This window comes from Enhydra lutris, unplaced genomic scaffold (genome assembly GCF_002288905.1).
Source record: "Enhydra lutris kenyoni isolate GAN:26980312 unplaced genomic scaffold, ASM228890v2 scaffoldscaffold30, whole genome shotgun sequence".
In the NCBI taxonomy this organism is placed as follows: Eukaryota; Metazoa; Chordata; class Mammalia; order Carnivora; family Mustelidae; genus Enhydra; species Enhydra lutris.
The window spans coordinates 5,969,185-6,257,542 of record NW_019154114.1 but is presented as its reverse complement, the minus strand read 5'-3'; the positions used below and the strand labels follow the sequence as shown (position 1 = coordinate 6,257,542).

General features: G+C 41.5%; 8 protein-coding genes and 1 pseudogene across 12 annotated transcripts; 5 read left to right on the top strand and 4 right to left on the bottom strand.

Annotated features, from left to right (window-relative positions):
• Window positions 1-26,206: 26,206 nt before the first annotated feature.
• Window positions 26,207-65,076, bottom strand: LOC111152976 (cytochrome b5 type B). Its single transcript, XM_022511756.1, has 5 exons — window positions 64,790-65,076; window positions 43,792-43,920; window positions 43,243-43,272; window positions 33,622-33,650; window positions 26,207-29,906 (listed from the first exon to the last, which is right to left on the bottom strand). Exons 1-5 carry the CDS (start codon window positions 64,949-64,951, stop codon window positions 29,816-29,818), a joined length of 441 nt encoding a protein of 146 aa, XP_022367464.1. The 5' UTR covers window positions 64,952-65,076; the 3' UTR covers window positions 26,207-29,815.
• Window positions 44,033-48,757, top strand: LOC111153047 (annotated as a pseudogene).
• Window positions 65,077-78,379: 13,303 nt separating the features above from the next.
• Window positions 78,380-136,414, bottom strand: LOC111152782 (NIP7, nucleolar pre-rRNA processing protein). Of its 4 annotated transcripts, none has more exons than XM_022511416.1 (5): window positions 136,321-136,414; window positions 136,123-136,209; window positions 135,890-136,028; window positions 135,230-135,370; window positions 78,380-78,744 (listed from the first exon to the last, which is right to left on the bottom strand). In XM_022511416.1, exons 1-5 carry the CDS (start codon window positions 136,374-136,376, stop codon window positions 78,685-78,687), a joined length of 483 nt encoding a protein of 160 aa, XP_022367124.1. In that variant the 5' UTR covers window positions 136,377-136,414; the 3' UTR covers window positions 78,380-78,684. The 4 variants fall into 4 exon arrangements, with proteins under 4 accessions (XP_022367124.1, XP_022367125.1, XP_022367123.1 ...); XM_022511417.1 differs by lacking the exon at window positions 78,380-78,744 and adding an exon at window positions 87,422-87,465; XM_022511415.1 differs by lacking the exon at window positions 78,380-78,744 and adding an exon at window positions 133,776-135,015.
• On the top strand, window positions 101,568-125,468 carry LOC111152777 (telomeric repeat binding factor 2). The gene is made up of 10 exons (XM_022511410.1): window positions 101,568-101,961; window positions 102,067-102,162; window positions 102,811-102,941; window positions 112,208-112,294; window positions 113,327-113,473; window positions 115,137-115,243; window positions 116,754-117,146; window positions 121,636-121,721; window positions 123,652-123,695; window positions 124,134-125,468. Exons 1-10 carry the CDS (start codon window positions 101,583-101,585, stop codon window positions 124,290-124,292), a joined length of 1,629 nt encoding a protein of 542 aa, XP_022367118.1. The 5' UTR covers window positions 101,568-101,582; the 3' UTR covers window positions 124,293-125,468.
• On the top strand, window positions 127,270-134,221 carry LOC111152781 (transmembrane p24 trafficking protein 6). Its single transcript, XM_022511414.1, has 4 exons — window positions 127,270-127,723; window positions 129,226-129,352; window positions 130,962-131,113; window positions 133,125-134,221. Exons 1-4 carry the CDS (start codon window positions 127,511-127,513, stop codon window positions 133,356-133,358), a joined length of 726 nt encoding a protein of 241 aa, XP_022367122.1. The 5' UTR covers window positions 127,270-127,510; the 3' UTR covers window positions 133,359-134,221.
• A 160-nt stretch (window positions 136,415-136,574) lies between the features above and the next one.
• On the top strand, window positions 136,575-145,487 carry LOC111152776 (component of oligomeric golgi complex 8). The gene is made up of 6 exons (XM_022511409.1): window positions 136,575-137,028; window positions 138,169-138,376; window positions 139,370-140,197; window positions 141,960-142,128; window positions 142,930-143,239; window positions 145,426-145,487. Exons 1-5 carry the CDS (start codon window positions 136,634-136,636, stop codon window positions 143,196-143,198), a joined length of 1,869 nt encoding a protein of 622 aa, XP_022367117.1. The 5' UTR covers window positions 136,575-136,633; the 3' UTR covers window positions 143,199-143,239; window positions 145,426-145,487.
• LOC111152779 (peptide deformylase, mitochondrial) lies at window positions 143,222-148,995 on the top strand. The gene is given in 3 exon segments (XM_022511413.1): window positions 143,222-143,420; window positions 143,422-144,142; window positions 145,426-148,995. Coding segments are annotated over 3 exon segments (975 nt in total). The 5' UTR covers window positions 143,222-143,324; the 3' UTR covers window positions 145,584-148,995.
• On the bottom strand, window positions 148,561-160,053 carry LOC111152778 (vacuolar protein sorting 4 homolog A). 2 transcript variants are annotated; one of them, XM_022511411.1, is made up of 11 exons: window positions 159,896-160,053; window positions 155,825-155,936; window positions 155,578-155,725; window positions 154,257-154,318; window positions 154,018-154,137; window positions 153,397-153,553; window positions 152,712-152,860; window positions 152,266-152,347; window positions 151,807-152,026; window positions 150,129-150,269; window positions 148,561-149,388 (listed from the first exon to the last, which is right to left on the bottom strand). In XM_022511411.1, exons 1-11 carry the CDS (start codon window positions 159,914-159,916, stop codon window positions 149,287-149,289), a joined length of 1,314 nt encoding a protein of 437 aa, XP_022367119.1. In that variant the 5' UTR covers window positions 159,917-160,053; the 3' UTR covers window positions 148,561-149,286. The 2 variants fall into 2 exon arrangements, with proteins under 2 accessions (XP_022367119.1, XP_022367120.1); XM_022511412.1 differs by having other exon boundaries at window positions 154,257-154,315; window positions 159,896-160,041.
• A 12,805-nt stretch (window positions 160,054-172,858) lies between these two features.
• On the bottom strand, window positions 172,859-280,623 carry LOC111152939 (syntrophin beta 2). Its single transcript, XM_022511684.1, has 7 exons — window positions 280,044-280,623; window positions 230,640-230,853; window positions 214,696-214,906; window positions 202,490-202,632; window positions 187,698-187,894; window positions 176,080-176,264; window positions 172,859-173,021 (listed from the first exon to the last, which is right to left on the bottom strand). Exons 1-7 carry the CDS (start codon window positions 280,621-280,623, stop codon window positions 172,929-172,931), a joined length of 1,623 nt encoding a protein of 540 aa, XP_022367392.1. The 3' UTR covers window positions 172,859-172,928.
• Window positions 280,624-288,358: the final 7,735 nt, after the last annotated feature.

Genomic DNA, 288,358 nt, shown 5'->3' with positions numbered 1-288,358 from the left:
ACTTACCATCTTAACCATCCTTGAGTGTACAGTCAGTAATATTAAGTACATTCAAACTGTTGTGCAATACGTCTCCAGAATGTCTTCATCTTGCAAAACTGAAACTCTATACTCATAAACGAGCTTTTTCCCAATCCCCAGCTCCTGGTAACCACCATTCTACTTTGCGTTTCTATGAATTTGACTACTTATTTTCTTAAGGTTTTTGGTTTTTTTGTTGTTTTTTGTTGTTTGTTTTTCCCAAGTCATCTCAACACCCTACATGGGGCTTGAACTCACAACACCAAGATCAGGAGTCGCACACTCCACCAACTAAACCAGCCAGGTGCCCCACCCTCCAACTACTTGCAATACCTCATTTAGATCTGGAATCATACAGTATTTACATTTTTGTGACTGGCTTATCTCACTCATTATAATGTCAACAAGTTTCATCCATGTTGTAGCATGTGTCAGCCTTTCCAAGGCTAAATAATATTCCATTGCATGTATAGACTACATTTTATTTATAAGGTCATCCATCAACAGAGAGTTGGGTTGTTTCTACCTTTCGTCTGTTGTGAACATACATAAGCGAGAAACCGCCATATTGTTTTCCATAGCAGCTGTACCATTTTACCTTCTCACCAACAGTGTACCAGGGTTCAAATTTCTCCACATCCTTGTCAACACTTGTAATTTTCTAGGGTTTTTTGACAGTAGCCATCCTACTATGGTTTTGACTTTCATTTCCCCAATGATTAGTGATGGTGAACATCTTACTGTCTGCTCCTGGCCATTTACACATCTTCTTCAGAGAAACATCTACTTAAGTTCTTTGTCTATATTTTTACTGCTGTGTAATCAATGCATATGTCACAATTTATTCATCTGTTCTCCTGGAGATGGGTCTTTGGGTTGTTCCCGGTCTTGGCTATTGCACATAAAGCTGCTGTGAACATTTTCGTAGAAGCCATTTTGTGGGTTTATGTTCTCATTTCTCTTAAATACTTTTTGTACTTTTGTACATTTCTGTATCTATCAGTGCTTTGGACCTAGCTGGTACTCAAAAAAAATGGACTGAGGTAAAGTGAACTGAGTCACAGAACTAAGAGCTCTGAGGTAGTAATAATAATTTCATATAACAGGGTGCCTGGGTGGCTCAGTGGGTTAAGCCGCTGCCTTCGGCTCAGGTCATGATCTCAGGGTCCTGGGATCGAGCCCCGCATCGGGCTCTCTGCTCAGCAGGGAGCCTGCTTCCTCCTCTCTCTCTGCCTGCCTCTCTGCCTGCTTGTGATCTCTCTCTGTCAAATAAATAAATAAAATCTTAAAAATAATAATAATAATTTCATATAACAAAGTGCATTTCGTATAAAAAAGTTTCAAAGTTGAGCATGAATACCAATAGCACAGGCCGAATAAAAAGAAAGGACATCTGAGGTAGAGACTTAGTGATTCTGTTAAGAATTCTGAAAAAGGATAGGCTTTGAAGAAGAGCCAAAACATGGGGACAATCAAGAAACTTCCTCCGACAAGGGACAGAGCCTTCTCTCCCTCACGATGACTGGGCAGGGAGTCCTAGAGGGTGTCCTGTTGGAGTCACAACAGAGAGCACAACATGGGGGAGGCAGGCCTAGCCGAAGCAGAGATTGTGATGCCCATAATTTGTTAGAGAGATTTTCTTAGGATGTTTTACACTTGTTAAGAAGCATTAATACTCTTTGTTTTTTCCTCTTTAAATCCACTACTGAATTGCCACACTGAGAGAGTTTGTCCTGGCCAGGATAACCCAGAACAGGACACAGTCCAGCAACCTTTTCTCCTTGGCTCTAGAAGATGTTTGTGTGTAGTCAGGAAACCTAAGTTTCTACCTTTTTTTTTTTTTTTTAAACTTTCTACCTTTAACTCCCTGTATGTGCCTGTCTCCAAAGCTCCTTCCAGCTCTGAAATACTATGACCTAGCAACTATATTTCTTTCTTTAGTAAATATTTTATTTATTTTTTTAGGTATCAATAGTTTATTATTTTTTAATTTTTTAATTTGTATTAACATATAATGTATTATCAGTATTTATTCATTTTTTTAAGTAATCTCTACACCCAGTGTAGGCCTTGAACTCATGACCCTGAGATCAAGAGTTGCATGCTCTTAGGACCGAGTTAGCCAGATGTCTCTCTTCAGTAAATAGTTTTTTTCTTATTACAGAGGTGTATGTGTTTACCATAGAAAGTTAGAAAGTATAATAAGGGAGCAGAAGAATATAAAATATAATTTCACCACCCAGTGCTCTTATTAACATACACCCATTCATATAAAAATATGTGTTGAGTGCCTGCCATATATGAGCAATTTGAAATACACCTTTCTAAGTTACATATATTTATATTTTATATTTAAGTTTTATATTTATTTACATATATTTATATTTTATATTTAATTTATATTTTAATGAGCTCATCCTGCTTTGTAACCTGCCTTTCCTGCAACTGACAGTTGTGAACATATTCCCACATCAGTAAATACTTCCCTACAACGTTCCAGTTTTTCATTAATAAACGCTCTTGGAGCTAGATTTTGAACAGAGTCATCACCATTTTTTAAGACAATTCCTAGAGGTAGAATTACTAGATCAATCAGTAATCACACTTATGTGTTTGGGCGGCGTAAGGTGGTTGGCACCGCAGCCCTTCTTTACGGCCTTCCCCTCACACGTACACACTGAACAGGGTGTAGAACTGTGCTGTCCATCACAGCAGGCACTAGAAACGTGTGGCCATGTATATTTAAGTTTAAATTAATTAAAATAAAATAAACGATTCAGGTCAGCTGCCCAAGCCACATTTCAAGCATATTTCAATGTAACTAAGTCATGACAATAGTTCAGAAAACACTTCCATCAACACACAAAGTGCTATAAGATGTCACTAGTCCAGAATAATGTTCAACTGATGTTAATCATTGTTTTCAGGTGGAGAGATGTGGGGGAATTTTCCTTCTTGTTGTATTTCTTGGCCCCTTTATAGAGCATTTATCATTGAGTCTTTCACATTTATTATGTTTAAAAGCATCTTCCCTTTGGAGGGCTACACCTCATTTCCACTAGCCACCTGTGGATATTTGATTATGGGAAATCTCCAGAGCCCTTATGCCGGGTCATTGGTTTGAACCCCCCCTTTTTTTTTTTTAAGATTTTATTTACTTATTTGACACAGAGGGAGAGAGAGACAGCGAGAAAGGGAACACAAGCAAAGGGAGTAGAAGAGGGAGAAGCAGGCTTCCCTGCTGAGCGGGGAGCCCAAGGCATGGCCGGATCCCAGAACTCCAGGATCATGACCTGAGCCAAAGGCAGATGCTTAACAACTGAGCCATCCAGGCACTCCAGGTCATTGGTTTGAATTCAAATTTCCTTCCTGGAGATGGAGCTAAAAAGAGTTGTATTAAGAATCTTTATATAGGGGTGCCTGAGTGGCTTAGTTTAGTGTCAGTCTGTGCGCTCAGCGTGGAGCCTGCTTAAGATTCTGTCTTCCTTTCCCTCTGCCCCTCCCTGCCCCTGCTCACACACACTCTCTTTCTTAAATTAAAAAAAGTATATATGTGAGTTTGTATGTAAATTTACTTATATATGCATAAAGAAATTCTGGAAGGATATATATATGAAATTAGAAACATTACTTACCTATAGCATGGGGAGTGGGTGTCTGCAGATGAGGACAAGAATGGGAAAATTTCCTATGTGAATGCATCACCTATTTAAAAATAGATTAAAAATAAATTTAGGGGCACCTGGATAGCTCAGGGAGTTAAGCCTCTGCCTTCGGCTCAAGTCATGATCTCAGGGTCCTGCGATCAAGCCTCATATCAGGCTCTCTGCTCAGTGGGGAGTCTGCTTCCCCCTCTCTCTCTCCGCCTGCCTCTCTGCCTACTTGTGATCTCTGTCTGACAAATAAATAAAATCTTTAAAAACAATGAATTTAAAATACATCTTTTTAATAGCACACCATTGTAAAAAAAAAATAGTAGGCAGTGAAATTCCTTTCCCTGAAGGTTATTGGCAGGTTAATGAGACTCCTTCCAGACTCGAGTCTGTTATAGACAATCCCACATGATAACTTTATTGTATAAATGGCTGGTGTGCACTCATTCCTTAAACATCACCAGAGTCCTAGCTCCCGCCCTGTTAATAAGAGCTAGAAAAAGAGCTTCTAAATCTCCAGGATGTCCCACTGCCCCCTCACCTCTGCAGGGGCCCTTGCTAACACTCGATGTCTCTTTTGAAGGCCCTTGTGTCAGACCCATCCCAGGTGATTGCAGAGCTGGTGCCAGTCATTAGCCAGCTGTGGAGGTTTCCATGTGGGTTTGCCCCACTGACCTTGCAGACTCGTCCCCTTTGCATCTGGCCCTCTCCCTTCCTCAGGTGTCTCTTTGTGCACACCTTTCCAAGGCACTGTGGGTGAAGGGAGTATGGAGTGTTTCCACAGTACGGGTGGAGCCTTGGTGTAGGAAAGAGGCGGGGACACGGGGCACGAGTCACCTCCAGGTCCCGTCCTCCAGGAGGCCGGTAACAGCCCATTAACCTACTCCTCTTGTCCAAGTTCAGTTCCAAATCCAATCCCAACCCCCACCTCGCGGGACACCTTTCTGAACCTTTATTATGCCTTTGCATTTCTGTTGTGGGTTTGTCACGTTGACCTTGGAGAGTCCATTCCCTACTTTTTTGCTGGGTGCGTCACGGTCCCTATCTATACTACGTTGGGGAGTGAATAAGGGGCTTTCACAGAGGACTGAATGGGCCTGGAGTCGGTATAGGAAGGACGTGAGGACATATGGTGTGAGTCATCCACTAGTGTCTCTGATGCTCTTGGAATTCACCACCCAGGACCAGGACCAAATAGAGAAATCCCAGTTGTGGGGAGCAGTGTGTCCCCTCCCTGAGAGGCCCAGTAACTGGTATAGCTTCAAAGGCTGTTCTCCTGGCCACACAAGACTGAGACCAGCAAATCCATAGAGACAGAAAGTAGATTAGTGGTTGCCAGGGACTAGGGTTGGGGGGATGGGAAGAGACTCTTAATGGGTATGGGGCTTCTTTTTGGAATGAAAATGTTCTGGAATTGGACTGCGGTGGCAGTTGCTCTGTGAGTATACTAAATACCACTTTAAAAGGGTGAATTTTATGAAATGTAAATTGCATCTCAATAAAAAACTAATTTATCCCTTGTGGTCTAGTGGTTAGGATTCGGCACTCTCAATAAGAAATCGATTTAGGGGGGTTGCAAATCTATTGAGATCTAACTGACGTGCAATGAAATGCAACCATTTCAATGCGGAGTTCAGTGATTTTTGGCCAAGACACACTGTGCCACCATCACTCTCATCAAAATACAGAACTTGTCCATGACCCCAAAAAGTTCCCCTTGGTCCCTTCAGGGCTTTTTTTCAACAAAAGTGAATAGAACACAGACCATCAGAATTCATCATACGCAGTAAGGGTATTACTTCATAAAACGTATGTTTCTGCTACATTTAAAGATATGCGTGTGTATGCATGATAAGGTTGTGGTGTGGGCCACAGTCAAAAAAATATAGAAATTCCCACAGAAACATGAAGTACCATGCAATGCTTTGGTGGTGGTTGTAGAAGGCACTCAGTACCTGCTCTGATGGTCACTACGTGCTGAGAATCCTGCCAAGCATATCATCTCATTTAACCCTTCCAGCCACCATCCACCTGTGTCTCATCTCCCTCATTCCACAGATGAGGAAACCAAGGCTTCACTTACCTGCGCTGGCAGCTGGCTCCATCTGATCCCGAAACGCACTTTCTTAATGCCTTGTTTTCCTCCTGATGGGCTTATAACTCCTGCTGAAATGTCAAAGCCTGGAGGATAGAGACGGTATCTGTCAGTCAGCCTTAGTGAATTCACATGAGCACAGCGTAAGTACTAAGAAATGAAAAAAAGACAGAGTCCTCTCTCCATGGAGCTTGCAGCCACACAAGCCATCTCCATGGAGCTACCCAGTAGGTAGCACCCACCAGAGAGCTAAAACCGCCACAGAGAGGGTCACAGGGTCCTGTTGCTCTTTGTCAGCCTGGGTGTGACCCCGGGTGTGATGGGCTGGCTCTTCCTACATGCAGGCCCTGGGAATGTCACCCCAGCCTTTCTCTGGCACAGTCCCAGGCAGCCAGGCCAGGTGGAACTTGCCAGGCCCAGTCTGTTCTGGGTTGCTCTGAAAGGCCCGAGACAGGAGTCTTGGGTGATACACACAGTCCTGAGGCTGCTGGAGGCCCAAGCCCAAGTGCAGGGCCTTACTGGAAAGCTCAGAGCCCTCCAGAACCTTCCAGAGTCCTTCTACCAAGAAATTGGCCACAGAGCATCAGAGACAGGATTTACAGCACAGAATTCCTTTGTCATTAGGGTCTTTGTCTCTAAGCATGTTTCTGTGACACACGGGTAACCACCAGTTTGATTGCAAAAGGGGCAAGACGGAGAGCATAGGTTCTACCTTCCTGTTAGCCCTAATTGATTTCACCCAAATTGACTTACTGCTAATGAGCCTGTTTGTCTCAAGACCAAAACTTCTTCTTTCTTTATTAGATTCTCTGGCATCATTAAATCTTCTGACCATCAGGGACTGTCTTAAAACACTATTCTTAAACATCACTGCATTCAACACACCCCCATGGTCTGGAAAAGTCAGCAGACCCCCAACAGACCAGTTTTCATCCCAGGAGTAGTGAAAAACCCTGGGAGTCTCAGAGTCATTCAGGCCCTTCAGTGCACTCACCTGGTCTCAATGGCCAGGGCTGATGTGGAAAGTACTGGAGTCAGACAGACTTGGGTTTGGATCCCAGCTCTGTCCCTTGTTAGCTGTGTGACCTTGGGCAATTTACCTAACCTCTCTGAACTTTGGTTACCTCATCTCAAAAAAAAAAAAAAAGAAAGAAAGACAGAAAAAGTAAAAGAAAAAAAATGAGGCTAACATCCATAGCCTTGCTGGGTTATTGTGGGATTACATGAGATCAAGGTATGCAGTTGGCACTTAATACATATCACCTTTCCTTTCGTCCTCTTGCCTGCCAAGGAGACTAACATTCTGCAGAGACAAGAACAGCCAAGCAACTTTCTCTTAAGGAGGATTTGTATCTTTGTTATTGTTTTTCCTGGAAGTGGATGAACAGGAAACCTTGGACTGGCAAGAACACCATAACCTTGGCCCTTCTCAAATGTATTAAGGGGAAGCTTCCATGGGGTCTTAACCGCCATGCATTCTAACATAGTATGCACCACGTGTGTTCACTTGGAAAACAGTCCTCCTCGCTCCGACTGAGGTCTGAGCCACCATCCCCCACTCACCTGGACCCCTAATCGGCCTGGGCCTCATGTGGCCTCCACTTCTGCTCTTGCTCTCTCAAAACATGCTTCTCTCCAGGAGGCCAGTTCTAAAACTGCAAAGGAGATCACACCAGATGCCAGCTCTAGCCTCTCCGTGCTCTTTTCCCACAAAGCCCATAGCAATCTGCCCACCGCCTGCCTCTCCCCTTCCTTCTCCTCCTTCCCCACGCTGGACTGCGCCATCCACGAGCGCTTCTCTTCTCCCCACCCCGCACGCCTGTTTGTTCCAGCCTCAAGGCCCTGCAGCAGCTGTTCCCTCCACCTGGAGTCTCTTCCTCCTGATGGATGCTTCCCTTTCAATATTCAGGCTTCGGCTTCAGGGCCACCTGCTCAGAGAAATCTTCTCTGATCATGGAGGCGCCACCGTCACATCTTTCACTTCGTGGTACTTATTTTCATCCTCACACTTGTCATCACCTAGAATTCTCTGGTACCTTGTCTGTCTTATTCACCACGCGCCTCCTCCTGCCTTGCCCCGATCCCGGGTGCCTATAACACCGCCTGGCCCACGGCAGGTGCACAATTCGCGTTTGTTACATAAACGAACCCTTTTGTCTCACCCTTGAGGCGTAAATCAATGATCTTCAGGATGGTCTCTCTTCAGAGGAGAGCTCCTAATATGTAAGTGTCTAGACAGTCCTTTTATTTTTGGCAATTTTGGCAAAGTGACTTGCTTTTGGAATTTAACAAAACCAGACAACGCCTGTCTCCCTAGTCTCATCCAAAGCTGTGCCACCTCGTCCAGAATCTGCACAGACTCCTGCAGTCTGGCCCTTCCGTAATAACTAGGCATGGATGAGACAAAAGTTTGACGAATCCCACTGGGATACTCTGCTGCCTGAAAGCCTGGAGAGCTACTGGACTGGGGCTTCAAACCAGAGGCAGCTTGAAGCTAGAGAAGGTCCCTGCTCCTCAGTGGCTGGACACATGGGGTTAATTCAGGCAGAAGCTGGGCAAGAAATACTGGTCCCCGAGAATGCTAAAGAAAGGGAATTTTAAGATCCAGACTGAAAAGAGATCGGGGGGGGGGGGGGGGAGTAGGAGGGACTCACCCTCCTTAACCCAAGGGATCTCCCCCTGCTAGGATTGATATTAAATGTTAAATGGGGGACAGGTGCGCACATGTGCGTGTGTGTTTTAGGGAGAGGGTCTATGGTTTTTTATCAGGCTTGCAGTAGGATCTGTGTCCCAAAAGTTTAAGAGGCACAGATCAAGAAGGCATGCAATTAAGTTAAAGAATCATCTCCATCCTAAACATGACCTGAACTGGAACAATCACGAGAAAGGAAAAGTGCTTTGCGCTCCAAAGAAAACAACAGCCATTTCCAACAGGAATTGGCTGTCACATTCTCTGCACTTGGAAAAAAAATCAACAGAGCATCCGCCCAGCCTGCTCAAGGCCCATCCCTTAAGCCCAGGTCTCTGGGGAAGTCAGCGAGCCTTTGTTTTGCAGTCTGTGGGCAACTGGCTGGGCAAGGAGCCAGAGGGGAGAGACCTCGATGGAAGGAAATACGGGATACAGGGATGTACCAACCTGTGCGGGCTAGAAGCACCCGAAGGTGGACTCTGGCTGATGCCCCAAAGCCCACTGAGTCAGGAAGAAGACGCTAGTTATAGACTCCGTTCTCTGATGATGTCTTGATGTGGCTCCAGGGAGGATGCTGGGGCTGCTTTGCCCTCTGGGTGCTCCGACGCATGACCGTATTAGTCACAGGCCTGGGTGCTTTTCTAGGTCGGTTTTGGACCCTTCACCGTTGGCAGGCCTACCTGTGGCCATCCCAGCTACTGGACTGGCGCTCCTGCCTGTTCAAGGCGATGTGTCACATCTGGTGTGCAGAAAGGACATTCCCTTCCCTTGGCCCTTCTTGCCTTTGTGAAGGGAGAACCTGGGACGTGGCAGAAGTCCCAATAAACGCTGGGAGGAGAGCTGCGAGCAGACGGCAGGCCCCGAGCCAGTGTGCTGTGCCAGCCCTCGGTGTAACCTCCAGGGAGGGCGCAGTCCACACACGTCCCGGCTTCAGAGAGGCAGGCCCTGGGTGTCAGCCCGCAGCCCTGGCCTCTCCGCTGAGTCCCATGGACTCACACTCAGACTGTTGTTATTTTTGGATGTTTGTATACGTTCTATCTTTAATACATCCAGGGGGATTCTTGATGTCCTTTCCTAAATCTGGTTCTCCTCAGAAGAATCAGGCTCCTCAGAAGAAGGCAGGCTTCCCCGTCTCCATACCCAGCCCCTTCATCACCCAGCAGCGCGTCCTTCGGGTCCCAGCTCAACAGCACCTCCTCCTTCTCCTTGCAAAGACCTTCCCAGGCACCAAATCCAGTGTCGTCATACCCCCACCCCCCCACACACCCACACACCGAGATGCTCTCTTTCATGTCAGCCTGTTTGCGTCTCACATTCTGTAACTTTTATTTTTCTGTATGTCTCTCCACTCAAAATGTCAAGTCCATGAGGACCGAGAGTCTCGATCGGCTTCTCCCGAGTCACTCTGCAGCCTTCTCCTCTGTCCTCCGGGCCTGAGGAGGCTGACGATGAGGTCTGCATTGCCCAAGCTCCCATCACCCGCCGGCAGCTGCCGGGAGAGGGGACCGTGGGTGGGCGGCCCTTCCCTGCCACAGCTCCTACGCCTTCTCCTGCAGTTCTTGCTGGATTCCAGTGATGCCCTTCTCCCCTTGTCCTCCCAGGCCCGGGGTGGGGGGTATGGCTGCCATCTGTAGCCAACCCTGAAATGCCTCCCTTCCCCAGGGATCTTGTCACCCTGCTCGTACTTCTGCAAACAGTCCCTTCATGAAACTCTCCTCAGTGCCCAATCTTCAGCGTGTCACCTGATACCCGACAATGGTTCTGAGGAACACAGGGGCCAAGTCTAACTCCCTGACCAGCGTCTCTCACCTATGGGCTAAGGGATGTCTGGCATACCTCAGGTTCTTAATAAGTGACTTTTGAATAAATGAATGCATAAGGATACTATGTTTTTATTTACATTCTTATTCAGATAGCATTCAGATACCGTAAAACTCACCCTTCTAATGTCTCTAACTCAGTGGTTTTTACTTTATTTACAAGCATGTGAGACCATCGGCTCTCATTCCAAAACACTTTCTCATCACTTCAGTAAGAAACCCTGTGCCCATCAGGGTCACTCCCCCTTTCCCCCTTCCCCAGCCCCTGGCGACCACAGTCTGCTTTCTGTCTCTGTACATTGGCCTATTCTGGACACTTCCTATAAGCGGAATTATGTAGTATGTGGCTTTCTGTGCCTGCTTCTTTCGCTTGGTGTCCTGCTGCCACATGTAGCAGCATTTCATTCCTCTTTGTACTGAATAATCAATAATCCTGTTGTCTGGAGAGACTGCACCTTATTTACCCATTCGTCAGCTGGCCGGCCTTGAAGGAGGTTTCCAGCTTTCAGCTATTATGAATCATGCAGCCAGAAACATTCATGTACAAGTTTTTGTGTGAACGCATGTTTTCAGTTCTCTTGGGTGGGTACCTAGGACTGGAATTTCTGGGCCACGTGGTAACCCTATGTTTAAGTTTTTGAGGACAGATACTTTGTTTTAAATCTCTCCACGTCCCCCCAGCACGGCACTGCACTCTCTTCAGCCTGTGGTCCCAGGTGTTGGCATCTGCCTGGAGAAGAACCCAAACCGACAAGAACGTGGAGCAAAGGGGGTCTCAAACACCAGAGGTGCACGGCAGGAATGCCCCCCCGCCCCGCCCGAGGCATCCTTGCACTCCTGCACCAGGATATCCAAACAGGGATGCTCAAAGCCACATCACTGGCAGAACACCAGAAATAACCTAATGCTCGTTACCAGTAGCATGGGTAAACACATGGTGGGAGAAAGAAAGAAAACAAATGGATTAGAGCTCTGCATAACAGCAGAGAGGAACCTCACAAACAGTGCAGGAAAAAAAAGTTGCAAAAGAATACGGGCAGATTCACTTATATAAAGTTCCAGAGCAGGTAAAACAAAATCATGTAGTTTAGGGATGCATATGTAGGTGGAAAAACTATTATAAACCGTTTCAATGGCAAACAGGATATTGGTTACCTCTGGCAGGGAGACATGGTGGGGTGGGACTCAGGAAGGTCTTCCCAGCGGCAGCCTGTTGTGTGGTTCCTGTCCTGGGTGAGATACACGGAGGGTCACGTGGAGTTATTTCTAACTGACCGACCCACACACTATTCTGAAAGTTTTATTTCACCATTTAAAGGACAGACAGAACAGAACCTCAGTCTAGATGTCAGGAGACCCAGACAGAAGATTCCAGATCAACTTGACCGTGCGAGAGCTGTCTGGCACGAGACAAATTATTTAATCTCTCTGCCTCAACTTTTTTCTAATATGGGATAATAATAACTGACACTTATCCGGGTCTTCCTATTTCTAGGCACCATGCTAAGTGCTGTTACATATGGTAACAGTGGTTATTATGTGACCCTTGGGCATAAAAAAACCCCCACATAACTGAAGGCAAGCTCAGCAGAAAGTCTTACAAGGGTGCAAAAATGACTTACAGAAGCTAAGGGTAGGTTGCAGCCAGGGGACAGACTCTGGGAGCTCAGTCTCTCATGGCTGCCTTTCTCTCCATAATTGTTTACATAATTGCAACATAATTGTTGCATTCTTTTCTTTTCTTATAAACTGCATCCCAGTCCACCTGTGAGGAAACGACCACCCAAAACTCTCAGGTTTTTATCTTTTCCATTCAAGACACCCGCCAGACTGGACTCTCGGTGCAAATTATAAGCTCCCCAGAGAGAGAAATCCTACTGCTTTAGCTTGGATTCAGTGTCCACCCCTGACCCAGTCAACTGTGGCAAAGGGGCAGAGTCACACTATGCAAAATGCCTGCTAGGGACAAACATCATGAAACTAAACGGGACTATGGGTTGCTGGCAGTTGGCCCATGGAAATCTCATTCTGTAGCGATGCTGAGTCCTATGAGGCAGTTCCTCAAAGAGAGGGAAGAGACACTGGAAGAACAGGTGATCCAATGGCAACTCTTATTTAACCTACTCTATAACAACCCAATGAGATAATGTCCATATCCCCATTTTAAAGATAGAGACTGAGAATCAGATAGGACGGACACAGGGTTTCTCAACAGTGGCACCACTCACATTTTGGACTGAACAATTCTCTGTGGTGGGGGGGCTGTCCTAGGCATTGTAGGATGATTAGCAGTTTCCCTGGCCTCTACCCACTAGATGCTAATGGCACTCCTCCAGTGGTGACAATCAAAAATATCTCCAACGTATGGCTCAGTCAGGTAAGCATCTGCCTTTGGCTCAGGTCATGATCTCAGGGTCCTGGGACGGAGCCCCCCGCATTGGGCATCCTGCTCAGCAGGGAGTCTGCTTTTCCCTCTCCCTCTGTGCTCTCAAGTTAAATAAATAAAACCTTAAAAAAATATATGTCTCCATGCTATGAGATGTCTCCTGGACACCTACGTAGACTGCGCAACAGCCCTCCACTAGTAAGAGAGACAGGAATCAAACTCAGGTCTCAGTGACTCAAGAGCCTTCTTAGCCACTGTCTCTCCAAGGATCAGATCTAACTTACTTTCCTCACAAGGCAGTAATGAAGATATAGAGACGTGAGAGCACCCAGAAGCTTGGTGGAACGTATGGTGGAACGTATGGTCTCCACATTCTTTTAGTGCGTCCAGTTCTGTGGATCCGTGTGGCTGCTCAAACAGCACAGGAGGCTTCATCCCTCAGGAATTTGAATTCCAAGGGCCTGACGATCAACCAACCATACTCCTCATTTAGTTTCATGATGGGATTCCTCCTCAAAACCTCTCCCTCATGAAGACTGGTGTTTTCAGAGTCTTGCTCATCACATGGTCATTTCCACTCTCCACCCAACCTGTGATTTATGATAACTTTGCTTAATAGTTCTCTTCTAGAGGAGTCAAGTCCTTCTCCAGATTATTGGGTCCCCAAAGCCCATACATTCTTCTTCCACCAAAACAAAAGCAAAGCAAAACAAAGCAAAACAAAGCAAAAACCTGGCGAAGCACGTTACATCTCTTCCTCCACGAATTAAAGGTTTCAACAACCTGAGCTCCATAAGGTCCATGACTGCATTCTTCCAAACCCAGTGGTTTCCTTGGAGTGGATCCCCTGGAACTCAAAGGCCTCTCTGAGAATGTGACTTGACAAAGCCCTTCATTGACTGACTCTAATCTGTTAGTTTTTATTGTGGTTTTTCATATTCCTTGTGACTGAATTCTAAAAATGATGCAGTCCTTCATTTGCAAGGTTTGAGGCTTTCCCATCTGAACCAAAAAGGAAAACATTTTGGCTGAGATTAGAGGGGGTTGGCCGCACACTAGTGACAGCAGGTCTTTACTGTAAGCTTCTGGAAGTTTATGAAAGAAAGCATGTCCCTAGCTTAATTTGGCTGCCTCATAAAATGACCACAATATGCCATTCATTTCCATCCAGTCAAGATATAGCTTGTTTGGAAGCCAGGTTACAATATAATATTTTTCAGTAAACGTTTTAAATTGAAGAATGACTTACAAGCAGAAAGGCACACAAATCACACACACATAGTTTGATGAATTTATCTTAACACACACCCATATAACCAACACCCAGATCAAGAAAGCACTAGCATTCCAGAAGCCCCTCTCAGAATTCCCTTCCGGTCACTATCCCAACCCTCTCCCTAACTATAATTTTAATCTTATGACCTCCATATTTTTTACGTATCTGATGGCCCAGATAATTATCTCTGGAGGCCAAGGTTAATCAGAAGCTGGGAGGATTATTTCTCCATGAGTCATTCTTCTTAAGAATAGTTCATCAGTGAGGATGCTTCCAGCTGCAAGTAATAGAAACTCAACTCAAACGGCTTACACAATAAGAAAATTTATGATCTCCACAAAAAATGGGAGTCCTGCTGTAGAGTGAGCTTCAGGGTTAATTGAATCAGCGCCTTGAGTCAACAAAGTCGCATGTTCTTTCCATCTTTCCGCCATCTTGGTGTTTGCCTCATTCTCTGGCTGGTAACAGGACAATGCAGCACCTCTTTCTGTTGACTCTCTCTTTGGAGGAGAAACTTCTTCCAGAGGTCTCCACCCACTGGTAAGGATTCGGTCACATGGCAACCAATCAGACCAGGAGACAAGATTGCCCAGTTTGCCTTTGACTTATCATATGGGGTGAGGTGGAGGTTGAGAAGTCCACTCCAGTGCCTCCTGTGGAACGCCATGGAGTACTCATGGAAAATGTAGGGCCCAACTCATCTATAAACATGCTTTATAATGCTAAAGGGTAACAAGGGTTATAAATAAACAGGGGAGGTTTGTGGCTGGATGTACTGGTGGAGATTCAAGGTTACAGGTAAGTAACTTGCTGTGAGGAAAGAGTAAATTGACCGTGGCAAAATAAACAGAGCAGCTCTTGCCCTCTCTCTCCTCTGAACGTCAGTGATCCTTCTTCTCTGAATTGCCTGTTTGGGCACTAAGTCATAAACATCATTTTAAAAGTCACTGGGATAGTGTCTGTTACCAGTTATGTTAATCACAAGACATAATGTTTCAGTATACACTTGGGACAAATCCCACTTCATTACAAATCACATGCTGGCGACCAGCACACACATGGGGCACGCTATTTAAATGCTACCAGGTGTGTGAGTCAAAGGACTTCAACTCCTTCAGTTACCCTGATAATACAACAGCCATTCAGTCCTCCTAGACGTTTGAATATTCTCTATATTCATATAAATGAGTCATACATATATGTCTTAATATTTATTTGCATAAAGTAGCTGGAAATGTAACATATTGACATCTCCTTTATCACTGTGCAAGTCACATAGTATCAGAACACCAGGGAATACCTGTGCTGGAATCCATCATCAAAGAAAATCTGGGTTGGAAAGCTATACATATCAGGGAAAAACAATCATAATAATAATGTACAATAGTCATATTTTTTGTGTTAAATGGTAAAATGTGTATGTCTGTGGGTGGTATGACAAATAGTGGATAGGTTTCAAACATAAGGTATTACACTGGATTTGTATGTAAATTTTATCTATATATAAGTATATGTACACCAATAATTTTACATTTTGTAAAGAAAAAAAGTCTCTAAATAATCATTCATAGTGGATAAATACGCAACTGATACTGGTCTCGGCACCAAGGAAGAATGAAAACAAGGGCAATTCCAATTGAAGAGTAAAAAATCCAGCATATCCTTCAGAAAAATACATACCACAAAACTAATAGTCTTGAAGATACTTTTTCATAAATGTTTCTAATTTTAATTGCCACTATATTTATAAGGCAACATACCAGAACAAATATTATAATATCTAAATATACATTCTAATTTGGGAAAGTACATTAAACACACTTGAGCCCAACGGGCCTAACCTCTCCCTACCCCCAGTTTCAGAAAATGTCTTCCTTTTTACTAAAGTAAAAATATAATATCCTGAGATCATCAATCATTTTAAATGTGTTTTATATCCAACAGACTTCCAATAATCCCTGGATGTTCCAATGTTCATTCTTGTTAGAATTCTAGTTCTTTCTAAAAAATGACATATGAAGCATATATATTTCACTATTCCTTTGTATGTCACCTGGGAATGTGTCTTTTTTTTTTTTTTTTAAAGATTTTATATATTTGAGCAAAAGAGAGAGAGATCGTGAGCATGAAAGGGGGGGAAGGGGGAGAGGGAGAGGGAGAAGCTGACTCCCCACTGAGCAGGGAGGCTGACACACGGGGCTTGATCCCAGGGCCCAGAGATCATGACCTGAGCCAAAAGCAGACAATCGACGACTCACCCAGGCACCCCTGTGTCTTTTATTTATAATCCCAAACTACCCCAGTTTGCTTTTTGGCTTTTTTTTTTTTTTTTTTTAATTTTAGAGACAGCGAGAGCACATGCGTGCTCATGCAAGTGGGGTAGGGACAGAGGGAGAGGAAGAAAATCCCAAGCAGACTCCCCATTAAGCGCAGAGCTGGAGGTGGGGCTCTATCTGACCACCCTTAGATCATGACTTGAACCAAAACCAAAAGCCCAATGCTTAACCGACTTGGCCACCCAGGCACCCCTAGGTTAGGCCTTTTGAAAAGAATTTGAATATTTTACAATGCCAAAACCCAATAGAGTTAATGTAGGAAATACAGATCTTCTAATGAGGATTCCAAATGATATAACAAAGCCCATTAGTTTGCTCAACAAAGGTCAGACCAAGGTTGTAGATTTTTTTTTTTAAGATTTTATTTATTTTATTTGACAGACAGAGATTACAAGTAGGCAGAGAGGCAGGCAGAGAGAGAGAGGAGGAAGCAGGCTCCCTGCCGAGCAGAGAGTCCGATGCGGGGCTCGATCCCAGGACTCTGGGATCATGACCTGAGCCGAAGGCAGAGGCTTTAACCCACTGAGCCACCCAGGTGCCCCAAGGTTGTAGATTTTAAGAAGAATGCTCTTTTCTGCCATACCAGCAGAGGGCACATTTTCTACTTCCCCACACAGTAGTTCCCCTTCCTGGCAAGTAAGTTTCAAGATTCCCCAGAGGATGCCTGAAACTGCAGATGATAGCCAAACCCTACATGTTTTTTCCTATACATACATATGATATAGTTTAATTTATAAATTAGGCACAGTAAGAGATTAACAACAATAATAGCTAATAATAAAAAAGGCAATTTTAACAATCAACTGTAATAAAAATTATGGGAATGGGGTCTCTCAAAATACCTTACTGTACTTTACACACCCCTCTTCTTCTTGTAATGATGTGAGATGATAAAATCCCTACATGACGAGATGAAGTGAGGTGGAGGACAGAATCATGGCGACACAGGGTTAGGTTATGACTGACCTTCTGACCCCACCTCAGAAGCAGGATCATCTGCTTCTGGACCGCAGCTGACCTCGGGTAAATGAAACCATGGAAAGGGAAACCATGGATGAGGGGGCAGGGGTGGGGATGACTATAACTCCTCCAACCTACTACATGTGTTCTGAGCACCTACTGTGTGTAGAACATTGCACCAAGGAAGGAAGTAACGAAGTATACTGCCCAATCCCCACACTCAAGGACACTCTAGTCTAGTTGAGACGATTCACACAGGAACTAGTCCGGCACCAAAGAATAAAAATGGCCATACATGTGATAGGCATTCAGACGAGGGAGAATTCAATGGGCGGGTGGAGGGGGGGGGAGTAATTTGAAGTTTCATAGAGAAAGTGAGACCTAGCATTTGACTGCAATCTGGGTATGATTCATCTAGGCCAACGCGGTAAATATGCTGCCCATCCACTGCCACTCTGTGTGTCCGTGGCAGGCATCACTAATGATGGCTCCCCTTCCCACAGAACTCAGACCAAACACAGTGCTCCTGCAACCCAGACCGGTCAACAGGAATAAAACTCATGACAAAACCCATCTGGCAATAGGAATGGGGTGGGGGAGGTGGATATTCTGGCTCATGGAAATGAACTTTCAAGGATACAAAAGGTAGGGAAGGGCATGTGGAAGGAGGAGACAGTAGGGGTATGGCTGGCTGAGAGCAGAATATCTAGGTAATAAAATCTGATAGGTGGTATTGGGTCAAATCATAGAAGCTATTGAATACAGCAGTTCTTGAATAAAGAATGTGTTTAAGAAAGGAGAGCTTGGAAGGAACAGGGATAGCAAATACGTAAAATGACTGGGTGCACTCACTTTTTAAAAAAGTCTTGAGAAAAAGCCCACACTTCTGAATAGACTTCAAGGTGATAATTCTTCTCATGAACCAAAGATTTCCCAAGTGTCCTGAACTGTACGTTAGAAGACACATTCCTTTGGAAGGCATATTGCACTGTGTTCATGTCTACAGTGCTGCTGTTCACAGACACCGATTTCCTAATTCTTTGTAAATGATCTATTCTTTCTCTTTGGAAGCTATCAGGAGAGCGGTTCTCAACTCATCATGGGCCAGGTTCCCCTGAAAAAAAGATTCTGTTTTCACTGATCTGTGGTAGGGCCAGAATGGGAATTTCTTAAGGTTTTCACACTAATTTCAGGGTAATCCAAAGTGTTGCCGTGGTCTGAGGTCTTGGACTTTATTCTTCTCTCTTCTGTTCTGAAATTCCACAAGGATAGGAGTGGGAGTCCTTTTTCCTTACGCTGCTGAGCATTCGGGGGCCCTTTCCAGCTCAAACATAATGAGTTCTGGGATGTTTTCTTGTATTATTTCTGTGATAGTTTCTTCAGAGTTCACTTCCAGATCTCCTATTGAGTTGGGTATCTCTCTGTATAAACCTCTCACTTTCCATCTTTTCCTTTTAATTCTATCTTGTGGGAACATTTCTTCATTTTTATTTTTCCAACCCTGCTATTGCTTCCCTTTTTATTTCTGCTCTCATCAAAAAAAGTGAAACAGGGGCACCTGGGTGGCTCAGTGGGTTAAAGCCTCTGCCTTCGGCTCAGGTCATGATCCCAGGACCCTGGGATCGAGCCCCACATAGGGCTCTCTGCTCGGCAGGGAGCCTGCTTCCCTTCCTCTCTCTCTGCCTGCCTCTCTGCCTGCTTGTGATCTCTGTCAAATAAATAAATAAAATCTTAAAAAAAAAAAAAAAGTGAAACAAAAAAAGAACCCAACCAAAAAACTTATTTTGAAATAATCTTGGGTTTACAAAGACTTACAAAGATAATACAAAGTTCCCATATACTCTTCACCAGCTTCCTCTAATGTAGACATCTTGCATAACCAACGTAAAATTATCAAAACCAAAGAATTAACATTGCAAAAGTGCTATTATGTACAGACTTTATTTGAATGGCACCAATTTTTCCACTGGTGACAAGGAAAAAGACATTTCCTTTTTCTGTTCCAGGATCCAATCCAGGATCCCAAATTGCATTTAGTTGTCATTCCTCCTTTGTTGTCCCCCCCATCCCAATCTGTGACAGTTCTTCAGTCTTCCATCTTTTATGACCCTGACAACTTTTGATAAATACAGGTCAGTGGTTTGGCAGAATGCCAACCAATTTGAGTCTGGTATTTTCTCACGTTTAGATCAGGTTATAAATTTTGGTGAATCCAGCAGAGGTGATGTGCTCTTTCCAATGCATCATTTCAAGTGTACATGTTATTTATTGCTAGTGATGTTGAATTTGATCACCTGGTTAAGGTGGTGTGTGCCAGCATTCTTCACTGTCAAATAACTGCTTTTCTCTTTGTGATTAGTAAATGTTTTAGAGTAGATACTTTGAGGGTATGTAAATAAATATCGGGTTTCTTCTTAAGCTATTTCTCACTGATTTTAGCATAGCCTCGTATTTGTAATTTTTAGAATTCTTCTTCTCTTAATGTTCCTTTTTAAATAGCATCCTATGTTTGTCTTCATGGATATAATATCATCTCTCTGAAGTTCTCAGGGGTCTTTTTTGGTTGCTTTTCTTCTGCTTTATCTCTTCCTCTGATTTTTCCCTATTTGTTTTGGTCTTTATTGTGTTACGGCTTTCCGAAAATGGTTGATAGCCCTTGACTATCCACTCATATTCAACTGTTGCAAGCAAGGCACTATAAATCTTTTCAGATGCTTTTGATTGAAGGATTTCACTGCAGGGTGAAGATGGGAAAGCCACCAAATGTCACTCTGTAGATCTTCTCTCGAACTAGTGAGTTTCTCCAAAAGAAATCTTCTTATTGTATTCCAGGAACCAAGGGGAGAGGGTGGAAGGGGTCTCTGCAATTTGTATGAACTTCCACTTAATCTCCACTTCCCACTCCACATTTGACACTGCCCTCGGCTTTGTCTTGTGATATCCCATCAGAGTGCTCTCAGGTTCAACTGTGCCCAGGATTAAACTTCAGAGGAGAGGAACAGCTGCCTAGCTGTGGAGGCTAGGTTTGGCTGAGGGTGTTGGCAGGGGGCAAGTTTAGCTGTTTTCAAGGCTGCTACACAACCTCTCTCCTCACAGGTAAACAGTACTTCCCATTTATGAGTTTTTAGGGATCTGTGGTGTGACTTCATTCTTGTTGGCCTTTCTTCCTCCTCCTATACTCTTCTAAGTTTATTGGTCTTCCATCTTCCAAAAATGTCTTGAGATCTTTCATCAACTGAAGTGTACTCTCTCATTCACTTTGTCTTTATGGATTTATATCTTTCTTTATTCTTTACTCTCATTATTTGTGTGGCTTTTGGAAGGGAGCAGAGACAAACAAGTTTATTCAAACTACTATGCTCAATCACAACCCCATTTTTTTTCAGGGTGATCAAAAAAGAATCTAAAGGGGTACCTGGCTGGATCAGTCAGTAGAGCATGCGACTCTTGATGTTGGGGCCACGAGTTTGAGCCCCACGTTGGGTGTAGAGATTATTTAAATAAATAAAGTTAAAAATAACCTAGGGGTGTCTGGGTGGCATAATTAGTTAAGCATCAGACTCTTGATTTTCGCTGAGGTCAAGATCTCAGACCACTGATGAAGGTCAATATCAACAGTCTTAAGTTCTATTGATGGTCTATCCCTTATGTGATAAAAATGGCAATTTAGGGGCACCTGGTGGCTCAGTGGGATAAGACTCTGCTTTTGGTTCAGGTCATCATCTCAGGGTCCTGGGATCAAGCCCTACATTTGGGCTCTCTGCTCAGCGGGGAGCCTGCTTCCCCACCCCCCTCTCTCCACCTGCCTACTCGTGATCTCTGTCAAATAAATAAAAATCTTTTTAAAAAATGGCAATTTACCTCCGTAGCCTTCCTTCCACCTCCCATCCCCTCCCTGCAACCCTAGGGCCTTAGTCTATTATAACAAAAATATCAAGTTCCAATAGATGGCATCCTACAATGTACCTAACCAGTAATCCTCAAAATTGTCAAGGTCATCAAAAACAAAGAGTCTGAGAAACTGTCACAGTCAAGAGGAGCCACAGAAGACATGAAAACTAAATGTGATGTGCTATTCTGAAGTTAAAAAAAAAAAAAAAAAGACATTATGTAAAAAGAGAAGAAATATGAATATAGTATGGACTTTAAAAAATTGGTATTAGTTCAGGGCACCTGAACTAATACCAAATTTGGTTAAGCGACTGCCTTTAGCTTAGGTCATGATCCTGGAGTCCCAGGATCAAGCTCTGCATCTGGCTCCCAGCTCTGTGGGGAGTCTGCTTCTCCCTCTGACCTTCCCTCTCATGCTCTCTCTTACTCACTCTCTCTCTCAAAATAAACACAATCTTTTAAAAAACTGATATTAGTTCATTAATTATAAGAATGTATCATACTAGTATATGCTGTTCATAGGGGGAAACATATGTCCATTTCATGAGAACCCTCTGTACTATCTGCACAATTTTTCTGTAAAATTAAAACTGTTCTAAAAAATAGAACTTAAAATATTCATATGAAACCAATAAATACTGGCAGCTGAATCTATTTACAGAGAAAACAGGATGGTTTGTGGGCATGCAGGAGTGAATGGGTTTTCTGGTTATTTGTAATGTGGGCAAAATTGGGATTCATCTTAAAATTCTATTTGGGAGTCCTAGATAGTTCTTAGGCAAATTTGGTTATGGCTGTTCATTCAGAGAGTGTGCCAAATCATACTGAATCTACCTAGTTTATGGCCGAGTTTAATGTAGGGTACCCTGAGAGATGCAGAAGACCCTTCCTTCAGAGGTCATAGTTCATTACTGAAGACAGTTGAAAACACACCACATTCACACACACACATTGTGTGTGTGTGTGTGTGTGTGTGTGTGTGTGTGTGTGTGTGTGTGATTATAGTATCTGCCTTAGGTAACTGCTTCCCTTACGATCCCCCTCATTCAAACCTGGCTCCCCATGCCCTTGAGGGGACCAGAAGTGGACACTGGAATACTATCTGGCTGACTACATTCTCATTTCTAGGAATTCATTTCCATTAGGCATTTGGACTGGAAATTAAATGTAGCCCTCTTGATTGCTATTGATCTTCTGATTTCTAGTCCTAGTTTCTCCGGAAACTAGTTCCCACCCTTAGTTCCATCAGATATTCATAACTGATTCATAACAAGTAGATTCCCTTCTACCTATATTAGTTTAAATAGGTCTCTTTATCTCATTCTATGAAAAAAAAAAAATGGGGGCACCTCAGTGGCTCAGTCCATTAAGCATCTGACTCTTGATCTCAGCTCAAGTCTTGATCTGAGGGTTGAGTTCAAGCCTGACACCAGACTTCACAAGTGGGTGTGGAGTCTACCTTTTATCTAAAAAAAAGGGGGGGCCCCCTGAGGGGCTCAGTTGGTGAGGCCTCGACTTTGGCTCAGGTTGTGATCTCAGGGTCTTGGGATTGAGCCCCATGTGGGGCTCCCCACTCAACATGGAAACCACTTCTCCCTCTCCCTCCACTCCTCCCCCAGCTTGTCCTCTCTCCCATTCTCTCTCGAATAAATAAATGGAATCTTTGGGGGGGAAAAAAGAAAAGAAAAAAAGAATCTGTGTACCTTTTTAAAGTGAAGAGTATTTCTTTACAAAGATACTTAGACTTAGCACAGAACAAAAAAATGAGTTTCTGCCTTATGAGAGCTAGGGTATATTTTGGAGGCAGAATCCTTACAAAGACATCATTACCAAGGCAGGCATTTAAGGTCAGATAAATTGCAGAGGCCATAGCAGTCAGTATGTGGGTCTCAAAAACCAAATTTGAAGGAGCCTAAGGCAAGAAACCAATTTGCTGACTCATACATGAAAACTCCAGAGGTAGAAATCCGCCTTAAACGAAGGTCAACAAAGATGTTCAAACAGAACTGCACCAGTTTACATGGATGGTCCAGCTCATAAACAAATCGGCTTTATTTCTTCCAAATGTTTTCTAGGACAGACTAAAGCGTACATTTTTGTACCACAATACTTTAAAACGAAGAGAAGCATAGCGGAGGTGTTATCTTAGAAATAGTAAAACTTAAGGCAAAGTTGTTCAGTGAAGGGCAGGGCAGAGGTGAGGATAAGGACTAAGGAAAAACTCCAAAGAGATTTTTTAAAGGATTTAGGAAAAAAGGGGGTTGGGGGGGGGGTCTGTGCTATTCAGGCTATAGCTTCCCTGTTTCTCTATTTATTTCTGATTATCAGACTTTTGGGCAGCTGTGTCAGTGGGCAGATTTGCTAGAAGCTCTGTTGCTCTATGACATACACCACCTCCCCTTTCTGAAAAACTCCCGATGAGGAAGCCGGGGGGTGGGGGGGTAAATCTCAGAAGGAAGCTTCCCTAAGGAAAAGAGAAATTCGAGCACCTGGATTTTTCATTTTTCTCTTTCCATGTGGTTCTAAAGTTAACATCAGTGTTTCAATGACAGAGATTAGGACCCAGGAGCAAACGCGAGGAAACTGCTTTGAGGCTGGCAAACAAACAAACAAAAGAAAAAATGCCATGTCACACTTGTAACAAACAGCATTTGTTATTTGTGTTACATTGTGCATCCTTGAATCACGCTTCAACCTGAATCATCTTTTCATGATGTAACAATCTCAAAAGCTAGAAATCATAGGGTATGTGACACAAATTACAGGACTCCCACTTCTCAGATATCCACATGATTTGTAGAGAAGGGTCAGAAGAGGCTACTTTCGAGCCCACCAATTATCAATTATTTTCCATTTAAAAACTATAAATTTAGGGGCAAGTGGGTGGCTCAGTTGGGGATCTGACTCTTGGTTTCAGCTCAGGTCATGATCTCAGGTTGTGAGACTGAGCTCCACATCACGCTCCACACTCCGCATGGAGTCTGCTTCAGGATTCTCCCTCTCTCTGACTCTCTCTGTGCTCATTTGCACATGCTCTATCTCTCTCTAAAATAAATAAAAAACTCTTTAAAAAAGTTGTTTCTAATAATGTAGTTCAAATCTAAATTTGCATTAACTGTTTTTAAGAGACTGTTTTTGCAAGGGATGCAAGGACCATTTTATTTTATTTTAAGATTTTATTTGACAGAGAGACAGAAAGCATAAGCAGGGGGAGGCAGGCAGGAGAGGGAGAAGCAGGCTCCTCATTGAGCAAGAAGCCCAGTGTGGTACTCCATTGCAGGACCCTGGGATCATGACCTGAGCTGAAGGCAGACATTTGACAGCCACCCAGGCGCCCCTACAAGGATCATTTTAAATAAGTTGTTTCCAGTGAAACAACAGCATCTCTTCAACAACCAAGATTTTTCAGGGACTCCTAAGACAGTGGCTATTTTTCAGTAATCTACTAATTCAGAAAAAAATGATTATTACTGATCCATTTCATTTCTGTTTCTGTACACAGAAACACCTATATATGAGAATCAGTAATAGATATACCAAGCACATTAACTCTTATACAGCTGAAGCTTATTTTTTTATATGAGAACCATCAACAGAGGAAATGGAGAGTTTAGGGCTAGATTTGGATCTAAATTCTAGCTTTCATCTTAGCTGTGTGGCCTTAGGCAAATTGTTGGTAAAATTCTAATATCCCCATCTACTGTGTAAGGAAGCTATAAGGGGATGGATCAGAAATGCTATCACAGGTACTGCATAACACGTAGTAGGGGCACATAAATGATAAAGAGTGTTATAGCTGTATCTTCATGTCTCATTTGACAACAACTCTAGTCTTTTCCGGATGCTTTATAAAAGAATTAAGTTTTTTAGGGGCACCTGGCTGGCTCAGTTGGTGGACAGTGCAACTCTTGGTCTCGGGGTTGTGAGTTCGAGTTCCACGTTGATGTAGAGATTACTTGAGAAAAAAAGTCTTTAAAAAATTAAGTTTTTTAAATGCTGGAATATATGTGATTAAGCTGAGCAGTCCTTCCAATACATACTACAGATATCTATTAAGCTAATCAATGTTAGGTTACCAAAAACACCTACAATTACCAACAGTTTAGTAGACCATGTGGGTATTTCTTACCTTAAATTTACATAAATGGAATCACAATCTTCTACCTCAGGCTTTCAAGAATAAATCAGGATTTGTCAAGCACCTGCCAAATACTCAGTATCATGAAGAGTCAGTCATAATAATTATCAGGACTAGGGATTAAACATTAGATTCAAAAAGTAGTAAGAATGGGCCTACCCTTTCCTGTTGGTAATTCATGTGACAGTGAAATAACCAAGCCCGAATGAACGATGTCTCATTAGTAATGTTAGAAGGCTATCAGTATGTTTTAAAGGTAATTATAAGAATTGTTTATTTCCCTTATTTAATTAACATGGTCGCTAGAACTTCAATCTGAGTGTTTAATTTTCCCCAACAGTTTAGCTATTTCCAAGAAAAACAATCATCTGAAGACTGGCATCGCAGATAACAAAATATTATTGCCTTGTACTGGCTTCTCTTTACCAGATGGTTTCAATAAAAACAGAACTCCCAATTGGTCTACTCGGTTGCCACTTCACGTCCATTAACACAGTAAAAGTCTAGATTTTTGCCTTTTGTGATTATCAACCAAGCAACTAACTTCAAAGAAAGAACAGCAGAAATAATATTGAAGAACCACAGAGGGACGCCTGGGTGGCTCAGTTGGTTAAGCAGCTGCCTTCGGCTCAGGTCATGATCCCAGCATCCTGGGATCGAGTCCCACATTGGGCTCCTTGCTCAGCAGGGAGCCTGCTTCTCCCTCTGCCTCTGCCTGCCTGTGCTCGCTCTCTCTCTCTCTCTGAAAAATAAATAAAATCTTAAAAAAAAAAAAAAAAAAGAAGAAGAACCACAGAACTCCCCATCAAGTTACACTAAACACGTTATTAGTACAGATATAGGTGACTTTCATGCTTCTTAAGTTCTTTTCTTCCAGAACACCTTATGATTACAGAGCCAACACTTCTGCTTTAAAAAAAAAAAAAAATTAATAACTGTAGTCAGGGCAAGAAAAGGAAAACAGTATCTTTATTGTGTGTAGTTCTAACAAACATTCACTGTGTGCACATTCCAGCAGAAAGAGACAAAGATCTTTGTTCAAAATATGCTGAAATAAAATAGGTAAACAAACTCCATTATTGAATACACAAAAGGAATGTTAATATTACTCATCCACAGTTGAGGGTGAAGTAAAAAGAAAGGAAGTTAAATAATCATAAACATTTTGCCGAACGAGCACATGTAGAATATAGGTACAGGAAAAGAGCAGCTCCTAAAACTTATGAGTAAGATGCTAGATATTGGTAGGTAACTTGACAAATACCTCTCACTACTTTCTGGAACCTCCCTCTGAAATCACCCCCACAAATTCCAAACCAGGCCCTTTCAGAGAACAACAGCCAAATGTGAACTAAACTCCCCATTACTTCTGTGATATTTGGCAACAGAATGAGATGGCTTAAAAAAAAAAAAAAATCTCTTGTTGAGACAAGACATGTCTGATTCCATTTCTCCCAGGGAAGGAAGTAATAAACGTTAATGTTCTGCATTTCAATCTCCTAAAATGGAATTTAACCAGATAGGTATCACTTGAGATTTGAAGCATGAGATACCATAAGTAATGATATACTTGGCCTATAAATATAAAGTATTTCTCATTGCTCCGCATCAGAATTCCATGAATATAAACTCAACAATGCTCTTATCTCACAACATATGCACTTATGGCAACTGCTAAAAGAACTTGAAAGGCTCAAATTATAGGTTCCAATGAATTTTTGTTTCTGCTTAAGAGGTTGCAAAAGAACTAAACACCATATCAGCTTTGTCCGCACTGCTTCCTGTCTTTACAGACATGGAGTCGTTGAGACACCGAAACCAATTACTAAGGGACAGGGGCTAGCAAATTTTGGAGACCTGGCACTCCCATCCCCATGTGGGTGGCACACGTTTTCCCTCATCTCCTCCTTTTGTCACCTCCAGCCATCACGTGCACAGCACAGTAAGAGACAGCAGTTGGGTCCTCCTCGGGAACGAACAACCCACCACCCCAGAGACCAGCTCTCGGGGGCCCCGTCAGCCAACAGCAACTGGCTCCATTTGCTCTCCAGAAGGGTTTTCGTGACCAACCGATGTCCAGATTGTTTCAAGAATTTGAGCTTACCTCTTAAAACAGTCTTTTTTGATGGCCTTGGCTAACATACTGTATTATTTTACTGTTTAGAAAAACCACTGCAAATTCGCACACCAGCTCTACCTTTTGCCTGGCTGTTGATGTAGACAGCGAAAGGACCCAAACGGGTTTTCTCTAATACAAAGTGACACCAGGAGTAGATCAAAAGAAGCCCTGGGTGTTGGATGGATTTCATGGACGGTAGAGACAAAGTCTGAAAATCTTTTCTTCTGGCTCCAAGTAAAAACAAGTCCAGATATAAACAGGAAAAGACAACCAATATGAAATAGAAAAACATACCTTTTGCGTTGGTGTTTGCCCTTAAAAAACAAAAGCAAAAATAAAAACAAAAACACCCCACCAATTTTACTTAAGACTATCACTCTTTAACATTTCTTATAAGCCAGATGTTTTTCATTTCATTTTGGAGACTGCCAACATATTTTTAATTGATCCAAGTTATCTGCTGGCTTAGTTTCAGCCTGAATGTTCCCTTTCCAGCTCCTCAATACTCCTTTGTTCTTTATTTCTACCCCAATGTGGCCCATGTAATCATGCAGCTTAATTATTATAGCAATTATATACCAATTTTTATTCAAGGCAGCCCTTCCTTATGCCTTCAAATGGGAGAACCATCAATAGTCACACCACTTTTGTTACATAATAACAAAGGTTTTTCTCAATAAAGTGTCTAAAAGTGGCATTTTATATACAATATTTTCTAAAGATAAAAGTTTGACTATTCCCACATCCCTGATATATAAAAGTCTGCCAAAAATCCCTTAAAATTTCTTCCAGAACATCATGTCCAAGCGTGCAAATACAAGGTTAATATTATTTTGATGAATTCTGAATTCACTCAACTGTAGGACGTGGGCTGAACCTTTTCTTAAATAGTTTGCATGGGCAGACACTGCTTTGCGGGGACACATACTGAGTAGTGTCCATGGTCTTTTTGGAACCAAGCTGCTCCTTGGTGCATAGGACAACGGCTCAGAAGCAGGCTGGTAATTCTTAAAAGATGGGGAGAAAAATCACACAAACAGTTGTTGGCAGAAAACAGCCTGTACACTGTCTCCTCAGGTTGTTCCACAGAGGGAAAAAAAGTAAAGTCAAATAAGCCAGAGAAATTCCTGAACCAAGAAGAAACACTCACATAATTCTAAATAATGACCTGCTCTTCAATTAAACACTCATCCAAGGAATAAAACTATTCGTTGGTTTTTTTTTTTTTTTTCTTTTCCCCCTCAATGGAAAAACAACAAAACCACAAATAGGAGCCATGGAGGTAAAACCTGGATGAAATGGAAAACATTCTCTTGTCACGCGCTCCCCCTTTCGAAGGCCACTTTACTGCTGAAGTTCATTTACTGGGGCTAACAGAAGATCGGATCCTGTATCTCTGATCAAGTTGGACTCTCTTGCTTTTGTAAAACAGAAAAAGAAAACATTTGCTAATCAATCAATAAAAAAATCCCTGGTAAAGTTCTACAGGGACAATTATATAAATTTGTATCTCACCAATAAGACAGTTGTGGGGGAAAGAAAGAAGACGGCTAGAAAGTGGTGCCACATGGAAGTAGGGCACGAAGTCTTTGGGGGGAAAAAAAGAAAAGAAAGGAAAGAAAAGAAGGAAATCTTTGGTGCTTTTCCTAAACTCCTGTCGTAAAGTAGTGTCTTCAATATTTTGTGAAAGGAAAAGGACTAGGAATTCATCCTATCACCCCAATTCACCTCTCCCCTTCCCTCTTTCTCTCCACTTCCAAGAAATACAATGGAAGCACAGTTCTGCCCAGCACCACTTGGCGGACCTGAGGGGTAGCAAGAGCTACCTGCTGCACTAGCTCGGGGTGGGGGTGGGGGGATTTCATGGTCCTTCCTAGTTTGAACAAATAAAAACAAGGAACGAGATCATTTGGCAGGTGTGTTTTAAGTCACAGGTGTGCAACTTTACTTCATTAATTAAACCCTTTATGATAAATAACAGAATTAAGTCAGAACTAAATATATATATATACATATATATTTACTTCAAAGAAAAATGGAAAAAGGAAAATCTCAAAACCAGAGTGTGTTGCCCTGTTAAGAATATCTAATGTACATCAAAGAATTAGAAAGCAGGCATTTTTACCAAAGTACAATGTCACTAGGATGTATGGATTGTAATTATAAAACCAAGTTTGGAAACACAAAGGGGCTGGTGAAGCCAGCGGAGAGAGGGGCCACTGGCAGGGACACAGAACAACGAGCAGGTGCTGTGGAAGTAAGGCTCTGGGAAATGAAGGACACTGGCCCCAGGTCTGGGGTGGATGTCTGGCCAACCATCTGGGCTCCAAGGGGGAAGCACACACCCGGAAGGATTCGAGAAGAGGGCCTCCAAACAAGTCTCTAGCACGCACTCCCAATGGATATGCTTTCCAACTTCCACATGGTCTCCTCAGGAGGATTTGCTGTCCGCCGTGTAGTAACGATACAGGAAACCTAAGACAACAGCGCCTATGATGGGCAAAATCCAGTATGACCAGCAACTAGAAGCGGGGGGAAAGCAGTGAAGCCGTGAACACCTGATAACAAACATTTCCTACCTTTCAACAACCACATTTTAATATTTTTATGAGCAAAGAGTTTTGATTTACTTTGGGAAGTTTAACTGCTTTTATCACCCAAGTAACAGGAAAAAAATAAAAATCTAGATTGGCATGATAATATTAAACAATAATTTTAAAAGATTAAAAACAGAATGCACAGTATAATACTAAAAAATGCATATATATATATACACCTCTTTGTATGTTTTTACAAAGACAAGTAGCAGTTATTTCTGGATCATGGATGGCTTAAATTTTTCTTCTTTCGGCTTTGTTATTCACATATTCTACAATCAACATTTTTAAAGAGGAAAAAGCCACCATTTTATAGATATGGTTACAAATTTAGAAACAATATCATCTAATGCAACTACTGGCAATGTTATATCTGTCTCACATATATTTCCTAAATTTAATCCTCACAACAACCCTATGAAATAGGTACTACTATTACTCTCGTATACACAGAGAATACAAGCCTTGCACCCAAAATCATGAAGCAAATTGAGTCAACCAGTCTGATTCCAGACCCATCCTCTTAATCTCTAGTTAAGTTTGGACACTAACAAGGATACACATCCACACAGAACATACTGAAAAGTTAAATAAATGGCAGTTGGCTTTAAAAAGTTTGGGGTGCCTGGGTGGCTCAGTCAGTTAAGCAACCAACTCTTGGTGTTGGCTCAGGTCATGATCTCGGGGTGGTGGGGTCAAGCCCTGATCGAGCCTGCTTGAGATTCTCTATCTCCCTCTCCCTCCTGCTTTCGCTCTAAAAATAAATAAACCAACCAACCAACCAACCAACCAACCAACCAACCAACCAACCTTTGAGGGGAGGTAACAAAGTCAAATAATGTCAAATAAATGGCAGTTAACATGACAAGTCCTGTAAGAGACTCTCCTTAAGAATTCCACAATGGTCATCACTCTCCTTAAAATAATTCTTCTCTATTCAGCTCATTAGCACTGTTCGTTTCAAAGTGTAATTTTTCCTTGGTGCAAACATACACAGCCTTGGTATTAAAAGGTTTTGAAGGCAATAAAACCAGCTGAGTTTCGGTAACAACAATGATTCTCCTTGCCTACACATGCCTGGCATTTTGTACATTTAAGTATGGTCGAAAGCTGCCCCAGAGAAGTTGAGAATGTCAGCCAAGGAGCTTTGTGTAAAGTGAACTGGCATGTACGACAGCACTATGGCACATGGGAACTTTGAAGTAATGTCCCCAGAAAGGTAATCAATTCAGGTATCTCAGAGAACCACCACAAGAGACAACAGTAGGTTCCTTGGGAAAACACGGAAAGAGAAATTCTCCCATACAAAAGACTGAGAATGGTTGACCACCAGTCCTCATACAATTTGTAATACGTAACTGTCACTGGAGACAGAAACAGAGGAAATGGATTTAGGCTACACCAAAAGAGTTTTAGGTGCAACAGTAACTTCCTAGCCATAAGACAGAACTCTCTTTTGTAGATTTGCTCAGGTTACTGTACATAGTTGTGACTCACTCGTTTTTATTCTTTGTAGTATTTAGTACTGCACTTTAGGAATATACCAGAATTTTACTAATATACCAGAATGGATTCAGTCATTTTATTTTGTTATTTTTTTGATTCATTTTATTAAGGAATGGTTATTTGGGTTGTTTCCCCAGTATCTTGCTATCCTGAATAATGTTGTTATGAATATTCTAGTATGTGTTTCCTGGCATATTTGTGCACCCATTTCTCTTGAATAAATCCTGAGAAATGGAATTTCTGGGTCAAAAGTTATTAACATTGCCAAATTTACTAGATAATGCCGAACTCTTTTCCAAAGTGACTGTACCCATTTACGCTTCCCTAAGAGGGGTTAAGAACATTGGCAATCCACTTCCTCAACAACACATCTTGTTTGTGGAATTTTCACATTTTTGCCAACCTGGTCATCAGGAAATATACCTTATGCTTTTATTATTTTTTAAAGATTTTATTTATTTGAGAGAGAGAGAGAATGTACATGTGCAAGCCATGGGGGAGAGGGGGAGGGAAAGAATCTCAACCAGGCTCCCCATAGAGCAAGGAGCCAACTAGGGGCTAGTTCTCATGACCCTAAGACAGTGACTTGAGCAGAAACCAAGAGTTGGACAATTAACCAACTGAACCACCCAGGCGCCCCTCCCTTATGATTTTAATTTGCATCTCTCTGATAACAAATGAAATTAAACCTTTTTTTTCATGTGCCTATATCTGGGTTTCCTCTTCTGTGAAGTGCTTGTTTGAGTCTTTTTCTCATATTCTGCTAAATTTTTAAAATTGATTTGTAGGAATTCTTTATGTATTCTGCATAATAATTTTTTTTTTTTTTTTAAAGATGCATCTATTTATTTTAGAGAAAGAGAGAGAAAGCACATGAATGCGGGCAGGGGCAGAGGGAAAGAATCTCAAGCAGACTTCCCATGGAGCACGGAGCCCGACACTGGACTCGATCTCATGACACAATGACCTGAGCTGAAACCAAGCTGGACACTTAACTGTGTCCAACTTGGACACAGGTTGGACTGAGCCACTCAGGCATCCCTGCATGATAATTCTTAATGAGTGTTATGTATAGCCTAAGAATACTGCAACTTTATGGCTTGCGTTTCCAAATTCTTTCCGGAGTCTTTGGCTGAGCCTAAGACCTTAATATTAAGGATGGCAAATTTATTAATAGTTTCCTCGAAGTTTAAATTTTTTAAATTCTCTGTCCTCCACTACAAATTAAAAAGAGGCTATACTTTTATGGGGGGGAGGGAAGAATGCAACGTTTTCTCTCACTTTCTCTGAAACCCTCAGAAAGGTAAATAGAGTTTTATAAAATATAAAATATAAAAAAATATAAAATATCAAGATTTTTTACAAGCCAAGGATTCCAGAATCATCTCAAGTACATTTAAGGGATGGCAAATGTATACCTTTCAGAGCTTATACTATTGTATTTCTAAAACCACAGCAAGGGATATTTGAAGTAACCACTGAAAAAACCCAAATCCCTGAATACACATGCAACACATATTTTTTCCTTCTATAAAATGTACCCACCTTACAGAGTGGTTTTAAGGATTAAATGAGATTGAGTTTTAAGTGGAAGCTGCATAGTGGGGCTCAGCTACAGAGATTGCTGGCTTGACTTAACAGTAGTTACTTGTCCCTGCTTTGGTCTCTCACCGAATGTGATTCCAATTTATGTCACAACATGATTTAAAAATTACTCAAAGCATGAACTTTTGAGATTACTCAAAATGAGTGAAAGTGTCAAAATTAGTTTTGCAAATGTAAGGAACTACTGAATCTGCAGTGATATTGGCCAAAAGAGAGTTAGCTGTTAAACTGTACTTTTAAAAAATTGAAATATAGTTAACACATATCTGAAATATAGTAACACAGTATTACATTAGTTTAAGGTGTATGACACAGTGATTCGACAAGTTTATGCCTATGCCGCGCTCACCACAAGTGTAGCTGACCTCTATCACCACACAACACTTTCACAATACCCTTGACTGTATTCCCTACTTTTCTTCCCAAGTCAAACTGTGCTCTGAAGTTATGTTATACATGTATATTTACGGAAGAATCTCTGGCCAGACATTATGTTGAGCATAAGGAAGTCCACTAAGGATATACTAACCTTTTGCACAGGGCATCTTTCGAAGGATCCTGAAGAAGATTCATATCCAAAAGTTACCAAGAAAAACAAAGAAGATTAATGAGTATGCAAATCTTCCCGAATATGTACATAAACTTGGCAGCTAATAACAGAACTTCATCTTTCATGCAATTTGATGTTTATACACCTAATGCGCTGGGAGGACCAAGAATTCTATTTCTGGTAACATACTGGTACTTCCTAGTGAAGAACAAGTAAGGAGAGCACAGAAAAATGGCTTAATCTTTTTTAGATGTTAAAAAAAAATGGTATTGATACAAACTGTATTGAACTAACTATAGTCACAACGATATGCCTAGTTTGGCTGGACTTGCCACTGGCAGTAGCCAAGCCCACATTTTTTGAAAACGTATTTTAAAAATCAAAACCTGTGTTAAAAAAATCAACTGTGAAATGCTCTAGCATGTGCAGATGGTTTCTCTGTGGCTTATAGAGATGAAATGGTTACTCTCGGAAATCGTCATAATTAGGAGTAGAAACCCTATGGCTTGTTTAACAATGAAATGGGAAGAACGGAATTTAAGGGGGAAAATATCAAAATAACCTTAAAAGAAAATTTGGGCAATAAAAAGCAATGAAGTACTGATCCATGCTTCAACATGGATGAACCATGAAGAAAACATACTAAGTGAAATGAGGATACAAAACACGACATATGATACAAATATTATAGAAATCCATTTGTATGAAGGTTCAGCACAGGCAAATCTAGAGGCAGGAAGTAGATCTGTGATTCCCTAGGGCTGGAGGGGTGGCAGGGGCAAAGGAGTTGGAAGGGAATGGGAATGACTGCTAATGCTATATGCTTTCTTTCTGGAGTGATGAAAATGTTCCAAAATTATTGTGATATTGTGATTATGGAGGCACAGCTCTATGGATATACTAAACCCCCGGACAGGCAGATCTTAAAGAATTAATTGGATGGTATGTGAATTATACCTTAAAAAGCTGTTATCAAAATTTTTAAATCCAACTTAAGTAAATATCAAATGAAGTTCTGGAGTCCATTAATTAGCTGTATATACAAAAGGCCTGCTAACTTACTACCAGAGGTTAGCAGGCATTAGCATCCAAACCCATTAGCATAGGTTACTACTGACCAAAATATCCTCTTTGCCAATACGCAGAAGTATGCTCCGGTGTGAACACAGAATATTAACTCTGTTTAACCACAATTTTCAGTAATCACCAAGAATTTCCCAAAACCCTACACAGTGGTGTAGATACTTTAGAGGAGATCATGAAATGAGTTTTAATCTCTTATACCCAAAACACTGCCATGCAAATGAATACATGCCCCAAACCCGAAAGAAATAAGCAGCAAATAAACTACTGGCAAATATAACCTTTCATAAGAAGTTTCAGATAAACCACATTAATAAACTACTATACTTCTTTGAGACCTTGATGATTACCGCTATCTGGGACATTTCTAGTAGAACATCATGAGTCAGATTAATTAAAACATGTTACAAGTCACTCTTTGAGAAATACAGCAAATGTTTTATAAATTTGGAAGGTGGTGCTTGTAGTAATTATGGTAGAGTGTGTATTAGATTAATTTATAATGTTGCCTTTTAAAAGATTCCACTACAGTAGCCATGAAATAATTGAATTTCATCAAAAATAGGATGTCTATGGTCTTTTATGCTTTATCCACGTATATACCAATGATTTTGGAACAAAAAATGTACAGTCAGTATTAAAAAATCTGGAATAATTTGAAAGGCTTACATGAAAGCATTACAGAGTAATATATGTGTTATGTTTAATCTGTAGTCACAGTAAAAGCCAATATTCATAGTACTGGATTTTCTAGATTTCAAACCTTTAGTCTGTTTTACAACTAAAAGGCTGGCATGTGTGCTAACTGGAATGAACCTCAGACAATGTGGAAAGCAACTGAGAAAAGAAAAAGACAAGAAGACCGGAATATGCTCTAACTCTAATAGTTTCTAGTAAACACTAAAAAAATTTAAACATACTTAAAAAAAAAAAACAAAAAAAACTAAGTACCTCAATTCCTGTTTTAAGATCATTCCATCCCTGGAGGCAAAAAGACCAACTTCCCTACCACTGGAGGAAAAAGAAGAGAAAGAAGTGGACCCTTTCTTTAGGACACTGACGGCCAAGTAAATCCCAAACTACAGTGACTCCACTTCTAATCAGCTATAACGAAAGAGTTGTTTAAGGCACTGCTCTTAGAAGCCAAGTACCTCAGCCAAGTTTGGAAAGAAGCCAAGTAAGTTATTTTTAATTTAACAAAATGAAAAGAAAAGGCTTTGTTGGGCGCCTGGGTGGCTCAGTGGGTTAAGCCGCTGCCTTCGGCTCAGGTCATGATCTCAGGGTCCTGGGATCGAGTCCCGCATCGGGCTCTCTGCTCAGCAGAGGCTGCTTCCCTCTCTCTCTCTCTCTCTCTGCCTGCCTCTCCGTCTACTTGTGATCTCTCTCTGTCAAATAAATAAATAAAATCTTTAAAAAAAAAAAAAAAAGAAAAGGCTTTGTTCACACAAAACCTCACCCTGCCATTGTCTCTATGCACAGCTCCCCATTTCCACTCCAAAGCTCTGTGCTCAATCTAATGGATTTGTAAGTGAAATTCCTACAGTTTATGATTGACTTTAACTTACCCCTTTGTGTGTTCAGGCATATCTGGCTGGTAATGTTCTTGCCCACATCTTAATTTACATGCAAGATTTTTGGTCAGGAGAACAGTGACTGCTCAATCCTTGGCATGAAAGGATAAAACTGCAATACTGTACGATTTTAGTTACAAGGGAGCAGATCAAATCCAGAGTTCTACCAAAAGCCTTACCAAGTAATTAATATGCATGTTTCTGGAATATACTTCCAAACTACCAAACTGTTTTAAGTCTACTCTGATTTTAGTTCAAAATTAACAGAAATGAGCTGTTTGAATAAATGGTTTCTTAAGTTCGAGGTTAATTAAGGCGTTAATTCCCTCATTAAATAAATAAACATGGGCTCTGAGGGCAAAAGGAAATATTTCCTAATATCTGAGTACCCTTTTTATTACGCTGCTCATAACTGAAACTGTCTACAGTCTTCAAGCTTAATGCTAAATTGGTTTCCTCACTTATAAAATGAAAGGCTCAAACCAGATAAACTCTAATTCTAAAGCCGTATTTAATTAACTCAACACAATTTTCTGACCCAAGGGCATTTTCACAAAATCTACAATAGCAGCGTTCTAAGTTAGAGGGAAGGAAACACTAGTCTTCCATGTCTGGAAAAATTGAAGAAGCACTACCCACATGCAGATTTTTTCTATCTTACACATGGTATAAGATACTCTTATAGAGAATCTATATTTTTCTAGATACTATTCCAAGAGGCACTGTACTGAAAGTACGGATTCTCTGATATGGTTAAGAAAACGACAAAGAAATGTAGTAATTGGCAAACATACAGGAAAGGATTTGGGGGTCAGTGGGCATGGTTTCACTATGAAAGCCGTTTTTGAAAAAACATGGGAAAACACATGCCTAAGGAATAGTGTACTCTATTAGCAGAACATAAACATAGGAAACAACACACCAGAATTAGGATTATGATGCACCAAAATATATAGACAGGGCATTTATAAAGTAAACCTTTAGCCTGAATAGTTTAGACTTTCAGATGTTTAAATAAAAGGGAAATCTATTGCAAGGTATATAAAGAGCTTTTTTTTTTTTCCCCCTTTTAGGAGCTTACGCTTTAATTCCTAAACTAGATGCTTGCTATTCCAAGAGGATTCCAAGTATTTAAAACTGGAAAAAGTGGATTTTTAGCCACATACCACCTTCAGTGAAGCTCGTGAATATCTGGGTGGTCCAACAGTTTTTGTAGCTTTTTATTTAGTGCGCTTTGGTTTCTATGTGGCCAGTAACTTATGAAAAACAACTTTGGAACTTTCGGTTTCAAACACTATTGGAAAGGATTTTCCCCCCATGATACAATGGACTTTATAGCATGAACACTCACAATATGAATTTCAGAATTAATTTCTTAAAATCTAAAAAGTCTGACTCTTTAAATACATGACTTCAACATATTATAGTCCCAACTAGGACATGGTCATGTGTGGATCTAGAGGATCTTTTCTTCCTAGAGAGGCTCTAATGTATTAATAATTAATAAATACTGTTTTATTAAAGGATATATCATCCCTAGAGCCAGCCCAGTCAAGTAAAAAATATTTACCTGCATATAAGAGCAAAATTCAAAGATGAAAAACACCCTCTAAGATAAATTTCTGTACAACTGTCTCAAGAACCCACTGTGATAACATATATAAGACATCACTGAAAAAAAAAAACTCAACATTCACAGAGTAATTTCTACTGGGACCAAAGAAGTGAAAAACGTGTTCTAACACTGGAGGGCTGATTTGAAAAAGATGTTACCTTATCCTTCCAACACCTTCTTTGCAAAACTACACACTATTTCTAAATAAAGCGTCATGAGAAGACATTAATCCTTGAGATGCCTCAGCAATGGGTATTTTGTTTTACAAGAGGCATTTTGCCACTACACTGTATGCTTTATTTCAAAATATTATGTTTCAAAAAAGAAATGTCAGGCGAAATCAGGAACAATGAATCAACCATGCAAAATTATCTGGTAAAGAGCAATCACTGCTTGTCTGAAGGGCATCTGCATAACCATTCCAAACATTGAGCCAGCTTTTACGTATGACAGGAATATTAAACAATTTTTTGAAGGAAATTTTTGGTATGATGCAACCAAGTAACTACATTACATAATAACAACAATGTATTCTTTTTAGTTTCTCTCCCATAAAAGAGAAGGTAAACTGAATATTATGTATGTATTCTAGAAAACTGTTGTATAACAGAAGTCAGTTGCATCAGGAAGAAAAAAAAAATCTGCTTTTTAAAAAAAATTTTTAAAGATTATATTTATTTATTTGACAGAGAGGGAACACAAGCAGGGGATGTGGGAGAGGGAGAAGCAGACTCCCTGCTGAGGAGAGAGCCCTATGCAGGGCTTGATTCCAGAACCCTGGGATCATGACCTGAGCCAAAGGCAGACACCCAATGACTGAGCCACCCAGGCGCCCCATGTATCTGCTTTTATTTTATTTTATTTTATTTTTTTAGAAGATTTTATTTATTTATTTGACAGACAGAGATCACAAGTAGGCAGAGAGGCAGGCAGAGAGAGAGGAGGAAGCAGGCTCCCCGCTGAGCAGAGAGCTGTATGCAGGGCTCGATCCCAGAACCCTGGGACCATGACCTGAGCCAAAGGCAGAGGCTTCGGCACCCACTGAGCCATCCAGGTGGCCCCATGTATCTACTTTTAAATGCAACTTATAGATTGCTTCTAACATATGTGGAATTTCCTAGAGTTCAAAAGTTAATTCTTAATTTAAAAAAAAAATGAAGTTTAAGTAATATGTCAAGCCTTTATGGAAACAATCTTATTTGTTTTTATTTATTTAAAAAGGTTTTATTTAGTTACTTGAGAGAAAGAGCAAGCAAGAAAAAGAGCATGGGTGGGGAGGCAGAGGGAGAAGGAGAAGCAGACTCCCCACTGAGCAGGGAGCCAACGTGGGCCTCAATCCCAGGACCCTGGGACCACAAGTCGAGTGGAAGACAGATGCTCAAGCAATTGAGCCACCCAGGCACCCCACAATCTTACTTGTTTTTAAAAAACACATCAAATTCCATTAAGTATGGTAAATGCCATCTCATCAAAATTCTTGTCTACAGAATACTGTTAAACAACAATCACTAACTGCACTATATGTTAAGTAACTAGAATTTAAGTAAAAATTTGAAAAAAAAAAGAGGATTTCTTGTAGAAAAAGAAAGAACAATCACTAAGATAAAAATTTTAAGTAAAAAGAAACAACAGTATGTGACTTTTTTAAAGGAGGCAATGGTTGGTCTGCTTATCAACTGAATCATCAGTGGATCGATCTGTCCACCCATTTATATTTCTGAATGCATAGAATCTCTTGGGAAGAGAAAACAAGAAAATGATAGCTGGCTACCTCTGAGGAAGAGGAACTGGGAGACTGAGAATTAGAGATGGAAGGCAGTCACTGTATATAAAAGTATATGTGTATTATTTGTATATTAATACAATTAACATAATTATATATAAGCAATAGATATTATTTATATATAAGATATATATATAAAAGTATACTTTTTAAAACTATTTCAATTTTTTGGCATGTACATTATGTACTACCCATTCAAAAATTTAAATGGGATAATGGGGGCACCTGGGTGGCTCAGTGGGTTAAAGGCTCTGCCTTTGGCTTGGGTCATGATCGAGGGTCCTGGGATCGAGTCCTGCATCAGGCTCTCTGCTCAGCGGGGAGCCTGCTTCCCCCCTCTCTCTCTGCCTGCCTTTCTGCCTACTTGTGATCTCTCTCTCTGTCAAATAAATAAATGAAAATCTTAAAAAAAATAAAATAAAATAAATGGGATAATGGTCAGGTTACTGAGTCTGCTCATCGTAACGATACTTGAAGCAGCTGAACTGTCACCTAGGTAATATCTGCTGATAAATGAATGAAATGACTACTTTTGCCAGGTTACCATGTGTATGTACCTCATCTCCTCAAGTGCTGGCAGCTCAAACCGTGAACCCACATGGGAACCCATGACCCAAAGAGAGGTATCACGAACCACAAACTGTCTAGCTTACTCGCCCTACAGTAGACAGGCAGACAAAATGGCACAGAACACACCACGTGTTTCTAAGGTGAGTTTCCTTACTCTAAAGCAGACCAAAAAAATGTTAACTCAAGAAACTCAAGAAGGAATAGAAGACTGATGGCTCTCAGCATGGGGACAATTCTAGGGAGGAAGATATTCAGAGACAAAAAGGTTGGTAATTCTAGTCTTTTATCTACCCCTGAAGCAGGGGAGAAAAACATCTGCTGGCAGATCTGTAGTTTCTAAGCTTTTACATTTTAGTTTTGTACTATTTCAGGGCTTCAGAACTCAGGCATTATCAATCTAACAAGAACACATCAATTATATACCTCTGTTGTAGCAAAAGCAGTGTGAAAGGTAGTTGCCAAAAAACTGGGGAAAGGTTCCTGATTTATACTGTGGAATAGCATGTTCTGGGTGGTGGTTTTTTTGTTGCTTTTTTTTGTTTTTTTGTTTTTAATTTTGCATGGGTTGGGGGCTAGTTTCAGGCAGGGAAGCAATGGGAAGCTGTGGGGGTGGGGGAGGAGAGAAGTGGAGAAATGAAGGAAGGTAAAAGAAAGAGAAGGGAAATGAAAACTCTGTCCCCTGAGGCAGAAGACGCCTCTTAATTAGGCTTTAAAAAAATCACTTCTTTGTAGAGGTTTAGGAACCTGTAACCAAAAGAAAGTATTAATGAAATGAATTTTACATCCTTTATTTCATGGTGAGTGAAGAAAAATTAAGAAAGGGGACTTCTACATCCTAGATTCAGAAGTGCTTATTTACAATCTTTATAGGAAGTAAAACTAAGAGACCAGGACTTTCTTCCTGGAACTGAAATATATATAAATATAGCTCTGTGAAAACCCACATAGATGGCCTTGAAATTCTCCCCAAAGGTTTCCTTGCCTGATCTGCCTAAAATAAAGGAGTGTGACTGGAAACACTCTATAACCTACTCTCTACTTAATGGAGACAGTCCTTTGGGTACAACAGACATGAGGAAAACAGCTTCAAATATACAGCCTTTAGTCACTGTTTATACCAGGCAGGGGCCAAACTACATTTGGAAACTTCTAAATTAATACAGAATTCAGTGAGTTGAAAGAGGTCCCGCCCCCTTATTTCTTATAAAAAGTCCAAGGCTCAAGAGATTTAATTTAGCTGAGACATCTGTAAAGTTTTCAAATGAAAGGATGGGCACATCACTTAGCAAAAAGTCTGGTGCTTGGCTACCTGGGTTACTTCAACTGCAAATTCCCAAGTCCCATTTCCAAAGATTATGAATCAGCGGTAGTGGAAGCCCTGGAAATAGACATTTCGGAAATATGCCTAGGGATTTCAACACAGGTGGTCCAAGGGACAGAATCTGAAAAACACCACTCTCCATTCCTAAGAATGGTCCTCACCACATACTGAACTACCAAGGAAGAAAAATAGCAACAAGCAGCAATTTGTGGGGCGCCTGGGTGGCCCAGTGGGTTAAAGCCTCTGCCTTTGGCTCAGGTCATGATCCCAAGGTCCTGGGATGGAGCCTCGCATCAGGCTCTCTGCACAGCGGGTAGCCTGCTTCCCCCTCTCTCTCTGCCTGCCTCTCCGCCTACTTGTGATCTCTGTCTGTCAAATAATAAATAAAATCTTAAAAAAAAAAAAAAAAAAAGCAGCAGCAATTTGTAGACTTTTTGACAATTCTAATCCCCAAAATATTTTCTATTGTTTCAGTAAAGTACTCTCATGAATGTTGTGTAGAAGTGGGCTGTGGTTCCTAGACACGATGTCTATCTCTTGTACAAATGGGAACATCCCTTGAATGAAATGTTTACTTTAACTGAGACCAGTGTTTCCCAGACACCTTCAATACACTCAGCAAGGCGATGTGCAGCTCGTACTTTACCTTCATTACATGCGCTAGGAGAGGGGGAAGAGAGACCAACCAACAGTGCTCTAGAAGCATTTAAAGAATCATTTCATCCCCCTTCATGAGCAATTCAACAATTCAGAACAACAGAGTGTAGCGAGACAGGTGAGTTAATTTGCACAGAACAGTCTGGACTGCATAGTAACACACGGCAGACACAGTCAAGCAATCTCTTGAGTTAAAAGAATTCTTCTGTCGAGGCCAACTTTAAGTCCTCTACCCAACAAGTTTAGCAATTCCAGCTCAGTGAGGAAAGGGAAGCAAGAAGCTCTAAGGCAGAAAGTTGCTACCATGATGTTCTGATTGCAACTAAACTGCTGTCCGTTTAAGTGAAAGGGTAACCTGAGAGCTCTGGGAAGGAGGAAGTCAAGAAAAAGCCTGAAGCAGTAAGGGAAATAACAGCCCCGCTTATGGGAAGCTAAAAGGCTTTCATATTTTGTGCTTGGTATGTGCAGTGCACATTAAGGTTTTCAAATATTTAGTCTTTTGTTTTTGCTGTATCACGGAGTAAGCGAAATGGGAATAGGCCTGTTTGAGCCTATACGATAAAAGGATTAAACACGGGTAACAGGGACAGAAAGGCCCATTATGGTCAATTACTTCAATCTGTAACTCTGAAGACCTGAAAGTGAAAATCAACGTTCCAATTATTTTGCCAACACAGAATTATTATCACCTGTACTATTTAATGTAAGAATGAGAAATACTTTTTTACAACTGAACCCACTGGCTAGAATTTTTTTTTTAAATGCAAATGGAAACATGAACAAAATGTTTCCTACTGTTCAAGACTCAGCTATTCTTTTTTCCTAAGATGGCACTGAGTCCAAATTCCTGGGGAAAAAAAAAAAAAAGAAAGGGATTTTTTTGCCTGGGGGAAAAGTAAACACTTCTCTTGTTAAAATAACTTTTTAAAAAGCCATTCTATTTGAGTTAAATAGAAATATAAACATTTGAAACACACAAGAGAAACAGATGACTTCTTACCTTGCTGCCACTGTCAGGTTTAAGATCATTCTGTTAAAAAAGGAAAACAAGTAACATTTTAAGTTATTTCCAAATGCATTCTCACTCTGGGCACTATGTACTTGTTTCTAACCTTAGACCATGAGACTACATCCTTGGTAGCAGAGAATTCTCTGAGAGACATCAAGATCTGTAGAAGGGCAGATGCTCTCCCACCCCCAACTTTGAGCCTATCAGGGTCCCTTGTTAGAATGTCCATAGCTACCACCTTTAGCAAGGAACTTCCAAGAACCACCAAATCATTGTTTCAGGTAGAGATGTAACTGCGTTATAAAAATCAGTTAAAAAAAACCTCCAAAACCATTTCTCTTGACTTTTCAGATAACTACCGGTGTTGCTTCACATACAAGAAGCCCCATCTCAGCACAGCAGACAAAATGATTTGGGAGAATACAGAGCCTGGTGGCAGGGATGAATGAATTTCCATTTTAATAATTCATTCCCTCTCCGTGTGTTCTGTGGCTGTTCAGCAGCCTCGTCTCGGTATGCGCTCACCCGGCGCGTTCTTACCGGATGTACATCACCGATATAGTACTGCTTTAGCATCTCTCTGGCATCAGAGGAGTGGCCTACATCTTCAAAGCTTTCACTTGCATCTGCACCAGCTTGTTCCAGCAGAACCTCTTCTCCCCCAGGATGCTACAAAGAAAAGATATTTGCTGAATACAGGGCCCTCTGAAGTGAAAACTCATGTAAGTTACTTTTCCCCCTTCTGCTCCTTTTTCCTTTTTTTTTTCCCTTAATGGGAGTCATGGGACGAATCGACACTGTATGCCACCTGACGGGACGCAATGGGAAGAATGTAACGTGACTGCTGATATTCGTACAAAAATGTGTAATACTGGCATAACTGTGAAGAAATCTAGAACAACAGCAGATTGAGAGAGATTCTACAAAAGCACCGACCTGTGATCACCAAAAATATCAAGGTCAGAAAAGCTACGGAAAGCCTGAAGAAAAGCCGCAGGTTGAAGGCCAGCAAGACGGGACAACTGGGGACAACGTGCGCTCCTGGCTTGACCCTTTTTGCCAACATTATCAAGACAGCTGCAGAAACCCGAATGGAGACTCTGGTCAAGGAGTGTATGGAATTCTTTATTCTACTCCTGCAACTTTTCTGCAAGTTTGAAATGGTTTCCAAGATAAAAAGTTAAGTAAGTGATACCAAAATAACTGCCTTTATACCCAGAAAGTAGATTCTGTCTATAACTGACTAGCTCTATTACCCTGGACAAGGTACTAAGAAATTGAAAGGTCTTTGCTTTCCTGTTTATAAAATGGAGATAACAGGAGTAACTATTTTCACTACTATTAAACAAATGAGATACAAATATGAAATACTTCGTACTCAGAAAGAGAAAGGTAAAGTTTATATATAGTTACCATCTGTGACTTTAAATATATATTTATACATTAAATATTAATAAGTTAATAGTAAATTAATAAATTTTATAAATATTAAATGTATAAATATAAATCAATCTCTCTCTCTCTCTGAAAAGAACCTAGGGGCCAGGAAAAAGATTTTTCACTATATACCCTTTATAGATTGTTTTACCAAATGAAGTACCACCTATTGAGAAAATAAATATTTAAAAATTACATTTAACACAGTCCCTAACTTAATCATTCAATAAACATTTACTTACAAGGAGTAAATTTAGAATTTACATTAGATGACATATCTAAATTTGTGTTTTTAAAATATCAAGTGATGCTTTTAAGTAGTTTTTATTTTTTTTAATTTCTTTTTAAAGATTTTATTTATTTATTTGAGAGAGAATGAGTGAGAGAGAGCATGAGAGAGGAGAAGGTCAGAGGCAGAAGCAGACTCCCCAAGGAGCTGGGAGCCTGATGCGGGACTCGATCCTGGAAGTCCGGGATCATGACCTGAGCCGAAGGCAGTCGCTCAACCAACTGAGCCACCCAGGTGCCCTTAAGTAGTTTTTATTATAACAACCTTTTAAGCAGGAGTATTATCATCCTTATTTTATTTTTTTTTAAAGATTTTATTTATTCACTTGACAGACAAAGATCACAAGTAGGCAGAGAGGCAGGCAGAGAGAGAGAGGAGGAAGCAGGCTCCCCGAAGAGCAGAGAGCCCGATGTGGGGCTCGATCCCAGGACCCTGGGATCATGACTTGAGCCGAAGACAGAGGCTTTAACCCACTGAGCCACCCAAGCGCCCCTCATCCTTATTTTAAATAGAATTTATTTCTTTATTTGGAGGGGGCAAGTGGGGCAGTGGGGGGCAAGCACAGGGAGGGGCAGAAGGAGAGGGAGAAGTAGACTCCCCACTGAGCAAGGAGCCCCCTGCGGGACTTGATTCCAGGACCTGAGGTCACGACCTGAGCTGAAAGCAGGCGCCCAACCAACTAAGCCACACTATATGCCTCAACTGTGAAGACAGTTTTTCCTTATAATACATCCCAACTATTATGTTGCCTTTCAGAGAGCAAAAGGGTAACAAAATCTCTCAGCAGCTTGAGATATTTCAGGAAATGGCTGAATTTATGACTTCCTGCATGGTTTTATCTACAGCTACAAAGTATTTTCATTTTCATCAATCTCTCACCACTTATAAATAAATAAGAAAGTGCAACACTTGGGGTGCCTGGGTGGCTCAGTCATTTAAGCTCCAACTCTTGACTTTGGTTCTGGTGATGATCTCAGGGTGGTGAGATCAAGCTGGGCTTGGAGCCTGCTTTTCATTCTCCCTTTCCTTCTGCCTCTTCCCCCACCACCACTTGTGTGTGTGCCCGCCCACAACTGCCACACTTACACAATTATATATAATATACATCCACTGTTTTTACTGTATATTCAGTGTACACACACACACACACTGCATACTGTATATTTTACTGTATGTTCAATATATAGTATGTTTACTATATATTCAATATACAATACTGTATATTTTACTGTATATTCAATACTGTGTATTTAATACTATATATTCATTTCAATCATTACGCTACAATTTTTATTGAGTACTTATTTGATAAAGTAGGCAGTGATAAATAAAAGTTTTTGTGTTTTTATAAAAATGAATTCATATCATATATGCTGTCTTACAGCCTGATTTTTTTTTTTTTCCACTGAGGCAAGGAAGGTTGGAGTGGTCAAAAAAACCCTAGGTTTACTACCTTTCACTTCAATATGTGGTTTTACTACAGATGGTTTAGAACAAGCAGAAGATTTTAGGGAAACTTGGTGACTATTTTAGAACTCTATAAACTTCAGATACTATTTAAAATCAAATGGCAGGGTGCCTGGGTGGCTCAGTTGGTTAAGCAGCTGCCTTCGGCTCAGGTCATGATCCCCGAGTCCCGGGGTCGAGTCCTGCATCGGGCTCCCGGCTCCGTGGGGAGTCTGCTTCTCCCTCTGACCTTCTCCCCTCTCATGCTCTCTCCCACTCTCTCTCTCTCAAATAAATGAATAAAATCTTTTAAAAAATAAAATAAATCAAATTAAATCAAATGGCAGGGGCACCTGGGTGGCTCAGTTGTTGTGTCTGCCTTCAGCTTGGGTCATGATCCTAGAATCCTGGGATCAAGACCCCATCAGGCATCAATCAGGCTCCCCTTTCCCACTCCCCCTGCTTGTATTCCCTCTCTCCCTGTCTCGCTCTCTGTCAAAAAATAAATAAAATCTTTTAAAAAAATAAAATAATAAAATAAAATGGCAGGGGTACCCTGGGTGGCTCAGTTGGTTGAGCACCTGACTTTTGGCTCAGGTCATGGTCTCAGGGTCATGAGTTTGAGCCCTGTGTGAGCATGGAGTCTGCTTGAGATTCTCTCCCTCTGTCCCCACCCCCCTGCACTCGCTCTCTCAAATAAACTAATTAAAATAATTAAAATAAAATAAAATAAAATGGCAACCCAGCTGAAGGCAGTGCACTAGGCCTGAGGCCACAGCACAGCCATGACCAGTTCTGGAACAAGGTAATGTCCAGGCTCAGGGCCTGGCCTATGACTCTGACTAGGCTGGCTCTCAATAAATAAAGCTGGTGGGAGATGTGCCTGACTGGCTCAGTTGGTAAAGCATGTAACCCTGCAACAGGGTTGCACACTGAGTGTGAAGATTACACAAAAATAAAATCTTTAGGGGGTGCCTGGATGGCTCAGTCAGTTAAGTGCCTGACTCTTGATTCCAGCTCAGGTCATGATCTCAGGGCTGTGAGATTGAGCCCCGAGTCTGGCTCTGTGCTGGGCATGCAGCCTGCTTAAGATTCTCTCTCCCTCTCCCTCTGTCCCTCCACACCTCTCCGTGTAAAAAAATAAAATAAAATCTTAAAAAAAAAAAAAAAAAAAAGAGGGGCGCCTGGGTGGCTCAGTGGGTTAAGCCTCTGTCTTCTGCTCAGGTCATGGTCTCAGGGTCCTGGGATCGAGCCCCACATGGGGCTCTCTGCTCAGCAGGGAGCCTGCTTCCCCCTCTCAGCCTGCCTCTCTGCCTACCTGTGATCTCTCTGTCAAATAAATAAATAAGATTAAAAAAAAAAGATAGCAGGAGTTACAGCTCAACTCCAATGTGAGTCTCTAGTGGCCCTGCCCATGTTCACCATCACCCCCTCTCTGGGCATGATCCACCACTATGTGTCCGTCCTGCTGCAGAGTGACAAGAAACTCACCCAGGAGCAAGTATTTGACAGCTGAAGTCCTATTACATAGCACAGTCCTCAGGGAAAATGGAAATAATATTCCCAAACAGTCCTTGACGTGAAAACATTACTTCCAACACCACGAAGGACGGATTTTTCAAAAAACTAAAGAGAAAACAGTACTACCTTCTCTTACGACTGATTCCACTATGCTCACACACATGGTGAAAGGGAATTTAACAAATGTCATCCCAATCATTCTAACTAGTGAATGGATAAACATGACATGCTTAGGCTTTATTACAACCAAAGGCCTATTTCCACTGATGCTGTTTTTTAAGCCTATGCTATAGGAAGGAATTCAACTACTCACATCAGCTGCATCTGAGTACATGCTACGTCCTGGTAATTCTACGTATTTGGGATTCAGAGCATTTATTCTCTCATTCTGGGCCAAAATCAAGCCAATGACCGACCAAGAATAATCCAGGCAGGCATGCCTGGGTGGCTCAGTAGGTTGAGCATCTGCCTTTGGCTCAGGTCATGATCCCAATGTCCTGGGATCAAGCTCTGAACTAGGCTCTCAATCCCTCTTCTTCCTCTCCCTCTGCTGCTCCCCCTGCTTGTGCCCTCTCTCTCTGTCAAGTAAATAAACGAAATCTTAAAAAAAAAAAAAAAGCAATCCGGGCCAAGATGACTGGAGCAGCCATAGCCATGCCCATAGACAGCAACAAAGCTTTCAAGGCAAAATGGAAAGTTCTGGAGCTAACAGGCTGCCAGTGGGCACTTGCTGATGTCAAAGAGGAGCTCATGGCCAAAGATCTCCACTTTGAAGGCATGTTCAAAAAACAACTGTAGACCTCTATTTATTGAAGCAGTGATTAGCTCTGTTGGGAACAGAGTAGCCCGTAACCTTGTAAGCTGTTTAAGCTGGACCTCTCAGAATAAAAAGAACACGTGAGCCCGTGGACGTGCAAAAAGGTTCATTTTTGTCTGAGCCAGGTTTCCCTTTATGTTTGAAACTGGAGGAAATGATTGTGTTTGGGGTGATTTACAGGGAAAGAACTTTTTTTTTTTTAAAGATTTTATTTATTTGACACAGAGAGAGACATCTCAAGTAGGCAGAGCAGCAGGCAGAGAGAGAGGGGGGAAGCAGGCTCCCCGCCGAGCAGACAGCCCAACGTGAGGCTCGATCCCAGGACCCCAAGACCATGACCTGAGTCAGAGGCAGATTAACCCACTGAGCCACCCAGGAGCCACGTGGGGAAAGAATTATTTTTTTTTCGTGTATTCATATTTAGCTATGTGCAGGGTTTTTGGTGTTTTTTTTTTTTAGATTTTATTTATTTATTTGACAGAGAGACAGATCATGCAGAAGCAGGCAGAATGGCAGGCAGAGTCAGAGAGAGAAGCAGGCTCCCCATTGAGCAAGGAGCCCGATGTGGGACTTGATTCTAGGACCCTATGATCATGATCTGATCATGATCTGAACCGAAGGCAGCGGCTTAACCCACTGAGCCACTCGGGCATCCCAAGGGAAATAACTATTTTTAAAATGTTTAAAAATTCCCTTCTGGAGGCACCTGAGTGGCTCAGTGGGTTAAAGCCTCGTCCTCGGCTCATGTCATGATCTCAGGGTCCTGGGATCAAGCCCCGCATCAGGGTCTCTGCTCAGCAGGGAGCCTGCCTCCCCCCTCTCTCTCTGCCTGCCTCTCTGCCTCCTTGTGATCTCTGTCTGTCAAATAAATACATAAAAACTTAAAAAAAAATTTTCCCTTCTGGTGACAATAGAAATGAAAGGCAAAGAAAGGGGAAACTCAAGCTAGTGATAATATATAAAAATTTAGCAAAAATTCAATTTTTGGAAGAAACATTAACAATTATAATACTTACCATATACAACCAGCCTGACATCTAAATCACAGTAAACTCCTGTTTTCTTGGGATTCAGATAGCCTGAATTTTTAAATCTAATTTATGTACTAGTATTTAATAACTTCCTTTACAAAACTAATAATTTTATTAATGAAAATTTACTAAGTATAAGCAAAACAAATATCCCTGCATTGCTCATTTTGAGCCTACAGAATGACACAAAGAGCAAAGGTATCAAAACTTAATTCAAATAAATTATTTTTCAGAGTGAATACTCAGGGCCAAGATAGATTTAACAAACCTTCTATGTCTCTAAAAACTGTCCAGGGAAAATTGATGACCCTGAGACACTGTGGTATTCTCAAGTGCCTTAAGGTATTATCATTTACAGGTTAAATGGGATATTTTTCAAGTGCATTCAGAATACATACATCAAATTAGTTGGAAAAAAAAAAATCAATGGCTCTGTCCTATACTATGGTGACACAACTGAACTAAAGACCCAGTCATTCTGGATAAGAGTTTATACATCATTTTAAGAAGGTAGAGAGGGCAAGTGTTGGCAGAAATATAGAGAAAAGTTGCCCAGAAATAACTGTCTGGATTAAATGTCCTGGGGAAGTGGCAGGGTGCCATTTCTGAATCAAGAGGTAAATGTAATTTGCATGTTGAGTACTGTAATCAAAAGTGGATGACTCTTGACTCTCCAAATTAAACCACTTTGCTTTCTCTTTAAAAGGCAAATCAATTTTATAGAAGTAGAACTGGGGAGGTCAGAATAAGATCTGGGGATCCAATTAATGTCAATATCCTGGTCGTGGTACTGTACTACAGTTGTTTATTTTAAATACTTGATTTACTTATTTGAGAGAAAAAGTGTGCATGAGCACACATAGTTAGGGAAAGAGGGGCCGAGGGAGAGGAAGAAGCAGACTCCTCAATGATCAGGAAGCCCGCTGAGGGACTATCCCAGGCGCCCCGTACTACAGTCTTACAAAATGTTATCACTGGGGGAAATGGGTAAAAGATACAAGGGATCTATTATTTTTTACAAGTTCGTATGAATCTACAATTATTTCAATAAAACTTTTAATTAAAAAATCAAATTGAATTCCCTAAGTATATACCCAAAAGAAATGTGTATAGATATATGAACTTGTATACACACACAAATGATCGTAGCAGCACTATTTGTTATGACCCTAACCTGAATACCCACTGCCGGGGCTGCCTGGGTGGTGCAGTCCATTAACTGTTGGACTCTTGATTTTAGCTCAGGTCGTGATCTCAGGGTCATGAGACGGAGCCCCACATCAGGCTCTGCACTCAGCAGAGAGACTACTTGAGATTCTCTCAGTCCCTCTCCCTCTGCCATTCTCCCCTGCATGTGCTCACTCTCTAAAATTAAAAAGAAAAAAAAAAACAAAGAAAGAAAAAAGAAAATCCAATGACCATAAGCAGAGTACAAATAAATCCATATAATCCTACAGTAGAATCCTAATCAGCAATGAAAAAGACAAAACCACTGCAAGCACCAATATCTACAACATGAAAGAATATAAATGGCGAACAAAAAATACCAGAAATAAAACAATATACTGTGACATTCTCAGGGCGCCTGGTGGCTCAGTCAGTTAAGCAACTGCCTTTGTTCAGGTCATGATTTCAGGGTCCTGGGATGGAGCTCCCTGCTCAGCAGGGAGTCTGCTTCTCCCTCTCCCTCCCTCCCCACCACTTGCATGGGTGCGTGGGCACGCTCTCTCTCTCTCTCTTGCTCTCTAACAAGAAAATAAAATCTTAAAAAACAAAACAAACAAAAAACCTGTGACTCTCTCCTTTGTAAAAAGTTCAAAAACAAAACAAATCTACAGGATTAAAGTCAATAGAGGGGTACCTCCAGGGATGAAGAAGAAAGCAGTGATTAGGAGGCACAAGGAAGTGTATACAGTTCTTTAAAGATTTTATTTATTCATTTAAGAGAGAGAGCACAAGAGCAGGGTGGCAGAGGAGGGATGCAGAGGGAGAAGCAGACACCCTACTGAGCAGGAAGCCCAACACAGGGCTCAATCCCAGGACCCTAGGATCATGACCTGAGCCAAAGACAGACGCTTAGTTAACTGAGTCACCTGGGAGCCCCACATGCTGTTTAGTTCTAGACTCTAGATGGTGGTTACCCAAATGTGTTCACTTACTAGAGTGAGGTCATATGACTAAATCTCAGGAATTTATAATTAATGGGAAAATAATTTCCAAAGTATCACATATACAACTATCCTTGTATATACAGTCAAATGATCTTCAACAAGGGATGCCAGAACCACTCACAATAGGGAAAAGGCAGTCTCTTCAATAAATTATGGGAAAAACTGGATATCCACATACAAAAGAATGAAGATGGACCCTTATAACACAGACTAAAGTTAGCTGAAAATGGATTAAAGAACTGAACATTCAACCCAAAACTATAAAACTCCTAGAAGAAAATACAGAAGAAAAGCTTTAGGACACTAGATTTGATAATGCTTTATTGAATATGATACCAAAAGCATAGGCAACAAAAGTAAAAATTGACAAATGGGAGTACATCAAACTTAAAATTTTTTATGCACCGAAGAACACGACCACCAAACTGAAAAAACAACCTACAGAATGAGAGAAAAGATACATAAATCAAAAGGGGTTAATATCCAGAATACATAAAGAACTCCTAAAATTCAACAATGAAAATATCAAACAATGTGATTAGAAAACAGGCAAAGGACTTAAGTAGACATTTCTCTGAAGATGATCCACAGATGGCCAGCAAGAATATGAAAAGATGCTTAACATAAGTAGTCACTGGGGAAATGCAAATAAAACCAAAATGAGGCCACATGCAGAAGAATGAAACTGCACCATTTCCTTATACCGTACACAAAAATAGACTCAAAATGGATGAAAGACCTAACTGTGAGACGGGAATCCACCAAAATCCTGGAGGAGAACACAGGCAGCAACCTCTGTGACCTCAGCTGCAGCAAATTCTTGCTAAATATATCTCCAAAGGCAAAGAAAACAAAGGCAAAAATGAACTATAGGGACTTCATCAAGATAAAAAGCTTTCCCACAGCAAAGCAAACAGTCAGTAAAACCAAAAGACAACTGACAGAAAGGGAGAAGATATTTGCAAATGTCTTATCAGATAAAGGGCTGGTATCCAAAATCTATTAAAAACTTATCAACTTAAACAAAGGACAAATAATCTAATCAAGAAATGGGCAGAAGACATGAACAGATATTTCTCAAAAAAAAAAAAAAAAAAAAAAACACCCACAAAAAAACCAAAAAAAAACACCAAATGGCCAAAGACACATGAAAAAATGCTGGAGAGTCTGCTTCTCCCTTTCACCTGGCCTGCCATTCCCTTCTGCTTGTGCTCTGTCAAATAATTAAATAAAATCTTTAAAAAAAAAAACAAAAACAAAACCCTAAAGTGAGTCTCCTGGAGATAGCATCTTGTGAGATCCTGTATTTTTATTCATTCTGTCAATCTCTGTCTTCTTATTTAGGAATTAAATCCACTTAGAGGCTCCAGTATGCTCAATTAGTTGAAATTTTGACTCTTGGTTTTGGCTCAGGTTGTGATCTCAGGGTCCTGAGATGGAGCCCCGTGTTGGGCTCTGCGCTCAGTAGGGCTTGCAATTCTCTCCCTCCCTTATCCTGTGCCCCTAACCCCACTTGTGCACATGCATGTGCACTCTTTTTCTCAAATAATCCTTTTTTTAAAAGGAATTTAATCCATTTACATTTAAAGTAATTACGGATGAGGAGGGACTTAACTCTCAAAATTAAATACTTCTGTACATCAAAGGGCATTATCAAGAAAGTGAAATGACAAGCTACAGAATGGGAGAAAAATATCTGCAAATCAAATACTTAATAGAGGATTGATATCCAGAATATACAAAGAAATCCAACTTTAAAGCAAAAAGACAAACAATTCAATTGAAAAATGGGCAAAGAACTTGATTAGATAGTTCTCCAAAGAAGATACACAGAGGACCAGTAAATACATGAACATCTTTAGTCATTAGGCAAATACAAGTCAAACCACAGTGAGGTACCAGTTTACACCTGGCTAGGATGGCTATAAGTGAAAAAACAGTGTTGGAGACAGTGTGGGAAAACTGGAACCCTCATTCACTGTCAGTGGAAATGTAAAATGCTGCTTTGGAAAACAGTTTCGAGTTCCACAAAAAACACAGTATAGCTGTATGACTGAGCAATTCCACTCTGCAGTATATCCAAATGAACTGAAAACAAACACTCTGATAGATACTTGTATGCCAATGTTCACTGCAGTATTGTTCACAAATAGCTAAAAGATGGAAACAATCCAAGTGTCCACTGATGAATGGCTGAATGGGCAAACAGAATGCAGTATATATACATATAATGGAATGTTTTTCAGCCTTAAAAAGAAAATCTGACACATGCTACAACATGGATGAACACTGAAGACATTATACTAAGTGAAACAAGCTAGATACAAAAGGGCAAATATCGAATTATTCAATTTATATGTGGTACCAAGAATAGTCAAATTCATAAAGACAGAAAAATCGAACAGTGACTACTAGGGGCTGGGAGCAGGGGCAATGGAGTTATTGTTTAATGGCTACAGTTTCACTTTGGGAGGACGAAAAACTTCTGGAGATAAATGGTGGTGAGAGTTACACAATGACATGCATGAACTTAATGCCACAGAATTGTACAATTAAACATGGTTGAAATAATCAATTTCATGTTATGCATATTTTACCACAATAAAAATTTTAAAAACCAAAACATGTTAAGTGAAAGGAGCCAGACACCAAAGGACCAATATTTTATGTTGCCATCTACTCGAGGTACCTAGAATTAAGCAATTCTAAAGAGACAAAGCAAACTAGAAGTTATCAGAGGAAGAGTGATGAGGGGGTAGTTATTGCCTAGTGGTAACAAAGTTCTGCTTGAAGTGATGAAAAAGTTTATAAAGTTATCAGTGTTGATTGGTTGTACAATACTGTGAATGAAATTAACGCCACTGAAGTGTACAACCGATTAAATGGAAAATTCTGTTTATATGTTTTACCAAATAAAAAATAATAAAACTAGGTTATATATGCCTATAATTAATATTAGCCAAAAACTTATTTTTGTCTGAATCAGAGCAAAACAAAACAAATGAGACCATTAAGAGTTTCAGGGGTTAACCTGAATAATCTACAGAGGCCCTACACTATTCAAATCTTTTGGAAAATCATAAATTTCTCCCTCTTTTTATTCAGTAAATCTAACAGAAAAATTTCCACTTTTTCTAGGACTTGCTTTGCTTTTAAATCTCGTATGAATTTACCAAAAATTTATTTTGACTTGGATAGCCTTTGTGTTTTAAGACTAATGGACCTTGTCCTAGCTTTTATTATGTAAGTAGTTACACAATGTTACAAAGAAAATGTTTTAAATAAATGACACTGCAACCAAAATCTAAACTTTCAAAAGGGACAAAACAATGACTGTGATCCATTCATTTCTCTCTCAGTCCAGCAATAATCAAGTGAAATACTTCAAAGATACAAAGGAAATTTTGTAATGTCCCCTAGTGAAGGATTTCAGTCAGTTCATCTGTTCAAAGCCTATGTGGTAGGGAGGAAGCCTTTTGGTTCTTTCTTAAGTTCATTTACTAAGTATTATTGAAAAGAAGAAGAGGGGCGCCTGGGTGGCTAAGTGGGTTAAAGCCTCTGCCTTTGGCTCAGGGCTTGATCCCAGCCCCGCAACAGGCTCTCTGCTCAGCAGAGAGCCTGCTTCCTTCTCTCTCTCTGTGCCTGCCTCTCTGCCTACTTGTGATCTCTGTCTGTCAAATAAATAAATAAAATCTTTAAAAAAAATTTTTGGAAAAAAAAAGAAAAGAAGAAGAAAATTTTAATACAGGAAAGAAAGAGGGCAAATTACTAACAGAAAATATACTTTCAGATTACTAATTTTATGCAAAGGATAGGGGTCAGAGGGCAGAAAAGAAGAGAATGCAAAGGAGGACAGGGAATAAAAATCATAATGGGAAAAAATTACACAAATTCTCTATGAGTGGAAATCCCATAATGATGTAATAAAAATGCAGCAATAAGGATATGCTAAAGACCACTAGGCTTAGAAAATAAGATCTAGAAACATTCAGATTTGGAAGCTGCAAAATTAAGCTGGGTGATGAAAAGAACCGCTACCCAAACAGATAAGCAGAGTATCTCATCAAAATGAGATATGGAGATTAAAATTCTGGACAGGGCAAAACTACTTTCGAAACAACAGTCTGACAGGGCAGGCAGAGAAAGATGACAGACCTGAGTGGTGAACAGGAGGAAACGGTGGGGGTCCACACGTTTTCATTCGCATTCGCTTAGAAAGAGCCCAGTAAAGTAGTGGTGTCATCTAGGAGAGGCTAACGTGATGGCTGCCAGAAAGGGTGTAACCTGGGCAGTCAGCCATCCCTGCCCAAGGGTGAAATCTCAGGTCTTCAGGTCCAATCATAACGTATCCCCACCAGATTAAATCCCACTACCACAGATTTTCACAATTCCTTAGGTACCTTCATAGTATTCATTTATGACAACTGTCATTATTTGATGTCTCTGTTAACCTGCTAGACTATAAGCTCCATTAGAACATCGACCGTGGTTGATTTTTTCGTGGCTGTATTCTAGAACACAGTATGCTTGGAACATAGTGAGATCTACAGAGAGAGCTCACTCTGCCCTCCTTCTGTCCCATTCGTCCCCCCCCACCCCCATCTCATGCCCACATGCAAAACAAATAAATGAAAGTCAATTTGGTCATCAGAGGATCTCACCCAGACAGTACTGGAGGTTAAATTTTGCCTCATTTTATTTCTAGCTTTCCCCAGGACTAACCACTTAAAACTATTCAAGAAAAGAAAGTATTCTTGGGGTTCCTGGGTGGCTCAGTCGGTTAAGCATCTGCCTTTTGCTCAGTTCATTATCCCGGGGCCCTGGGACGGAACCCTGTGTCAGGTTCCTCGCTCCCTCTGCCCCTTCCCCTGCTTGTACTAGCACTCTCTCTAAAATAAATAAATAAAATCTTTTTTTTTTTTAATTATTCTTCCCATAGATTTGTTAATTTCACAAGCTAGATGACAATAAAATTATACTTTCTTTTCACCAGCCTTAGAGAAATGAGTAAGAATTGTTATCAGTCAGGCTCTGAAGATTTCAGGGGTACCGTCAGTACCCTGATTATCAAACACAGCCTGTGTTCTGTCTTTCTTGCATGACAATGACTTGTGCACAGAGCTCATTCTCCCTCACAAGCCTAAGACATCCAATTCACCTTTACATCTTCAGAGCACCTGTCACTTAAGCACTCAAAAGATGCTACAGGGAACAAGTAAGTTTTATTACTAATAAAAATAACTTCATCCATCATTCAGTGGCCCCTAACACTTACTGAGCTCTTTATGCCGGGTACCACAAGACTTTATATGCATTATTTATATCAACTGTCGTAACAACTCTGTGGAGCACATACAAGAATCTCAATTTTATAGATGGGAAAGGGCCCTGACAGAGCTATTTGCCCAAGGTTATACAACTATTAGGTGGTAAAACAGTAAACTGAACCAGGTATTTGGACCCCAAAGCCAGTACCCAGACATTAGAATTATATTTCATCTATACGAGGAACCAGATTTTCTTTATATATATATTTTTAAATTTCATTTTAAGATTTATTTGCCAGAGAGAAGGAGAAAGGGAGAGAGCACAAGCAGGAGAATGGCAGACAGAGGAACAAGCAGGCTCCTGGATAAGCAGGGAGCCTGATGCAGGACTTGATCCCAGGACCCCAGGATCATGACCTGACCAGAAGGCCCACGCTTCACCAACTGAGCCACCTAGGCGTCTCCCAAATTTTCTTTAAAATACACCACTAAGTGTGGCTCCTGTGTGAGTATCAGGTAAGTGGCCAACTCATGATTTTGGCTCAGGTACTGATCTCAGATCAGAGGACTGAGCCCTGACTCAGGCTCTGGGCTTAGGACAGTCTGCCTGGGATTCTCTCTCCCTCTGCCACTCCCCCCCCCATTCATGAGCATGCTCTCTCTCTCCCTACATAAATAAAATTTTTTTAAAAGATTTTTATTTATTTAGAGAGAGAGAGATTGAGAGAACAAGTGGGAGGAGGGCAGAGGGAGAAGCAGAGTCCCTGCCGAGCAGGGAACCCAACTTGGGACTGGATCCTAGGACCCTGCGATCACTGAGTCAAAGGCAGACAGTTAACCAAACAAACTACCCAGGTGCCCAATATAAAAAAATCTAAAAACAAAACAAACCACTATTAAGAAAACGAAAAAGCAAAAGACTGGGAGAAAAAAATCACAATACATATAAGGTTGACTTAAGTAATGTGGGGGTTGGAGTGCTATTGAACCCCATCCTCTACACATAGCTGAATATCTGTATATATTTTTGGACTCACCAAATACCTTACTACTATAAGTGTCCTGCTTACCAGAAGCCTTACCAATAAAATAGTCAATTAACATATATTTTGCATCTTATATGTATTACACGTGTTCTTAGAATGAAGCAAGCTAGAGAAAAGAAAATGTTATTAAGAAGATCATGGTGTGGAGCGCCTGGGTGGCTCAGTGGGTTAAAGCCTCTGCCTTCAGCTCAGGTCATGATCTCAGGGTCCTGGGATCGAGCCCTGCATCGGGCTCTCCGCTCTGCGGGGAGCCTGCTTCCCCCTGCCTCTCTGCCTCTCTGCCTGCCTCTCTGCCTACCTGTGATCTCTGTCTGTCGAATAAATAAATAAAATCTAAAAAAAAAAAAAAAAAAAAAAAAGAAGAAGATCATGGGGTGCCTGGCTGGGTCAGCTGGTAGAACATTTGACTCTTGATCTCAGGGTCATGAGAGTTCCACATTGGGCATGGAGCCTACTTTAAAAAAAAGTAAGAAGATCTTAAGGAAGAGAAAATACTATGTTGAAAAAAAAAAATCCATGTGTAAATGGACCTGTGGAGTTCAAACCTGCCGTTCACGGGTCAACTGTATCTGAAAGGAATTGCATCTAGAATATATATGAAGAGGGGCACCTGGGTGGCTCAGTGGGTTAAAGCCTCTGCCTTCGGCTTAGGTCATGATCTCAGGGTCCTGGGATTGAGCCCCGCATCGGGCTCTCTGCTCAGCAGGGAGCCTGCTTCCTTCTCTCTGCCTGCCTCTCTGCCTACTTGTGGTCTCTGTCAAGTAGATAAATAAAATCTTAAAAAATAAATAAATAAATAAAAATAAAAATAGAATATATGAAGAATATATTCAAGAAAACAACTCAATTATAAATGGCCAAGATAAAACAGACACTTCACGAAAATCCATACAAATGACCAATCATACCATGATGATACTCAGTTATCATTTGTCATCAAGGATATGTAAGTTAAAACCATAATTTATATGCCAGCACAGCACATACCCTTTAGATTGGTTCAAAGTATAATGACCGATGATACTGTGTGTCAAGGAGGGTGAAGAGAACTGGAAAACCACATACTGCTGCTGGGTGTATAAACTGCTGATACATAGGAAAAAACAAAGATAAGTCTCAGATACGTGAAGCCAAAGACACTAGACACAAAAAAGTGATACCGTTGTTCTACAGTGTTAGAAATAGGGGCACCTGGGTAGCTTAGTGGGTTGACTCTTGATTTCAGCTCAGGTCACGATCTCAGGGTCTCGCGATCAATACCCAAGATGGGAAGTCTGCTTGAGATTCTCTCCCCTCTCCCACTGCACCCCACCCCGAAGTCAATAAATAAATCTTAAGGGGCGCCTGGATGGCTCAGTGGGTTAAAGCCTCTGCCTTCAGCTCAGGTCATGATCCCAGGGTCCTGGGATTGAGCCTCACATCGGGCTCTCAGCTCGGCAGGGAGCCCGCTTCTCCGTCTCTCTCTGCCTGCCTCTGCCTACTTGTGATCTCTGTCTGTCAAATGAATAAGTAAAATCTTTAAAAAAATAACAATAACAATAATAATAATAAATAAACAAATCTTAAAAAGTAAAGGGATGGGCTGTTAGAAGTTAAGAGAAAAATTACAGGTAAAATACTCAGAATAATAAGCACCAGTAAACACTATTTGTACTACTAAAACAAATCAATGAATAGATACTATAATTCAATTAAGGAATACTATGATTGGTGTCCCTCACTGGCTCAGTCAGAGGAGCCTACAACTTTTGATCTGCATTGTAAGTTCAAGCCTCATATTCTGTGATTACTAAAAAAAAAAAAAAAAACAACAACAACAACAAAAAACCTTTAAAAAAAGGAATATTACAATTCTTTTTCCATATTTATTTGTACACATTTGTATATACACGAAAGATGCAGAAAGATTCAAACAAATCCTTGGGATAGATAAGAGTTTTACTTTCTTCCATTCTGTATCGCTTTTCCTTCCAACCTATTCTTGACTCCTAGCCCAAAGTAATCTACTGGAAAAGCAAAGTGCTTTAATGTCACTTAGGCTTCAATGGTTTTCCAATACATTTAGGATCAAATCCTTACTACCTACCCTCCCTTGCCTGACCTGGGTCCCACCAAGCTCTCTTGCCATTCTTGATCTTCACTGGCTATACCACTGCCACAGCTGCTTTCAGTCCCACTGATGGGCCAACTCTTGCTTCACTCTGCAAATGCCTCAGAATGTACTTTTCTCTTCCTGAAGCCAGTTCCTTCACCTCAGCTCTATTAAAAGTCATCCCTCAGCTTTCCAGATCACTCCTTTTTTTTTTTTTAAAGATTTTATTTATTTATAGGCAGAGAGGCAGGCAGAGAGAGAGGAGGAAGCAGGATCCCTGCCGAGCAGAGAGCCCGATGCGGGGCTCGATCCCAGGACCCCGGGATCATGACCCAATGAGCCACCCAGGCGCCCCCAGATCACTCTTAATAAAGTAAAAGTCTTCTGGGACGCCTGGCTGGCTCAGTTGGTAAAGCATGTGACTCTTGATCTCAGGGTTGTGAGATCAAGCCCCAGACTGGGAGTAGAATTTTACTTAAAAAAAAAATTAAACACTAATTTTTCTTTCTCAATTCCTATTTGCTTCCTTTGCAGAAAGCACCTTCATTGAGCATCTTTCTACTTCTGTTTTCTATGGTCTTTCCTCAAAGAGCAGGTTCAAGAGGACAGGACCATATTTTTATTTGCCACCAGGGCCTACTACCATTGCACCTGGTAACAGCTAAGAAATACCTGTTGAATGCTATCCCATTTGTGAGGCAAGCCTTATAGTAATATTCCCACTTTTGCCCATAGCCACTTAAAAAAATACCTAGAATTGGGTTATGGATATTGGGGGAGGGTATGTGCTATGGTGAATGCTGGGAAGTGTGTAAGCCTGACGATTCACAGACCTGTACCCCTGGGGCTAATAATACATTATATGTTAATTTAAAAAAATTTTTTTAAAGAAACCTAGAAAACTTTAAAATATCACAATGAGGTATTTAAGTTATTCTTTTTAGAAATGGTTACTTATACATAAGATAATGGCTTCCAAACTTCTCTGACTTGTGATACACAGTAAGAAAATTAGAGTATTAACTGAAACAAAGGTTCACAAAATCATACCTACCCTTGCTAAGGGAGCTGTACTTTGTTATCTTCTAGTCAGTGTCATAGACAGCATAACCATTTTTATGTGCTCTTTCTATACTACTAGAAGTGGAAAGACAATGATGAATGATGTGTACTGCTGCAAGGTCTGGTTTTTCATTCATGATTTCAATAAATTAAACCAGTACTACTAATTCAAAAATGCAAAATTAATGTTAGAGGAAAAGTAATCCAATTACCTTACCAATTCAAAATTATCACACTCAAACTCCTCCCATCCAAGTACTAACCAGGCCCGACCCTGCTTAGCTTCCGAGATCAGACGAGATCGGGCGCGTTCAGGGTGGTATGGCCATAGACCACACTCAAACTCCTGAATAACATTATAACCACATTCATTTAAAAAAAAAAAAAAAAAAGGCAACCTACAGACACAGGATTTTTCAGATTAGGAACCCCTTTCTAAGGATGAACCCCAAAGTGATTTCAGATTGTAAAGAAAGAATGAGAACTGGCAGAGGTCTCCCATCTCATCTAATACCAATTCTACTCTTCCTGACCTACAGGCCAAAAACCTTGGTGCCATTTTTGACGACTTCTCTCTTCAAATCTAATGCATCATTAAATCCAATTGTCTCTACCATCAGAACACACCCAGGGGAGCCTGGGTGGCCCAGCTAGTTAAGGGAAAAACTCTTGGTTTTGGCTCATGTCGTGATTTCAGAGATGGAATCCCACATCATGCACTGCTTAAGACTCTCTTGCCTGCTCCCCCTGCCGTTCCCACCCCAACCCCGACAAAATAAGCAAACCTTAAAAAACAACAACAACAACAACAACAACAACAAAATCCCCACACATCCAAAATCTGAGAGCTCTCACCACCCCTCATTGCCACCAGCCTGGTCCAAGCCACCTCCACCTCTTACCCAATCTACTACAACAGCCTCCTAATTGGGCTCCTCAATTCTCTCTTTGCCCTCCTCCAGTCTTTTAAATCAAGTAGTCAGAGTGATACCATTAAACCATTAAGCCACATCATGACACTCCCCTGCTCCAGTGTGGGTTCGTTCCTAGCCCACACAAAGTTAAAATCGTTCCCACAACCTGCAAAGCGGTACTTGATCTGCCCTCACCTAATCATGCTCACCTCATCTCCTACTACCCAGCCACTCCAGCCTCACTCATCCTCCAACACCAGACATACTCCCGCCTCAAGGCCTTCGAACTTGCTCCCTCTGACAGGCATGCTCTTCCCGCAGATAATCACATGGCTAGCTCCCTTAACTTCCTTCTAGCCTTTACTCTAGTCATCTTAATAAAATCAACTCTGGGCATCATACCTAAAATTTCAACCCCTTACCCTTACACCCTCACCCCATATACATCTACAGTTCTCTTCTCTACTTTTCTTAGAACCTACCACTATGTAACACAGCATATATTAAAGTGACTTTGCTTATTGTCCACTCCCCGCAGATTAATCTCCATGAAGGCATAAATACAGTATATCCACTGCTTTATTCTAAGCACCTAGGACAGTATCTGACACATAACAGACACTTCAGATTATATCACAGACAATTCAGATAAATATATGAATGAACAAGTGAATGAATGAATAGCCTTGGAATGAACAAGAATATAGGAACAGAGAGACTAGAACAGGTAAGTAAGAAGAGCTAACTGCAGGTAAAGAGCTGTGGCTCAAGCTTCGGGGGCGGCTCTGGCATACCTGTGATGTCTCTGGCTCTACCAACATTGTGAACCGGGTTAGCAACCACTACTCAAGATTGAACTAAGGTCTACGACAAGCACTGAGTGTTCCATCCAAGTTCATTATGTATTCTAAATCAATCCAGAAGAAACTGGGGGGAAATGAAACCACAAATGAAAAACATCATTACCTACCATTATGAACTATGCTTTAACAGGCTACAACCCGCAACTTTAACTTACCATGAGGCATACACCAAAGGACTAAGCTAAGGGTAGAATTCAGAAGTAATGCTATGTATACAAGAGAAATCAAGTGATCTATCGAAATCAGATTCGGCGACTCATCAATCAAAATCTCTGTGAACTTCTTTCTCATTCTGTTAACATAAGGATCACTACACCCAAGTCACTCTCAACTAGTTATCCATGGATGAAATAATGAGAAAGTACTTTTAAAGTACCCTTTAAAAGCATAAAAGGCCATACCCCATTCAAATACAAGTTACTAAATTCTAAGATGTTAACTTACTGGCCATTAAGGTTTATTAAAAACAATGTCCTTTTGGGAAACTTTACATTTCAAAAATTTTTTATAGATTTATGAATCTGAATATAGAAAAAATATTTTACTAGTATATTTGATTCACGGAAAGAACTAACAAAAATTAAGTTTTTTCTCAGTTACAAGGTTATACTGCGCAGGAATTTCCAAGGAATTCACCCCAAGATTTTATTACTCAAAATGATACACACCAAAAAAATATATGTGTTAATATGTGTGTATATACACAAATACCTCAAAGTCTCATGGATTGGGGTTTGTGGACTGTCTGTCAAGGAGCAAGAGGGAACTTTTTGGGGTGATGGAAATGCTCTGTCTTAAAAGGCAGTGTGATTATGTGGATGAATACATCTGTCAAAACTCACTAAACTACATTTTAATTGGGCACAATTTCTGTATGTAAAGTACACCTCAATATGTTTAGACAAGTCTATCCTGTTTCCTTAAATTAAAAAAAAGTAACACTCAATTGCACCATGGTCTCAAGAACTTTCACAATGAGATCTAATGCAACAGGTTTGAAGATTTAGCAAAGAGGGTGAGTCAAGGACTATAAAAGTTAACTCTTGACCTTCTGGCCTCAAGGTCAACTCAAATTAATAGAAAATAAAGGTAGCATAATCAGGGGGTAAAAAAATCTCAGTTTCTTCTCAGGAAAACCTGAAATGAATTACTTCAGAGGGCGCAGTGGGAAGAGCACAGGTTCAGAGCCCTTGAAACCTATATTGGAATGGTTATAGGCTGTTAAGCGTGTGACCTTGAGAGTCCTCAGTCCCCGAGGCTCAGTTTCCCTTTCTGTAAAATGGGGATAATGACGGCTTAATGATGTCTTAAAAGTTTGACCTAGCAAACAGTTAAGTATCCATCCAATATAAGAAATGCAATACATGGCATTATTGAAGGCTCCAGAATTTAGTGCTGGTTAGAAATGCATGCAGAACTAAGGCCCCTCCGTTTCCGTCTAGGGGAGCTGTGGTCCCTTCCGTACGCCTTATCGCCCTCAGCCAGGCTTCACTTCCCACCTACACACACCCTGCAACTTTTCCGGTCCGGACCACCCCTCACCCGTGCAGCTCCCAAGGGCCGCCCACCTCCCGGGCCCCACCTCGTTGAGGAAACGGGTGATATCGTAGACTCGCCCGTGGATCACCAGCCAGATCTCCTTCATGGAGTTGCGCTTCGCCACTTCCTCCAATCGATAATAAGTGACGGAGTTCTCGACCCCTTGCCTTTTCCCATCGCTGTCGCTTGCTTCCACAGTCGCCATTGGGCCTGAATTAGCTCTTCTCCACCACTAACCGGGTTTCCGAGGTTAACTTCCTCGAGGTGCACCTTCTGTTCAGTCCTCCCCGGCTTCCGTAACTAAGGCCCTTACGGTCTTCGGAGGGATCCTGGCAACAGCCAATCACACTTCCGGGTAGTTCCTGGTTCGTTTTTTCTTTTTACCAATGAAATAACGGATTCAGATTTAAGTCCCGCCCCCCCTTTCCGCCCAGACCTTGGAGCGTAGGCCTGGTTCGAGGTCCAACTAACCAATCAGGATCGTCTATCCCTACAATCTCACCAACCAGGTACCGTGATTTTGGAAAAAGGCCTAATGGAGACCGGTTGACAGCGGTTACACAAGAGAGGTTTCCCTTTCACTTAGTGTAACGGCCTGCGGAGTCCTGGAAGTGAGGGCCGAGTCTCCATTTTCCCGTTTCCCTTCTTTTCCCTTCCCTTCGCCGTGACCTCTCCGCGCGAAGCTTCTTTCCCCCACCTCCCGTGCGGCCTGTATTCCAGCCTGGGTTTTGTTTTGTTTTGTTTTGTTTTGCAACCTTCAGGCTGTGACCGGACGACTCACGTCTAAGTCTCATTTTCCTCACCAGTATAATGGGCGAGATAACCTTGTTTGATCAATTAAATGAGAACGTGTATCTCCACAGCGCTAGGCGCACAGTAATCAAGGCACAAATGACAGTGGTGCTAAAAAAGGGGCGGGGGACAGGTTCGTAATTCGCCTAGGCCATTGACAGGTAGTTTCCCAAGTTTTTGCCACTACTTAGAATCTGATTCAGTTATATCTCAAAGTTGGGAAGGGGGAATCCGATTTTTGAACGAATTATTTGGTGATCAGAACAGACTATACTATTTTCGTTTCTTAGTGTTCTAAAATAAAATTCACCTCAACTATTCCCAGCTAGGGATCCCAACATTTTGGGATTCCAAGCTTGGTTGATGTGCAGTGTTGTAAGCTCCTCATTTTTAACTGCCATTACAACTGACAAATTGACATGTAATGCCCTTTTCATCCTGTCACTCTCCCAGACGCTCCACAATCCATCATCAACCCCTTTTACTAATATTTTCCACCATTCCTTTTATAACACTTGTGTACCAGCCACTGACTCCTAAACCTGCTGGTAATAAAACCACTTCCGTGATCATACCAAGTACACTGACACTCTTCCTTCCAGTGCCTACTCACTTTCAAGCTCATCCTGAAATTCTTTTTCACAAACTCTGCTGGCATTCCAGCCTCCATGTTCCATCCCCTACAGCACCTAAGCATATTACTATTTCAAGAAACCCCCTGTATCTGTAAATCTTAAGTTTCCATATCTTACCTCCCAATTGAGACTGAAAAATATGAGAGAAATCCCATATGATTCTTAGGATATTCCACAAACTAGATTCAAAGACTTAAATTCATTTCAGAGATATTTACTGAACATCTCCTATGTCACAAGTACTGTGGTAGGCTTGGTGAAAGAAAAGTAAGATAAGAAATAAGCGTTTTGAGGGCACCTCCGTCTGCCTTTAGCTCAGGTCATGATCTCAGGGTCCTGGGATCAAGCCCCACACGGGGCTCCCTGCTCAATGGGGAGCTTGCTTCTCCCTCTCCTCTGCCCCTCCCCCGTCTCTCTCAAATAAATCAAATCTTAAAAAAGAAAGAAAGAAAGAAAGAAGGCTTCTAAACCAAAAACGTTTACATACATATACATTTAAATTCTAGAAATAGAGATTTGTTCCAAATGTAATGGACACAGCTCTGAACGCATACTCGTTAAATGAGTAATTCACAATTAACCCCAGTGTGCACCTGAGGAGGCTGTTTTAGAAATACAGACTCTAAAAAAAATACAGACTCTAGGGGCGCCTGAGTGGCTCAGTCGTTAAACAACTGCCTTCAGCTCAAGTCATGATCCCAGGGTCCTGGGATCAAGCCCAGCATCGGGCTCCCTGCTCAACGGGAAACCTGCTTCTCCCTCTCCTTCTGCCCCTACTTGTGTTCCCTCTATCCCTGTGTCTCTCTCTGTCAAATAAATTAATAAAATCTTGGGCGCCTGGGTGGCTTAGTGGGTTAAGCCTCTGCCTTCGGTTCAGGTCATGATCTCAGGGTCTTGGGATCGAGCCCCGCATTGGGCTTTCTGCTCAGCGGAGAGCCTGCTTCCTCCTCTCTCTCTCTCTGCCTGCCTCTCTGCCTACTTGTGATCTCTCTCCCTGTCAAATAAATAAGTAAAAAATCTTTAAATAAATAAATAAAATCTTTACATACATACATACATACAGATTCTGGGGTGCTTAGGTGGCTCAATTAGTTAAGCAGCTGCCTTTGGCTCAGGTCATGATCCCAGGGTGCTGGCTGGGGAGGTGTGGGGGTGTGTGTGTGGTGGCAGTTGGTGCTTCTCCCTCTCCCTCACCCCCTCCCCTGGCTTGTGATCTCTCTCTCTCTCTCTTTCTCTCTCTCTCTCCATCTCAAATAAATAAAGATCTTTTAAAATACAGATTGCTTCTTGTCCAAACAGGGGAGTCTCTTCATCTCAAAATCTTGGCTTGCCTCATTACTTACTCTGACCAACTGATTGTGGCAGAAGTGATGCTGTGCAAGTTGTGAAGTTCAGACCTCAAGAGGCATTGACGTTTCCATCTTCACAGGTAAGAACCTTCCCCCGAATGAGATCAAGATGCTGGAAATAAGCCTGGGATTAAAGACCAGCCATTTAAACTCTCAGCTGAGCCCACCCCTTCATCCACTTGTCAGCTCAGAGTGAACACTGAGGGAGCCCAGGCTTACTCAGCAGAACTGCCCAATCAACCCACAGAATTGTGAGAAATAATAAAACATTGTTTTAACACAATTAAAAAAAACAAACATGCAGATTCCCAGCCCCACCTCCAGAAATGTAGGCCCAGTGGGTCTGGATGTAAAAGCAGAAACGAACATTTTTAGCAAGTATCTGTGATGACTGATGCAAGTGATTTGTGGATAATTCGGGAAACCCTGAATGTTTTCTGAAGCATATATGTCTTCATCTCACATGCAATAAATTAGTAAAATTACACAGCATTTCCTTTACTATCTCCACCTTTGGGAAACTGGGCCCAATCGTGTTTTTAAAGACTCTAAGATGGTAGTATAAAAGAACTTGTCAACAAAGGGAAGGGTTAGAGAAATATATTTGGAGTACCATAATACCAAAAGCAGGTTTTCTGAGACTGGGAAGAGAAAAGTTGTTTGGGATTCCTCCCATAACAGTAACATAAAACCCACAAGTTTCCTCAAAGGGATGGAGTCGGGGAAGGAGGGGAGCAGTATAGGCAAGAGTAGAGCCAAGTATCTCTTCAGAGCGGAAGGGCTACATAACGTAGGCAGGGAGATGGGACCTTCTGGCCAGGGCTCCCAGTTAGCAGACTACTTGAGACCCAGTGCAGAGGCTGTCAGCTCTACAAAAGATCTTTTGGGAAGTGAGCAATATGGCCTGAAGGCTGGAGAGCCCTTCCTGAATGTTTTGAACTATGTAAAACTCCTGAGGAGGACAGGAACTGCTCCCATAAATGACTAAGACTGAATTTGTCATCATCCTGGCAAGTGGAATTAGGATCACATTAAAGTGTTTTTTTTAGTAATATTTAAATTCCTTTTTTTAGAATTTCAAACAGGTACATTGAAAGAATAATACAGGGCGCCTGGTGGCTCAGTGGGTTAAAGCCTCTGCCTTCGGCTCAGGTCATGATCCCAGGGTCCCGGGATCGAGTCCCGCATCAGGCTCTCTGCTCGGCAGGGGGCCTGCTTACTCCTCTCTCCGCCTGCCTCTCTGCCTACTTGTGATTTCTGTCTGTCAAATAAATAAATAAAATCTTTAAAAAAAAAAAAAAAGAAACAAAGAAAGAGTAATACAATGAACTCCCATATCCTTTTAACTTAGATTTACAAACTGTGAATCTTTCCATATTTGATTTCTATTTATTATTGCTATTGTTGTGAATAATGTTCAACCATTTCAGAACACGTTGCAGACATCGTGACCCTTTACCCAAATAATTATGTATCTCCTCAGAATGAGAACATACTCTTACATAACCCTAGGTGACCCAAATAAATAAATAAAATCTTAAAAAAAATAATAGAAAAATCACTGGAACAGAATAGAAAGTTCAGAAAAGACCCGCATTGATATGGATAATCCACTTTCAAGAAAAACATAAATATAATTCATTGGGGAATTATGTTTTCATCAAATGGTATTGGTACAATTATGTGTGACTTGGAAAAAAAAGAGATCAAGAAAGCTACCTAATATTAACCAAGTTTTTTGAGTGGCAGAGATGGGGATTTCAAGCTAGACTTTCTGGCTAATGTGTGATAATTGTGAATATGAATTTAATAATCAGTACATTTAGTCCACCATCTTTTCCTGAATCAAATTCAGTCTGGGGGCGCCTGGGTGGCTCAGTGGGTTAAAGCCTCTGCCTTCGGCTCAGGACATGATATCAGGGTCCTGGGATCAAACCCCACACAGGGCTCTCTGCTCAGTGGGGAGCCTGCTTCCCCCTCTCTCTCTCTTCCTGCTGCTCTGCCTACTTGTGATTGCTCTCTCTGTGTCAAATAAATAAATAAAATCTTAAAAAAAAAAAAAAGAATGCAGCATCTTTAAAAAAAAAAAAAAGTTCAGTCTAAAGGGGAGCCTTGGTAGGTCAGTCGGTTAAGCATCTACCTTCAGCTAGGGTCATGATCCCAGGGTCCTGGGACTGAGTCCTGCATTGGGCTCCTTGCTCAGCAGGGGTCCTGCTTCTCCCTCTTTCTGCCACTCCCCCTGCTTGTGCTCTCTCTGACAAATAAATAAATAAAAACCTAAATAAATTGTGGAGGCCAAGAAAAACGAGGCTGTACCCACCTCGAGTCTAGCCCTGACATAAGTACAGCCATCTTGGCAAAGCAAAAGCTGGCACCTTGCACCCCTCTCCACCTGCTCCCCTCGGTAGTATGTGTGACATTCCTCAGCCACCCCTGGCTGCCCTAAAAGAAAAACAAATAGTTAACTTGCAGAGATCACAATCCTGCAAGACAGGGGTCTCCCTTGGTTTACAAATGTCCTAGAGATTTAACAATAGCCCAATTTCCAGAGGCAAATAACTCAGTTCCCCAAGCCCTAATGTTGCCCTCCCCACCATAAAACTGAAGGAGGCTGAGGCAGAAGGAAATGGAAATAAAGTTAAATTTCTTCTAAACCCAAATCTCATTAACAAGGACACTTGATAGGAGAAGTGTGAAACTTTATCTCTAAACCTCCAAGATAGTGTCAGCAATCATTCCCAAGCATATGACCCACTAATATATATCTAAAGGGTCTCACGAGAAGATCTTTATTACTGGTAATAAATAACCTTTCTCCCAACAATAGCTAGCCCCTCAAGGTCCTGGAGACCTTGCTTCCAAAATTCCTTAGAGACTAACATCATCCCCTTTGTCCTCACCCACCACCGAGTCCACCCCTACTCTGCCTTTAAAAACTCTGACTGTAATCTGGTTCCGGGTCCAAGTCTCTACTCGGCTGCGTAGGGTATACTTGGGCCCAAGCTTAAGCATGTCACCTGAGGGTCCAAGTCCCTACTCCGCTATGTTGGGTATACAAGCTTAAGCTTGTCAAATAAACCCTCGTGTGATTGCATCAGTGCTTGGCTCCTTGGTGGTCTCTCAGATGCGAAAACTGAAAACTCGGGCATAACATAAATAAATAAGATGTTGTCTGTAGATTTTTTTCAGTTGATTCCCTTTATCAGCTACAAAGCAGAATTCCCCTATATTTCCAGTTTCCTTTTTTTTTAAATCATAAAAGGATATTTAATACTTAAAATCTTAAAAAAAAAAGAATATTGAATCCTGTCAAATATTTTTTCTTCATCCTTTGGGATGACCATATGATTTTTATCCTGATAATATGGTGAATTATCTTGAATGTTTTTCAAAAACATAACCATCTTTGCATTCCTGGAATAAACTCCACTTAGTTATGATGTAGGCTTTTTTATATATTGGATTTAATTTGCTAGTGTTTTTTAAAAGATCTTTGTATCTATATTCATGAGGAATATTGGCTGTAATTTTCTATTCTTGAATGCTTTGATAGTTTTTTCCAAGCTTTTTGACAAATATTTACTGAGTAACTACAGCTAAGTACTGTGTCAATATGAGTATTTTTTTTTTTTTAAGATTTTATTTATTTATTTGACAGAGAGATCACAAGTAGGGAGAGAGGCAGGCAGAGAGAGAGGAGGAAGCAGGCTCCCTGCCAAGCAGAGAGCCCGATGCGGGGCTCGATCCCAGGACTCTGAGATCATGACCTGAGCCGAAGGCAGTGGCTTAACCCACTGAGCCACCCAGGCGCCCCAATGTGTCAATATGAGTATTAAACAAAACTCAACACAGTGCCTGCCACAGAGAGTCCTCAGTATATGATAGATATTTTAGAGTTACTACTTCTAGATGCTATCAATGAGACCCACCTCTTAAAGAAACTTATTAAAAGGAAGATGGCACCTACCATACAAAACTTTTTTTTTTTTTTTTTTGGTAGTGTCCATGCCCAATGTGAGGTGTGAACTCACAACCCTGAAATCAAGAGTTGCATGCTCTACCACCGACTGAGCCAGCCAGACGTCCCACTATATAAAACATTTTTTTAAATTAACATTTTACTATTGCTGTTTTTATGTATTAGAAAATCTCCTCTCAGGCTGTCCAGGAGTATGCTCTGAAATTTATCTCAGCTAACAGTGGGATCAGTGTGTGAGAATCTGCTCCAGGGAAGTCGTTATTTACCTTGTAAGCTCATTCTACTGTTTTTGTATAAATAGTGGAATTGGAACAGGAAACAAAACACTGTGCATGCTCCATGAGAATAAAGCAAGAAACAAGGATTCTGTCTCATTTTTTGCAGACATCAAACACACCTCCTGTGTTCTCACACCTTTTTGTTGGGGGAGGGCTCCCCTTTCCTGTTCCAGGAATGGAATACAATGAGGTAGCCCTCAAATCTGCTCTTGCCCTTCTCAGGGTATTATGTCCCCTGGCAACCTATTCTCTTTCCCTGCCAGAAGGAAGACAAACTCTTAAAGCCATCACAGTCCAACATTCTCCTTCCCTTCCTAGGGCCAGGCCCAGGTCACTAGTGTCAGGGAAGCTTCAGGAAGTTGATGCAAAGTGAGAAGCTCAAATTCTCCAGGGTATGGCCTCAGGGGTTTGGTTGCAAGCATCCTAGAGTTGTTCCAACCCTCAGGTCAGCCAGACCTCCCTGGCCTGTTGGGTGGACTCTTCTGGAGCTTCCCCCAAGACCCTTCTGTTCAGTCTTATGCCAGTGGGGCCCAACCCCCAACAGCCCAGCCCAGTTTCATTTCCAGAAATGAAAGAAACTATCACTGTGTAAATAGCTATTAATGAGGATGGTTTCTACCCTGGGTTGGTTCCCCTGGCTTTAGAACACCCACTTTTTTTTTCCTTCTGATATTTGTTTACTCTTTTTTTTTTTTAAGATTTTATTTATTTATTTATTTGACAGAGATCACATGTGGGCAGAGAGGCAGGCAGAGAGAGAAGGGGAAGCAGACTCCCCGCTGAGCAGAGAGCCCGATGTGGGGCTCAATCCCAGGACCCTGAGATCATGACCCGAGCCAAAGGTGGAAGCTTTAACCCACTGAGCCACCCAGGTGCCCCTGATGTTTGTTTACTCTTAAAAGGTAATAAATAGGGGCGCCTGGGTGACTCAGTGGGTTAAAGCCTCTGCCTTTGGCTCAGGTCATGATCCCAGGGTTCTGGGATCAAGCCCCGCATCGGGCTCTCTGCTCAGCGGGGAGCCTGCTTCCCTTCCTCTCTCTCTGCCTGCCTCTCTGCCTACTTGTGATCTCTGTCTGTCAAAGAAATAAATAAAAATCTTAAAAAAAAAAAAGGTAATGAATACATTCACATGTTTCAAAAAAAATCTATGTGTGTATAAATATATATGTGTGTGTCTCTATATACTATGTATATATTATATATATGTATTATTTTTGAGGGGCAGCAAAGAAAAATTTATTGAGCGATAGTAAAAAGCTCTGAGTGAAGGAGGGAACCTGAGAGGTTGCCCAATAAAACAAAACAGAGTCCTAAAATGCATTCAAGAATAGAATACATATTAAAAAAAAGAGAGAAGGGTGGCGTCTGGCTGGCTCAGTTGGTGGAGCATGCAACTCTTGATCTTGGGGTCTTGAGTTCGAATGCTATGTTGGGTGTAAAAATTACTTCAAAAAAAAGAATAGAAGACATGGTAAAAATATTACCTCAAATCACTGAGGAAAGGGGGGCCTTTTACAGTATTGAAATAAAATAATAATGATTAAATAATGTTTTTCCAGAAATTTTTTTTCTGGAAAAAAATAATCTGGCTACATTTCCATATACCAGGAGAAACCCCGCTTGACCAAAGATTTAAGCATAACAAATGGGTGGCTCAGTCGTTAAGCATCTGCCTTCACCTCAGGTCATGATCCATCATCCTGTGTTGGAGGCCCAGGTCAGGATCCCTAGTCCATTCCCCTCTGTCTGCCCCTCCCCCTGCTTGTGCTCCTGCTCTCTCTCTCTGTCAAATAAATAAGTAAAAATCTTTTTTTTTTAAGATTTTATTTATTTATTTGACAGAGAGAGATCACAAGCAGGCAGAGAGGCAGGCAGAGAGAGAGGAGGAAGCAGGCTCCCTGCTGAGCAGAGAGCCCAATTCGGGGCTCGATCCCAGGACTCTGAGATCATGACCTGAGCCAAAGGCAGCGGCTTAACCCACTGAGCCACCCAGGAGCCCCAAATAAGTAAAAATCTTAAAACAAAACAAAAGACATAAGAAATGGGGGGAAAGGGGTATTATTCTATCCAAAGCTCAAAAATGGGAAAGGCAAATACAACAACAAAAGTACAAGTGACCAAAAAGAAGAGAAAACTAAGCTTCATTAAAATGAAAAACCTCCCTGCTGCAAACAATACCATTAAAGATTGAAGAGACAAGCCACAGACTGGTAGAAAATATATGCAAATCACATATCAGATAAGGGATTTGTATCCAGAATACATAAATATCTTTTACAATCAACAATACAAAGACGACCCAATTGAAAAATGCACAAAGGATCTGAGTAGACATTTCGGCAAAGAAGCTCTACAAATAGCTAATAATCATATGAAAGGATTCTCAATATCACTCTTAGGGACACGCAACTCAAAACCATGATGAGATTCTACCCAATGGCCACAGTAAAAAAGACAGACAATAACAAGTGGTGGTTATTCTGAGAACCTGGAACACTCCCACACTGCTAGGGTAAATGTAAAATGGAGCGTCCACTGTGGCAAACAGTTCAGCAGCTCCTCACCAAGTTACACAGAGAGTTGCCATAGGATTTAGCAATTCCACTCCTATGCATATACCCAAGAAAAATGAAAACTATGTGTCACACAAAAACTTGCTTATGAATGTTAATAGGAGCACTGTTCATAAATGCCAAAAAGAGGAAACCACCCAAACATCCATCAACTGATAAATGGGTAAATAAAGTATGGTGTGTCCTTATTATTCAGCAGTAAAAACAACTTGCTGAAACATGGATGTATCTTGAAAACATCATGCTAAGTGAACGAAGCCAATCACAACAATCCACAGACCATATGATTTAATTTATTGAAATCTCCAGGACAGGCATGTTTAGAGACACAGAAAGTAGATTTAGTGGTTGCACAGGGCTGAGAGGATTGGGGGGTTGGGGATGACTGCCGACAGGGTGGGGAGTAAAAATGTTCTAAAATTAGTTTGCATGGTGGTTAAACATCCCTGTGACTATACTAGAAGATAGTGAATTATACATTTTCAGTAGGTGAATTACACAGTACGTGAGTTATATCTCAACAAAGATATGGGTGGAAAGATACGGGTGGAAAAAACAGACAAAACTTATTAGAGACAATGTTAGAAGTCTGGATTAGTGGTTGAAAAAGGGCAGGAAGAGGGGAAAGGAGAAATATTCTTTAAAAATATATAAAAACTAGAATAATTCCCAAATGTGGAGTCAATGAAAGAATGGATGTAAAAAGACATTCAAACGTTGAAGTTTTTTGCATCATAAGGTTCTTTTTGATAAAGATAATCTAGTGCATAGACTGGATGATGTCACTGTTTTTACTTCAATCTACTGGACAAAAGGCCACTTTGAAAAATCATGTTTCCATAAACACAATTTCCTTTAGGCTGGTTTTGCCCTAGAAATTCTCCAATTGTCTTTGGTCAACGGCCTTTATTCAATCTGTAGAGGATGAGTAAGTAGCAAATCTCCTTGGCGATTAGATTAATTAGATTAATTAATTAATTATTAGATCTAATGCTAATAGATTTTTGAAGTCAGCTTTATTAACCATCATCTACACATAGTTAAGTAGAAACTTTCTCATCTGGTGCGGCTGGATAGGTAAACAATGGCTATGGATTAAGCAATAAATTTTTAAGCTTATTTATTTAGCTAAGTAATCTCTACACCCAATGTGGGGCCTGAACTCACAACCCCAAGATCAAGAGTCTCATGCTCTTCCAACTGAGCCAGCCAGGCACCCCTAAGTGATAAATTAATAAATTCAGATAAGGGGTAGTAGAACGGGCAATTCTTCAATTTTTTACGGCCCTGATACATTCACATGCTTCAAAACTCAAAAAACAAATAAGAAAAGTTGGGGCACCTAGGTGGCTCAGTCAGTTAAGTGTCTACCTTCAGCTCAGGTCGTGGTCCCACACTTCTAGGATGGAGCCCTCAGTATGGCTCCCTGCTCAGCGAGGAGCCTGCTTCTCCCTCTCCTCCCTGCTTGTTCTCTTTCTCGCTATCTCCATCTCTCTCTCTCAAATAAATAAATTTTAAAAATCAATTAAAAAAAAGTAAACATCTCAATGAAAAGTCCTTGCCCACCTTTTCTACCCACGTTCCAACCTCTTTCACTCACCCACCCCAGATAATCACTTAATATTTTTTTGTGTATCTCCTTCCTGAGTTTTTCTATGCAAATGCTAGTAAATATAAATATTTATGCTTAGCTTACTCACTTTTGTATAAAAACTAGCACAGTTCTATGTCTTGCTTTTTTTACTTAATGACAACTTGGAAATGTTTAGATAGTAATACATAGAGAGCTTCCTCATTTATTTTTACAGTTGGATAGTTTTCCATAGTTAATATTCATTGTTTGATATGAATGTTTCATAACTTTACTAGTCTCCGACTGGGAAATTTGGGTTTCCAGTCTTTTGAAATTGCAAACAATGCTACAGTAACCTTGGTCTTACATCATTATATACACGTAAAAGAAATGGGACTTCCAGGTCAAAAGCATATGCATTTGCAGGACTAGCAATGGACTGATTTATATTTTCACTGGTGATGCATGTAAATGACAGCTTCCTCACAGCCCCACAGGGCATGTTATCAAAGTTTTTGAATTATACCAATGTGACATTTAAAAAATGCTATCATGGGACACTTGGGTGGCTCAGTCTAAGGTTAAGCGTCTGCCTTTGGCTCAGGTCATGATCTCAGGGTCCTGGGATCGAGCGCCACGTCAGGCTCCCTGCTAAGCGGGAGGCTGCTTTTCCCTCTCCCTCTGTGAGCTCTCTCTCTCTCTCTCTAATAAATAAATAATAATAAATAAATAAATAATAAACAAACAAATAAATAAATCTTTATAAAATAAACAAATCTTTAAAAAATGCTATCACACTGTAGTTTTTATTTGTATTTCTCTTCCTATGGGTGAGGTTGAACATCTACATAGTTAAGATTCAGAAAGGCATTTATCAACTTTCTATCTAGATCAACTCCTGAAAAATAATCCTAATAGCCAAGAATTTCTTTTGAGTTGAGATGATTTATTTTCTACATGCCAGGCATGAGCTTGCCTTAGGGGATACTCCCTCTACCTGGAATAGTTATCTGTCATCCTGCCTTCACATTCATATTTTACCTCTCTCTAATCTCAAGGTCAGTGTCACCCCCTTGGTGAAATTTATGTTGAGCCACCTCGTCCTAAGTGACTACCCATTCTAATATATCGTTCTGTTTTCCTTTTCTCCATAGAACTCATGGCTACACACATTTTTCTGATTTACATGTTGGTTGATTTATATGTCCACCAGTATAGCCCCAGTATCTTGGCACATAGTAGGTGTTTACTAACTATATGCCCACCTTCTGGAATGAGGGAGAAGGGGTTAAGTTTCTAAACAGAGTTTCCTGAAACTGGAGTGTGGGAAAGAAATTTGGCCTTGCCACTGGATTAAGAATGCCTACGGGCAGCCCCTAACCCTGAAACTTTATTCTTAAAGCGTTTTAACTTCATACTAACTCTGAGCCATGGACGTGAGACCCACCCATGGTTAAGAGTTCAGGTTAGGTTTGGGACACTGGGATATTTTCTTTCATCCATAATCACTGGATCAAGGCCTATAAATCAAATAGTTAAGACACAAAACACAAACAAGGCCGTAATTTGTTTCTTCCTGCCCTCTGTTTTTCTTGGCATGGAAAAACTCCAGCTTTTCCTGACTGGGGATGGGTAGTGACACTGGGGGGTGATTCATTAAAAGTGGCCTGAGTAACTGGCCTTTTATTTCTTCTCATTCTTTCCCTTTATTGTCCCAACTCATGTAAGGAAACACATTGAATAAAATAATTCTCCTGCTGATAAAGAACTTTCCCTTGACTCTTTGTTCACTTGCAGTTACATGTTCCCAGAATCAAAATCTTGGAGCTCGGGAGGCTGAAGTGGCTAAGAGTGGATGTGATGTGTATTTCTGGTAGAGAAGGAAGGCCATGAGTCCTGGCTTATGGAAGTTCCTTCTTTTGCCTCCTTTTCTCAACAAAGTTGCCTATTTTATTAGGAAATTATTCCAGTCCCTGGGGAATCTGGCAGGAGTTAGGTGAGGCTGTGGGTAAGTCTGAGAATCTTACTTCCCTATTTCTAAATTCGGTGTCACAGTATCAGTACTTTCCTCTCAAATGAGTGCCATTAATGTCAACCATTCCTAAGTCCAGAAGAGAGGAGAAAATAATTCAATTTTATATCAAAATATAAAAAAAAATTCAATTTAATAATAGTACATATAGATCACAATATTAAGAGAAATTGCAGAGAATATTATTTTCATCTTTTACATTATATCCTTCTATTTTATTTGAAATTTTTAAATATTTTTTTTAAAATAAAGGATAATTTTAAAAATATGTATAGAAAAAGGCTGGACAATAAGAGACTGAAATGCTAACAACAGCTATCCTGGGGCTGAGGGCTAGGAGTGGATTTTCGTTATCATCTTTATCCCTGTCTACAACTTATTAGTTCTTTTCACAGACTGTGTATTACTTTTGTGATTAAAAAGAAATAATAATAAAATGTTGTTACATTTAATTTGGTTTGTGTTGTCCCAACCTCCTGTACCTTTCTGTGGAAGTGGAACAATTTGTTTTCCAAGAGGTGGGCACAGAAGGACACAAGTGGGACTATGATCGGGGTCAGGGTGAGGCAGTGGAAAAATACCAGTGATGCCTCACCCTCAGCATGGTTCTGGTGAAGGCCACTATTAAGCCACCCCTCCTTTGGTTTCTTTTTCCACCTCCACGTGAAATAATCCCAGTTCCTCTCACCTGCTGTTGTAAATCTGTTGTCAATCTGGGAGCCTGCTCCTAGCGCTTCACAGTCTCTGTGGATTCCCCGGGTAACCAGCTCCTCCGCAGGGGATGCATCTAGGAAGGGGAGAGTGACAAGATGAATCCGTGGGTCCCTGATGTTCTAAATTGGTGGTTCTTGTCCATTTTTGAGAAGGGGACTCAACAGACAGCATGCCTCCTCCCTACTCAGGCTCTGGGTCCATGAGGGGTCTGGGTAGTGAGAAGGTAGATTATCTTCTACTAAGGCTACATGTTAGGTTGGAGACTGTGACTCTGGGCGTGAGCCCAAGAGGCTTCCTTGTGTCCTAATTAAACAGACTTTCCTACCAGTCCTGAGCAGCAATGGACCAGGCTGCCCTCCCTGCGTGGAGTGAGACAAGAACTTGTGCGTCCTCCCAGGATCATGGTCATAAAAGACCAGGAAGAAGACACTGATGACTCATGCCCAGTTTCTCTTCATGTTCTTCCTTCTCTAAGCCCAGAAGGAGAAAGGGGGAAAGAGAGGCCTAGAGCATTAACAGCGTTGATGACCCTCTACAGGAAGGAAATACCTGGAGCGGGAAGAAAGTGTTTTCCTCTCCACAAAGTTCTTACTATTTCTTGGATTATAGAACGCTTCGAGGATATGAAGGGAACTATGAACCATCATCTCAGAAAAGTGCACATACCTGCTGGACTTTGATATTAGTGGTTTATATCTAGCTGTCTTTCCCTTTCTTTTACAACCCCCATTTTCCTGTAAGAACTGTTTCCTATAAGGACTGCTAATTTCTGCGAAGCCAGCAGGAGGTCAATCAGTGTGCCCCACCTCCCCTTGCTTACAGGTGAGGCATGTGATCCAATCTAGCCAATTAGGGAAGCTCATTTCCAGGGCCCTGCTGTTTCAGAAACCAGCACTTGATTTAAAGAAGCCAAACAGGGATGGAGAACTCAGGGTGTGGGAAGATTCCTTTATTCGAAGAGTTCTGAACTGGAGAAAAGTGAAGCTTGAGGCTCTCCAGGGCTATTCTGTCTAACAAGTTGAGAGAGTCTCAAGAATACAGCCCAACAAAATGGAAAGGTGCCCTCAGGACATCGTTAAACCCTTGAATCTGGTTGTAAATGAAACCTGAACAAGCCACTTAATTTTCTCTCCACCCCCCAACCCAGCTACATTTCTGTTCTTTGTAATGTATGTGCCCGCATGGAACTTGGCCTCCACTTTCCAGGGGTGGTCAGACTCTGAAGCCCACACCTCCACTGGACCCTCAGAGTTCTTTCTGGTAGTGGTGCCCCTTATTAATTTGAAAACTGATCAAGCACTCCAAAAGATTCAGATGCATCTGATAACTGAATTTGCGGCCACAGTACTTGGCTTCTTCACGTTGGCACCATTTCTGCTTAGTAACAACTCGGGAGCCATATTGAAAGCAGAAGTAGCACTGGTGTGTGAGAATGTGGAAAATGCTAGGAGAAAGTGACTCGTCCTCTTTTTCTTTTTATACTACCCACCAGAGTTGCATGGTTTTGGAAAGGATGTGAGAAAGAGAAACCCACCCAAACCAAAGAGGATGTGGGGGCCAGTTAACCTGCAAAAAGGCACTAGGAATTTGATACAGGGTGGTGTAGAAAAAGCTCTGGGATAGTAAGAGCTTACATTTTATTAAGTATTTACTCTAGGCTAGAGGTTACACTAAACACTTTACATGCATTATAACCACTCTAGGTGGTGAGTGCTATCATTATTCCCACTTTGCAGAAGGTAACACTGAGACTGAGAGGGACTAGTCACTCACAAGAGAGTCCCCCAGCTCCACAGCTTGTGGAGCCAGATTCCGCATCAGGGAGTCCCGCACTTCCTAACCACCATGTCCCTCCTGTTTAGCTAAGGACCTGGGTTAGAATCAAGCTTCTAGCACTTGCTGGTTGAGTGACCTTGAGTAAATGAGCCTCTCTGAGTTGCCTCACCTGAAAAATTTAGATATTGTATTACATAACTTAATCTCTTTCAACTCCAACATTTCAACACATTTTTCAAAAATTTCGAGAATTTTTAAAAATCCCCAACTCCCCAAATGAAGATTTGTATAGCTGGCCTGCGCTTTCCCCCTCAAGACCATATAGATTTGTTTTCTCAAGGATTTAGGATCAAAGGGCTCCTTCGGGTTACATATTCCTTTGAAATGAATTCAAAGGCGTGCATTTTCAAAGTGCAGGGGGAACTGGAAAGCCTTCATCCTCGCTGTGTGAATCAGCATCCCGGGAGCACAGGTGACAAGTCCTGACCCATCCCTTCACTGTCTGATAAGCCCAAAGGTCACAGCTCTGAACTTGACCCCACTTTTCCGTCTTCCTGCCCCTTTTGTGGGTTTTCTGATAAGGTGCCCTAAGTCAGCTGTGACCCTGTTTTCTCTCTCTGCAAACATAGTCCCCAGGGCGTGCACTCTGCCTGTGAGCTCCCCAGCTGCTTCCAGCTCTCCCTCTGCCCACAGCCCTTTAATTGCTGCATTCCAACAAATTAGCCATGTGACAGTAGATTATTTTTAACTTCAATAGAGCAGCTCCCTCTCTTTTAATATATCATGCTTGGCCCACATTCCCTCGGTGAAAAGGGCACCATCGGCTACTTCTGAGAACTTTTAATTACTCCAATTGTTTGCAACCCCCTTAGAAGCTTAGAAAAAAAAATATATTTCTCTCTCCGTTCCCAGTTTTCCCATTTCTTATTTAATGGGAGCTGAGGCTGAGTCCAGTCTAGGGACTTACCAGCTTCAACAGGTCTCCCCAAATCCTCTCCAGCCCCCTCCCACCTGTTCTCCATGGAACTTTTTTTTTTTTTTTTTTAAGTGCAAATCCACTGGGAGGATGAAGGATGGACAAGTTCCAGAGTGACAGGGACTCCCCGACTCAATGCCACAGAGAGCCCAGAAGATAACAGGAATGGAGGGAGGTTTGGTGGCCCCAGGAAGACTGAGTGCTCAGCCCCTCCTAGGTCTTGGGATCCTCCAAGAACATCCTGATAATTGAGCTTGAGCTTGAGTCTGAGCCTTCCAAGTTTGAGAAAACCACCAGAACAGTAAGCATCTCAATGGCCATCATATGGACCAAAGGCCTGTCTCCAATTTTTCTGAATGTCCTAACCCCCAGGTACTTCTCTAATCTCAGGAAGCCAAGTGGGCTGTGTGGCCAAAAATGACTGGGATTATATCACCCACCTCCACCCAGAAAGGTAGAGACTGAGTTGCATTTAAGTTTGATTCCCCCCCACCCCACCACCACCAAATTGAGAAATGTGCAATTTTTTATACGTGAGTTTTGCCAAGTAGCTCCAACAGGTTATATCGGTATGGGATCATTCCAGCCATTTGCTATGCTATATGTATTTTGACACACAGTGAATTATAAAAAGCTAGGGGTGTGAGAGAGAGAGAGAATGGGTGTAGTTGTATGTTGGTAAAAGGGAAAAAGAAAGTGTCCCAGGCAGTGGGAATAGCATATATGCAAGCTGTTGTGTGGGAAAAAGCATTGTGTTTGGGGAATTTAAAAAAGGCCATTGTGACTGGAATCTACAGAGATTAACTATGCTCCCAAAGCCCAGTTCTCTCGAGTTTTTAAAATTGAGGTATATTTTACATAAAATAAAATGCTAACATTTTAGTGTATAGGTCAGTGAGTTTTGACAACTGTAAACGCTGCTACCCATATCAATATTCAAACTTTTCCATATCTTCAGAAAGTTCCCTGGTGCCCCTATCCAGTCAATGTGCCCAACCTCAGCGGTTGCTGTTCTGATTTCTATCACCAAGGATTCAACTTGTTTGTCCTTGACTTATCATCATAAAAATGGGATGACAGGGGCACCTGGGTGGCTCAGTTGGTTAAGCGACCACTGCCTTCGGCTCAGGTCATGATCCTGGAGTCCTGGTATCAAGTCCCCCATGGGGCTCCCAGCTCCACAGGGAGTCTGCTTCTCCCTCTGACCTTCTCCCCTCTCATGCTCTCTCTCACTCTCCCTCAAATGGATAGATAAAATCTTTTTTTAAAAAATGGGATCATAAAGGGGCGCCTGGGTGGCTCAGTGGGTTAAAGCCTCTGTGTTCGGCTCGGGTCATGATCCCAGGGTCCTGGGATTGAGTCCAGCATCGGGCTCTCTGCTTGGCGGGGAGCCTGCTTCCCTTCCTCTCTCTCTGCCTACTTGTGATCTCTGTCAAGTAAATAGGTGAAATCTTTAAAAAAAAAAAAATGGGATCATATGTACTTTATGTGTGTACTTCTTTCTACAATACATCATCTGTATTGTCCTAACATTTCCAATCTGTATGGTGTTTTTCTGTTGGATTTGCAGGAATTTGTGAGTTTGAGCCCCACGATGGGTACAGAGCTGACTTTTAAAAAAAATGTGTGGGGCGCCTGGGTGGCTCAGTGGGTTAAAGCCTCTGCCTTCGGCTCAGGTCATGGTCCCAGAGTCCTGGAATCGAGGCCCGCATCGGGCTCTCTGCTCGGCGGGGAGCCTGCTTCCTCCTCTCTCTCTGACTGCCTCTCTGCCTACTTGTGATCTATCTCTCTGTCAAATAAATAAATAAAATCTTTAAAAAAAAAATGTGTGTATGTATGTGTGTGTATATATATATATATATATATATACATATATATATATATATATGTAAAAAGAACCAGAATAAAATCCCTGCCTTCATGGAGCTTCCATTCTAGTGATGGGACAGAAGAAAAAATAAACAAATAAAAAATGTGTATCTTTAATGTAAAATGGGCAAATAAAAGGAAGGGAAGAAAACATAAATGTATTCTTTTATTTCTATTTAATTTTTAATTTTTTAATTTGTAAGTTTACTTTATTTTTTAAAAGAGACTATTTGTCAGAGAGAGAGAGCAAGTGCACAAGCAGGGGAAGCACAAGCAGAGGGAGAGGGAGAAGCGGGCTCCCGGCTGAGCAAGGAGCCTAACGTGGGACTTGCCTCCAGAACACTGGGATCATGACTTGAGCAAAAAGCAGACCCTTAACTGACTGAGCCACCCAGGCATCCCTATTTATATTTTTTTAAAGCTTTTTTTTTTTTTAAGTAATCTCTATACCCAACATGGGGTTCAAACTCGTGACCCCAAGATCAAGAGCCACACGATCCACTGACTGAGCCACCTAGGCACCCCACAAATGTGTTCTTTTAAAGCTGCATAAAATACCTATCTCAGAGAAGAAACCCAGAAACTGACAGGCCCAAGGAAGGGAACTGGGCAACTGGGGGAACACGGGCAGAAGAACAAAGTCACCTTCTGCTCTGTGTATCTTCTGAATTTATAAATGATTGAATGTGTTATCTAATCCAGAATTAATGGATATAATTACAATAGTTTTGTTAAGTTGGAAGAAATGTTTGGCAGTATTGCCAAGCACCTGGGCCCTGAAGTTGTGGGAAATGCCTCATGGCGTTTTAATCAGGGCAGGAGGAAAGGGCGGGCTCCCAGCTGTCACTCAAGACAGTCAGGAACCAAGTTGTACCATCACTCCCGTAAGATAAAAGAGCCACTGAGAGGACAGAAGGAAACAAAATTGGTCTTGAGTCACATATGTTTCAAGGGTATTTATAAAAGGCTTAGGCAGCTCCTTCCTAAATTTGAATTAATGTCAAAAGAGAATCATTTCAGGAAGTGTTGAGTTCCTCTCTTCAAACTTTTTGGGACCATCCCACACTGGTATGAATCACATAGACCCAAGTTCATTCACAGGGAACATCTGTGTGGGGGGAAGTGGGGGAGCACAATAAAGAGATCATCTGACACTGAACTTGGACACCTATTGTCTTTTTTCCCAGCTTCCCTCGGGATGTTCATTTCTTTGGTTATATGGGAAGGAAGGTCTATAAAATGCTTATGGTTATTATTTGGGTTTATTCATATAACATGTGAAAATGGAATTTGGAAGAGAAGCATGACTGAAATCTGCCTTCTTTGTGAACGTTTATATTCCAGAAGCTTTGCAGAGTTGTTGGAAAGTTGCTTTGTGTTTTCTCTCTCCTTATGGCCTCTAGTCAACCAAACTGATAAAAAAAAGGGGGGTTGCCAAGCTGGCTTCCCCTCGTCTACTCGAGATTCTCTCCTCTCCCTCTGCTCCTCCCCTCATGTGCTCTCTCTCTCAAAGAAAGAAATGAAGTATTTAAAAAACAAACAAACAAAAAACAAAATGATAAAAAAAAGTTCGGCTTCAAATATTACGTTTATAATTATTTATCTTATCTCAATAAATTACCTCTTTCAAAATCCTACCATTATTTTCCCTATATTTTCATTAACTTTTAATTGCTTTAATATAGGAATACAACCTTCCTTTAAAAAAAAATAGAATGTTGCAGATAAACTTTTTTTAAATAGAATACTTCCTTTTTTTTTTAATTTTTAAAGATTTTATTTATTTATTTGAGAGAGAATGAGTGAGAGAGAGCATGAGAGAGGAGAAGGTCAGAGGAAGAAGCAGACTCCCCAAGGAGCTGGGAGCCTGATGCGGGACTCAATCCTGGAAGTCTGGGATCATGACCTGAGCCAAAGGCAGTCGCTCAACCAACTGAGCCACCCAGGCGCCCTGCAGATAAACTTTTGGTTCTCCTTAGTCATTTTCCATAATACTAATTTAACTGGCTATGAGTGTGGCTGGCAAATAATTACTATATCACAGTGATTCTACGCAGCAAAGTATGAGAATCACTTGTCTAACTGATATAGGACCCCAATGTTCTTGGAAACTCAATACTAGAAATGATGGGAAATACATATTTAAAAAATATAATAGATGGTTTTCCTTCTTTAAGTGAAGGGTAAGATTTGCCTTTCAAAATGGATTGCATTTTAGCCAAAACGTTTCAGTGAACTTTTGGATTGTGCAAATAAAAAGCCAATATGCCATTCTAAAATGGGGACAAAGAGACGCTAAGATCGCCATATAAAAGTTGTCATTGTTGTGGGCATGTTGCATTTCTGTTAGAGTATTAAGATATGGCTGGAGACTGGGATTGAGGAAGAACTGATTAAAGAAGTTTCTTGGCTAGGGAAGAGAGGGCCATAAAAAAGACCCCTGGGAAAGAGTCAGGCTGAGACTTTGAGGACCGTGTTGTCCAACATGGTAGCTATCAACCACATGTGGTTATTTAATTCTAAATGTAAATGAATTGAAATGAAATCAGATTAAAAGTTCAGTCCCTCAGTGATGGTAGCCACAATTCAAGTGCTCACCAGCCACATGTAACCAGTGGCTACAATACTGGGTGCAAATATAGAACATGTCCCTCATGAAAGAAAGCTCTATGGGACAGTGCTACCCTAGAAATCATTTTACATGGTTTTACCTAGCAGCTAGTTTTAAATTTTTATTCACAAAGTATAATTACTTGCTTTACTACCAAGCCATCAACAAAGTTTTAAAATAATAGTAACAGCTAACATTCATTGAATACTTATGTAATGGTCAGTTTTCTTGGTTGCAGACAACAGGTTTCACTCTTGTTATTTTAAGCACAAAGAGATTTACTGAAGGGTATGGCTAGCTGACAGAACTATTTGGAAAGTTAAGAAATACACTCTAGGGGCACCTGGGTGGTGGGTTAAAGCCTCTGCCATTGGCTCAGGTCATGATCCCAGGGTCCTGGGATCAAGCCCCGCATCGGGCTCTCTGCTCAGCAGGGAGCCTGCTTCCCCCCCCCGCCCCCACCTGCCTCTCTGCCTACTTGTGATCTCTGTCTGTCAAAATAAATAAAATTTTAAAATCTTAAAAAAAAAAAAAAGACATACACTCTAGGCTAAACATCCAGGAATGACTCCAAAATTATACTACAGAACTGGGTTGACAAGCAAGCTGCAGCCTCTGCCACCATCCAGAAGATTCAGAACTGCTAAGTTGCCACCAACAGCTGCTGGCTCCAGAATCATGTTGCCTTTGCCATGATCAACACCAGGAAAATGGATGCTTCACACCTGCCTCTCCACAGAGTACATAGCTTTGAAGTCTCACACAAATGGCATCTACGTCACAAACAGAATCAGAGCTGAAGGGAGCTTGAGAAGCGTAGTGTTTAGCTTTGTATTTTCTGCAGTTCCAAAAGCAAGGTTAGAAAGGGGTTGGAATGGATTTTGAGAGAAGCAGTCGAAAGTATCTGTCACAACTTGCCATGTGCCAACTCCGGTAAACATGCCTGATCTCATTTCATTCTTACAAGAATTCGGTGAGGAAGGCCCTATAATTATCCCCATTTGACAGATGAGGACACTAACTACAGTAAATGGTGGGACTCCCAGTATGAACTTAGTTGTGCTTTTGGAAGTTAAAGGAGCCCTCTGTCCACTCCTGGAAAGAACTAAAGGGAAGCAGGAAAGGGAAGAAGCCAGGACGGAAGATGACAACCCACGGGAATAAAGCAGCAGTCCCAAGGTGACAAAGGACAGCCAGAATGAATCTGAGAACTCAGGAGTGGGGCCAGATTCATGCCAGATTTCAGAGTCCCTACTCTCCCTGCAAAGTCCATGCTGCCCCCAGTGGGAAGAACCAGAACTTACAGACACATGACAAAGACAGAGAACACTTCTCTGGTTTCAAAGGTCCCAATTGCATCTGTGACATAGAACAGAACACAAAAGTAAAGAACTCAGCAGGGAAGGCTTCCAGAAGGAGGTGAGTTTTCAGTCGGTTTTAGAGAAGAGAAGTGTTAGCTTACCTACTGCAGTCAGAAGGCAGAGGATTTCAGATGAAAGAACTCTTATGTCTCATGCCAGGACTCAGACAGCCACTGTAGCAAATCAAAGGAATGTCCTTGACTGAGGAGGAAAGAGGTGGTTCAGTGTTTAGGAGAAAACAATAAAATAATTTGTGGGGAAGGGAATTGATTGCAGGATAAAATCACATGAAACCCACCCCATGATTATAGTAATCTTAAAATATTAATAAAGTATGGATTGAAATTCAATTTGGAGCAAAATGAAAACCTCAGAGAGTGAACCCAGAAATTTTCTTTTTTCTTTCTTTTTTTTTTTTAAGATTTAGTTTATTTATTTGAGAGAGCACAAGTTGGGTAAGGAGCAGAGGGAGAAGCAGACTCAAGTGGGGTGAAGGGCAGAGAGAGAGGGAGAAGCAGATTTTCCGCTGAGCAGAGAGCCTGATGCCCGGCTCAGTTCCAGGACTCTGGGATCAAGACCTGAGCCGAAGGCGGATGCTTAACCGAATGAGCCACCCAGGCGCCCCAAGAACCCAGAAATTTTCTAACAAACACTCCAAGTTGATCTGTCTTGATTTGCCGTCACAAGGGCTGTTACCAGCCCCAGTTTTCTTTCCCTGGGAAAAAGCCCAAGATTCTGGTGCCTCAGGTCTGGTGCTCCTTTGCCATATTATTCTTTCCTGGAGACATTCTAGTAGGGTCACAAGATAACCATGTCAGGGAGAAGAATGAATCTCAAGGAAATGGGTCGCTTGGTGCTGAGAGCTTCAGGAGCTTTGAGAAAGCAGTGTCAACATCACAGAAATGTGGTAGTTATGTGTGATTCTTACTTTGCTTAAGCTTTATCAAACAATACTATTAACTAACATTCTATCAAGCCTCCCCATCTGCTAGGTCCTAGGCTAAGCAAATTAATAATGCTTTATATCATTTAACCCTCACAACAATTACTTATACTAGAGGCTATTAATATTCCCATTTTACCAATAAGGAAACTGTGGCTTAAGAGGTCTCACAGCTAAGAACTGGACTCTGAGGCCCATAGATCTAGCCATCCTGCTATGGTGCCTTGATTTCTTCTTTGTTAATTGTGTTTCCCTATTATTTTTCACGTTATGTTTATTTACTCATTGCCTCTTCCCTCCTCCAAAAACTGGAAGTTTCTTAAATGTGATGATCCAGTCTAATTCATCTTTTGATACCCTTATCCTCAATACCCGACAAAGACTAGCACATAGTGAGTGCTTCATATGTGTGAGCTAGACAGCTTTGTGATGTAACAGCCACTCACTTCATATAGTTAAACACACTGACTCTCTGTAGATCTTCATGGCTTCTGGATAACAAGTTGGTGATGTGTGTCCTCTCCATTCATATAGTGTCATGGTCAAGGGTAAGGGTCTTGGAGCCAGATAGTTACAGGTTTGAATCCTGCCTCAGGCACTTATTAGTGGTATAACCTTAGGCAAATGTTAAAAGAAAAAAAAAGTTATAATTTATAAAGGGTTATCTATAAAAGGAGCACTGCTCTTGGGTCATGAAGAAATAGCTGGAAAAGTTTATGATTCAGATGCTTAAAAATAATGTACATGTGGAGGCACCTGGGTGGCTCTGTTGGATGAGCATCCAACTCTTGATTTTGGCTCAGGTCATAATCTCAGGGTCACGGGATTGAGCCCTGTGTGGGGCTCTGTGCTCAGCGGAGAGTTTGCTTGTCCCTCTCCTTCTGCTCCTCCCCCTGCTCTCTGTCTCTCCCTCAAATAAATAAATACATTTAAAAACTATGTATATGTGTATGTAAAAGCACATGAAAAGATGCTCAACATCACTAATCATCAGGGAAATGCAAATTAAAATCATGGTAAGATATCACCTCATTCCTGTCAAAATGGCTTTTATCAAAAAGATAAGAAATATCAAATATTGAGACACCTGGGTGGCTCAGTTGGTTAAGCATCTGCCTTTGGCTTAGGTCATGATCTAAGGGTCCTGGAATCGAGCCCCGCATTGGGCTCCTAGCTCAGTGAGGGGTTAGCCTGCTACTCTCTCCCTCTGCCCCTCCCCTGGCTCATGCACTCTCTTTATCTCTCTCCCGCAAATAAATAAATAAATAAGTAAAATTTTTAAAAAAAGAAATAACAAATGCAGGCAAGGCTTTAGAGAAAAGGGAACCCTCATGCACTGGTGGTGGGAATGTAAATTAGGACAGCCACTGTGGGAAACAGTATGGGGCTTCCTAAAAATAAAAATAGAACTGAAGTATAATTCAGCAATCACATTTCTAGTTGTTTATCTGAAGAAAATTAAAATACTAATTTGGAAAGACATATACACGCCTATGTTCACTGCAGCATTATATACAAGAGCCACGATTTGGAAGCAACCTAAATGTCCACTGATAGATGAATGAATAAACAAGATGGGGCATATACACGCAATAGAATATTACTCAGCCACAAAAAGAATGAACTCTTGCTTTTTGTGACAACACTTGTGGATCCAGAGGGTATTACGCTAAGCGAAATTAGAGAAAGACAAATACTAAATGATTTCACTTATATGTGGAATCCAAAAATCACAACAAATGAACAAACAAACCAGAAACAGATTCATAGATACAGAGAACAGACTGATCGTTGCCCAAGGGGTTAGGGAGTGGGAACGGACAAAATAGGTGAAGGAGATTAAGAAGTACAAATTTCCAGGGGAGCCTGGGTTGCTCAGTGGGTTAAGCGACTGACCATTGATCTCAGTTTAGTTCTCACAGTTGTGAGTTCAAGCCCCACGTTGAACTTAAAAAAAAAAAAACAAAGAAGAAGTACAAACCTACAGTTACACAATAAATAAGACATGGGGATGTAATGTACAGCATAAGGTATATAGACAATAATACTATAACAACTTTGTATGGTGACAGATGGTAACTAGATTGATGTGGTATACATTGCAATGTATATAAATATATACATTGTATATAAATATCATATATATGTATATATATGTATATAAATATCGAATCACTATGTTGTATACCTGAAACTAAAATGATATTGTATTTCAATTATTCTTTAATAAAAAATATGTACTTGATAAAAGTGGTAGATGGCTGGGTTCTGAGAGGAGCCCAGTGTCTTCCTAGAGTAGTTAGCAGCCTGCTGACCAACTCAGTCTCCTCCTATTAAGAAAGATGGAGCAGCAAGAACAGGGACTTGCTGGGTTAAATGTTAACTTGCTTGTGTTTATTTCTCTACAACTGCCTGCTGTTTAATTTGGCCAACCCAGTGAAGATTCTTTGGTAAGCCTGTGTATAATTTCTAAACACCAGACCTACGACCTTTATACACACGCTAAACATTTATAGAACGGGAGAATTCTCCTTTTTCTCCATCAGTGAATTGAATAAACAACAACATCCTCCCCTCTCCCCCGAAAAAAGTATTCTTTGATCTACACTAAAGATATATTGGTAATAATTCATCCTGATCAGCAAAGGATTGTAAAGCAGATTCGTTGATAAGCCAATTAATTTCAGAGCGCACTGGAGCTTGTTTCTTCCAGATACTGATATATATTCTCAAAGCCATAGAATGTTAGAGCTGAAAAGAGACCTTTTAAGATTATCTCTTCAAATCTTATGATTTTAATGGATGAGAAAACGGAGCGCTCCAGAGAGGAAAGTTTAGACAAATGTTAATAAAGAACCATATAGGAAATGCTTTGTCACAATTCCTACATCATTTTAAGCTTTCTGTGGTTATTGCTTTTTGCCTCCGTTTTAATCTGGTGATCAAAATACATTATTTGGGCCTGGAATTGGAAATCTGCGGACACTAATCCTCAATTTTGTGCTGACGTCAGAGATATTTGAGAATCACTGCTGCCCCCTGCTGGAAATTTAAATCTCACAGGTTCTCAAGGTTATACGGAATTTTTGAACAGTCAAAAAAATGATAAAAGTAGTATTTCCTTAAGTTAGTAAGTTTAAATAGCATAAAGGGGTATGAAGAGAAGAGTTAAACTTGCCCCCCTTCCCAGTGATAACTGTCATTAACGATTTTATTGAACGTTCTTCCATAATTTTTTTTTTTTAAAAGATTTTATTTATTTATTTAAGAGAGAGACAGTGAAAGAGAACATGAGAGGGGAGAAGGTCAGAGGGAGATGCAGACTCCCCTTGGAGCTGGGAGCCCGATGTGGGACTCGATCCTGAGACTCCGGAATCATGACCTGAGCAGAAGGCAGTTGCTTAATCAACTGAGCCACCCAGGCGCCCTCTTCCATAATTTTTTAACTTACATATTTGTATATATCTACACATATGTGCAGATATGTGCATTGATCTTTGTCAAATGAATAAATAAAATCTTAAAAAAAAAGTTGCATGTTCTTCCAGCTGCGCCAGCCAGGTGCTCCCAGGCCCCCCCCAGAGGCTCCTGTCTTGAACATCTTTTTTTTTTTTTTTTTTTAACGGAGATCACAAGTAGGCAGAGAGGCAGGCAAAGAGAGTGGAGGAAGCAGGCTCCCTGCTGAGCAGAGAGCCGGATGTGGGGCTAGACCCTAGGACCCTGGGATCACGACCTGAGCTTTAACCCACTGAGCCACCCAGGCGCCCCTTGAACATCTTTTTAAAGCAGTATATTGACAACCTCTTTTTTTTTTTTTTTAATGGGTGAATAATGGTCCATTGCTCAGGTGTATCATAAATTATTTGTTCAGTCCTCTTTTGACAGACTAAAATGTAAATCTCTCTAAGAGCAGGGGATTTATTATTTTGTTGTTGTTACTGCTGTCTCAATAAAATTTACTTAATAAGTAACTGGACATTTTCCTAGTTTTAAGTAGTTCTCTGCTTAAAAATGTTGCCCTAAATACCCTTGTGCCTGTATTAGGGGGTACTGGATAAGGTCTAGGAGGAAGTACAGGTTCAAGGGCATGTGAATTTTAAGTGTTGATAGATACTGCCAAATGAGTACTTTTGATGAAGTTTAGTAATTCTATAATTTCCATACCTGACTGGGCATCAAAGCCAGATACTCCCAGAGAATTAATGAAACATAGCTCTTTTTTGCACACCCCTTCTCTGTTTTAATTCAGTAGTGGGGAGGAGGGTTCCAGAAATATTTAAAGACCCCGCCTCCGACTATGATTCCTGTGCACACTCAGAATGGCAATTACTACCTAATGTACCCATGTCTTGCTACACTGCTGCAGAGGGGAATGTGCTCTTATATCCCAACCTTCATGTGGTAACTCATTTGTTATTCACCTGATGCTTATCTAGTGCCTACTATGTGCAAGACCCTGTGCTCGCTCAACCACAGACAAGATGGTGCAGGGGGTGTGGCACGGATTTCAACACTGCCCTGGGTGGTGGTGCTGGGGGCGAGTGGGTGAGTTTGTTGTTGTATGCATTGGCCAGGGGCTGGGGTTTGGGGAGGGAGCACCATGTGGGTGAAACTTGGGAATCCTGCAGTACTACAGTGGCAGGAATTTTTAAAAGGCCCAGCCCTGCCCTTGGTGACATGTATGTGTGTCTAACAACATGGAGTGGCGCCCGCACAGCTTCTGGGTCTTCTTAGGCAAGAGCTCCTGGGGGTCACCACAAGCTGAGGCGTGGGGCGCGGCCCAGGCCTTTCCCTCTGGGCCATTCTAAGCCAGATAAAGTATCATGCAGATGCAACACACGTGGGAAATGCGCCATGGACGGCCAACAGATGGCAGTCATAAAAAGAGATGACAGTTTCTACCGTCATTCACGACCCACCCAAATGTCACGTCCGCTGGCTCTTTCCCCGGCAGTTCCTGCCCAAGCAGGTGTTGTTTTCATGTACTCCATGGCAGTTAAAATATAACAACAGAAAAAAAAAAATCCACAAAAAACAAAACTAACAATCAAAAAACAAAAAACAAACTTACTCCTGCTCCCGGAGGCTTATTAAGTCAGAACTTCTCACCACCTTATTGCATGACCCCAGAAAAAATGAAATTGGTCTCTACTTCATGGCATACATGACATCAAATCCAGGTGGATGAAAGACAAATGTGAAGGCAAAAATCTACAGCTTTTTAGAATATATCAAAATAGGGGCGCCTGGGTGGCTCAGTGGGTTAAAGCCTCTGCCTTCAACTCGGGTCATGATCCCAGAGTCCTGAGATCAAGCCCCGCATCGGGTTCTCTGCTCAGCAGGGAGCCTGCTTCCTCCTCTCTTTCTGCCTGCTTCTCTGCCTACTTGTGATCTCTGTCTGTCAAATAAATAAATAATATCTTAAAAAATATATATATATCAAAATATCTTCTTGACTTCTGAATAGGAAAGGATTTAAGCCACTAACAGCCTTCAAGACAAAGGAAAACGATAGATAAAGAGAATGATTCAGTGACACTAAAGATATACATTGTAATTCATAAATAGATTATGTAAAGAGTTTGACAAATAAACCACAGAGTGAGAGAAGATAGTTGCAACAAATGTAACTATATGCTCATCAGCTTGTTGCAACACTAAACTACCGCAGCAGTACTCAATGGTACTACTTTGGAAAACAGTTTGGCATTAGCCCTTAAACACCACTGGCCACGTATACACAGATGTACACTTGATATTTTTTCTTACAACTTTCTCTTATAGTTTTCTTAATAACATTTTATTTTTCTCTGGCTTATCTTAAGAATACAGAATGTAATATACATGAAATACAAAATATGTGCTGACCAACGGCTTATCTTATATCGGTAAGGCTTCTGGTCAACAGTAGGCTATTCGTAGTTAAGTTTTGGGGGAGTCAAAAGTGTTCGGCAGATTTTTGACTGCATGGGGGTCAGTGTCCTTAACTTTGCATTGTTGAGGGGCCTACTATAGTTCACAATTAAAAGGAAAAAGACAAGAAACCAGTGCCTAAGAACGTGTATCTCCTTCTACATTTTAAAGTTGACATCTAAAAGCTTCCATCTTATTTACCTTTTTTTTCTTACTTGAACAATAATGCTTGTAGCAGACTTATTTGTAATTGCCCCAAATAGGAAAAAAACCCACATATCTATGGACAATGAATAAACAACTTGTGGATTTTCATATAATGGAACAATACTCAGCAATAAAAAGGAATGACATGGGTGAATCTCAGAAACACTGTAATGCAAATGAAGTTAGACACAAAGAGTACCTACTATATGATTCTGTTTATAGGAAATTCAGAAACAGACAAACTAAGATGTTTGAAATTCAAACAGTGGTTGGTGGAGGGTGAGTGTCTAGAAAGGGGCATAAGGGAACATTCTGGGGGTAATTCAGCATGCATTTAACTAATGCAAAAGATGTACTTTCTGGCATATTACAGATCCTAACATTTAAAAATATAACTGTGATATCATTGCCATAAATACACCCAAGGAAATACAAGTACCATACTGATATGATATCCACCATCATCCATTTAAAAATGAAAAAATATGGACAGGCCCTTCTTGAACAGTCATACATTTTAATAAACATTTTTTTTTTTTCTTAAGTAAGCTCTATCCCCAACGTGGGGCTTGAACTCACAACCCTGAGATCAAGAGTCACATGCTCAACTGGCTGAGCCAGGCAGGCACCTAACAGTCATATATTGTAAATCATTCTTTTTCTCCTTGAAATCTATGTCTCCAACCAGATATTACTCTAAAGTAACATGGTTTTATGTTTGAAAGTCCTCTATTCATCATCTATTACTCTGCAACAACATATGACCATATACTTTTTGCATTTACAAGTCTTAAAAAAAAACTATCGCCACAAGGCTTCTTTTTTTCCTCCTTAATTTATTTGTCAGAGAGAGAGAGCGTGCGCACAAGGAGGGGGAGGGGCAGGCATTGGGAGAAGGAGGGTCCCTGCTGAACAAGAGGCCCATTACCTGAGCCAAAAGCAGGTGCTTAATCAACTGAGCCACCCAGTTGTCCCTCACCGCAAGACTTTAAATATTAATTTTCTCTGAGTTTAAGCTAGCATTATAAGCAGCCTAAAATTATATCCATTGAAAATTCACCTCTCAGGGTGGCTGCGTGGCTCAGTTGGTTAAGTGTCTCACTTTTGATACCAGCTTGGGTCTTGATCTCAGGGTTGTGAGATCACAAGCCTACTTTAAAAAAAAAAAAAACAGTCATCTTTCAATGAAATGAATGAGGGAGTAGTTAATGGGACCTTAACTAGTCTTTTTTTTAAAAAGACTTTATTTATTTATTTGAGAGAGAGCAAGTGAGAGACTGCATGAGCAGAGGTGGGGGCCAGTGGGCAAAAGGAGAAGGAAAAGCAGACTCCCCGCTAAGCAGGGAACCAGACTTGGGGCTTAATCCCATGACCGCAGGATCAAGACCTGAGCCAAAGGCAGACAGTTAACTGACTGAGCCACCCAGGTGCCCTGGGACCTTAATTAGTCTTAAACTATGCTGTATTTGTATTCAAACTCAGTTTCTAACATCATAACATACACCACGGTGAGATGCAGATGGTATGCTTTATCTTTTGCAAGGTGGGAGAAAGTTGATTGGGAAAGGGAAACTGGGAGGATCTCTGACATTGGTGTAGTCTCAGTCAATTTTAAGCAAGATAACACATGAAGGTTGATCCCCCTTGAAAAGTGTTCATGCTTAGGCATATGTGTAATTCCAGTTTGAAGACCACCAGTTTAGAATGTGTGGAGATGGAATTCTGATGCAGATTTGTCTGACTCCCACCCTAGATTGTCACGACTGCCCCCATACAATCGTAATTTATTCCTTATCACTTCGACCTAAAAAAACTTTTTTAAGGAATATTTATATGCCGGGGGAGGGCTGGGGACAGCTCTAGAAGTAATACATCAATCACCGTTGCTCTAAATTAAAATACATTAATTTGCTTAGAGTGGCTCATGGAATGCAGGAAAACATTTATGTTTACCAGTTTATTGAAAGATATGATTAAGAATAGAGATGAACATCCAGCTTAAGAGATACACAGGGCAAGGTCTGGGAGGGTGCCCAGCACAGGAGCTTCCATCTTGGTGGATTGAGGTATGTCAATCCAGTTACATGGATGTGGTCACCAACTTGGAAGCTCTCTGAACCCCATACTACGGGATTTTTATGGAGGCCACATCATAGGCATGAGAGATCATTAACTCCATTTTTAGCCCTTCTCCCTTCTCAAGAAAATAGCAGAAGGGGAGGAAAATTTCAAGCTTCTAATCATGGCTTGGTCTTTCTGGTGACCAGCTCCCATCTAGAAGACATCTTGGAGCCCACCCAGAGTCATCTTTTTAGAACAAGAGATGCTCCTAGTGCTCTTAGCACTTAAGAAATTAACAGAGTTTTAGGGCTGCCCGGGTGGCTCAGTGGGTTGAGCCTCTGCTTTCGGGTCAGGTCATGATCTCAGGGTCCTGGGATCGAGCCCTTCATCGGGCTCTCTGCTCAGTGGGGAGCCTGCTTCTCCTTCTCTTTCTGCCAGCCTCTCTGCCTACTTGTGATCTCTCTCTCTGTCAAATAAATAAAATAAAAATCTAAAAAAAAATTAGCAGAGTTTTAGAAACTCTGTGCCAGGAACCAGGGGCAGACACACACACACACACACACACACTATTTTCTACTATCTCACAGTGTACTCCTTTAAAGATGTCACATATAATATAAGACTAGAAAAGTCCTTCTCTAGACACGAAATGTTTAGGCTCTACAGGTTTCTTCAGCCTCTTTTGATTCAGGGATCATGGTAAGGTTTCATAAAGGGTAACGTTTATTGAGGATCTTTTCCCCCTACTCACTGTAGAAAATTAGAAAAATATAGAAAGGTCTAAGGAAGAACAAATTTGAAATCTCTTGTTCTATTGTGGTTAATATAAATAGATCTGGATTTAAAATCAGACTTAGACATAAATCCATTATAACATCTTGGGCAAGTCACTTAACCTCCTGGAGCCTCAGTTTATTCATCTCTAAAACTGGCATAATAATGCCTTTTCTGTAGGATTTTGATGAAGATTAAATGAAATAACAGCATTTATTTACCCTAGCATGGTAAGTGATAAGTAGTAAATGGTCAAAAAAACATTTTACAGGGGTGCCTGGGTGGCTCAGTGGATTGAGCCTCTGCCTTCGGCTCAGGTCATGATCTCAGGGTCCTGGGATCAAATCCCACGTCGGACTCTCTGCTCTGCAGGGAGCCTGCTTCCTCCTCTCTCTCTGCCTGCCTCTCTGCCTACTTGTGATCTCTCTCTCTCTGTCAAATAAATAAATAAATAAATAAATAAAATCTTTAAAAAAAATTTTACAGATTGTAACTTCCATAAATGTGTGGTCATGTTATGTTTCTACCCCTTTTCTCTTATTTTATCTTGTGCATGAACTAGTCTTTGAGTACATAATTATTTATTTTTATGGGAGGGGCATAATTTTTATCCCAGAATAAAATTCCTTAATATGAACACACCATCATGACTTATTTAATAATAATATTATTGGCTCTTTCTAGTTCTCATTTACACTATAAGTAAGGCTGTAAGTAATCAAAACCCATGCATTTAAATCTTGGTGCTCATTTACAATGATTTCCATAGAACTAATTTTTTTTTTTTTTTTAAAGATTTTATTTATTTATTTGACAGAGAGAGATCACAAGTAGGCAGAGAGGCAGGCAGAGAGAGAGGAAGGGAAGCAGGCTTCCCGCTGAGCAGCAAGCCCGATGCGGGACTCGATCCCAGGACCCTGGGATCATGACCTGAGCCGAAGGCAGCGGCCTAACCCACTGAGCCACCCAGGCGCCCCATAGAACTAATTTTTAAACAACGGAAGTTTTATGGCTCTTGTTCTTTTTTAGATTAGTTTAGTTTTGTCTTCTTGAATTCTTCCCTGGAAAGGTTTTATAGATTTACACTTTCACCAGCATTGGCTGAAACTGCTTGTTTCACAGCATCCTCCCTAACACTGGGTATTACTATTTTTTTTCTAGGCTTGCTGACTTAATTAACATATATCAGGCATTGTTTACAGGACTTATCTCATTTCATCTTCACTACAACCCCATGAAGTGTCCATTTGGTAGTCCATACTCTTGATCAGGTGGGGGAAACAAGATCCCTAGAGGATAAGTCCTTACCCAAGCCATTAAATTATTAGGCCAGGAAAAGCCTGTTCATCATTAACTTGCTGACTGTAGCTTTTCCCCTATACCACCCTGCCTCCTGCTGGTGTCCAGAGGGAGGGCAGAAAGCACTGTAGTTCTCAAAACAGAATCCTTAAATCAGAGCTGGGATGTTTGTGGCGAGTAGAGAGTGATGTCAGGACAACCACACGATGGTGGGACTTTGAAAAATGAGGAGAAAATTCAGCAAGCTTTAGACTTAATATTTATGTGCTTTAAGTTATATTTAAGTTATAGCTTAATTTAAAAAAAAGGAAAAATGAGAATTTTGATAGAAAAGAAGAGGAAAGACTTTTCAGACAATGGATAAGCTCATAGAAATAGCTTATACTTACTGAGCCCATACAACCAGCCAAGCCCTCCACAAAGGACCCTGGAAATAATAACTCAATTTTTATACAGTCCTCATGAGGCACCTCTGTTATTTGTGCTTGACAGATAAGAAAACAGAAGTAAAGAGAGACAGTTAAGCAATTTTTTTAAAAAATGTATGTATTTGAGAGAGAGCGAGAGCATGCACTTGAGCAGGAGCAGCAGCAGAGGGAGAGAGACAAGAAAACTTCACAGTGAGCTCAGAGCCCAAAGCAGGGCTCAGGGCTCAGTTCCAGGACTCTGATATGAAGACCTGAGCCTAAACCAAGAGTCAGACACTCAACTGACTGAGCCACCCAGGCGCCCCAACGGTTAAGCAATTTGTTCAAGTTTACATGGCTAACAAGATGAAGAGTCAGAATGCAAGGCAGGTAATTTGGCTCCTGGTTAAGACAGACAGGTTGGGATGGCACAACAGCCAAAATCACCAAAGATCTGTCAGAGTTAGAGGCCTCTTTGTATTCTGGAATGTCTACAACATAGAGATTTTGACAGACCAGGATTTTATACAGATTCAGGTCTATGCCTAACTAATTCAAGGGTCTAGCATGTGATTTCACAACCTCAGTGATGTTGCCACCTGCCCTCCTGAGTTGTCCTCTAGTAGTCCCAAACTGGATCTTTGCTTTTTCTAATCCAGTGAAGCAGGCAGAAAAGCCTTTTAAGCTCAACCAGTTACTGGACCTCTCAGAGAGGGGGCAAACCATTCCCACAACCGGATTTCTCTGTTTGGTCCACGTGCTGGGTCATGAATTCCAAGAGCATCAAAGGAGTCTATACATGATTCTCATGCTATGTCCCCACTTTCTTCCTACACTGACTGCATGCCCGCTCAGTCCTCAGTCCTTGATCATTCATCCCGCCCACCTGTGGAAGATATGGACAATGATGTATCCAGTGAAGGAATGGGAATGGACTCTCCAAGGTCTTTGTGTGAAACCCATCATAGAAATGGGCGGGGGGAAGTAAGTAAGGTTTAGGAATGTGTCAAGCAAGGCGAGGGCTGTAAGTCGATTTGGAACAGGAGTTGGACAAGAAGAGAACTTGGAGAAGGAGAGAGGGACCATGATTTTTTTTTTTTTTTTTTTAAGTCCTCTCCAGGACAGAAAGGGAGAAAAGAACTCAGGGAAGATGTCCTGTGTAGTCATAAAATTATGTAGTCAGCTGCTCTGTACCTAGAAAATCATGACACAAATACATAAGAAATGGGAGGCAGCCCCAAGAATGTCACTATTTCAGTAAATATAGTTTCCTGGTGGGTATGAAGTTAAATTGCAGTAAATATAATTTGCTAATGGTATGGCTTTTCAATGTGTACCAAAAGCCTTCCTCATGTGCCTAGTCAAATCCAACCTCAAGAAATATGTCAGGTTCTGAGCTAAGTTCCAGGATGTAGGGTGGACAAGCAAACAGGGTATCTGTTTCCCAAAGCAGCTAACTCTAGATAATGTATTTCAGGAAGGATGAACTATGAGATGATAAGGAGGGAGCATTGAGATGTTTAACCCATCCCAGAAAGTCAAGAATGGTTGAAATTCTCTTAAATGAGGCTTGAAGAACAAGAAGGAGTTAGGCTAGAAGAGACAAGATAAGGCTCCATGGCAATTGAGTAGCAAGTGAAAAGGAAATGACAGAAATTGTGCATACAGACATGTGAGTACAAAATGATGTTGGCAAATAGGCAACCTCTTCAAGCTGTAAACATCATGTTAAGGCGTCTGCAGCTTGTTCAAAAGCAAAAGGGAACTGACAAAGAGTAACAAGTGAAATATTTTGATGTGCATTCTACTGTGTAACTTTTGACTCACTAATTCCATATTAAGGAAATAATTATAAATTTGTGCAACTGTACTGTTAAAAGTATGTTTCTAATATTGAGATTGTCTAAAATTAGAAAATTTTGAAATAACCTGAACATCTTATATTAGGGGCTTAAATGAAGAAAACTTTGGTTCACCTATACATGAGAATGGAATATAGCTGTTAAAGATACTGTGAAAAAATATTTAATGGCATGCAAAGACGTTCGTTAAACATTAAATGAAAAATGATTATATAAAATATATACAGTATAACACCGCTTTTAGTAGAAAATACACACACACACACATGCACTACGTACAAAAGACACTAGAAGGCTATAAAACTGCATGTCAATGTATTCTTTCCTGTGGGATTGTGGGTAACTTAAATGTTAATCCTTTTGCTTATTTTTTTTTCCTAACGTGTTACTTCTGTAATTAAAAATTTATATGTCTTATATGTCTAGATGTTTTTGGAGTGCCGGTCGTAATGTATTTCTTGACCTCGATTGGGTTTACACTGGCCTTTGCTTTAAATTACTTGTTAAAAAATAAATAAAATAATTTGTTTAAAAATGTAAATCTGCTTAATAAACTTTCTGTTATAAACTGTGTGTTACATTTTACAATTTTGTGTTTAATAAGGTGCACGTATTTTTTTTTTCAATATTTTATACGTAATCCCAGAATCTCAAGGTGTTCCATAATTTCGGAGCGAAGTTGACACTTGACCGCAAACCCGCTTGGTTCACCCGCCTGGACGGCTTGGACTTCAAGTCCCAGCAAGCATTGCGGCCGCACACCGGGAACTACGGGGTCCGAGGCGGGGTTAGGGAATGCACGGTCTTTTCCCTCCCAGAAGCCCGCGGGCGGCTAAGAACACTGTCCGTGTCATGGCCGCGGGAGCCGGGACGGCAAGCCCTGCTTCCGGCCCGGGCGTCGTACGTGACCCGGAGGCGTCACAGTCGAAGAAGCGGCCCGGCCGGGAAGGCGGGGAGGGCGCGCGGCGATCGGACGCGATGGCGGGAGGAGGCGGGAGCAGCGACAGCGGCGGGCGGGCGGCAGGCCGGCGGGCGTCCCGCAGCAGCGGGCGGGCTCGGCGGGGGCGCCAGGAGCCGGGGCTGGGGGGCGCCACGGAGCGGGGCGCGGGGGAGGCACGGCTGGAGGAGGCGGTCAACCGCTGGGTGCTCAAGTTCTACTTCCACGAGGCGCTGCGGGCCTTTCGGGGTAGTCGGTACGGGGACTTCAGGCAGATCCGGGACATCATGCAGGGTGAGGGCCGGACCTGGGGAAGAAGGCTGGTTGGGGAAGGGGATCTGCGGGGCCTGAGGGTCGGCGCTGGGGGGATCGCCGAGCCAACGATGTCTTCTTTCCCAGCTTTGCTTGTCAGGCCCTTGGGGAAGGAGCATACCGTGTCCCGGCTGCTGCGGGTTATGCAGTGTCTGTCGCGCATCGAAGAAGGGGAAAATTTAGGTATGGCAATTTTTGTGTTCTTTGGGTTTATTTATGGTTACGTTCTTGTTTTCCAACTTATGTCTGGAACTGAAGGATTCGAGGTTAAGGTGCACTACTACTATGTTTCGATCACAGTGGTCTTTTCCCTTCTAGGATGAGTCTGTTCTCTGGGTCTAGTTTTCTCCAGTTAGGATTCTCTTGGCTGCTTTTCTGTTTTTTATTTCCTCCCACCTGTTTCTTGCTTGCCCCAACCTTGCTGCGATCTAGTGAGTTATGTTAAGGCCAGATTTTCCCCCATAGAATGGTTTTCAGAGTATAAGCACTTTTTTTCTTTTAATTGAACTTAAGAGCTGTTTAGCAAAACTGTCTTCAGTTTCTGGTCCCTTGTATCTGAGGAGGATGTGTCTGTCCTGAAATTTGAGATGCAAATTCATGTGTTAAAAAATAAATTTCTACCTGCTTTTGAAATTATTAAAAAATAGTCACTTCAAATTTATTGGTTTGAATTTGAACACTTAACATGTTTGTAAACTTGTAGCCAGTATGTTAGCAAATTAAATGCAAATCTTTCTATATTTACCTGTGTCTTTTCTGATAAACATGTATTTTTGGACATGTTTCTGCTTATAAAATAGCTTAAAGTGAAAACTGTGCTCTTTGTCCTAGACTGTTCCTTTGATATGGAGGCTGAGCTCACACCACTGGAATCAGCTATCAATGTGCTGGAGATGATTAAAACGGAATTTACACTGACAGAGGCAGTGGTCGAATCCAGTAGAAAACTGGTCAAGGAGGCTGTAAGGCTCTATTTTTATTTCCTTTTTCCTTTTGACAAAGAAGATGTCTTTGAGGATACAATGCTTATCTTTTCTGTGTGGGGATGGAGAAAGCCAGTGAGCACACTCAAACATAGACACACACAGATGTTACATCTCTTCGGCCAGGCTTGGAAACTGTTTAATGGCAGGTATGCTGCTTTTGTGATTTTGGTTGTGTTCTTTGGGGCCTTGGCAGGAGGCCACAATCCACAAGAATTGGGTTAGCATTGAAGACTGGCATCTTGGAGGTTATTACACCATTCAGGAGCATTGTTAAAGGGCTAGAAGCAACTGGCCTAGGTTTTGGTCATCTTTGTTTATAATAAACCAAAGAGGATAGCTGGGGCCATGGGAAATGTGGGACTGACTCTGAAGAGGAACATTCCTTTTCAACAAACAGAATTAAAGATTCTAGGATAATCAGCCAGTTAGAAAAAACCGTAATTGTAGAAGGGTGACACAGCCAGTGTTCTTGACAAGGAAGAAGCTACTGGAGTGTCTTGGAATTTGGGACTGTGTGTTACTGGCTCAGGTGGCTTCAAGTAGTAGAACTTATTTTTTATTTAAAACATGACTGGAACCAGTCAGAAAAAGCTTTTTCTTCCTCAGTACCCAAGTCTGGGGGTGTGGAAGCAGATGTAGAGGTGAGGACTGAAAAACAACAGCTCAGCATTGCTCTGGTAGTAGAAAGGAAATTGGTAAGAAAAGAGCACCCCCTAAAAAGATGGGATCTGACATGGGGGTGGGAAGATAAAACTGCTTGGCAATGAAGACTTTCTGTCCCTTAGCAGTGTGCTGGGTACTTAGGTACCCTGCTAAAAAAAAAAAAAAAAAAGACGACTAGTGTGTGTGAGGTGCAGATATTTATTCAGTTAAGGACCTTGGGCAGGATACTTTCAGTCTTGGAAAGAATGCTAAGATAATCTAAATTCCAAAGAGGAGTAAGTCTAAGAATAGATTTTTAGTATGGGTAGGTCAGGTTTGTGTTGGAGGGAAAATGCCAGAAAAGACATAATAGCAAAGGAGGAGAAATCCATGTCTACTTTCAGAAGAGCTGAGGATCTTTTGAATGGGGAGAAATGTTATCATGAGGCACTTGACTGGCTCAGTTGGTGGAGCATGCAGCTCTTGATCTCGGGGTTGTGAGTTTGAGCCCCACACTGGGTGTCGAGATTACATAAAAATAAAATCTTGAAAAAAAAATGGGCAGGGAAGAAATGGTACCCATTTCAAAGTAATTCATGTAATTCCTGTTAAGTAGGTAGTGGATTCAGAAGTGCAGATCCTTCAGAACAGAAGAGCTGTAGATTTGTCTCTGTACCCTCTTCTGGAAGAGTCTTGTGGGCTTTCATCTGTATATTTGTTGATTTATTATTATTTCTTATTTAAGTTTATAGGTCTTGTTTGGGAGGCTTCCTTATGAAAAATCTGTTAGCAAAGTCTAAATTCTTTCAAAATAGTCACCGTACCCTTATGTTGACTCCCTTCTGTTTTTCCATTTTCCATCGTGTACCAGATTTCTTGTTACACTTGCCATAGTACGGTTATTGCTACATACCAAATTACCCCCAAATCTAGCAGCTTAAAGCAGTAAATATTGTCTCTCACTTTCCAAGAGTTGGGTTCAGCTGAGTGTTCCTGGCTTGAGGTCTCTGATGAGATTGCAGTCAAGCTGTCTGCTGGGGTGGCAGTCATCTCAAGACTGAGCTGGGCCCGGAGGATCTGTTCCGTGGCTCACTTACATGGTTGTTAGGACTCACTTTCCTCGCTGGCTGCTGTTTTGAGTCTTCATCTTCTTGCCTCTCCGTAGGGCTCCTTACAACATGATAGCTTATTTCTTCTAGAATATGAGATCCAGGAGAACAAGAGCCCAAGATAAAAGCTGCAGTCTTTTATAACCTAATTTCAGAAGTGTCATTACTTCTGCCATATGCTGTTGGTCACACAGACCAGACCAGCTGTGGATTAGTGTGTGGAATGGGACTACGCAGAGGGCGGGGACCTTGGGGGCCATCTTAGAGGCTGGCCACTACAATTACTTTGAACTCTTAGTTATTAAATGATACCATATCACTTGTCTCAATTTATTTTGTTTTTTTTAATTTTTCATTTAGAGTCATAGGATCTGTTTATGGTCATCTTCAGGAAAATACCATGGGATGCCCAGGCTGTTGAGGCTTTCTGATGCATTTTAAGATTTGTAAAGTGTCTCGACAGTTCATTTAAAATTCTATTAGGTTTTCGTTAAAGTATGTCAAATAAGTTAGAACTTTCCATTATGTGGTGTAGGGATTTCTTTCTTTCTTTCTTTTTAAGATTTTATTTGTGTATTTGAGAGAGAAGGAGTAAGAGCATGAGAGGAGAGAGTGTTAGAGGGAGAAGCAGACTCTCTGTGCACGGAGCCTGATGTGGGACTCAGTCCTGGGACTCCAGGATCATGACCTGAGCCAAAGGCAGTTGCTTAACCAACTGAGCTACCCAGGAGCCTTGGGTGTAGGGATTTCTGTAGGTCTTCAGAAGCCCTTCAGGAATCAAAACTATTTTCGTAACAGTGCCAAATGAGTTGACTTTCAGTGCACTGACTTTGCACTAATGGTGCAAAAGCACCGATGGGTAAAATTCCTGGTGCTTTAACATGACCCAGGAAGTGGTAACTTTTCTTACTAGTTATTGTAGTCTTCATTGTCACATAGTTGTAGTTGAAAAATAAATAAAAGCCAGTTTCCATTAAGAATGTCTTTGATAAAGCAGTAAATTGATTTTATTAAATCTAGGCCCTTGAGCAAACACCTTTTCAGTATTTTGTGACAAAGCAGGAAGTTTGCCTAAAGCATTTCTGCCACATAACATGATGGTTGTCCTCAGGAAGTCACTCGTGAGATTGCTTGAGTCGCTTGCTATGTATGCTAGGTGCTTTTCTAATGGAACACCTTTCTTACTTGAAAGAACTGACAAATTTTGGTTATTGAGGTGTGGGCATATGGCAGTCATTTTCTTGCAAAAGAGCAATGGGAACTTGTCATTTCAGAGAAAACAGTTGATAGTATTTGTTGCCAGTGATAAAACTCAAGCTTTCAAGTAAAAATTCAAATTTTGGAAAACTTGTATTGATGTACCTGACAGTCTCCCAATCCTTAGGCTTTTCTCATAAGATTGATGGTGGTTAATTAACAGCTGTGATTTTAAAAAATACTTTCAATGAATGTGTCAACATTTGAAAGATCTGTATAACTTAGTAAAAAAATATTTTCCAAATGGCCAGTGCATTATATTACAAAATCATTCATAGGTAAAAGATCCATTTAAAATGCAAGATAGATTACAAGATTTTAATATAACAGATGATGAAAAGTTCACTTGCCCAAATTTGGTATAGAGTCAAAGAATAATATCCACAATTTTCTGAAAGGTCTATTAAAATACTCCTTCCCTTTTCCAACTTTATATCTGTGTGAAGCTGGACTTTTTTCTTTTATATACTTTAACCACAACAACATATCAGTATGAATGGAGAAGCAGATATGAGCATCCAGCTTTCTTCTATGAAGCTAGGTATTATGGAGATTTCCAAAAATGTAAAACAAGGCCAGCCTTCTCATTGTTTGTGGTAGAAAGCATAGTAATTCTTCATAAAGTTATGTTTTTTACAGTAACCTGCAATGCGTTTGTTACTTTTAAATGAATTAATAAATATTTAAGTTTTTCTTAGTTTTATATTTCTAATATGGTAATATAACACACATAAGCAAAAGCTCTTCTGGGTCCTCATTAACATTTAAAAGTAGAAAGGAATCCTGAGACTAAAACTTTTGAGAACTGATTCTGTAAGTTGTTAATGATATTGAGGCTAAATTGGTTTTCTCTTCATAACTGAGATTCCTTAGTTAGGTTCCCGTGGAGAACAGCAGAGTGTAACATGTATGGCACATTATCGGAAAAGCATTTATTTGTTGCTTTTTGCTGTGGAACATTTTCCCCTGCATCTTTGGTAACAGCATCTTTTCTTTTGGGGTCTTACCCCATTTTAGCAGGGCTGGGTGCATAAAACAGCCTCTAAATACCTTAACTCTTGAAATAAAAGGCTTTGTCAGAGCTTTTTGAGCATTCCTGCTTCCCATAACAGCCTGTTTTTTTTTTTTGTTGTTGTTGTTTGTTTGTTTTCTGAGTTTGCTTCTTTACCCTTTTTTTCCCTTTTGTGAATTTTGGTTTTCTCTTTCTATGTGCTTTCTGCTATTTCCCCTCAACAGACCTATCCCACCTCTACTGAAAATCTATGCTTGGAATTTCCTTTTTGTTTAAGTTAGCCGGAGACCATTGCGATTGCTTATACCCTAAGAACCTTAACAGCTACATAAGAGAAGAAATTATACTTCTTTCTGAAAACTCTCAAGTGAAAAAAAACAATAGTTCACCCCTAAAAATAAAACAAAACAAAACAACAACAACTTTCCAGGAAATTAGTTTTAAAAGATAAGCTTATAGTACAAACGTTGGAGACAGACTTCTAATTTGGAATTTGAAAGCATTCACATTTCCTTTCTTATTTCACAAATTAAATATAGTAGAACCTGGTTCTAATTCTGAAAAAGACAGAGTAAGCATACTCTCTTCTGTCCTTCTTAGTTCAAGTATAAATCCTAGACAGAATGTGTGGAGCAGCTGTCTGAGGATTCATAAATGTAAATGGTAGTAAACTGATGGGGAAGAAAACCAGAATTTGAAGATCCACCAAACTGGTGATGATTAGTATACCATTTTTTCCTTCTCTGGTACCATCCAGCCTGGATTTGAAGTCTCCTGAGAAACCTAGAAATGCATGCTACGTGGGAACAGAAAGAACTCCAAGAAAGGCTTCCTCTGGCCTGGGGAGGAGCAAAGGGATCTCCTAAAAGTCAAGGAGGGTGAGAGAAATCCCAGGGTTTCTTTTCTCCCTTCTCTCTTGCTCTGGCACCCAGACAGTACTGCCTTGGTAGCAGCAGTGGCCCAGTGACAACAGTGACAGCAGGGTGGCACTAGAACTAAAGGAAGAGAACCCATTCTCTTTAGCAGTAGAGCTGTGACCCCCCAGAACATAGAGCAAATTCCACTGTTTTGTTTTGTTTTGTCTTTTTACTATCTATCCTGCTGTTTAACCCTGGATGCTGTTGCAGTTTAGTAGGGAAACTAAACCCCAGGAATACAAGGCTAGTCTGAAATTTGAGTATCAGTCAATGTCCTTCACTCTATTAATCTAAAAACAGAACGAAATATATCAGTTGATGCAGAAAAGGTATTTAACAAAATTCAACATTAGTTCATGATAAAAATACTCAGGAAACTATGAATAGAAGAGAACGTTCTCAACCTGATAAAAGATATCTACAGAAAACCTACAACTAACATCACACTTGACAATGGAGGATAGAATGCTTTGTCCTTAAGATACAAAGGCAAGGATGCCCATTCTTACCACTTCCATTTCATGTCATATGGGAAGACCTGGCCAGTGCAGTAAGTCAAGAAAAAGAAAAGGCAAGAGACTAGAGAGGAAGGGAAGAAATGTCCTTATTTGCAGATGATATGATGGTCCATATGGATAATCCCATGGAATATACTAAAAAAAATCTATATATAAGTTGAGCAAAATTGAAGGATACAAAAATCAACACACGAAGTTATTCATATTACCAGTGTATATTAGCAGTGAATGGCTTGAAATGAAATTACCAAAACAGTGCCACTTACAATAGCTCCAAAAGAGAAGAAAAAGAATTACTTAGGTATAAAACTAGCAAAACATGTACAGTTTCTGTATGTGGAAAAACAAAATGCTGATGAAAGAAATCAAGACCTTGGGGCACCTGGGTGGCTCAGTTGGTTAAAGCCTCTGCCTTTGGCTCAGGTCATGATCCCAGAATCCTGGGATTGAGCCCTGCATCGGGCTCTCTGCTCAGCAGGGAGCCTGCTTACCCCCACCCCCTTTCTCTGCCTGCCTCTGCCTGCTTGTGATCTCTGTCAAATAAATAAAATCTTTAAAAAAAAAAAGAAAGAAAAGAAATCAAGACCTAATAAATGAAAAGGCACACCATGTTCATGGACTGGAAGATAATAAAGTTAAGAGGTCAGTTCTCTCTGGCTCATCTGTAGATTTAATATAATTCCAATCACAATCTCAACAGGATTTTCTATGGATACAGACTGATTCTAAAATACAAATGGTAAAGCAAAGGAACTAAGATAACCCAAACAATTCTGTAAAAGGACAAAGTTGAAGGATTCACTAATCCAATTTTAAGAATCATCCTAAAGATACTCATAACCATAAATAAAGATTAATGGAATAGAAGACAAAGTCCAGAAATAGGCCTACACAAATATGACATTGGTTTTTGATAAAAATATGAAAGCAATGCAATGGGAAAGGTATTTAATAGAAAAAGGGTAGTCTTTGGGGCGCCTGGGTGGCTCAGTGGGTTAAAGCCTCTGCCCTCGGCTCAGGTCATGGTCCCAGGGTCCTGGGATCGAGCCCCACGTCCGGCTCTCTGCTCTGCAGGGAGCCTGCTTCCTCCCTTCTCTCTCTGCCTGACTCTCTGCCTACTTGTGATCTCTCTTTCTGTCAAATAAATAAAGAAAATCTTAAAAAAAAAAAAAAAAAGGGTAGTCTTCAACAAATGGTATTGAAGTAGTTGGGTGTCCATATGCAAAAACTGAATCTTGACCTCACAAAAAGTAATTCAGAATGGATCATAATCTAAATATGAAATGTAAAGCTGTAAAGATTATTAAATAAGATGAAAGAAAAACTACGTCCTGGACTTAGGCAAAAAGTTCTTAGTTATGACAATAAAAGCATGTCTGTTAAGAGGAAATTTTGATAAGAGGAAATAATGGTAAATTGGACTTAATCAAAATTTAAAACTTTTGTTCAGAAAGACACTGTTAAGTGAATAAAGACAAGCTACAAAATAGGAGAAAATATATGCAAATCATGTATCTGACAAAGGACTTGTGTCCAATATATATAAAGAACTCTCAAAACTATTTTAAAAAATGGGCAAAAGCTTCACCAAAGAGAATATACAAGTGGCATATAAACACGACAAGATGTTCAACATGATTTGGCCTTCAGCTCAGGTCATGATCCCGAGGTCCTGGGATTGAGTCCTGCATCGGACTCCCTTCTTACTGGGAAGGCTTCTCCCTTTCCCTCTGCCCTTCCATATGACCCAGCAATTCCACTTGTGGGTATTTACCTTAGAGAAATATTAAGTTCACCTCAGAACCTATACATGAACGATTTAACATCTATTCCTACTCATCAAAAATTGCAGACAACCCAAATAACCCTTCAGTGGTCAATGGATAAAAGTAGCACAGTAGCCCTCCCACCACATCCATAGTTTCACTCCATGGTTTCAGTTACCCACAGTCAACTGTGGTTGGAAATCAGACAATTCTTCTGACATATGGTCAGAAGGCAGAAGGTCAGTAGTAGCCTAGGGCTAAGTCTTAGTATCTATGTTATTCACCTCACGTCACCTCATCACATAGGCATCCCACCATCTCACATCACAAGAAGGGTGAGTACAGTACAGTAAGATATTTTGAGAGACAGACCACATTCATACAACTTTTATTACAGTATATTGTTACATTTGTTCTAGTTTATTGTTAATCTCCTACTGTGCCTAATTGATAAATGTTATCATAAGTAGGTTATGTAAAGGGAAGAGGAGTGGGAGGCATTACTATACATGCAAATAATGGAATACTGCTCAGCCATAAGAAAGAAAGAACTACAGATAATGCATCACATAGATGGATCTTAGTAGCACTTACACAGAAGGAAGGAAGTGTCTCAGGGTTATATCCTCTAAAAAATAAGCATTACATATATAGGATTCCATTTATATGACATTCTTGATGGGAGAAAACTGAAAAGATCAATGGTTGCCAAGGGCTGGGGATGGGGAAGGGGTGACTACAGAAGGGTAGCACAAAGGCAGTTTTTTGCATCCTCATTGTGATTACAGGAGTCCGTACATGTATTAAAACTCAGGATACTACCCCCCAAGTAAAACCTTTGAATTCTTCAAGAAAGTAAGTATAGTTTTAGTACAGTTATTCTGCTGAAAATGATGTACAAGTGAATGTGGTCATCTGAGTATAAAATATAAAGACCTACTCTGGACCTACCCTGGGCAGCAAGAATTTATGGTCATGCCTGCTATTCAAGAGCATTTGACACCAGTTTCCTTTGCATGCTGAGGACAGAATCACCAGAGATTAATACCAGAGATTAATTCCTTTTGCTAGTCCTACATCTTTTGGTCCGTATCTCTTCTGGTTCTTCCCTGAAATGAAGACTGAAAATATCTATGGACCAGTTTTCCTTCCCTGTTGTGTGTGTGTGGTGTTTCTTTTACCTCTCTTTGAGACAGGATTTATCCTGCTAGGTAGCTCCAGGTGCTCCCAAGTTTCCCCTGGCTTTTCTAATTTTTTGAAAAAATGACACATTTTTAAAATGCCACTTAAAATTTTCGAATCACTATCATTTTTCCTCTACATATATTTTCTTGGGGTTTTTACTAAAGGACGCTTTATCTCTGTGGCTCATGAGACTTTTGCATCCTACCTGGAATTTTGCCCTCCTTGTGTGCTACCTGTGGATGTGCTGGGTTTGTTCATTTCAGTAATTCCCTGCACGCTTGAACTGGAGTTGCCAGCTGGGGTTTAGGATAGTGAGAGGCTGTTGGTGTCCTACAGAAATGGCCTCAGGCCTTTCCTGAATGGAACTAGCAGAACTCTGTGGTCAGCAAATGGCGACGCCCCCCCCCCCAATATCCTCCCCTCTCTGTCCCCATCATTATATCAAAGCTTTTGCATCCAAAAGAACAGATCCAATTGTTCTGGGGACCTGGAATGGCTCCTGCCCATTTTGCCTTTCCTTAGGATGCCCTATTCAAATTGGGTAAATGGTCTGTAATCCAGAGGATCAGATTTTGCTTTATCAGCTATTTTTTTGAAAATCCAGTATAATGTTGAAAATCTACTACCCTACACAGTGAAAGAAGAGTGCTTACAGTTGTTCATAATGCCTGAGCAGTGACTGTTAGTTTTTAAGTACAGGAATTTGACAGAATGTGAAGAAGTTCTTGGATATATAAGACTCATTTTTACTTATTAGTTTATTTTAGTATCTGATATTGATTACACCTGTCATTATTACAACAGTTAAAAAAAAAGGTTTTTTTCCCCTTTTGTAGGCTGTCATTATTTGTATCAAAAACAAAGAATTTGAAAAGGCTTCAAAAATTTTGAAAAAACATATGTCCAAGGACCCCACAACTCAGGTAAATTTGATATATTTTTGCTCCCATGACTTAAATCCATCTCCTTGTTTTTTGTGGGGAAACAGGGAAAGGGTTCTTTGTTAGGAATGTTATCTAAATATTTGGCACCTTTAGCATCTTGTCTTTTATATCCGGGATAGCTTACTGTGAGATTGGCTTTTCAAAAATTTATTTTTCATTATATATTTACCTAAATTATTTTCTGCCCATTTCTGTCATGTTTGAGACAGAACTTTATTTAAGTGATCAGCACCAGGTATGAAGCTATCAAGTTCTGTAACACTTCTGACTTTATTTACGTAAATGCTGATCCTGCAGACTTGAGACTCTGCCTTGGTGAGGACTTAAGTCCTCTATTTTCTGGTGTCAAAAGCTCTGTTGGTGCCCTGCTTTCTTTTTTCTTTATAAATCTAAATTTGAGTTCTTGAAAAGGTAATACCTGTATATAATAAAATTCAAAAGGTACAACAAAAGAGTTGAGCTCATCTCTTAAGTCAGCCACCTCATTCCTCTCTTCGTAGGCAACCAGTTTATTCTTTTATCCTTTCAGAGATATTCTACGCATGTGCAAGCCAACAAATGTGCATGTGTGTTTACAGATATATATATATATATATATATCCGTTCTTCCTGGTCTTTCTATATGCACCTGTGAGCATATTCTACGCCTTAATTTGAACATTTTGTAAATTGCTTTTTTCACTTAACATACCTTGAAGATTGTTCTGTATTACCACTTAAGGAGTTGCTTCATCCTTTTTTTCCTTAAGTTTAAAAATCTTTATATGAATGTATAAAGGTACTTCAGGTTCCAAGTTCATCTTTTTTTTTCTTTTATAGCTACATAGTAACTTCGGTGGCTGATCCATAATTTATTGACCTGTTCATTGTGATAGGCTACCCTTCCTATATATGTTCTAGTGATTGCCATTGACAGCATTGTGAAAGTTCTAATAGTGTTGTCTCAACTCAGCATCACTGAATTTTTACTGGAGTTCTTTCTTATGTCACAAATATCGGTCCTTTCTGTAGAAGCTGAGAAATGATCTCCTGAACATTATCCGTGAGAAGAATTTGGCCCACCCTGTTATCCAGAACTTTTCCTATGAGACCTTCCAGCAGAAGATGCTGCGCTTCCTGGAGAGTCACCTGGATGATGCAGAGCCCTACCTCCTCACGGTGGGCCTTGGCCGCCTTTTCCCATAACCATGATGTGGCCTTGAGGATGTACAGGCAATTAGAAAAGGACAGCTCTTTTTATAAGTGAAAAGAGTAAATGTGTGTAAAAGACTGAATTATATGCACTGTCTTTCTTAATTAAATGCCTAAAATACCAGAAGCAGAGATCCTGACAGAGGCAAAATGGAACATACCTGGTTTCTCTCACCTCCCATTTATACCTCCTACATGTGATTAATCTGTGTGGTTAAAGTGGGGACACACTTAAAATTACTGGTGGTTTGCAAAGGAGATGAAATTTGAGTTTGGGAGGAAGAGTAGTTTGGTAGACATGGTGTGATGGGGTTGTTAACAGGAAGAGGGAATAACTGGAGAAAAAAAGGTGTGACCAGAAGGATGATAAGGCAAAAGAAACCAAATGAAGCCATTCTTTAATTGCATCAAAGTGATAAGCAGAAAGAACGGTAGCAGTGAGGCTCAGGACAGCATGTGGAAGAATTAGAACCCAGGCTGTCCTAGAGGGTAGGCTGTGATATTGGGAAACTGAGTGAGAAGGTTTGTTGTTGCATTTTTTTTTTTTTTTAATCACCAACATTTAGAGTTAAGAATATCTTAGCTCAGGGTGGCTGGTTGGCTGGCTGAATCGATAGAGTGTACAACTCTGGATCTTGGGGTTGTGCGTTTGAGCCCCAATACTGGGTATAGAGATTACTTAAAAATAAGATCTTAGACAGAAAGAGAAAGAAAGACAGACACAGAAAAAAAGACAGAAAAAAGAAAGTATCTTAGTACATGACAGTAGATCTGCCCGGCCCATATTGGGATAGTGTCACTGATAGGAGCATTTATTTGGCAGTTGTCAGACCATCTACAGAGCAGATAGTTTGTGATATTGAGGGTGCAAGTATCAGGATACTTGAGCCTGGCCGACTGTCCTCTCTTTTGTGTTCCAGATAACTGGAAAATAACCTGCCACTGTTTCTGTGAGGGGAGAGACCTCTCAGTTTAAAAAACATCACTTGTTATAGGCATACATATCTGAAACAATGATATTGGACTGATGAGAAACATTAAAATTTTAGTCAAAGGCAGACAGATGAGCAGTTAGAGTCAGAGCAAGGTTGGCCCACTCAGGGCTTTATGTAGTATTGGGATTTTCAGAGTTACTAGGCAAAACATATTTGTGGATATAGAGTTACAAAAAATTTTAGACACACACTAAATGACACTAATGTAAATAGCAGTTATCTTAAGTTTGAAAAAAAGTCTGACTTTTGTGCATGACCCCAAAGGTATATTTGGCATTGAGAAACTAGATTAGGGATGAGATTGGAAGAACAAAAAAGGAAGTACAAAGTAAAATTACGTATTTGTTGTCCAAAAGGTTAAAGAATTCTTACAGTGTCAAGATGGTTAGCACCACTCAGATTGAATTCTTCTTTAGTACAGAAAACTCTGAGCCATTTTTTGAGGAAGAAAAAAGCAAGACATTTGAAATAGTTCTTGTGAGTTCTCGCCCTTTGTGTGTCCTCCTCTAGTTTATGCCTAGATTGGATTTAAAAGTGAACGTGTCTGCATGTTGAGAATGTATGTTCGTGGTGAAAGACGAGAATTAATGAAATTCTGTGGCTTCCTCTTCCTGATGACATCCTTCTTTTCCCAGATGGCCAAGAAGGCTTTGAAATCTGAGACCGCTGCCTCCAGTACAGTGAAGGAAGATAAACAGCCAGCACCAGAGCCTGTGCAAAAGCCACTCAGAGAACCTGCAAGGTGAGAGGGATGGCTTTTTGTGATCTTGAGTGAAACACAAGGGTAGTCTGTTGGCAGCAGTCTCCTGCACAATCAGTTAGTTCCTCTTGGGACTAGGTTACTTGTACAAGGCACTGTGGGAGTTACAGAGCACGCCACGGGAAAATGAGAATATTGAAGACTGGATGTCATATCCCTAACAAAAGTTCCCGACTGGCTATTCCTTAAAGGGTCTTTCCTTCTCTGTTCTCCTATCCTTGCCTTGCCCACATCTATACACTACTTCCTTGTGGATACCTGATCTCTGAAGGCAGTGTTCAGACTTGTGAATCAGATTCCCAAAACAGGTTTTTAAAGCAGGGGGGCCCAGTAGGAAGTGCGTAGGAATGGGTGTAAGATAATGCAGTTCAGAACATGGAGTGTGGGCCAAAGAGGGCATGCTTTTAAGCTTCATGTGATAGTTGCTATGTGGGAATGTCCAAGGATGCCCAAACTGTAGTTCAGATTTTTGTGTGAGACATCTAGGGTTTTTTGTTTTTGTTTTTGTTTTTTTAGCTTTCCCAGTTTCTGAATTGGCAGATTTCTGAGCTGGCAATTAATCCAACTTAAAAAAACAAAACTTGCATAGGTGAGGCAATAAGACGTATCTGCCAGCTGGGTTGGGCTTGTAGGCTGCCAGTTTGCCCTCTCCTAACAGTTTTTATTGAAAGTATACTGGTTATTCCAAATGACAGATGAACTTACTTTTATCGTGAAAAGGCAGTCTGTCATTGTTCTAAGACTGCACGGCGCACTAACTCGGAGAATTCTCAAAAGTGCCATTTAGAAGTGTACCGTAGCAGAAAGGGGGCAGAATGGAGACCAGTCTTCTCCTTCTCCCACAGGAGGGCTGGACAGGACCGCAAGGTGAGATCGCTGGATTGTCAGTTGGTTGTCCAGGCAGACTTGTAACCGGCGCCATACAGAGAGTTCTTACGTAGTGGGAAGCAGTACTTTAGTTCATGCAGACAAAAGGGGTTAGTGCGCCAGCCAAAAAGGTCTCTCGGAGGAGGAGTGTCACTGGCTGTAGTCCTTTAAGGTTCTCTTACTTGGAGTTTAAACTCCGGAGTTCAACTTATGTATTTAAAGCCTCTACTTATGCTTATAAATGGGAGCTTTATAAAGTTGTTATGAGCAATTTCTTACCTTTTTTTTTAATTTTTAAAAAGTTTTTATGTATTTGAGAGAGAGCGAGAGCGCGCACAAGCAGGGGGAAGGGTAGAGGGAGAGGGACATGCAGACTCCCCACTGAGCAGTATAGTCCGATGCGGGGCTCGATCCCAGTATCCTGAGATCATGACCCAAGGTGAAGTAAAACACTCAACTGACTGAGCCACCCAGGTGCCCCTCTTTTATTTTTTTTAAATGAAGAGTCCTCCTCTCGAAGAGTCCTCCGTCTCATTTGAGGCTTTGCACTTTGGAAAAGTTGCGGCTGTCTGGATGAGCATCAATAATGGTGAGACTGATCCTTGTATATTTGCTTTATATATAGGCAGTTACGGACTACTCCAACCACCATTGGAATTATGACCTTGAAAGCAGCTTTCAAGACTCTGTCCAGTGCACAAGATTCTGAAGCAGCCTTCTCAAAACTGGACCAGAAAGATCTGGTACTTCCTAATCAGGTGTCCCTGCCATCACCAGCCCTCAAAAACAAGAGACCAAGAAAAGATGAAAATGAAAGTGCAGCCCCTACTGAGAGTGAGGGTGGTTCCGAACTGCAGCCCAAGAATAAGCGCATGACAATAAGCAGATTGGTTTTGGAGGAGGACAGCCAGAGTACTGAACCAAGCACAGGTCTGGACTCCTCCCAAGAGGTCGTCCCAGCATCACCATCCAAGCCCACCGTTCTCAACCAACCCCTTCCTGGGGAGAAGAATCCCAAGTATGAAGACCTTCTTTGTAGCAGTTTTGGGGATGGTTGGTGGTCCTGGTTGGGCCTGGTATTGCTTCCATGAATGAAATAACTTTCAGCTAAGTTATTCACCACCAAGGCTTGCTCAAACTGCTAGAATGTGACTTGGGAGTGGGGAGCGACAACATAGCCATCTCTGGCAGTTCTGAAGCCCCACCCATGGGCTTCCAGGCATTGCTCTAGATGTGAGTGAGGATGGAAGGGTTTCAGAGCCTCCCACTCATCGCTGCTTTCATTTTTAGCAAACTTCTCAGTGCCTTGACAACTAAATACCAGTCTTTGTTAAAAGAAATTTGTTTGAATTGGGCTACTTTAGACTTTGAGCCTTAAAAAAGATTTATGAATATTTATAGTTTTGTACCTTCTAAGAGCAATTAAGACTCGGCAAATTGAGTAAACATCTACTAATCTCTCACATTCTGCTAGGTTGTATGGGGCAATGGTTAGAACGCTTTTATTTTGCTCCCCATCATGACCCCCAGGCCTGGCTTTCAAGTTTTGCTACCTTTTGTGTCCTTTTGTGGATCCTTCCTCCAAGCAAACTGGTTTGCTTGTTCTCTCTGGAACACACTCTGTTTTTGCTACTCTACTCTTCTTGCTTCCTCTCATTCCCCACAGTTGGACTGTCATTTCTCCATCATTGCTTGTGACAATCCCATCCACCCTTCAAAGAGAAGAGATGCTGATATTGACTAGAGTACTTTCCATGAGCCTGGCACTTTTCACATATTATTTTACTGAATCTCTAGAACCCTCATTCTGTGAGTGATATATTCGCCCCATTTTAGAAGGTTTAGAAAAGTTATTAACTTGCCTGAAGTCACAAACCTGAAAAGTGGCAAAGTTGGGCTTTGGGATTTTTTTTAAAGATAGGCTCCATACCCAATATGGAGCCCAATGAGGGGCCTGAACTCAGATCTTGACTCAAAAGTCCATGGCTTATACATCACATACACGAAGCTGCCTCTTAAAATTCTGCCTCCTCCATAAATCTCCCCTGGTTACCCTGCTGTAAGTGATCACCTTGCTGGTCTCCCAAGGCCATTGCCATCTCTACCACTGTTCTGTTGTAGTTGTGTGGGGACCTGTGCTCTGACATGCACCTACTAGGTGCCCAGAGAGGCTGTGGCATCTAAATGATTAATGCTCAGGCACAAATCTGCGCTATATGTACCACCACCTGCATCTGGAAGTGAGTGAGTCGTTGACCAGGCAAGCAAATGGAGCCCAACACATTTTACTCTCATGTGATAAATGATCTTCTTTATTCCTTGCAGCAGTCCTATAAAGTATAGATATATTCCCATGAACAGATGAGGAAACTAGAGAGAGTACATGCTTACAGTGCTTTTATAAAAGGGAGGATTCGTGAAGTTTTAGACCTGTCCACCTCTCTCATATGTCAAGGGCATGAAGTATGATGGGTACTCTAAAGCAGAGGATGGCAAACTATAGCCCCTGGGCTAAATCTACCTGGTACCTGTTTTTGTAAATAAAGTTTTATTGGAACTCAGCCACAAACATCACATATGTATTGTCTGTGGCTGCTTTTGATGTTACACTGAGTTGAGTAATTGGAACAGAGCCATTAAGACCTACAAATCTGAAGATATTATCTGGCCAGGAACAGCCTGGCTTTAAGGGAATTGTGTGAGCTACCGGGGAGCTCCAGGAAGAAGAGTTCAGCCTGCTCAGCAAAGTTGTGGGTACAGCAAGCCTTGCAGAGGAGCAAATGTTGAGCTGACCTTGAAGAGTAGGAGGTGATCAGGCATATGGTGGGGTGGGGGTTCTAAGCAGCAGAAACCCCTTGTATAAAGTCATGAGAAAGCCTAGTATGCTCCAAGAAATGTCATGTACTCTGTATGGCAGAAGAATATAGCGCACAGAGAGGATGAAGGGAGATGGGCCAGGTCTTAATAAGTTCCTATTGTATTCTATCAGGTGGAGGTTCTGAAGCTGGGATTCTTATCACTAGTCTGTGGAATGTTTAATAAAATACATAATCCCAGGCTCTTTAATACTGAATTAGAAGGGGCAGGGGATAGATCTGTAATCTGCTTTTCTAACTGTGCCCCCAGATCATTCTAATACAGCTAGTCTGAGAGCCTGATGAGCTACCATTGATGGCTTTTGAACAGGCACTGAGGCAAAGGAGACAAAATGGGTGGCTGGAGACTTCTACAGGATGAGTAGTTAGGATCGCTGCTGGAATTGAAGGCAGGATTAAGGTAAATCCCCTGGAGGACGTGGTCACAACTACTAGATTTTTATATGTCCTATGGCAGTTGACAAGGACAAGTGCTGATTAGATATTTATTAACCAAATGATAATTCTTGGTTCTTGCAGTTTAAAGGGTCATACCCAAAACCGCTATAAAAGGCCAGCAAAGGATTAACATTTTAGGCTTTCTGGACCACTTGTATCTCTGTTGTTAATTTTTTTTTTTTTTTTTTTTAAACAACCCTTTGAAAAGGTGAAAACCATTCTTAGCTCAAGGGTTGTACAAAAACCAGCCACAGGCTGTAGTTTGCCCACCCCTTGAGATCAGACTCCTCTAGCCCATTCACTGCTCATCAAGTTCTAACTTTACCAATAGGAGCATAAGGACCAGGAAGTGACCTAACTTGCCCAGGACCGTGGAACCACAGTGAGAGGAAGACCCAGATCTGAGTCTCTTCTACAACAGAAGTTAGGCAGTACCAAACGTTTGTACACAAAGTAAAGGCTGAGTTCAAAGGAATAGTAGGAGTTTACCAAAGTGATCTGTGCAGATTGTCTGCAGGAGGAATGAGCAGATATGCAGGTGGAAATGCTGGAATCAGAGGTTAAAATCAGTTTTATCGCAGCATGGGGATAAGCAGGTAGAAAACTGAAAGCTGACTTTTTTATAAATAATAATTAACACAGTTAATATCCTAAAAAGGAAAAACCTCATGTAATTTTGTCACTTGTCTCAAGCAAATTATTCTCAGAAATAAAATTTGGGGGGATATGAGCCAATTTAAACATAATGGAAAGTAGATGGTTCACCATTTGTCTCATTCATGGAACTCAATTTTTTTTCAAGTCTATACTTCTTCAATGAACTGCTTTCAATACTCATTTGCAAAATACCTAGCCAGCCTTAAAAATAAATTTCTGTTCATGGAATGGAGACTGAGGTTTGTCTCTACTCTTGATCAAACCTTCCAGGTCATTTGATCTATACTCTTCAAAATTTAATTCAGATAATTCCCATGTTGCTTTGTAATAGATGTTATGGTTCTGAGGTCAGATTTGTGCTGTGTTCTGTTTCCAGGACAGTTGTACTATTAATCAGGTAAACACAGTTACAGTTGACTGACTACAGCTTTCATTTATTCAATAATTTGGGTTAGGGATTATTTTTTAGTTTTGGAACTTTTTTGGTTATACTCAAGTACTTAACATTTCATGTGCAAAGGAACGATTCTTGCTTACTACTCTGTCAGTGGTATAATTTATTTGCAGCTCTTTGATAATCCCATTATTAATTTAGCATGTTTTCCCAGCTGCTATTAGGGTATGTGTTACTGTGCTAGGTGTTTGGGGTAGACAGATGAAGATACAGCCCATGGCTGCTCAATAAAGTGGAAGTACAACCACAAGGGCAGAGGAGTGGGGGCTTTTTGTGTGTGTTGGGGGCCTGGATTTAGGGCAGGCTTCATTGGAATGATGACCTTAAAAAATGGGTAGAATTTTACTCGGCAGGGAAGGGAATCCTAAGCAGAGGGAACCATAGAGAAGAGAGTACAGAGCTAATAGACGGAAAAGACGAGCAGAAAGCGAGGCTCTGCTGTTTGTGCTCATGGGGTTGTGGGGGCAGGGCTGGAGAGAGAAGGCTTTGGTAGCCAGAAACAGGCTGGAGCCAGAGTGGATGATCTTGACTGACCCATACAGCCTTCATTGTTGAGACAGAAGTGATCATGGAACAGAAAAGGGATGAGGTAATTTTAGACTGACGTTCAGGTAGTTTTGGAAGGGGATGAGGCTAGGGACAGAGACTAGTGTAATACTGGTGAAAGGTACCAAGTGCCTGGACAAGAGGAATGGAGAGGGAAAAGAGCACAGTCCAGAGACAGGACTGGGCATGTCTTTGAAGGACCAGGAGCAGTTTGCTTGTTCTAAGTTAGAAGAATGCTGAGACCTTCAAAATCAGAGTCAAAACCAACCAAACGAAAACGGGAAAATGAGCAGATTTTGGGGGGGATTGTGCTGTATTCACTGCTCAGTTTGAGGGATGACCCTGCAGCCTGTGGGCCGATGACATGGAGATGCTTTGCCAGGTCAGGATTCGTTTGGGAGTTGTGTGTCAGTGAATCTCAGCTGTGGTCACAGCAGAAGAGGGACGAGTACAGGCCGAGAGAGAGCCCAGGACAGAAGATGGGATGATCCCAATGATCTGTTTTACATCTTGTCCTCTTGTTGATCTCCCCTCAGAGTACCCAAAGGCAAGTGGAACAGCTCTAATGGGGTTGAAGAAAAAGAGACATGGGTGGAAGAGGATGAACTGTTTCAAGTTCAGGGTAAGCTAGGACATTCTCCTTGGTCCTTGACACTAGCTGAATTATAGATGTGTGTTACTATCACATTAATGTTCTAGAAACTGCTTGTCTCCAAACTAGAAAAAGTCCAGTAAGTTCCTTATTGTGATTCATGAGGAGTCAGTTTTATGTCCTTTCCCATTAAACAATGGAGACTGTCAAAGCAGCACTTTATATTTAAAGAGAATTCCTGGTTTTGTTTTAGTAAATCCTATAATTTAATTGTAGCTGATGTTCTTCATAAAGTCTTTAAATTAAAAAAGGTAGATGTGGTCATTCCCTGCATTTCTTATTTAAGTAAAAAATATCTCTTACCAGCTTCAATATATAATTTTTTTTCTGAAATAAGAAACGTTACTTTTCCATGATTAATACTAAAGTTCATAGCATTTGCAGTAGAATCTCTCCCACCACATACTTTGCATTCTAATGGAAATATCTAAGTGCTAAAACATAATCTTGGAGATTCTAAAGACTTTGGTAACACAGCAACAGTAAACTTCTGCCAGTCCCAAAGGTTTTGTCCTTAAAAAGTACCTTCATTGGCACAGATGTAGTTGGCAAGATCAAGATCACACAGGAAAGGGGTGAAGTAACAGAAAATCAGTAAAAGTGGCATAAAATCTTTTAAAACAACAGGATATAAAAGTTCTAAAAACATCCACGTCCAGTGCAGTCCAGATTTGTCAACTTTAAAATCTGCTTCTACTATAGTATGAAATATTTCATAATTTAAAACTAAATAACCTGCCCCTGTAAGTATCCCTTTTCCTGAGCCACCTTCATTGTTTAGGAAGCACTGCTAGGACAGTAGCATCTGCTGAAGCAGACACTCAACAAGTTATGTTTATGCAACTTTGCCTTTTCTTACAGCTTTTTCATGGCTCTCCGCTTCCAGTGGCATGTCTTTTATACCAGCAGACCCTCCTGTAGCCCTTTGGCCTTTAAAAAAATTATCTTGATGCATTTTCTTGAGGCCTCATATGTTTCCATATGGTGAGAGGGTGGAGCTTGAGCCGCTCTCCTATGGTGTCTCTGAGTGGGGAGCAGTAACTCTCCTGTTCTTTTGTTTAAGAAACTGAATCACATTTTACTTAAATAAAATGATCAGGGACTTGGAAATTCTGGCATAAAACAGGAAAATTGTGTCATTTCAAAGCAGTGGTTAGCGAGGGGCTACAAAGCAGAAATTATACCCGTATGTGAGCGCGCGCGCGCACGCACACACACACACACACACACACACACACACACACACACAAAAGTATATAACACAGTCAACCTTTAACACAGGTTTGAAGTGCACAGGTCCACTTATACACATTTTTAAAAATACAGTATAATACCGTATTCTTACGATTTTTTAAATGATTTCCTTTAACCTTTTCTCTAGCTCACTTTATTGTGAGAATATAGTGTTTCATACATTTAACATGCAAACTATGTTAATTGACTATGTTATTGGTGATGTTTCTGGTGAACAGTAGGCTATTAAGTTTTTGGGGAGTCAGTATGGATTTTTGACTATATGGGAGTTGGTTCCCCTAAATCCTGCATTCGTTAAGGATCACCTGTAGATGTGTATATATTAGGGTTTTAAATATCACAGTCCCTCAGTAATTTTAGAAAATCATGTAGGTTTTACTAAAGAGCCTGAAATCCATCACTAACCAATATTTATTGAATGTCTGTATGTAAAATACTTGCTTTGTACAGATTTTCATTGGCTGAAATAATTGATACCTTACAAACAAAGGACAAAAACAAATTACCCTTTAGTGATATCCTCCTCCTCTCAATGTTGGGAAAGTTCAGTCAGGTTTTCCCTTTAGGAACATTGGATGTCTTTTTCTTCTGGTTTGTGCAGAGAAGGGTGAACTCTGAAATGAGTCTACTTTTTAATGTTTTCCAGCAGCACCAGATGAAGAGAGTGCAACCAGTGTAACAAAAAAACAGGTAATTTAAAATTATTTTCTGACCTTTTCTAGTAATGTGGTAGAACAGAGGTAAAATAAGCACATTTCCTAGCATAGGCTACCCATGCATCTGTAAAAAGATCTTTTGGAATTTTTAGATGATCCAAACTAAGTTACAGTAATAATTTTTTTCTGGAAGAAAAATCTAGGACAGAAACCTGACACATTTTCCTGATAATGAACAACAAACATTCGAAGTTTTGATGCAGAAGTGATTAGGATGAAATGGCAGGACAATGAAATTATGAAATGTCTAAATCCACAGGGTTAACTTATCTCTATCGTGTTTTAAAAATATAAACCCTCCTTTTGGGTTCAGATTATTGTCCTAGGATTCTTGAGTTTACCTCTTCATTGTTTGAAAATGTGAGTAAGTGGAGAGACGGGCTGTGATCAATATTTTGGTCTTCTTTTGCAGAAGTGGACTGTAGAAGAAAGCGAGTGGGTCAAGGCTGGAGTGCAGAAATATGGGGAAGGAAACTGGGCTGCCATTTCCAAAAATTACCCATTTGTTAACCGAACAGCTGTGATGATTAAGGATCGCTGGCGGACCATGAAAAGACTTGGCATGAACTGAAACAGGCTTTCATTTCCACATTAATTCACAGGAGCATGGTTCCTAATAATAGCCCCTGATAGTCTGTTGTTTCTTTCAGAAGCTGGGCTGGGATGAGAATTTTGGGCATCCTCCTCCGACGTGGAGGAGGTCCCTGTTCTACTTCATCGCTGGTGGAGATCATGGAGCTGAGAAACAAAGCCAAGTCCACCCCATGTCCTTGGCAGGGATGACAGGCACATAGCTTGTACAGTGCCAGAATATCATTAGTATTTCCCTTCTTTAGTGGTTTGCTTGAATTTAAATCCTTGGTAATCAGTAGAACCTTCTCCTAGGAAATGGTGGAGTCTGTTAGAAGCCACTTATTATGACTCTGACCTGTTCAAACCAGCAATGGGAGCATTATCTGGAGTGAACTTGTTCCAGGTAAAGCTCTGGCCTTCTGATGCAATGCAGAGGAACTTCATCTGTCATGAACCCAGGCTGATGAGAGGCCAGTCTTGGTGGTGGAATCAGAGTCTCTTGTAAAAACTCTCAAGCCAGTTGTAACATCAACATCTAGACCCGACAGCCTTGGCATTTGCTCTTGGTATTTGCTGGGCTACGTAGGCAGGTTTAACCTCCACCTCTCCTGTGGTTGAACCAGTGTGTTTTTTTTTGTAAAACGGTGATTGTAGATAAGCTTAGCCCTCTCCTCCATCCCCTCTGCCCAAATCCCTTCCTTATGCTGGACTTTTAAGGCTTAAAAAATCCTGATTGAATATAAATGCTTAATTCCATTCTTTGTGAAATGGTTACTTCCACCTGATTCCCTAACTGTGCTTGTGTTTAGTGTCTTGCTCTAAAACTCAACATTCCCTTCTCCTTTTGTACTGTGTTGTGCTTGCTGTTTCTCTCGGACATCCTTAAAGACTGTCTTTTTGGCACACAAAAAAATTAGTAAAGTGTTTTCTGTAATCTTTTTTTAAAATATGAGAACTAATTATTGTCCATAACTTGTAGCATTCTTCATTAAAGTCTTGCTTCTCTCAAATGTTAAGGAGCTACTTAATTCTAGCACAGCGTGTATGAGCAATTGGAGGGAGCAAACTGTTGAACAAGCTTTGCTGAACCACGTTGACTATGTTAAGAAGCAGATGTCGGACTGTATTGGATGTTTTAATCCTTGAAAGCCATGTTGAACAGAAATGTGGGAGTGTCGTCTTAATTTGTCCATACCCTTATATAATATATTTTTGGGAAAAAATTCCCCCTTTCTCACTTCTCAGTGAAAGGCAAGGTGTAAAGAAATGCTACAGTTTTAAAAATTCCTCCTGTAGGTACAAGTTAGAAACTTTGTACAGCTTTATTATCTATTTACATGTTTTGGGATCTGGTACTACTACTTTTCTGTCAGTTACTCCCAAATGAAGCTACAGTGAAAAGGTGAGACCCAGATCCCTCTTCATCTGGCTGCAGCTAGTTGTGGTCTTCGTCTGCAGGGGGTTAGGATCCGGGAGCTTTTAGCTCTTCCACTCTAACATTATTTGACTACACTCTCTAGAAGAGTGACACTGTGATACACTTAAGGAAGCAGAATATCCTTATGAGTGTTTCTCAAACTGAGAAATGCGTAAGTCCATTAACATTTTTTAACATAACTTCAGGGGTATGTTTATTATAGTATTCCTAAAATGTGTACAAACATAAAACTATGCCCACAGCTTCTATAGAACTATAATATGTACTCTGAACTGATGACTGTTTTGGGGAGTCTAAGTCACTGCTTATGACATGGGTAGCATTGGGGCTGTCGCAATGATAGGATGTGGGTAAGGATGCTTGATTGTTGGGAAGTGATCCCAGTCTCTGAGGCCTTCACCTAAGCAAGACTGCTGCAGAGCCACTGTGCCTGTGGCCTTTGCTAGAACTGAATACAATTATGAAGTCTGTTCTTGATTATTAGCTTATAACACTTAAGGGATTACCACTTGGGAGTCAATGCAATGAATTCTGAAGCAATACCTGGTTAGAAGGTGCTAATGCTAATTGTTTTTTAAGATTATGGCTGAAATCAAAACATTTAGGCACTCTCAGCACTCACAGACTGACATAAACACTGTCCTGATAGGTAAGAGTGTGAGACCCACTCAGGGCCCCAGCTGCACCAGCTGTGCTTCGGGGTCAAGGAGCTGGCCACTGGAATCTCTGAATGTCCCATTTCCTTATCTCTAAGGCAGTAGGTAATGGTACCTCCCTCCCAGGGCTGTTGTGAGAACACACAGGAAGCAAGTAAATCTTTTAGCTCAATGCCAGCCATGAAGTCAGCAGGTGTTCAATTGAACCTTTTCCCTGCTTTGAGTGCCGAAGAAGTAATAAATAAAAGAAGAAAGATGGAGGGTTTGAACAATATAGTCTTTAAGTGGGTTTTTGGATAGCTTTAGAAGAGTGGATCAGTAAGGGGGAAAGTAGAACAAGGATTATCAGTGGAAGAGTCTGACCACTGCCTCTTGCTCACTTTATTTGTCCATTAAAATTTTTGCACACATTAACATGCTGTGCTTTTTGCTAAGATCTAGCACTGGGCAGAAAATACTCTGTTCACTCAGGTTTGCCCCACATATCTTATTGGAGCATCTAGCAATCTGATACGAATAGGAGAAACAAATCTCTCCAGGCAAACTTTGTCTGTATATTCAGATGGTCGTAATAAACTTACCCAGTGCTTATTCCCAAGAAGAACTTAAAAATGATAACCCAAAGGAAGGACAGAAATGCCTCTTCTGGAGAAGATTCTATCTAGCACCCATGAAGTAGGTTTGATAAGCCGCTGAGGTTTTTGTTTTGTTTTGTTTTGTTTTTAAGATTTTATTTATTTGACACACAGAGAGAGACAGCGAGAGAGGGAATACAAGCAGAGGGAGTGGGAGAGGGAGAAGTAGGCTCCCTGCTGAGCAGAGAGCCCGATGCTGGCTCCATCCCAGGACCCTGGGATCATGACCTGAGCCGAAGGCAGACACTTAGCTGACTGAGCCACTCAGGTGCTCCATCCCTTGAGTTTTTGAGGTGAAACCAAAAACACTTCCTGTGAGCCAAGCATGGGGATATTGTGCCAGTTCTATTATGGAATATCTCTGTGTGGCCCTGAAACCGGGCTAAGTGTGACTTGTAAGTTAATGATTACCCTAGCAGTTGATTAAACTACTTGGTTTCACTAGACTGCAAGCAGTTCACCTGCAGAGGAGTCTCCAAAAAGCAACATGTTCCCTTTGCTCTTTGGGGCTGGACTGGTGGTTCTGAACCTAGTGACTTCTGCTAGGAGCCAGAAGACAGAACCCCTTATTGGCTCTGGGGACCAGCTGCTCTTCCATGGAGCAGATCGATCTGACTTTGCCATTATGATCCCTCCAGCAGGCACAGAATGCTTCTGGCAATTTGCCCACCAGAATGGATATTTCTATTTCAGTTATGAGGTGAGTACATGGGCTCCTCTCACCATACTGGGGACTTGTTTTTTGTTTGTTTGTTTCCTTTTGCAAAGTGGGATAGGTTTTATTCAAATACAGGATTCTGGTTGTCTTTACTATGCTGTGATTCCCTACCTGTTAATGAAATGGATCTGCACTTGGATGGAAACTCTTGATGGATGACTAATCACTAAAACATATGGCTTGACTTCTCAAACTGGGGGCAGTGGAGGTGTGCTCAAAGCCATGGGACAAACATACTGCCTCTTCCTGGAGAGGTAATCATATATATATTAACTCAGACTTGGAGATGAGAGAGAATCCATTTTTATAAAATAATAAAACAATATGGATATGGTACAAAGTTGAATGAAAACTTACATGAACTTTGGAAACAGACCCTGATTATTTCAAAGAAAGATGCTTCAGTTTATGGGACCGGGGGAGCAACATTTACTCTGCTGCTTTAAGGAGTAATTCTGGCAGACCACAGAATCACCGGCTCAGGGTCTCTCTATTTGGCCAGACAGTCCTCTGTTTCTTTGGGAAGGTGAATGTTTTCAAGTTGCCTGTTTATAGGCTAAGTACATTTATCCATCCCGTTGTCTTATACCACAGTGCCCAAGAATGGTGAACTCAATAGTAAAGTCAAAGGCTGTTAATTTCTTTTGTTCTTTATCTTAGAAACCTGTTAACTTTGGGCACCTAGGTGGCTCAATGGGTTAAAGCCTCTGCCTTCGGCTTAGGTCATGATCCCGGGGTCCTGGGATCGAGCCCTACATTGGTTTCTCTGCTCAGCGGGGAGCTTGCCTCCCCCTCCCTCTCTGCCTGCCTCTCTGCCTACTTGTGATCTCTGTCAAATAAATTAATAAAATATTTTTTAAAATAATAAAAAAAGAAACCTGTTAACTTTCTAAATTTTGTTTACATAGTAATAGACTATATTGATCTTATTCCATTGCACTGTAACTCAAAGCTTATTTTAAGTTAGCTTATCAGAGCCTTTTCTTATCTCTCAATTTATAACAGGACAGTAGCTACTAGTAAGCACACTGTAGCATGGGCTTATCAAGATCCAGCTTGAGAAGTGACTATTGAATGTCCTATTTATTTGCTGTCAAGCAGCAAGTAAGCCCAAGTCTGAGACACCACCAGGGAAGTCAAAACCAAGCAAGTTCAATCAAGAACTCTACAAAAACATACGTATCAATTGATACCAGATGGACATTCTGAGACAGGTCTTCCTAAGAGGAGTGTTACTGGCATTTTGGGTAATTCTTTGTCTTAAAATACTGTTTCTAACATGGTAGGATGTTCAATATTGCTGTCTCTTCCTACTCAACCCCCAACACCACTGTTGTCTCAATCCAAACTCCCAGGGAGGATTGGGCAGTACCATCCCTGATTGAGAACCACTGTGCTGATGATCAGGAATGTCAATCTTGGCACTTAGTTAGCTTTCTGTGATGTAGCAGGGGCTTTTCTCCCTCTTTAATGTGTCTTGGCAGGTGCAACGGACACTGGGAATGTCACATGACCGACATGTTGCTGCCACTGCACACACCCCACAGGGTTTCCTCATAGACTCCTCTCAGAATGTTCGAGGCCAGATAAACTTCTCTACCAAAGAGACAGGTCTGTTTTCATCACCAGTTACTGTAATAATCATAAGTTTCTTTGAAACTGGGTCAATAATGAGGAAGTACTGAAATTACTGAAGTACATGAGATGTAAAAGCTCTGGCTTTTTCACAGAGGGATGATCAAACAGTAGGGGGACTAAACAGCTTTGAACACCAAAAACTAGCCTTAAGCACCAACATCAAAACTTTACAGCAGATTGCCAGCAGCAGAGGCAGTATGTCCACTGGCACACTTGGGACAGGGTCTCCAGGTGACTATTTTAACTCCAGGGTCCAGAAGCTCAATTTTATCTCATTGTCTCCAACTGAACAGGTTATGAGAAAGTGACCAAAATTGACCCATTTATAATACAGAATTCCAATTAACAAATTTATTTGAGGACAGCACTTCTTTCTAGTTTTCAGAGTACTTGAGGCAGTTACTAAACAGCAGACTCAGAACGAAAGGTAACGCATCACAGTGAAAATACCCACGTTCCACAACAAAGCACTTCTCCAGTCACCAGAAAATTTCTACAGCCAGATCAAGTCTGTCCCCACCTTGGACAACATGGGTCAGTTTTTTGGGTTTTGGTTTTTGTCTTTTCTCTCGAGAGAGAGCGAGCAGGAGCACAAGCATGCACGTGGGCAAGCACACAAGCGTGGAAGGGATAAAGGGAGAGAGAGAGGCAAACTCCCCACTGAGCAGGGAGCCAGACATGAGGCCCAATCCCATTACCCTGGGATCATGATCCAAGCTGAAGACAGATGCTTAACCCACTGAACCACCCAAGCGCCCCCAGCATGGGGTCAGTTTTAACTGCCCTCTCTACCAGCCGGGTGTACGAAGAAAGACAATGTTTCTCAACAGGGACATGAAACAATCCTTCATTGTGTAGCACAGGATATTCAGCACTCTAGGGTAGTTAGCACCTTTGGCCCCTACCTGCCAATATTGCCTTCCAATCATTTTGACAATCAAATATGCTGCCACACCTTTCTAATCCCGCTCCTCCCCACTTCCACATACATACAAAGGGTGGCAACCCCCATTAAGAATCAGCACCAGTATATACCCTAAACCATCGGCTCCTGTAAAAACCACCTTGCAGGAGTTACTCCATTCAGCAGGATAGCTTCTTTCATTCAAACATATCAATTTTTTCTCTAGTCTCAAGTTCAAGATGGTATCCCCCAGCTCTAATGGTGTATAAGAAGCAGGAAAACCACCATGCTCTTAATTTCAGTTCACTTTGTCAAGCAGAAGAGCTTCAATAAGAGATGTGAGAAATATATGTTGAAAAAGACAGAGAAAACATTGTTTTCAATCTAGTATAGAACTAACTTAAATTTACTTACAAATTTACTAATTTATAGAACTAAGTCACTAATATTTGGCAAAACACTATATTGTAACTTGTACTTAGTAAAATAAGTTTCATGGAAGATCATGTAAGGTTTCCACATAAAAAAATTGGATCTTTCTACTTCCTAAGTAAAAGGATGGAAACTACAGTAGTACCTTTAACACTGGTAAACATGTATCTTCGGGGGAACCTAGAGGGTGGTAGATCAACAAAGGGTGGAGACCAAGCTTTAGTAATGATTTAGGGATTCCTACAGGTTTTTATCAGCTTTGTCTAAAAAATCAGCAAAATCACTTTGGTTCTGTGCAAGTGTACCTCAATTTTGGAGTCTTCTATGAGGGGCCTGAGATGGACCACAAACAGAAGAATGAAAGAAAACAACTGAATGATACTCTGGATGCCATTGAGGTAACCATTTTGTGGGAATAACAATGTGGAAACATCCTTGGAAATAATATCACCTGAGTGAGAGCTCACCTGGGGAGAAACCAAACATGCACAGGGATCTGAATCCTAATTTTTAGGACTTGGAGCTCCTGAAATTCCTCACTTGTTTTATACAAGGAGTTGGCAAACTATGGCACACAAACTAAATCTGGCCCATTTCCCGATGGAATGGCCCATTCACCATTTTAAAATGTACAATTCTGAGGTTTTTAGTATATTCCCAAGGTCCTGCCACTATCACATCTAATTCCAGAACAGTTTCATCACCCAAAAAGAACTACACACCCATTAGTCACTCTTCCTTCCCCAGGACCCCTCCTAGTCCTGGGCAAGCATTCACTAATCAACTTTCTGTTTCTATAAATTTGCCTATCCTGTACATTGTATGTATGTATCATGCATACAGTGTATGAGTAGAATCATACAATGTGGCCTTTGTTTCCAGACTCCTTCACTTAGTGAAGTGTGTTCTCAAAATTAATCCATATCGTAGCATATATTAGTACTTCATTCCCTTTTATGGATGACTAATACTCTCTTGTATGACTGTACCACATTTTGCTTATCCACTCATCAGCTGATAGACATTTGGGTTGTCCACTTTTTGGCTACTATGAATAATGCAGCCATAAACATTTGCATGAAGTTTTTGTGTGAACATGTTTTCATTTCTGTATACCAAGAAGTGGTATAATCTGCTGGGTCACATGGTCATCTGTTTAACTTTGAATAACTCCTGTTCTCCAGTGGCTACAGCATTTTACACTCCCACCAGCATATGTGGTTTCAATTTCTCCACATCCTCGCCAACATGCCACTGTCTCTTTTATTAATAGTCATCCTAGTGGTGTGGAGTTGTATCTTGTGGTTTTGAGTTCTGTCTCCCTAATGGCTAAGACCACTGAGCATCTTTTCATGTTTTTTGGGCCATTTGTCTATCTTCTTTGGAGAACTGTCTATTCAAATCCTTTACCTGTTTTAAAATTGGGTGGTCTTTTTTTTTTTTTTTTTTAAAGATTTTATTTGTTTATTTGACAGAGAGAGATCACAAGTAGACAGAGAGAGAGAGAGAGAGAGAGAGAGAGGGAAGCAGGCTCCCTGCTGAGCAGAGAGCCCGATGTGGGACTCAATCCCAGGACCCTGAGATCATGACCTGAGCCGAAGGCAGCGGCTTAACCCACTGAGCCACCCAGGCGCCCAAAATTGGGTGGTCTTTTTATTGATGAGGTATAAGTTTTTTAAAATATTCTGGATATAAATCCCTTATCAGATAAGTGATTTGCCAACATTTTCTCCATTCTGTGGGATGTCTTTTCACTTTCTTGATAGTATTTTTCAGTGCACAAAAGCCCACTGCCTGTTTCCACAAATGACACTTCACTGAAGCAGTTATGCTCATTTGACAATTACACACAGCTGCTTCTGTGCTAACAACAGCAGAGTTTGGTAGTTGCAACAGACTGTACTGCCCGCAAAACCGAAAATATTTACTATCTGGTCCTTTAATAAGAAGTCTGCAGGCCCTAGTCTTCTACCATATTCAAAGAACAGAAGACATCACCAGAACAGCAATGACGTACAGAGTACATGCCTAAATCTAAAGAGATACTGTGAGACACCTGAAAGAGCTTTCTAGTTTCAGCACTGAAATTTTTCATTATAAAATTGTGTCTTTTAGGCAACCCTCCTGGGTCCCCTCCCTCTTCAGGAGCTTTGTGCTATCACTTTGCTATGGCTCAATAAATTTTGCTTTGCTGCTCACCACCAAAAAAAAAAAAAAAAAATCCAGACATTTTTTTCATATACAGCAAAACCAGCTTTACTAACAACTACAATAACCAACTTACTACCTATCATAAAATTATAAGTTACTCAACTTCCAGGTAACTTAGATTAGTGCTCGTGAGCACCCAGGTGAGACTAGACAGGAGGTAAGGAGGACCCTCTCTTTACTTCACTTTCTGTCCCACAGGAGAGTACACGGAAGGTGCAGAACAATATCTTCCACATGTGGCGATACTACAACTTTGCCCGTATGAGGAAAATGGCTGACTTTTTCCTTCTCCAATCAAACTATAACTATGTGAACTGGTGGTCAACAGCTCAGAGCCTTGTTATTATTCTTTCTGGAATCCTGCAGCTGTATTTCTTGAAGCGTCTCTTCAATGTCCCAAAGACTACAGACACGAAAAAGCCAAGATGCTAAGCCAAAATGACTACAGCAGCCTAGCTCTCTTCTTCTGGGGCAGAAGCTCTGTCAAAGTTTTGGTCAAATAAGCTTTGTAGATTACTGGGAAAAAATCAATTTATCTTGTTCGAACATCTTAGTCTATTGCTTTCCTTTCCTCTCCAGTTGCCTCAAAATGGCAATAAAATAATAAATGTGCAAGTTTTGATATTAGCTATTACTAAAGTGTGTACCAAATGCTACCATCAAAATACTGTTCAACATACAGCGGTCCCTCAACCTTTACTAAGTCTATCTAGAGGGTTTACACATAACCTTGGGAAGGAGAATTGAAAAAAAATGGGACAAAACATATCTGTTTTATATGTTGCATACAAAAACAGGAATTGGTAGACTGCTTTTTTGTAGTTGAAAATTTTATTTTTAGAGATGTCACCTTTGGAATTTAAAATAAGCAGGAAAAAAGTGTATTTAAAGAAATGCTTTATAATACAGGCAGTTTAAAAAAAAACTTAGTGGAATTTTTTCATTAAAAAAACATTTTAATAATTCCAAAAATAATTTTGGCAGGCATGGGCAAGGTGGGAGGAGCTGAATTATTTCAGTGTCTATGATTAGTGCTTTCTGTCTAGTCCAGTCAGGTAAATAAAGGTTGGTATGGGAAATCACATTTTAAGAAATCAAGGTGATGAAAATAACATTAGCCTGGGATCATACCATCTCAGAAAAAGGAGAACAAGAACCAAGATATATCATCAAAACTACACTATCACGACAGGAGATCCTATCCTTAGTAATAGAAATACCCGGTATATACGACATAAAAATAATTCTTACCATTTATTTAACACCTAACATTTGACAGGCACTGTGCTAAGTGCTTTCCAAATGTGATTTCTAATTCTAAAAACCATTCTTAGGTAGATGGTGCAAGCTGTTTTTTGAAGCAGAAGAAGAAAATAAGCTTATCAAAGTTGAATGGCGTCTCTAAAGCCATACAGCCGGCAGATGTCAGAACCGGGGTTTGAACCCAAGGTTTTCTCCCACACCACACAGAACCTACTATATAGAAGATTGGCAGAACAAATTGCTGTTATTTTATCCAAATTTCATTTGTAAAATCCCATATGTGACCTACCATTCAATATGGTAATATCTGACTTCCATGGTATTAATAAATAATGAAGAAAATCTACTGTGCTCTTATCATGAGTTTGGAAAACAGTGTTATCACAGATAACAATAAGCTAGCTATTCTTGTCCTCAGTTCCAATGACTTAGAACCTGTTACTCAAGACAAGAAGCCCCTTGATTCAAATATAAAACACAGTATTCTCTTTAGTCACAAACGCAAAGATCTGAAACACTGTTTTTGAGCCATTTCCGCATAAGAATCCAGCCTGCATTCGTCCATAATAGAGAGAATATTAAACTAAGAAGTCCCTGAAGAAGTCACAGTGTTGACAAAATTCAACATGATGATGGAGCCTACACAGACACAGGAAAGAAAGCTAGGCCCTTCCACACAGCCATAAGTCCTCGCGATGATTTCGTTTTAAGTCAAAGTCTCTTCATGCCGCACATATTCCCCAATGTCTGCTTGATGAAATACCACAATCGCCATGGGGTCTACTTTCCTGCAGTCTTGTGTAGACTTTGCTGCCACCCCAAAACCCTGGGATTCAAAAGAAGAGACACTGATTCACTCAAGTCATTCAGTTGGCACGCATTGAGGGGTAGAAATAATGAAGATGAATAAATACAGTTCTTATCTTTGAGAAATTTGAAAGGTGCTGAAAATTTAGTCTCTAAAGCGCACTGATTGAAAATACATCCTTCTTGATTAAAAAGATACTTGGTTTTTTATAACAGCTACCATCTCTACTCACCAAAGGGACGTCTGCCATGGAGTACACCACCACTCCCTGGTACTGACAAGTATTTTCAGTGATTCGACCCAGTCCAGATTTCAACACATGGTTCCCATACAGGAAGGACTGCTCTGCTCCAGGCTTTATCCACACTTTATACTATTAAAACAAAACAAAACAAAACAAAACAGAATTAAATCCAAGAGGCATTAAAATGCTACCTGCTGTATCCCTGCACATAAGCCAGCTGCTGGATATGTGATTAACTTCTTGAAAGCATTTTCAGGAAAAGAGAAAAATGGATGGTTATCTCAAATTATTCACTCCCTAAAGAACTGCCAGAAAGTTCTTTCCTCAACTCTGTAATCTCTCACATGGAGAGTTTAAAAGCTCCTTTTCTGGATCCCACTATGCTCTCACCGAAGCCACCAATTTGCTTTTCTTGAGTGGGGTCTGCATAGGCTTTTGTACTCTGCTGGACATAACTACGACTATGCAACCATACAGCATCCTCATGCCAGAACCCCAACCATGCCCAAGCAGCAAGACCTGCAAATATCCCCATGAGCTGGCACTGACTCCGTGACAGAGAAGCTACCCGATTATCTGCGTTCTGACGTGGCCCTCATCTTTGACTTCCTTCCTCCCCAGTGGCCGACTGAATACCACCCTACAAACCTTGGCATAGGGTGCAAGGTAATCCAGAGCCGTGACGTGCAACCGGAACTTGTGAGTCTTAGTGAATTTTCCGAAGCAGGTCCCCAGCGACACCAGCTTGTCCCCAGAGATGTTGGCGGCCAACTTCAGGATCTTCTCACTGAAGGGGTAAGGAAGAAGGTGTCAGATGGGAGAAGCTGGTGGGACCCAGTCCTCCCCCCGGGGCTACTGTCGTCCACCCGACACCGCCTCACCTCACATAGTACACACGGTCGTTGTGCAGCCTGAAACAGTAGGTGCCGTCGGGCCTGTCGACCAGCAGCTGAAGGTTCTCCCCGATGCTGAAAGCAAAAGGAGGGCTGGAGACAGCGCCCCAGCAGCCTCCTCCCGGCCCCGCGTCCCCACTCTACCCGCCACACACACATTTCCCCTTCCCCTCCGCGCGCTCTTACTATTTCGCTATCTTCTCAAACATTACGCGGGTCTCTTCTTCAGTTAAAGGCCGCATTTTCCCGCTGGGTTACAACACCGAATCCGCGTGCCTCAGAGGCCGGAAACGGAAGTCAGCCGCCGGCCGCTCCCTGGCAACCCCACAGCCTGCCTCTCTAGCCGCCTTCAATTTGGTCCCTGCCCCAGTGCCCCGTGGCCTGGAGGACCATCGGCAAAGCAAGCGGGCCGGATACGAACCCCCCCGCTGCTTCCGGTCCTGGATTCCGAGCCAGCGCCCTCGCAGGGCCGGAGGAGAAGTGACGCTGCTGCCGGAAGATGGCGGCGACGGCGACAGTCGCTTCGTCAACCACGGAGCCTGCCACAACGACGGACACTGCCGCAGCTCTCGGGGAGGTGGAGGATGAAGGGCTCCTGGCATCGCTGTTCCGAGACCGTTTCCCCGAGGCCCAGTGGCGGGAGCGGCCCGACGTGGGCCGCTACCTCCGGGAGTTGAGCGGCTCCGGGCTGGAGCGGCTGAGGCGCGAGCCCGAGCGCTTGGCGGAAGAGCGAGCGCAGCTGCTGCAGCAGACGCGCGACTTGGCCTTTGCCAACTACAAGACCTTCATCCGAGGCGCCGAGTGCACCGAGCGCATCCACCGCCTCTTCGGCGACGTGGAGGCGTCGCTCGGCCGCCTGCTCGACCGCTTGCCCAGCTTCCAGCAGAGCTGCAGGTGCGGCGGGCCTGGCACTAAGGGGGTTTTTAGCAACTGTAATAGCTGACATTTATGACGAAAGAAATAGCTAACACGTAGCAGTTACCATGGGTCAGGCGCTCCTCTGAGCATTTTTTAAAAATCCACTTACGCTTCATAACAGCTTTCGAGGTGGGTACTGTTATTCCCATTTTATGTATGAGGAAGTTGAGACAACTTGGGGATTGTCTAGGGGCACTTGGAAGCTAGTAAGTCCCCAAGGCAGGATTGGAAAATAGCTGCACGTCCCTCCCTCACAGGGTTGTGAGTACTAGAGAATCCATGCAAAGCACTTATTGGGTCTGACATATCTAACATTCTACGGTCGCCAGCTATAAGGTACACGAGCCGACCATCCAAAACTTTGAGAGAAGGCTGACAACGAAATCCTTTCATTTGGAGGCAGCAAAAATTATCCAAAAAACTCTCCTTTTTATGCTCCTATATTCTGCCTCTTTAGGCCTCAGTCTATTATCCTTAATTCTACCTTTCAGCCTTTCTCGATAAAATTTAAGTTTTGAGTCTTTGGATATTTGACAATAGCTTCTGTACCCTTCCGCCCGCCTTCCTATATAGGGGACTTCATAAGCAGGTCTCTGTAGTTATGGAGAAGGGAAAACTATGGAGTTAAAAGTGGAACAACACGCTAAGAAAAGATGAAGAGGCTGAGGGAACTTGAGGGTAAGGTTATAGCTTCTAAGCTGGTTAGTGATCACAAAAAGAATAGCTATTATTAACATTTACTGTGTGTCAGGTTCTGTGTTAAATGCTTTATACACATCATCTCATTTAATCCTCACATGCTTATGAGGTGGGTCTTACTACTATTTTACCAATAAAGAAAGAACTCAGAGCCTAAGTACCTTGCCACTGCTAGTTAAGTGGCAGATCTGGGCTCACAGATTTTTATCATTTATTAATTGTGTGATCTTGGACAAGCTGCTTAGCCTCTCTGGGATTAAAGTTGCCTCAAGGGTGATAGTACTTACCTCACAGGTTTGGTGTGAAGATTAAATCATAAACCATCCAGCTCACTGTCCAGTTCATAATAAATGCTTGGTAATTGTAGCTAAGTTTTGGATGTAGAGTAGTGAGCAACCAATATTCTCCTGTTACTAGGAACTTTGTCAGAGAGGCTGAGGAGATCAGCTCCAACCGCCGGATGAACACCCTGACTCTAAACCGGCACACAGAAATCCTGGAAATCCTGGAGATTCCTCAGCTGATGGACACCTGTGTCCGGAACAGCTATTATGAAGAGGCCTTGGAGCTTGCTGCCTATGTACGCCGGCTGGAAAGGAAATATTCCTCCATCCCTGTCATCCAGGTAGCCACACTGCCCCAAAAGGACACAAACTGATGTTCTTATAATCAGTAATTCTGTGGTTATCACTGAACCTTTAGGCAGAAACCTTAGGGAAATTTTGCATGTTTTATTTCAGTTTCTGGCGGCCAGACAGGCTTGAACATGAAACATTCATTCATTCATTCAACTGATAAATATTAATCATGTGCCAGGCACTGATCTAGGTCTTGGGGAGACAATGACACAAAGCACAGAAGGTCCTAGATTTCATGAATGTAAGCGGATAGTTGGTAAATAATTAAGTAATATGATCCTTTCAGATAATGGTAACTGTCCGAAGGAAATAAACTAGGGGATGGGTAGGAGACTAGGGTATGGAGACTAGGGTAGGAGACTAGAGGAAAGGCTCTGCTGGAGAGAGAATATTTAAACTGAGACCCAGATGATGAGAAGGAACCAGCCACACAAAGATGTGGGGAAAGAGCAAACCATAAAGTGGAAAGACCAGGTATAGCAGACTGAGGAGGGAACAAGTTGGGAGTGTTTAAGAAATACAGGGGCGCTTGGGTGGCTCAGTTGGTTAAACAACTGCCTTAAGCTCAGGTCATGAACCTGGAGTCACAGGATCGAGTCCCGTGTTGGCCTCCCTGCTCAGCGAGGAGTCTGTTTCTCCCTCTGACCCTCCCTCTGGTGCGCGCTTTCTCTCTCAAATAAATAAATAAAATCTTAAAAAAAAAAATACAAAGACAAGAAAAAAGAAAAAGACAGCCAGTGTGACTGGACTGCAGTGAGCAGAGGGACAGAATTAGAAAGCTGGTGAGGCAGGACAATTAAACAGGGCTTGTAGGCCACAGTGAACGCGATATTTGTTGGTAAACCTGTACACATCAACTTTAGGAAATATTCATATCAGGAAAGCAGTGGGAATGTTGATCTCCAATATTCAGGGGTAGTGGAATGGGTTCCCGGAAGTGTCATTCCCACTGTGATGTGACCAACTCCCTATATTGTCAGGGCATCGTGAACGAAGTGCGCCAGTCCATGCAGCTGATGCTGAGCCAGCTGATCCAGCAACTAAGAACCAACATCCAGCTCCCCGCCTGCCTCCGTGTCATTAGCTTCCTCCGGTGCATGGATGTCTTCACTGAGGCTGAGTTGAGGGTGAAGTTTCTTCAGGCCCGAGATGCTTGGCTCCGTTCCATTCTGACTGCCATCCCCAATGACGATCCCTATTTCCACATCACAAAAACCATTGAGGCCTGCCGTGTCCATCTGTTCGATATCATCACCCAGTACCGTGCCATATTCTCTGATGAGGACCCATTGTTGCCCCCTGCCATGGGTGAGCATACTATAAACGAGAGTGCCATCTTCTATGGCTGGGTGCTACAGAGAGTCTCACAGTTCCTGCAGGTGCTGGAGACCGACCTTTACCGGGGGATTGGTGGTCGTCTAGATTCTCTGCTGGGTCAGTGCATGTACTTTGGGCTGTCCTTCAGCCGGGTTGGGGTTGATTTCCGGGGCCAGTTGGCTCCTGTTTTCCAGCGGGTGGCCATCAGCACTTTCCAGAAGGCAATTCAGGAAGCAGTGGAGAAGTTCGAGGATGAAATGAATTCCTACACCCTCATCTCAGCTCCAGCCATTCTGGGCAGCAGTAACCTGCCTGCTGCTGTGCCAGTCACTCAGCCGGGAACCCTGCAGCCACCCATGGTACTCTTGGATTTCCCCCCACTTGCCTGCTTCCTCAACAATATTCTGGTTGCCTTCAATGATCTGCGCCTCTGCTGCCCTGTGGCCTTGGCACAGGAAGTGACTAGGGCCCTGGAGGACGCTCTTGTCAAGGTGAGCACATTCTGCTGGCTCCCTACTGGGGCTTTCTTTGGTAACAGGTGGCCAGACTTTTGTAAAAAATAAATCAGTCTGTGTGATACGTGGTTGCAGACTTAGGCTTAGTGCGGTTTTAGAGACTTTTTCTGATTGAGAAGCTCTGGTTAGTCTCCCATGATGGGACCTAGAACAATACGTGAAGTGGCTCACCTGTAAAAATGACTGAGGAATGTATTAGTTTCCTCCTGCTACATAACAAACTCCTACAAACATAGCAGCCAAGATAACACAGTTCTCGTCTCCCAGTTTCTTTGGATTGGGAGTCCTGGGTCCTCTGCTCGGGATCTCACAAGGCAACAGTCAAGGTGCTGGCGAGGTGGCAGTCTCATCTGAAGCCTGGGGTCCCCTTTCAAGCTCATTCATTTGCAGTTGTAGGTTTAAGGCTCTTAGGTCCTAGAAGCCACCTCCCTCCATAAAGTGTGGCTTTCTGTTTCAGGCCAACAGAGAGCAACTCTCCTGGCTGAGTCTCTTTTTTTGTAGGGAAATCCTCAACCTTTTTTTAAAAGGCTTATCTGATTAAGTCGGGCCCAACTAGGATATCCCTTGATTAATTCAAAGTCAACTGATTAGGGGCTTTAATTACATCTGCAAATTCTTCACCTTCAAAGCCATATTAAGTAGGGGTTAGAAACAAGCCACACATTCTGCCTGCAGTCAAGGGGAAGGGATTACACAAAGGCATGGATACCAGGGGTGGGATTCATAAGAACCATCTTAGAATTCTACACAACACAAGAAATACTACAACTGATGATATCCTGCACATCTTTTACATATTTAAACCTTTAGATAATGGGATGTTTCTTAGGACTTACAGCATCTTACATTTGCTGTCAGCTAGGCGGCAGTTGTGACATGGTTATATAAAATCTTTCTGGGCCCAGCTCTCTTACTCTTGGGCTGCCCACTTTCATATCTCAAGAGTGTACTTTTTGCTTTAATAAACTTTCCCACTTGTGTTACTCAAAAAAAAAAAAGGTTTGTTAACGCCCTCCTGTAAGAGGAAGGAAGTATGAGCACTGAAACTTTGTAATCAGTGAAATTCAGGTAATAGTAATATGCTAATCTGTATGTAGAACTTACTCCATGCCACGTCGTGTTCATTATACTTTATACCTATTGAGAACTGATCCTCACAACCCTAAGAGGTAGATCCTGTTGCAGGCCCTACTTTATAGATAAGGAAACTGAGGAACAGAGGGCACAAAGTGTTTCATCACTTGGAAGTCACAAAACCAGCAAGTGGCACAGCTAGGACTTGAACCAGGAACGTCAGCTAAGTTGCTCTGTTATTTTTATGTAGAACTTCTTTTTTAGCTCAGTGTTCTTTTAAAATTTTTTAGCGGTCTAGCTTCCTGGAATCTCAGAACCCTTACTCAGTAAAAATATTTTATAGTTTTGCCTTGTTTTCCTGGATCCAGTATAGTTGTGGTCCATCTCCTGTAGGAATCAAGAACCTTGATGCTTTTCCACTGGAAGTGGAAAGTGTGCCAGTAATGAAACAAGTAGGGTTTGGGTCAGAAATATCTCAACGAAGTGAAAGAACTGTGGAGAGACCACAATTCTGAATTTAAACAAGACAGTAATATAATGTACTGTTTGGAATTACTTTCTTTATGAAAACTTGAGGGCTGCATATTTGTGCTTAGTTTCAGGTACCACTGATGGTGGTAGTGATGGTGATAGTCTAGTGACTGATGGTGCCCCTGTCTCCTAGGTAACCAAAACAATCCTGGCCTTCCATCGTGCAGAAGAGGCTGCTTTCAGCAGTGGGGAGCAAGAGCTCTTTGTCCAGTTCTGCACTGTCTTCCTGGAAGACCTTGTTCCTTATTTAAATCGCTGTCTCCAAGTCCTTTTTCCACCAGCTCAGATAGCACAGACCTTAGGTAAGAGAAAGGAGGGGAAAGATCTTGAAAACTACTGTATTGATATAATTCATATACTAAATAATTCACCTATTTGTAAAATTCACTGTTTTTTAGTAAGTATACAGAGATGTACAGCCATTACCACTGTCCAGTTTTAGAACATTTCCATCACCCTAAAAGGAACGCTCCTGTCCAGTGTAGTCATTACCTAATCCCAGTCTTAGCCCCTGGCAACCACTAATTTGCCTTCTATTACAACAGATTTGCCTTTTCTGGACATTTCATATAAATGAAATAATACAGTACGTGTGTATCTGGCTAAGTGGAAGAAGCTAGTTACAGGAGAACCACATATTGTATGACTCTATTAATATGAAATATTCAGAAAAGGTATTTTGAAAAGATTTTTTTTCAATCTGTCTTCACTTCGCTGTGCCCACTTCACTCTGTGCCAGGAGTGAAGGCTGGGGGAGACAGAGCTTCCCTTTGGGCAGTCGTCCAGTGGCCACACCAGCAGAGTGGCTCTTGGCAACTTTCCCCCCAGCTTTCTCCTTGGGCCTGCCACGGGGAAGCCAATGCCTTCCGAGGTGCTCTTGGCTCTTAACTCCATCAACCCTCCACCGTGTTGTTCCAGATTACCTTCAAAGTCTCGCTTTATAGTATAGTTTCTTGTCCCAAATCACAAAAATGGCTTTCACTGTTCACTGTGGAAATTGTGTCTGTTACGTCCTATAAGCTTTTTTTTTTTTTCCTGCGACACATCAATATTTAAATTTGTTAAACGTTTTTTCTATTTCACTTTCTCTGCCTGTGGGTCAGGCATTCCACCCACTCAGGTCTCCAAGTACGGAAACCTTGGGCATGTGAACATCGGCCTCATCCAGGAGCCTCTTGCCTTCCTCCTGCCGAAGAGAGAGCTGGTCCTCTGTCTGGATGACAAGGAGCTGGTGCCGGAGCTCGCAGCTCCAGCACCCACCGCCGAGGAGTCAGGCATGGAACCCGCCGCTGCAGCTCTCCCTGAGGATGCGCAGGAGCAGGCGGACCCCGCGGAGGCGCCGCCGGCTGAGGTCCCTGGTGCGGACACCTAACGGGCAGGGCGGCCCGCGCTTCCTGCCGCGCCCGCGGAGAGGTGAGGCCGGCCTAGGAGAGCACGGGGCAGCCCCAGGGGGTAGGCTGCGAAGGCATTCGTGAGCGCATACGAAAGGGGAACCTCCATGCGTCACGCTTGCAAACGGTTGATTATACATAAAAACACGGAATTCAATAATAAAGCTGCTGACGTCACGGAGGCGGGCTGCGCTCTAGGGGCCCGCATTCGCGCTTCCGGAAGGCGCGCAGGAACTCGGTTTCCCGGCGTCCCCCGCGACGGGAGCGCTTGCCGACGGGGGCCGGGGAGGGCGGCGGCGACCGTGAGGATCTTCTCGGCGTACCACGGACCGAATGGGAGCGCCGCTGCTGCTTGGGACGCTGCTGGCGCGGGCGCGTCACTGCTTGGGATCAGCCCCATCGTGGGCAGGGGGAGCGGCGGGCGGCGGCGCCCGGGCCTGCAGTTCCGCGCCCGCCCGGGACAGCCGCGAGGGCCCGGCGCGTCGGCGGTCCTACTGGCGCTACGTGCGGCGCCTGGTGCTGGGCGCGCCCCAGCCGCCCTACCCGCGCGTGTGTCAGGTCGGCGACCCGGCGCTGCGGGCCGTGGCTGGCCCGGTGGAGCCGGCGCAGCTGGCGGGTCCCGAACTGCAGCGGCTGGTGCAGAGGCTGGTGCGGGTGATGCGGAGCCGGCGCTGCGTGGGCCTGAGCGCTCCGCAGCTCGGGGTGCCGCTGCAGGTGCTGGCTTTAGAGTTCCCCGAGGCGCTCTTCCGCGCCTGCCCGCCGCGCCTGCGCGAGGCCCGCCAGATGGAGCCCTTCCCCCTGCGCGTGTTTGTGAACCCCAGCCTGCGGGTGCTAGACAGCCGCCTGGTCACCTTTCCTGAGGGCTGCGAGAGCGTCGCCGGCTTCCTGGCTTGCGTGCCCCGCTTCCAGGCCGTGCAGATCTCAGGTGCGGCAGGGGCAGGGCGGTGGCTTTAGGGTGGTTGGGTAAACGCGTGCGTCTCTTCCCCTTTGCCCATGGAAGCGGCGACCTCTGGTCCTATGTAGTTTTCGCAAAGCCCCAGTTAAAATGCAGATTTGTGGGACGCCTGGGTGGCTCAGTTGGTTAAGTGGCTGCCTTCAGCTCGGGTCATGGTCCCTGGGTCCTGAGATCGAGTCCCACATCGGGCTCCTTGCTCAGCGGGGAGCCTGCTTCTCCCTCTGCCTCTGCCTCCCTCTCTGTCTGCCTGTGCTCATTCTCTCTGACAAATAAATAAATAAAATCTTAAAAAAAAAATGCAGATTTGTGAAGTGCAGGCTCAACGAAGCCTGCCGGCAGAACCCTGCAGGGAACGTGATTCAAGACTGACTGAAGGGGATGGGGGCTAGTGTGACAGCAGAGGCAGCTTGTCGGGGACTTTGCTTGGGCTGGGAACGTGGCCTAGTTCCGACAGTACCTCACTACAGGTCCTCTGCTGTGTGCCCTCTCCCTGGCTGCCTCACACACGTACCCTTTTTACCCAATTGGATCCGTCGTGGTGGAATGGGAGAAGTGGGACCCAGCTTTCCCTAGGCCAGGATGATGAGCCGTACATGTCTGTCATACCACAGGATATCTTGTGGAATGTGATTTGTTGCTGGGGTTGGGAAGAGTGTTCCTTTTTTTTTTTTTTTTTTAAACATTTTTATTTGAGAGAGAGAGAGAGACAGTGAGAGAGAGCATGAGCGAGGAGAAGGTCAGAGAGAGAAGCAGACTCCCCATGGAGCTGGGAGCCTGATGCGGGACTTGATCCCGGGACTCCAGGATCATGACCTGAGCTGAAGGCAGTTGCTTAACCAACTGAGCCACCCAGGCGCCCAAGATTGTTCCTCTTAAGTAGGCCACTTGGTCCAGGTCAGAAAGTAAATGGTATCCCTTAATTTTATAGTGTACCAAGTTGAAAGACTCTTAGGAATTGAAATAAATCAGCAGTACTTCAGAAATGGGAGGAATGTTTAGAAATGAGGCACCTTACAAAGATCATTTTTCATCTCAGCCCCATAGTAAGTCCGGCAACCTATTGTCAGCGTTAGAGCCACATTGAATACTTGGTAATGCACATAGTTGAGGCATCTTTTCTGGGAATTATAGGGGCTGCTGTCTACATTCCCTTCTCATGTTGCCTTCTGTGAAAAACCAGAGGCAGGGAAAAGGTGAGATTAAAAATGATGCGGTTAAGCATATCCTTAACCAGGCTGTAACTTACTTTGCAGGGCTGGACCCCAAAGGGGAGCAGGTCGTGTGGCAGGCGAGCGGATGGGCAGCCCGAATCATCCAGCACGAGATGGACCACTTGCAGGGCTGCCTTTTCATTGACAAAATGGACAGCAAGACATTTACAAACATCTACTGGATGGAAGTGAATGATTGAATTTTTTCTGCTGCATCTGAGGATTCTGGAAACCAAAACACAAACACTTGGGATTTGAGCTGGGGAAGACTTGCCTGGTATCAACTTGATACTGGTTTGGTCTGACAGAAAACAATGAATTGCCAAACCAGGTTGGAGGAATATATCAAAAATGTTTGCCCTGAAATCAGCCATGGACAAAATATTGCCTTCAATTTGAGAAGAAAATGAACGCCCCTGAAAGAGTGAACATTTCCTGATGATTTTGTATGGTAATAATTGGGGAAAATAAATAACCACTCTTCGTAGACATTACTTCATAGACCTGTGTAATCTACCCCGAGCCAAGATTTGATAATGACATAGTCCCTAATATCTGAAAGTTTTGTTTAAAAATGCCGGTTAAGACTGTGGTTGACCATCTTCACTGAGTTCTTATTTTTACAAAGGGCTTGTATGTGTCTTACCTGCAGAGTCAGTCCTTTGCCTTGAACAACAGTTTGCTTGTATAAGTAAAACAGAACAGAATGGGCACAGTTCATGAAGTGTTTAATGACAGTATTAACATAAATGAGTACCCACACATTTTACCAGGGTCACAAGTTTTGGGTGATGATTTCCCTGCTAAGATTTCTTGGGCAGCTGCTGTTTGGCTCATTCTTGTGGTGGAGCTCATGGATCAGGGCTAGGGGAGGGATGATAGTTGAGGAAGCAATGACCCTCTTCCTGTCACAATTAGAAAAGAAAGCAAAACTTGTGCTTCCTGGTCACAGTTATTTTTGGAAAAATAAATTAGCATCAACCTGACCAACAGTTAGCCTTAAGATACTGTCAGAGCTTTGCAGGATGTAAAGGAACTTGTTTCTCTAGATACTGGTCTTGCCTCATTTTTATGTTGTGTTTTGCAACACAGGTACTCTTACCACAATCCTCAAAATCCTGTTACCCATGTAGTCAGTCCAGTAAGTTGTTTAGAAAAAACTTGTTTTAAACAGTAGTTAATTAAATGGATCCAGTATGGCTTTCTCGAAAAAGACCACCCTAGGGGGCCCTACAAGGTCAAGCCAAAGGTAACTGGCTCTCTCTGCATTAAACTTCAGAAGGGAATAGGAGCCAGCACTGCTCTAAGGTCATGTTAGATATTCAGCCACTGGGGAGGTGTGTATACTAAAAACATGGATCCTTATTAAAATTAGAAGTCAGTGACCCTCCTTTCCTTTTGGACAATGTTCCTAAGCTTCTGCAGGGTGGCTTCAGAATATTCTGATGCTTTCTTACCTCGCTCTGAGGTTAACGTCCTTACAGATGCCTTTGTAATGTAGATCGGTAACATCTGCCTGCAGCTTTCTGATCTGGGGACCTGAGAGTATGTGGCTGCTCAGAATGGACCTTGGAGAAAACCTGAAACTCTGTATTGCTGACAACAGGATGTGCACTATTGTAACCAAATCCACCTAGGAGGATTTGTCCAACTAGCTACTACAACCTAAAGCCACAAATCTGCATTTCTAATAAAACGTCACCCACCTCAGGGAGATGGATCAGCCACAATAACCACATTCACAAATCATCTTGAGCTAAGGAATGTTTCAGAAGTCAGCTACCTTAGAAGTCAACTACCAAACTGAAAGCCAAGGTAGACAGAAGGTTTGGGACAGAATTCCCAAATAGGGAGGAGTGAATTTCAGAGTTAGCTTTTAGGGGAGGAAAGGCCTCTGTACCTGTGAGCGGTGTTTAACATGGATGGTGAAGGCACACCATCAGTTTGAAGTGACATCAGCCTCACATGTGAATAGGACAGTCATCACCCTGCATCCTGTCACTGGTGATGGAGAGGCATGACATCTGTGACAGCCGCGACCAGAGCTGTGAAGATGAACCACAGCAGCCTGTTTCTGTTAACCCGTGACTTGTCAAGGTGTCTGAGCAATAGAAAGGAAGATTTTAAAAATAAAGCAAGCAAGGACCTGACTCAAGTAAAGGTGGCTGGAGGTAGAACAAGAAAACACAAGTAGCTAAAAAGAAATCGTACGAGCAGGGCAGTGTCCCGGGCTGGCTTCTAGTCCAGTGTTCACAAACAGTAACTGCTGGCTGAGGGCACATAACTAAAGTGAGAGCCCTGGGGACTCCTGAGTGACAAAGACGCCAGCCATAGTTGCTCCCGAGGGGTCACATGGTGTTGAGGCGGGGCTGATGTACCCACACTGGGGAGGAGCACTTGGGCCTGAGCCTTCAAGGAGCCCAACAAAAAGTTGTCGCAATTCAGCAGCCATTCCTAACCAAATCAAAGACCACCATGGTGCAAGGCTACTGTGACCTAAGAGTCCGCCTCAACATCAGTTCTGGACAGTTTGGGTTCTCGTAAGACCTGGAGCAATAATCAACGGAGTCGGAGGGAGCTAGAGGAGCCCGAGGACAGGCCTTCTGTGTATTCATCCGCACAAGTCAGGCGCAGAGCCTCCTCTCAGCATTTCTAGAGAGCCTTGCGGGGAGGCGGGGAGTTCTCCAGATCGAGAGTCACAAATTCAAATGGCCACAGGAGCTGGACAGGCAAGCCGAAGGGGTGAAGCAGTCCGTGTGGGGATGGGTGAGCTGGAGAGAGTGTTCTGCCTCTGAACAGGGCAGCCCCCCGCTCAGCTGTGGCTGCAGGTTGCCTAATCTCCCAGAAGCCAGAAATCTGAATTTTTACATCAACTCTTGATTTTTCAGTGTTGGCAGCAAGCCGAACCAAACATAGCTACAGGCCATGTCTGGCCCGAAGGCCTCCCAGTCCGCAGGAAGAACTGTCCAGGTGCCACAGGGGCGAGGCCCCGGCGGGAGGGGTGGGAGGGGCGGGGATCCGGCCAGCCTGACTGGAGAACAGTGGGAACTGCGCCAGTTGGCAGTACCCTGGTCTGATGAAGAGCACAGAGAGAAGAGCAGGGGGTCTTTCTCACGGAAGCAAGCATGGCCTTCAAGGAGCCCAGATAAGAATCAAAGATGCGATCACTCAGGTGGCTCAAGAGGGAAAGGATTTATTAGCCCGTTTCCAGGGCAGGGAGCCAGGGGCAGTGGTGGGAGTGTGGTGGTCTCACATTCAGAGGGAAGAAAAGGCAGCAGTAAAACCCACCTGACTGCCTTCACTCATTCTGATCTACACAGCTTTGTGCTCACAAAAACCATCCTCTTGTCCTGCAGGGAGGACACAGGGCCTGGGATGCTGACCTAGGAGGTTGGGAATGGCTTGGTTTGACTCGTGGCCTTCCAAGGCAGGGAGTAAAACTTGGGTTAGAAGGGACAGGCTGAGGGAGCGGCAAGCCGTCCTAAAGGTCTACAGCCCCACGTGCGGGCTGCTCCCACCCCTTGACGCTTCCGGGAGATTTTAACTTTATTTATAAACAAGACAAAAATCCAAGCAGCATTAATTTAGGGGAACAAAGAAAGGTTTAAAAAAAAAAAAATACAGAGGGGCAGGATAAGGAGTTGGTGAGCATCCAGAAGAAGAGGAGGAGGAGAGAAAGGAGGAAGAACCAGTATTCCACCCGGTGCTGAATGTGCTTCCGCGTCTCTGCGGCCACAGAGGCCCTTCCTCCTGCTCCCCAGCCGGCAGCCAGACAGCAGAGGGGACGCCGCAGTGACGTGAAGACGAACCCTGGAGAGCTGTCTGGCCACTGACGTGGGGAGTGCCATGGATTTATTACACCAGTCAACCTCCCACCTTCACCGTCACCAAGTGAAGAAATTTTTAACTCTCCTGTCCAAAGTCCTCTGAGAATTTCTTCACTTTCAGGAGGTCATCTGCATTCACGGTGGGCCGAGTGGTGGCCAGAGACCGGAGCATGTCCGACTGCAAAGACAAGGGCACGAACCTAAGGAGGAGCCAGGCCCAGGGTCCTCAGCCTCTCTGTGTCGCAGACCCATGGGGTCCAGCAGAAGAAGCCAGTGTTCCCAGTCACTCCCAGCCCCAAAGGCAAAGCTCCCTCTGGTTGCCTGGTGCCTGCATGCACGTCTGCCGTGCCAGGTCCACTCTTCCCTCCAGGGGCGGCTCGTGTCGTTCCCAAACAGGCCTATTTCTTGTCTGAGAGAATTCAAGCTCCCCTCATGTCTTAACTGCTGGAAGAAGCTCGTTCTGACTGCACACCCGCCATACCAGCCACAACGACAAACACCTGCCCCATACGACAGGCAAGACCATCTGGAAGACCAGGATGAGGAGAGGGGAAGACTAGTCCCATGAGGCTGCCTTTGCAGTGACACCAAAGCCCACTGCCAACAGACACTCGCTGCCTCCTCCTGGGCACAAAACAAGCCAAACCCATGGAATGATGTAGTCATGCCAGAGGGACTTTATTCTTGCTGAATAAAATAAAATGCTCATGCTATGGCCTCCATCCTGGGTCCCCACTGAGTCTAACAGCAGGATCCCCAGCTACCCAGAGCCCCAAAGGCCACTCTGTTTCAGAGGAGCCACCAACAGCCCAGGACAACCCACAACCCCAGAGAAGGAGAGAAGCTTATTTTTATTTTCAGGCCCAAGACCCCAGTTTTCTGGGCTCTGTGTAGTCCCTCTCCCAGCTGGCCACTTACCATGCAAACCACAGGCTCTAAGAGTTTGTCACCAGGGACATCCATCCAAGTCATCTCCATGGCCCCTGGGTCCCCTGGTGAGCAAGGGGTCAGGAGGTCATCAATCATAACGCTAGGATTGGTGCGGGAAGGACCACAGACCTGAAATCAGATAGGAGTCAGGCTGCAGGGGCTCCGCCTCGATGACTGGGGAAGGGGTGGGATGCTTCAGATTTCTGAGTCCTGAAGAGAAGGTAGTGGGAGAGGATGAATGCGTGCCTGGCTTTCTAGGTCATTAATCAGTCTGAGAAGAGAATGACTCCTTCAGAAGTCTCAGGCTGGCAGCTGAAAGTAGCTCACGGTAGGATTCTGGAGGTTTGTGGTCAGCATGTTATTCCAGACACTGTTCTCCAGAACCGCGATCTGTGGCCTGAAGTGTCTCAGTATCTTCCTCTTCCTCAGTGACTCCATCAAATCTCACCACAAATGTAGTGATATCAAAAATGTTCTTCTAACCACAGTCTGCTTTATTGGCAACATCCCCCCAAATATCCCCAAGGCTAATTCCCTCACCTCTTTCAACTCTTGACTCAGATATTATCTAGGATGGCCTATCCTTTAAGAATACGACCTACCGTGGGGTGTCTGGGTGGCTCAGTCAGTTAAGCACCTGACCCTTAATTTTGGCTCAGGTCATGATCTCAGGGTTGTGAGATGGAGCACAGAGTCGCTTGGGATTCTCTCTCCCTCTGCCCCTCCCAACTCCCCCCTCTCTCTCAACTAAATTTTTTTTTATTATTAAAAGAATACAAGGGGCGCCTGGGTGGCTCAGTGGGTTAAAGCCTCTGCCTTCGGCTCAGGTCATGATCCCAGGGTCCTGGGATCAAGCCCCACATCAGGCTCTCTGCTCAGCAGGGAGCCTGCTTCCCCCTCTCTCTGCCTGCTTCTCTGCCTACTTGTGATCTCTGTCTGTCAAATGAATAAATAAAATCTTAAAAAAAAAAAAGAATACAACCTGCCCACTCAACTCCGAACATCAGAAATACCAGACTCCATCTCCTGCTCTGTCTTCCCCCTCATCACCCTCAACTCCTATAGATCAGGGATTTTTGTCTGCTGTGGTCCCAAGTGTCTCCCCAGGTCCTAGGACAGCACCAGGTGCACAGCAGGACCCTTGGCAGACACTCAACAGAGATACGCTGTGTGACAGGAGCTCCTCCTTAGAGCGAGTGATTCTGTACCTGCTGATTCTTCAGACACTGAGTGGGGGCCCCACACACGACAGCACAGCGCTGACTATGGAGGTGGCAGAGGTGACTGGCATGGGGCCATGACCTCTGGCTTCACACAATCTCAGATGGTCACATTCACGCAGGAAGAACGACAGGGAAAGAGAGAACAGGTGCAACCCCAGTCCGTGGAGCCAGAGGGCTCATGTACTTGTCCTTGGTTCTCCATGAGACCAAAGAAATGTCCCCTGAGCAGCCAAGGAACTGGCAGAGAAAGCTGACATCCCCATTCCTGTGACACTTTCTGAACAACTCCTTGCTGGCCCACTCACCTATTTTTTTTAAAGCAGGCTCCACACACCAGGAGTGGAGCCCATCGTGGGCTCATAGCCCTGATCAGATCAAGACCTGAGCTGAGCTAAGAGTTGGATGCTTCACCAGCTGAGACACCCAGGAGCTCCTCCACTCACCTTTTTGAAGTGTGTCGCTGACTGAACTTTTCTGACCGGCTGCATGAGGGAGTCCCGCACAATGATGCTGATGTCAGCACCCGAGTAGCCTTCCGTCTTCCGGGCCAGCTCATGGATGTTGGCCTCCGTGAGGTTGTGGGGAGTGCTCCCCAAGTGCAACCGGAACATCTGGGCTCGGGCAGCCTCCTCAGGCAGTGGGATGTAAATCCTCTTTTCAAACCTACAGAGCCAAGCACACGGCAGGACTTGAGAAGAGAGGGCGTGACAGTCTTCGCGGAGAGGGGTGCTGGGGCCCTCCGGAAGGTGGCTTTACTGAGGACTCTGCTCACCACACAGACATGAAGCGGCCTCCAGGGAAGTGGAGGCCGTCCACACCCAGAGCCGCAGCGGCAGGAGACCATGGGCTGACTGCAGCGGGAGAAAGACCTCAGCCCCCGGCACCTACCAGGGAAGACTCACCTCCTTCTAATGGCTGAATCCAACACCCAGGGGATGTTGGTGGCACCAAGAACCAGAGTCCCGTCATTGTTATTCCCCACCCCTGTGGAGAAAGGGAAACACAGACACTGATTCAGAACATCTGCAAGAACAGGAGCATCTGGGGGAAGCACCTCAGGGGCCTCTGTGTTATGATCTGGGGCCAGCCCTGTGCCCCCAAGTGGCTCCGCTGGGCCACGAGCCTTCTCTGAAGCCCTGCCGGCCTCGAGAAGGGCAGAAGGCTGGCAGCCAAAGGCCAGGGTGACCTCTCTGCAGGCCTGTGGAGTCGGAGCTGAGAAAGGCTGCTCTGACATTTCCCCTTTGTCTTAAGGATCATCAGACCCAGCCGCAGCTGAAGAAGTAACGACGCGCTGGGCTGGCTGGAGGCGGACCGGGCCCCGGGGAGGGCACCCAATGCTGGCACGCACCCTGCATCTGGACCAAGAACTCCGTTTTGATCCTTCGGGCGGCTTCGCTCTCGTTTTCATTGCGGGACCCGCAGAGGGAATCCACCTCATCAATGAAGATGATGGAGGGTTTGTGCTGCCTGGCCAGCTCGAACAGGTTCTTGACTAGCCTGTGAAGGTGACAAGTGGGGCTGGGATCAGGACGCCCACACCCATCCCAGCCGAGGGGCCAGTCACTGCTTCTCTTTGCCTTTCCCACAGGCAGGTCAGGACACCCGTCCTGCTAGGATTTCAGACCCTGGTCATCACAGATCTACAGGCAGCACTGTGCCATGAGGAAGAGCCAGCCCTGGCGACAGCCCCACTCATTAGCTCTGGATTTAGGACAAGTCATTTCCCCTCTGCTCAGCCTCGGTGTCATCCTCTGCAAAACGGGAGTCGGTGTGGAAAATAACTGAACCACATGAAGTCCCCAACAGAGGACACCCACCTGACACCCAAAGACTGGGAGTGCCTTTGCCTTCCCTTCACGAGGACTCCTCTCCCCAGCGCGCCCGTTCAGTCTCAGCAAGCTCTGTCAGGACAGTGTCCCACCCAACAAGCTAGCAGGATTCCCCTCCACTGGCTCCTTCTCCATGACCCCCAACAGTAGTTCCTCTGGGCGGTGGCTCAAGGGCAGGGAAGCAGGGCCTGGAAGCCGACTTACTTCTCACTCTCGCCCAACCACTTAGACATCAAGTCTGAGGAGGACACAGAGAAGAAGGTGGAGTTGTTGGCCTCTGTGGCCACCGCTTTGGCCAGGTAGGATTTCCCTGTGCCAGGGGGTCCAAAGAGCAGTATCCCTCGCCAAGGTGTACGCTTGCCTACAACAAAGAATAAACTGAGGTGAGCTCCTCCTGACTGGGGAAAGGGAACAGAAAAATTCGACAAGACGACTGATTCTAGAAGCAAAGGAAGAAAGGGAACTGAATTACCTGCTGAGAGCCTGCTCCTAGCCCTGGCTCATGACCCCCCAGAACTGTGGAAGTAACACTGGCTACCATTGGTTCCTGACCCTACTCACCCATTGGGAGTCAAGTCAAAGTTCTAGTTGCAAAGGTGTTCCTGACACCAGAGAGGAGCCAAGGAGCAGATGATTGTGATGGGTAGACCCTGGGGCCTCTCTCCACCGAGAGCCCTGAGAGGGAAGGTTGGGCCCTCACCCCCTGAGGGCCAAGAGAGCCGAGTGGCCACCTGCTCCTGGACAGTTTCCAAGTGTGAGCCCTGGGCTGGGTTCCTCGGAAGCCTGCTATTTTTGCATTTGGGCCTAAAGCAGCTCAACTCTTACCTGTGAACAAGTGTGGGAATTTAATTGGCAAAATGACAGCTTCTTTGAGGGCCTCCTTGGCCCCCTCCAAGCCAGCCACATCATTCCACCGAATGTTGGGCTTCTCCATCACAACAGCACCTGCAAGAGGCAAGTAGAGCCTTCAGCCTGGAGCCCGACTGATGAGTGTGAGCCGACCCTCCAGGGGGCCTCGCCACACACCCCCCACCCCCACCGCTGTTGGGGGGCGGGCCTCTTACCCATCAGTTGTTCTTGCAATTTCTTTTTCTCTGGATTATCCCCTTCGCTGTCACTATCACTGCTGGGGAAGGAGACAGAAGATGACAGGCTAAAGCAAGAGGCAACTGGCAAGAGGCTCTGAGAGCAAGGTCAGGCTCTGGCTGCTGGCCCAGTGGTAGAGAGCTGCTTGCCCTGCTCAGCAGTGGCGAGGGACCTCAGGGAGCCTCAGACCACCTGTAATTGACACTCCCAGGAAAACACTCCCATGACCCATCCTTGTTTCTTCATTAATGGAGTAAGAACAGAGACGTGTGTTCTCTCTAGAAGGCTGGTGAGGGTTATACGCTTTGGCTGGAATTCAGGAGCAGCTGGGCAGGCAACCAGAGCTGTCACTGGCCTTTCACACAGATTCACAACCAGACAGCAAGTGGCTGTGACTCAGAGAGGAGGTAAGGTTTACAGCGGGGGATCTGGGAAAGGAACAAGGTCACAGGTCTCACTCCAGGGCTAATCCCTAATGGGTCCTAAGTGATCAGCCATCCTCAGAACTCTTCCAGCCCCCCCAAAGATGCTTCACCTCCTGCCCCCTCCTCTTCCCTTCCCAGAGTATGTCTGGCTCTCTGGGGAACCTGTCCATCCGGGGACAGAGCCCATCAGCTCTGGCGGGGAGCGGCAGACACACCACCCACATCTCTCCTGTTGCGTGACCCTCCTGCCTGGGCCCACCCCCTCGCCTCCAGGACACCACTGGCCTTTATGCTCAGCTAACTGGAATCTCTGTGGTGGGCAAACCACACATGAGGTGAGAGGCTGCCGAGCAAACACTGGCTTTGGGGTGGGACACAGAGGCCCTGTGTGGGGGTCCAGACTCCAGCCGGTGCCAGCTCTGTGATCTGGGCCATCTCATCTGTCAGATGCAGACAGTAACTCCGACCGTCACAGCAGCTGGCACTTCTTCCATCCTTCCTGCCCACCACGCTTTACTTTCAGGCCTTGACCCGCATCATCTCATCCCCCCTTTAGAGCAACACTGGGCGGGAAGGAACGTTATCTTTCTTCTACAGATGAGAAGCCTGGAAGCACAGGGGGTCATGGCACGCGTCCATGATCACCCACCTAGGAAGTGGCCACGGCGGGATGTACCCTGAGAGTCTGACTGTGGAATCCAAGGCTTGTAACTGCCCTGCTGGCTCGCATTTCACCCACAGCTTTTCTGTGCGGATCCAACCAGACACCGTTCATGGAAATATTCAGCACCAGGAATGGCAGCAACACAGAAAAAGGACACACGCTCCTGGGGTCTCTGGTCCCGGCAGGGGTCTGCCACTCCTCTGTACTCACCCCTTACTCTCACTCTGATTTTCTTTGACTGGCTTCTTGCCATGCTTCTCTTTGTTCCGTAAATAATCCTTCAGCTTCTCCGCCCGATCTAGGTACTGCATGCACTTGGCTCGAATGCTCTCCTTGGCCTTGTCGCTGTGTGCCTCATCTGCAAAAGGGGAAATGGAGAGGGTGTGCCCACCTGCTCCCGCAGTAGCTCTTCATACGCTCGGCAGGCGGCAGGCGGCCTGGACCCTGCATGACTCACATTTGATAGCATGTAGGAAATACTCCACAGCATGCTGGTAGAGCCGGAGGGCCTCCTCGTAATTCTTGGCTTTATCCTCTTCCGTGGCTTTCGTCACCAGATCAATGGCTTTCTGGAAAGGCGAAGCAAATACCTCAGATACCTCAGTGCTTCCCAAGAGACCCAAAAAGCCCTTGCAGTCCCAGGGCAGCAGGAATCCTACAGATCTGTTAGACGCACACAATTATGTCAGCCTATTTTTCCAACATCAGCTAGAAAGATGTTGAAAGGGAGCTTTAAAAGACAGCCATCCCTCTTCACAACACACTCACACAGCTGAAAGCGATCTCATTCTCAGTTTCACTCTGGATTTCAGTAAGTGGAAACCTGACCAAGTATCGCAGGTTAGGGCTCAAGGGGAGAATCCACTTTCTATTCCTTGCATCAAGGGAAAGAAAAGCGGCCCTGGACCCAGTGCCTGGAGCAGGGGAAACGCCAGAACCAACTGCTTGGTGTGCTGCTCAGCGGGAAGGCCAGGAACCGCACTTGCCCTCGAAGGCCAGAGACGAGCCAGCCCTGAGTTCTACCAGATTCTCCTACTGGCCCAACCCGCTTCTCTGTGGTGAAAAGAGATGGTTTTCCTAAATTTGCTCCTTAGGGAGGGGATGCTTAGACACATGGATCAGTATACCAGTAGTTTTAGTAAGAAAAGTGCTTGCTGGCACAAAGTTAAGTGTCTGACTCTTGGTTTTGGCTCAGGTCATGATCTCAGGGGCGTCCAGCTTTGTGCTCAGTGGGCAGTCTGCTTGAAGATTCTCTCCCTCTGCCCCTCCCCCATTGGTATATGCACATACTAAAATAAATAAATCTTTAAAAAAAGAAAGAAAAGGGCTTGCTTCCTCCAAAGACATATATGTATTGCCAACTGAGGGGAACGGTCCTCTGGAATTTTCTAAGAACTCTGTGAGGGTATTTTTGTGAATCTCACAATTCCTGGAGGCCTGTGCTCTAAACTCAACTCAAAGCACGCTGTATTTTCAAGCAGCTGCCCTACACCTACATATCCAGTTTTAGAAACCGTGGCTTCACCAGCCCAGGAAGCATTACCAGAATTACCCTCCCCAAGCTGATCAGCACTGGACATGAGGCCGGCAGATCCCACCGTGTCCACACAGTTCCGTCCACAGCAAACAATAAACCTCCTGACCAGCTCTTGGCCGGGCTCAGGCATTTGTGCAGCCCTTCCTCCTCTGAAAGTCGGAAGTCTCAGCAAGACCCGGCTAGCTCTACAGAACTGATGGACGGGAGTCGGTTTGGCCAAGATGATGATAAATGAACTCACCAGGTTGAGGAGATGAGGAAAGGTCAAAGTGTTGGCTACTATTTTCAAGCTCAGCTACCTCCATTACCTACAAAGAGGGAATGGCCAGGAGCCCAGAACCTTCTCGGATGATTAGCTTAAACACAAGCTTCGCGGGTCTACTCTCCCCCGACCACCTGCTCTTCTGATGAGACAATGGAATGAGTTCCCCTGTCCCTGATGGCTTCTCTTCTCCAGAACAAACATGCCCAGTTCCATGGACTTTTTCACTCTATATGCCTCCTTGCTTGGGTCTGTCCTTTAAAAAGTCAGGGCTCAGAACAATACTTGAAGGATGCTCTGCTCCCCTCCCTTCGAGATACTTTACTGATGAATGCACCTAAGAGCACATTAAGTCTTTCTGGCAAGTGCATACAACACTTCACAGGCAAGCCTCAGCTGCAGTTTGAAGAATAGTTTTGCATAACACAAGGGTGAGGTGATAAATAAAACTGCCAGCCTGGTGCATCTCTAGTAACACATATGGCAAGGATGAGGGTGAAGGACAAGGCTAAGGAAGATGTGCTAACAGAAGAGCTGGCAAACTGTAAAGGACCAGATGGTCAGTAGGTTAGACTTGCCTGGCCATACAGCCTCTGGAGAAACTACACAACTCAGCCTTTGTAGACTGAAAGCAGCCATGGAAAATACGTAAACGAAAGAGCAGGAATGTGTTCCAATAAAACTTTATTTATAGACATTGAAATTTGAATTTCATGATTTTCACGTGTCATGAGATATCTTTTCCCAGCCTTTTAAAAACAAAAAACCTACGACATTATGTTAAGTGAGAGAAGCCAGTCACAAAGGACCACATATTATATGATTCCAGTTACATAAAATACCCAGAATAGGGGCGCCTGGCTGGCACAGTTGGTCGAGCATTGGACTCCTGGTTTCTGCTTATTTGGTGATCTTGGGGTCATGGGATCGAGCCCCGAGTCTGCTCCATGCTTAGCGAGGAATCTGCTTGAGTTTCTCTCTCCCTCAGCCCCTCCCCATCCCTAAACTAAATAAATAAATCTTTTTTTTTTTTTAAGATTTTATTTATTTATTTGACAGAGAGAGAGATCACAAGTAGGCAGAGAGGCAGACAGAGAGAGGGGGAAGCAGGCTCCCTGCTGAGCAGAGAGCACGATGTGGGGCTTGATCCCAGGACCCTGGGATCACGACCCGAGCGGAAGGCAGAGGCCTTAACCCACTGAGCCACCCAGGCGCCCTAAATAAATCTTTTAACAAATGAACAAAGAAAGAAAAGTGCTCAGAATAGGCAAATCCATAGGGACAGAAATTATCTGAGTGTCTGCCCAGGGCTGGGAGAGATACAAGGTTTGTGGGGTTGATGGTAAAGGGTGTGGAGTTTCTCTCTGGGGTGATGAAAAGGTTCTGAAAGTGTGATGATGGTTGCGCAACTCTGAATAGACTAAAAGCCAATGAATCGGATACTTGAAATATGCCAAAATGTGTGGTGAGTTACAGCTTAACAAAGCTTTTATTTTTAAGATTTATTTATTTATTTTAGAGAAAGAAAGTGTGTGTGAGCAGGGGGAAAGGCAGAGAGAGACAGAGAATCTTCAAGTAGAATTCCTGCTGTGCATGGAGCAGACGCAGGGCTCCATCTCACGACCCTTAGATCATGACCTCAGCGAAAATTAAGAGTCGGAGGCTTAACCAACTAAGCCATGCAGGTGCTCCTTAGTAAAACTTTAACAGAAATGTAAAAACATTCTTAGCTCACAAAAACTGGACAGGTGGGATCTGCAGCCAAAGTTTACAAACCCCTGTGATAACACATCAGAGATTCTGCTGGTGGATGGTGGGGTCTGGCTTTGGACTCTAGTTAATTCCTGGCCAAGCAGCCCAGTTTATTCCATGCCTCTGTTCCCACTTTTTCCTCCACCTTCAGGTGTCTGAATGCTATCCACCCTTTCTGGATCCAGGCATATGCCCCTTCATCCACGAAGTCCTGCCTAACTCCTTCACAGGCTTCATCTTGAGCACTATGTAGCAGACATTGTGTTTAGAAGACTTTACCTGAATTACTCAATCCAGAGCCACTGTCACAACAACCCTACAGGGTATCACCCCATTTCACTGACAGGAAACCCGAAATTCCAAGATCAAGTAACTAGCCCAAGGTCACATGCGACTGAGTGGCAGAGCCAAGACTGAAGCCCAGGTCTGAGGCCTGGGCAGGTTTCTGTTCACCGGCCCAGCAGGACCCGCAGCACCTGGAGAATGGGTCAGTCACGCATCCAGGTGGCGCCGCCCCAGCACCACCAGGCAAGACCTGGGGAATGAATGAAGGGTCGCGGGCCGACAGGAGGAAATCCAAGCCTGGGGAAGGAGCGAGCACTCGTCCTAAGGGAAGCAGGCGGAGGGAAAGCAAGCAGCCCGACTGCGGGGCCGAGCTTCCCCGGCGGTGCCTGTGCGGTCCGCAGAAGGCTGATTCCCGCCGCGGTACTCGGGCGCCGCTGGCAGCACGGAGCGGCCTCGGGGCTCTGCCTGGCCGGACGGGGGGTGGGGGTGGCAGGGGCACGGGCGTTCTGGACGGGAGACGGCCCGTGGCTCCGGGCGCATGAAAACAGAAACGGGCGGAGGCGGCGACAGGGCGGCGGGGAGAAGGCCACTGGGCCGGGGTTCCGAGCAGGCCGCCCGCCCGACTGCTGGCTCGCAGGCCCCGCCGCGCCTCCTCCGGCCTCCGGAAGCCGAGCCCCGCCGCACCGAGATACCTGGAGGGTTGACGTTGTCATTTCATCTCCTGGGTCCGCCCCACACCCCGCGGCGCTGCTTGCGGCCTCAGTCCGGCCCCGGGGAGCCGAGCTGCTGCGTCGGGCGCGGGGAGCCCGGCGACTTGGCGCTGGGCTCGGGCAGGGTAGCCGCTCGCAGCCGGAGCAAAGTCGGAGGGCGAGCGAGGAGCGCGGCCCAGAGCGGTCGGGCCTGAGCCGCGCGACTGCCCCCCGGCGGCCACAGCTGGAACTGCAGGCACCGCTCCCCGCGGCCCAGGGGCGGCCCGGACTAGGGCCCGGGCGGGGCTGGGCAGGGGGCGTGTTAGGGGCGGGGGGCTCAGCAGAGGCTAGGATGGGGTGGAGGGGGGCGGGAAGTGGGGGCCGCGAGGGCGGGGCCAGAGGCAGGGCGCCTGGAAACCTCAAGTCCTCAAGTCCTAGATCCCATTTCTAGTAAAATAGCGCCTGTAGAACAGTTTTTCTTGCACAGTAAACCTAACTCCTAGAGTTTTGGATTTCTTATGTTTAATAGAGTATACTAATAATTAGTACCTACCTTGTCTGGCTTTTGGGGGGAATAAATGAGCTAGCTACTGTAAACACAGTGTACCCCACACTGGGGATACAGTCTCTGTTAACTATTGTTATTTATTCTTTTTTTTTTTTTTTTTTTTTTTTTTGAGAGAGAGAGAGTGTGAGGAGGGGGAGGAGCAGAGGGAGAGGGAGAATCTCAAGCAGGCTCTATGACCAGCACGCAGCCAGAAGTGGAGCTGATCTCCGGACTCCGAGATCACGATCTGAGCAGTATTCAAGAGTCAAGTGCTTAACGGACTGAGCCACCCAGGCGCCTCCTCTGTTAACTATTAATATGATGCTGGTGGTTCAGTCTAAAGTCAGTTTTTGTTTTTGTTTTTTAGTATCAACCCTGCTACTTTTCTCTTTAGGAAAGTGGTTTTCTTTTCTTTTCTTTTTCTTAAGATCTTTCTTTCCTTCTTTCTCTTTCTTTCTTTCCTTTCTTTCTTTCTTTTTTTTTTAAAGTAATCTCTACACCCAACCTGGGGCTTGAACTTAGAGCCCCGAGATCAAGAGTCTTATGTTCTACCAACTGAGACAGCCAAGAGCCCCAGGAAAGTGGTTTTCTTAAATCTCCAATGCTGGGGGCTTTAGCCTGTGAACTTCAGTATAGTATATCTGTGTTAGTTTCTGGGGATATAGCAATGATCAAAACAGTTCTAGGTCAGCCTAGCGTTTGAGAAGAAAGATGATGTTCATCGGGAAAGATGATGTAATAAGTGTGTTGAGGCCCATCTGTGAAAATCCACGTGCTTTGTGCGCATCTAACAGGCCACCTGCCCAAGATAGGTGGTCAGCAAAGGTTACCAGGTTCAAAGCCGAGGTTTGAGGCAGGAGAAAGAACACTCCAGGTTGATGAAACAGACTGTAGAAAGGTGCTGAGGCCCTATGGAGGCCACTGATGGAATTTAAGAAACTGGAAGAAGGCTCAGATAGGCAGAGAGCAGAAAGTAAGTCAAAGTGAACTGATGTGGGGGAGTTGGGCAAGGCCTGGGCATTTAGCTATGGTAGAGATTTTGGGTTTTATCCTGAGGACAGTGGGAAACTGTTTTTTATTTGTTTGTTTTTAAAGATTTCATTTATTTATTTGAGAAAGAGAGAGAGAGTAGGAGCAGCAGAGGGAAGCCGACTCCCAGCTAAACCCAGAGATGAGGCGGTGGGCCTATCCTAGGACCCTGAGACAAAACCAAGAGTCGGATGCTTCCCCAGCTGAGTCATCCAGGGGCCCTGTTGTTGTTTTTTTCTGAGAGGTGACTCAAGCCCTACTGTGCAGAACAGCTTGCAGGGATGGGGTGGCTATAGCATGCAAAGCTATTGCTGTAGCCCACAAGTATGAGGGAAGCCTGCACTAGGGGCAGGGGCACGGAGAGACATATACAGAATGGAGACATCGTGGGAGACAAATCATAAGCACATGGAAGTGTTTTAGACTTGGGGTATGGTGAGGGTCAGGAAGAGACAGAGGTGACTCCTGGGTTACTGGCTTCAGGACCTGGACAGATACTGGTGCCACTGAGTTGGGGCATACTGAACAGAGCCCAGGTTTGGGGGATGGAGAAGTGAGGAAGATCACAAATATGAGGTGCCTTTGAAACACCAAGTTGCAGTTAGGCATATGATCCTGGAGTCAGAATAAAGGTGAGGCTGGAGATACGCAGCTGAGAGACCTCTGGGGATAGGTGGGAATGAGATCTCCTAGGGCAGCGCAGAGTGCAGGCGGAGGTGAGAGGAGAGCCTATGACAGAGCTTGGATGCTTGTTGGCTGACGGAAGGAGGATGAGCCTGCCAAAGCAGCTCAGAAAGACAGGTAGAGAGGGAAGTTAGCCACAGGAGTGTTTTGGGAGTCAGGGAAGGACTGATAAGGAGACGGGAGCACAGTATCTAATGCAGCTGAGGAGGCAAACAGTCATAGGAAGACACCAACTGCCTCAGCCAGAGACGTTCCAGTCACGTGGTGGAGGCGGAAACCCTCCTGTAATGGGCTGGCTGAGAGGGGGTCATGAGGAGGCACAATGCTTTCAAGAGTTTTGGGGAAAAGAGAAGGAGGCCTAGAGCATTAGCTGCAGGAGTTGAGGGGTCCAGGAAGGAATCTGTGATAGGTTTTAATGAGAGAAGAGTTGAACATGTTTAAAAACCCAGTAGGAAGGGTCTAGTTGAGGAGGTTTATGAACGGGAATGGGATCCAAGCAGGAAGAGGACTAGCTTTAGACATTATAGTCGGAGGGAAGAAGATAGATGCCTACCTAGGTCAGCTGGAAGGTGAGGAGAAGCTGGGAGAGTACCTTTGGGTGGCTGCTGTTTTCTCAGTGAATTAGGAGCAAAGAGAATCTGCTGAGAGAGAGAGAGAGAGAGAGAGAAGTGGGAGGCCTGGGGTTTGAGGAGAGTAACGATGGTTTGAACTCCTTTCAGGTGACCCAAACATGAGCAGTGTTAAGGGCACACCTGGTAAAGGCTGGCAACCTCTGTAAATTTACAGAGGTACCAATCTGCCTTGAGCCTTCCTCCCCAGGACTCAGCTACTCACCGAGACACAGGAAGGTAGCTGGGTTCCTCCACGTGGCTCCCATGAAGGCAGAACAGCAGGGAATTCACAGGTTTTGGCGAGCGCGGTGCTGCAACGGTGGGCGATGGGATGGGAAGGAGGGAGACGAATAAGAAGCTGGTGAGAGAGTCCATGAACTAGTTGAGGACCCAAAAGGTTGAAGGACAGTCCCAGCAGGAACATGCTGGAGAGGGCTGCTTCAGTTCCTGATTTTGGAAATGGCTCCATTCCAGCAATAACCGTCTAGGGGGCGACTGTGGGAGCAGGAGGATGGCGGAGCTGGAACAAAAGTGCCATCGTCACACACAAGGAGGCTGAGGAACCAAAAGGCCAAACAAGGTGCTGCACATTCCTGTGGACACCGGAATCAGGATCGTGGCGGGAGTGGAGGGACAGGGCTGTGATGAGCCTGGGTGAGACAGGGAGACGCATACACATGGGACGAGTCATGGCTTCTTAGCTTCCACCCTGAGCACTGTGCTTTCAGACGCCGACGGAGCTGTGTGGCGTGGGGAGGCTTATATTTGCTACTCTGTATGCATCGGCGCTGTCCTTCCAGAGCTGGAAGACCCTGCAGTTAAAGAGCGCTGGGTCGTGATGGCTAGGGCTGCCATCACAGAGGACCACACACTCTGGGGGCGGGGCTTAAACAATAGAAATTGTCTCCACAGTTCTGGAGGGTGGAAGTCCAAGATCAAGGTATAGCAGGGTTGGTTTCTTCCGAGGCCTCTTTCCTTGGCTGACAGATGGCCATGCTTTTGCTGTGTCCTCGTGGGGTCTTTTCTGGGTGCGCATGCACCCCTTATCTCTGCCAAAGCTTCCCTCTTTTCTAAGGACCCCAGTCAGATTGGCCAAGGGCCCACCCTAAAGGCCTCATTTTAACTGAATCGCCTTTTCAAAGGTCCTATCTCCAAATACAGTCACCCTCTTGAGATGTGGGGGGTTGGGCTCAGCCTGTGAATTTGGTGGGGCACAATTCAGCACATAGCAAGGGCTGGGTGTGAGATCCATGGACTGTGTTCACCTTCTCTTCGTTCTGCTTATTCAGCTTTCTTGGGACTCCTGGAATAGCTTCTGTCTTCTGTGAGCCGGCAGTACAGACACCGGTCCTGCTGACAAAGCAAGCTTCCCAGAGGAAGCTCCCCATCCTGGGGAAGTTCTGTGCCAAGAAGCCGCATCTGGTGGCAGGAAATGGGGATCTCCTCCCCGCCTCACTTGGCCACCCACTGCTGACTTTTTCCTGGGAGGACAGCTTGGAAACAGACTCCGAGAACCCCTCAGTTCTCCAGTGGTGTTGCCACTGCTGGCAGTTTAGGAGTCAGTGGAGGAAGGGAAGGGGAAATAAAGGCATTAAATATGATTTGTGGGATGTCACGTGGAGCATGTTCCGGCTTCGTAGATCCAAATCAGATCAAGAACTTCATATTCTGACTTTCTCACTAGAGCAGAAATCAGATTCTCAGCTCCCACACATTCGAGCTCTCACACTTCAGGTAGAAAGTCACTGACTTGCAAATAAACGGTTTGGTTTGTTCCTTCGTGTGCCGCACTTTCCCAGGTGGGATTCGGCTGATGCTGGCAGGGCGACATGTGTTGTGAACCTGAGCTCGGACCGGTGAGTCAGCTCTGCTTAGCCAATACAACCTAGTAAAATCAGACCGGACAAACGCCAGCATTCTAGGGCTCCTGCCAAGGGGTGGGTTCTTAACAATATTGTTAAGGATCCCTTGAGTGGGGGCCAAGAGGAATGTGGAAGAAGAGCTACAAAAACTAAGTTCAGGTGAGTAACAGTTTGGAGAGGTAGGGCCAGGTGAAATCTCATGCAAAGTGAGTGACTGACTGCCCAAATGAATGGAGCACTGACAATTCCTGATAGGATTGCTGAAAAACCATCTCCTCCCCTCTGTGTGACTCAAAGTGTGATAAAGCTCAGAGGGATCCAATGATTAAGCTCCTGTCAGTCGGTGAAAGTCAGTGGTGGAACTAGAACCCAAGCTAGGTTTTTGAGTTTGGAGTTGCCCTACGTCTGCTTAAAAATGACACCAGCAGAATGAGGAGACGTGACAACGGAACGCCACCTGTGGTACTGGATAGGCTCCTGTGCCGGAAGGAAAAAGGAGACTTTCTGGGACGACTGGCACCACTCGAATGGGGTCTGTGGCTTGGGTGCTAGTGTCGGGCCACGCTGATTTCGTGGTGGGGGGAGGGCTGAACGGCGACAGTGCAGGAGAGTGTCGCTGTGTTTGGAAGGGACACACTGAGGATGTAAGGGTGCTAGAGCAACATGTCAGAGAAAGACAAGAGGGGATAACGGCACAAATGTAAAATGTTAACATCTGGGAAGTCTGGATGAAGAGGAGGGATGTAGGAGACCTTTGAACTGCTCTTGAAATTTTCCGGCAGGTTTGAAATCATTTTAATGTAAAAATAAAAGAAAAAATACAAGTCTAAAAGTATTTTTTTATTTACAGTATAAAGGTTACAAACGTATATATGTATTTATATATATAATACCCTTAAGTTACAAATTTTCATTGTAATGTACAATGCTGTATGTTGATGTCCAACTCAAGGGAAAGTATTGTCTATGCATTTATATTTATAGAGTACACATAAAGCTTTTTTTAATTCTTAAGAACACAAATACTGCCCTGTTTTATGCCCTAAGTTTTGATTTGGTAGTCTGGCAATACCAGAGGATTTGAGAACTGAATTTTAAACAACACTTAAAAAGAAGTCTTGTTTAAATACAGGGTTCTAAAAAGAAGGAAAAAAACAGAATATCATATACTTTTAATTTCTTGTAGAAGCATTATTCTAGCTTTCTAATAATACTTAACGAAAATGAAAGTTGTGTGGAATAAAATACATACAAGGGGGCATAATCAGAATTTGCACAGATTAGCCAAAATGGCCTTCATAGGTAGTGGTTTGCCATATTATCTTCTATAAGACCTTGGGTCTGGTACCAAAAAGGAAACAAATTCTTTGGGCACCAAGGTCTTATGCTGAACACATCCAACAGATTGTAAACGTAATACTGGAGTCTTATGCTGGAGAAAAAAACAAAACTAAACTAAAACCAGTTCTTGTAATCAGGGTAGACTTGCTACAGGTGTGAAGAACATCACTGAGATTGATGATTGTGCCGAACCCAAAACTTAACTGAAGTCATTTCCTCTGCCCCAGTTTTAGTAATTCACAAAACAAGGGTGAAAAATACATGTGATACCCTCTAGAACAGGACTAAGATAGAAGGAAAGCACTTCTGCCAACGTAGGAGGAACAGACACTTACACGGCAATACCTATGTGCCGATTCCAATACCACAGAATCATTAGCACCTGATTGTCAAAGGGTAGGTTTAAATTAAAGGCCAACACACTGAAGGCAAGACCTAATTTGTGTGCACTAATCCGGGAAGTGGAAAACAAAAGGGAAGGAGCCTATGTGACCATGCGCCCTGTGCCATTCCAATCACAGAGGACTGAAGTACTTTCTGGGCATGATGAAGGACACTGCCTTAAAAGCTGACCCTAGTAATAAATGGAAGGCAAGGTGGGTGGGAGGGAACTGTCACTTTTTGAAAATTATGTAAAAATTCAACTAGCCTCTCTTGTTTCCTTTAGGTGTCTTTTTTATTGAGTTTGAATGTCAGAGTGTTCTAGAATAAGTGGTTTAAAATATCTTCTTTTTGACACACCATTACAGACAAATGTTCCTTTTACCATGTATAAGAACTTGCAGCAAATGAGACGTTCAAAGGAGGTTAAGTGTGGAAATGCATGTGTCAGCACAATTTAGAAATGGGGGAAGATGAAATATACATTCAGCTTTGCTATTTATAGTTAAAAGAAGCATTTCTTTAAAAAGACTTGCTGTTGATCCACTTCGGGCAACAGAGCTTAAGTTTTGTTGTTGTTGTAATTTATTCCTAGGGATATTCTACACTGTTCTTCTCAAACTAAAGTCTAATTTTTTAAAAAAGATTTTTAAGTAATCTCTACACCTAACATGGGGCTCAAACTTACAATCCCAAGATTGAGTTGCACACTCCACCAACTGAACCAGTCAGGCGCCCCACTAAAGTCTAATTTTGCATTAAAAAAATTAAGCTTAATAAAAAGACTGACCTACTTAAGTGTGCTTGGAGTTCTTTCATGTCGTCCTGGACCAGAGATGGAGCATGATTTCAAACCTTTTCCAGTCAGCCAGAGGAGCAGAACTGCAGAGGTACTTTTTGGTAAAAGTATGATGTGATTAATTACTTGACCACTGATTGATAGATGGCATGGCGTAACTCTGAAATAATGGATTATGTGCTACTTGAGGGCAGGAACTTTCTTTTGGACCCTTCAGAGTACCTACTAAGTGCTTATTAGATGAAACAATACTTGAATTAATACATCATTAATTAGCCTTGCAGTTTCAGAAATTCCTCCAGGCTCCCAAAGAACCTTTTGGCTTTTCATAAGAGATTTCCATCACTTCAGAAGAGGTGGACAGAGCATTCAGGTTCCAAAGGTATAATATGTGACTGGGATAAAGGGGGACTCTAAAACAAAGCATCTGGGTCAATAGAATAGTAAGATAACAACAGAACTGAGGAAGGTACTAGGAATCTACCAGGGTAGCTAATCTTACAGTATAATAAAGTACCATTTCTCTATTATAGCTTTTTCGTTTCAACCAATCTATTTTGGAGCAACTCAAAAATTACAGTTCGGATGGCAGATTTTTGTTGAATATAGTCAAATGTTCATTAGCGAGCAAGGAATCATTGGTAAACGGCGTTACTTATGAATCACACCAAACGTAGATTCACTTTTAAAACTTAAGTCTGGAGTTACCTGGGTCGCTCAGTCATTAAGCGTCTGCCTTCGGCTCAGGTCATGATCCCAGGATCCTAGGATCGAGCCCCACATTGGGCTCCCTGCTCTGCAGGAAGCCTGCTTCTCCCTTTCCCGCGTCCCCCTGCTTCTGTTCCCTCTCTCGCTGTCTCTGACAAATTAAAAAAAAAAAAAAAATCTTTAAAACTTAAGTCTGCTTTGGTTCAGTCACCTGAAGTGGGAAGAATTGAGGTGGCAAAAGATTAATCTCAAGTTTATCAGTTTTGAAACAAAAGAAGAAATCTTGTTAAAATATTTTGTTGAGCTAATATATAAAAACCACTCTTCCAGTGGGGAGTTTAGCTATTGTTAAAAAAAAAAAAAAAAAGACAACAGATATACAGGTGTGCTCTATGAACCTATTTTTGGTACCTTATTTTAACTTGAAATTCTATCCTTCGATAGAATGAACTTATATCACTGATCTGCCAGATCTACTTTTTTTTTTTAGAGAAATGGTTTCAAATATGCCACTAAGCAGTCTCTTTCTAGCGTAAATTTCACTTATCATTACATGATAGGAGTAGCTCTATTGCTCAAAAACACATAATCTTGATATACAACATAATTATTTTATAATTGTCTGTCATCACACATTTATTGTCTATATACCCAGCACAGGGAAGGAGACAGCTTTAAAAAAGAAGGGAGAGTAGAGACTGCTGCTGTTGGTTTTTAAAGACAGTACGTAGAAAGTAAAAAGAATTCTAGATTACCATGCAATCTTGAAAGAGAGAGAACAGTAGCAAATGGCAGATTCCTCTGCTTTCATCTTCAGGAGGGGAAAAAAAGCCCCAATAACAACTTAAATTTAACTAAGATTTCCAAACTTAAGACAGGATATAATATAATACCACCTGGTATATTACAGACCTGATAGAGATACACATACAAAAAGAGTGAATATGGTTATGGTCAAATTCAACTTAAACTTGAAGTTTAAGCCGAATTCCAAATTTAAAGAAGTCTCTTTTCCTTACATAGATATTTGATCTGACCAGAGCAATTTGCTTTGAGACCAAAGAGGTCAGGCATTTTACTTCTTCATTAGCAATTGAAAAAATATGACCTTTGGCTTTCTAACCAACCATTCATTCATGGCATCAACGGTGGATGGCAGCAACGTGGAAATGTATGCTGGATATTTGGATAGTTTCAATATTACATACAATCAATAGCTTATAACAAGTGAAAATAATAAGAACAAAGTTCAGCATAAGTGTCCAAGATAAGATACAAAAGAGCAGAGAAAGTGCTTAAGTCTACAGGTCTTCCCTGAAAGCTTAAAAATGTTTAACTTTTAAGTAGGTAGGGTTTTAATAAAATTTGCATAGCAGCTTACAATATAATTTGCATTAAAAATATGGAGATTCTTCCATGTTTTTGACAACATACAAATATATCCACATGCACATAAATTAAACAAGAAGACCTGGAGTTTCTCACAAAATTAAAAAAAAAACCATCATAACTTTTTCTCAAAAGTGGTCACACTTTTGTCCATCAAAACCACTTACAGTGAAAACTTTTTCTGAGAGAAACATAATCTTGTCCAGATTCCACACAGCTTAATTTTTTTTTTAAAGAATAAATTTTGGTCTATTAGCTAAGTGCATTTAATCAGCTGAAAAAAGCTTTGTTACCATTTTGCTTAGGATGATAAATTAGGAAAACAAATAATCAGTGGCAACTTTTATCATTTGTTGGTTAGATTTTTCCACTTCTAAAAATATAAGAAATAAATAATTCAATCTCTCCTGCCATCCAATAATGTTCCATATCAAAGTTTGTGAGGGTACAGCTGATAAAAACAGGCATGATCAGACTTCACCTAGCCTAAAAAGTGCTAAAACATGGCTTTAAAATAAGTGAATGATATGTAAAGTAATTTTTGATTGCTTATACATGTCCTAATATTTAATCTGAAACTGTCTACTAGGTAGGTGAGTTTACAGTTATAACTATCTAATAAATACTGTATAAACATACATTAAAGTATTTCTTCATATAAAATATTAGATACTTATTTCCAGGTAAGGTCTGATAACTTCAGGAAAGGGCTTACCTTTTTCAGAAAAAGAGTAACTGAGCCCTTCTTTCTTTCTTTCTTTCTTTCTTTTTTTCTTTGGAGAGGAAAAGGGGAAATTTTAGGAAATGAGGAGGAAGAATTTTCACACGCCAATTGGCTACTTAGAGACATCTGTGTGGAATATGGAGAAGATGTCAAAGCCCCAGGTCTGGGGGGAACTGAGGGCATGGAAGTGGGTCCATTGGGATGACACTACTCTGCAGGTTCATTCCCATCTACACATGGAAGCCCACAACATTCTCAGCAACTTTCCTTATTCAAAATGAAAAAGAAATGACAAGTTAAGCTGTTCTAGAAAAGGTGTGAAATACCCCGAATGCCCATTTTTAGTTATCGTTTGAAAATAATTTGCCATATTTTGGCATCTTAATACAAAATACGTATTTATCAAGGCTGTCCTATTCATAAAAAGCACTTCATTTGTGGTTTGAAAACTCCATAAACACACTTAATTGAAGAACAAGCTGTTCACCCATGATTGGAAAGCTGTTGATGTTACACAGGCAGCTTAAGGGCTCTTGCTCTCGGGGGTGCTAGTGGTCAAAGGAAATCTCCCACACATTTTCATTTCACATTAAGACTCAAAATATTTAAAAAACCTTATGGACCTTGGTGTTAAACATGATGGTTCAAGCTTGAACAAAATGAGCCAAAATGGCTCACACACTTTACCTTCTCCTGCTCACATGTTCATTACACCCTTTTTAGAGATCTTTTTCATATAACTGATGGGCACGGGGGCTTGTAAGTTCTCCCTGAAAATATTCTCAGTGGCTTAGCCTTTCACACTAACCAAGAAAACCTCAACCAAATGGCTTTGCTGCAAAGTCTGTGATTGCACTGTGCAACTTTTCAGGTTAATAATGCTCTCACTGCAAAGAATGTCTAAGCTCCCTTATCTAAGGGTATTATGTGTCGAAATTCTGCTTCCAGAAATCATAGCTGGACCTTCAAGATATTTATTTTCTTCCCTTGCAAATTTACTAAAGATGGAACTAAACATAGGTCTATGAATCCTTAAAACATAAAAAAATTCTTGAAAGGAAAAAAAAAAAAAAAAAAAAAAATTCTTGAAAGGCATATTCTCGTCTAGATTCCAATTTCCAGTTTTAAGTGGATCAAATCATTTATTTTTGGAACTGTAGCCGGGGGAAGAACTGTAATCTCTCCCCAGCCTCTGCATGTGGTTAATCTCATTGTACAAGGGGAAGAAAGATTGACTTATGGGCAGAAGAAAGACAATGGAGTTACAATGTCTAACTCAAACTCTCTGCTCATGAGTCTGCTCTTTCAAATGTCCCACCTAGATCAGTTCACACTCAAACCAAATAGCTATGTTTTGCATTTATGGTTGTGGGGTTTTTCCTTCCCTGTTTGGAGTGTTACCCTCCTATACCCCCTGAAGTGCTCACCTCCTCTTTATGACACTCCTAATAGATCTAGTAAGTAAGAAGTATCCCTAGACTTTTCCTCCACGAATACCGAGAACATCTGAGTCAATATCACCTTTTCTTTTAGATCTGGGGACTGTAGTAATCTTGTCATTATATATAGCTATTATGTTATTTTAAATGTTTTCAGATATATACCTCCTTCATAATTAGGAAAAACAAGCTGAGTGTGATTCTTTAATACCACAATCTTACTGCTACTAAATAATGATGACATCTGGCAATGCTTAGGAAAACCCAGGTAGCTGTTCTGTGGTCTCATCAACCTGCCCACCAGAGAATGCATTATTAAGCCAACAGGGAGTCTTGAATTAGCAACCGCCTGTCCATGCCACTCTGCTGCCACAAAGGGAGAGGACCAGGGCCAGGATCCAGCATGGGCTCACAAAGCCCAAAGCAACTTCACATGATGTTTGTGCTTAAGAGATGGCTTTATAGAGCTTACTCTTTAAAGAAGCGGGCTTTCCAAGATTTATCTTCCTCAGTGAGATCTACCCACTAGAAAAGATACTCCTAAGGAAACCCATCTCAAAGACTATTCCTCAAAACCAAGGTGGATGATCTCCCTGGAATGGCAGTGATAATCCAGTTATTCAAACAGTGACTAATAAAGCTCCACTAACCCTAACCAAAGGCACATTTGGTAAGCAATAAAAAAATGGCTTAGGCTAAAATGAGGATTTTCTTTTAAAAGAAATCTTATCGCCTGGTTCCTACCAAAGATAAGTCAGAAAAACCTAAAATAAGCAAACCTCTTCTTTCAAATCAGTGGTTTCCTACTTGGTCACCATTAGAAAGGGAATGGAAGGCAAGGCAAATCAAATTTCACAAGTTCTAAGTCCTAAAGTTAGCACTTATGAGTGGCAACCTTGTGATGCGGTAGGAAAGTGGTGGCCAGAGTGGGATGCAGGAGAGCCAGGACAGATGTGAGAACGCTTTGGTGTGCAATTCAAGGACTTCCTAGGGTGGAAGGATGAAGTGACAGTAAGCTCCAATAGCACGTAGGACCTATCCGGAATGGCCCAGAAGCACAAGCGGCTGTCAACTAGCACCTGGGAAAAGATGGTTGAACTAAGCAAGATGTCGAGGCTTGAAATAAATCCTACAAGAAGAAAATGAAAACAACTCTTGGATATTTGATTACGTCCAAAAAAACAAACAAAACAAAACAAAACAAAAACCCACAATGAGCCATCCTTCTTCAGAGGGGAAATAAATCTAGTGACTTAGAAACCACATTAGGAAACGAGGCAATAAATCAACAGCTTCAGTTTAGAGCTTATTAGAATCCTAGAATTTCTGGCCAAGGTAGCTTGTGAAAGGCAGGCTCTTCTTTAAACACAGTTACTGTTCAGCAGTGATCTGCAGGTCCTTGTCAAGGCACTGTGCTGGAGGAGAGAGCAAAGAGCTTTCTTTTTGTGCTTTTTTTTTTTTTTTTTTTTGAGGTGGAAATACTTCTTGTGACATTCAAGACTCTTTTCTGATTTTCTGCTGCTCATACCAGCAGTCCCATGCGAGTGACTTTGGCTGACAAGAACGTGTGCAACACAAATACGATCGGCTTCGGACAAGAGTGCAGGTCCACGGTCTGTGGAGAAAGCACACGAATGATCACTACCACACACAGAAGCTTTCATAAACAGACACAAAACGAACAAATTTGGATGTGTTGTTCTACTTTTTAGAAAGAATTTGGATTAAGAAGGTGTTGGGGCTCCTGGGTGGCTCGGTTGATTGAGTGACTGCCTTAGGCTTAGGTCATGATCCTTGAGCTCCGAATCAGGCTCCCTGCTCAGTGGGGGGGGGGGGGGGGGGGTGGTCTGCTTCTCCTTCTCCCCCTCCCCCACCCATGCTCTCTGTCTTTCTCAAATAAATAAATAAAATCTTAAAAAAAAAAAAAAAAGGTGCCAGATTTATGGAAACATCTCTCAGGAACTTAAAGCCACAAATGAAAAGTATACTCTGAAATAAGGTCACTCCATGTAGTAATGAAACACTAGTGTGAGCTTCCACATCACAGTTAGGAGACAAGTGGTGGGGAGCTGGAATCCACCATACCTGGCAGGAAGAACCAAATGGAAGAAGATGGAAAACAAAGAGGAATATGCTATATGGAGATCATTAATTAGGATTATATTCCCAGGGGAATCAGAGTGAATGCAGCTGTATGTGACTATGGATGGGTATGATTTTTGGTATCCCTCACAGGTTTGTGGTAGGAATGCAACTCCTGAGGCTAGTTAGGAGGGCTAGTCATAGATTCCTAAGCTCAGGCCTCTATCTGGACAGCTGACACCAGGTGAACAAGGAGACCTGCATCGGGCTGTGAGTCAAGCCAGTCCTCAGCACTGATGCAGAAACTAGGAATAGGGCATAGTTAACTATGCCTTTTAAAGAAAAATACAACTTTATTCAAAATATAAATTACAGAGCATGAATTTCATCATTAAACTTTGTATACATTAAATATAAAGCAGGGAGTAAAACTATATAGCCAGGAATAATCTAATACCTATCTTGCTAAATGACAACTGCTATAAATAACTAGTTAATTTAACATAAGTTAATTTAATAGAAGCATTTAACTCTATCTAATGCTTGAGGCTTTTAAAATATATATATATATATATATATATATATATATATATATATATATATATATTTTTACTTCCCAGCAAGATCAAATATACCAGAAATATAGATACAATGCTGAAATCCAAATGATTTTAAAGTGCTTATTGGTTTCTTGAGGCCCTTAAAACAACCCTGACCTAATCAAAGACCCTTGGATGGGAAGTCAGTGATGTGATGTTTCAGACTATACTTCCCTCTGGCCTTCTGAGGGATGTTTCCCACTTCTTCTTCTTCTTCTTCTTTTTTTTTTTTAAATTCAATTAATGAACATACAGTGTATTATTAGTTTCAGAGGTAGACTCATCAGTCTTATATAATACCCAGTGCTCATCACATCACGTGCCCCCCTCAATATCCATCACCCCATCCCTCCCAGCCCCCTCCCCTCCAGCACCCTCAATTTGTTTCCCATGATTAAGAGTCTCTTATTTTTTTTTTTTTTTAAAGATTTCATTTATTTACTTGACAGAGAGATCACAAGCAGGCAGAGAGGCAAGCAGAGGGAGAGGGGGAAGCAGGTTCCCCACTGGGCAGAGAGCCCAATCAGGACTCAATCCCAGGACCCTGAGATCATGACCCCAGCGGAAGGCAGAGGCCCAACCCACTGAGCCGCCCAGGCGCCCCAAGAGTCTCTTATGGTTTGTCTCCCCCTCTGACTTCGTCTTATCTTATTTTTCCCTTCCTTCCCCCATGATCCTCTTCTTCATATATTTGTTTCTTCATATATAATTCTCTTTCTCTGATTGACTTATTTCGCTTGGCATAATACCCTCTAGTTTCATCTACGTCGTTGCAAATGGCTGCTTCAAGCTTTTGAAAAGCCCTTGGTCCATAGTCCAATCATAGTCTCCTAAAGGTTCATCATTTAAAATAAGATTTCTAGACATGATTTCTTATTTGGAAGTTATTTTCTCTAAGATCTCTTTCAGTAATAAAATGTCAAGATTCTGTTTTGCAAATTTCCATTTATGGTGAGTGTCAATAGACATAATATTTCATGTATAAGACTTGAACTTGGGGCACCTGGGTGGCTCAGTGGGTTAAAGCCTCTGCCTCTGGCTCAGGTCATGATCCCAGCATCCTGGGATGGAGCCCCGCATCGGTCTCCCTGTTCCTCTTCTCCCTCTCTCTGCCTGCCTCTCCCCCTACTTGAGATCTCTATCAAATAAATAAATAAAATCTTTAAAAAAATGATAAGACAGAAAAGGCATTATTTTACTCCTTTATCATAATTTATGATTTCTGAAGTAAACTTTACACACTTCTGTGGTTCCCTAAGGGAAATCATAAATTCCTGCCGATCTTTCCTTTAAAAGACAAGGAGCTTTAAAAAAAAAAAATGATGGTTGTGTGGAGATACCTCTGTATCTTTTTTCTCATCAGCAGAATTTCTGTAGCAACCAAGTCATTCTATTACTTTTAACTCGTCTCAACCAACTACTAATAATAGCAATGGATAGAATTTATTTATTAAAGTTCACCAGCTTTTGTATTTTATAGCTCATATTTGATAAAAGCCTATTTCTTAAAAGGGCTATCCATTTTTCCCTTCTACCATTCAAACAAAACTTTTTAAAAAGGAATGATTTCCTGAAGTGGGGGAAAGAAACACACACACACACACACACACACACACACACACAGGCCCCAAACCCAAACCCAATACATCTTGAAAACTGAAGAACAATTTCCTGACTCCAAATGGATGATACGTCCACAGTTTTCTTTTTTTTTTAAAGATTTTATTTATTTATTTGACAGAGAGAGAGATCACAAGTAGGCAGAGAGGCAGTCAGAGAGAGAGGAGGAAGCAGGCTCCCTGCTGAGCAGAGAGCCCGATGCGGGCCTCGATCCCAGGACCCTGGGACCATGACCTGAGCCGAGGGCAGAGGCTTTAACCCACTGAGCCACCCAGGCGCCCTGTCCACAGTTTTCTATACAAAAGGTAAGACACAATGAGAAAGAAAGAAAATACCTTTTAGAGTAAACATGGTTTTCAGAAACACTCTTACCAGTTCTCCTTCAGGACCACCAAAATCCAGATACAGATTTCTAATGCCATCATCAGCAGACATTTTCAGCCTCTCAAAGGGGTAGCGGTACAATATGCTGCTGGAACCTCCATTCTCCTTGGAGATAGTGAACCCATTTTCATAATGGACAGTGAATCTTACTTCTTGGCCATTTATCGTGCAGCCTATTGAAGACATGCAAAAACCATCATTAATAAAGTTAGCACTTCAGTTTTCAAATGGAAAAGGATTCTTCTGACTTCAACAAAGGAAAAAAAATCCATTCTTGAGAATGTGTAATATCTAACTTATTTGGAACACCCTCAAGTAAGTTTTGTTCTGGTTGCTTGGGTCAATATCTTGACTGAGATGAGAAAGAGACAACCATAGCTCTCCATGACATCTGATCTGATTCAGTTTGATTCAGTGAGTATCAATTAAACACTTGTGCTGGGAGTAGGCTGTGCGTGGTACTAGAGAAGTGAGAGGCATGGTGCCCTCTCTCGAGAACTTTATAAATGAATAGGCATAAATGTGAAATTCCTAACTGTGCTGGGTAGAATGTACAGAACACAACTAAACACTAGACTGAATAAGGCCAAAGTCAAGGAATAGTTTCCTGGAGGAGAAGGTACTTCAGAGAGGCCCTAAAGAATAGGTCAAACTGGATGGGCAGTGAGTAGAGAAAGGTTTCAAATGGGCAAGAAGAAAGAGCACCCAAAGGAGAGAAGGCAGAAATGCCTTTTAGGGGCAGTCACAGTGTTTGGTTTATATTTGGGAAGAGGATAATGATAATGTTTATTATCAAAGGTAAGAGCTATAGTTAGCAAAAGTCATACTGTCAGTCCGAAAGATAAAATTCAAAGGATTGATCTGTATTGATAGGAAAAAAACCCCTTTTGATCATTAAGACTGACACATGCCTTTTCTCAAGACTGGTGAAGTTTCCGTTTCACTAACATCGGAGCACAGTTTTGTTATGTTAGTACAGAGGCTACAAGTGCAAGGCCCTCTGAGACCTGGGAATTCACACAGCCCTTTGAGAGATGTACTTCACATCACCTAAAGGATCAGAGTCTCGCTATGCTTGGTCACAAAAAGTACTTTCTAAACAAGCAAGTCCTCCTATCCAGACCCATCAGTGTATTCTTTCACTGCCCTTGCAGTGAATTAGTTAAGATAGCTCTGTGTTTAAGTAATAAGGAAAAAGAACAATAGACAAAAATACTCAAAGAAGAGAATTTTGGCCCAAAGACTTTGAATTTTCATTATCCTCAGACAAAAACCCTTGGGGGGAAAACATGGATAAAACGAACTACCTGTAGAAAGTAATTCAATGCAATAATCTCAGAATAAATGGCTAAGGGTTTGGAGGAAGGACAGATAGATCCTAATCAGGGCAACTAGGATACAGTTTTCTTTTTTTTTTTTTTTTTTTTTAAAGATTTTTTATTTATTTATTTGACAGAGAGAGATCACAAGTAGGCAGAGAGGCAGGCAGAGAGAGAGGAGGAAGCAGGCTCCCTGCTGAGCAGAGAGCCCTGATGCGGGGCTCGATCCCAGGACCTGAGATCATGACCCGAGCCGAAGGCAGAGGCTTTAACCCACTGAGCCACCCAGGCGCCCCTAGGATACAGTTTTCAAGGGAATTTTATTCTATTAACATCCCTGAAGCTATAGTGCAGTCAAGGGTAGTGAGATTTGTTTGATGAGAAGAGGGGATCAGTTCTAGTCTAGAAAAGAGAAGCTCAAAGAACAAGGATTTGCTCAAGTTCTGGAAGCACTGGCTAGAGAAGGTGGGTGAGTATTTCTGCCTGCAGGTGTGTCATTACTGGGGCAAGATCAGGTGACTGCAACTAGCAAAGGCAAGCCATTAACCCCCTAAGAGCCTGCCATAAACGAAGTTGCCCAAAGATCCTGTTTAGGATTATTTCCTCCTAGGAGGGAAGAAAAGCAACACAAATGTAGTGGCTGTGTGTGTTACTTAAGAAAAAACAAGGGCCCCTAGGGGGCTCCATTGGTTAAGCATCTGCCTTCAGCTCAGGTCATGATGTCAGGGTTCCTGGATCAGGTCCCATGTCGGGCTCCCTGCTCAGTGGGGAGCCTGCTTCTCCCTCCCGCTCTACCTCTCCCTCAACTTGTGCTCTCGCTCTCTCTCTGAAAGAAAAGAAAAGAATAGAATATTGTTTCTCATTATCTCAACCTTGAAGGGAAGAAATAAAGGTAACACTGAATATGTCTGGGTTTAGAAGTGAGTTTGTTTTCACTTAAAACTGTTAATTAATACCAGATACTTCTGAGAGTATGAATTTGCCATAGCAATGTTGTATCTAAAAGTCCTAGTTAAATGGTTTCTCCCCAAATGGTAAGTAAATATAGTTGAAGCAACGGTGACTAAGTACCTGGTACCTCTCATCCTCAGAGGGTGTCAGGAGTAGTGCACTGAAGAGCAAAAAGTCTCTGACTGTGATTTAACACGCATGCATGTGTATGTGTGTGTGTACGGCAACCAGCTGTGTAAGTGCCCCAATTCTGATGGGATAGGATCTGGGACTTATTAGTGAAGGTCGGGGTTACTCCAGGTGGCTTATTATAACCATCCTGATGTCCTGATTCAACTAAAATCCTTTTGTGGACTATAAATCCACTATGTACCTCAATTTATAGGTAAGTCAGTAAAAAATGTAATGTGCTGGGGCACCTGGGTGGCTCAGTAGGTTAAAGCCTCTGCCTTCGGCTCAGGTCATGATCCCAGCATCCTGGGATCGAGTCCCGCATCGGGCTCTCTGCTCGGCAGGGAGCCTGCTTCCTCCTCTCTCTGCCTGCCTCTCTGCCTACTTGTGATCTCTGTCAAATAAATAAATTAAAAAAAAATGTAATGTGCTGATTTTGCTTAACAGGGCCGTTATCAGAAATATAAAAAGACAACAACAGAATTCAAGGACAATCACAGAACATCAAATACTGAAGTTTAAAAGACAGAAAAAAACCACAGTTTTTGCAGTAATCAAGGGAGGAAGATAAACATTCAGCATCCAGCAGTGGGGGCTTTGTGTTCCTTTTGGAGGGTACGATGTGGGTTGATAGTGTTCAGAGATCAAGTTAGGGGAAGGAACTTCATGGGCCTGGACCCAGAATAATCAGAAAACATACATAAAGTTCAGCGGAGTTGTGAATTATATATTAGTTTGTTTGCTCATTAAATCATTTATTTTTTTAATTCTCTGCTCTCACAGGGCAGCAGGGATGACAGTTGGGTCATTACAAACAATCTACACTGTAGAAATCACTGTTTTGTTTTGTTTGTAAGATTTATTTATTTTAGCGACAGAGAGAGAGAGAGCAGGGTGAGAGGCAGAGGGAGAGGGAGACAAAGAATCCTGAGCAGACTCCCCCTGTTGAGTGTAAAGCCCAACATGGGGCTCAGTCTCAAGACCCCAAGATCATGACCTGAGCTGAAGGCAGAGGCTTAACCCACTGAGCCACCCAGGCGCCCCAATTCTGGGTAACCTTAAAAGGCTTAATTAGAGATGCTAATTCTCTGGGGTTTAAGTAACAATAACAAGCATAACAATGGCCACTTTGCTGAGTGTATACTATATACCAGAATTAGTAAATCATGACATTTCAACTTATCTAAAAATCTAATAAACTTTCAGCATCTTTGGGGAAATTATATTACCAAGTAATATGTAAAACAGACACCCTCATCTCTTCTCTAAGTTCATTTCATCTGTGAGACTTAATTCATAACCAACCCACCACCTGGAATAGGGGTCAAGGACAAGGTGGTGACCAGGGATGGGGTGAGAGGCAGTGGGTGGGGGAAGAGTGAGAACGCTTATGTGCGCACCAACCACCTAAAACCCAGAAATCTCCAGTTTACCACATGTACTCTCATCCAAGCTCAATCATTCTGAACGAAGTTCTCTGAGGAGAATCTCCCTGTATCATTAATAGTCTGCATTAGAATATTCTCTGACTTCATGTTTAAGGTTCAATTATTACACTCAAGTATTTTTTTTCTATTTTTTTTTCCTTTTGAGAGAGAGTATGGGGACATGTAGGGGGGAGGGGCAGAGGGAGAGGGGAGAGAGAGAGAGAATCTTAAGCAGACTCCAGCATGGAACCCATCATGGGTCTCGATCTCACAACCCTGAGATCGTGACCTGAGCTGAAATCATAGTCAGACACTCAGGGTACTTGGGGCTCAGTCAATTAAGTGTCTGCCTATGGTTCAGGGCCCTGGGATCGAGCCCTGTGTTGGGCTCCCTGCTCAGAAGGAAGTCTTCTTCTCACTCTCCCTCCGCCCCTCCTCCCAACTCATGCACGCTCTTTCTCTCTCAAATAAATAAAATCTTTTTAAAAAGTCAGATTAGCAACCGACGGAGCACCCAGGAGCCCCTCAACATTTCCCTTTAAACTGGATCTCCCCCATTAATATTTTTAGATGTTCAAATCTCTCATTATCAGAAGAAATGCCATTACTCAATCCTCAGCTTCCCTTTTTCTTTCTCTCTATCTCTTTATTTGAATATTTTATTTATTTATTTGACACAGAGAGAGAAACAGCGAGAGAGGGAACAAGCAGGGGGAGTTGGGGAGGGAGAAGCATGCTTCCTGCTGAGCAGGGGGCCCACGATACAAGGTTCGATCCCAGGACCCTGGGACCATGACATGAGCCTAAGGCAGATGCTTAACGACTGAGCCACCCAGGCACCCCCTCTCTCTTTTTAAAAAGATTTTATTTTTAAGTACTCTCTACATGCAACATGCAGCTTGAACTTATAACCCCAAGGTCAGGAGTTAATCTCTACCAACTGAGCTCTACTGACTGAAGCAGCCAGGAGCCCCGCTTTCTCTTCTTAAACGGAGCGTCTTTAGTCAGTTTATCCGTGTTTCACTGTGTTTCACTTTCCATTCAATCCTCAGTCCTTTTGGTCTGCCAAAGCCATCACACCACTGAGCATCTTTTCTGAAGGGCACCAATAATTATCTCCATGTTGCTGAATCCAACCAGCTTCCTTAGCTCTTGTCTTGATACTTGTAAGTACTCACTGTCAGCTATCTACCCAGTTTCTATTTCTCCATTCTTCCTTTACAGCCAAACCCTACTTTTTAAAAAGATTTTTATTTATTTATTTGACAGACCGAGATCACAAGTAGGCAGAGAGGCAGGCAGAGAGAGAGAGGAGGAAGCAGGTTCCCTGCCGAGCAGAGAGCCCGATGTGGGGCTCGATCCCAGGACCCCGAGATCATGACCTGAGCCAAAGGCAGAGGCTTTAACCCACTGATCCACCCAGGTGCCCCCCAAACCCTATTTTTATTCAAGTTTCTACACTTTTTCCTCATGTGTTACAAAGAAGGGTGATCTCAACTTCAAGGGTAGACAGCGTCTGAGCCAATCAGTGCACAGCTTTCCTCTGGTAACTGTTGTTGGTCCAAAGTATACACATGAACCAAATCGGCTCAATCAGATTGGAAAGAAATACAATTGGGAAGGAAAGACCACCCCTCACCTTCTATTCTTTTTTTTTTTTTTAAGCTTTTATTTATTGGGGTGCCTGGGTGGCTCAGTCATTAACTGTCTGCCTTTGGCTCAGGTCATGATCTCAGGGTCCTGGGTTCAAGCCCCGCATTGGGCTACCTTTTTGGCGGGAAGCCTGCTTCTCCTTCTCCCATTCCCTCTGCTTGTGTTCCCTCTCTCGCTGTGTTTTTCTCTGTCAAATAAATAAAATCTTTTCTCTTTTAGAGAAAAGATTTTATTTATTTGTTAGAGAGAGAGAGAGAGAGCACAAGCAAGGAGAGTGGCAGGCAGAGGGCGAAGCAGGCTCCCAGCTGAGCAGGGAGCCCAACTCGGGGCTCGATTCCGGGACCCCGAGATCATGACCTGAGTGGAAGGCAGATGCTTAACCAACTGACCCACCAGGTATCCCCTCACCTTTTATTCTTACTCTTTCTTCTATGTAGATAATACATTTCTTTAATGTTTAATCTAGTTTTAGAGGGGATTTTCTGTTAATTTCAGCCTAAACCATCCTAACTGATACATTTAGCCCTACTGGCCATTCTTTTCCTTCTTCCTATGGTTTGCATGAAGCTAATGGTTCCCACCAGCCTTAGTTTTCCTTTGCGTGCTCTGACTACTATCTCACAATCTGCTAAGTTGGGGAGACAGTGGCTTTTTCAAACTATGGGATACTGCATACAATGATACATGTTAAAGATAACTTTCCAAGCAGCTTTCCAGTAGTAAAAAAATTTAATAAAGCCAAGAGGAAAAAAGGCTCATTAATAAATTTATTATGTTATACCAAAATAATTGCTGGTAAATACATCCTATCGTTTCAACTTTGTGTCTTTTTATTTTATTTTTTTATTTTTTAATTTTTCTTTACTTTGCATCTTTTTAAAATGAGAGACTACTGGAGATTAGCAGTGTATCCTGAAGGACAACTATCCTAACATCAAAGAAATGCTCTGCTGCAAATCTTGTTTCTGCTGTTCTGCGGCCAGTTACTCGGTATGAGGGGTCTGGAGGGCTGCAATATTTCCTGTAAGACCTTTCCTTCAGTAGCTGCAGGACTGAGCCACCTTGGGCTCCTCTGGGTCTTCCAGAAAAATCCAGAAGGTAATGGGCTTTGTGGGTTCAACCTGGCCTGATTGCCCAGGACTCTCTTGGAGAAAGGCTGAAGCAATATTATCTGTTCCTGCACATGAAAAATGCCAGCCAAATCAATGGGTTGATCATGCCCAGGCTTACAAAGAACATGACACTATGTTCCTTTCTTATAGCTATTTGGTCAAAGGCATGAAGTAGGTCTTATTTATTTTTATTTCTCCCATTACAAAGCACAGCACTCTGTAAGTAAAAAAACACTCAATAAATATTTGTTGATTTAATGAATTAAGAGAAAATGATACTGTATATGTCCTCTAGGAGTTTAATCTGCGCATAAGAATGAGTCATTTGGGGGGGAGAAATCAGGAGCTTAAGGCACTGGTTTTGGAGTCAGAAAAGACCCAATTCAAGCCCTCACAACATTAATCCCAGTTCTTTCATCTTAAAAATACAGGCTTATGGGGTGCCTTGGTGGTTCAGTGGGTTAAGCCTCTCCTTTCGGCTCAGGTCATGATCTCAGGGTCCTAGGACCGAGCCCCGCATCTGGCTCTCTGCTCAGCAGGGAGCCTGCTTCCGCTTTTCTCTCTCTGCCTGCCTCTTTGCCTACTTGTGATCACTGTCTGTCAAACAAATAAATAAAATCTTAAAAAAAAATAGAGGCTTAGAAGTGTGTGTGTGTATGGTCAGAGGAAACATACATTCAATTTATGACTTATAACAACCCTGGTAAGTACTCGTTATTCCTCTGCTTCTGTCCTTTCAATTTCAAAGGCAGGGGCTATGCCTACTCTATTTTAGTATAGCCAATACAAGTACAGAGTATACACTCAATCCATATTTGCCCAGTAGCTGAATAAAAATTCAAGAGAATTTTACAAAATTGAGAACACGGTAAAAACAAACTCTTTCGTTATATATGCTAACAATATAAACACTTCAAAATGCTCATTTTTCTTCTCCTTTTGGAGATTTTCTACATTTTTACTAAAGCAAATCCTTCTGTATCTACTACTACTTAGCCTTTATAACACCAAAACTATAGAAATGCAGAGTATCTCCATAAAGTTCTTTGATTTAAAAATTGTAAAGTTTGGGTAACTGGTATGATGAAATTAGCCTTTAAAAGAAAATTCATTAAAGTTCAAACAAATATATACATATATGTATTTTCATACTTTGAATTCCTATAACAAATGGAAGATGGTTTTAAATATATCAAAGAATTAACTGTATTTTCTGCTTAGTGATCTTGAGGTTCATATTTGCTAAAAGGAAAAAGTCCTGTGTTCTGGAAGGATCATATACCAATTCTACTGTAATCTAACAAAGGTTTAAAACTAAATGAACATTATACAGATACTTGGGTGGCTCAGTGGGTTAACGTCTGCCTTTGGCTCAGGTCATGATCGCAAGGTCCTGGGATTGAGTTCTGCATTGGGCTCCTTGCTCAGCAGGGAGCCTGCATCTCCCTCTGCTTCCCTCTCTCCCTCATTCTCTCTCTCTGACAAGTAAATAAACAAAATCTTTTTTTTTTAAGATTTTATTTATTTATTTGACAGACAGAGATCACAAGTAGGCAGAGAGGCAGGCAGAGAAAGAGGAGGAAGCAGGCTCCCCGCTGAGTAGAGAGCCCGATGTGGGGCTCGATCCCAGGACTCTGGGATCATGACCTGAGCCGAAGGCAGAGGCTTTAATCCACTGAGCCACCCAGGTACCCCATAAATCTTTAAAGATAAATAAATAAAACTAAATGAAACATTATGAAGTTCATGTGTTGTGCTCACTAGCAAAATCTTAAAGGTAGTTACTGAAATTTTTCTAAATGAGTATACTATACAAAGAAATAAATAAATGAGTAAACCATAGCCAATACACATAAGAGACAAAGAAACAGAGCTTAAATTTATGATTTCTTCTTGTCAATGTTCTGATGTTCTTTAGGCCACAGATACCTGAATAGGTAGTACAATGTGCCATAATTATAGTTTTAAATAAACCTTTCTGAATCTCCCAACAATAACACCAAGTGATAACATGCATCTGCAGGACATGCTTATGTATGTACGTTTGTATACGCAAATGAGGATGTGCACATTGAGCACACACATATTAAGACACAGATCAGGTGTATCACACACACACACACACACAAATGCATTTTAAAGGAATTCTGGCTCTTATCAAAGCAGTTTACTTTCAGCCACTTTAGGACATGTGGCACAGTTCTAAATACAGAGTAAGTGATTAGTAAGTATATCAGTTGACCTGAATTGTGGAAATGAAAGTATTACCAAGGTAATATTAAAATACAGCTGTAAGTGGGAATAAAAAGGTTCAAAATTACCAGAAAATAAAGTATAAGGACCCAACCAATCCTTATTCTTTCTCCCGTCAAGCCATCTGTATTTAAACAACCGTGAGCTGGGGACTGGACAGATTGTTGTTTCCAGCCAGAAGTTTAGCTGCCAGACACCAGAGCAACAATAGGAAAGTGAAAAATGTTAAAAATCTAAAATGCATTCTTTGTTTTGGGAAACACATCTCTCTGGATTCTTTTTTTTTTTTTTAAGATTTCATCTATTTATTTGAGTGAGAGAGCGAGCATGAGTAAGGGGGATGGGCAGAGGGAGAAGTAGACTCTCCGCTGAGCAGGGAGCCTGATGCAGGGCTCAATCCCAGGACCTTGGGATCATGACTTGGGCCGAACACAGACGCTTAACCATCTGAGCCATCCAGGTGCCCTTCTCTCTGGATTCTTAAAGACGATATGGTGATCTCAGATGTCAGTAAAGGGCCTACTGAATGTTCTTGGGCTCCCCAAAGGAACAGAGAGCACTATAGACCATCACATTGAGGACACAACCCAGAATGCACATTCTGTGCCCAAGACTAAAACCAGAGCCCTGAAGCCCTTAATGTGGTCACCAACCACTCTATAGTGAAAATGGGTGGGAAACACAAAGATGAGAAAGTGTGGATATGGTGGCTTTAGTTGAAATCCAAGGTGGGGTCTTACTAGTCACTGGTGTCACTACTTGAATCATCACTGTGGTTGTAAGGAAAATATCAACCAATTACTAATGAGTTGAAGAATTATGTCATTTTGACAACATTTAAAAAATTCTCCCTCTGCCAGTGTTAGAAGATGACCCATGGAAATGTTACCTATGCAGTTCTAAAGCCATGGAGATCTCTCACTTTCCAAAAGCAATGGAAAGAAAGATAAATTACAAGACATTCTTCCCTTTAAACTTTTCTCTTTTTATAAAATTCTATAAAACTGTTTATAAAATAAAATACATAGAAAACAGGAGCAAAATTAAGTAAACTGTATTGGAACCAAGATACTCAAATTAGTGTTACCTGGATGGTTCCGTCGATTAAGCATTTGCCTTTGGCTCAGGTCATAATCCCGGAGTCCCAGGATAGAGCCCCGCATCAGACTCCCGGCTCAGTGGAGAGTCTGCTTCTCCCTCTCACCCTCCCCCCTTTCATGTTCTCTCTCACTCTCTCTCAAATAAATAAAATATTTTTAAAAAGATCAAATTAATTCAAACCATATTAGAAACTCTATATCTTTGACTATTCTTTGTTCTTGTTAAAATGGAAAACAATCTGGGGCGCCTGGGTGGCTCAGTGGGTTGAAGCCTCTGCCTTTGGCTCAGGTCATGGTCCCAGTGTCCTGGGATCGAGCCCCACATCGGGCTCTCTGCTCAGCAGGGAACCTGCCTCCTCCTCTCTCTCTCTCTGCCTGCCTCTCTGCCTACTTGTGATCTCTATCTGTCAAATAAATAAATAAAATCTTTTAAAAAAATTAAAAAAAATGGAAAACAATCTGGAAATACCTACACATGTACATACATATATATACAAATGAAGCCATAAGGACTAGCCACAAGAGGGCGCTTCAACAATGAAAAGACACCACCAGGCTTCTCTCCTTTAGATGCTTATTTCAAAATTTGAAGACAAACTCTTACTCAAAATTCCTTATTTTTCTATAGCCATAAGCCTTGTCATATGCCCATATTTTAAGGGTGTCTATCCATATCTTAGACTAAATCTTCTGAACAGAAGGTTAGTGCATCTAGTACTTAGTAAATCAGTCCTTACGCTCTCATATACAGATTAAAACAATGAACACCAAAACTGCCACGTTGTACAGAGGGTGTTATAAAGGAGCCATATATAAGGTTTAGGGAAACTTTACTACTGAAACAGAAGAACCAGGTTTCTTCCATCAAGATCATTTTATGCTGCCATATTTTAGAATATTTTTGAGTCTGGCCCATACGATAATGGTTTTTACTTTATTATTTTTTTTAAGATTTTGTTTTAAAGATTTTATTTATTCATTTGACAGAGAGAGAGAGAACATAAGCAAGGGTGTGGCAGACAGAGGGAGAGGGAGAAGCAAACTCCCTGCTGAGCAGGGTCCTGATGCTGGACATGATCCCAGAACCCTGGGATCATGACCTGAGTGGAAGGCAGATGCTCAACCCAGGCGCCCCTTTTAATTAAGATTTATTTATTCATTTGAGAGAGAGAGAGAGAGCACGAGTGGGAGGGGCAGAGGGAGAAGGAGAAGGAAAGGGAGAATCCCAAGTAGGCTCCACACCCAGTGCGGAGCCCAACGTGGGGCTCAATCTCTGGACCCTGAGATTATGACCTGAGCTGAAATTACGAGTTAGACACTCAACCAACTGAGCCACCCAGACGTCCCTGGTTTTTACTTTATTTTTATTTTATTTTATTTATTTATTTGACAGACAGAGATCACAAGTAGAGGCAGGCGGGGGGGGGGGGGGAAGCAAGCTCCCTGCTGGGCAGAGAGCCCGATGTGGGGCTCGATCCCAGGACCCTGGGATCATGACCTGAGCTGAAGGCAGAGGCTTTAACCCACTGAGCCACCCAGGCACTCCCCTGGTTTTTACTTTAAACAAAATATAACATTTCCATGTAATTACTATTAGAAATGGTGTGTCAGGATCTATACCTAGAGAGACTTCCTTAAGTAGCTCAGCAGCAGCATGGCAACCCTGAACAAGTATCCTGGTCCAGGTCGACAGATCCCGATGTGTCTCCACCCTGAAGAGATGCATCTCAATGCCCTGCCGAGAGCCTGTTCTGGTAGCAAACGTGAGGTCAGATCCAAGTGAGGGTGATCGACATCCGGAGCCAGAATGAACCAACCTAGGACCACAAAGAGGGCAAAGATCAAAAGTAATTAATATAGCAGTATAAGAAAATGTCAGCAATTTATGCTGATAAATAAGCAGAAAGTTATAAAAGCCACCTGCAGTTTTGGAAAAGTATATTTCAAAACAATATTATAGCCTTTGAAGTATATACCATTCTGTTTTCCCATAAAATGACCCCTCAAGTCATAGGCAGAACACTGGGCTGGATGAGCTAAGGCCCAATATTCCATTCCTTTTTATGCTCTGAAAAGGCTGCACAGGTCAAAGAAAGGTTCAGTTTTGACTAGGACGTGTTAAGCCCCCACATACAAACAGCCTCCCCTCTTATCAACATCGCTCACTAGATAGTACTTTATTTTTTCCGACCAAGAATGAACCTACACTGACACATCATAATCACTCAAAGTCCATAGATTACTTTAGGGGTCACTCTTGGTGTTGTGAATTCTATAGGTCTGGACAAATGTGTAACAACATATATCTGTCATTATAATATACAGAGTATTTTCAATGCCCTAAAAATTCTCTTTGCTCTGCTTATTCATCCCCTCCCCCTCCTCCTGTCAACCATTTATCTGTATACCTTTTACTTCCTTTTCTTAACTTACTGCATTAGCAAGAATTGCTTGTATGATGTTGAAAAGGAATGGCAAGAGGGGACAGGACATCCTTGCCTTGTTCCTGATCATAATGGGAAAACTCTGTGTTTCTCATTATTAAGCATATTAGCTACAGATTTTTTGTAGACAGTTTTTATCAAGTTGAGAATATTCCCCTCTACTCCTACTTTTCTTTTTTTTAAATCAGAAATGGGTATTGGATTTTGTCAAATGACTTTCCTGCATCTCTTGATAGATTCATATGATTTTTCTTGTTTAGCTTCTTTCTTTTTTTTTAAAGATTTTATTTGATGGACAGAGATCACAAGTAGGCAGAGAAGCAGGCAGAGATGGGGGGTGGGAAGAAGGCTCCCTGCTGAGCAGAGAGCCCAAAGTGGGGCTCGATCCCAGGATCCTGGGATCATGACCTGGGCTGAAGGCAGAGGCTTTAACCCACTGAGCCACCCAGGTGCCCCTCTTGTTTAGCTTCTTGATGGGATGGATGACATTAACTGATTTTAGAATACTGAACCAGCCTTACATATCTGGGATAAATCGCACTTGGTCATGATACATAATTATTTTTATACTTTTTTGGATTTGATTTGCTAATACTTGTTGAAGACTTTTGCATTTATATTCATGAGAGATATTGGTCTACATTTTCTTTTCTTTCTTTTTTTTTTTTTTAAGATTTTATTTATTTATCTGACAGACAGAGATCACAAGTAGGCAGAGAGATAGGCAGAGAGAGAGGAAGGGAAGCAGGCTCCCAGCTGAGCAGAGAGCCTGATGTGGGGCTTGATCCCAGGACCCTGGGATCATGACCTGAGCCGAAGGCAGAGGCTTTAACCTGCTGAGCCACCCAGGTGCCCCTGGTCTACCTTTTCTTATAAGGTCTTCGTCTGGTGTTGGTATTAGGGTAATACTAGCCTCACAGAATGAGAAAGTATTCCCGCTGCTTCTGCCCTCTGAAAGAGATTGTGGGGAATTTCTTCCTTAAATGTTTGGTAGAATTCACCAATGAACCCTTCAGGCCTGGTGTTTTCTTTTGGAAGACCTTACACTTTCCACAAAAATTAATTCAAAAGGGACCTTAGACCTAAATGTAAAATGCAAAAGTATAAACTTGCAGAAGACATTTTAAGAGAAAACCTAGGTAATCTAAAAAGATACAACACAAAAAGTGTGATCCATGAAAAAAAATCGGTAAGTTTTAAGTTAAAAACTTCTGCTTTTTGAAAGACACTGTTAAAAGAATGAAAAGACAAGCCACGGAGTAGGAGAAAATATATGAAAAGCACATATCTGATAAAGGACTAATATCTAAAATATACAAAGAACTCTTAAAACTCAACAATAAGGAAACAAAAACCCAGTTAAAAAATGGGGAAAAGACTCATTTCTTAGTATATAGCCAAAATAACTGAAATTAGATTATTGAGATATTTTACATCTATGTTCATTGCAGCATTATCCACAATAGCCAAGAGATGAAAGCAACTTAAACGTCCACTGACAGAATGAATGACTGAAGAAAAAGTGGTATATACATACAAAAAATTATTACTCAGTCTTAAAAAGAAGGAAATCGGGCGCCTGGGTGGCTCACTGGGTTAAAGCCTCTGCCTTCGGCTCTGGTCATGATCTCAGGGTCCTGGGATTGAGCCCCATATTGGTCTCTCTGCTCAGCGGGGAGCCTGCTTCCCCCTCTGTCTCTGCCTGCCTCTCTTCCTACTTGTGATCTCTCTCTCTGTCAAATAAATAAATAAAATCTTTAAAAAAAAAAAAAGGAAGGAAATCCTGTCATACACGCCAACACACATGAACCTTTTAGACATTATACTAAGTGAAATAAACCAGTCACAAAAAGACAAATATTGCCTGACTCTACTAATATTAGATACCTATAGACCAACTCTTAGAAACAGAAGGTAGAATGGAGAGTTGAAGGCAGTAAGTCAGAACAGCAACTATGAATCTCAGGGTTTCAAATGAAATGCTTACATGAACACTTCATCTAACTCTTGGTTGATTGGAGAAGGGACCATTATTTCTGATAAATGTTGTACCTGGGGATTTTGCAAGTCCAGTCTGCTCTAAAAGTTTTTATTTTTAGGCTGTACAAATTATGATAAGAATGAGACGTAACTGGGGTGTCTGTCAGTAGACATGAGACTCAACCTCAGGGATGTGAGTTCGAGTCCCGTGTTGGGTGGAAAGATTACTTAAAAAATAAAACCTTTTTTTTTTTTAAGATTTTATTTATTTATTTGACAGAGAGTGAGCAAGAAAGAGAGCACAAGCAGGGAGAGCTGCAAGCAGATGGAAAGGAAGAAGCAGGCTCTCTATCGAGCAAGGAGGCCAATGTGAGTAGTTCAGTTGGCTAAGTGACACTTGATTTCAGCTCAGGTCATGATCTCAGGGTGATGAGATGGGGCCCCACTTTGGGCTCCATGCTGGGCATGAAGCCTGCTTAAAATTCTTTCTCTCCCTCTGCCCCTTCCCACTTAAAAAAAAAAAAAATCAATGTATTGATTATATATAGTAGGAGTGAACAATCTATAAAGGAAATTAAGAAAAAAAATCCATTTATAATAGATCAAAATGAAAAATACTTAGGAATAAATTTAGCAAAAGAAGTATAAAACTTATACTCAGAAAACTCTAAAACATTCCTGAAAGAATTTAGAGACCTAAATAAATAGATACCCTTTATCATGGACCAGAAGACTATATATTTTTTTTTTCTTTTAAGATTTTATTTATTTGACAGAGAGAGATCACAAGTAGGCAGAGAGGCAGGCAGAGAGAGGAGGAAGCAGGCTCAGTGCTGAGCAGAGAGCCCGATGCGGGGCTCGATCCCAGGACCCTGAGATCACGACCTGAGCCGAAGGCAGAGGCTTAACCCACTGAGCCACCCAGGCGCCCCCAGAAGACTATATTTTTAAGATGGCAATATTCCCTAAATTGATCTACAGATTCAAGGCAACCTCTATGAAATTTCATTTTTTTTTTTCAGAAATGGACAAGCTAATCCTAGCATCCATATGAAAATGCAAGGAACTCATAATCACCAAAATAATTTTGAAAAAGAACAAAACTGGAGGATTCACTCTTCTGATTTCAAAACTTACCACCAAGGTATTAAATTGACAGTTCAGGAAAAAAAAAAAAAATACCACCCTCAGTTATGAAGTCTCTTCCATTAAAGAGACTTCAATGGAGAAAGAACAGTCTATTTAACAAATGGTACTGTGATAACTGAATATTCCCAAGCAAAAGAATGATGTGATGTTTGACCACTATTTCACACTACAGAAAAACTGACCCTATATGGATAAAAGAATGAGTATGAGAGCTAAAACTACAAAACTTTTAGAAAAGCTCACAGAAGTAAATTTTTGTGGCTTTGGATTAGGGAAAGCCTTCTTAGCTGTGACACAAAAATGCAAGAGGAGACTGATAAATTGGGCTTCATCAAAATTAAAAACTTTTGTGCTTCCAATGACACTGTCAAGAAAGTGAAAAGACAACTCACAGAAATCATATATTTGATAAGGTATTTGCCTACAGAATATATAAAGAACTCTTACAACTCAATAATAAAAAGGCGACCCAATTAGAGAATCAAGGATTTAAATAGATACTGTTCCAAAGAAGTATACAAATGGCCAATAAGTACATGACAAGATGCTCAACATCATTAGCTGTTAGGGAAATACAACTTAAAACCATGAGGGTGTAGAGAAAATGGAAAACTCAAACCCTGCTGGTAAGAATTTCAAATGATGTCGTGCCTGTACTAAACAGCCTGGTACTTTCTCAAAAAAGGTTAAATATAGAGCTCCATATGACCCAGCAATTCTGTTCCCAGCTATATATGTCCTCAAACCAACATATGTTCACATAAAAACTTGTATATGAATATTACGGTAGCATTATTCATAAGACTCAAAAAGTGTAAATAGGCCAAATGGCCATTAACTGATAAATGTGGTCTATCCATACAATGGAACATTATTCAGCCATAAAAAGAAATGAAGCTATGACACATGCTACAACATGGATCGACCTTGAAGACAACATGCTATGGGAAAGAAACCAGAAATAAAAGGCTATATATGGTTCCATTTATATGAAATGTCCAGGATAGGCAAATCTATAGAGACAGAATTAGATTCCTGGTGAGGGCTGGCAGAGGGGGAAATGAGAAGCGACTGTCAATAGGTAAGAACTTCCTTTTATGATGATGAAACTGTCCTAATATTGATTAGGGTGATGGTCACACAACTCTGTGAATGTAATAAAAACTATTAAATACCACACTTTGAATGGGTGAATTGTATGGTATATGAGTTATCTCAGTAAAGCTGCTAAAAAAGTAACAGCGAAGGGGTGCCTAGATGGTCAGTTGAGATTCGGACTCAACTCTTGATTTTGGTTCAGGTCATGAACTCAGGGTTGTGGGATTGAGCCCTGCACTGGGCTCCACACTCAACCAGGAGTCTGCTTGTCTCTTTCTCCCTCTGCGCCCCACCCCTGACTCTCTCTCTTGCTCTTCAAAATTAATAAATAAGGGGTGCCTGGGTGGCTCAGGCAGTTGGGCATCTGGCTTTGGCTCAGGTCCTGATCCTAGGGTCCTGGGATTGAGCCCCACATCAGGCTCCCTGCTCAGTGGGGAGCCTGCTTTTCCTTCTCCCCGTCCCCCTGCTCTCTCTCTGTCAAATAAATAAATAAAATCTTAAGAAAGTAAAATAAAATAAATCAATATTTAAAAAAAATACAGGAGATAGAAATCATCTATTATTAAGCCAGATATATAGAGATTAGCAAAATATGCAACACAGGGGTGCCTGGGTGGCTCAGTGGGTTAAGCCTCTGCCTTCGGCTCAGGTCATGATCCCAGAGTCCTGGGATCGAGCCCCACATTGGGCTCTCTGCTCAGTGGGAAACCTGCTTTCCCCTCCCCTCTCTCTGCCTGCCTCTCTGCCTACTTGTGACCTCTACCAAATAAGTAAATAAAATCTTTAAAAAAATGCAAAACAATGCCACTCTTCACATTAATTTTTTTGTTTTAGAAAATATTATTTTAATAAAAATAAGTTATTCATATTGAAACATATAGGTTTTTAACTTTTATTTTTAAATTAATTTTTAAAATTTCTCCCTTTTAACTTCTTTTTTTTTTTTTTTAAAGATTTTATTTATTTATTTATCAGAGAGAGAGAGAGCGAGCACAGGCAGACAGAGTGGCAGGCAGAGGCAGAGGGAGAAGCAGGCTCCCCACAGAACAAGGAGCCCGATGTGGGACTCGATCCCAGGACTTTGAATGGGATCATGACCCGAGCCGAAGGCAGCTGCCTAACCAACTGAGCCACCCAGGCGTCCCTCCCTTTTAACTTCTAATTATAGTAAATATCAATCAGTATAACCCATAAAAGCAAAAGCATTTTTGTGTTTTCATTAGTTTTTAGGAGTATATAAAGGTCCTCAGACCAGAAAGTTGGCAGACGACTCGTTTAGTGCTTTTCAACTGGCTATACATCTGAACCATCTGGGTAAGTTTTTATTAATAAGGATAAGATTGCCTAGACCAGTTAAGTCTGAATTCTTGAGGATTTGAGCCAGACCTAAGTAATTTTTTAAAGCTATGCACCAGGTAATTCTAGTGTATATCCAGGGTTTTTAATGTGATTAACTTGGCTAACCCAGTAGATGATAGACGGTAGATGGTAGATGAGAAGAAATACCTTTTTCTTGAAAGACACACTGTTGCCTTTTATCTGAACCCATAGTGGCTTTCTGACAACTAAAAGAAATGTAAAGGAGCATCCATTTGCTCTTAGAAGTCCTTTTTCTCGGGACGCCTGGATGGCTCAGTCAGTTAAGCGTCTGCCTGTGGCTTAGGTTATAATCCCAGGGTCCTGGGACGGAGTTCCACATCCGTCTCCTTGCTTAGTAGGGAGCCTGCTTCTCCCTCTGCCTGCAGCTCCCCCTGCTTGTGCTCAATCTCTCTCTGACAAATAAAACCTTAAAACAAAAAAAGTCCTTTTGCTTAAATTATTATAATAGGAGTGAAGGATAGAACCAGCAAACTTTTAGAAAAATATTACAGGATATGGCCTACAATGAAGCTAAGAACAAGCCATTTTATTTATTGCTCTTTGAGGTGCTATCCTCATCCAAGTTTTCAAAAGTTCTATAAGAAAAACATTGTCTGACAGTGATTTTTTTTTTTAAAGATTTTACTTATTTGAGAGAGAAAGAGTGAGAGTGAATATAAGCTAGGGTGGAGGGTTGGAGGGGAACGGGGGAGAGGCAGAGGGAGAAAAAACTCCCTTCTGAGCAGGGAGCCCCACATAGGGCTCGATCCAAGGACCCTGGGAACATGACCTGAGCTGAAGGCAGACACTTAATGGACTGAGCCACCCAGGTGCCCAACAGTGTGCTGGTTTGTTGTTTTTTTTTTTTTAAGATTTTATTTATTTATTTGACAGAGAGAGATCACAAGTAGACGGAGAGGCAGGCAGAGAGAGAGAGAGAGAGAGAGAGGGAAGGAGGCTCCCTGCTGAGCAGAGAGCCCGATGCAGGACTCGATCCCAGGAAATCATGACCTAAGACGAAGGCAGCGGCTTAACCCACTGAGCCACCCAGGCGCCCCACAGTGTGCTGTTTTTTAAACTGCTGCTTTGGGTGTCTGGGTGGCCCAGTCCATTAAGCCTCTGCCTTCGGCTCGGGTCATGATCCCAGGGTCCTGGTATGGAGTCCCACATTGGTGTTCCTGCTTGGCAGGGAGTCTGCTTCTCCCTCTACCCATCCCCCACCTCCCAACTCCTGATCTTTCTCTCTCTAATAAGTAAATGAACTCTTTAAAACCAATAAAATAAAACAGCTGCTTCTATACTGGATCTCCTTGGATGGTTTCTTGTGCTGTCTCTTTAAAGGGTGGGGACTCAGCTTCCTAAGGCTCTTGGGTCCTCCCAGAGCTGAGCCCACTGATTTTTAAAATTTCAGGCTTTAAGTAGTTCCCCCCACCCCACCATTGTAACAACTCAGGAAATTCAGCCCCTCTCCCTTTCAAAGCGAAATGTCCCGGGGTTTTGCCTTCCCTGTGCAGGCTTCCTGATGTGATGGTCTCTTTCTTGCCCTGTGGCTGTGCTGGTGGCTCCCTTCCTACTGTAGACAGCAGTACAACGAAAGGCATTAAAAAATTAATGTGAATAATGGCAGTGTTTTGCATTTTTGGCTAATCTCTATATATCTAGCTTAATAATATGTAGCTTTCCCAACCATGCCTCTGCCCCTCCTACCCCCTTTCAATGCAACGTCTTCTCTGCCTTTAGCTGTGGTGTTTGTTCTGCCAGGCTTTGGGTCATTTTCTGGATTATTTAAGCTGATGTATTATCCAGCTGTATGTTTCTGTGGGATGAGGTGAGCTTAGGGTCCTCCTACTCTTCCCAGCCTTTCTCCACAAGTTGTTTTTTCAAGTGAAAAATGGTGGTCCATGAAAAATCACAGCTAGTTCAACTAGCAAGTCAACCACACACATGGTTTTCTTTGAAACAACCATCATACTTCAGCACGCAGCCAAAGTGCTTGTGAGTACTTCCCCCTTCAACTTACAGAATATTAAGAAGATGAATACTCAAGGGTTGATTAAATAAAACTAAATTTTTACTGTTCTGACAAAGACATTTTCGGGTTAAACTGGCAACCAACATCCCCTTGGCCCCCAACATCCAGGAAGTCCATACAGTTTGGTATGGAATCAACTACCTTGATTCATGCTAAAGCACCAGCCATTTTACCAACCCTCAGTACCAATGTCAACAGGGAAAAAAAGCAAATAGCATTTTAGGATTAACAGGAAAATAGTTTCAAACTCAAAGACCCCCCGAAAAGGGGATCCTCAGAGGTTCATTAAAGTATGCTTTGAGAAGTGCCTCACTGAGCAGATGCCTATAGAACCAACATGCCAATTAAACATGAGTTATCTCAGCAAAAGTTAAGTTTCAGAATTATTCCACATATGATCCAAGTAAGACAGAGCATGGGCAAAGTGACAGGGTGGAGCTTACCATTTCAGTTTGATTGCTAATCCCATGTCAGACATCAAAAAATATAAAGTCTGGGAGAATTTTTCCTACAGGTTTTGATTATGAAATATTTGGCAGAGGAAATCTAATTCAAACCAGCTGCTAGACTCTGGCTGGGCCGCAGTCGGTTAAAACACGCTGCCAAAAGGACCCCTTTCATGGGGAGGCCAGATGAGCTCATGCAAAGGCGTTTTAGCTGCTTTTGCCCCCTAAATCCTATAAGCACACCATCATTCAATTTTCCATATTGTAAAGTAGCCACACTGTCTTTGGATCTTCTTCTCTAGTCAAAGAAAGTTTATAGGAAAAGACTACAAAATGCACATCCTACAAAATCCACAGCACCTTTAAAACCAATGTGTTTTTCTACCTGTATCATGTATCTGGGCTTAATCTTAAGAAATATGTAAAATAAAAAATTTTTTAAAAATCTTCATTTATCATATTTTACTCAAATTCCTCACCGGTGTGAAAATACCCACTATGAAGTATATACACACACATATCTTGGTTTCTAAGAATCTGTAAATGTGCAAGCCAATAAATGATATTAATTTATATTACTCTAACAACATTCTTTGATTTTCGAACTACAATTAGCTCTCATTTTATTAGGGACTACCTACTTTTGTGGGTAATCAACGTTCTTGATTTCTTTTCCTTCTCTATGTGTTTATACTATCTTCTTTTTTTTCTTTGCCTCATCTATTCATAAGAACATGTTCCAAAGTATTAGGAGTAGAATTAATGAAAGTGAATATTCAGCCCTTTTTCATTACTCATAAATCTCAAACCCTCTCTTTCTCCCACACCAAAAAGACATAAAGACACCACTTTCTGGCCTTGCTGCTCTCTGTGGGATACCTCTTGGTCTGGTTCCATCCTTTGGTTTCTCTCTGTGGCCAAACTCTACCCGCTATGGGAGGCAAAGGATGATTAAGGCCCACTTAGTTCTATCTTGCAGTGAGTTCAACCAATTCCATCTCGCTGACAAAGCCACATGGAAAAAATAAACCTCTCATCTGCTTGTCATCTTTGCTCCTAATCTACTGGTACTTCCTGAACAAGGAGTAAAGAATCCTTGTTGCAAAGTGAATTAAACTTATTTACCTTTTTAAAGATTTTTTTTTATTGATATGAGACAGAGAACAAGCAGAAGAGGCAGAGGGAGAAGGAGAAGCAGGCTTCCCACTGAGTAGAGAGCCCAATGAGGGGCTCGATCCCAGGACCCCAGGATCATGTCCCAAGCTGAAGGCAGATGCTTATCTGAATGAGCCACCCAGGCACCCCTGAATTAAACTTATTAAGAAACAACATGTTCAGAGGCACCTGGGTGGCTCAGTTGGTTAAGCAACTGCCTTTGGCTCAGGTCATGATCCCAGGGTCCTGGGATCAAGCCCCCCAACATTGGGATCCCCGCTCAGTGGGGAGCCTGCTTCTCCTTTTCCCTCTGCCCCTTCCCCTGCTTATGCTCTTGATCTCTGTCAAATAAATAAATAAAATCTTTTAAAAAAAAAATGTTCAGAGAGCTATAGGCTCCACCCATTTAATTTATGGCCAAGTTCAATTTGCAGGTCTAGGTTGATCCAAATAATACATTTGAATTCCTTACATTTAACATGAAACATTCACTATTTATAAAAACTATTGGATAGAGCTAAGTTCCTCTTTTAACAAAGGCCAAATCAACCCAATTACACTTTTTACACAGAATTCCTTTTTGATGGATTGTCAATTAATAATAAATAATAATTATAATTAAAGCAGCTAACACTTACTTATGCACATACAACGTGTTAGGTACCATTGTAGCATTTTATAAATATTAACTCATCCAATACTCATACCCACCCTATACCATTAGGATTCACTGAACAAACTGAAATTCTACAGCAGAGAAAGGTTAAGAAACATGCTGCTGATTACCGACTCTAAGTGGCAAAATAGGGACTCAAATGCAGTTTATTAAGGATTGGTCTTAATTTATCCCATTACATCTTTGTGGTTTTGGGAGAGATGGGTTGTTTTAATTATAACAGCTTTATTATTTTTTTAAAGACTTTTTTTTTTTTTAATTTAACACAGAGAGAGAGATCACAAGTAGGCAGAGAGGCAGACAGAGAAAGGAGGAATCAGGCTCCCTGCTGAGCAGAGAGCCCCATGCAGGGTTCGATCCCAGGACCCTGAGATCACCATCCGAGTTGAAGGCAGAGGCTTAACTGACTGAGCCACCCAGGTGCCCCTATAACAGCTTTATTGAGATAAAATTAATGGATATTAATATACACAGAATTTTGCAACCATCACATTTAATTTTAGCACACTCTTTTTTTTTTTTTTTTTAAGGATTTTATTTATTTATTTGACAGAGATCACAAGTAGGCAGAGAGGCAGGCGGGGGAGGGGGGAAGCAGGCTCTCCACTGAGCAGAGAGCCCAATTCGGGGCTCGATCCCAGGCCCCTGGGATCATGACCTGAGCCGAAGGCAGAGGCTTTAACCCTCTGAGCCACCCAGGCGCCTCTTAGCACACTCTTATTACCCCAAAAAGAAGTCCTATACCCGATTAGACATCACTGTCTATTTTTCCCAACACTCCCCCCCCAACCCAATCCTTGGAAATGAACAACCTACTTTCTATTTCTATAGATTTACCTACTCTGGACATTTTATATAAACTAAATCATACTATATATGGTCTTTTATGTCTGGCTATTTTCACTTAGTATGTTTTCTTTCTTTCCTTCCTTCCTTTCTTTTTTTCTCTCTCTCTTTATTTTTTTTAAGAGTTTCTTTATTTATTTGACAGAGAGAGACACAGTGAGAGAGGGAACACAAGCAGGAGAAATGGGAGAGGGAGAAGGAGGTTTCCCATTGAGCAAGGAGCCCTATGTGGTGTTTGATCCCAGGACCCTGACCCTGACCTGAGCCAAAGGCAGATGCTTAATGACTGAGCTACCCAGGTGCCCTGCTTAGTATGTTTTCAAGTTTCATCCATGCTGCAGAATGTATAAGAACATATTCTTTTTTATTGCTGAATAATATTTCATTGTATGGATATACATTTATTTCTCAATTGATGAACAGTTGGGGTTGTTTCCATTGTTTGGTTATTATGAATAATGCTATTGGGAACATTCATATATAAGTTTTTTCTTTTCTTTTCTTTTTAAAGTAAGCTCCATGCCCAGTGTGGAGCCCAACACTGGGCTTGAGCCCAATGGGCTTGAGTTCATGATCCTGAGATCAAGACCTGAGCTGAGATCGAGTCAGATGCTTAACCAATGAGCCACCCAGGCGCCCCTCATGTAGAAGTTTTTGTGTGGACATAAGTTTTCATGTCTTTGGGGTATACAACCTAGGAGTGGAATTGCTAGGTTGTATGGTGACTCTATATTTAGCCTTTTGAGGAAATGCCAGACTATTTTCCACATGAACTGCACTATTTTACATTCCCATCAGCAGTGTAGGAGGGTTCCATTTTCTCCACATCCTAGTTTACACTTGTTATTATCTGCCTTTTTAATTATAGCCATCCTTGTGGTTGGGAAATGGTATCTCACTGTAGTTCCAATTTGCATTTTCTTCATGGCTAATTATGTTGAGCATCTTTTCATTGTGCTTATTGGCCATTTGCATATCTTCTTTAGAAAAATGTTTTTTTAGATCTTTTTCTCATTTTTGAATTGGGTAGTTTACCTTTTTTATTATTGAGCTGTAAGAGTTCTTTATATTTTCTAGATACAAGTTCCAAATTAGATAAATGATCTGCAAATATTTTCTCCCATTCTGTGGGTTGTCTTTTCACTTTTTTGATGGTGACATCTGAAGCATAAAAGTTTTTAATTTTAATGAAGTCCAATTTATTTATTTTTTTCTCTTGTTGTTGTGCTTTTGTGTACTATCCAAGAAGGTCTGCCTAAGCTAAGGTCATAAAGATATACTCCTGTATTTTCTTCTAAGAGTTTTAAAGTTTTAGTTGTAAGTCTTATTTATATCTTTTCCCTATTCGCAAAATAATGTACACTGATAGTAGACACATAACCATGCCATCTCCTTCTTTAGTACCAAAGGGCTTTGGTAGTCTAGGCCCCATCTAGTCAATGGCCAGAAATTATTTGTTTATAGGATTGTACTTTCTAGTATTGAACTAAGGCTCATCTATGGGATGTCACAGATTTCTGCTCCATCTCTCTAGTGACACACAATTAAGGAAATGTCTAAGGATAAAGCTACTCCTTGCATTCTATGACCGTAACTAGAGTATAGGCTTCTTCCATAAAATTAAAACTTACGAGATTTTTTAAAAGTATTTATTTATTTATTTGACAGACGGAGATCATAAGTTGGCAGAGAGGCAGGCAGAGAGAGAGGAGGAAGCAGGCTCCCCGCTGAGCAGAGAGCTCGATGCAGGGCTTGATCCCAGGACTCTGGGACCATGACCCAAGCGGAAGGCAGAGGCCCTAACCCACTGAGCCACCCAGGCACCCTGAAACTTAAGAGATCTTTTAGTCATATTCATAAACTCTAAATCTTTGGGAGATACAAATTTAATTGTTGGAATCATAACTACTGAGATATGTTCACACGTTTTCACAAGATTCCTGTCATGCTCCTAATGTAACTATGACTGAGAAACTATAATTTAAGTAATAGAATTGAATTTGATTAAGATTTATGGAAGTGCTGAGATGACTCAGTCATAGTTCTTAACCTCAAAGAAGTTATAATTTAGTGAGAATTAAAAAAAAAAAAAAATCCAGAGGGGAAAAAAACAAAACCAACCCAGAGAACTGATGGTTAAATTCAGTCTTTCTGTAGAATCCTTATGTCCTCAAGGAATTAATGAGGGTGCACCTCCCTAATTCTTAAGTTCAACAAATCCTTTATCTGTATTCTGTGATCTAGGTGCTCCAGCTCTAAATTACAGAGAAATTCCTAAAAGTTATGTGAAAATTATATTTCTATAAAAAGAATGACATATGTAAGACAACTTGGAAAGTTGAAGGAAATCCTATACACCGTGAAAGTCTTCCTGTAATTTAGAGAATACTCCTCCTCAAATGACTCTTGGTCTACTCTAAGCAGGAACCCTCATCACCACTTCTACCCCCACCACACCATTCCTCGGGGAACATACCAGATGGCCTCGTCATGCAGCTTTTTTTTTTTAAATACCAAATACTTTTCTGTGGAGTTCCTTTTTAATGTATAGTTTTTGAGTTACTTCAAAGCTGGATTTTTTTTTAAGCCCAAATAAAGTTAAATGTGAATATGTTTTCTAGTTTCAGACTAGTTTCTAGTTACCTTGTAAGACACCTCAGCCCCCAAATCTACATATCTCTATTAATTTCCCTTCCAACTTTCCACATCTGGCATGCTAGAAATTTCCTGTTGCTTTAGGTCAAATCAATGTCTATTTGCTGGCATCAAAATTATGTGCTCTTATGCTAGAAAGAGAACTGAAGAATATTTTGGCTGATTTGTGTGGTTTATCCACAGTACTATATTCTGGTTTAAGTGAATTCATCACACAGTCAAAAGGTTACCCCAATTTCAGTGGTTTTCTAGTCACAGTCAATAAAGTAAAGGAAAAATAAAACCCTACTATTTATCTTCATGACTAAGCAAGACTTGAAGCAAACAGTTCTAGGAAGCTGTTTCAACAACTTAAAAAATGCTAATGACAGAAAACATTTACTGAGCCGGGAGCTGCAAAATAATCAATAAGGTTATGAAAGAAAAGTTTTTGTCTCAACCATCTATGTCTACTACTTAAATGCTACTTCAGGTACCCAATATAATAGAATTCACTTTAAAATTTTTTGGTAGATTTAGAGTAGGACAGCTATTTTATTTTATTTTATTTTATTTTTTGTCTTTAAACTTACCTTGTGGCAACAAGAGGGTAGCTATGACATGGTGATGCCCAGGCATCCCTTGTCCACGGCATACAGTCATAAAGCAGCAAATCCTTCTCAGTCACAGCCATGAGGACGGGTCTCCATTGTTGTCTTCCACCATCTAGTTTTGCCTGTTACAATGGTAAAATCCAGAAAGCAGAGCTAACTATAATGTTATGTAGCTGTAAAAGTCCCTTCAGTGATGGTCTAACATAGTGGTTCTCCATTTTGTTCCCTGAACCTAAGAGGCTTGAAGAATAGGCAACATCCCATCAGGTTCCTTTCCACTGGCTAGGATTCTCCACTGTGAGGTGGATTGTTTCAGCTGGAAAAGCTCTCCCAGAGTGAGTTAGAGACATTATCTAGTAATAGGACTCTATTTTTACAGAGTTCCCCATTATACTTTAGGAAGTTTATGTTTTGTTTCAAATGTACTATTGCATTTACCCGAATAAAGCTCAGTTACCTCTGTGAGGATTTAAAAACTTAGGGAAATAACCACTATTTATCCATATTGTCAAGAATCCAAAGCCATAAAGCAAAAGACTATGCTGAACAAAATCCCTGGTATATCAAAACATTTCTCCCCATGAAACAACTAACAGGGAATGCTTAACAATAGTGTTATTTTTACACAAATCCTAAAACAAAAACAAAAAAACACAGATGCTTCAGCTATCACTGATGGCTTCAAGGAGAAATCAAAATGAATCTACTTGTCTCTTACAGAGTTGTCTTTAAAGCTCTTCTTATTTTCTCTTCCTTAATGACATCTGAAGGTCATTTGGACATGTCAGAGCACCTTAAGAATGTATCTATAAGATGAAAAGTGGACTGAGTGGTTTGGTTCTGTGTTATAACATCTACTACCAGAACTTTCCCCTTGTAGTTAGAGCCACAAACTGATTCCAGGAGTTGGAAATGAATTCTTTTTTTTTTTTTTTTAAAGATTTTATTTATTTATTTGACAGAGATCACAAGTAGGCAGAGAAGCAGGCAGAGAGATATAGGAGGAAGCAGACTCTCTGCTGAGCAGAGAGCCCAATGCGGGGCTCGATCCCAGGACCCTGGGATCATGACCTGAGCCGAAGGCAGAGGCTTTAACCCACTGTGCCACCCAGGCGCCCCTGGAAATGAATTCTAGCCAGTCAAGTTACCTATGTTCTTTCATGTGCTGGAAGCACAAAATATATGACCTTACTCTGAGATTCCAACAAGGTTCTATAGAAATAATTTTACTTTTCTTATCAGTGAACCCAAGTTTTTCTAAGATTCTATATTTAGTCTCTGGGTAACTCTATAATACCTGGAGGGTATCAGTTCCAAAAAGGTTCTCTTGGATTCTTATATTTTTGGGTCACAGATAACCCAAAGGGATTTCTAAATCTTTGTCTCTGAGATTATTATGAATAATATTTCAAAAGGGAAAACACAGCAGTCTTCCCTTATCCATGGTTTTGCTTTTCATGGTTTCAGTAACCAACCGTCAACCATGGTCCTGAAAAGATGATCCTCCTTCTGACATATGGACAGAAGGTCAGTCATGGCCTAATGCTCTATCACAGTGACTATGCCATTCAACTCACTTCATCTCACATCACCATAAAAATCACTAATATAAAGTACAATAAAATATTTTAAGAGAAAAAGAGACCACATTCATATAACTTTTATTATAGTATACTGCTCTAATTGGTATATTTTATTATTAGCTCTTGTTAATCTCTTACTGTGCCTAATTTAATACATTAAATTTTATCATATGTACGTATGAATAGGAAAAAACATAGTATATATAAACTATTGAATTTCTAAATATTCTAAACCGAGTATCATAGATATTCGGTACTATCTATGGTCTCAGGCATCAACTGGGGGTCTCGAAACATATCCTCCATGCATAAGGGGGACTACTATAATGTAAAACCTATCTTCCCAGGAGGTTAAAATGGCAACCTGACTTTTTTTCCCCCTTAAAGATAGGTAAAGAGAGAGGAGGGGGAGGGGAGAGATAGAGGCAATGGGAGAGAGAGAATCCTAAGCAAGCTCCATGCCAAGCACAGAGCCCAATGCAGGGCTCAACCTCACAACCCTGAGATCATGACCTGATCCAAAATCGAGAGTCACTGAGGCACTTAGGCATTGCAGCAATCTGACTTTTTAAAATGAATTTTTTCCTTAAGTTGTAAGAGAGATTTTGAAGGTTGCATCTGGAAAACCTAAGTTAAATGTATTTCTTCCCAGAGAAGATATTTCAGGCAATAAAGGAAAATTGCTAATACCAATAGAAGCAATATCTAATTTCAAGATAGGGAACTTTTTGTTTAACTAACAATTTTTTTTAAAGATTTTATTTATTTATTACAGAGAGATAGAGAGCACAAGTAAACAGAGCAGCAGGCAGAGGGAGAGAGAGAAGCAGGCTCTCTCGATCCCAGAACCCTAGAATCATGACCTGAGCTGAAGGCAGCCGCTTTACCAGCTGAGCCACACAGGTGCCCCTCAACTAAAAAAAGTTTTTTAAAGATTTTATTTATTTATTTGACAGAGAGATCAAAAGTAGGCAGAGAGGCAGGCAGATGGACAGGGAGAAGCAGGCTCCTTGCTGTGCGGAGAGGCCCATGCGGGTCTCGATTCCAGGACCCTGAGATCATGACCTGAGCCAGAGGCAGAGGCTTAACCCACTGAGCCACCCAGGTACCCCTCAACTAACAACTTTTTTTTTTAAGATTTTATTTATTTATTTGACAGAGATCACGAGTAGACAGAGAGGCAGGCAGAGAGAGGGGGGGAAGCAGGCTCCCCACTGAGCAGAGAGCCGGATGTGGGGCTCGATCCCAGGACCCTGGGATCATGACCTGAGCCAAAGGCAGAGGCTTTAACCCACTGAGCCACCCAGGCACCCCTCAACCAACAATTTTTAGAAAGTGTTTATTCTTTGGTCCTTTTGAGTCTATAGAGTCTTGGAGACTTAAGTCTTTTTTTTTTTTAGATTTTATTTATTTATTTGACAGACAGAGATCACAAGTAGGCAGAGAGGGAGGCAGAGAGAGAGAGAGAAGCAGGCTCCCCGCTGAGCAGAGAGCCTGACACAGGGCTTGATCCCAGGACCCTGGGATCATGACCTGAGCTGAAGGCAGAGGCTTAACCCACTGAGCCATCCAGGCTCCCCTTAAGTCTTAAGAGAATTTCTTTTCCCTCTTCTACTTACCATTGCAGAAAAGTGAAACATCAATTTAAGTCATTCTGTTTGTCTATTTGCCTTTAGTTATAAGGATACTGTTTGCTTTCAGTAGAGTCAAAATGCTTCCTGCTATATATATAGCATGTATTTTTGGTTGTGGTATCAGTACAAGCAGGCTTGGGGCTCCACTACTAAGGTTTTGGCCAGAGAAAAAAGAGATACCAATGTTAGGGTTCTGGTTTGCTTGTGTTTCAACACTCACACATGCATAATACCTGGCCAAACAACAGCCTTCGCCAAATTTTATTTTTTGATAAATAGAGTTGAATAACACTAAAGATGAAAAACTGCTAATGGTTACTATTCATTCCCTAAATCCTAATCTGATAAATCAATCTTTTGACAGATGATATACTTCTGTTATTCTGTTATTGTGATAAAAAACAGAGAGCAAAAACTAAATGAGCCATTCCACTAATGCTCATTTAGTGTACTTACACGTTTTGAGAAATATCAGGAAATTAGGAACTGTGGAAACAAAGCTTTCTTTGGCTGTCTTGGCTTTTCTAATCAATACTCAACTGCTTACAAATACTGGTTTTATAGGTAATATATGTTCCCCCCCCCATTTGGTGGACTTAAAATTCTCTTTTAAGAATATAACCAATAAAAAGTAAACTATCAGTCACAAAAAAATCAGTATCAATGAAGAGACAGAAGTCCCTGTGCAGAGAAAAGATTATCTATTGTTTACCGATTATCTGTAGTATAGGTTTCTGCTGTTTTAAACAAACTCAGTTTTTAAACAATGTGAAATAACAAAAGATAAATTAAGGAGAGATCATTTAAATAAAAAACCGTCTTAAATTTATCTCCACAAAATGACTTTTTTTTCCTCTCTTTTTAGAAAAAGAGAAAGCGTGAGGTCAGAATCAGCATGGGGGGAGGGGCAGACAGAGAATCCTAAACAGGTTCCACATCATGGAGTCTGACGCCCAATGCCCAGGACTGTGAAATCATGACCTGAGCCATAATCAAGAGTCAGGCATTCAATGGACTGAGCCATCCCAGTGCCCCACAACCATCTTTTCTAAGTACAACTGAAACAACTTCATTTATATGCAAGATTTTCAGTAAATACACCTTATGCCAAAAGAAATGCTTACCTCTAGTGAATAGATTATATAATCTAAAATTATTTTAACCACCTTCACACTCAAAGAATTAATCTTATAGTTAGAAAAGGCTTTAGCATTTACAGAATTCAAACTTAATCGGATACATAAGCTCATTATAATACTTATAACACCTCTGAAAAATGTATTCAGTCTTGCTTGAACACCTTATTCCAACAGTGATATCTGATTTGGGTAACCCAAACAACTACTTCAAAAAAGTAAAAATGAAGAGTATTTTAGAAACAGTATGTTGAATTAGTTCAGTGGTACTATTTTTTTAAAGAGATTAAACCTTTTTACTTAGTATTATTTCCCAACCCTGAGCTTGTGTTCTTGGACAATATTTTACCATTAGTGATTTGTTTGCTTGCTTTTTGTATGTATATAAATATACACGAAAAAATTACTGAGCATCTACTATATACATAGCATTTGGCTAAGTTCTCTGTGGGCAGTAAAGATTTGGGAAAAAATGTGCTCCCATCTTGCAAGAGCTCAAAATTGATTGGAGGAAACACCACATAAATATGGTCCATAAAAGACATATTGTAATGAACTGGTGGTTATGTTCTTCTCCTTCTTACTTGTCTTTATGTATCATAGAACAAACTAATTTCACTTTAAAAGTTTAACAACTCTCATATTGCTGGTGGGAATCTAAATTAGTTCAACCCTGATGGAAGGCAACTTGGCAATTTTTATCAAAATTACAAATGCGGGGGGCCTGAGTGGCTCAGTTGTTGGGTGTCTGCCTTCGGCTTGGGTCGTGGTCCCGGGATCCTGGAATTGAGCCACACCTCAGGCTCCCTGCTCAGCGGAAAGCTTGCTGCGTCCTCTCCCACTACCCCTGCTTGTGCTCCCTCTCTCGCTGTGTCTCTCTCTGTCAAATAAATAAATCTTTAAAAAAACAAAACAAAACAAAATTACAAATGCATATACCCTTTGTGGTTCTTTAAAAGTATGTCCACAAATTCTTTACACTACTCTTAAGAGGTAGAGCCCTTGGGTGTAGAATGGACTCAGTAACTTGCTAATGGAAAGAATACGGCAGGAGAGTCCAGGTCATAAAAGGCACTGTGGCTTCAGCTTGTTCTTTCTCTCAGATCATTCACTCTGGGGAAAACCAGTAGCCATGTCTTAAGAACACTCAGGCAGCCCTGTACCAAGGCCTGCATGGCAGGAAACTGAGGCCTCCTGCTAACAGCCCTGTGAATGAATCATGCTTGAAGTGGACCTCCCAACCTCAGTCAACGCTCCGACGACTGCCCCCTGGCGGACAGCTTGACTGCAACTTCACAAGGGATCCCAAGCCTGAACCACCCAGCTATACCACTGCCGTATTTCTAATCTTCAAAAACTATGTGAGGTAAATATTTGTTATTTTAAGGCCACTAAGTTTTGGAGTCATTTGTCATATAGAGATAGATAACTAACACACCCTTGGACCCAGTACTTCTGGGGACTTATCCTCCAGGTACAGAAATATCCCCTACTCTCTAAACTCTCAATATCCAAATATAGTTACTGCTATATCAGTTACATTTTTAGATAAATCCCTTACTAACCAAAGTTTTACTATTCACGCCCACAAATTTAAGAACCAAATACATTCAGATAATATGGGTTCCCTGGTCTACCTGAACTTGGAAAACAAAGAGTTTGGATAGCACATGTGTAAAAGGACAAATTATAAGATTATTCACCATACCATCCTTTATAAGGGCAAAAGATTGTAACAACAAAACTGGAAGGAGTGCTTATTTAATCATGGCCACACAATGGAAACACATATAGTTGTAAAAAAAAAAAAAAAGAATGCTTTCTCTGCATTTATATAGAAAGATCTCCAGAATATATTGTTTAATGAAGAAAACAGCAAGGTATAAAGTAGTATGCATAACATGCTGTCTTCTTTTATAAAAGAGAAAAAGAATATGGGTTCATATTTGCTTCTATTTGCATAAACTCTCAAAAGATTCACTAGAAAGGAGTGAAAGTGATTACCCCTTTTGGGAAAAGGGGTGGGTACTGGGTTCATGGGGGACCAAAAGGAGAGTAAGATTTTCCACCTATTAACTTTTTATTCTGACCTGTGAACGCTGTTAATAAATGTATTACCTTTTAAGATCATGAGGATTTCTAACATTGCTGAAAGCATAGCACAATTACCACTCAGTTGAGTTTTTCAAGTAGCATATAAAAATTTAGAAATAATGAACTTATACAACTCAATACCCAACAAACAAATAATCCAATTAAAAACTTGACAGAAGACGTGAACAAACATTTCTACACAGAAGACATCCAGATCGCCAATAGACACAAAAAGACACTCAACATCACTCATCATCAGGAAAATACAAATCAACCTGTCAGAATGGCTACAATAAAAAAATACAAGAAACAACAGGTGTTGGCAAGGATGTGGAGAGAAAAGAACCCTCTTACATTGTTGGCAGGAATGCAAACTGCTGTAGTCACCGTGGAAGGTAGTATGGAGTTTCCACAGAAAACTGAAAATAGCACTACCCTAAAATCCAGTAACCAAACTACTGGGTAAGAATACCCAAAGAAGCGGTGCCTGGATGGCTCAGTGGGTTAAAGCCTCTGTCTTTGGCTCAGGTCATGATATCAGGGTCCTGGGATCGAGCCCCGCATCGGACTCTCTGCTCGGCGGGGAGCCTGCTTATTTCTCTCTCTCTGCCTGCCTCTCTGCCTACTTGTGATCTCTGTCTGTCAAATAAATAAATAAAATCTTTAAAGAATACCCAAAGAAAACAAAAATACTAATTTGAAACAATATATACACCCCTCCACTTACAACAGCATTATTTACAATAGTGTAACTGTGAAAGCAGCCCAAGTGTCCATCCATAGATGATTAAATAAAGAAAATGTGGTATAGGGGCACCAGAGTGGCTCAGTCAGTGGAGCATGTAACTCTTTTTTTTTTTTTTTTAAGATTTTATTCATTTATTTGACAGAGAGAGAAACCACAAGTAGGCAGAGAGGCAGGCAAAGAGAGAGGGAGAAGCAGGCTCCCTGCTGAGCAGAGAGCCCAATGAGGGGCTCAATCCCAGGACCCTGAGATCAGGATCCGAGCTAAAGGCAGAGGCTTAACCAACTGAGCCACCCAGGTGCTCAAGCATGTGACTCTTGATCTCTGAGGGTTGTAAGTCCGAGCCCCACACTGGGTGTAGATATTACTTAAAAATAAAACCTTAAAAAAAAAAAAAGATGTGGATGCACAATGGCGTATTATTCAGCCATAAAAAGAATGAAATCTTGCCATTTGCAGCAACAGGGATGGAACTGTAGTATAATGCTAAGTGAAGTATGTCAGTCACAGAAAGATATACCATATGATTTCATTCATATGTGGAATTTAAGAAATAAAACAAAAGAACAAAGAAAAAAAAAGAGAGGCAAAATAAGAAACAAACTTTTTTTTTTAATGAGGATAAAAATTGTATTTTTTTAAAAATTCTATTTTAATTTCAGTGAGTTAACATACAATGATACATTCGTTTCAGGCGCACAATATAATGATTCAACAATTCCATACATCATCACAAGTGTACTCCTTAATCCCCACCGTCCATTCAACCCATCCCTCCACTCTGGTAACCATTAAGTTTGTTCTCTCTAGTTAGTAGTGTGTTTCTTGATTAGTTTCTCTCTTATATTTTCCTTTTGCTTGTTTTTTGTTTGTTTGTTTCTTAAATTCCACATTTGAGTGAATCATATGGTATTTTTCTCTGACTGACTTATTTCACTTGGCATTATACTGTCTAGCCCTATCTGTATTGTTGCAAATGTCAAGATTTCATTCTTTTTTATAGCTGAATAATACTCCATTGTGTATATATACAACATCTTCTTTATCCATTCATCAGTCATTGGACACTTGGGCTGCTTCCATAACTTGGCTATTGTAAATAATGCTGTAATAAACATAAGGGTGCATGTAACCTTTCAAATTAGTGTTCTTATATTCCTTGAGTAAATACCCAGTAGCGTGATTACTTGATCATAAGGCAGTTCTATTTTTTAATTTTATGAGGCATCTACCTACTACTTTCCACAGTGGTTGCACCATTTGCATTCCTACCAACAGTGCATAAGGGTTCTATTTTCTCCATATCCTTGCCAACACTTGTTTCTTGTGTTTTTGTGGGGAGATGAGTTGTAGAAGTTCTTTATATATTTTGGCTAAACCTTTATCAAATATGTCATTTGCAAATATCTTCTTCCATTCAGTAGGCTGCCTTTTAGTTTTGTTGACTGCTTCTTTCACTGTGTGTAAGTTTTTTATTTTGATGAAGTCCCAATAGTTTATTTTTGCTTTTATTTCCCTTGCCTCAGCAAAAGACAATTGCCTCAGAAAGTACTGCCTGGGGGCGCCTGGGTGGCTCAGTGGGTTAAAGCCTCTGCCTTCAGCTCAGGTCATGATCTCAGGGTTCTGGGATCGAGCCCCGCATCGGGCTCTCTGCTCAGCAGGAAGCCTGCTTCCTCCTCTCTCTCTCTGTCTGCCTCTCTGTCTACTTGTGATTTCTGTCTGTCAAATAAATAACTAAATCTTTAAAAAAAAAAAAGAAAAGAAAGTACTGCCTGTGTTCTCTTCTAGAACTTTGATGTTTTAGGTCTCACATTTAGATCTTTTTTTTTTTTTAAGATTTATTTTATTTTATCTATTTATTTATTTGTCAGAGAGAGAGAGAGAGAGAGAGAGAGAGAATGTACACAAACAGGGTGAGTGGCAGGCAGAGGGAGAAGCAGGGTCCCTGATGCAGGACTCGATCCCAGGACCTTGGGATCATGACCTGAGCCAAAGGCAGCTGCTTAACTGAATGAGCCACCCAGGCATCCCTCACATTTAGGTCTTTAATCAATTTTGAATTTATTTTTGTGTATGGTGCAAAAAAGTGGTCCAGTTTCATTCTTTTACATACAGTTGTCCAATTTTCCCAGCACCATTTGTTGTAGAGACATTCTTTTTCCCATTTTATATTCTTTCTTCCTTTTATGAAGATTAATTGACCATGTAATTGTGAGTTTACATGTGGATTTTCTATTCTCTTCCATTGATCTATGTCTATTTTTGAGTCAGTACCATACTGTATTGATTACTACAGCTTTGTAATACACTTTGAAGTTGAGAATTATGATGCCTCTGGCTTTGCCTTTCTTTTTCAAGATTGCTTTGGCTCTCTGGGGTCTACTGCAGTTCCACACAAATTTTGGTATTCTTCGTTCTTCTAGTTCTGTAAAAATGCTGTTGGTATTCTGATAGGGACTGCACTAAATGTTTTGGATAGTATAGACATTTTAACAGTATTTATTTTTCAAATCCATGAGCATGGTATGTCTTTCAATTTCTTTGTCATCTTCAATCTCTCTCATCAGCGTTTTATAGTTTTCTGAGTACAGGGCTTTCATCTCTTGGGTTAGGTTTATTCCTAGATATCTTAATATTTTGGAGGCAATTATAAATGGGATTTTTTTCTTAACTTATCTTTATGCTGCTTCATTTTTAGTGTATAGAAGTGCAGCAGATTTCTGTGCACTAATTTTGTATCCTGTGGATTTTACTGAATTCATTGACCAGTTCTAGCAGTTTTTTGGTGGAGTCTTTTAGGTTTTCTATATAGAGTATCATGTCATCCACAAATACTGAAAGTTTTACTTCTTCCCTACCAGTTCAGATCTCTTTTATTCTTTTAGTTGTCTGATTGTTATGGGTAGGATTTCTGGTACTATGCTAAGTAAAAATGATGAGAGTGGTCATCCTTTGAGTATGATGTTTGCTGTGGGTCTTTCATATCCAGTCTTTAATATGTTGAGGTACGTTCCCTCTAAACCTATTTTGTCAAGAGATTTTATCATGAATGGATGCTATACATTGTCAAATGCTTTTTCTGCATCTACTGAAATGATCATACGGTCCTTATCCATTCTCTTATTGATGTGATGTATGACATTGATTGATTTGTCAATCAAATCATGCTTGTAACCCAGGACTACATCCCACTTGATTGAGATGAATTTTTTTTTAATGTATTTTTGAATTTGGTTTGGTAGTATTTTTTTTGTTTTGAGAATTTTTCATCTATGGTCATCAGGAATATTAGCCTATAGTTCTCTTTTTTATGTGTCTTTATCTAGTTTTGGTATCAGGATAATGCTGGTCTCATAGAGTGAATTTGGAAGTTTTCCTTCCTTTTCCATTTGTTGAAACAGTTTAAGAAGAATAGTTATTAATTTTCTAAGAAACAGACTCTTAACTATAGAGAAAAAACTGATAGTTATCAGATAGGACGTGGATAGCGGGATGGGTGAAATAGGTGATGGGGTTTAAAGAGTAGACTTAACATGATGAGCAATGAGTAACATAAGAATTGTTGAATCACATTATCGTACAGCAAAATTAATATAACACTGTATGTTAACTATGCTGGAACTAAAATAAAAAAACTTTTAAAAATTTAGTAACAATGATAACTAAAATACTAAAACTTTCAAAGTCATAAGTACTTAAACCATGATTCTCAGTAGTTTCTTCTCTGCTTAGTTATCCTGACTATACTGCCTAGAAATTATCAGTGTTAATTCTATGTTCTAATTTATTGTAATTATTATTTGAAACATTTATAAAATTTCAGAGCTCAAAAGGAAAAACAGATTAGTGGAGTCCAACGTTGGTCTCCACACAACCTCCTGGTGACTTACCAAACAAGACTGCTAGACCCCACTACAGATCTATCAAATCAGAACTCTGTTGAGTTAGGGCATGAGGTGGGGCATGGGATGGGGGTAGGGGACTAGAACTCACAAACCGTAGTTAAAACAAAACAAAAACAAAAGAACGAAATATTCCTAGGCTGATACTGACATAATCCCTGCCCCCTTGGACACACATGAGGGAAGTAGGACTCAAAGAGATGAAGGAAACTTTAGGAAGATCTGAGAGCAGTGGAAGCCAGAACTACAACTTTGAACATTCATCCTGGAACCCTTTGTTCAGTCTTCCTTTTTCAACTCTTGGTGCCGTAGCTGACAGTGAAGGACCCAAAAGAAACAGGATGTACTATAACACCATATATACTCAAGGTTTCCCTTTTGTCAAAATGGGATTCAAACTAACTTGCATTAAGTTCTTCCTTTCCTTTCACTCAATGTCTACTTAAGTTTTGTTTCTCCTCTTTTCATTTTTCAGTTGTGGAAGACAAATATACATTTGGCTAATGTCTTGTAAAATATTTTGTATATTTTATACTTTTCCCAGAACAGGAAAGTAAGCTTTCTGTCCCTGAAACTGACAGCAGACTAGAACAGAGGTTATAAAACTATGACCTATGGACTAAATGCAGCCTCGTACCTGTTTTTATAAATAAAGTTTTATTGAAATACAGCCACACCTCTGCATTTTCATACTGTCTGCCACTGTTCTCTTGCTGCAACTGCCAAGTAGTTGTGCAACTGCCAAGTAGTTGTGACACTATCTGGCCCTTTGCAGAAAATGTTTGCTGAACTTATTATAAAATCATGAAAATTATCCTCTGTCATTAAGGACAGAGATGGTAATAGGAATCTCTTTTTAGTTATGTTGTAATGATGATTATCGTGACACTCAGTTCTTCTGGTGGAGGTGATAATTAGCAACAAATAACGAAATGGTAGGGAGGAGAAACACAAGAACAACAAACAAAAGATCTGCAAGCTAGATATCCAGGACCTGACTGCATGATAAATATTATAGATATATGAAATGGGGGAACCACCTTGGCCCTGAATGGTGACCCAGTGAGACCTTGCCCTGCCTCTCAACCTACCTGTTCTGCCAGCCAGGCAATATGCTTGACCTCCTTGCTGCTTCCTGCTGTACTGGTTGCACCAAGCATGGCATTGAGTTCAGCCAATACCTGTGGGAGGAGAGCCATTATGTTGGTGTGGATAGCTACGAACCAGGAGTGTGCTGTGGCTGTATCCTTGCAGCGCAGGATCAACGTGTTCCTGCTATCAGGAGAATGTAGTTCTATCAATCTGTGTGGAAAAAGAAAAAAAAAAAGTAAGCTAGATCAGAAGCCATCAAACTTGCCAGAGTGTAACATACATAACTGGAAATCTATTTTAATTTTACATTCCAGAATAGAGATACTTTCTCTTAATTCCTTAGGGCCCAATTTCAGAGAAAACCACATATGGAAAGATAATCATCAGAAAGACTAACTGCGGGGTCTGCTGTTTCAGTGTGTTAATGTAATGACCTAAAATGAAGGAACCTATTGAATGGTCTATAGTAAAACGCCTCACTTTGCTTTAATTTCCATGTCAAAGAAATGGAAAGCATGCTTGTTGAATGTCATAGGCACATTGTAAAGAAGGAACTGATACTTTTTTAAGTACTTAGAAAATTCGGGTATAAGGTATTGCTAGGTAAATAAATGTGACTGCCAAATAGTGAACTAAAATTTCCACCAAGTGGAATAAAGAAAAGAGAAAATAATTGACGAATATGACTTTTTATGAAACTCTGAAACTTGTTTTTTAGGGCCTGGGTAACATTATGTGATTAAATCATCCACTGAGTCATAGTAGAAAAAGACTTAAGAAATCTTCAGCTCTATGACTGTTATTTGTTAATGCTCCACTGAGAACAATCCAAACTTCAAAAGTCACCTTTAGGAATTTGCTAACTTTCTTTACAAGTACATTAAACAAATTTTAGAAAGCAATTTACTGGGTGCTATTTTCTGTTTTGGTCAAAGTTTTTGCCGAGATGAGTTTAAAAAGTCAAAAATAAGTGAATAACATACATACACTTCTGTGTTCTAACAGTGAACATATGCGTTTTTCTAAAAGGAAAAAAGAAAATTCTTAGGAGTGTTTTTCATGGTTGGCTAGAAACTGACAAACTGCCACTGACCAGGTACAGATCTTTTTATTTTTTCATCTTTCTGAGGAGAGATTTTGCTGCCTTGACACACTGTTACGGGCATCTGCAGCACCTGCCAAAGATACGCAGTTTACGTGGATACTAGTGTGCCGGCCTTGAAGTCTGCACACCTTTCTTTTGCCACTTGTCTAAGCCCTTTAAGATTCCGAGTATTTCGGGGCGCCTGGGTGGCTCAGTGAGTTAAAGCCTCTACCTTTGGCTCAGGTCATGATCCCAGGGTCTTGGGATCGAGCCCCGCATCAGGCTCTCTGCTCAGTAGGAGCCTGCTTCCCCTCCTCTCTCTCTGCCTGCCTCTTTGTCTACTTGTGAGCTCTCTCTCTGTCAAATAAATAAATAAAATCTTAAAAAAAAAAAAAAAAAAAGATTCCGAGTATTTCAATTTACCATATTAGTATGGCAAATATTCATCGTTATTTCAGCTCTGGTCAATCTATCCTTTCTTAAGTAAACATTTATTGAGCACCTGTTATATGCCAGCTACAGTGAGACACTGACATTGGAGATACAGTGGAAATAGAAAAAAAATAGTCTATATCCTCATTGGACCTACTGTCCAATGGGGAAGGCAGAAATTCAACAATTAATATAATTACCAGTTACAAAAAGTGGTCCTATAAAGAAAGGACTGTAATAACTACTATGAAGTTCTTGTCTAAAGGAGGCAAGGTGGTAGGAGCAAAGCAGGACTGCAAGGGAGGTCTCTCCACCTCGAGGCACACTTACCCAGGTAGTGTCATGCTTTAAAACGGGTTAGAAACACATCTACCTCATACTTATCAACTCACCTATCTAGTCACCTGCCCTCCCACTTGAATTAGTCACCTAGCTACCTGAAAGGCTAGCCACCAGTCTATCCATGTTTTATATGCCTTCGAAGTTCTAGGGAAATGGCCAAAAGGCCAAGAAATTCTAGAAAATAGTCACAACATAAAATAAGATCTGGGAATAGTCTGAAGCCCATCTTAGTCAGAAAAAAATGTTTTATTTTTTTAATTTATTTTTTTAAAGATTTTATTTATCAATTGTCAGAGAGTGAGTGAGTGAGAGAGAGAGAGAGAAAGAGCACAAGCAGGGGGGGCAGCAGGCAGAACAGGCAGAGGGTGAGCAAGGAGCCCAATGTGGGACTTGACTCCAGGACCCTGGGGCGATGACCCGAGCAGAAGGCAGCCACTCAACCAACTGAGCCACCCAGCCATCCCTGAAAAAAATCTTTAGATAGCAAGTCATAAGCAATTTGAGCTATTTGCTTTTGTTTTGTTCTTCTGTGCAGGGTGCGAAATTTGTTTAAGATTCTCTCTCTCCCTCTCTGGCCCCTCTAAAAAAAAAGGTAAAAAACCACCTAAATGTCCACTGATGGAATGGATAAACAAATTGTGGTACTATACAAAGAACTGAATATTATGTAGCCTTAAAAAGGAGGGAAATTCTGACACATGCTACAACATGGATGAACTTTGAAGACATTATGGTAAGTGAAACAAGCCAGTCAGTCACTAAAGGAGCAATATTGTATGAGTCAACTTATATGAAGTATCTAGAGTATTCAAACTCATAGAAACAAAAACTAGAGTGGCAGTTGCCAGGGGTTGGGAGGACAGGGGAATGGGGAGTTGTTTAATGGGTACAGAGTTTTAGTTTTGCAAGATGAAAAATTTCTTGAGATTGTTGTACAAATATACTTAATACTACTTAGCTATACACTTAAAAATGGTTAAGATGGTAAATTTTATGTTATGTGTATTTTACCACAAATAAAAGTTGTAATATAAATTGGAAATAATCTTAAGTTGGAATGTAAGATGGATTATGGAAGGAAGAGATATGGCCTAGGGAAATTTAATTGGACCCAAGAATGAAACTACACAGAGTTCAGTCTGTACACAGTCTGTAGGACAGACTCCTACACAGGAGGAATTTCTCCATCCTAAAAGCCAGCAAAGGTAGAAACAGAAAGATAAACAAATCACTTAATATTCATATTAACTTTTAATTTGTCCTCTATGTTATTTTATCATACTATTCTTTTTTTTTTAAGATTTTATTTATTTATTTGACAGACAGAGATCACAGGTAGGCAGAGAGGCAGGCAGAGAGAAAGAGGAGGAAGTAGGCTCCCTGCCAAGCAGAGAGCCCGATACGGGGCTCGATCCCAGAACCCTGAGATCATGACCTGAGCCAAAGGCAGAGGCTTAACCCACTGAGCCACCCAGGCGCCCCCATACTATTTTTTTTTTAATGTTATTTTTCACTATATCAATGGTTGCTGTCATGATCCTTAGAATATCTGTTGGCTAAAAAATTGGTTATATTCTCTAGAAGAAAAATAGCTGTTCATTTGTTATGGGAAGATTTAAAATGGTACATTACACTGAGTAACAATAAAATATTGCACTAAAAGGCAGAATCACTTCTGTGCTAATTCTTTTGATGAGTTAAGAATTATATTATTCAGAGCAACTGCTCAAATAATCATTAAAGTATCCAAACTGATTTTAAAATTACTTAATGACAAGAAGTTATCTATAAAATTTGATGCTAGATTATTAATGTGTGAATACAAACCTAAAGCAAGTTGTTTAGTTTCTCTATTAGCTATACTAAATATACTGTATCTTTTTAAAAATTATTTATTTATTTTTAAAGATGGGAAATGGTTTTTATTTTTTTTTTTAAGATTTTATTTATTTATTTGACAGAGAGAGAGATCACAAATAGGCAGAGAGGCAGGCAGAGAGAGAGAGAAGGGGAAGCAGGCTCCCCGCTGAGCAGAGAGCCGGATGCAGGGCTCGATCCCAGGATCCCGAGATCGTGACCCGAGCCGAAGGCAGAGGCTTAACCCACTCAGCCACCCAGGCGCCCCTATTTGTTTATTTTTAAATAAGATTTTATTTATTAATTTGACAGAAAAAGAGCACAAGCAGGGGGGATAGCAGGCAGAGGGAGAGGGAGAAGCAGTCTCCCCAAAGAGCAAGAGGAGCCCGATGTGGGACCAATGACCTGAACTGAAGGCAGTTACCCAACCAACTGAGCCACCCAGGTGCCCCTATTATTTATACTAATCTTAAAAGAAAAAGTATTTCCACTATTTCTAGAACTTTCTATATAACACAGCAATTGAGTACACACATTTCATCTACTTCTTTCTGAAATCCCACTAAAAACACTTAAAGGGGATTTTAAAAAACTTAATAGACTCTTTCTTTTACCAGTATTAGGTTTACATAAAAAAAACTGAGTAAGAAGTAGAACCTCCAAACACCCCACGCTGTCCCTCCATAATACACCCTATTATTAACATCTTGCACTGGTGTGGTCCATGTGTTACAACTGATGAGCCAGCCAATACTAATACAACATTATTAACTAAAATCCCAGTTCACTCTTTGTGTTCTATATTCTGAGTTTTGACAAATGTATGCCATATATTTACCATTACTATACTCTACAGAATCATAATTTCACTGCTGTAAAAATCCTCCGTGCTCCACCTATTGATTTCCCCATCACTCAGGCCCTGGCCCTGATGCCTGGCAACCACTAATCATTTTCCTGTCTCCATGGAATCATACAGCATGTTGCTTTTTGAGACTGGCTTCTTTCACTTAGCAATATGCTTTTAAGTTTCCTCCATGTCTTCTGTAGCTTGAGAGCTCAGTTCTTTTCCTTCTTTTTCTTTTTTTTTTAAAAGATCTACTATTTATTATTTTTTAAATTTAAATTCAGGGGCACCTGGGTGGCGCAGTGGGTTAAACCTCTGCCTTTGGCTCGGGTCATGGTCTCAGAGTCCTGGGACTGACCCCCACATCGCATCGGGCTCTCTGCTCAGCAGGGAGCTTGCTTCCCCCTCTCTCTGCCTGCCTCTCTGACTACTTGTGATATCTCTCTCTCTCTGTCAAATAAATAAATAAAATCTTTTTTAAAATTAAAAAAAAATTTAAATTCAATTAATTAACCTATAATGTATTATTGATTTCATACAATCGTACAGGTCTGTGATTCTTTAGTCTTATATAATACCCAGTGCTCATTACAACATGTATCCTCCCCAATGTCCATCAACCATTTACCCCATCCCTCCACCCCTCTCCCCTCCAGCAACCCTCAGTTTGTTTCCTATGATTAAGAGTCTCTTATGATTTGTCTCCCTCTCTGGTTTCATCTTGTTTCACTTTTTCCCTCTCTTCCCCTATGATCCTCTGCCTTGTTTCTTAAATTCCACATATCAGTGAGATCATATGAAAATTGTCTTTCTCTGATTGACTTCTTTTGCTTACATAATACCCTCTAGTTCCATACACATTGTTGGAAATGGCAAGATTTCTTTTCTTGATGGCTGCATAATATTCCATTGTGTGTGTATGTGTATACCATATCTTCTTTATACATTCATCTGTCAATGGACATCTGGGCTGTTTCCACAGTTTGGCTATTGTGGACATTGCTACTATAAACACTGGGGTGCATATGCCCCTTCAGATCACTAAATTTTTATCTTTGGGGTAAACACCCAGTAGTGCAATTGATGGGTCGTAGGGTAGCTCTATTTTCACCTTTTTGAGGAGCCTCTATACTGTTTTCCAGCGTGGCTGCACCAGCTTGCATTCCCACTGACAGTGGATGAGAGTTCCCCTTTCCCTGCATCCTCGCCAACATCTGTTATTTCCTGAGTTGATAATTTTAGCCATTCTCACTGGTATGAGGTGGTATCTCATTGTGGTTTTGATCTGTATTTCCCTGATGCTGATGTTGAACACTTTTTCATGTGTCTGTTGGCCCTTTGGATGTCTTCTTTGCAGAAATGTCTGTTCATGTCTTCTGCCCATTTCTTGACTGGATTATTTGTTCTTTGGGTGTTAAGTTTGCTAAGTTCTTTGTAAATTTTGGGTACTAGCTCTTTATCTGATATGTCATTTGCAAATATCTTCTTCCATTCTGTTGGGTATCTTTTGGTTTTGTTGACTGTTTGCTTTGCGGTGCAAAACGTTTTTCTTGATGAAGTCCCAATAATTCATTTTTGCCTTTGTTTCCCTTGCCTTTAGAGACATGTCTAGGAAGGTTGCTGCTGCTGAGGTCAAAGAGGTTGCTGCCTGTGTTCTCCTCCAGGATTTTGGTGGATTCCTGTCTCATACTGAGGTCTTTCATCTATTTTAAGTCTATTTTCGTGTGTGGTATAAGGAAATGGTCCAGTTTCATTCTTCTGCATGTGACTGTCCAATTTTCCCAATACCATTTGTTGAAGAGACTTTTTTCCATTGGATATTCTTTCCTGCTTTGTCAAAAATGAGTTGACCATAGAGTTGAGGGTCCAATTCTGGGTTCTCTATTCTGTTCCATTGATCTGTGTATCTGTTTTTGTGCCTGTCTTGATGATGACAGCTTTGTAATAGAGCATGAAGTCCGGAATTGTGATGCCACCAGTTTTGGTTTTCTTTTTCAACATTCCTTGGGCTGTCCAGGGTCTTTTCTGGTTCCATACAAATTTTAGGATTATTTGTTCCAGTTCTGTGAAAAAAGTTGCTGGTATTTTGATAGGGATTGAATTGAATGTGTAGATCGCTCTAAGTAGCATAGACATTTTAACAATATTTGTTCTTCCAATCCATAAGCATGGAATGTTTTTCCGTTTCTTTGTGTCTTCCTCAATTTCTTTTGTGAGTACTCTATAGTTTTCTGAGTGAGAACTCCTTTCTTTTTATTAACGAATAATATTTCATTGTCTGGATGTACCAGTTTTTTATTCATTCACCTACTGAAAGACTTCTTGGCTGCCTTCAAGTTTTGGCAATTATGAATAAAGTTTCTATAAACATTTGTATTCAGGTCTTTGTGTGAACATAAGTTTTCAACTCCTTACGGGTAAATACCAAGGAGCACAGTGCTAGGTCATATGGTAAGACTATGTTAAGCTTTGTAAGAAACTGCCAAGTTGTCTTCCAAAGATGCTGTACCATTCTTCATTCCCACCAACAATGAATAAGAGTTCCTGTTGCTCTGCATTCCTCTCCAGCATTTGGTGCTGTCAGTGTTTTGGATTTTGGCCACTCTAATATGCATATAGTGGTATTTCATTGTTTTAATTTGCAATTCCCTAGTGATATGTATGTTGAGCACTTTTCATATTCTTATTTGCCATTTGTATTTCTTCTTTGCTGAGGTGGCTGTTCAGATCTGTTTCCCATTTTTAATTGGGTTGGCTTGTTATTGTTGAGTTTTAAGAATTCTTTGTATATTTTGGATACCAGTCCTTTACCTGGTATTTTACAAAGATTTTCTCCCAGTTGTGGTTTGTCTTTTCATTGTCTTAACAGTGTGTGATGGTTAATTTTATGTGTCGACTTAAGTGGGCTAAAGGATGCCTAGATACCTAGCAAAACAGTATTTCTGGGTATGTCTGTGAGGGGTTTTCTAGAAGAAATTAGCATTATCAAAAGACTGAATAAAGAAAATGTCCTTTGCCAATTCAAGTGGGCATCATCCAATCTGCTCAGAGCATGAATATAACATGTAGAAGGTAGAAGGTACCTTTTAACTGGTAGAAGAAGGGTGAATCTGCTCTTTGCTTGAGTTGCTCTTGCATACTAGCACTCTTGGTTCTTGGGCCTTGGAACTCAGACTGTATTATACCACTGGCTTTCCTGGTTCTCCAGTTTATAGAAAGCAGATCATGGGATTGGCCTTCATAATGGCCAATGCCCATTCCTATAATCTATCTCTCTATCCATCCACCCATCCGTCCATTCATTCATCTATCCATCTCTCTTACTGGTTGTTTTCCTGGAGACCCTATTATATAGTGTCTTTTACAGACCAGAAGTTTGTAATTTTCATGAAGTTCAACTTTTATTTTTATCAATTTTTTCTCTTACATATCATGCTTTTGCTGTTGTATCTGAGAAGTAATCAGCAAACTTTAAAGGGGATTGGTTGATTGATTTGATTTTTTTAAAAAGATTTTGTTTATTTATTTGACAGACAGACATCACAAGTAGGCAGAAAGGCAGGCAGAGAGAGAGGGGGAAGCAGGCTCCCTGCTGAGCAGAGAGCCGGATGTGGGGCTTGATTCCAGGACCCCGGGATCATGACCTGAGCTGAAGGCAGAGGCTTTAATTTAGCCCACGGAGACACCCAGGCGCCCCTGATTTGATTTTTTTAAACGATTTTATTTATTTATTTGTCAGAGAGAGCGAGAGAGCACAAACCGGGGGGCAGCAGATAAAGGGAGAAGCAGGATTCCTGCTAAGCAAGGAGCCTGATGCGGGACTCTATCCCAGGACCCTGGGATCATGACCTGACCCGAAGATAGATGATTAACTGAATGAGCCACCCAGGTGTCCCTTGACTGATTTGATTTTAAGTAATTTCCACCCGGAATGTGGTGCTCAAACTTACAACCCCGAGATCAAGATCTACCAACTGAACCAGCAACCAGGTGCCCTGAAAGAGGACTTTCAAAGAGCATAATTCTACAATAGAGAATCAAAGAGCATAATTCTACAATGGAGAACAGGAGAAAAGCAACTACAACAAAATTTTGGAAGGTGGCAAGCAGACAGAGGAGTTAAATGACTTAGCAGACCTAAGAAAAGTGGGGAGTAAAATCCCAGTACATCTGTGTTGCAGAATCCTGAAGAGAATGGGGAATTAGAGGCACCAGTTAACCTCTGGGAGTGGGAGTAAAGCACAGAGCTAAAATAAAGAAGCTGGCTGCAAGTCTGTTCCAGCATTCCCCACACCCTGCAGCCAGTGACTGCCCCACCCTGAACCCAGCAAAAGATTCATACCCACTCTCATCACTAAACTGAGCAGAAGAGCCAGTGATATCCCTACTTCAGTCCCCACCATCAGGCTACTTGTTTGGGCTATTTATTTCCACCTGGCTGCTTTGGCACTGTAACCAGCTTAACATCCTTTTAAACATATGCTAAAAAGTTCAGTCGCAAAACGATGATGAGAAATTTTTTTCACTCCTCCTGCTGACCTACTTAGTACTAAAGATAGGAATCTGTTCATCCTTCCCTAGGCACAAAACGTTCCACCTTCTGAAAAAGACTTTACACTTCATACTGTTTCTGGGACAGTCTCTCAGACTCTGTTGACACAGTCTAAACTCTGAAAATCCTGATGTCAGGGATCCTAGTTATCAATAAGGAGAAGAATGGAAAGTGAATCTGTTACAAAATGAAACTAAACCTGATTAAACAGGATAAGATACTGGGACTACTAAGCTGGAAAAAGATGAAAACCGACAGCAAATTAGTTCACAAGGCAGGAGCACCAATTTTTCATGAAACGAGAAATTTAAGTGGTTCTTAAGAAGGACTGTGAAATAGAAAACTAACTTAAAAGAAACTGAAAAGAAACTCCAAAACAGGACTGATGATTCTAGGCTCCAGAAGACTTTGCCTTTGGAGAAGGAGCCCCAAAACCTTGATAAAGGAGACGAAGCATTTCAGAAGGTCTACTGCTATTTTAAAAGGAAAACTGGTAATAAAAATTTGAAGGCAGTCTGCCAGTAATTGTTTGGGCTCACAGGAGAGAGGAGGAGACAGCTACAGTGTGAAGAGTTTTGGCCTCTAATCAAACCACTGAGGATTTCCTGAGAAATGCAAGTACATTTTGATCAGATGAATCAAATCAATGTTTAGGTACACTGGAACATAGGATTCTGTAAGTCTAGCCTGCTTATTTCTCCTTTTAGTAGTCTTTGACTTAACTTATATGTTTAATTTAATAATAATCGTACTGTTTTATATGCCATAAAGCCAAAATTTACCTTTTACATGGAAAATAGCCAATGTGAAGACGACTAAGACTTCCTGAACCAGTTCAAGCTAACAGCAAATATTTCTGGAAAGCAGCATTTAAGAACACCTTGTTATTACTAAACACACTGCCCACAGTACTGTTCGGGAAGGAATGGACTCATGTTCCCTGGACTTCAGCATTATTTACTTAGCTTCCACTTCCCACAATGAACTGTTTAGAACTAGCAGAAGTCCTAGTGAGGTCTTGAGACCTCAAGCTGGAGGAAGAGAACAAACTTCTTCCTCCTCCTTACTTATTCATACTGATGGTCAGCACTTTTTTTCAGCTCTAGACACTGAAACTAAACCAAAGTAGTAAAACAGAAAAAAAGATGTTTCCCTCTCATGTCAAGTAAATTTTGGTTTAGAAAGTGAAACCTTTATATTGAGATGAAGGATGATTCACAAAGGGATTCTACTACACACCACTGGAATAGTTAGTATTAAAAAGACTGATAGCACCAATGTTGGTGAGGATGCAGAACAACGCAACCTCTCATATACTGCTGGTATATTTAATTTATTAGTAACAGCGTTCATTTAAATGGCACAATCACTTTGGAAAAAAGACTAACATTTAGAAAACTAAACTTTTTTTAAAAAGATTTATTTGAGAGAGAGTCAGTGTGGGGGGAGATGGAAAGAGAGAATCTCCAGCAGATTCCTGTTGAGCACGGAGCCTGACAAGAGGCTCAATCCCATGACCCTGAGATCATGACCTGGGCTAAAACTAAGAGCTGGACGCTTAACCCACTGTGCCACCCAGGCACTAAACTATTCTGGTGCCACCCAGGCACCAGAAAACTAAACTATTTGACCCAGCAATTCTACACCTAGGAATTTACTGAAGAAAAATGAAAATGTAAGCTTACAAAGGGTTGTACAAAAATATTCATAGTAACTTCATTAACTCTAAACTGGAAGTAGCTCCCATCAATGGGAAAACAGATAACGGAACAGTGATCTATTCAGATAACACGACATCATTCAGCAATAAATATATGAAACAAGATAGAATCTCAAAAACCTCACGCTGAGTAAAAGAATTCTACCACAAAAGAGTACATATGATTGCATTTATACAAAATTTCAGAATAGTTAAAACTAATCTATAGTAGAAAGTCAGAACAGTAGTAGCCTTTGAAGATGGTAGAAGGAACTGAGTGAGAAAGGGCACAAGAAAACTTTCCAAGGTGAAGGTAATATACTACGCCTGGATAGGCTCGGGTTACATAATTGTATGCATTTGTCCAAGTTTATGATTTGTGCATTTTATTATATGTAAATATTTTCTCAAAAGAAAAAAAACCAAAATGAAACACTGAACTTTACTTACTTTTATGCATGCTTAAGTATTTAGAAATTATGCTTAAGTATTTAGAAAGTGAATTTACAATTCACTTTGAAAAGTATTAAGAAAAGTTAAAATGGAATAACAGATGGATCAATGGGTCATCTGTGCTAAAGGAAGTATAGTAAAATATTAATGGTAGAATCTAGGTGGTGGGAAAAGAGTATTGAACATAGAATTCTTTGACCCTGCTTTATGTTGAAAGATTATGCACAGTAAAATATTAGGAAAAAAGTAAAGAATGTTGGGAAACCACATGCCTACCAAGGGCTTAAAGAACAAAGTATTTTCCACAGTAGGAAACATCTAGGCTTATTTCTTACTCTGGGTTTTACCAGAGCCTATGTTGAAGATTAAAATTTTCAAATAGAAATATGGTTACATAAAACTGCAACTTGATAAATGTTTTGCTCACAGATGTCCTAACAAAACTTATTTTTACTGTTCCTACGATGGACTGTTTTTTTCCATGGCTTTAAATGTTGCAGCTGTGTTACTTGTCATGACATCTTCCTGAGAAAGAGTTGAGATAAATTTAAGGATCAAAGAGTTCCAAGTGATTTTATAGATGTTATCTTATTTATCCTTGAAGTAGTTCTAAAAGACTCTAGTTGAGCAAGCACTATTATGTCCATTTTATAGACAGAGAAAACAGGACAGAGAAATTAAGGGACTTATTTAAGGTCATAGGACACAAATGGCACCTATAATAATAGTATACTAAAAGCTTACTGTGCCAATTTTATAATCATCTTCTTATTTAATCTGCACATAAGCTTTCATTTTATACAGCAGGAAACCAAGACTTACAGAAAACAAATAACTTGGCCAGAGTTACAAAGCCCATCATCCTAACTTCTATCTAATTAGCTAATGGGTTCTGAACATTTTTTCTGTTAAGACATATAGGATAGATGTTCACATTCCTGTGGACATAACTGAAGTTATGCACAATTTTGCCAGGTGCTGGTAATTCCACTGCTTCTCTTTTTCTCCAGAAAGCACAATGGAATGCAAGTAAGTAAGAGTGATATAGAAATAACCTTGAACCTCTTCCAATTTATATTTTATAAAAAGCAAATTATCTACAAATTTTAGTAATTCAAGTAACATGAGAAACAAATTACTTTCCAGTATTAAGACTAAGAATCTGCAATAGTCTCAATCTTCTAAAACTTATCCTTGTATAGTACACCATGTCTCAGGAGACTGGCCGTCTTACTGAAGAGCAAGCTGTGATACGATTCTAGTAGCCTAAACTGCCCTCTCCAATTGGTTCTAAAGACCTATTTCAAATGCGATCATGCACCAGATGTCTCTAGCATTTAGCATGAATGCTACAGAAAATGCAGCCCCAAATTTTAATGAAGGCCAAGGTGACTGAGTTCTAAAAGATGTCTAAGTAGAAGATAAAGTAGCACAATCTTCAATAATACAGTCATATCACCTTCCTCCTTTATTTTTTTTAAATGATTTTTTTTAAGATTATTTATTTATTTATTTGACAGATAGAGATCACAAGTAGGCAGAGAGGCAGGTAGAGAGAGAGAGAGAGAGAGGAGGAAACAGGCTCCCCGCTGAGCAGAAAGCCCGATATGGGGCTCGATCCCAGGACCCTGGGATCATGACCTGAGCCGAAGGCAGAGGCTTTAACCCACTGAGCTACCGTCACCTTCCTCCTTTAAACCCTCCACTCCCATACCCGAGTCCTGTAGAAGCTTTATAATACTTGGCCTTTTTCTCTAATACCCAGCTATATCAGATCAGCAGTACTACACGTGTTAAAAGCCCAACTCTCATTGTGATATTAGGAGATGGGGTCTTTGGGAGGTGATAAGATCATGAGGGCAGGGACCTCCTTACTGAGAGAAGTGCTCTTATAAAAGAGAGCTCTCTAGACTCTTCTGCCATGTAAGGACACAGCAAGAAGACAGCCATCTATGAATCAGGAAGCCGACCCTCACCAGATACTGATTCTGCCAGCATCTTATCTTAGACTTCCTATTCTCTACCAGAACTATGCAAAATAACGTTCTGTTTGTTCAGAAGCCACCCAGTCTATGGTATTTTGTTATAGCAGCCACAATAGACTAAGACAAGAGATATCTATTCTCATTCTCAGAAATGATTTACAATGAAGAGACTGAGCCTGAAAATATTCCTCAGTCTGACAACCAGTTGGCAAATTTAGTTGTTGTTTGTTCTTTATCACATTGTTTCTCAGTCTAGTTCTTAAGATCTTTGTGGCCCCTACTAATTTTTTTAAGACTATGATTAACCAAAGGCTCTACATAAATGTATCTCATTTGAAGAAAAAAAATTAATTTTGATTCAAGAGGCAGAGGTGACTACTTACTTTACAAATTAAATTCTTACTTCATGAAAAAAATAGAGCAATTCTTTAAAGACCAAGCTGTGTTGTATTTAGATATGATTTAACATGAACACAATCTTTCACAAATAAATCTATATGTAACTTGAAATAATTTCTATAATATCTTAAACTTTTAGAAGAAAGCAAACAAAAACAATACAAATATACAGAATATAATTTTCAAAATGTGTATATAGTTGGCAATTAAGACTTCTTTAAGCTCCTCTTTTTTTTTTTTTTAATTTTATTTATTTGAGAGAGAGACAGTGAGAGAGAGCATGAGAGGGGAGAAGGTCAAAGGGAGAAGCAGACTACCAATGGAGCTGGGAGCCCGATGAGGGACTCAATCCCAGGACTCCGGGATCATAATCCAAGCCAAAGGCTGTGGCTCAACCAACTGAGCCACCCAGGTGCCCTAAGTTGCTCTTTCTTAAGAACCTACTATGTGCCTGGCTCTGTGCAAAGGACTTCATATGTATTGTCTCATTTAATCTGCATACTGAATTAAGCATTATTATCCTTCTTTTCAATATTTTTTTTAATATTTTATTTATTTATTTGACAGAGATCACAAGTAGGCAGAGAGGCAGGCAGAGAGAGAGAGAGAGAGAGAGAGAGAGGAGGAAGCAGGCTCCCCGCTGAGCAGAGAGCCCAATGCGGGGCTCGATCCCAGAACCCTGAGATCATGACCTGAGCCGAAGGCAGAGGCTTAACCCACTGAGCCACCCAGGCGCCCCCTTCTTTTTAATTCTTAAAAAAGATTTTATTTATTTATTTGACAGAGAGTGTGTGAGAGGACACAAGCAGGGGGAAATGGTAGAAGGACAGGGAGAAGCTCCCTATCGAGCAAGAAGTCCAACTCGGGCTCAATCCCAGGACCCTGGGACCATGACCTAAGGCAGACCAAAGGCAGACACTTAACCAACTGAGCCACCTAGGTGTCCCTATCCTTCTTTTTTAAAAACAGATGAGGATATAGTGGTTTATGGAGGTGAAAGTATTTGCCTTCTCTTCAGCAGCTCACCCTAATCAGGATTGTCTAATTTCCATGAGAAGGTCTCGGTAACTGCAGAACTCAACTCTTTAGTACCACACAACATATTACAGAGCAAGATCTTTAATGTCTTTATGGCCTAAAATGCCCAATGTCAGGGTGCCTGGACGGTTCAGCTGGTTAAGTGTCTGCCTGTGGCTCTGCCCCTCACCCTGCTCATGCTCTCTCGCATTCTCTCTCTCTCAAATAAATAAAAAACCTTTAAAATGTCTAAAGTCACTCAACTTCTTGCTGTCTTCTTGTGATCTATCCATCCTGACTGGGCACCTCGCTGTGCATTCAGATCAGGAGACACCATGAAAGTGAAAGTACATTATAAAAAGTCTGGTCCTTGTCTATGTCTTTGGATAAGTTCATCTCTCTCCTTTTTTCCCCCTCATCGCTAACCTAACACTAGGTTTACCAGTACCTGTTCATGGAATCACTGAAGACAAAGTCATAGAACCTGACTGGCTACAGAACTACAAGGGACAGGGGCACCTGGGTGGCTCAGAGGGTTGGGCCTCTGCCTTCGGCTCAGGTCATGGTCTTGGGGTCCTGGGATTGAGCCCCGAATCGGGCTCTCTGCTCGGCAGGAGGCCTGCTTTCCCCTTTCTCTCTGCCTGCCTCTCTGCCTACTTGTGATCTCTCTCTCTCTCTGTCAAATAAATAAATAAAATCTTAAAAAAAAAAAAAAAGAACCTCAAGGTACTTAAGAAATTATTTAATCCAACTCTCTCTTTTTACAAATAAGAAAAGTCAAGTCAAGAGACGCCAACTTGCCGGGTCACATTGCTAGTTGATACAGCCATATCTATAATCAAACATCTGACTCCATGTTAAATACAATATAAGGAGTTTCCATCTGAGGGGAAATTTAAGATTTCTTTAATAAGGTTTTTAAAATTATAAAGAAATTTCTTAGTGAGAAAAGTACTAACACTCCAGGAAAGTATAAAATGAAGAGCAGAAGCCCTTTCTATCCTTCTACCTTCTAATCTTATTTCACTCCCTGGAAGTAACCACCATTAAGTTTCTTGTATGTTTGTCCCATAATTTTCTATACATGTACATGGGCCTATATGTGTGAAGTAATTTAAATATGGAACCCCCAAAATTATTTTCTCATCTCAGGCTGATGTTTTCCTCTGAATAACGTAGTCAACAGTCATATTATTAAAAATATGCATAAGTAATTTTACAACACCCTTAAGTTTGTAAAGCCTTAAGTATGATATTCTCCTTAGGTACAGCTCACCTGTTTTCCAGATCCGGCATGCTTAGGTTTCTAGCAGCAAAGCACATTTTGAGAGGGATGACCTTCCTGTCCTTGGTGCTGTTCTGATGTTTTGGAGAACCAGAGTCCTCACTGCCACTAAAGCTTGGTGACTGAGGAGATGCACCTTCCCATGGTAGATCTGATACTAATGATGGCTTCTTGATATATGGTGTTACTTCTCGGATGAATTTAACTACAAACAAAAATCAAAGAAGAAGGTCATTGATTTTGCTTCCTATGAAAAATGACAACGGAAATACATACATACATGTGATAGCTGCCAGGAAGTGAAAAAAGATGCTAAGTTAAAGAGCCAGCACACAGAATTTTAGGATTGGAGGGTATTTCAAGGCTACATAATCCAAATGAAATGCCACTACTAAATTCCCAAAGTTTAACTTCTGAGCTTTTGCATGTATTTTTCCTTCTGTTCAGGACTCCTCTCTCTATGTGCCTGGTCAATTCTACTTCAGAGTCACCTCCTCAGCAACCTTTCTTGTCAACTCTCCAGGGTATTACCAATACACCTCTATAACAACCTCTTAGTACCCTGTGTTGTAACCCTTTGCTAATATTTCCATTTACCTGATGGGTCTGAGTTCTTCGAGGGAAGGAATTATGATGTATTCAGCTTTAGTATCCAACACCTAAGGACAGTGTGTGCTCAATACATGTTTGAAGTAATGAGTAAAGAAACAAATGGGGGCATCTGGGTGGCTCATTTGGTTAAGCATCTGACTTGGGCTCAGGTCATGATCTCAGGGTCCTGGGATGGATCCCTGCATTGGGTTCTGTACTCAGTAGGAAGTCTGCTTCTCCCTCTCCTTCTTCTCCTCCCCCTGCTTGTGCTTTCTCTCTCTCAAATAAGTAAAAAATCTATAAAAAATAAAAATTAAAAAAATCCCCAAGTTGCCAAAAACAAACAAAAATGAACAATTAAATACTTGAATTATTTCTATAGCTGACCAGCCACAAATGAATGTCCTGGTGACAGAATCAGTACCTCCTGAGACAGGGCCACTTAGCTTTAGACAACTCAACATTCAGAAAATTCTTAAAACTTCCACCCACTGGTTTACAGTCTACTGAAACCATATAGAAAAAACTTAACCTCTTTCACGTGAGAACACTTCAGTTATTTAAAAACTGAGATTATTTCTCTTTCTTTTTTCCCAACTAAGCTAAATATCTCTAGTTCAATTCAATTCAGCTCAAGCAATATTTTTAGCTACCTACCAACTGCCAGGAATTAGGCCCACTAAAAATATAGTAACAAATCAAGAAGCATGAACCCTGCCCAGTCTAATAAGGGAGACCACTACATAAACAGATCATTATAGATTTGAAAACAAATGCAAAAATAAAGTGTATTCAAGATAAGGTATACTGATTAATGGCAGCCCCAAATTAAAATATAGCTTTTAGTAGATGGCAAACTTTTTTCTTTGTTAAGTTCAATTTTAAGACTCGTAAAACACTTCTTTGACCTCAGTTATAACTGGCAACTGCTGTCATTTGAGGCAAGGTGTTCTTGTTTCAAAAAACAGATAAACCGAAGATTATTAAAATTTCAAGTGGCATTAAAAATGTAAATAGTCGAATGCAGAATGTAGCCATCATTACCTCTGCTATCATGATGTATTATATCAGTATTCTACTTTCCTCTCAAATTCTAACATGGGAGGGTCACTTGAGTAGTATCATGGGAATTGAAAAACTAGAAAGATATGATCATTATCAGTGCTTACCAATATCATAATAGTATTAATATTCTACAGCATTGGAAGATTTACAAGCTGGGGTACCTGGATGGCTCAATCAATTAATTGCCTGACTTCTGATTGCAGCTCAGGTCATGTTTAACCAAATAAGCCACCCAGGGGCCCCTAAAAGATTCTATAATAAAACACCTAGATTCCTAGCAGTCCAATTCCCATCCCTGGAAGCAATCATTATATGGTCTTCCAGACATATGCTAGATATGCTAGGCATATGTAAAAATAAACACATGCATGTACATACATACACATACATACACTTCACATAATGGTGATATATAATGCGTACTGCAATGAACTTGCTTTTTTTACTTAATAATATATTTTATAAGATTTTATTTATTTATTTGACAGAGAGAGAGGTCACAAGTAGGCAGAGAGGCAGGTAGAGACAGAGAGGGGAAGCAGGCTCCCTGCTGAGCAGAGAGCCCGATGCGGGCCTGGATCCCAGGACCCTGAGATCATGACCTGAGCCGAAGGCAGAGGCTTAATCCACTGAGCCACCCAGGCACACTTTTACTTAATAATATTGATAATAGTTTTTTATAAGCCTAGCATTCTGCGGCTCATTCTACAGCATGATGGGTTACAGACAGTCCTTTGGACTCAAATGGATCTGGTTCAAATACCAACTGTGTTTTCTACTTGACTGTTCTGAGGTCCTCATCTATAAAAGGGAAGTAACACTAAATAAGTAAAAGTTTCAGCAAAACAGTACGTGCCGTTAAGTTTTTATTTATTAATTTAAGTAATCTCTACACTGAACGTGGGGCTCGAACTCACAACCCCAAGATCAAGAGTCTCATGCTCTTCTGAAGAGCCAGCCAGGTGTCCAACGTGACTTTCTTTTCCTTCCCTAAGCTAAACAGAAAAGTTAAAAAAATTTTAACACAATCAGTAGAAACTAGGTGAAATTATTTTCTTGTAAGTTATTAAGTAAGATCTGCTGAAATTAAGCTTAATTGTAGAAAAATATAAAAGTGCTAATGCCAGAATTTATATATAGTTTATGTGTGTGTGTGTGTACTTTCGCTGTGGAGAAGGTAATACGTGTATTTCTAGGTGGAGAAGGTAAAAGCTAGCTGCCTCAGAAGTCACCAAGGAGATTTTTTCGTCCTAGAAAAATAAGCGGGGGCGCAGCCAGTATATCCCTTGAGCAGCTGACTCAGGCATTTCAATGCTTTAGTTCTGTGCTTTCAAGAGAGGATTAGATCACGAGAACTTTAGCAGAAATTCCCAAGTTTCCAGTCATGGCCAATGGCAGAGACTTGCTTTTTGAACATTTAAGGCAGTACACTGACTATTAGGCTACCAATCAGAGGAAATTAAAGGCCTTCTAAATGACTCCTCTTGAATATGATAGTGGTGTAAAAGGAAAATCCTGATCTACTTAGAAGTTCATTCCGTCGCACATAGCATCACTGAACTGATGACTGCACATATATTTAATTCAGACCGACACACATACACAGCCTATCTCGTGGCCTTATGAAAGAGCAGTGATTTCACTTGAGTTGATGACAATGACACACCCCACAACTGGCCGTTCATGAGGACTGAAGAACTGTGAACGGACATCTGTTTCTAATTTACCTGCGATTGGGGAGAGGCAGAAAGTTAACAGTGTTCTGTTTTAGTCCTATAATTAGCCCTCTCCAGTTACCACAGTACTCTCACCTGGATACCTGGCTGGATTTAAAAAAGACTCTACACTCCTGCAAGGCATTCAGATTGACTTAGAACACACCATATATTTCAGAATTATTTCATTTTTCCTGATAGTTGAAGATTATCTTCCAAAATGTTTAATGAAACACTGATATTTGCAGTGTAGTGCAGTGTTTGCACTACACTCCCTTTTCATTGGAGTGACAAAAACATATACATGTACTGTTCACACACCTGGAAAGATGTCTGGAAGGATTTTCATCGAAATATCAATAGTGCTTATATGTAGGTGTAGGACTGCCTTTTCTTTATATAGCTCTGTATATTTGAAATTCTAATGGATTTTATAAGTAAAACTTATAAAAAATAAAACCCAAAAAAATGAAATGAAAAAAGAAATAAAGAAAACTTATTCTGAAACCTTGCTCAAACTTTAAACATGGAACCACCTTAAACTGAAATCTTATTGAGCCTTCAAAAACTATAATGCACTGGATAGGATCTAAGATCCAAATGATTCTTACTGAATTCCATGCTCTAATGAACAGATTTATAGGAGGTCCATGTATTATAATGAGACACCCTGTGATCCTGGTTTGGGGCATTAGGTAGCATCAGATTTTTTGAGCTGAAGGCCTTTTTATCTGCCTTTTATAGATACTTCATAGTGCAAACATAACTTATGGCTGTAAACACAAGTATTCCAGTAAATCAATCCCCTTCCCTTCTAAACATCAACCTTTCATATAATCATTATTTTGGTCTTTATCTCTAACACTTACCTTTTTCTCACCTAATCTGGTGGCCTGTAGTATGAGTTTAAGTGAAACTAATGGATCTGACAATGTGGGGAGAATGGTGTCATTATTTTCTCCAGCTTTTACAAACAAATTTGTCTCTGGGCTAACCTGAGTGTGGAAGAGCTGGCTTGTCATTTCACTCACAAATGAGTAATCGTGACATCAGTGTTAAAGTATTCTCCCAAGAGGTTTCTCCTCAATCTCATCCCAAGCTCCTTCTCCAAATCAGGAATCTGCTAGATGGCCACCAGAAACATTAGGGAGGAATTACTCTACTTTCAGTAAAAAGCCTTTTACATTCTCAACTTACAGGTCTCTTTCAGATCAAGTAACCTGTCATTTGGGGTCTGGGGATTGTCAATGTAAACCCTGAATGTAATCAGAGTGATTATGGTTTCACTACACCTTTCCATTTTTTTTTAAGTTTTTTTTTTTTAAAGATTTTATTTATTTATTTGACAGAGAGATCACAAGCAGGCAGAGAGAGAGGAGGAAGCAGGCAGAGAGAGGAGGAAGCAGGCTTCCCTAGAGAGCAGAGAGCCCGATGCGGGGCTCGATCCCAGGACTCTGAGATCACGACCTGAGCCGAAGGCAGCGGCTTAACCCACTGAGCCACCCAGGCGCCCCTTTTTTTTAAGTTTTATTTATTTATTTGAGAGAGAAAGAGAGCACGCATCCTCGGAGGGGAGGAGCAAAAGGAGAGTCTCAAGCAGACTGTGCACCAAGCACAGAGCCTGAAGCCGGGCTTGATCCCAAGATCACAACCCAAGTGGAAGCCAAGTAGGGTGCCCAACTGACTCTGCCACCCACATGTCCCATACCTTTCCATTTTACAGTAACATAGCATATTCACTAATTTACTGAGCTCCTGGCACGTGCTAGGAACTGTTTTAGGAACTTAGAACAATAAATCCATGAACATATCATGCAAAAAAAAAAAAAGAGATAAGTATAATTATTAAGTAAATTATATTCTGGAGAAACAAAACTTATGGTCACATAAAAGCCTATATGCAAATGTTTTTAGCACTTCTATTTGTAAGTGGAGAAACTGGAAACAACCCAAATTTACTTCAATGGGCGGACAAACTGAGCAACTCAGTGGAATCTCAAAGGCATTATGTTAAGTATAAGCCAGTGGTGAAAAGTTACATGCTACATGATCCCACTACCGAAAAGACAAAAATATATGATTAAGAGTGGATCAGTGGTTGCCAAGGTTAGAAATGGGGAAGATCTCGGGGCGCCTGGGTGGCTCAGTGGGTTAAGCCGCTGCCTTCGGCTCGGGTCATGATCCCAGGTCCTGGGTTCGAGCCCCGCGTCGGGCTTTCTGCTCAGCGGGGAGCCTGCTTCCTCCTCTCTCTCTGTCTGCCTCTCTGCCTACTTGTGATTTCTCTCTGTCAAATAAATAAATAAATAAATCTAAAAAAAAAAGAAAAAAAAGAAAAAAAAAAAAGAAATGGGGAAGATCAGATTCATTCTTTGCAGCATGGAACTGTCCTATATCAGGATTGTGGTGATGGTCACAATAATTTATACATGTGTTAAAACCCACAGAACTGTACAACAACAGAGAGGGGGAAAAGGCAATTTTACTGCATAATTAAAAGATAAGTAAATTATTTTTTTTTTAAGATTTTATTTATTTATTTGACAGAGAGATCACAAGTAGGCAGAGAGGCAGTCAGAGAGAGAGAGAGGAGGAAGCAGGCTCCCCGCGGAGCAGAGAGCCCGATGCGGGCCTCGATCCCAGGACCCTGGAACCATGACCTGAGCCGAAGGCAGAGGCTTTAACCCACTGAGCCACCCAGGCGCCCAAAAGATAAGTAAATTATATAATAGGTTATAAGATGTTAAATGTTACGGAAAAAAAAAACAGGGGAAGGTTGATCAGTAGTGCCACAAGGAGGGGGTCAATTTGCAATTTTTAAATAAGGTGGTTAGGGCAAGCCTTATTAAGAGGACATTTGAACAGGGGTGCCTGGGTGGCTCAGTGGGTTAAAGCCTCTGCTTTGGCTCAGGTCATGATCCCACGGTCCTGGGATCGATCAATCGATCATCGTGCTCTCTGCTCTCTGCTCAGCGGGGAGCCTGCTTCCCCCACCACTTTGTCTCTGCCTCTCTGCCTACTTGTGATCTCTGTCTGTCAAATAAATTAAAAAAAAAAAAAGAAGAAGAAGAAGACGTTTGAACAAAGACTTAAATTAGGAGGTGGGGAAGCCAGTCATATGGATGTATGGGAGAAGCTTTCCAGACAGGGAGAGGAGTGTTAAAGAAGTAAGGAAAGCCATGGTGCCTAGCACAGGGTAATCAAGGGAGATAGAGTAGAAAATGGGGTCACAGAGATAATGGGGGTAGGAGGCAGATCATTTTGGGACTTTCAGGTCATTGTAAGGACTTTTGGCTTTTATTCTGAAGTGGTAAGACATAGAGAGGTCTTAAGCAGAAGAGTGACATGACCTAACTTATATTTTAATCATTCTCGCTACTATATGGAAAACAGAGTGAAAGAGGGCAAAGGTAAAAAGTAGGAAGACCAATTATTAGAAGAGAAAGATTACGGTAGTGAGACCAGGGTGGCAGGAGCGGAGGTGGTAAGAACTGGTGAGATTCTCTACTAAAGGTAGACTTACTCAGATATTCTGACAGACAGAAATGGGAGAGGGGTGAGAAAAAGGGAGAAATTGAGGATGACTGAGATTTTTGCCCTAAACAACCGGAAGGACAGAGTTGCCATCAACAGGTTTGTTTAGGAAGAAAGTTTGGTAAGTTGAAACCTATGTTAAACAACCAAATCTAACTGGCAGCCAGATACATGAGTCTGTAGTTTAAGAGACAGGTCTTAACTGGAGCTATAAATTTGGGAGCAACTGGTATGTGACTGACATTTAAAGCCATGAGACTGGAAAAGATCACTGTATCAGTCAGGGTCCCAGCAGCAAACGAATGGTACAGGATTAATAAAGAGACAATTTATAAAGGTGTGGGCAAGATGTCACGGAAACTATAAGGGAAAACAGAATGTGATATCCTGTTGACACACCTAGGCCTAAAGGGAACAGGAGAGGAAGTGGTTGGTTACCAGACCCAGAGGAGTCCTGTAGGGGACTGACTCAAGAGGAGCAGTGACCTTCAGTCAGTTCAGCCAGTTTGGAGCCAAGGGGATAAATGCTCCAATTTCACTTTCTTCCTCCTTTCCCTCCAGTGTCCTGTTGGGACTCTCCATTGGCCAAACTCAACAAAAGCAAAAGGTAAAGAAGCTTGTTGATGTAATTCATGCAGGTCAGCCTTGTGGGGAAAAAAGCAGGTAGACAAGGAAGAGTGAACCCAGAGGGGCAAATGGAAGACTTCTAGTACAATCACCAAGGGATTGAGCATAGGTGAGGAAGAGGACATTCTACTATTAAAGAGCTGGGGAGAAGAGAATGAAAAGCCAAAGAGACAGGAGACTCACAAGACACAAGTCTCCATAGAAATACTGGCCAAAAATGGTAACAAGTTTACCCAAACTGAAAAAGCCATACTTTGTAATCCCGACTTGGTTCCTTTCTCTCTTTACCACATTTTGGAAAAAAAACGAAAGAAAAAAGTTTTTGCTTGCTGTTTTTATTTTCTCCTTTTGCTCTTTAACCTCTTCTGAATAAAACCACATTCTAAAGAGTCACTAATGTTCTCTTACCTATCCAATCCAAATTTCCCAGTCCTTATTCTTGCCCACTCCAACATCTGACAGTGTACTCCATCAACTGTTTTTTATTCCTCCTTTCTGTCCCTCTATTTTCTAATGCCTTGTTTTTCCTCCTGTAGCTACACTGTAGCCGCTCGCCAAGGGTCCAATTTTAGCCTATTCTTCTCACTTTATGTTCTAGTCCCTAGCAACCTTCAATGCTAGATCCTGAAATTTAACATAGATCTCTATAACCAGTGTCTCTTGTCAGTCTCAATTCCTCACACTTAGGTGCTGTCCTAACCCTTCAAAATCACCATATCCAACTCTGAACTATTCTTCATTATCCTTAATCCTTTTCTGTGTGCACTGTTTTCATTGTTAGCATTAGCCAATCAATATTTAAACCAGTAGTATAAAAAGTATAGCGTAAAGCCCAATAATATGTACTTTGGATTAAAGACCTAAGCATGAGACTTGAAACTATAAAACTCCCAGAAGAGAACATAAGCAGTAATTTCTTTGACATCAACCGTAGCAATATTTTTCTAGCCATGTCTCCTAGCGCAAGGGACACAAAAGCAAAAATAAACTATTGAGATTACACCAAAATAAAAAGGTTCTGCACAGTGAAGGAAACAATCAACAAAATGAAAAGGTAACCTACTGAATGGGAGAAGATATTTTCAATTGATACATTTAATAAGGGCTTAATATAAAGAACTTACACAATTCAACACCAAAAACCACCGTCCCCCAAATAATCCAATTAAAAAATACAGGACCTGAAGAGACATTTTTCCAAAGAAGATATACAGATGGCCAAAAGATACATGAAAAGATGCTCAGCATCACTGATCATCAAGAAAATGCAAACCAAAAACCCAGTGACATAACACCTTAACACCCATCAGAATGTCTAGAATCAGTAAGACAAGAAATAACAAGTGTTGGTGAGGATGTGGAGATAAAGGAACTCTTATGCACTACTGGTGGTAACACAAATTAGTACAGCTGATGTTGAAAATAGTAGGTTCCTAAAAAAAAGTTAAAAATAAAACTACCATATGATCCAATTCTACTACTGAGTACTTACACAAAGAAAACTAAAACAGGAAAAACACTAATTTGAAAAGATATATGCACTCCATGTTTGGTGTGGCATAATTTACAATAGAAAGTGTAAGCAACCCAAATGTCAATTGATAGATGAATGGATAAAGAAAATGGTGAGATATATATATCTCCAAATCTTGCCATTTGGGACAATATAGATAGACTGAGAGGGTATTATGCTAAGTGAAATAAGTCAGACAGAGAAAGACAAATATCATATGATTTCACTTATATGTGGAATCTAAAACAACAAAACAAATGAATAAATGAAAAGCAGAATCAGACTTATAAATACTGAGAACAAACTGATGATTGCCAGAGGGGAGTGGGATGGGGCAATAGGCAAAATGGGTGAAGTGGAGTGCGAGATAAAGGATTCCAGTTATGGAAGGAATATCGTTTTGTGTGTGTGTGTGTGTTTTAAAATTTCATTTATTTATTTATGAGAGAGAGAACAGCAGGGGGAGCATCAGGCAGAGGGAGAAGCAGGCTCCCTGCTAAGAAAGGAGCCTGATGCTGAATTTGATCCCAGGACCCTAAGATCATGACCCAAGCAGAAGGCAGTTGCTCAACTGACTGAGCCACTCAGGTACCCCTATTTTCTTCTCTTTAAAAGCAGGAAATCCATGTCTCTTTATACTTTCTTTGTCTAAAGACATGGGAGGAGTGATTTGTGAGGTTGTATTAGTGAGGAATTACATGATGATCACATGAATCTCAGATCTAATAAAAATATGAGTTGCAATACTTTGGATTTGCTGTACCATCATTTCCAAAGTCATACTTATTTTCCCAGTATTGCCCTATCATTTAACTCTGTGAAATTTGTTAAAGCTCATTTGTCCTTGCCAGTCACCCAATAAAGAACCCAAACATATCCTCAGAAGCAGTACATGTGGTTATAGGATGTGATTTCAGTATTTTCTGGTTAAAAAAAAAAAAAACCAAAACACCAAAAAAAATGTAGTTTATATTGGTTCTGCCAATTCATTTCATTACCAATCTTTCCTTCTCCACTTCAACCCAAGGCCTTTCCAAATCAATAAAGGTAGCTCATCTATCTTTTTCAAGGATCTCAAGTTACTATTGGAATGACAAGGAGAAATCAAGTTTCTTTTGGAACCTCTGACCTACACTGGAATGAGTCCAAATAAGCAAGAAATAAGATAGCTCTGAAACTGTGTCCAGCAGTTAAAATTTCAGGATTTTTAAATTATTGCCTTTTACAATAAATTTATGCAAACTGGCAAGAAAACATATTTTTTAGGCTTCAGTCAAATTCTTTTTTTTTTTTTAGAGATTTTATTTGTTTATTTGACAGAGATCACAAGTAGGCAGAAAGGCAGGCAGAGAGAAGAGGGGGTGAAGCAGGCTCCCCGCCAAGCAGAGAGCCCGATGGGGGACTCAATCCCAGGACCCCGCGATCATGACCCCAGCTGAAGGCAAAGGCCCCAACCGAGCCACCCAGGCGCCCCAAGGCTTCAGTCAAATTCTAACATGGGTATCTATTACTTTTATACAAAAGTATTAGCTTTCACACTTTTATATATATAAGCATAGAATAAAAGCTAGATTGAAATAATTTGGGTGTTTGGATTGTTCACTATATAATTTCTTCGTGGTAGTCTTCTTTAACTACTAATCTTACATGGTAAAACTAGTTGTGGGTCATTTATAAAGTAAATATTTTTTAAGTGAATTTAAAAAGTGATTTTCCTTGGAATGTTTCCTCAAACTAGAAAAGAACATGCAAGTATTTCAACTTTTTATAAAAACAAGTTTTAGGGAAGCCTGGGTGGCTCAGTCAGTTAAGCGTCTGCCTTCTTCAGCTCAGGTCAGGATATCAGGGTCTTGGGATTGAGCCTGCATCAGCCTCCCTGCTCAGCAGGGAGTCTGCTTCTCCCTCTGCCTCCCTCCTTCCCTCCCCCCTGCTTGTGCTCTCTCTCTCTCTCATGCTCTCTCTCTCAAATAAAATAAGTGTTTTTTTAAAGATTGTATTTATTTATTTGACACACAGAGATCACAAGTAGGCAGAGAGGCAGGCAGAGAGAGAGAGAGAGGAGGAAGCAGGCTCCCTGCTGAGCAGAGAGCCGGATGCCCCTGGGACCACGATCTGAGCCGAAGGTAGAAATTTTAACCCACTGAGCCCCCCAGGCGCCCCTAAATAAATATTTTTTAAAAAGAAGTTTGGGGCACCTGGGGGGCTCAGTGGGTTAAGCCTCTGCCTTTAACTCAGGTCATGATCTCAGGGTCCTGGGATCGAGCCCCACCATCGGGCTCTCTGCTCAGCAGGAAGCCTGCTCCCCACCGCACCCTCCCATTCCCTCACCCCCCCACCCCGCCTGCCTCTCTGCCTACTTGTGATCTCTCTCTCTGTCAAATAAATAAAATCTTAAAAAAAAAAGAAATATTAAAAAAACAAGTTTTAAACAACTTAGGTTTGCATTTTTAAAATGTTTTTGTAAGAAACATAGCTACCAGCAAATTTCCCTGTGGAAAGTGCTCTATATATTATGTGTGTTTAAAATCCTTTACATAAGTAATCCAAAACCTGGGAGACACGGTATGTGAAAAATTACTTCAAGTTACATATTTTTCTTTTCCTTTTCGTATTGAGATTTGTTTACTTTCTATATATCTCTGTTGTTATAAGTCATTTCCACTTTTAGTACTTTCTCCTCCCCTAATTAAAAAAAAAAAAAAAGGTATTGCTTTATGTGAAACAAGGTTCCAATCTGTTTCTGCCTTCTGCTGGCATACAAAGCAGAGAGGGCTGCTAACAACAGTATAAAAGTCTTAATCCCAAAGGATTAGAAAAAAGAGAAAGATGGGTCTTCATTTAATTTCATTTCCATCGAAACAGAGGCAATGAAAAAGACAATTTGCATAAGAAGAAACAAGTGGCTTAGGAATAACTTATTTTGCTTCTAGTCTCCTGCTGAAATATTAAAGTAGAGGCTAAAATTTGGGGGGAACAAATGAACCCTACCATATTTTTAAAAATACCATAAAATGACTCACACACTAAAAAACTAAGGACCAAACTAAGGGCATCAGAGTTGCTAAGTGCCAAAAGCAAGTTCTCAATTTTATTTTTTAAAAATTCTATATAGATTCAGTATAGCCATAAAGGGAGCAAGAAAATATGCCAATTTGCTAATAGCAGTTAATCTGTATTACAATAATGGGGATTTCTATTTTTGAAGTTAATTGTTCCTATAATGTTTGACCTTCTTATAATAAGCATGTGTTCTATAATAAATACTATTAAAGTTAACTTTTAAACACATGTTGTCAGTTAATAAAAATGGATTAGAAAAGTAATTTCAGAAATAGATTCAATAGCAGAAACAAGATGACAATGGAGGAAAGTTATTATTCCATAAATGCTGAAAAAATGGAGTATCAGTATGGAATTGTCTTAGATCCATAGTTCACACCATATAATGCATTTGCATTAACCTATAATTAATGACCTGTGGATCATTTTTGTAAAATCATTGAAGTATAAAAGCAGAGCGACAAACTTTAAAGTCAAATACTCTCTGTTCAAATCTTAATATTACATTTGCCTTCTGGGAGGCCTCTGGGCCTCAGCTGCCTCATTTATAAAACATAAAATACCACCCTCCGCAAGGGTCCTTGTGGGTATTAAATGAGATAATGTATGAAAGGTGCCTAGGCCAGGGCTTGAGCATTGTGGGTACTGAATATTAGTGTGTATGTTTGTGTACACGTAATACAACACACTTAGGAGGGAGTACAATTTAGTGGACAGAGTCTAAGATTTGAGTTTAAACTGACCAGATTTGAATTTCAGTTTGGCCAATTATAAACTTTGTGACTTGGACAAACAATTTCACTTCTCAATTTCAATTTCTAATCCATAAAACTCTAATGTTAACCCTAATGCTAATTTTACTGAGTGACTGAGTGGATTAAATAAGATTAACTAATAAAAGTAAACTATTTAAGAGCCTGGAAGGTAGGAGGCACTGAACAGAAATGATATACAGAATGGGATTATTATGCAACTTTAATGTTAATTCTTCTTTATTTATATTTTTTGAAGACTTTATTTATTTATTTGACAGAGGGGGGAGAATGTGCGCACAACAGCACAAGCAGGGGCAGATGCAGAGGGAGAGGGAGAAGCAGACTCCCCGCTGAGCAGGGAGCCTGATGTGGGGCTTGATCCCAGGACCCTGGTAGCATGACCTGAGGCATAGGTGGTGCTTAACCAAATGAGCCATCCAGGCACCCAATGCTAATTCTTTTTTTTTTTTTTTTAAGATTTTATTTATTTATTTGACAGAGAGAGACACAGTGAGAGAGAGAACACAAGCAGGGAGAGTGGGAGAGGGAGAAGCAGGCTTCCCACCAATCAGGGAGCCCGATGAGGGGCTTGATCCCAGGACCCTGGGATCATGACATGAGCGGAAGGTAGATGCTTAACAACTGAGCCACCCAGGCGACCCCCCCCCCCAATACTAATACTTTAATGACTATCTGGAGATGGTAATGAAGATATCTCCGGAAAAACAGTAAGTTAATTGTTCTCTGTCTCCCCTTTCACAAAAAGACCAATTTCGACAGCACACAGCCTTCCTCATTTATATTCCAGTAACACTCCACATATCACTATTATGGCCCTTGTCATAGGTCACAGTTTCTGTTTTGCCCATCTTTCCATTTGACCAAGGTACACTGAGGGATTAAACTCAAGACACCATAAAAGTCAACCATAATTACAACACATCCCTTTTACAGTGTTTATCTATTCGTGGTTCTTTTGGTTCTTCCTTCTAGTCACTCTTCAGAACCGTGTTGCACTTTATGCAGGGCGATTTAAGGCCCTGAACACATTCTCTAGCACACTCATGAGGCAAAATTAATGTATTTTTTTTAAATTTTTTAACGATTTTATTTATTTATTTGACAGACAGAGATCACACGTAGGCAGAGAGGCAGGCAGAGAGAGAGAGGGGGAAGCAGGCTCCCTGCAGAGCAGAGAACCCGATGTGGGGCTCGATCCCAGGATCTTGGGATCATGACCGGAGCTGAAGGCAGAGGCTTAACCCGCTGAGCCACCCAGGCGCCCCCATGTATTTTTCTTTTTTAAGATTTTATTTATTTGAGAGAGAGAGGGGGCACGAGCGGGAGAGGGTACAGAGGGAGAGGGAGAAGCAGGCACCAAGCTGAGCAGGGAGACCCACAAGGGGCTTGATCCTGGGACCCTGGGATCATGACCTGAACCAAAGGCAGCCACTTAACTGACTAAGCCATCCAAGTGCCCCAAAATTCATGTATTTCTCTAGTACCTACACAATCTTTCTGTGACCCTGGCTTGACATTACATTTCCTTCTAACCTTTTAGAGCAAGTTGTACACCATTCCACATAGCATTACTATAAGAGTATGCATGTTTAGTTATTGCACAAATGAATTTTACACATTAGTCAAAATTTGACAGTACATTGATAGTGTTCATAGCAGTGATCACTAACACACAGAAGATGCACTGTAAATACTGGTTAGGTGAAGTATGAAAAATTGTCACAAATACAGATATATTTTTGTAGTCCTAATTTCCCTGTCCTGTTGAATCATGAGAAATATTTATGGCTTGGGTAATAAAATCCCATTAAAAATTGTTGCTAATGGTGGGGAACACCTGGCTGACTCAGTTAGTGGAGCATACGACTCTTAATCTTAGAGTTGTGAGTTCAAGATCCATGCTGGGTGCAGAGATTACTTAAAATCTTTTAAAAAACTGTTGCTAATAGCTACAGATTAAGGCTTCTGTAAATATTTGGATAAAGGATCCTTGCTCAACATTGTTATAAGCCTTTTGAATGTGTGGGACATGGTCACTCCCTGCCTAGACAGAAAGTTATCACATCAATACTGTATGTATGATCTTTGTTGAGGTTCTCCTCAGCTAAATTTGCTACTAGAACTAATCTGCCATTAGAACAAAATTCTCCTTAATAAACTATTATCAATTTAAATACATGGCTTATGGGTGCACAATTAGCTCTCTAGCAGTGTCATAAAAATTTAATCCTATTGGGAGAGGTCAATAATGGATTAAAACATTTCTTTATGAGTAAAGAAAATCCTTGACTCAATAAACTCAATAAGCTTTTATCTATTCCCAACATTAATGATAGGAAACAATTTTTTTCATCTTAAAAACCATGTTTCCCCCCTTTTCATCAACAAAGAACTGTTTGTTATATATAAAGCATGTAGGATATTTAAAATGTCTACAGATTTTGTCCTCACATTGTTTAGTTGAGAAGGAAAAAAAAAAAGAGCCCCAAAAGAGCAATTAATAAAGTAGACATTATAAAAACAAAATGTGATAAACGCTTTGGAGAAATATAAAACATTACATATAACTGGATGTAACAAAAGTAAATAAAATGAAATAATTGAAAAATACCTAATAAAAATACTAATAAAGTAACATTTTCCTACTAGACCCCCCTCCCCCCCCAAAAAAAATTCTAGCTGTTTAAGCTCAAGGAAATCCTTATCCGTATTTTTGTTGCTAAGTGGATGTGTCCTGGGCTAGCTGGACACACCGGATGGCTTGTTTAGATCAGCACCTAAGTGATAACTATAGACGGAAACACAGTATTAACCAAGCACAATAGCTGTGTTGGAAGGGTCAGCAAGCACTCCATCCTGCACATCCAGTCAGAGCTACCACTGGGGAAGGAGAATGCCATCCAAGTTTCCATATCTTTAAACACTTTGTAATTTTTTTTATTGTACAAAAGAACTGCTATTCATAACTGCCAAGCTTTTGTTGTCATTAGGGATTTTCTGACCAAACTGGCAGAATTAAGTGAGTTCAGGAAGAGGAGAAAAGACGAAGATGGGTTCATGTTCTCTCTGTCCTCATTCTTATGTAACAGCTAAGGAGTCAGTTGTAGTAGAGAGAGAATTGCTGGAGTTAGAAATCAGCTGGTCAATGTTGAGCTATATAGGGCCATACATGGCTCAATCCACACCAAACAACTGTATTCACTGATAATTTTTGATTGTTTTAATTAAAATGTAATAAAAGTTGGAATATTTGAGCCTCAAAATAAATAACAGTGGCATGGAATTATAACCTATAAAGTAAATATCCCTAAGTCCATACTGATATAAATAAATAACTGAATAAATTGAATAAATAAATACGAGGAGAGGGGACAGCCCTTATTGAACAATTCCAATTAGTAAGAGTCAAAGGAACGAAAGAAATAAAAAATCATTATTAGACCACTACAGTAATAATTGTTGCAGGCAAGGCTGGCTCATTGACGAATGTTAAAATTAGTGAAAAGTTTAAAGAGTAACAGAATATCTGCAGTCTCAACGAATTTCCCCAAGATGATTATTAATTACAAAGGAAAAAACAGTAATGTTATGTGGAGAAATCCAACAGAAGTCAAAATTTATAATACAGATATTGAGACATACTGATGTCATGCACCCTATACTCCCACATACCATGAAAAGGAAGTATCACTTCTCTGGCATTCTTGCTAACAACACATAAGCTCAGTCTATTCATGATAAGGCAAAAGACAAATCCAAAATGACAGACATTCTACAAAATGATTCAAATGATTCGAAACTGAGTACCACACAGGGTTAGTTAGCACATCTATCATCTCACATAATTACAGTTTTTCTGTGTGTTGAGAAAATCTAGTATCTACTCTCTTAGCAACTTTATTTTTTTTAATATTTTTAATTAATTAATTTATTTGACAGACAGATATCACAAGTAGGCAGAAATGCAAGCAGAGAGAGAGAGAGGAGGAAGCAGTTTCCCCACGGAGCAGAGAGCCCGATATGGGGCTCAATCCCAGGACCCCGGGACCATGACCTGAGCCGAAGGCAGAGGCTTTAACCCACTGAGCCACCCAGGAGCCCCTCTCTTAGCAACTTAAAATATGTAATACAGGATTGTTAACTATGGTTACCATGCTGAATCAGAGATCCCTAGAACTTCTTCACCTTATAACTGGAAGTGTGTAGCCTTTGACCAACATCTTCCTATTCCCCCTACTTACTTTTACTTCATTCTTAATGAGCCAGAGTAAATTTGAGGTGTGAGAATAATGATGAAACTGAAAAATACCATCATTCTAGAGATATCTGTATTTAATTCCAAATTCCATTAAGGTAATATTATAGAGCAGCTTTGGACATGTGAGGGTTTGCCCTTGCAACTGACAACCAATCTGTGTTATTATTAGCTTCCTATAATCAGTAAGAGTACTTATCTTGAGATTATATTTATCTTTATGCATGCTAAATCCTCCTTTCTCTCTCTCAGAGATTACTCCAGGAAAGGAGAAACATTCACCAGTGTAGTAAGTACACATGAACTACAGAGGTATGCTCAATACAGCTGAAATAAATGACCATACTTAGAGATTAATGAAATAACTATTAATTTCAAGTGTGTTATGTTTGGCCTCCTACACATACACATTCTCTCTCTCTCTCTCTCTCTCACACACACACACACACGCACACACACACACACACGCATATTCATCCAGAGTGTCTGGGGACAAAAACTAATCTAAAAATAGATAACTTACAAAGTTTTCGGGCTAGAAGACACCTTAGAGATAATTCAGTCCAACCTGTTAATCTTTAAAGCTATGAAACCGAAACCCTAAGAAAAATGAGGCTCAAAGAAATAAGAAAACTTCTTCCAAGTCACAGTCTGCGGCAAAGCCACAGCTAAAAAACCATGTCATCTTTTCCTGAGTACATTCTCAACTCTCAGTTTGGTTTCTCAGATAGTGTAAAATCATAATTGGCTAACAATCCTGCAGAAAGGTACATTTTATCACTACTTTACTGTTAACATGTTTTAAAACTCAGGCCAGAGTCCTTTTACCTCATTGTAATTCACCTTTTCTATATCAGACATAAAACTTAAAAAAAAATTCAGAGATCAATATTTAACTCACTAGTACACCTCTGAAAGCAAACAGTGCTTTCTCAGGAATCAGAAGCACAGAGGGGCTGGAAGACTCACAGCCACTATTTCCTTTCTTGTCATGGCCAGGGCAGCAATGGCAATGGCATGGGGAGAGGGTGGTTAGAAGAGTACTGCAGTAGCCCTAGCCAAGCTAAAACTAAATAGAAAACCTGAGATAAGAATACAATTTTTCATTTTCATCTTTTTTTTTTTTTTTTTAAGTAGGCTCCATGCCCAGTGTGGGGCTCAAATTCATGACCCTGTGACCAAGAGTCACATGCTCTACCTACCCAGCCAGCCAGGCGCCCAAGAATACAATTTTTCAAAAGAAAGTTATTACTTTTTGAAAAATATCGTGCTTCAATGTCCATCCCTTCAGAATTGGTGATAATCACACAAGTGTCTTAATTACATTTCTTTAGATTTCAGTTCCTTTATATATAAAACCTATCCTTAGGTGATTATTATAAAGATTAAATGATTAAAGTATGGGAAAGGATTTTAGAAATTGTAGAAACTATACCAATTTGAGATATTACTGTTACTATCTAATGCAGACCTTGACAATCATTTTTACCAGGTTCAGAAATTAGCATGGTACATGGCAAAAAGCAGGTGCTTAGTAAGTGTTTATTAAATGAATTAGTGTGCAAACCTGACTAAGACTTCCTCCCAAGGGCATTATCATATAGCATAATGGATTACCTGTGGTGGGAATTCAGAAATAGATCATTGTGCCTTTCTGAGTCTGACCTGTACGTGCCAGACAACTACTGTGAGGGCTAATGAGATAAAGCTCACAAAGGAGACCAGGGCTCTGGGGAAAAAAGTATCCGCTCAGGACCATTGTTCTTGAATGTATAAGGCAGTCACACGAAGGACACAGAGCAAAATAAAGCTGAAAATTCAAGTGGTGATACTAGCCTCTTAACAGTGGAGAAAACTGTTGGAATTATTCCTAAACTTGGATTATTCTTTTTTTTTTTAAAGAAAATTTTATTTATTTATTTGACAGAGAGAGAGAGAGAGATCACAAGTAGGCTTAGGTAGGCAGGCAGAAAAAGAGGGGGAAGCAGGCTTCCTGCTGAGCAGAGAGCCTGATGCCAGGCTCGATCCCAGGACCGAGATCATGACCTGAGCCAAAGGCAGAGGCTTAACCCACTGAGCCACCCAGGTGCCCCTAAACTTGGATTATTCTGCTGAAATATTTGGTGAGTGAATAAAATGTTTTGATACTATACATACCAACCTTTATAAATGCCTCAGTGCTCTAATTTTACAATTATGTTTTTATTTTCTGTTGGTGGAAATCCCTAAAATATGAAAGTGTGAAATAAATACCATCTCAGCAACAAAGCAAAGAGGATGCCTGGAATAAGCAGGAAAGCATACACATGTGAACTGTAATGGGTTCTTCAGTAGGAAATGTCTCCCTTTTTTATGTGGGTTAAAAATAAGAACTGGAAGAATACAAAAATACTAATTCAAGGGGACACATGCACCTTGATGTCTATAGCAGTGATGTGGCCACATTATGGAAACAGCCCAAGTGTACACCAACAGACGAATGGATAAAGATGTGTGAGATAATATATATATATACACACACACAAAATATACGCACAATGGAAAATTACTCAGCCATAAAAAAGAATGAAATCTTGCCATTTGCAATGACATGGACAGAGCTAGACAGTACTGTGCTGAGTGAAGTATGTCAGTCAGAGAAAGACAAATGCCATATGATTTCACTCATATGTAGAAATTAAGAAACAAACCAAACGAGCAAAGGGAAAAGGGGGGCAAACAAAGAAACAGACTCTTAACTATAAGAGAACAAACTGATGGTTATCAGAAAAAGGTGGGTGGGGGATGGGTAAAATAGGTGATGGGGATTAAGGAGTACACTTGTGCTGAGCTCTGAGTGATGTATGGAATTGCTGAACCACTATATTGTACATCTGAAACTAATATAAACACTATATGTTAACTAACTGGAATTTAAATGAAAACTTTAAAGAACAGCAAAACTGGAAATCTCTGAAAACTCATATGATGGGCTCCCCAGCCTCATGCAAAAATAGAAGTGCCCAGTTATTTTTCTCTTATCTTTTTTCTCAATCATCCACACACTCCCCAAGAGACAATAAAGTGATTCCTTGTTCTCACATAAAATAATTCTCACTCTGCAAGAACTTATGAATGTACTTCATACAGCTAAAACTGTGGTAAGATATTGAACTCCTAAAACCCTTAAGTCATGAAATCACGTTCTAATATGAACACAGCATATTTTCATTTATATTATTGGTAAGTAATTCTTATTAAGGGCTAAAATAGGTATTTTTTAGAATTCTATTTGTGTTGAAATGCTAAGATAACAGTATTTTTCATAGTATAGCCTATGGGAGCAAGGAAGAAAAACAAGAAGTGCAGAAGAACATAAGAGAAAATAGATGTAAAGCTCTCATGCTGTTGGACAGCCATTTTCCCATTGAATAAGCATGTACAGATCAAACCTATTTGAGGCAAAACACTGGGAAAAATAACCTTAATAGAACAACATTCCATATCTTCAAGAAGCTAAAAATATAACAGAAGATATAAATATACAATCACCATCCTCACTACTCATTTAATGTTGTATGTGCCAAAGAGTTATGTTTTATGTGTATAATTCCATTTAATCTCACAACAATCCCATGAGATAGGTACATTACTCCCATTTTACAAATGGAAACCAAAGTCTTAGAGAAGGTAAAAAACAAAACATACACTTGCCACTCTTGCCATTAAATAGCAAAGATGGAAAGAAAGACCAAGCATGTAACTAGTAATCCTATATTTTACCAATGAACAAATAATTAAGGACTATTATAGAATATATATAAAATGTAAGAAGTAAAAAAGGTAACCTAAGCGAGTGCATAACTTTGAAGGGAGAGGACAGGATGGAGTCAGGAAAGGTTCGCACAGGAGACCTTGATCTTTGAAAGATAAAGTGCTTCGGGCAGACAAGGTGGAAATGAGTGAGCCTGGCTGGGTTACAGCACAGAGTCAGGGAGTAACATGAAACATTCCGAGAAATGAAGTAGGTAGGAAAGACTGGAGTGTAGGGTTCAGGGTGGAAAGCAGGGATCTCCTTCTGAGGGATCGGTGATATTCACACTTAAGAGTTATCAGCCACCACAAAAGGTAGTCTTGGCCCTTATGTTACTATTCTTCCTTGAAGAGCTTCCAAGGTAAGTGTACAAAAGGGAAGATGTGCCCTTAAAACTACAAGACTTTTTCCTCAAAGCAGAGTTTGAGTTCACTACCAAAACACAGTTCACAAACTTCCTAAGATAACGGATAAATGTATATTTTTAAAGAACTGAGTTAAAGAAAGGACACAACATAGATCTCACTCATGCATCAAACACATCACATGAGTTGTGAACGGAACACTATAAAATGTATGCTACAGTGTTCCTGCCTTCAAATAATAGCATATCATCAGGTAAAGGGCTTATCTCTGTGCACTCCACAGATACCTGCACCAGTTATCCCAAATTTGGCTTTATACTTAATCTGAAAGTATAAAGTAAGTCCAAGTAAATAAAACAAACCACCACTACAAAGGCCATATAGAAAAACCTTTTCAAAACAACTTGCTTCTTTTTAATTTCAAGTTTATATCGAAGCAGAGTTAAAGAATGATTAAATATCATTAGGATCTTTACATTTGAAGTGGATAATTAAGTCATCTTAAATATATACACAAAAAACTACTGATCATGTGTTTAAGAAACAGAAATTGTTTCCCTCCAAAGTAATCTGGAATTTTAAGCTAAGCCTCAGTACAATAAATATAAGTTTACTTTTTTTCTGTCCTTGCTTTAAAACAAATTTATCCCTATTTAAAAATTGGGGGGGGGATTTATTTGTTTATTTATTTGACAGAGAGAGAGAGAGAGAGAGTTCAGGCAGAGGGAGCAGTAGAGGCGGAGGGAGAAGCATACTCTCCACTGAGCAGGGAGCCCCAGATGGGGCTCAAAACCAGGACCCCGGGATTATGACCTGAGCTGAAGGCAGATGCTTAATTGACAGCCCCAAGAGCCCCAATCCCTATTTTTTTTTTTAAATCACAAAAGGAATTGGACATCCTGTAAATATTTTTAATATCATAGAAGCACATAACATACATGAGATGGCTCTCTGTATGTTATGGCTCTCTGTAAGTGATCACTATGAGAACACAAAATGCTTACCATTACTATAATATATAATGTAGTATGTCTATAAGAACATAAAAATATCACGGTGCCTGGGTGGCTCAGTGGGTTAAGCCTCTGCCTTCGGCTGAGGTCATGATCTCAGGGTCCTGGGATCGAGCCCCGCATCAGGCTCTCTGTGCAGAGAGCCTGCTTCCTCCTCTTTCTCTGCCTGCCTCTCTGCCTACTTGTGACCGCTCTCTGTCAAATAAATAAATAAATAAATAATCTTAAAAAAAAAAAAGAAGAAGAATATATTCTCTTACTCTACAAAATGATCCAAAGTAAAGAAAATTGTGTAGACAGAAAAATACCTGGGGGAAAAGGGAATCTTTAATTTATATAATCTCCTATTGATTGAATTTTTTAAAGTGCTTGATTATTTTGCGATAAAAAGTTATTTTAAAAAATTAAATAGTTAAATGGGGCGCCTGCGTGGCTTAGAGGGTTAAGCCTCTGCCTTCGCCTTGGGTCGTGGTCTTAGGGTCCTGGGATTGAGCCCTGTGTTGGATTCTCTGCTCAGTGGGTGAGGGTTAAGTCTCTGCCTTCGGCTTGGGTCGTGGTCTCAGGGTGCTGGGATCGAGCCCTGCATTGGATTCTCTGCTCGGTGGGTAGCCTGCTTCCCGCCCCCGCTCTGCCTACTTGTGATCTTTCTCTCTCTGCCAAGTAAATAAATAAAATCTTAAAAAAAAAATTAAATAGTAAAAATGAAAATGTCAATTTACCAAAAACTGAGTAAATTACAAAAACAGAGGTCTCCAGAGTTTGCTGTATATGCAACTACCTTGCTAAACTTAGTGTTTTGTCCCCTAAAGTTGAACATTTTCTTAGTTACGTAGCTATCTCAGAATCAACATCTGGGATGAATTCTGATCAAAATTAGCACAGCACTAAGAGTGTAGACTCTGGAGCCAGATGGCCTGGGTTCCTCTCAGATCTTCTCCACTTACTCAATATTTATACTTGGTCATATCTCAATACTTCAAGTTACTTATTCTTAAAGTGAGGAAAACAATGGTCCTTAATTAATTAAATGATGTAAAACACTTAGAACAGTGTCTAGAACACGAAATGCTCAATAAATGTTAGCTATTGTAATTACTACCCATTCTCTTAAAAGTAGTATAACTGGGGAACCTGGGTGGTCCAGATGGTTATGTATCCGTCTAGGGCTCGGGTCATGATCCCAGGGTCCTGGGATCAAGACCTGCCTGAGGCTCCCTGCTTTTCCCTCTCCTTCTACTGCTCCCCCTGCTTGATCTCTCTCGATCTCTGTCAAATGAAATGTTTTTTAAAAAGTAGTAGTAGTAAAAAATGTCAGATATTCAATGTCTAGAGAAAGAAACTAAGGTTCAAAGAGAGTACCTTCTAGTGCTAAAATTTCACCCAAGTGAATGAGATCCCATGTAGCAAAAGGGGGAAAAAAAAACCTACTAAGACCAGATTCAGGGGCGCCTGGGTGGCTCAGTGGGTTAAGCCTCTGCCTTCGGCTCAAGTCGTGGTCTCAGGGTCCCAGAATCGAGGCCTGCATCAGGCTTTCTACTCAGCAGGGAGCCTGCTTCCCGCCCCCCCCCCCCCCCCCCCCCCCCCCCGCCCACTTGTGATCTCTCTCTGTCAAATAAAAAAAATCTTTAAAAAAAAAAAAAAAAGACCAGATTCAGGTACAGTATTATCCATCTAGTATAACCCTATATAAATGACTTTCTCCCTATATTTTTCACTCCACTAAGGCAAGATCTGACCTCAAAATATGGTCAAACTGGTCACCATTGAATCTGACTCCCATTAAAATAGAGCCTAAACTGGGTCACCTCGTGGCTCAGTTGGTTAAGTGGTTAAGCAACTGACTTTTTTTTTTTTTTTTGCAACTGACTTTTGATTTTGGCTCAGGTCATGCATGATCTTGGTCCTGTGATCAAGCCCCACAGTAGGGGGTCTACTTGAAGACTCTCTCTCCTTCTGTCCCTCCTCCGACTCACGCAAGCGCGCACCTGCATGCGTACACTCTTCTCTCAAATAAATAATCTTTAAATTTAAAAAAAAAGAGCCTAAACTGATTAGTTTTAGGTGACAAAAGTAACCTAAATACTGGTACCATATGGGCCAAAAGTAAGAAAAACATAGGGCAACTGAGAGCAAAACAAACAAATCTAGTCAGTCACTATGGCTACAGTATGGAAGCTTATAAATTTGTTAAATAGTGAGTTTCACTTCTTTAGGAATAAACTACTTTACCTTATCAACATAAATAGATGCATAGTTACTGTAGTTTACTATGTAAGAATTCCTTTCATGTTCTACAAGAATAAAAATGCTAGAAAATTCCTTATTTAAAAATGTGTTCAGGGGCGCCTGGGTGGCTCAGTCATTAAGCGTCTGCCTTCATCTCAGGTCATGATCTCAGGGTCCTAGGATCGAGCCCCACATTGGGCTCCCTCCTCTGTGGGGAGCCTGCTTCCCCCTCTCCTACCCCTCTGGTGTGTTGCCTCTCTCGCTGTGTCTCTCTCTGTCAAATAAATAAAATATTTTTTTTAAAAAATGTGTGCAGGGGCGCCTGGGTGGCTCAGTGGGTTAAGCCTCTGCCTTTGGCTCAGGTCATGATCCTAGGGTCCTGGGATCGAGCCCCGCATCGGGCTCTCTGCTCAGAGGAAGCCTGCTTCCTCCTCTCTCTCTCTCTGCCAGCCTCTCTGCCTATTTGTGATCTCTCTGTCAAGTAAATAAATAAAATCTTAAAAAAAAAAAAAAAATGTGTGCAGAAGATACTTTCCTGTAGGGAAACTGGAGATTAATTACCTACACATCTTGCCCAAATAGTATAGACTGGAGAGATGAGTAATGACTGCTAAATAAAAAGCTTAAAGGTAGGAGCCCAGGGACACCTGGGTGGCTCAGATAGTTGAATGGCTGCCTTTGGCTCAGGTCATGACCTCAGGGTCCTGGGATCAAGTCCCACATTGGGCTCCTTGTTCAGCTGGAAGCCTGCTTCTCCCTCTGCCGTCTCTCCCCCATGCTCGTGCTCTCTCTCTCTCTCTCTCTCTCTCAAATGAGTAAATAAAATCTTAAAATAAATAAATAAATAAAAAAGTAGGAGCTCAGAGTGGCTTCCCACATTAGTTACACTTCCTAATATGCATAACTGTGTACAGGACCTGAATAGAAAAATAAGATTTCATAGATATACAATATATTGTTTTTCCTAACACACGTTGTGTTTATGTATTTTTTAGAAGCATTATTAGAAACTTCAGTTTTATTTGAGGAAAAGTTACTTATCACACTTTTCCTCCCTCAAATTCATCTAAAGTTACCAGAATCTTAAAATTTTGTTTGGGGGATGCCTGGGTGGCTCAGCTGGTTAAGCAACTGTCTTCAGCTTGGGTCATGGTCCCAGGGTCCTGGGATTGAGTTCCGTGTCAGATTCATTGCTCAGCAGAGAGTGTGCTTCTCCCTCTGCTTGCCGCTCCCCCTGCTTGGGCTCTCTCCCTCTCTCTTTGACAAACAAATGGATAAAATTAAAACAAAACAAACAAACAAAAAAAACCCACTGTGTTTGGGATCACTAGGGGACCTTGTATGTGAAGTATGAAAGAAATAGCATGGAAATGCTAGATGCAGGGAAGAGGAAATGGGAAAGATAGTATTATCCAAATAAAAGAAAATGCCCACAATTTCAAAGAGATACAAACACCCTTATGTTTATAGTAGCATTATTTATAGTAGCCAAGATATGGAAGCAGCCCAAGGATCCACAGATTGATGAATGGATAAGGGTAAGGAAGATGTGGGGGAGACAGATAGATAGTAGATAGATAGATACACACACACACACACACAATGGGATATTATTCAGCCTTAAAAAGCATGAAATTGGGGCGCCTCGGTGGCTCAGTGGGCTAAAGCCTCTGTCTTCAGCTCAGGTCATGATCCCAGGGTCCTGGGATGGAGCCCCTCATTGGGCTCTCTGCTCAGTGGGGAGCCTGCTTCCCTTCCTCTCTCTCTGCCTGCCTCTCTGCCTACTTGTGATCTCTGTCAAATAAATAAATAAAATCTTTTTAAAAATTTTTTTAAAAAGCATGAAATCTTGCAATTTGCATCAACATGGATGGACCTGGAGAGTATAATGGTAAGTAAAATAAGTCAGAGAAAGATAAATGGCCTATGATTTCACTCATATGTGGAATTTAGGAAACAAACAAGCAAAGGGGAAAAAAAATAAGAGAGAGACAAACCAAGAAATAGACTCTTAACTATAGAGAATAAACTGATTATTACCAGAGGGGAGGTGGGTGGGGGTATGGATTAAATAAGTGATGGGGATTAAGGAGTGCACTTATCATGAGCACCGAGTGATGTATGGAAGTGTTGAATCACTATATTGTACACCTGAAACTAATATAACATTTTATGTTAACTAACTGGAATTAAAATAAAAACTTAAAAAAGAAACGGAAAAAAAAAAAAAAAGGCTGTATGTCACACCCACCAAACCAGATGCCAGAATCCACACCCAAGGAACCGAACGGCAACAGGGGAAGGGAAAAAAGGAAGATAAAAACTGGAGGTCTTTCTCCCTGCCTTATGAAGGGTCACAGGAAGTATCTGTGAAATGTGAATTCCAGTAACAACCTCCTCCCTGGGATGGAACTGTGGGCCATCACAGAGAAATTACTTAATTATTTCTTCCCTTGAGAGTAAACTGGGTCATGCATATGCAGATTCCCCTCTTGCTAATGGGTCCCTTTCTGTACAGAGCCAATTTAAAACAAACTTAGGGAAACAAAACAAGATCATCAGGACATAAATACTATGACCATACGTGAATGACACAGCAGTAACATCACTGTATAGTTTCCATTACTACCTCCATAATTGAATTCAGCCCAACAGTTAAACTAACGATTTGAATTAAACAGAAAGGTAATTTGATGCCAAGAAAGATGTGGTAAACTGGAGAGTGGAAATATACTTGCTAAAGCCACAGACTATTCAGCTGAGATGGATTATTGAAGGGGCCCATGCTGTAGATTTCTTTATGCTGGTACATCATCTGAAAATATCTGGCTTTGGTTTAAGATGGGATATTCTTAAATATGTTTTAAGTTTCCCAAAGCTTAAATCGGCAGTTAGTTCATTTAGTTTGTGGGCAATGCACTAACTGAAGATCCTTTCTTTCCACAGACCAAAATTAATCAATCATCTGTCCCTGTAAAGAATTTGGGCTTCTGAAAGAATTTTAAATCTATGTTAGGAAAGGCCTGAGGTACTAGGTCTAAAAGGAATTGTGGCAAAGTCTGACTTCTTAGAAACTACTGTCTCAACATGTTTTTTTTTTGAAGAGCAATAAAATTCCATATATGGAATAAGACTTGATAGCATACAACCCAATGAATCTGGTGTCCAGTGGGAGATTTCTGGTGCTCCTAGAGACCCTATGGAAGCAAATATAGCTGAGCAGCAATGCTACATGTCCACTTCTCTTTCCTCATACCCTGAACAAAGGACAGTCCTCACCAGTCTCCAGCTTACAAAACAATATTAAGAGGTGCTCAATAAATAACAGATTCCTACTGTAATAAAAAAGGGAAGGAGAGGATTTAAGGAAGCTGTTTTAAATGGAAAGAAGGGTGCCTGGGTGGCTCAGTGGGTTAAAGCCTCTGCCTTCGGCTCAGGTCATGATCCCAGGGTCCTGGGATCAAGCCCCACATCAGGCTCTCTGCTCAGCGGGGAGCCTGCTTCCTCCTTTCTCTCTGCCTGCTTCTCTGCCTGCTTGTGATCTCCGCCTTTCAAATAAATAAATAAAATCTTAAAAAAAAATAAATGAAAAGGAAATGGCAAAAATTGAAAGGTGAACATTACTTTTAATAATTAAAAAAAAAAATAGTGCAGGGGCGCCTTTGTGGCTCAGTTTTTAAGCATCTGCTTTCAGCTCAGGTCATGATCCCAGGGATCGAGCTCCATCCTGGGATCGAGCCCTGCATCGGGTTCCCTGCTCAGTGGGAAGCCTGCTTCTCCCTCTCCCGCTCCCCCTGCTTGTGTTCTTTCTCTCGCTGTGTCTCTCTCTCTCAAATAAATATTTAAAAAATCTTAAAAAAAAATAGTGCATAAAAATCACAACCTGGGGCGCCTGGGTGGCTCAGTGGGTTAAGCCTCTGCCTTTGGCTTGGGGTCCTGGGATTGAGCCCCATATCGGGCTCTCTGCTCCGCAGGGAGCCTGCTTCTCCCTCCCCTCTGCCTACCTCTCTGCCTACTTGTGATCTCTCTCTGTCAAATAAATAAAATCTTTAAAAAAAAAAAATCACAACCTGCATTTAGAATGAATAATAACCATCATATTACGTTGTTATAAGCTCTTTAAAGGTAGGAATTTTGTTTGTTCAAAATAATGCCTACTAACTGGGGAGATGTAAGGAGTTACTTCTGCTTGCTTCTTTTTAAAAAATATTTATTTATTTGAGAGAGAGAAGAGTGCGTGCAGGCAACAGGAGGAGAAGCAGATGGTGGGTGGGGGGGCGGGCAGGGGCTGGATCTCAAGCAGACCATGCTGAGTATGGAGCCCAACATCGGGCTCAATCCCATAATCCTAAAATCATGACCTGAACCAAAACTAAGAGTCCACTGCTCAACCAACTGAGCCACCCAGAGGCCCCACTCCTGCTTTCTTCATTAGCCTTGAGTGAAAACTGGAAAGGACAAGAACAATGAGAAAGCCTCCTAGCCAAAGGGAAGAGAGGAGACCGGGCCAGAGGCTGCATCCACTTGATTATATAACAAGTGGATGCAAAGAAGTTTGCCTGGTTAAATGGGTTGTGCTGGTAAAAGATCACAGAAAGGCTGGGAACAAAAAGATATAGCTAAAAATTACAGAGACTCAGGTAAAAGCTGAAATTATAGGAGCAGATGACCTAACACTGGATGTACATAAAAGAAAAGAATCAAGGAGCGCCTGGGTGCCTCAGTCATTAAGCGTCTGCCTTCAGCTCAGGTCATGATCCCGGGGTCCTGGGATCAAGTCCAATGTTGAGCTCTCTGCTCGGCGGGAAGCCTGGTTCTCCCCTGGATATTTCAAAAATGTTTTAAATCTTCACAATTTATTGTTGTTTTAAATGGCAGCTTTACCTAATTACACTTTGCCCAAGCAAATATTAAAATTCATCTTCCGGGCGCCTGGGTGGCTCAGTGGGTTAAAGCCTCTGCCTTCAGCTCAGGTCATAATCCCAGGGTCCTGGGATGGAGCCCCGCATCGGGCTCTTTGCTCAGCAGAGAGCCTGCTTCCTCCTCTCTCTCTGCCTGCCTCTCTGCCTACTTGCAATCTGTCAAATAAATAAATAAAATCTTAAAAAAAAATTCATCTTCCTTCTCAGAATAAATGCAGAAGATTATCGCAATTTACTCTCCACCCAGAAACAAGGACAAATAAACCTGACTGAGATGAAATATTCTAGGAAAACAGGCCGCAAAACTGATTGGTTCTCAACCAAAAAAGAGTTGGTTGGGGTGCCTGGGTGGCACAGTCGGTTAAGGGTTCTGACTCTTGGTTTTGGATCTCGTGGTGATCTCAGGGTGGGGAGATCAAGCCCCACGTGGGCTCCATGCTCAGGGCAAAGTTTGCTTGAGTTTCTCTCTCCTTCTCCCTCTGTCCCTCCCCACTCTGTGCACATGCTCTCTCTCTCTCTTTCTCTCTCTCTCATAAATAAATCTATCAAAAGAGGTAACTGCTCACAGAAAATATTTTAACCAAATGTAAGGAAAAAAAAAACAAAAGTAATTCATACAAAAACAAATTCCAGGTGCATTAAGAATTTAAATGTGAAAAATAAAACTAAAAAAAAAAAAAAAGAAAAAAAGAAAGAAAATGTTTTAATCAAACTCAAGATTATTATCTTCCAAATAAGAAATCCAAAATAACTGTTCAAACTTTTTTTCTGAAAATCTGAGAACAGATTCTCAAGAGAGGGTTTCTTCTAGGGGGTGGGGTGGGGAGGATGTATTGTTGTTGACAATAAACACAACCTAACAGGGTTAAAATTCCTTTCAGCTGCACTTAGTTCCTAAACTGGTTAATACCCAATGATTTCCAATAGTTTCCAACTCCAACTTAAAAATACATTCCTTTCATAAATACTTTTAGATTTTGTCAAAAGGATAAAATGAATAGCTTATCAAGCAGTATTAAAGGATTTTATGTCCAAGCCTCCTCAATCCTTTCTATTTTGCCACATCCTCTCCCTCCCCATTCAACATATCAACACACCAAAAATAAGTTAGCCTGCTGTTTTAACTACAGATCTGCATTTGAGAGAGAGTCTTAGAAGTAGTAAGACTGCAACTTTTGGTTCTGCGCATTCTCTCCCATTCATTAGTGTTAATGGGTAGTTGTTCTAGCTCTGTGACATGAATACCATCACAATGCTAATGCTGTATAAGATGCTTAAAAGAAGACATCAAAATCCTCTAAATAATCATGTTTTCACATGTAATACTTCATTATTCCAAGTGGCAACTTCCAGGATGCTGTTTTCCTATGGCTTTTCTAAAGCCATAGGAAAGCCTATGCAGGAAAGCCTGCTCCAAAACTAGACCCTCAGTGTCCCTGAAAGTGTGATGGGGAGTAATTATAATAAAACAAACAGAGATGACTCCATATGTCTGATATTTCAGTGACACATCACTGAAGAGGGAACACATATAAATGACTAGGTCAGCAGTGTTTAGTAAAGTGTATGGTAAAATTTACACAGCAGTCTTCAGCCATTACCCCACAAAGAGAAATAATGAGGCTCTTTAGGGTAGAAGAACCTTATCAGTCAGGTGAGGACAAAGTAATAGCAAAGAAACATAATCAATACAAAAAATTATTTTTAAGATGGATCATGGAGCACGTGAGTGGCTCAGTTGGTTAAGTAGGGGACTCTGTTTCAGCTCAGGTCATGATATCGGCATCATGAGATAAAGCCCCATGTCGGGCTCCCTGGCTTCACCTTCTCTCTCCCTCTGACCCTCCCCCTGCTCACGCACGCACACACGCTCTCTCTAAAATACATAAATAAATCTTATTTTTAAAAAAGGTGGATCATAGGTCTAAACTTGAAATACCACCATAAAACTTACAGAAAAAAAAAAAATAGAATATCTTTGTGACCTTGAAGTAGGCAAAGATTTCTTGGACAGAACACAACACTAACCCTGAAGGGAAAAATTTCAGCTCAGCTAAATCCACCATTAAGGAAACGAATAGACAAGCTTACACATTAGAAAAAATATTCACAACACGCACATCTGACAACAAACTTTTATCCAGAATACACAGAGTTCTACAACAATAAAAAGATAAAACCCTGTAAAAAAATAGGTGAAGACTTGAATAGACATTTTTTTAAAACATAGAAATGGCAAATAAACACACAGAAAGGTATCTACCAGGGAAATGGAAATTAAAAACCACAACAAAACACCATTTCACACCTACTACAAGGACTAAAATAATAAGATGAATAGCACTTAATGTCAGCAAGGACATGAAGCAATTGGAAATCTCATACATTGTTGTTAGGAATGTAAGATGCTACATTTACTCTAGGGATTGTTTCCCACTTTCTTACAAAGTCAAACATGCATCTACCTGTGAATCAGTAATTCTACACTTAAGTATGCACCCAAGAGAAATGAAAACATACTTACATTCACTCACACACACACAAAAACTGAATGAGAGGGCACCTGGGTGGCTCAGTTGGTTAAGCAACTGCCTTTGGCTCAGGTCATGATCCCAGAGTTCCGGGATCTAGTCTTGCATCGGGCTCCCAGCTCCACGGGGAGTCTGGTTCTCCCTCTGACCTTTCCCCCTTTCATGCTCTCTCCTACTGTCTCTCTCTCTCAAATAAATAAATAAAATCCTTAAAAAAAAAAAAAAAATTGAACGAGAATGTTCAAGACAATCTTATCCAGAAATCAAAACCAATCAAAGTGTAATAAGAAAATTATGGGGGCAGCTGGCTGGCTCAGTTGGAAGAACTGGATGTGCCTCTTGATCTTGGGGTCTTGAGTTCAAGCCCTATGTTGGATATAGACATTATGTAGGTAAACAAAAAACAAAAACAGAAAAACAGGGGCACCTGGGTGGCTCAGTGGGTTAAAGCCTCTGCCTTCAGCTCAGGTCATGATCCCAGGGTCCTGGGATTGAGCCCCACATCAAGCTCTCTGCTAAGCAGAGAGCCTGCTTCCTCCCCTCTCTCTCTCTCTGCCTGCCTCTCTGCCTACTTGTGATCTCTATCTGTCAAATAAGTAAAATCTTTAAAAAAAATTATGGAATACTAATACAGTGAAATATTAATCGATGTTAGAAAAACAACGAACTACTGGGGCACCTGGCTGGCTCAGTCGGTATAACACATGACTCCTGACCTTCTTAGGGTGGTAAGCTGGAGCCCCACATTAAGCTTAGAGTTCACTAAAAACAACAACAACAACAACAAACTACTGACACAGGTCGAAACCATGAATCTCAAAAGCATGACGGTAGGTGAAAGAAGCCTTATGCAAGACAGTACCTACTGTGTGGTTCCATTCCTATATAAATTTCAAGAAGAAAACTGATTTATGGTGAAAGAAATCAGAAAGAAGTTACCTGCCTTGGGGATGGGGAGAGGAACTGACTGGAAAGGGCAATGAGGGAACCTTCTGGGGATGATGAAAATGTTCAATAGTTTATGTAGTCATTACACAGGTATATACAATTGTCACAACTCACTGAATTGAATACCTAAGAACATATTATTGATGTTAATTATAGTTTAATTTTCAAAAATATTAAGGAATCAGAATTAATACAAGTGACAGTTAAGTAATTCAGCACAAAGAAAAATTGGACAGCTTTTTAACTTCATCTGAATTTTAAAAACTGTGAAATATTTAAAATACACTAAAAAATATAGAGTACAATACAATGAACATTCATATAACTCAACTTTATCAATCTTCATAGTCTGCCGTATTTGTTCAGCTTTATTTCCTAACTAAAGGCCCCCATGAACTTCTCTTTGATTCCATTCATCCTCCTTGTGCCCTAGTAGTGACTGTAACCTAAATTTGGTGTGTAACAAATTCATTATTTTTCTTGTATTTCAATTCCAAGGACCTAAAAAAATAAACTGCACTGCAACAGCACTTTTAGGTCACCTGTACTTTATTTATTTACTTATTTTTATTATTCTTTATTATTATTTTTTTAAATATTTTATTTATTTATTTGACATAGAGAGAGAAGCAAGAGCGAGCACAGGCAGACAGAGTGGCAGGTAGAGGCAGAGGGAGAAGCAGGCTCCCTGCCAAGCAAGGAGCCCGATGTGGGACTCGATCCCAGGACGCTGGGATCATGACCCGAGCCGAAGGCAGCCGCTTAACCAACTGAGCCACCCAGGTGTCCCTATTCTTTATTTTTTTTTTTAAAGATTTTATTTATTTGTCAGAGAGAGAGAGAGTGCACAAGCAGGCAGAGCAATAGACAAAGGGAAAAGCAGGATCCTTGCTGAGCAGGGAGCCACATGTGGGGCTCAATCCCAGGACCCCAAGATCATTACCTGAGCCAAACGCAGATGCTTAACCAACTGAGCCACCCAGGTGCCCTATTTACTTATTTTTAAAGATTTATTTGTTTGAGAGATAGAGTGCACGCAAGTGCATGCACAAGAGTGTGGGAAGGGTAGAGGGAGAGAATCTTCAAGCAGACTCCCCACAGAGTGCAGAGCAGGCCTTGGGACTTGATCCCAAGACCCATGAGATCATGACCTGAGCTGAAACCAAGGGTCAAGAGCTTAACCAAGGGGCACCTGGGTGGCCCAGAGGGTTAAGCGTCTGCCTTCGGCTCTGGTCATGGTCTCAGGGTCCTGGGATCAAGTCCCACATCGGGCTTTCTGCTCAGCAGGAAGCCTGCTTCCCCCCACTCTCTCTCTTCCTGCCACTCTGCCTACTTGTGATCTCTGCCAAATAAATAAATAAAACCTTTAAAAAAAAAAAAGAGCTTAACCAAATGGGCCACCCAGGCACCCCTAGGTCACCTGTGTTTTGTCTCGTTTTTTAAAAGATTTTATTTATTTATTTGATAGACTGAGATCACAAGTAGGCAGAGAGAGAGGGAAGCAGGCTCCCTGCTGAGAAGAGAGCCTGATGCAGGGCTCGATTCCAGGACCCTGAGACCATGACCTGAGCCGAAGGCAGAGGCTTAACCGACTGAGCCACCCAAGTGCCCCGGTCACCTGTGTTTTATTTATTTATTTTTTTAAAGATTTTATTTATTTATTTGACAGAAAGAGATCACAAGCAGGCAGAGAGGCAGGCAGAGAGAGAGGAGGAAGCAGGCTCCCTGCCGAGCAGAGAGCTTGATGTGGGGCTCGATCCCAGGACCCTGGGACCACGACCTGAGCCGAAGGCAGAGGCTTAACCCACTGAGCCACCCAGGCACCTCTGGTCACCTGTGTTTTAAATAACCTTTTTATACTTGAGATTTGATACTCTATAGACTCCATACTTCTTTCATTTAGTAAACATACATAATACCAGTAATGTGATTGGTGATTTGCTACATGCCAAGACGCAGTTTCACAGAAGCAGAATGCCTGGCATAAAAATAATTTCACACCAGTGTGCTAATGCTAATAGAGAATACATTAAACTTTCTGCAAAAGAAGTTGATTCCTTACCTGTCAAAATATTCCAAACATCTAAATCATTGTGAGTAAATTTACTTGGCAACAATGGCCAACACAAATAAAGTATTTATGCAAGTAATTTCCCCCTTTTTCCTGATTTTTTTCACACTAAAAGGGCAAAGGGAAAGGAATCACTCAGCATCTAAGTCCTAGAGTTTGGCCTCTCTTTGCAATATTCATTAAGAGAGTATTGCCCTCATTCACTAAAGAACAATGAAGAAATCTCAAGTTACACAATAATCAGTGGCAAAATTAACTGCAATCTAGATCACTCAATATTCCTTCCTCCTCAATGATTCTTTTCTGCTTGAAGAAGATCAGTGCTGCCTGTGTTGGTCTAAAGACCGGTTACTAGTTATAATGAAAGATGGAAGAGCAAAAGCTGATTTATCTGTACATCTACAACATAAAATCTCTTATCTGGCACCTCTGTGTATCTCCATCACAACAATAAAGTTCACAATAAGGTATTACAAACCCTGAGGTTCCATCTGAATGATCAAAAAGAGATTAAATTATATTTAGGATATTTTTAGTGCTAAAAATAATTTGATTATATTTCAATTCTCTGACAGTCCATGTATTTGTATATAGTCAGTTTAACTACAACTCTTCATTCTCTATGTTATAGTTAGAGTGATAAAATACGAGAACTAGAAGGCATCTTATTTTTAATAGATAAGAAATGCAAGGCTTCTAATGTTGAAATTATTTTTTCCAAGGTCTTATAGAGAGCTAGTGGCCAGGAGAAAGGCTTTGCTTTATTTTTTTCCCAAGTATCTTATCCTCTCATGCTTAGGTTTGGAACCAAAGCATTTTTGGTACGAGAAGAGTGGGGGAGTTTTTATAACTACCATATCTCACGGATTGGAGATGTCTTAAGGATCCCAAAGACTTCTTTTGAGACCCAAGCACAAAAGAAATAGAAGGGAATTTGAGAAATAAAAAGAAAAGAGTGGGAGGAAACTCTGGTGGTAGAGGAATAAGAGCAGACCAGATCTTTCTCCCAACCACAATCTCCCTAGAGAGAAGAAGAGGAAAAACATGCAAGGAAAACATTTTTGTCAAAATATATGTACAAATATATATGAATATATTTACAAATCTGCCAGACCCAGCTGCTAAAAACTAGGTTGGCAACATTTAAAATTATTTTATTTATTTTCCAGTATCAATGCCATATACTAATCTTGTGACTACTGTCATTATTTTGTATCCTGAAATGAAATTAACAAGTAAAAAAACAACTCCATAACACTGTAAGTGGATAAAGCAGATCCATATAGAAACATCTGTGGTGAACAATGATTTTCAGAAATTACTTTAGGGTTTTTTTTGTAGAATTTTTATTTGCCCAGAGCCAGCTCAATTTTTTCAATTACTTTTACTTTATGTTCATTGAAAAACAAATTCAGTTTTATCCTAGAATGTAATTAATAATCTTTGAGGAGGAGCACCTGGCTGGCTCAGTCGGTGGAGCATGGGACTCTTGATTGTGGGGTCGTGAGTTCAGAGCCCTATGTTGGGTATAGAGCTTAATTAAGAAAAAAAAATCTTTGAGAAGACTAATGTCAAATATTTATCCTTAGTACTCTAAAATGTAGTATAGATTACTAGTGGTTTTTGAAAATGTAGACAGCCCTTATTGCAGTGAAAACAGCTAACAATTTAAATGCCTTTACTGGCCAACAATTACAGCCGAATAAGGAGGTAAATCCAAGACACTTAGTGTTCAGTGAAACATTGTGTTTCATTTGGGCAAACATTTATTTGTAAAGGTGGATACAGTTTAGAGAATGCTACTTTGCTAAAATTGATGTTTTTCAAAAGTAAAATAACATGGTAATATACTAAAAATGGAAGAGCTAACATTAAAAGTTTGCCTAGAATGATTATAAAAGAAAACTGACTTTTGCATTACAAAGCAGTTAGCAGACAATGAATAAAATTGTTATGAGAATACCTAAAACATCAGTTTATTATTTTTACTAATAATACATTAAAATTATTAAAAAGTCAGTGTTTCATGGGGCGCCTGGGTGGCTCAGTGGGTTAAAGCCTCTGCCTTCGGCTCAGGTCATGATCCCAGGGTCCTGGGATCGAGCCCCGAGTCGGGCTCTCTGCTCGGCAGGGAGCCTGCTTCCTACTCTTTCTCTGCCTGCCTCTCTGCCTACTTGTGATCTCTCTCTGTCAAATAAATAAATAAAATCTTTAAAAAAAAGTGTTTCAGAGTCTTGAAAATCAGCTATTTCATAAAGCGGGAGTTTGAGTATCACTTGCTTGTTCCTACCTTTGAACATGCCATTGTCCTCACAAAGAATATTTATGTCTATCTTCTGAACCTCCCACCCAACCCGTCTACCACCTGATCCAAAACACAATCCTAACACCAGTTGTTTCCTTATTCCAAGCTCTTCCAGCATTTGTCTAGCACTTGTAATGGACAAAATAATGTAGGTTAATTTATCTGCAGTTTATTAGCATGTATAAGGGTACTTCTTAAAAGTAGGGCCTGTGCAGGGGTGCTTGGCTGACTGAGTTGCTAGAGCATGAGACTCTTGATCAGGGGCCATGAGTCCAAACCCCATGTTGGCCAGAGTTTACTTTAAAAAAAAAAAAAAAAAAAAAAGCAGGGCCTCTGGGGCTCCTACATTCTTTTCATCGCTCCCAGAGTGCCTAACAGGGTGTGGGTATTCAATATGAGCAGATTAATCACATACTGCTATCTGTGCCCAGCATGAAAAATCGTAGACAAAGGCGAGGAGGCGTTAACAATAAGCTCCAGACAGATGCAACAACACAGAATCCAGGAGCACGATTTCCCGCACATTAAGCCAATCATAATAATAAATCCTGTTGGTCTTTAGACTTGCTAGCATCTTAACTTAAACAGATTCATCGGAGAAGCAGTCTATCGTAATGATAAATACCAAGAGGTGTGGAGTCAGATAAATCTCAACAACCACCCTGCCGCTACCGCCCAAGTGCTGTGACCATCAACAAATTATTTAATCTCTCTAGGCCTCAATTTCTTCACATTGATTATGCCTGCCTCACGGTGCGGTTAGAAGAATAAATTGTGATAATGCACAAACACAGCTTAGCAGCATAAGCTCTCAATACCATCATCATCATCATTATTTAAATTGTAAACTTTTTAAAAATTTACAATTAAAAAAATTTTTTTTAAATTTACAATTTAGCTATAAAGTATCTTGGGGCACCTGGATGGCTCAGTCGGTAGAGCACGTGACTCTTGATCTTGGAGGTTATGAGTTTGAGACCCACATTAGGCATACACATTACAAATTTTTCTTTAATTTTTAAATTATTTTATTTTTAAAATCAATAAAAATCAATAATAAATAATAATAAATAAATCAATAGCTTCAATGTTTGTGTTGTAATAGTGGAGGCAAGTCTGCGTAGCAACCACCCCATTCCATACTTCACAGTTTGGTGAAGCCCCCAATCTTTTTTTTCTTTTTTTTTTAAGATTTTATTTATTTATTTGACAGAGATCACAAGTAGGCAGAGAGGCAGGCAGAGAGAAAGGGGGAGGCAGGCTCCCTGCTGAGCAGAGAGCCTGATGCGGGGCTCGATCCCAGGACCCTGGGATCATGACCTGAGCTGAAGGCAGAGGCTTTAACCCACTGAGCCACCCAGGCACCCCGAAGCTGCCAATCTTGATATACCAGGGATAGGCACATGACCCAGGCCTAGATCACAGCTTCCATCATTATAGAAATAGTGATAGTTTGAAGAGGTAGACAGAGCAGAGCTAATCAGAGTCCTTCCAAGAAACTGGTATGTGGGTGCTAGAAGAAAAATGTTTCTTTTTTAACAGAGGTTAAGTTACAGCAATATATTCCTAGAACTGCCAATGGCATTTTAGCTGACTATACAGAATTAGACTCTCCACAGCAGGAGATGTTGCAGCCAAGATAATTTGAGCCTTTGGATCTCTCTGGACCTAAACCTAGATCCACCCCCACCCAGTCTTAGGAACTATATAAGGCAATACATTCCACTTCTGCTTAGTTTGGTTTGGGTTTCTGCAACCAAAATAATTCTTACTAAAAAAATTGTACAGGGGTGCCTGGGTGGCTCAGTTGGTTAAGCATCTGACTTTGGCTCAGGTCATGATCCCAGGGTCCTGGGATCAAGCCTTGTGTTGTACTCCCTGTACTCCCTGCTCTGTGGGGAGTCTGCTTCTCCCTCTCCCTCTGCCCCTCCCCGCCACTCATGCTCTATCTCTCTCAAATAAATAAATAACATCTTTATAAAAAAAATGGTTTTATTGATCAACTAATAAGTTGATTTTTTACTAATAAGTCTATGATCTTTCTGAGTCTCCTTCAAAATCAAAGCTTCCCAGTTTCCAAGTGTGAAATACAACATTTTATACACATGACAAATTATTCTTAACTGGTTATATGTCAAAGAATTTTAGTAATGTCTTGGGAGCCAAGTCACAGAAACAAACCAAGTTTGAGTTCTGTAACTCTTTTATTCTTTCCGAAAGGCAAATCTACAGACACTGTAATCTCTGGTACTTTATTCGTATACAAAATTATTTCATGAGTTTTGTTTTTTAAACTGAAATGAAACACAAATTGTATGAAGGAATCAGCGTATTTTCCTTACACTGGCACTCACATAAAGTAATTAAAAAAATAAAAATAACTAAATCAACTGTATTTCTCCAGACACAAAATATTAAACACACCAGAACATACAGTCGTTTCTCCAAAGCCAAAAGCTCCTTTCTGTAATCTAGGGAAAAGCCCCTTTAAAGGAAGAATAAGCTCTTATGCTGTGTGACTAGATGTAGAGTAATGTTTATAAACTAAAATTTTTCTTCTCCATCCCCAGAGCCAGTAGAGTTGTATCGTCCAAGGGCTTTATAACAAAGCTGAATGGTATAAGCTTAATATCCTTCCAAGTATTCCATTTTTTCCGATTGGTAAGAACCATTCTCCTATTATTGCTGAATAGAAACCTCAGGGCCGGGGTGCCTGGGTGGTTCAGTCAGTTAAACAAGCAGCTGCCTTCGGCTCAGGTCATGATCCCAGGGTCCTGGGATTGAACCCCTCACGGGGCTCCCTGCTTAGCGGGGAACCTGCATCTCCCGCTCCTTCTGCTTGCTGCTCCCCCTGCTTATACTCTCTCTTTCTGTGTCAAATAAATAAATAAACAAAATCTTTTAAAAAAGAAAGAAAAGAAACCTCAGGGCTAATTAGTTACATCCAATCTGACCCCACAGTCCATCATTTCTTCCTTTAAAACACTGGCTCTCAATTTTTCACCAGTCTCTGAGGGATCAAATGCCTGTGCTTGCAAAAGAGGCTCACTGCCAGAAATTTTCTACAGGTGTCAAATCTTTGGGTGCACAGGCAGTCAGAAGGAGGCTCTCTAGGTAGGAGAAGGTCCCCAGTGGATTCTGCTGACCCCTGGCAAAAATCACCTGCTTTAACTGTTCTTTGAACTGCATCTTCCCTTCTATTCCCACCACTACCATCACCACCCCTCTCAGGGGTCACCACCTCTGCTTTGGGCTGCTTTCATTAAACAGCTGTAGTTTCTCCTACCTTTCGTCTTTCCTCTCTGCATTGTATCCAGTGCATCCACTCCTGCCAACCCAAAATTCTGTTCCCATCATGTCACTTCCTGGCTCAAAAACAGATTGCATCAGTTCCCCACCCTTCCATCTCTTTAACCTCTTCCCTTGTCTGTTGGCCTTTTCTCCTGGCCTTATAAATATGTCCCAATTCTTCTCCATGTAAAACAAAATAAAAAGCAGCCAGTTACAAAAGTAAAACCTTCCTTGGACACTTCATTTAACTCTAGACGCCATCGTTGCCTCTTTTTTTTCCTGAGAAACTTGGTCTACTCACTGCCTCTCGATCCTGTCACTCTGCTGAAATTGCTCTTACAAGAACTCTAATGATCTGGTTCTCTAATTACCAAATCCAATGGACTTTTTAGTTCTTGACTTTCCTGGCTTCTGTAGCAACTGAAGATGCTGATCACATCCTCCTTTTCGGAATTCTTGCCTCACTGACTTGTACTGCACCATTTTCTCCAGGTTCCCTCTCTACCTCTCAGACCATTTCTTTCCAGACTCTTTTTCCTGCACTCCTTGTTTCAAATGTCATTCTGCAGGGTCCCATCCTGGTTCCACTTCTCTTTTTAATTTGCAATCTCTCTCTCTCTTTCCTTTTTTTTTTTTTTTTAAGATTTTGTTAATTAATTTATTTGACAGAGAGACAGAGAGAGCACAAGCAGGCAGAGGAGGAGGCAGAGGGAGAGGGAGAAGCAGGCTCTCCACTGAGCAGGAAGCCCAATGCGGGGCTTGATCCCAGGACCCTGGCTGGGATCATGACCTGAGACAAAGTCAGCTGCTTAACTGACTGAGTCACCCAGGTGCCCCAATTTGCACTCTCTCTTGATGATTACATCAACATTCATGGCATCAAATACCACCTCTATCCTGACATCTCATAAATCTTCGTTCTCACATTTCTCTTGACTGTAGACCATACTCCAGACCAGCTACTGGACTTTTGCACCAGGATGTCACACAAGTAACTCCAACATGCCCCCAAACCAAACTTCTTATCTTCACTCAAAACACAGCTCCTCCCCTGTTGCTTTTGTTACTTATAGTTATCTGGTTTCCCAGGCCAGAAGTCTAGGAGTTATCCTCCACTTTTCTCTTTCCCTCAGCCCCCAAGCTGATCATTTAGACCAGCTGTTTTTTTTTTCTTTTTTTATTTTATTTTATTCATTTACTTGTCAGAGAGAGAGAGAACAAGCAGAAGCACGGGGAGCGGCAGGCAGAGGGAGAAGCAGACCCTCACCTGAGCGCTGGGATCATGATCTGAGCTGAAGGAAGACACTCAACTGACAGAGCCATTCAGAAGCCCCAGACCTGCTGTTTCTATCTCCCTATTATATTTCAGCTTCATACTGTCCCATCCAGTCTCATAATCATTATGGTATTGCAACAGCCTCCTAATTGCTTCCCCTTACCTCATGTCTTGAGCTCCCATACTCCATCTGCCCTTCTGAACTTCCTAAGACATCACTCCTTCATTTAAAACACTCCCTCATTTAAAACACTTTAAATTAGCTTGGGTGGCTCCCCAGGCCTAAAACTTTTGAAAGCACACACCCATCAGGTAAAATGTGAGTCTATATTCTCAATGTGTGAATATTCATTAATGCATATATATTATTAAACATCCATAAAATAGAGAAATCGAGAGAGAATGGCATAAAGATTAAATTAAGACAGTAACATATTCCTGATGAAGTCATACTATCATTAGTTACTCTATGACTCAAACTACAAGATACTCTCAGGGCCAAGTTCGTTAATAATTATAATGTGGTAATCCACATTTCAAATAGTCTTCCTGGCAAATTCATTTTTTTTTTAAAGATTTTATTTGTTTATTTGACAGACAGAGATCACAAGTAGGCAGAGAGGCAGGCAGAGAGAGAGGAGGAAGCAGGCTCCCTGCTGAGCAGAGAGCCTGATGCGGGGCTCAATCCCCAGACCCTGGGATCATGACCTGAGCTGAAGGCAGAGGCTTTAACCCACTGAGCCATCCAGGCGCCCCTGGCAAATTCATTTTTTAGGCTGATTTCTTGACACATAGGATTACCTTGAAATGTGACGAAGAGCTCATACTGGAAGAATTGTCAGCTTTACGTTTTGCTATTGTTTGTAGTATTATAATTACCTTTAATCCATGGTTTCTTTGTGCAAATTTTTAAGCCACATGTTCATTTCGAGAAGACTAATTAAGTTAAAAGCACATGATACAATGTATATCCACTCAGTTAGGCTCAAGTAAACTACAATAAGTCACAATATGATAATAGCAAATTAGTAAGGTCACCACTCTCAAACCCTTTGCTTTGTGAAGCTTTGACTCTTTCCTCAAGACATCACCTGGTATATCAAATGCGTAATGGCCCTGTCTTATAACACACTGAGAGAATCAGTATCACTGATATAATATTTAATGATATACATTAAATATTAATATAGCTCAAGTTCTTTTTTCAGGTTGAAAAGTAAATATAAACCCCATTTAGAGATGACTGCTTGTGTTGCATACAAGGCCCTTGATGATCTCTGGCCTCTGCCCACCTTTCCAGCATACTTTCAGGCACACATTTCCTGTACCTTACCATGCTTTACTTCTCTCAACACACCAGCTATTTGTCACTTTCTTACCTTGGATGCTCTGTCTTCTTAGCACTTCCTTCTCTGCTTTGAGGCACCATGTTCTCACCTCTTTTAAAGCACTTATCATAACCTATTATAACTGTTTCCTTACTAGCCTAAAGGGCAAGGATTACTCCCAGTTTTTAATTCCTACCATCTACCACAACACCTTGTTTGCAGTAGGTACTTAATAAATGTTGACTGACAGAATGAAAAAGGTCCAAATTCCTCTGGCTAACTTTCAAGGCCTTGCATAATCTGGCTCCAATTTATCTACCCAGCCTTATTTTCTTCCAAGTCCATTCCTATTCTCCTCACTTCCTATCATATGTCATGCTCATTTTGGCTTTTGTTCAGGTTACCCCCTCAACTTGGAAGAACTTCCATCTAGAGTAGCAATCTGTCCTTCAAGACTCAGATCTAATTATCCTTTTCCCATGATGTCACACTCTACTCTTCCACCCCACAACTGATCATTCCCTTCAGAGAACTCTGAAAGAGGGAGTACTACACATGTGATCACTTACTCTCTATGTGGCAGTTTTCTCTCCCCAGTTTCAGTCTAAGTTCTTTGACACCAGGGACCACCTTCAACTAACTTTGCATGCTGATCTCTCACAACGCATTGCAACATGGTGATGCACAGGAGAGGCTGAGTGACCCGAATGACTGGTTATAGGTAGCATAGTACAAGGGAGAAAGCATGGCCTGGGTTGTAGTCCAAGTTCCACCACAATTAGCTAGTTGACCTCAAACACCTCAACCTCTCTGGTCGTTAATTCGTCACCTGGAAGGTAAGACTTTACAACCTTTAAAATTCCAGGGAAGGCTTTTTCCTTTTGTGCAAAGAACATTAAAATTTTTCCTCTAAAAAAATCAAAAGAAATTCTGAGACCTTTAGTAACTCACTTAACTTTAATGAACTATAGTATTATCATTTGCAAAACACAGATTCGGCAGCACATATACAAACACAGACAGCCCATCAGCTCCAAGGACCATGTAAAGGTCAAATGAGAAAACACATATAAAAATGCACAGATAGGGATGCCTGAATGGCTCAGTCAGTTAAGTGTCCGACTCTTGATCCCAGCTCAGGTCTTGATATCAGGGTTCTGAGTTCAAGCCCCACACTGGGCTCCACACTGGGCATGAAGCCTATTTAAAATTAAAAAAAAAATTTTTTTTTTTAATGCATAGGTCATTTTAAAATGCTGATAAAAATGTAAGGCATTGGGGCACCTGGGTGGCTCAGTGGGTTAAAGCCTCTGCCTTCGGCTCAGGTCATGATCCCAGGGTCCTGGGATTGAGCCCCACATTGGCTCTCTGCTCAGCAGGGAGCTTGCTTCCTCTCTGCCTGCCTCTCTGCCTGCTTGTGATCTCTGTCTGTCAAATAAATAAATAAATAAATCTTAAAAAAAATTTAAAAAATGTAACGCATTATTATACTATTATGCTATTTAGAGAAAAATGCAAGCAAGTGGCATTATTTGTTGTCCAGTTAGGATAGTGTGTAAATCTAGCCAGGTACAGGTCTTGGATCCTCAAATAATCCACCAGCTCAGAACAGCAGAACACTTCCACAGACACAGGCTATACTCATGCCTATGTACAAAAGATACACATTTGGTCACCAAGTAAAGTAACCTTTATCCCAGAAGAATTACACAGCAGGTAACATACTGAAGTTACTGAGTTACCAGTTAAGATCTAAATTAAAGCCTGGTTTTGGTTTCTAAAATGTTCTTAGAATTTTCATAACCACTCTATATTAGAATCAATAAACTTTTCCTATTTTGATAATAATTTGGAGGACATATTTTAGCATGAGGAGACTCTCTGAGAAGTAATCTAGTTACAAAGACATAGTTTCTCATATAAACATGTCTAATCATTCAAGTGAAACATGACAAGGCTGGTTAAACTAAAAGAAACAGAGAAACACAAAATTCCTGACAATTCAGATGTTCTTCAAGAGATCAATCAATGGATATACATGCAAAGTATGAAAGAAAATGTAAAATGCTGGGGCACCTGGGTGGCTCAGTGGGTTAAAGCCTCTGCCTTCAGCTCAGGTCATGATCCCAGGGTCCTGGAATCGAGCCCCGCATCGGGCTCTCTGCTCAGCAGGGAGCCTGCTTCTCCCTTTCTCTCTGCCTGCCTCTGTGCCTACTTGTGATCTCTGTCAAATAAATAAATAATATCTTAAAAAAAAAAAAAGAAAATGTAAAATGTTTTTCTTAGGAGACTCTCAACTTGTTCAACAAAGGAGGAAATTGGCAGTGTAGGAATTCAGACTAGTTTAATTTAGCAGCCTATTAATGTCAATAATATGTTACATGTCCCCTAACAGGCACAAAGAACTATATTATATATAATACTCAAAATCTCAAACCATCCTGGATACAAAAATTATTTTCAATTTTCAAGTTAAATTTCATGCCAATTCACTTCCTCTATACACTTAACCATCTTCTTTTTAGTAGATTTGATAACAAAACATTTGGAACTACATTCAGGTAATAAAAGATGATTTTCCAACAATATTCCAAAGAGAATTGCTTCAAAAAAAATAAAGATCTTTTCTCAAATATCAAACCTTAAATGGAACAGTCTATACTATCTTCCCTCACCTCTTCTGGAACATTTTTTGATGTATGATTTGTGTTCATTTAGTTCATTTCACAGCCCTAAAAATATAAATTCTAGAAGCTTCCTAGTTAGACCATTTTTAGCACTCCAGATACACAAATTGAACATACAATACCTGAGAGATGAGTAGTCACCCCTTTATATAAAGCTTACAGTCTGGATATCTCTGCATAGCATATCTTAATACCAATGTTAACAGTCACTAGCCGAAACTACAAGCACACAGTGTAAAGCAAGTTTTTAGGTTCTGAGTGGTAAAATTGCTTCGCAGCCTTTTGGCTAAAATCAGGGGTAAGGTTCTGAGTGGTAACTGTAAAGAGGAAAAAAATCAAAGGGATGGAAAACTAAATGTAAATTTAAAAATAAAAAAGTAGGCCTATACAAGAGATAACAGGAAAACAAGATTAGAAAAAGGCATTTGCAACCAAGAAATGCAAACTCATTCTTAACCTATTTACCTAAAATCCTTATCATGAATTTCTTTTCAAGTAAAATGGCACCTCAGATTTTAACAACTTGTTATCCTGGCTGTTCTGAGAGTATGACATCTCACAGCGTACTTTCATGACCCACTCCTACCTTCCTCATTCTGACTTAGGTTTTTGTTATTGTTGTTTACTGCTGTATTCCCAGTCCCTAAGAAAGCGCCCAGCACACAAAGGTCAAATAACAACCCTTTGAGGGAGGTATTATTATCATCCTGGTTTTTCAGATGAGGAAACTGAGGCTTAGCAAGGTTGAGTAACTTGCCCAGGGGTTACAAACCACTAGCCCGAAACAGACCCACGTCTGTCTGACCACAAAATCCTCATTTGTGCTTACCCTCACCGGGCAAAATAACTTCCTACTGTTTCTCATTTTGGGGTATTTACTGGTGGCAGCTTTCTCTTAGCGGAAGCTTCAACTTCTGCATCAACCTTTTCCCAGGCATCCTCAACCTCTAACCCCCACTAAGATCTTCTACAGATCCCTCCTTCCTTTGTGCTGTATTCTCTCAAGAGTTCTATTATAACATTACTTTTAGCCCTTTGCTATAGTTATTTCTCATCTCTCTCTCTTATCTGAACTCCAAACTTCCTGAGGGCAGGAATCAGGTATCTTCAAGTGCCTCCGGCATATGGTAAAGTGGAGTAAATGTCTGATGTATGAATGAACAAACCTGACAAATCCGTGACATAAAAAGGAACGCTTTAGCTCAGTTCCCTAACCACAGGCAACCAGAGACCTCCGCTTTCCTTTGCTTGGGGGTGGCAAGGCCATGCCTGAAATTCCCTGCCCACATCACAAGAGCATCACTGTGCTTCTTAAGACAGATTTTCAAGTTTTGAGACATCTAATGGAAGAAAAATAAGGTTCCAAAACTTTAAGGGCTAAACATAAGATCTGTCTTTTGGACGTGCCCTACCTGGATGGAACATCAGCTCTTGATTTTAAATAATGTTTGACTGGTTCAATTAAATCACTATTTTCAGTGATTTTGCATATTCTAAGTAATTTTATTTTTATATCTCTTTGGCTTGAAAAGTGTAATTTCATACTTCCCCACACATTTAAGGACAAAAACTGCTTGTCTTTTACCAAATAGGAAAATAAAATAGAACCTCTGTGTTAGGTAAAAAGGCACTCAATAAATATGTTATGCTGCTGTTTGTAAAGCCTCCTTCTAAAAGCACATGTGGCCTATTTTAGACTAATGAATACTGGGCAACATTTACTAGATGATTTTCATTTAATTGGTATGAATACCAGGTTCAAAACATATCTAAACAAAAACTGGGTTTTTAAAAAAATATATGGTGTAAAGAGCTGAAATGTCTGCCCCATTACTGGTGAGTACTACATAAATAGTACTACTTCAATATTCTCGTTCTAAGAATTTATAACCAAATGCTTAGCTAGACCAATTTCAAGGTGCACATTTAAGTTACAAGGTCACAATTTTTTTTTTATACACCCACTGCCCAAGCCACAGTCTATAATTTTACTCCATTTATTAACACTAATTTCTGGCCCCACCTCTAAGTGAGATATAAATAAGATTTATAAATAGGATATTATAAAGATGGGACACTGGAATTTCATACTTGGAGCACATGCAAAGTAACATTTTTCCAAATATTTACAAGCAGATTTGGAACAAGTGAAAATCACTTTACCAAGCTGGACTTCTGACCTCAGTTCCATGACTAGTCTCTGCCTACCCTTATTCCCCACCCATTCCCTTCTGCGCTTCCTCTGCCAGGAATACCTTCTTGACTCATCTCTGCCTGTCGATGTCCATTACTTCCTTAGAAACCTGGCTCAAGATTCAGCTCCTTGAAAAAGGCCTCCCTGACTAATCCTGATTTCCACTACTTCCTAACTTTGCATTCCCTTGGCATTTATATATAGTTTGCATTACATAATCAGTAACTTAAAGATGTTTTGCATTTTTCCATCATGTCCCCAGCTAGAGACCAAATAGAGGAACATTATCTCTTATATCTTCTACTACACAGCCTGTAATAAATGCTTCCTTCTTGAATGACTGAATCACCACTGAGAGAAAGGCAAAGGCTCACAAATTTCTGAAGTAATCAAGTGGCTTTTCAGATCACCTTGACAATACTCTACCACCTCCAACACACATGAACACTTCACGGAAATGAGATTTACTTTTGCCGTCCATAAATTCCACAAAAAAGATCCAGGTTACAGATCCCGTACATACTTAAAGCAAATCATAATAGCGGCTATTCAAACGTATCTTGAGATTTAACATTTCAGGCTTCATTTAAAGCCTTGAAGCAGCACGCCTGTGAATGATAGGAAGCTGGCACCAGTCTGTTGCAAAAGGGCAAAACTCTAGTTGGCAGTAAATGTTCAAACACGTGAGCCTCCACTGTTAAACAAGGCTCATTAGCCACACAAACTTGATGTTTCAGCTTTCTGGCTTCGATGAAGTGCTATGATCTCTTTTGGTTATTGTCGAGAGCCAACGATGAATTAAATTCCCATAAATTAACCAATAGTTTTGATGGTTTGCCCAAACATACCACTGGCATGGGGGTGGGGTGGGATGTGTGTGTGTATGTTTTAAACAAACAGACCCTCTCTCGCCCCGGGGAGTCAGATCTGAGTGAAGAAAGCGCCAACCCGGCACTTCTCAGGAGGCGAAGCGAGACCTCCAGGACTCGAGCCCTTCAGTATCCCCCTAGTCAGCTTATCTTGCAGAGGCGGGGCTTCAAGCGCTGCTGCTTTTCACTAAATCTCAACCAGAGTCTTCCTTAAGGACTGAAAGCCAACTTTTCCTTCAAGAAGCATCAGTTTTTTTCCATACTCAAAGCCCCAGTAGGCAGGGTCCAAGGAAGAGCCGGGCCACCCGCGCGGGGAAGCTGAGGACGCGGGGCGGGGAGGTATTGGGGGGACACGGACTCTCTCCGCAAAGAAGGCAGGATGGCAGAAACAAAGTGAGCGCCCGCCAGCCCAGCGCCGCCCGCCACCCGCCGGCCCCGCTCACCCTCCAGCAGCACCTCCTTGCCCGCGCGCTTCAGCGCCTGCACGGCCTGGTCGTGGGTGGCCTGGCGCAGGTCGGTGCCGTTCACCGACAGGATGGCGTCGCCCAGCCGCAGCGCCCGGCTCTGGTCGGCCGCCAGCCCCGGGAAGATCTTGGAGATGAGGATCGGCATCCGGTTCTCGCGGCCGCCCTTGATGCTGATGCCCAGGCCGCCCGCCTCTTGCTTCACTACGCGCACCCGGCGCACCGGCGGCGACGCGCCCGCCTCGCCCGCCGGGCCCCGCGGCGGCGCGGGAGGGCTCGGGGGACCCAGGCCGCGGCTGGGGCTCCCCGGTAGCGAGTCGCCGGCGCCGCCGCCGTTCGGGAGGCCGTTGAAGGCAGCCGCCGCCGGCCCCAGAGCCTGCTCGGACTCAGCCGCCGCAGCGTCGCCGGTGAGGCTTAGGCTCTCCCCACTGAGCTCGGCCACCACCCGGACCCAGCGCTCCCTCAGGAGCAGCTCCACCAGCCCCGCTTTGGTGGCCCGCGTCCACACCGCCATGGCCGGCCCCACTCCCGCCGCCGCAGTCGCCGCAGCTACCCTCATTCCAGTCAGGCAGCCTCCGCGCTTCCCCCTTCCCGCCCGAGGGGGCGGGTCCGGCCCCTCCCCCTTCGCGGTCTTTCATTATTCATGAGAGGCCACGCCCATCACCCGGAGGGGCGGGGAGTGGCAGAAGGACCGGCTTCCGGGAGGTTAAGTTGCTGCGCTTAGTTAGGTCAGTCCCTTGATGCACGCTGGACGTGGCCTCCCTGGTGAGAAGAGGCTCCTTCTCACGTTCTCCTTCCGTTGGTCTCCGATGGCCACCTCCGAAGAGTTCTGACCCTTGCCATGCAGTTCGAGCAAAATCAGCCTCAAGAAGCACTTTGCAAGCCTGCAAGACGTGGTTGCACGTTCACTCTTGCATTGATTGGTTCATTATGTATTTACTGAGTGCTCAAGCCAGAGCTCCTTTTGATGCCTGGAGATGAGCTGAACAAACCGTACCACAGTTAAGAGCTGGCGGTCTAGTGGGGGAGGAGGACGGAGAACCAACCAACCTGAGGTGATACTATGCGGTTAAGTGACATGTAGAAAACGCCCTCAGAGCAGAGTAAATGAAACCTTTGGTTGGGCCTGGGGTCAGCTTCCCAGAGGTGACAGTGAAAGGTGAGTAGGTGGAGCAGAGAGAATTACGTAAGCAGAGGTCCAGAGACATGAATGCATGCATTTGTAATCACCTGCTTACTTGCCTGTAGAGAGAGAGGACCATTGCTTCTTCAGCCCGGCAGCCACAATAGGTAGGCCTCAAAGACATTTACAGAATGACGGTTACTTAGGCAGATGTCAGAATTCCAGTGTGAACAGAGCATAGGGGCAGTGGAGGCGGCAGGAAAGGAGTGTGTAAAGCCTCATATCATCAAATATGGGAGAGTTTGGAGTTGGATTTGTAGATCTGTCTTATGCTGGAGGTCATGGCCAGTTGTTGGGGCAAATATTGCTGGGTATCCCCAGAAACTGTATGCACACAGCAGAACCTGCAGTGGCTTTTATCCAAAGACATGAGTGTTGCAATGCACCCACTTCCAGGTTCATGGGCTGGGAGAGCTAAGGAAACTGAGGCCCAGAGTGCCAACGACTCCGGCGCAAAGTTCATTGTGAGGAGAAAAAAACAGGTCTCCCAGCCTCCTGGTCCAGGGCTTTACTACATACCTCAGACCTCAAAAATGAGGGTCCAGAAATCACACTGCTGACAGAGATCTCAGCAAAAACACGAGGTCAAGGTGCCCTCTAACTTTCCTTCAGCAGTAAAAGTGAAATCCCCATGTTTTCACTTGTGCCAGTGGGGCCGCAGAGGGAATGAATGTGCACCGATTCCCATAAAAGGGTCGGTATACCTGCTTGCTCATGAAGTACATGTTGAAGCTCGCGAGCTATGGCCATGCACTTCTCTCTAAATGCACATTCATGTATGGGCAGGAACACTCAAAGAGCCTCCTATACTAGGAGTTGAAACAATAAAAATGGAGACTGGAAAGTATCCAGAGCTCAAATGAAGAAAGAATTCAAAATGAGAAAAATTCTTACAAAAAAATCATTACAGCAGAATCCTTCTTTGCAATTAGGGGAGCAGGATTTTCCAAGCTGCAAATGTCAGCAGAAGCTCAACCCTCCAATTCTCCCCCAAATCAATTGCAATGAGGCCAGCTCCCCGTTCCAGCAGGTCCCAATGTGCCCAAGTGCTTCTACAGTCACAGACGTTTCTGGCTTTGCTCCAGCTGAGGCGTGAGCCCCCAGAGGCCTGAGCTATGTGAAATTTCTGCTTATTAGAGAGCACTTGGCAGCCAATTCCTTAGAGTAGAAGCACTATTTTGAACAGTTTTATGTCCATAATCATCGAGGTTGGGCACCTGACAACACCTTTATTAGCAAAAGGGAAGTGCTGGAAATTCTTTCCAGAAGTATCAAGACGTTTTTGATCAAGAGAGTTGGAGGAAGTCATAGATCTTCCAACTAAATAGCAAGGACACTTAGGTAAGATAACAAGTTATGTGACAAAATATTTAACTCTAGGAGAGAAGGTAATGGAGGTTGCTATTTGGGTTACTTGGGGGTTTTTACTTAAAAGATTATTTTTAAATATATCCATGAAAAATTCCCAATTTATTGAGGTTTTTTTTTTTTTAAGATTTTATTTATTTATTTGACAGACAGAGACCACAAGTAGGCAGAGAGGCAGGCAGGGAGAGGAAGGGAAACAGGTTCCCTGCCGAGCAGAGAGCCAGATGCGGGGCTTGATCCCAGGAATCTGGGATCATGACCTGAGCTGAAGGCAGAGGCTTTAACCCACTGAGCCACCCAGGTGCCCCTATTGAGCTGTTTTTATGAGATCCTCCATCAGAATCTAATTTTCAGTGTTCTCTCTCATTACTATGTTTTGATCAGTCACACTCATCCGGTCCAGTGTCTCCCCGATGCCTTGCATGTTCCCTACTGAGGCCATCCTTCCAAACACCTCCTGCCCATCTCAACCACTTTCTCACATAGCAAGATTTCATCCCAGGTTTCCCTATCTACCCAATTTGCTGGGATTTTTCTTTTGAACGATTTTATTCTATGCCTGCCTGTTTTGCCCAAGTAAGTAATAAAATACAGGCGGGCAGGGACCACCCATTGGCGTCTCTTCATCCCCCACTATTCCAGAAATACTGACTTTAATGAGAAGGAACTCATTAAACATGTGATTGAAATTCAGTGCCTCCTGTGCTGTAGTCATTTCAAATAATCCCTCTGAAGGTTACTGGTTCCTTGCAGAGTGAAAATTACCATCTAGGAAATCTCAAGTAGTCAGTGGAAATCTACTTACTATAGATAATGAAATCTGAAATAAAAAGAGTACACATCTGTTTCCACAGTTTCTTTCTTTTTTTTTTTTTTTTTAAGATTTTGTTTATTTGACAGAGAGAGATCACAAGCAGGCAGAGAGGCAGATAGAGAGAGAGGAGGAAGCAGGCTCCCCGCCGAGCAGAGAGCCTGATGCGGGGCTCGATCCCAGGACCCTGAGATCATGACCTGAGCCGAAGGCAGCGGCTTAACCCACTGAGCCACCCAGGCGCCCCTGTTTCCACAGTTTCTTAGGGACAGAGAGACAAGCTCAGATAATTCTCTGAACAGGCCTGTTATTTTATCTACCTATAAAAAAGGCAATGGCCGAGATAATTCCTAACAACCTTTCATTCCTCTCACCTATCGGTATGTATTCTTTGCTCAAGCTATTCTCTTACTGTTTCTCAGAACAATGCAGGGATTGTTGCTACTTTATTTTTTATTATTATTATTTTTTTTTAAGATTTATTCATTTGAGAGAGCATACGCACATGGAGTTGGGTCAGGGCGGGGGGCAGAGGGGAGAGAATCTTTAGCAGACTCCCCTCCAAGATCCGAGCACAATGCAGGGCTCTATCTCACCATCCTGAGATCCTGATCTGAGTTGAAAGGAAGAGTCGGACGCCCAAATGACTGAGCCATCCAGGTGCCCCTGTTTCATTACTCCTTTAAAATGAGGGGAGTGGGGCGCCTGGGTGGCTCAGTTGGTTAAGCGACTGCCTTCAGCTCAGGTCATGATCCTGGAGTCCCGGGATCGAGTCCCGCATCGGGCTCCCAGCTCCACGGGGAGTCTGCTTCTCCCTCTGACCTTCTCCTCGCTCATGCTCTCTCTCACTGTCTCTCTCTCTCTCAAATAAATAAATAAAATGTTTAAAATGAGGGGAGTGGATTAGCTCTTTCAATTCTGTAATTTCCTACAATTCTATCACTTAGGCTCTGATTCTATGCTCTCTCAAAACCCAACGGTCTTTTTCTTCCCTTTCTCCCTCATAGTAGCAGTATATATCACAAGGTAATTAAGAGCATAGGACTCAAACTACAGTCTGGCTACTGACTGTACTATATGGCAACCCACAAGGGGCTGAGGTCACGAGCCTCAGTTTTTTTGTTTTTTTTTTTTTGAGATTATATTTACTTGACAGATCACAAGCAAGCAGAGAGGGAGGCCGAGACGGGGGTGAGGGGTGGTGGGAAGCAAGCTCCTTGCAGAGAGCCAGACGTGGGGCTCGATCCCAGGACCCTGGAATCACGACCCGAGCTGAAGGCAGAGGCTTTAACCCACTAAGCCACCCAGGAGCCCCGAGCCTCAGTTTCTTATTCGGAAAAATTCAGATACCTTCTACTCTAAGGATGGTTGTGAGGGTTGACCAGGAGGTCGCATGTGAAGTGTTTCAAACAGCAGCATCGTACCTGCCACCCTGAAAGACTTGCATAAAACGTACCTGCTGCTGTTATTACTTGTTGAGGTGCAGTAGCAGCAACACTAAAACCTCTGGTAGGACTCTACACTTTAAAGTCTATGCTTTATCTAAAAATGAGTTTGCCATAATTAGCTTTTGATTCCAGGCTTAAAAGGCAAATGACCAAATTAATTTCGGTGACAAACAGGTCTCGTATAAAGCTACATTTCGGCTGAAAGGGAGTACGCATTGCCAAGAGTCCGTCAAAGGAAAGAATTAGTGGATCTGGGGTTGTTCCAAGGTTTGAGTGTTGTGTAATTTCATAAGGAAGGAGGGCCCCCGGCAAAATTGCAGCCCTTAGCAAGCCTGAAGGTCACCACCACAAAGGCGGCCTAATGCCAGAGAACAAAAACAAGAGCTGCTCAATTACTACTAAAGAAGAGACCAAAGGAAGAACCAAGCGTGTAAGATAACCAATCCAACATCCAACTTTGAAAATTTATCCATGCATGACTCTTCCCCAGTTAGAAGACAGTGAGATCAACTGTCCCTTTCAAAGGGCAGTATTCCTTTGCCTTCCAGGAGAAAGACCTTTAAAATGTATCTTTCCAGCACAAACATGAAGTGAAAGAGGGAAAGGTGAATACACCCTTTAGCTGATGCAAGCACATCTGAAAATACATCCCGCCAAGATAAATCACTATTTATCTGAAACCCACAAAAATGGATTAACTATTTCATGCGTTAGGACTACGAAAAGCCACATCTGCTAACCACATTCCTAATGAAAAGCAGCTGTGTGACGGTATTTTAGGAAAATATTAGCAAGGACATAGTAACAGAAGGTTAGTTTCATTGAATCCACTTAGTTATGGAAAATCACCAGTGTTTTTTATTGTCATGGAAATCACATACTTTGCCATGAAATTCAGATAAGTTCCCCAAATAAAAATCCCCTTTCATTACCAGTTCCAACAGAATTTTTAGTGCCTCACCGTAAGACCTGGAGTCTTGCTGTCAGCTCCACCTCTCTTCTTTCAGGGGCCATTAAACCCCAAATCATGTTTATCGATGCACATGGTGTTTTTCGGCCTTCGTCCCATAGCTTCAACTCCCTCCTCAGTCCGTTGATGGAATAGGCCGTTGGAGGGATCATAGAACCCTCTGAGAATCTGCTGCATGCTGTGGGCACGTCTCAGATAAATGCTCACTTATGCCAAGTAGAGTAATCAAGTTTGGGGGCTCACAAAGCCCCTAAAGCCCTTCCATGGACTCTTTAATGGGCTGAATTGTGTCCCCTCAAAAATGTATAGGTTGAAGTCTAGCCCACAGTACCTCAGAATGCATTTGAAGACAGGGTTGTGGAACTATTGGTGGTCCCTGAGACAGGCTATGCTCTCTCTTGCTTCCACTTTTATACTGAGAATGATCTAGGAATGCCTCTTTTCTTCCCCTTTTCCCCTTGATCATTACCACACAATTCCAACTGCTAACTGCCGGTGAGGTGCCCCTTGCCTGTACTCACCTCTAATGGTGCCTTCCCGATATACCTGCTTCTTTCCCCAACTAGGCTGTGAAGTTCTGCTGAAATCATCTTTCACTTGTTGTTGGTGCACGGCAGACTGCAGGCCCTCAATAAACGTCTGTTGAGTATTAAGTCTTGTAACTTCCTAAGGACAAAGAGCTGACACAAAGCTAAGCCTTAATATCTACATCTCTGCTGTCCATATATGAAAGTCACTAGCCACATGCAGCTATCTAAATTAAAATCAAATAAAATTTAAAGTTCTGTTTCCTTTGTTGCACTAGCTGCATTTCAAGTTCTCTACAGTCACATGTTGCTAGTGACTAACTATCTTACTGTACAGCACAGACACAGAACATTCCCACCACCGCAGTTTATTGGACAGTACCGACCTGTGTCTGAAAATACCTTGGACTATGAAAAAAACCCAACACATTAAGAAAAAAAGGAAGAGGTTATGAATATGCAATTTACAGTTAGCTCAAGAGCCAAAACACATAAAAAAAGTGAGCAATATCTTTACTAAACAGACAAAATGAGATACTATTTTTCACCCATTAGATGGGCTACAATTAACGTCTATCTCTACACTGGCAGAGTATTAAGGAAATGAGTACTTTCAAACACTGCAGATAGAAATAGAGCCAATCCAAAGGGATGAAAAGTGAAAGAAAACAGACTGTATGAACTAGCAATTCTACTCCCCAGAGGAAACACCCCCATGGGAGTACTACCCTGTGATGTACTAGGCTGTTCATTACAACGCTTTATGATTTACACACAAGACTGCCCACAGCATGCAGTATTATAGCTAAATCAAGTGCTCATCCACAGTGAGAAATGCTTAAACACCTTCACTGCAGCCTGAAAGATGGAAAAATCTTTGGTGTCTCATGCCTGCTCATTACACTTACAACTGGGTCCCTACAACCAAGAGATAGCAGGGGAAACGACTTTAAGAATGCCACCTTGGCCTCTCATGAACTATTGTGTGACCACGGGAATAACAACAACCCCTCCTGGTCTCTAATTCCATGAGTATAAAAACGAGGCCAGAGGCAAATGGTTCCTTTCACAAATCTGTTTTTTCCACCTCCAACCCCAACAACAGTTAGAACAGCTCCACTTTTAACTGTATCATGTATTATGGTTCAGAATGATGTTCCATTTGAAGAAAGTTTTGATGCTTAAAAAGCCACCAAGTTAGGTCTCTTGTTTCCAATATTCCAAGATTTCAGTTTCTAATCTGCTGTCATCTTCAGGGTAGAGGGTACATTATCCATTCAGAGATCAGATTACCAACTACTATATGAGAAAAGTTAATTTTTAAAGCATTAGAGTCAGGTTAGCAAAAAGGACCTTTCCTAGGTAGTCTCAGATCAAAATTTTTCTGTAGAATCCAGGTAGGAGCCATAGTCTGCAAAATGCCCGGACCAGAAACATGCAGCTTTTAGGTTACACAGATCCCTAAAAGTAAAAGCACCCCGGAACACATGCTCTGAACTGTTCCTCTCATTTAATACTGCTTTGTCTTCCCTTCCCCCAATTTCTCTAACTTGCCCCAATCAGTTTCTGCTTCATTTGTATTCAAAGTTCCTCCACTAAGGAAGAATTTCAAGGCCCAAAGATCTTACTTCCCATACCATTTATGGAAATCCAAATCACTGGCTGGAAATGCTGCAAAGGAATGCTTTCTACTTTCAAAACTTTTACTTCGTCACTCATGATCTGCAAGTCTTTTCTGGCAGAATTACACCTTCCATAATCCACAAGAATATGTTTCAGTAAATCAAGTCTTAAACTAGACTCCCGTTAATAAAGACTCTCTGAATTTATAGCTCTACAGACAGCGAAAAGCAAGTAAGTTAATATTTAAGGCACCCCAGCCTCCCTCTGCTCATACGCAATGAAGATCAGTGACTTGAACTTTGTTTTTAACCATGCCAAAGAAGACCGAAAACATTTCTTAGGAAGGGCAGAATCTTAGAGTCGA

Bases quoted from the DNA above. Each gene is read 5' to 3' on its own strand.
- LOC111152976 (XM_022511756.1), bottom strand. From the start codon at position 64,951: ATGGCGACTGTGGAAGCAAGCGACAGCGATGGGAAAAGGCAAGGGGTC. The intron at 43,921-64,789 runs GTGGGGCCCGGG...TTTTCTTTGTAG, and splicing joins TCACCCGTTTCCTCAACGAG to CATCCTGGGGGAGAAGAGGT. The intron at 43,273-43,791 runs GTAAGAACGCGC...CTTTTTTAACAG, and splicing joins ATATCGGTGATGTACATCCG to AATGATCTTAAACCTGACAG.
- LOC111152777 (XM_022511410.1), top strand. From the start codon at position 101,583: ATGGCCGCGGGAGCCGGGACGGCAAGCCCTGCTTCCGGCCCGGGCGTC. The intron at 101,962-102,066 runs GTGAGGGCCGGA...CTTCTTTCCCAG, and splicing joins GATCCGGGACATCATGCAGG to CTTTGCTTGTCAGGCCCTTG. The intron at 121,722-123,651 runs GTAAGCTAGGAC...AATGTTTTCCAG, and splicing joins TGAACTGTTTCAAGTTCAGG to CAGCACCAGATGAAGAGAGT.
- LOC111152781 (XM_022511414.1), top strand. From the start codon at position 127,511: ATGTTCCCTTTGCTCTTTGGGGCTGGACTGGTGGTTCTGAACCTAGTG. The intron at 127,724-129,225 runs GTGAGTACATGG...GTGTCTTGGCAG, and splicing joins ATTTCTATTTCAGTTATGAG to GTGCAACGGACACTGGGAAT. The intron at 131,114-133,124 runs GTAACCATTTTG...TCTGTCCCACAG, and splicing joins ATACTCTGGATGCCATTGAG to GAGAGTACACGGAAGGTGCA.
- LOC111152782 (XM_022511415.1), bottom strand. From the start codon at position 136,376: ATGCGGCCTTTAACTGAAGAAGAGACCCGCGTAATGTTTGAGAAGATA. The intron at 136,029-136,122 runs GTGAGGCGGTGT...TTACCCCTTCAG, and splicing joins GACCGTGTGTACTATGTGAG to TGAGAAGATCCTGAAGTTGG. The intron at 135,371-135,889 runs GTTTGTAGGGTG...TTGTTTTAATAG, and splicing joins ACCTTGCACCCTATGCCAAG to TATAAAGTGTGGATAAAGCC.
- LOC111152776 (XM_022511409.1), top strand. From the start codon at position 136,634: ATGGCGGCGACGGCGACAGTCGCTTCGTCAACCACGGAGCCTGCCACA. The intron at 138,377-139,369 runs GTAGCCACACTG...CTATATTGTCAG, and splicing joins CCTCCATCCCTGTCATCCAG to GGCATCGTGAACGAAGTGCG. The intron at 140,198-141,959 runs GTGAGCACATTC...CCTGTCTCCTAG, and splicing joins TGGAGGACGCTCTTGTCAAG to GTAACCAAAACAATCCTGGC.
- LOC111152778 (XM_022511411.1), bottom strand. From the start codon at position 159,916: ATGACAACGTCAACCCTCCAG. The intron at 155,937-159,895 runs GTATCTCGGTGC...TCGCCTTTCCAG, and splicing joins TGACAACGTCAACCCTCCAG to AAAGCCATTGATCTGGTGAC. The intron at 150,270-151,806 runs GTGAGTGGAGGA...ATCTGATTTCAG, and splicing joins CAGCGACACACTTCAAAAAG to GTCTGTGGTCCTTCCCGCAC.
- LOC111152939 (XM_022511684.1), bottom strand. From the start codon at position 280,623: ATGAGGGTAGCTGCGGCGACTGCGGCGGCGGGAGTGGGGCCGGCCATG. The intron at 230,854-280,043 runs GTGAGCGGGGCC...TTTTGTTTGTAG, and splicing joins CAAGGAGGTGCTGCTGGAGG to TTAAATTCATCCGAGAAGTA. The intron at 214,907-230,639 runs GTGAGCTGTACC...TTTTCCACACAG, and splicing joins ATGCCGGATCTGGAAAACAG to ATTGATAGAACTACATTCTC.